At 42.4% G+C, this 253,964-nt stretch overlaps 3 protein-coding genes across 3 annotated transcripts; 2 read left to right on the top strand and 1 right to left on the bottom strand.

Moving 5' to 3' along the window:
• The first annotated feature begins 121,228 nt into the window (after positions 1–121,228).
• Positions 121,229–148,116, top strand: GPR149 (G protein-coupled receptor 149). Its single transcript, XM_075717085.1, has 4 exons — positions 121,229–122,197; positions 123,229–123,421; positions 126,369–126,724; positions 147,544–148,116. Exons 1-4 carry the CDS (start codon positions 121,229–121,231, stop codon positions 148,114–148,116), a joined length of 2,091 nt encoding a protein of 696 aa, XP_075573200.1.
• Positions 148,117–154,362: 6,246 nt separating this feature from the next.
• Positions 154,363–176,031, top strand: DHX36 (DEAH-box helicase 36). Its single transcript, XM_075716061.1, has 25 exons — positions 154,363–154,551; positions 155,147–155,268; positions 156,471–156,672; positions 157,365–157,403; positions 158,659–158,829; positions 159,741–159,820; positions 160,826–160,900; positions 161,041–161,207; positions 161,789–161,870; positions 162,358–162,498; positions 163,791–163,893; positions 165,495–165,582; positions 166,481–166,536; positions 166,639–166,703; positions 167,192–167,335; positions 167,991–168,108; positions 168,757–168,855; positions 169,855–170,028; positions 170,393–170,479; positions 171,143–171,226; positions 171,329–171,428; positions 171,515–171,605; positions 173,273–173,393; positions 173,967–174,119; positions 175,126–176,031. Exons 1-25 carry the CDS (start codon positions 154,363–154,365, stop codon positions 175,309–175,311), a joined length of 2,937 nt encoding a protein of 978 aa, XP_075572176.1. The 3' UTR covers positions 175,312–176,031.
• A 6,812-nt stretch (positions 176,032–182,843) lies between these two features.
• On the bottom strand, positions 182,844–243,775 carry ARHGEF26 (Rho guanine nucleotide exchange factor 26). Its single transcript, XM_075716814.1, has 14 exons — positions 242,723–243,775; positions 241,162–241,201; positions 239,055–239,200; positions 231,608–231,664; positions 227,245–227,405; positions 209,601–209,753; positions 208,977–209,106; positions 206,934–207,008; positions 205,050–205,139; positions 197,696–197,850; positions 190,054–190,263; positions 184,488–184,555; positions 183,904–184,008; positions 182,844–182,986 (listed from the first exon to the last, which is right to left on the bottom strand). Exons 1-14 carry the CDS (start codon positions 243,773–243,775, stop codon positions 182,844–182,846), a joined length of 2,586 nt encoding a protein of 861 aa, XP_075572929.1.
• Positions 243,776–253,964: the final 10,189 nt, after the last annotated feature.

Below are 253,964 nucleotides of genomic sequence, written 5' to 3'. Positions count from 1 at the left end.
TAACCATTGTACCCTTCTCACTTCCAGTCATATTAAGCAGCAAAAAATGTTATTTATATTGACTAAATACTGACCAGTCCCCAGAATCCTCTGAATACCTGGAGCCTAATTTAAGAAATGATGCTTATCTTCTGACTCTGATGGTGTCCTTAGAGCACTGAAAACACAGTTCATTATAGCAGCCAGAAACACTGTACCTTTCATGTGCAAATACGTTCCTTACAGTCAGTAAGGCTTGGAGTCTTATTTTTTTACAGTCAGCTAAGTTTTTCCAAGTGAGCTAATCTTTCTGTTCCTGCAGGAGTGTTCCTCATGTTTAACGGCATCCCACTGACTAATTTTTACTTCTAGTTATTTAGAGAACTTATCTCATCTGCGCTAACGAGCGCTAGGTAAAAGCTTCTTTATGTGCTAATTGCAAGCACAGTAGAAGTGTTAAGAACAATTTAAGCAGATGCAAGCCTAGGTATTATGGTTTTCTTACATTTCTCAGTGCTTCTATGATCCCCGCTTCTCCGCCTACTAAAGCTTAGCTACAACAGACAGCTGAAACTACGTTGCCCGGTGCCGCTTGAGATGGCCCGGGGAGTTACCGCGTTAGCTTTTCCTTTTGGGATGCGTACGTTAAACATGGACTTGTGGCTTCCCGGGTTCTCGGCGTGGTCTCTACAGAGACCGTAGCCCGTCACGAGAATACTTTTTGTGGGGTTGTTTTTAATAACTCGTGCGGCATCTACCGTGCAGGTGAGCTACCCCCGGGCGCGGCAACAGCCGGAGCCAGCGGGCGGGCACGGCGGCGGCGAGCGGGGGGGCACGGCGGCCCCCGCCCGCGGGGAGCTCCCCCGCCCGCGCCCACCGACCCGCGGAGCCCGGCGCGGGGCCCGGCGGCCCGAGGGGCGGCGGGCGCTGGGAGGCGCGGCGGGACGGGCCGTGCCGGGCCGCCCCGGGCGGGGAGGGGCCGCCGGGCCGGGCCGTGCGGGGAGGGCGCCCGCCGCAGCTGCGGAGCGCCGGGCGGTTCGGCCCCCGCCGTGCCGGTGCGGGCCGCCGGGGCGTGCCCCCCTGCTCCGGGCACCGCGACCCGCGGCCGAGCCCGGCCCGACGGCACGCCGCCCCGGGAGCCCGCTGCCCGGCGCCCCGCCGCTGGCGAGGCTGCGAACTCGGGCAGGGTCGGGGGACCCCCCGCCCGCCCCGCTCCCCGTACTCACCGGCTGGCGCTCGGAGGGGTCCGGCCCCGGGGCCGCCACACGCATCCCCGGCCGGCGCCGGGCGCAGGCGGCGCGGGGTCGCCCCGGGCCGGCGGGGCAGCGGCCGCGGGTGCCGGGGAAGGCGGGGCGCAGGGCACGGCTGGCGGGGCGCAGGGCACGGCTGGCGGGGAGCAGGGCACGGCTGGCGGGGCTCAGCGCCCGGCCCGCCCGCGGGCAGCGGCAGGGACGCGGGGCGCCGGCATCGCCGGGACATCAAAGCCCGGGGCGCTCCCTGCTCCCCGCGCCGGCTGCCGGCCGCCGCCGCAGAGCCGAGCTGCTGGCGATCAAAGGAGCCCTTGTCTGCGGGCTGCCGGACGAGCAGTTCTCCGGGTGACCTGAAGGCTTCTTCCTCTTCGCGATCATAAAAATGCGATGGGGCAGGACACAAGCAAACCAGCCCCCCCCGCCCCGGCAGCGAGGAAGCACGCTCTTCACCCCGCGAAGCCTCCCCGAGCGCTTAGGTAGAGGCGAGGGAAGCCGCCGCCGCCGCCGCCGCCTGCAGACGGGCGGTGCAGCGAGCGCGGGGGCCGGCGGAGCTGCCCCATCCCCGGCTCCGGACCGCGGGCTCGGGGGCCGCCGCTGCCCGCCGCGCTGCCGCGGGGGAGGCTGCAGGGCGGCGGGGGAGGCTGCAGGGCGCCGGGGCCGCCCGCACAGCCCGAGCGGAGGGCAGCCCGCGCCCGCCTCCCTGCGCCGGCTGGTCGCTTCTTTCCAGCCAGTTCAAGAGAAGGGAAGAGACGGTGCACGGGGAGGGGTAGCGGCGGCATCCCTGCAGCGCCGGGTGCCCGCTTCCATGCGGACTCGTCGCCTTTGTGACATTCGCGCAGTCACATCGCCTCTGCAAGATCGCACATCCTCCTTCACCGGGTTATTTTCTTCTCAGGAGGGAGACAGCTGTGACTTCTTGCACGGAGAGGCAGCTCCGAGCTCTGTCACAAGATTTCCCAGCCGACCAAATACCAAAAGATATTTGTTTCGTTCTTGCTAAGTTTCATTGTGGTTAAGTTTCATTTTTACCAATAAACTGGCAAACATCAGGAGTGGTACGAGCTGCTGTCACTCCTCTCGCTCAAACCAGACACCGTGCTCACTTCTGCTGCCTTCCTAAAAGCACCTTTATTACCTCTGAGGCAGGAACGGCAGCTGAAATTCCTGAAATCTTTTATTCCCAGCTACACACACCAAAATGTCTGCTGCTTGCGAGGGGCAACCTTCCTCCTGTCTAAGAAAGGTGGACACCGAATACTGGCTTCTTTATGGAACCACACAGCAAACGATCTGCAGAGGGGAGGCAATGGAGAGGGGAGGCTGCGAAGGTACTAACTGAGCATTAGCTGCAAAAATGAAGCACTTTTGCAAAATTAACGTCTGCAGAAGGAACAAGAACAAATAAGGTTTTATTCACTGAAAAGGCAATAGAAGTAGCAAAAATAGGCAAGAAAAACATTTCAAAAAGTCTAGAGAACAGAAATACTGCATTTCCTTGCAGGCAGGAGTGGGGAAAATGCTGATTATATCCTTTCCAGAATCAGTGTTCAAATTAATATAAATATCTCACTTTCAACCTTGCCTGCATTAATCCTTGCACAGTTCCACTCCGGTTACAAGAGCAAGCCATCGGCTCCTGCGGGTCAGTCCCAACATCACCTGGTGCCTTCGAGGCACCCCGACACAAACAACAGAAAATCTCCCCAAGCAACATGGGAATAGAGGAGTCATTAAAAATGCATGTGATTTCATAACTAGATGCCTATTGTACAGCCTTAACTACAACAAAGCTTGAGAAGTAGAGGGTGATGTGTGTGAGCCGACTGCACTAAAATGGCAAAAAAGGACTTGTTTCAAAAATTTGGGGTGAACCAAAAAAGTGTAACTGCCTAATTCACCACAAAGAGAGAGAAAAGGGAGAAACTTGACCGGAAATCTGTAAATAGTCCGAAGAGGACTAATGTGCCTGACAGGCGGCATGAGAGTTTCCACTCTTGTAGAACCTTGTGCTTGGAAAGAGGGATTCGACATTTGTATACACACAGGCTACAAGAGGCGTGATCTGTGAGTCAAACGCCGAGATTCCTGTTTGGGCCTTACTTAGGGAAAACTCCCATCCAGTCAGCAGTGTAATATCCTGCCTAAGAGTAGGCAAAGACTTGTTATCGACGCTGCCGGGGACGATCGGAGAAGCGAGGTCTGTAGTAGGAGGCGATATGCTGTGTTAGGCCTACGCCGTGGCCGAAACAGCCTTTGGTCAGCACGGGACGGCGCTGCTGCTGCCCACAGCTCCCAGCTCTCTGCCGGTGCGCGCTGCCTCCTCTGCCCACGGGAAGGGTGCGACGGGCACGCTGCCGTCCTCCGGCCGGCCACCCCAGCGTGCCTCAGCTGCGCGGAGCATTTCAGTAGGCGGCATGCACACAACATTCCTTCTTCCACTGACCTTCAAGCGCCACATATGAGCAACTTCGACAAATTCCTAGCTGAGATCGATAGTGTATTTGGTCATTTTTACGCCCTATAATTTTAGGGATAATAAGAGACCTATAGCTTCACTCTTTTAATGGAAATGCCCTGCACATTGCTAAGGTGTACACCCAATGCCAAGATGACCCAAAAAGCAGATTACAGCTTGTACCGATTCCTGTCAAACACTAAGTATTTGCTTTCCTCCTACTCAACTTCATCTTTCTAGTACTGTAATTTCACAAAGCTGAGATAAGAAACAAAAAAGCAAACCAACAACAGAAAGTTCACTCCAGGATTGAAGACATAATGAAACCCTCACATTAAGAGATTAGAACAAATAGTTTGTCCTTATAAGCTTCCTGAGTTGTCTTACGCTCAAGTAATCTTACTGCTTTCAGCAAGAAAGACAGCAGGATTAAGAGTTTGCAGGTGCATCCTTTAGGGGTAAGTTTAATGGGATCTGGCACTACTGCTGACAATTCTCTGGACTCCTGATGGACAACCACCAGGTTGAAACAAATACGTGGTAGATTTGTATCACAAAATAAAACTCAGCATACCATTTAGAGAATCAGATAATGAAAAAAAGAGTTAATGAAAGAGCACACTGTCATTAAATCAGTGTCCTTGAAAAATAAAGGTCTCTGCTCAATACTAATTTGAGAGGAGACAGTAGTACTATGTCTTAAAAATCAGTGGCTGGGGAAGTATGCTTCTCCTATGCCCGCAGGTAATTCAGACTAACATAAAAAAATGGATGCACTGTTCAGCCTTCAGAAAAACAAACTGCGTCACAACAGCTCAACTTGAATTCTTCATCAAGTGAAGGAAAGCCAATAACTCATTCAATATTGTTTTCTCCAGTTGGTCCAAACTGACAACAGTAAGACCTTATTCTCAATATGACCTCTGGATGACATTTAGGAAATTAGGACTCATTTACATTACTATGGAACAAGGCTGATGATATTTGTTGTATTTCCTTTTGGGAAAGCTCACTTTTCCAAAGTAACAAAGTCAACGTTCAAGAAACAAACAGCTACCAACATTACTGCTGCCTATGTGATTCTGACTGCCCATCTTAATCCTGCTGATGTCTTCTCCCTGTCAAGTCCTATGTCATAGGCAGAAGAAAACAGAAAATCTCCTGCCTTCCCTCCTTGGCCTCATGCACGTTCAGTGTAGCTGGACTGCGAAAGAATTTAGATGCTAAAGTCTAACATGCTGAGTGTTTACTCGTTTGGGTTTGGTTTTTTTTCCTTCAGTAGGTTTATAATGAATCCAAGTCTGGGTCATTTCTCATTCAGGAAAGTAAACAGCCTAGGTCTCAAAATATTTGCTTCAGTGCCTAAATTATTCAGGTCTAATTGTATTGTATTACAAAGCTTTGTCTTAGTCAACAGGCTTCGTAGTGTAACTGATTTGCAGGTGTTTGCAATCCTGATAAAATGCTTGGCTGAAAAGCTGCTTTTTTTTTTTTTTTTTTGGCTGGTTTTGAGCTTGCCTAAAAGCCACACACAGTGCTTCAGTTAACACAGGTTAACAGGCTTTTTGGCGCCCTGAATTTCTCTGCAATCATAGTTGTAAGCGTTACTGGGAAAACAGTGGGTGGGGTTTATGGAAAAAATGGGTAAAAACTGAAGGGAGGTAAAACTGCATATGACATAGGCAGACAGCATAGAAGTTGGTAATAATGTAAACACATGGAAAAGGTAAGAGACAGAATTTGGATGAATTAACTACAAGGTTTCCTGCACAGTGCAAGTATGACCATGTAAAGCTTAGTCACACTCTTCCGGTTAACTTTAAAACCACAGCGTTGCAAAAAAAATGAGCACAAGCACAGAGAGGCCTTTGCTCCAGCAACAACTGGAGCAGAAACTCCTAGGGGCGTGCAAAATGTAAGGAGTCAACAACTCACCATGTTTCCAAGTAGCTGCCTACACTTGGGCCCCGAAACACGTCTGTGCCATGGGTGGGGCTGCAGCTGCCCCAGCCCTGCCCCGGGCAGGGGCTGCGCTCCCCACGGCCTCGCCTCAGGCGGCCTTTGGCCGGCGCTCACCTGCTTGGCACGCCAGCGCAAGCAGCGGTCCTCGCCCTGCAGCTGGCGGCTCAGCCTCCTGGGTGGGGAGCCGTGTGATTCCGCTGTCCCGCTGAGCGCCCAGCTGAGTATTCGGTGAGAAGCAGCGGCTCAGCGGCCCAGAGGGCAGCCCGCCGCCCGCCTCACGCAGCCCGCGCTGCGCCCGGAACCTTCTGGAAAGGCGCGGGGGCGGGGGGGGGCGCCAGGGGGCGCCCGTCGGGTGGGGATGGCGGGCGGCGCCTGAGATGGCGGTGCCTGAGGCGGCTGAGATGGCGGCGCTTGAGGCAGCTGAGATGGCGGCGCTTGAGGCAGCTGAGATGGTGGAGGCGGCTGAGATGGCGGCGCTTGAGGCAGAGGCGGAGGCTGAGGTGGGCTTTGCGCAGCCAGGGAGGGGGCTGGCCCCCGCAGCGAGCACGGTGATTGTTGCGGTGGTGGTGAATCCCTCCGCTCCGGAGGAGTGCCCCTCTTCCGGGGTGATTTAGCCCTCCGGTGAGGGGGCCTGTGGCTCGTCCCGGGGGGCCCGGACGGGCGTGGGCGCAGCCAGAGGCCTGCGCTGCGTCAGGGAGCCCTTCGTGTGGGCTCCTGTAGGGCTGAGGCTGAGGGTGCCTCATTAGTCTTTGTTAGTAGTTATCGTGGTATTGCTGTCATTAGCAAGGCCATCATAGAACCATGGAACGCTTTGGGTGGGAAGGGCCCTTCAGAGCCCACCCAGCCCAGCCCCTGCAGTGCCAGGGACAGCTTTAACCAGCCCAGGGTGCTCACAGCCCCGTCCAGCCTGGCCTGGGATGTTCCCAGGGATGGGGCCTCCACCGCCTCTCTGGGCAACCTGTGCCAGTGCCTCACCACCCGCACTGTAAAACATTTCTTCCTTATATCCAGTCTGAATCTCCCCTCCTTTAGTTTAAAACCATTACTCCATCAACCATACTTCTCCATTTGTGCCTTTTCCTGACAACATAGTTCACATTTAAATGTATGTCTTTCTCTTCCGTGAAGTTAGTGGCTTACATCATCTCAAAAGCCTGAACTTTGTGTTTTGTTAGCATTGTCATCATCTTGATTCTTGTTAGGCCTTGGGGCTATTAATTTCCTATTCGCTTTTATTGCAGAGCTTGACATTGCCAAAGAGCCTTGCGGTTGGGAAGCAGAGTGATATGCCAGGAAAGGGGCCTGCACGGTGGTAGTCAGATGGTAATGTGGGGTGTGTTTTGCGGTTGGTTTTTTACAGGAAATGCCAGAGAGTCAGTAGTGGTTACTGACCAAAGAGCGAACCGTGGGCAGGGAGATATGTGGGGATCATGAATGTGGAGAATATTTTGAATTAGGAACTTGTAAAGCATGGCCTTGCTCTGTATTTCTCCAGGCTAAATGGTAGCAGCTAGATCCTACTAAATAATGAGATTAAGGCTAAGACTGTATTGGACTGCGGCACTGTTTGAAGCTGAATTGTAATGCCTGGTGTGTCTGTATGAGATAATTAAAGTTACCAAGAAATAAAGGAGCGCAGGTTTTTGGATCTGTTCAAGAGTTTACAGGTGGCTCGGCCACCCAGGAGTTGTTATTGGACCAGCCTTACTCAGCTCTGCGGAGGACTTCAGAATGGAAGGTGTGGAGTGAGCTTATGAAAGGGCCTATCCTGTTGTTGACGGAGAGTACATGAATTCTAGCAGATTTGTGGAAATAATTTTTGTGGAAATAATTACTTCTACTGAAATACAAAACAGAAGGCTCTTTTGGATTCCTCTAAGGTTCAAACTGAGTGTGTTGTATAGTCCCCAGAGGCATCAGTGTTGGTATAAACACTCAGGCAAGGAGTAAAACTAGCTTTGTGTCCATCAGAGTGCTTGTCCTGTCTCTCAGAAAAACCCACAAAAAAAAAAAATTCTGTGTTTCTGACTTCTCCATCATGTCAGCAAGAGTACAGTAGGTGTCATGTGGTAACACAATAACCAGTCAGTGCAAATTTCAATTCTTAGTATTAATAGTTCAGAAATTTAAGATAGAAGCTAGATGTTTTCTGGAGGTCATGGTACTGTTAATCAAGTGTAGATTAAAAGTCATGCTTTGCCGAACTTCTGTGGAAAAAAGAGGGTCTCTCAGAGCACCCAGAGGCTTTGGAATGGAGAAAGAGATGACAGAAGTCAAGCAGCTCTATATTATTACCTGACTTGTCAAATGCCTCACCACCTAGCCCCAGACCTGGAGCAGCCTCCAGATGGCACAGGCAACTTGCTCTAGGAAAAAATATGCCTCACTTTTCCTGGACAGTGAGGCAGGCTTCAGCCGTGGTGCCAGGAAGGTGGCATGACTTGCACGGAAGTTCTAGAAGCATTGCTGTCCATCCAAAGTCCTCTCTGCAAGCCCTGATACCGCTTCACAAAGGTATGTGCCTGCCAAAGTGTCCCTGTTGTGATAACTGTGGTCACAGAATAAGTACTGGCTTGGCACTGGCTGAAACTGTTCTGTTTCAGAACCAAGGTATAAAGCTGTAGCTAAATGCGCCAATGGGTGAAGGAAACTTGCCCATGGTGCTTGAGAAAGATGGACTCATTTTTTCCATAGTAACAGAACAGATTCTGAGTGTGGTCTGAAGTTATGGGCAATAATTAGCCTTGCACTTGGTGTTAGAAATCTTGAGTGATACTGTGTGAAGTCTTACGTGAGCTCTTCTAATGTGAGTGCTTGAATATAGCATGCCTGAGAAGCTGACGACTCCTGTGCCGTGCAGTGTAAGTGCTCTTTCAGAACTGAGTGTGCTGACTTGCACTCAGAAGAGCTCTCATATGAGTTGTGTCTTCAAGGTCCACTTTTCTTCTAGTGTGCTAGTTACCTGGAAGTGTTTGGAGACCAAATATTTCAGTAGGCTCCACAGCTGTTGCTGAGTTCATAGAGCCACAATACCTTTGAAAAAACATGGACCTTGTTGCCTTCTGTAGCGGCTCGTAACGAATGTCGTCAATACTTAACCAAAGATATAGTGACTGTCTCCTCCTAGGTATCTTAGTGTGGAAATTAAAAGTACAGCAAAGAAGCAAGAGAAAAAAATAATAATTATTTCAGTGGATTAGATTTTCTTTGTATTTCTATGCCTGCCTTCTATACCTTTACCTCACATGCACAAATACAAGCATCCTGTCCAACACCACTTTGAATTATCGTTCAGATTATCAAATAAATTATTTATTAACTAAATACAAATAGTAGGGCTTAGCAGTGCTGCATGGGACTTATGTATAAGATAGCATTCTGCCGAAATACTGCACATCTGCATTGTGTTTTGACCACATTAGGTAGTTGCTAGATGAGGATGCCTTTATCAGGAGAGACTCTTTGAAGAACAGACCCTAACGTATGTATTTTCTCAGTAGGCTGGAAAAATGTCAAGACGGGTATAGCCACTGATCAGGTTATACCGTGCCAAAGGGTGTGATTCTTTTCATTGTCATATTCTGTAAAAACGACAAGCCATTGACGTACTGCAAGCCTAATAAACATGCTAAACACTAAAGGTCATGTTTGCTGTGAGTGTTGAGTACAGTTACAATCAAGATGATTATTAAGGCTGGAAGGTATTCAAAATGAGAGGAAAGAAACATCTAAATTTAGGATGACAGATTAAAAATATTCATAAGTAATATCTAGGTCCCTGGAAAACAATCAGCCACAACTTCACAAAACAGTAAGTAATACCACCTTGCCTGGCGTAGTGGCAAATGAATAGTCACATTTTTCTGTTCTTTCTTGCTGCTTGTACCCTAGATTGCAGGGCTTTTTCACTACTCAAATGACATAAGCAAATAGTCTGCAAGAAAAATAAGTTCTGTTTCCATGTCACAGATTAGCTGGCTCCATGTCCCTGGACAATGAGATAATTTGAACAAAGTCCATGACTTAAATGTCTCTCTTTGGTCTTTTCTTAATCCCGAATGGCAAAGTACAAGACTTGCATAATGTGAGTACTGTATAGAAAACGCGGAGAAAAAAAGCCCTGACTCTGGACTGTCAGAACACAGTGAGAGTTGTCTTGTTCCAAACCATCCTTCTTAGGTCTCATCAAATAGTAGATCTGGGAGAGAAAAAGAATAGTTTTTCCTAATGGTTTGTATCAGTTTACCGTAACATATGCAAGGGCAAAGCCTCTCTATGCGTGAATCTGAAAATAGGAAAATAAGTCTCTTGATTGTCTCAGTGGGGGTTTGTCCTGCCTTCACTTGAGCTTCTCGTAACTTTAACAATGAGATCAAGACCTAGGACGTCTTTCTGCCCTGAGAAATCGGGCCATTTAATTAGGTGCTTGTGTGTGGTATTTCGTTGCATAAAGCAGAGTTGCAGATGTCTGAGCATACGTAAAATTAAGCACATGTAGTAAAAGCAGATACCTGCTCTACATTCAGCTTAAAAAGCATCATCATGCCTCTGCTGGGTGGAGTTCTGCGGTGATGCCTACTCACTTGCAGCGCCTGGCTGTGGCCCCTGCTGAGCAGCAGGCAGAGCTGGCCCCGTACCTTTGTTACCTAGGGGGGTGGCATGACATCAACATCTTAACATCTTTTCTTACTTTACTTGCACTTGGCTAAGAGATAACTTACACAGTGCAAGCAGTATTCTTTTTTCCCCTTTAGCTGAAGGTCTTCCCCTTTATCTCAGAGTGTTCTTTCCCTTACTGCTTAGTCTTTTTCAATTGCCACTTACTTTTCTCATGTTTTTAGTTTGCCTACTCTCTCACCCTGTTTTCACTGTATTTCCCTGTTGGCTTTGTCCTTTTTTACTCTTCTCTGTTTCACTGAGGCTATTAGTTTAATATGGATCAAATAATTTCAGGGTTAAAACAGACCCTTGAACTCACAGTGTGTAATGGATTTGTAATTAGGCCATGTATCCCTGTGAGAATGGGCAGTCTGGGAATTTGCCAGGGTTTATAGGGGGATTTAGTAGCCTACTGGGAGTTTCCAGACCTATTAAATTCCTTAAGAAGTTTTAAAGACACCACCTATTTAGGCAGGGAATGATTTTGAACTAGGGCGTCTCTACACATAAAACTGAGAGATGGGAAGTAGAAAAATGCTTATTTTGCAGAGAACAAGGAAAAGTTTCAAAGATTTTATAGTTTAAAGTGCAGAAATAGATTTTCAAAATTGTCTTGGTAACACATGGCTGGCTTAAACCATATGATGTGTGTTTTCTCTGAGAATTTATATTTGCATGTTTGAGAAGACATGACTATTAAAACACACATTAACCAAGCACTATATTATGTACTGTAGGTCTATGTGACTACTGCTACTTTCTGATCGTTGAATACATAATTGTATTTAAAAAAACCATGAAGTGCTTGCTTTCCTCCATCCTACCTGTTTGCCATTTATAAGGTTCTACGGCATTACATCTTTCCTTATCTTTTGGGAAGATCAGATAGTGTCTGTTAAATGTCCGGTTATTTCGTTATGAAGTCCTAGTTTATTCTTACTTGTAACTGAGAACTTCTGTTGTTGTTTACTTTCCAGAGAGGAAGGGCAAAATACATATAACCTAAAAATACTTTCTTCCCCCTATGCCACATCTCAGTGCTTTGGATTAAGCTTTTATCTTGGACAGGGTGGAGGGTAAGGGAAAGGAAAGGCAGAAAACAAATGGTCAGTTTTCTCACAGAAGCACAAAATTGCTATTTTTTCTTCCAGGTTAAAGATACCCAAACCACAATTAGCCGCCCTCTCTTTGTTCAATGACCGCCCTGTAAGAAGACCACACAGCAATAAAAATGAGTCAGCTTACCTGTACAGCAAAGTGAGTGCAGAACTTTCTTTAAATTTGACCTGTTCAGGTCTATTTTTGGATTAGCAGTGGGTTTGACTTGTGAAATGTGGCTCTTGGCTCAGATTCAGAATTTCTTTTAACTGTAATGTACATCAGCATCTCTCAGACTGGTTAGGGTCCATACCCATATCTCCCGACTGCAGCAATCCGAATGCATTTGTTGATGTTACATCAGTTTGTTCCTGTGGAATGTTCAGGTCTTGCAGCTACAGTGAGTTTAAGTAAGTCTTGTTTAAATATGAGAACATAAATTCAGCTGTTTCTGTAACTACTATCTCTGTTAGCTCCGCCGTTACTTGACTGATGACATCCTCAGTACTAAAACCACGTGTTTCTAAAAATGCTGACTGTTGTGAGTAGTGGGATAAACAGAAAGATACTAGAGTCTGGCTTGTGCCTAATAGCTTGGGTTTTATCTATATAAAGAGGTACAGTGAACTTTTATTCTCTTATTTACACAACCTCAGAGTAGCTCTGTCACCTGTGGGTAAAGTAATTCCATTGCGGTCTTTGGCATTACATTGGATTTATACCGCTGATCATCCAACTTAACAGCATAGAGTTTGGCCTTCTTTAAATGATAGCAGCAGCAGGAGTTGATAGTTCATTGTGTCACGCTGTGAGTTCTTAAAATATAATCAAAACTATCAATCTGAAGAGTTTCTGGAAAACAAATTTGCAGTTTAAACATCAAGCACAAACTGTCCCTTCCTCTTTCTTCACTGAATTAGCTTTTGAAAGGCCAAGAGCTGCTGCAGAGATAACAAGGACTGAAGAATTTGCAGCAGGTGGTACCAACTGTGCAAGTACAACTCCCAGCCAAAATAATCTGACACCCAGCTGTGGAGAAGCCTGGGGGATCAGAGAGTGACTCAGGCGGAAGTGAGAAGAGCGAATCTAGCTGAAGCACCAAGCCCGTTCCAGAAGTGTGTTATTATTCTCTCTCCTTCAGTGAGATAACCCCGGGGAATGCCATGTTAAAATTAAAAAAGACTTCTGGTTTGTTGGCCAGTTAAATATATTCCCTTCCTAGCCCCAAAAGAAACAGCGAACAGCAAATATGAAGTGCTGTATCTGATGATGAACGATGCCCTGTACAGCACGAGTGAAACAAGTGAGTTGATAATGGAAGCGTGTCTCCCAGTGCTGCGCCGTGACAGGGCCCTGGTAACTCCAGTGAGACTTGTAACGGTGTTGAAGGAGTTCAGGGGAAGTCTTGAGTCCAGTTCTGCCACAGCCCCTGCTTCGCAGTGCGAGGTTGGTAAGGGGATCACTCCAAGCTGGGAGGCACACGCACACGAAGTTGTGAAAATGCTTTTGCATTATTTTAGGGGCTGCCACAGATTTATGGTGCAGACATGGAGAAATAGCTTCACTGGTTTAGGTCTCTGTTTCTTCTCTGATGGTGGTGATGGTGGTAGACACTGTATCTGCCTTTGCCAAGCAGAGATCCTGTGGGTAGAGAAAACTAAACATTAATAAGAGCGAATTCTGACAGTTATTTTTATAGGGGATAATAGTACTTACCTGCTTTGGGTGCATGGCAACTTTTGCTTCCTTCTTCTCACCATGTATGAAGATCTAGAAAATACACTTGTTTAAATTTCTTTGTGTGAAAATGGTGACATCCGTTCTTCATTTCTGAGGACTGAAAATTGTAGTATTTATTTTGTGAAAACTGTTATGAAATACAATGACGTATTGATGTAATTTCCGCATGTTTTCATAGGCCTTTGAGTTCTTTTGTGTTTTACAATATTGTTATAATTACGATTTGACCTTCACTCCATCAAGACTGCCTCTGAAAAATATTCAGGAATGCTCAGAACTAATATAATGCTTTTCCTTATTTTCATACCTAAAAGAAGTATTTCTGTCAAAGCTGTTCTTGATTTATGTGAGTGAATGCTGCAAGTAACAGTCCTCACTGAGTACGTAGCTAGCTTGTTTCGCTTTGTTTCTCCTTATTCTGTGTATATGGTTTTACAGCATTCTGAATCCATCTACAGTTTGAAAAATAGTTTTCTCTAGCTAGTCTTCCCTCCTTTTATTTGGTGGAGGGATGGTGTATCTCTCCAGCAGTCTGTTCTTTCTGTGGATGATCCCAACCAAGCACAAGCATTGAAAGGCGCTCCTAGTAGAAATGCACATTTGCCCTTTGGCAAGGTCCTATGCAACCTCTCCCAGGCAGCAAAGGAAGGATAGCTCACTTGTGAATCTGTTCCCAATGGAACTTAAAGCATTGCTAGTGGTTATAAAACCAGGGGGAAGACCACAGCGGTTAAGAGCCGTGTTAGTCTTTCAACATAGGCGGTACACTTGTTTGGTGCTTCTTTGGGTTTTTTTGGTACCCAGTAGTGTAAAATGCATCTTTCACTTGAACAACATAGTTCAGTATTCTTGTTTTAGGCAACAGTACCTCTGAGTTGCAACTCTCCTGTTTCTGTCTCAACTTGTCAGGCTATGTATTGCACTTAAGGTGTGTTTAGCTTAGTGAGAACAAAAATGAATTTACAGCATCTCTATGTTCATCTGATCTTACCATCCTGAGAACCCAGTGCAGTGTGTTTGCCTGGTGTGTATTTACACTGAGTTAGCCTTGCCCTATGCGTTTTTAAATTTCAAATATAGCATAAATAAACTTCTTTTTACATTGTGAGATTTCAGCTGTTTCCGTTTACAGTTTGTAATTTCTTCATAGAGAGGTTTCTTTTACCTTATGTTTTATTCAAGCTTTTCTTGACAGTTTTAGGTAAATATTGTATTTGCTTATGCATCATTTACAGCTGTTACTTTATGTTCTGGAAGTGCGATATGCCATTTGACATTATTCATGGTTTTTCACTGACTGGATGCTCTAATGTTTATAAGTTACATTTGTTTCCACCTGAGACAAAAAATGCTTGTCCTCAGCATACATTATTGCCCTGATTATTAACTTTTGATTACAGATAGGAATTTGCTTTTACTATGTTAATCATACTCTGCTCTGATAAAGGTGGCTGAGCAAAAATAAAATTCACATTTAATGTGAATGTTTGTAAATGTTTATTCCTACTTTTTCTCAGGTTTTATCTGCCATATGCTCTGAAACACTACTGAAATGCCCTGCTATATCTTGGATAGCTTAACATTAGATATCTTGGATGATCATCTTAGTTGATATGGGTTGGTAGTGATAACGAAAAGGTATTTTACCTTTTATCTTATGCGTGGGTTTTGGGTTTTTTAGACTTTGATGTGGGTATTGCTTTCTTAAGAAGCTGACTGTTAGATGATTCTGCTGGGATGATAAATGAAAATGTACTGTGTCTTTTATAAGATCAAGTAGGTAGAATGAGATTAAAATTTGAAGTGTGTGTAGGACAAGGCTTAAATGTCTGCTAAGGTGGTCTATTTTGGGTTTGGTTTGTTTTTTTTTTTTTTTTCTGATGAGCTTGTACTCACTGGAGAAACTTGCTAGCATTCAGAGAAACATTAAAACATTCTTAATAGTGACATTGGCTACAGCTTCCCTATTGCCAGCGTATTTAAAGCTGGGAAGACTCATGATTTCTGACAGGTGTAGCAAAATCATTGCTGATATAGTCATCTTAATATTTCAATTATGTGGAGATTAAAGGATAAGATTTCTCACATGTTTTTGCTAATAATGATTAAAACAAAATAGTTTTTCATTATCTTTCATGTGATGTAATGGCAATTAGAGGGAATAATCCAAATTTGTTTGGGATTTAAAAATTAACCATTTCTTCTTGCAGCATCTTAGGAGATTAGAAATTTGAGTCAGTGGCTCTCCAGTTAAGATTTTCATAGCTTTTTTAAGATGAATTCTGAGTTTCCAGCTTTAGTTATTTTAAAGGTATTGACAAGTGATACTTTGGTTTTAATTTTCTTCTCATCCTGTGGTGGTGGAGCACAGTAAGGTTTTCCAGCATAGTTGTAGAATCATAGAACAGTTTGGGTTGGAAGGGACCTGAAAGATCAGCCATGGGCAGGGATACCTTCCACTAGATCAGGAATAGTAATAATGATAATAATAATAATACTAACAACAACAATGATTAGTCTTCTGTATCAGGCTCTAATAATGTAAGAATGCACCCAAAGTTCATTTGTTTGAGCTGAGTTACACAGAAAGTTTAGAAAGCAATGAAAAGAGGGTAATACAGATATGCAGATGTGTAATATTTCTCTAATGTTGGTAAGGCTCAGGAACAGGTGTAGTTCGGTGGTGTTATTCCTCTTCTTCAAGCTGTGTTTGTCCCACACACAACTGCAGCTGAGACTCAGAAGATTTAGAGGTTCTGAAGTATTAAAGGTTTACCTTGCTGGACCATTTGCTAAATTTAAAGAATTCGGTTACTGGTATAAGAAGAACAGCTTGATTAAATAAAGAAACATCTGAGGAGATGACACCACTGGCTTTCCATGAATAGGTTTTGCTAAAAGACAATTAATGAATATGTTTATTGCATTCATTGCAGCTGAAAAAAATCACATAGAAAATGTCATTCATAATATATGCATTAGTTACAAATGCAATTGTACTATTCATTTTGTTAAGCTGTGACCTGATTTGTTTGTATGTATCTGCTTTAATGGAAAACTGCATTAATACCCTGCTGTGAAATCATGACTTCCCTGGGGCTAATCAGATCACAGAATCACAGAATGGTTTGGGTTGGAAGGGACCTTAAAGATCATCTAGTTCCAACCCCACTGCCATGGGCAGGGCCACCTTCCACTAGAGCGGGCTGCTCAAAGCCCCGGCCAACCTGGCCTTGAACGCTTCCAGGGACGGGGCATCCACAGCTTCTCTGGGCAACCTGTGCCAGTGCCTCACCACCCGCACAGTGAAGAATTGCTTCCTTATGTCTAATCTCAGTCTACCCTCTTTCCGTGTAGAGCCATTGCCCCTTGTCCGATCACTACATGCCCTTGTCAAAAGTCCCTCCCCAGCTTCCTTGTAGGCCCCTTCAGGCACTGGAAGGCTGCGATAATGTCTCCCCGCAGCCTTCTCTTCTCCAGGCTGAACAACCCCAAATCTCTCAGCCTGTCTTCAATAGGAGAGGTGCTCCAGCCCTCGGATCATCTTCGTGGCCTCCTCTGGACCCGCTCCAACAGGGCCATGTCCTTCTTATGTTGGGGACCGCAGAGCTGGAGGCAGTGCTCCAGGTGGGGTCTCACCAGAGCGGAGCAGAGGGGCAGAATCCCCTCCCTTGACCTGCTGGCCACACTGCTTTTGATGCATCCCAGGATACGGTTGGCTTTCTGGGCTGCAAGCACCCGTTGCTGGGTCATGTTGAGCTTTATCATCAACCAACACCCCCAAGTCCTTCTCCTCAGGGCTTCTCTCAATCCATTCTCTGCCCAGCCTGTATTTGTGCTTGGGAGTGCCCCAAATCATGTGCAGGACCTTGCACTTGGCCTTGTTGAACTTCATGAGGTTTGCACGGGCCCAACTCTCAATCCCGTCCAGGTCCCCCTGGATGGCATCCCTTCCCTCCAGCATGTCGACCGCACCACACAGCGTGGTGTCGTCGGTAAACTTGCTGAGGGTGCGCTCAGTCCCACTGTCCATCTTGCCAGCAAAGATGTTAAACGGCGCCAGTCCCAATACTGACCCCTGAGGAACGCCACTCGTCACTGGTCTCCACTTGGACATCGAGCTGTTTGTTGATTGCAGCTCTTTTGAGTGCTACCATCCAGCCAATTCCTTATCCACCGAGTGATCCATCTGTCAAATCCATTTCTCCAATTTAGAGACAAGGATGTCATGCGGGACAGTGTCCAATGCTTTGCACAAGTCCAGGTAGACGATCTCTCAGGAATAACTTAAGATTACTGTGTTAAAAGGAGCTCCTGACACATTTTCCTTTTAAATACTAATAGCCTTCCTGAATGACAGCCAAAATAAGATGCAAGATGGAGGCAAATGGAAGCTTGCACATTTTTGGAAATACAGTCATTGTTACTGTTTGTTTTGAAATATTAGTATTTCACTCTTTCCAGAAGAAGCCTTTCTCCATTCTAGCTCTTGTGAAATTCTGCAAGGGCCCTGTATAATAAATACAGGACACAGAAAGACAAGCTAAGTTGCCAGACATCTAAATAAGAGGTAGGTGGCCAGAGGTATCCTTGAAGTCACTGGAAGCTGAGTGCCCAGGAATACTGGAAACAAAATTTCTAAGTTTGAAAATATAGGTCACAGCACGTTTCAATGTATTTCCTTCATATTCAGCATGAAGCATGTCTGAAAACCTGGGTTTGATTCTATCTCTGCATGTGAGCATTTCTGCAATACTGCTGCATTTTTCCAAGTTATTCTAACTTGGGCTGTTTGTTTCTTTACAGTAAAAAGAAGCAGTGCAAGAATGTTTGAAATCTTATAGAAGCTTCTAGCATAGCATATACTGGTACCGTTTGTTTCTGGGTGCTATTTAAGATGATGCAATTTAGCATGCTACAATTATCCTCTGCCAAAAAATTCAACATTTCTGGATTTTGTATTTTCTAAAGAATAATTTTCTGTGGTTACCTGACAGGGTATGTTCAATGAACATTTCTGTTTTCCAGAGCTGGAGCCATTTATAGTACAAGTCCCACCTGCTTTCCATTAGAACTTGAATTCATAAATTATTTACATGCTTTTGGAAGAAATCTAGTCTATCTTATAAATTCTTTCCTCCCTCTTAATGCACCAGAAAATGGGTTTAATTAGGGCGCTATGAACATACTGGTCTTTATCAGTCAGCTGCCATTCTTACTAGGCATTTTTACTTACCTCCATTTCCCATGTGACCTGCTGAAATGATATATTATAACTGAATGTGAGTTGACCATATATGAGGGAATAGTGAAATGTCATTGCATGAATATAAATGGAAGATATTTGAAACTGTCCAAGAGCAATGCTTGTGATTAAATGGATACTCTGAAACACGGAGCACTGCCGCAATAATATGACTGTCTGTTAAAGGACATCCTGGTGTGGTAAAACTCTAAGTCACTTAGTATTAGAAGAATGAAGACTGGGAAGCAGCCCCAAGCCCATTAACGGTGTATCTTCAAAGCGTGTCTGGGATAAAGCCCATTAAAGGCCTATCTTCAAAGCATGTCTGGCATAGTTGGATTCAAAATGTGAGAACTTGATCTCAGAATAAAATTCTAATGAATTTTTAAGCAGGAAGAGTGGTTTGGGACAGAGGTGTGTCATGCAGCTCCCCAACTGAAAGAAGTCCAAGACTTAAAAGCTGAGTCTTAAGTCAACTAATAGAAACTGAGCAATTAGCTCTTATTTATATGAAGTCCATTGATGAATAATGACATGAAGTTTTAGTGATTTTTCTGCATGCTCTGGACATGACTGTTAAAATACTTACTGTCTTGAGTCTCTCCTTGCAGTATGATGGTGAAGTAGGTTTGTTCTGTTACCTGCAAAAAAGCAGAGAGTTTGAGAACCCTCACAGAGCAAGACCAGCACACAAACCTAAGTTTTCCTTCTCTCCATGCTCTGCACTGTTGTCCCACTCAACATTAAAGAGATGCTGGTGTCTGCAGCTCTCCCAGAGCTGGGCAGAAGGCAGGGTCCTTCCACTTCTGAAAACCAGAGTGGCTGGCTGTCCCGTAGTCATGCTTGGTCATTCATCAGAGCTCCTACATGCACAGGATGATTCCCACCTGTCTCTGGATTCTGGCCTTTGGATCTGCTTAATCACTTCTTACTTGATGTTCAGTTATGCACATTTTCCTATGTGCATTTCATTGTGTTCAGGAAACAAGCTGTACTGTTGTTTAAAAAACAAAAAAGCGAGGTTTACATGGGGAGAAAGAGGGACAAAGCATGCCTCCAGTCTGACAGGTTACAGCCTTCCTCAGTAAGGTGGAGGGTGTCCTGGGAACTGCTCTTCTGTTTCACATATTGTAAAATAAATATGTGCTTCCACCAGATGAAGCGAATGCTTTTCAAAACCCTTTATTGTTCTTACTGTTGCTCATCATGGAGGTGGAACGTTAAGAAACTGAAGAAAGCAGAACAATGGCTGATTTGGAATGATGATGTCCTGATGTAGCCACACTAATAACTTTTCAAGGTAATTCACTGCTTAATGTCTCCTACAAAGAAGAAATGTGATGGGGGGATAGGCCAGTTCATTATAGCAAGGGAAGTTTTCTCAGCTGTGCTGTCCTAGTGATGACTATAGAAGTAATCCCGCTGCGCAGCACAGCAGCAGGAGGTTTGGGAGAGTTGAGAATGTCAGCTGTGCCTCCTGAGATGAAACAGGTACATCTGAACGTAGTTAAAATTCAGTCTTTATAAAAGAGAGAAAGATGGTGTGCTCACAAGGGGGAGAGTTGGGTTGTTTGATGAGCTAGATCAGGGTATGCTGGAAGATGACATCTGTCCAGTTAAATGTGATTTGCTTTGATCTGAGTTTTTGGGGGAGTTTACAGAGACTACATGGGGGGAATAAGTCTAGGAAACTTTCCTTTTAGGTTCTGTCAGTCGAGTAAAACCCTTAAAACAGGAAAATCTAGCAAGGCTGTGTTTCAGTGTGTGTTTTTTAGCACTTTCAGTTCTAGCTCGACCACGTTAGAGCGGGTGGGTGGGAAAGTAAACTGAACTTTAGGGAAACAATACGTCAGGTAGTTATTACACTCAGGGTAGGAATGAGTAAGAGTTTCCTAATGAAAAGATGTTTGGCAAGTAGTTTCACTGAACAGGCTGACTGTTTTGTCTCAAGTATTTTGTGTCAGTGTATCCATGTATTGGCATCTGTCTCTCACTGATCCATACTCTGTAAGTGAATTGTACTCTCCAGACTGCAAATAAAAAGCCAGTCATATTTTCTCATAGCTATAGACTCACTTGCCAAGCTACTTGTATTATCAGGTGTTAATCTCTTGGAGTTTCAAGCACAGTTCTGGTCTCCTCTCCAGGAGACGAGTGAGTAATTTTTGGAAGATTTGGGATGTAAAATAGGCCCAGTGGAACATGAGGTAAGTTGTATCTATAGGAGAGGTGCATATAGAGTTGAGAAGCAGTTTAAGTTTTTCTGTATATAAACTTTGAGAGAAAACAAGGTACAATCTTGTGTTGCTCATGATCAAGGTTGAGGAATATAAAGAAACAATGAACTTCATAATCTATCCACACCTCTGCCATTCGTAATGAGCCCACTCTCCTAAGTTAAAGGTGCTGTGTAGTAGTTTGAATATATCTTATTATAATAGAATCTTCTCTTCGCTGTTCTTAGGTTTAGCAACTGTAATTTAGATTTCATATTTCCATCTGAAGTTAATTGTTACTCCCCATAGTTCAGGAGAAGCTGCCAATAGATGCCTAATCAAGAGAACTCAAGCTAAATTGTGCTTCGTGTCAGTTAATTTTAAATTTTGTGCCAGTGTTCAGAAGAGATCCATCCCATCCCATAAACAAGAACAGCATTATTTCTTTGGGGAAATTATTGTGTTTATGAAATAAGATTTTTGGAGTGAAAATTCCTTCTGGCCAGAAGCCACAGTACTTTGCTTTTGCTCTTACTATTTTAAAATTGTGCACTTTTGGCAACCATTTAAATATATCTTCCCAACATAATAGTTTTCCTTACACATTTTTCCCCAGAATGACACTTAGGGATTGGGAATAAAAAGTGTTATTTTAGGACACAGTGGGGGAAAGAAAGAAATACTGAATTATACAGAAGTTAAGCAAAATGCTAGTGCATTACAGTGCACACAGCAAACAAATCCAAAGTGTGATAACCAGTATTGGCACTCATCAAAGAATTCCAAACCCCCTTTATAAATGAGCAGAACTGTGTTTGCTCTGATAACAGCCTTCAAGCCACACAGAAAATAAAAAGCTGTCAGGTATCCACGGCACTTAGGCAGACATCTGAAGAAAACAAAACGCTTCGGTCTTCCTGTGGTATGTTCAGAGTCACCTTTGCTACAGCATATGTGTTGGCTCCAGTATGTGTAGGAACACAAACGAGCAATCATGAATTCATGTCGGGGGGTGGGATGTGTTTAAAAATGTAGGAGTTCCAAATTGTCTCCAAGGATTAAATTTAAACCATGTTGACAGGAGAGTAAATAATAACAAGTAAGCCCCAAATAATGAGATCTTCTGGCCATTATTGAACTGATTTTTACCAGCTCCTTAAAGTGGATTTGAAGCTTTTTCATGTCAATCTTAGTGAAAGATAAGAGCATTGATCCTTTTCATTGTTACAATGGCCTAATATGGCAAGCGTGTGAAAATCTTAATGAACCATTGAGCATCAGGGTTCAGAAACCTGAGGAAGTCATAGAGTAAAAACCACAGTTGTGCAGATACTGACTACTAGTGCGGAATGGAAAGATTTCAGAAAAATCAGTGTCAGGCTTCAAAAACAATTTGAAGTCTTAAACCAAACGAGATATACTTGATGCTGTTACAGAAAGTCAAAATTTCTTCTGATGCCCTTCCATCATTTTTCAGATTACCTCTCAGTGGAGTGTGGCAGACAGTTTACCCTTGAGATGACAAGTATAGGTCCTTATGGCTCCAGACAGGCCAAATACAGAATTCTTCTCCTTCAGAGAACTCCATCAGGAGCTTGCTTTGTTTTGATATGTAGCTGTATTATGTTTTTCTGCAGTATTCTGTTTCCATCTGACAAATTACACTATGTAAAGCTGATGACATTGGGTCTAGGACTGCAGTAAGTTGTTTTGCAGATACTTGAATTTTGTCAAACCAGGGTGAGGTGCCAAGCAATTTGAAACTGTTCTTAATGCAAGGAATAACTCTTAAAAAACCCAAAGATAGTGCTGAGGCAGCATGGAAGTTCTGGAATGATTCTTGTAGCTGTGTAATCTCCTAACGTCACAAGGCTGAGAGAGGAGCCAGTGCTAAAGTTTCTGTGGAGCATCTCTACTGGGCCGGCTTTTGTCTAAGCGTTCATTCAACCACACAGCAGCATTTCTAATTTGTTCAGGCTTTCTGAGGTTTTATCTAGCTGCTTTTCCAACTCCCTGCCCTGCCCCAGTGCACGTTCTGGTGTAAGGAATATGACCTCATTGCCCCTTCAGTGCCTCATGGTTCTTCTGGGCATTGCAGAGTAACTCTTCCACTCCCAGCTGCTACAGTCTTGTGGTGTTCATTATTTTGTTTGTTTGGCATTTATACTGAAGATACCACAATACCTTGTTTATAATTGTCCTGCATATTGCACACAGTTCAAGTAAATGGTAAACCCCCTTTTCTCAGTATCTGATGGTCAAACTTGATATTACGACTACAATTTTGCCACATGAAAGCCAGACAAAAAGACATAGCAACTTCATTTTTGAGGTGGATATTCCTGTGGCATTTTGTGGTTCCTGGGAGAAAGACGCAGACCGCAGTTTTTGGCTGCCATTATGTTCTCCCTACCACAGAGGACAGGATTTAGTTGCAATTATTAATCCTCTGCTTCTGCCACTCTTGTATCAGAGGCATTTGGATCAGCCTATTTCTGTCATTAGAAGTAGGTGCCCCAGTTAGCAATCTTAACTGCCCTGCTCAGTTGTTGAGATAGTTCATGTCCTAATGATAATTCTGCAAGTAGTGCATTGGTTTCAGACAAACTGCATGACTAAAGACGCTGGGCAGTACGTAGAGTGAATGAAAGCTCTATTATTTTGGTCATTTTAGAGAACTGTAGTTCGCAGCGCAGGAAGGAAGGGAGAAATTGTTGGTAGAAATTGCCAGCTCGTTTGCAGAGATTCAGCTGTTGACTGCTTTGAAGGACTGATGATTTTAAGTTAGTAGCTACTGACAATGTAGACAGCTGTAAAACCTTTATCCATAGTTGTAAAGTTCACAAAAGATTTTGTATCTGATTGTCTGTGACTGATAGGACTTTTGGATGCAGATCAGAGATTGTACCAGAGATGAGTCCTTCCTGTCACGATCACGGCTTTCTCACCACACACCTGGACTGCAGTAAGGCAGGCTGTGTTATCACTCTTCCTTGCTCAGGTAATGGGGAGTTGGGAGTTTATTGGCAGAGTGAATGGAAGACTTACTCCCTACTGGTTTCTGAATGGAAATTAATGCATTTGTCCCATGAAGCCTTCTCTTAGAGGCTGTCTTTCTCTGTTCCAGCTCTCCCATCAGTGGAAGCTGTTAAGGCCAAACACTTTGAAATCTGAAACAAGCATCTGCAGACTTTAATGTTCACCTCTTAGTTTTGTTCAGAATAGTTTGAATTTGTCAGTGCTTGAGATGCAATAGAAGGGTGATCTTGAGCAAAACTGAAATGAGGGTGTCTGAGACAGAGCTCAATGAGAGGAAATACGACTTGATTGCTTTTGTGTCTTTGTGATAGGGAGGATGTTGCTTTTCTGTTCCTTTACTAGTCTTCATCATACTTAGCATGTTTTAAGTGGTGACAAGGTCATCTGAAAGCTTGCAGAAGTAGCTTTGGGTTTTTTAGCCAATTATAGATGCAAAATACCCATATAGGTTGTTTGTATACTAGGTGACTGCTAAATGGAGCTGAAGAAGTATTTGTATTTAAAAATGAAAATTTGTTTTTTCTTTTTTTTTGCCCTACTAGAGCTGGGAGACTGTGTGCATGTACTCGCACTATAATTACTCAGGCTTTCATTGCTGGAGGTTCAGCACTTCAGCCCGTGTCATGTTATTAATACAATGGACAACTTAATAGCGTGGACCAGAATTCCAGCTGCCTGGGTGTGTGACTCTTACTAACCAGGGGTTTATCTTGGTGCAATTGTAAAGTCAGAGCCAGACAATTGCAGACATCATTTCCACAGTTTGGCATGGGGGTTATTTCTCTAGCCAGTACTAAATTACCGTGCATCAGGCTTGTGTCGTTTAGTGACCAGACTATGTTTAGAGTCTTGGTATGCATGAGTCCTATGTGTCAATCTTATATGCCATAATCTGTTCAGATAGTCCTATTACACCTATGTGTGAGACGACATGTTTGTAGTTAGGCACTCTGTGCGATGATGGCCTTGGGATGTGAATTCACAGTTACATTCAACAAGCCATTTCAGCAGGTCAACTGGAGGGTCTGTTACAAAAGCTAAAGCCCAGTTAGCATGTATCCAGTTACTTGAAGTGATTTTTAAAAGGAAAAAAAGAACAACCCAACAACTGCTTACTGGTAGTAAGCAGTTCTGTCTGGTTGCCAGTTCAGTGTAGTGTGCAGAAAGAGCTGGCTTTGAGCTGGTTTCATTTGTGTGCTTTTGTCTGGTGGCACTGGATACTGTTGTCATCTTCAGAAATAAAGTTCTTCCTTTCTTACCTTTTGTTGAGGATTGGTTGTTATCTCACCTCAACAATTGTGCCAAAAGAACTATTATTCACATACCTTTGTCATTTCTTTTTCTAGTAAGTCTTCTTGATTTTCATGCTTGAATCTTCGTAAATGGCCCACCTGCCCCATTTACTGTACTGTATTAATGTATTGGCCATTTTGTTAATGCTTACACAAGGAAGACATTTGCATGTTGCACAAAAAACCCTGTGAATAAACTTCTACCTGAAGTTACACATCATTAATAGTATTTGTGATTTCTCTGTATGCATAATAGGTAGCAATACTTTTGTGGCAGGGTTGCATGAGGTAATGAATTAGATTTGTCATGCACTTTGGAGCAGCGTGCATGCAAAATTAATAATATACCATTCAGGCAGCTGGTAATATTTTTTTGAAGACATTATGTTCCTTTTTTTCCCCATATATGTGGATTTTCCCTCCACATTGTGTATTTACTTGAAGCCTCACAGAGGCAATATTAAATGCTGGACCACTTGTATGTTTTGGTCACATATCGTCTGATCTTTGAGTCAGGAATCATGGTACTTCTAATAATGTTATTTTAAGGTCTTTAATTTCTTTTTCTATTTCTCAGCGATCATTAGAACTCTAAAAATTCAAATATAATATGGTTGTAATTGTTCATGAAACTCACCTTTACAAGATGTACTCAGAGCTCTCATGTAGTTGTCACCATCAGTGTTAAGTATAATCAGCTTTAGTACGGAACACCCTTCAATCTTCAGAGCAGCCAGTTAGTGACAAAATGGATTAAGATCAATTCTTCAGTCTTCCATCTATTCTTCTGTACGTGCCTGGGCTGTTCAGTTTACTGGGACTGTTAGCAGATTGGCTCACTGGAAGACAGAGAATTATATATGCCTGATGCAAGTGGTAGAGGATACACTGTGAAAAAGTTTGCAACTGAGAACCTTCCCCACTAGTTGCCTCTGATCGTGGACAGGGTGGTGACGTTTGGCAAGATAGATGTTCCCACAGCTCCTTACGGCACTGAAGGTGAATGTTAGTGTCTTAAATTGCATCCTGTCAATCACTGCTCTTTGCAAGGAATGTTCTGGTTTGTATGTCCTCAGCTTAAAAACCAGCATATTTTTTTTGTATGCCACTTCCATTTTCTAGTTGGTTCAGGGATTTAGATTATGGTGAAGAATAAAACCATTTTAGAAGACAAATCTCAGCATGAACAGCTGTTAAAACAGAGTAGAGAGATGTACACAGAGGAAAAGCTCTGTGATACAACTTGGGCAGCAGATGCCACACGTCTGGATTGTTAGGAGCAAGCTTGTTCGGGAGTTACTGGGTAGTGGACTGTGCCTTCTGAATATGATGACAGTGTAAAGTCAAGATGGCCATCAGCCTGCATGTTCTGTGGAAAGGATGTGTAAACTCAGCTTCTGTGAGGAAAACCAAGAAAACTTTCAAGAGTTGAAAGGAATCAGAATGTGAGTCATTCAGTTTTCCAAAATACAGCTGAAACTGTACCATATGCCATGTATCCTGACTCAAGTTCTAATTATTCATTTTAAGTCAAATTCAGGATTAGTGCAAGGTGGACATGTATTCATTGGAGTTGACAGACTTGCATTCATTCCCACACAATTGACTTTAATCCAGCCACTCAAATGATTGTAGATGTTTTATGGAATTGGTAACAGTAAGTCATAAATCTAGATTAAGAGCTCTGGGGTTGCTTGTACAAATTTCTTTTATGGCAGTGATGAGATGGCTCTGCCAATGCTTTTGTAAGAGAATTCTTTTAGGGCTAACCTAAACTAGTTACATTCCTTGTTCGAGTTATTTTCTAATTTCACATGCTGTAGAAAAAGAGTGATTGAGTTGGAGTAGCTCTTAACAAATCTCAGTGGTATCCATTTAACTGTCTGTGGCTTCGTGCTGTGAAGAAAATCTCAGCCTCTCCATTTTAATACAGCTGGCTAGTACTCATGCACCTGTGTAGGCCACCATGCTACAACTGATAACCGCTGCTCCAAGGTTGCGCTAAGATGCGTTGGAAGAATTGTTCGTTGCATCAGGTCTTCTACCTCAGCCGCACATCTTATGTGTTTTAAGGAAAGATGTGTTTGGTGTCACTGCCATGGAAAGCTGAAGGACACAAAGACCTGCAGCATAACTGCTATTCCAACAGTTTTACGGGAAAGAATAGCTTAAGATATAGATTCACTTCTGTGCTTAATCTCTATTGCCATAACTGAAGAAATTGTTTTGGTATATAAGACCTTGAGAAGGCAATGCTGAAATGTTTTCTTTAGATCTTCTGGCATCATAAGTAAACTGTTAATTATAGCTGGCTACTCTTCTAGGTACAGGGCACAACACTGCTCTTTGGAAACTCTTCTGTTAGTTTTTCAGCTGGTAAGATAGCTTTAATCTAAACAGAACAAGTCAGATGAAGTCTTACTTCTTAAAATACATATGTAGGTTATGTTATCTATGATGATAAAATAAATAAATAAAATACACCACTTCCAATGGAACCAAGGGGCAAATCTCACTAGTCAGATACAAGGAAGCAAGTCAGAACCGACATGAAAAATATGAAAGAAAAAGCAAAACTGAATGAAGTGTCTGAATTCCCCCACAATACATTCTGCAATATATTTGCTAATGCAGAATTGCCTTAATATTGAGCTACATGGGTTGTTTTTTGTTACTCAGTTATCCAGACTTGCTATACAATGTGTGAAGAGTGCTAAAATGCAATGTTGAAGCCAAGTTCTCGGTCAGTTTTTGCTAGTTACCTAGTTGTGGTTGGTATCTGACAACATAAATATGAATCACAAAATATGATTCTTTCGCACATGTGTCTGAATAAATGCAGGTGTTTGGCAGCAGGAGTCTCACAAACCCCAAACATACAGTCACAACAGAACATCTTTTGTTGAGCAATAAACGAAACCTTATTCCTTCCATTTGCACCAGATAGAACAGCTGCAGCTGGTGTTGAAGTGTTGCTAACCAGGGCGATTGTTCAGAAAAAGGAAGCAAATGCTTTGCCCTTTTTCTAGGTGCTTCAAAATGTGTGTAGCCGTGATCGGGCAGCTCTGCTTTGTAAGCGCGTGCTTAGTGCAGAGCTCAGAACAGTAAGAGGGCTTGATGCTCCATAAATGAGAGGGGAAGTGTTGAGTTTATACAGCGCACATACTTTAGTTTGTTTGCCCTAACCAGTAGCCAAAAAGTGCTTCAGACACCCAGAGTATTACAATTCTGAAAGGTTTCTTGTAGTATTTCCCACTGCCAGCATTTTAATCAAGTTTGCATTAAAATGTAGGTTCATGATGATGTTTTTGTGCTTTTAATATTTCAAACTTAAGTCTTTATCAGGTCTTCTGTTGCTTCTCTGTTAAAACATTGAAGAAGGCATAGCATATCCTATTTGCTCATGGGTCAATATCAAACTGCTTCAGCAGCGCAGTAGCTAGGTTATTGTATAGAGCAGCGGTGTCCAACCTTGGTTCTGGGGTGGGCAAAGTTCCTTAAGAAGGCCCAGCAGGGTGCAAGTCGCACCCTGCCCCTCTCACATGGCTGGATTTGCTTTTATCACCTGACCATGAACCCATGGGGATGTACCTGATGTCCGTCTGCGGACCACACCACACTGCATGTCCTGTCATGACCTGTGAGGGGCTTGGGAAACGTGGAATGAGGCCAGTGGCTGAATGTCATGTTCTAAGCTGCAGTGGCCAGCAAACCACTGATGAGGCAGTACCACCTTACAGCTGTCCTAATGACTCTGTGGTGGATGTTTTTAGCAAAGTTTTGTCTTCGGTGAATGTGTTCACGACTGTAACAGATCCAAGTATACGTTTCCCTGCCCTGAACTATCACCAAAGACAGGTTTTATACCCTTCTAACAAAGCATCGACAACTTTTTATTGTGTCCAGCTGACAAAATTATATTTCAGTGAAACAATATTACGTCACAATTTATGTATTTCACTGAGTATATTAAATAACCCCAAGAAGCCTGCTACTGAGTCAATATTACTATTTCATCCTGCTCTAATTTATATATTTGTTTTTAACATTAGCATTTGATTTGAATCCCATTGACGTTATTGTTTGTCAGGAACTAATTCTGATGATCTTTGGATTCATGTGTTCTTTGTGGTTTGGTCTCAGTGAAGACCATCATCGCAGGACTAAAGGTTTGATCCCTGCAGCATACTTACACAATGATACTCATCTGTATTACAAGCAGGAAGCATTTCAGCAAATATATAGTGCAGGCTGCATTCTGTAATGCTGCTGTCTAAATTCATAAAACAGATATGTTCTTAAAACTTACTATATATGAAAATTGAAAACTGGTGGATGAGGTATAAAATAGAATTAGCAACAGTTATTTAGATGAAACATTTCTACAGAAGTGCTTGTTTTGATAAATGCTTCATAAATAAAATGAAGAGTGGACTGATGGGTTCTGTGAGTGAACCTCCTTGGGGTTGATAATTCTGAAGGTATTTGGTATCCTGGCTCCCATCAGTCAGTGATAAAACTCCTTTTGAATCAGAAGAGGCAGCAGAATGAACCATGACCCAAATGCTTCAAAAATCCTGCTGGTTGCAGGATTTTGTCTGTCTTTGTCCTCCCACTCCTTCAGTTTAGAAAGTTTTATCACTCCTTTTTAAAAGAGCAATTGTTTGTTTGATAGAACCAATATTCCCACAAAATACGGCCCTGAGGCACAACTGTGGGAAGGTGCAGTGACTGACCCCTGAGGGAAAACACTTTCCTAGATTCTCATTAGAAATCTTGTTACATCGGAAAGTTTATTTTGTTCATTTAATGAACCAAACTACTAATAGGTCTTTTGCATTGAATTCAGCCCAGGAGTGATGTTTTCTCACTGAATATGGATCGCTGTTCATATTCATTTTACTCTGAAAAGTAGAACCCTGTTTGGATTTTTAACTTTTGCTTGGTGACTTGGTGATTAATTTATATCTCAACATAAGAGGTTCTTCCATTGTCTTTTTCCTTTTTTCTGATGAAAAGACAGTTATATTAATAAAACTGATGTGAACACCATAGTGCTATTTTTTTAAAAAAATAGGTAAACCATTTTTTCAGCTACTAAGGGACAGTCATTCAATTTGTGCAATTTAGTTGATGGTGGGTTTTTTGCTTTTCAAAGTAAAAATAGATTTTAATATATTGGGGTGGATTTCTGTAAAGTCAGAAGCCCAAGGCTGCATAGAAATATGCTGGGTTTTCATGTGCTCACCACATTTCCATGCACAAATCAAATTAATTGTATGCATGTTTTTGCTTCGGGCCTTGTGCTTCTGTTTTAAAAAGAGGGAGTCTTTGATTTTGTTTTATCTTAAAACAGCCTTTCTAAGGAATGCCTGCAGATCAGTTTGAGACTCTGCAGCTCATGTTTGCTGTGGGGTAGCAGTACAGACAGTGGGAAAGTCAGGAATTAGACTCTATTTACGGTCTGGGACTGTAACAAAGCCCAAAGATGCAGTAGAGACTTGGTTCCACAACTCCACGGTGCCTTTATAGCCAGGCAGAACTCAAGCTGCCAACAAATTGTGCCTGAGAATGTAACCAAACATTTTTAACATACAAAGTGGTCCCAGGGATTTTCACTCTGGTGCTTGGAGGGCCGTCAGTCTCCGAACTAGCATAGGTGTGTGTGGTTTCTTGGCTTTTCTTAAAATACAGGCATACTCTGTCCTAACTTGTATCTCAAAGTATGGCCAGAAAGGCTAATGTAATAGACAGGGTGTTCAAGGTTGAGGTAGTTAATTTTGCAAATGCAGAAATGGGAGCGTAGGAATTGATACACTGTTTTGGCCTGAGCTCAACATAGAATGTAGCCATGAATGGAAGGACAGATCCTGGTATTTTTTTAGTTGGTATTGCAGATTGAATGGTAATATGTCAGGCATGTAGGAGGAATCTGAAAGAGCTATGTGAGAAAAAAAGAACACAAACTGCAGACACATCTCAGTGAAACTCACCTGGGAAAAAAGGAAAGCCAGAGAGACGTAGATCTGTTTGGGCTGGGGGCCACGTTATCCCTGGGGGTGTCCTACACTGTAATTATACAATTGAAACTAGGCCGTTTCTCTTTGCTCTCAACTTTGTTTATTATTGTTATTATAGTTACCATCACCCCATGCACTTTGCCAAGCTGAACTGCAGCATTCTTGGTAACAGAATTCAGCATGTTTAGACTTCTTTCTACTCAGCCGTGAGGTGAATCACAGCTCATACTCAAGGTATCCACACTTTGGCCTTTTCCTCCTGCCCTTGACCAGCATGGAATGACTCTGGTGGGATTTGGCTGCTGAGTAGCAGGAGTCCTGGGAAGAACGTGGTTAGCGTAAACCTACATGTCCTGTTTTTCCTGATAGCATATGCCATTGAGAAGGAATGACGTGGCCAAACTGACCATAGAGTATATTAGTATTTAACCACCGTTGTTGTTCACAGTGGAGCAGTGTTTTTTAGTGTTGGCAGACAAAGGTGGCTCATGTGTGGGCCGTGGAATTCAGAATTTAATGCCGACAGTCCACTGTTGTGCCTTGCCAGTAGGTGAGTGTGGTCCGAGTACTGCATCATGGAAAGCAGAGCGTGTCATCAGTGTGTGTTGTGTTCCTAGTTATATCCTGAAAGTTGAACTTGGCAGGCAATTTTATGAAACAACTGGAGGAAGGCAGAGGCCTATAAAATGATGCTGACATGTGGATTGTGTTTCAGCAGGCACCCTTGGAGAGAGACATTCAGTTCCCAAGCTTTTGAGACATTGTGGAGAAGGAAAACACACAGAACTGACTTCTAAGCTTCATGCACCAATTATGGCAGTACTTGAATATAAATGCCAGATCTAAAATCAAGGACAGGAACAATCCTGAATCAGTGTATTTGATCTGACAGGAAGGAATTTCACGCAGATGGCTAAAATAAAACTGACTCTTCCAAAGCTCCAAGAAACTGTTCCTTCAAAGTGTCACTGCAGCTGGAAAGCTCTGAGTCCCAGAGCCTTCCAGTCTGGGGAGCTGTGAAATAGTCTTAATCTTGCTATTTGGTCAGGAGATTACAAAGAGAACGGTTGCTGTTATTAATAAAGTTCTGCAGAGCATAGTGATCTTTCCTTCCAGCTCTGTAGGGCTGTGCTTTGTGGGGCGATGTTACGACTAAGCAACCTGGAAGACTGGCATACCTGCAGTTACGCTGCAACACCTGGTGCATCAGGGCACGTGCGGGCTGTGTGTCAGGATAATACTGTTGTTCAGGAAACTACTTCTGTGTGACAAAACTGCGGAGAGAAAAGATTCAATTTGTGCTGATTATTGAGCAACTCTTGGTATGGAATTTGGATCTGATTTTTCAAGGTGCATTCATCAATTAGGAGTAGTTGTGTGTGATTGACGCCACTGGAAATGGGGCTTAGTACCTGGCTAAAGGATTTCCATCCCTGCATTGTCTTTGTATCTCAGATGTAGTACCTACCTCACTGGCATTACTTAGAACAGTACATGACACCTTCTGCACTGGGACTCCGGGTCGCTGGTAGGTGGGGAAGCTCATCATGTTAGTTTCCTAAGCCTTGTGATTCCTTCATTTTTATGTTTATTCCTTGCCTGACTCTGGTTTCCTTGATTACTGGAGATTATTGCAGTGCAAACCTAGTATCCACATTAGCTGGAGGATGGAAAACGCTTGCCAGTTTCCTTTGACAGTTCATCTTTTAGTTGCCATCTGGTTGTGGTATCAGGGGAAAACATGTTTTCCATCAGGAATAACAATTTTTTTCCTGTAACAAACCACAGTATCTTCATTATGTGCCAATGATTAATTGAGTGAGAGGTAAGACCTGTAGGATTCTTGGTTCTTTTTTTTTTCGTATTAGATATTTTTATTAGGAATGGCCAGTTGCCAGTTTAGCTAGCTGTACAAGAGTAAGAAATAGTGTGCGTGCCATGTGCATATATGTTACATTTGGTTTTAGTATTAATCCTGACTCTGGTATTCGTAGAAAGTTCACTGATGTGCCTGCTAAAATCTGCAATACATTGAAAAGTCACTTACACCTAGTACACACTGTTGGCTGGCATGATGCCTTTACTTATCTCACAGAAAAAGTACATGGTCAGAAATGGAAGAATTTAATCAGAATTCAGGAATGGCCCTTTGAGAGAGAGAATTGTGTTTAAATAGTGTAGTAATTGATTTGGGACCTCAAGGTAATGACCATAACTTTTTTCTTGGATTGGAAAATTTAAATTCCTCTCTCAGTTACACAGATGATGCCAGATTATGCACCTCTCTCTCTTCCCACTCCCTTTGTTATCTTCAGTGGCTCCAGTGGGTTTTTCTAATTATCGTCAACCAGAGATCTTACTTTATCTGGCTGAGGGGAATGTACTCCCTCCCTCCCTCCTGTGCTCTCTGGCTCCAGAGAATTTGTTTGTCTGTTAATTCTCATTATGAGCTCTCCTGTGTATTCCTGCAGCCTTCCTTCTTTTCTCCTCCTTTATTGCTACACTTCCTCTTGCCTTTGCTGTCTCTTTCTGTCCATTTACATATTCTGAAAAAGTTCTCCAACCCTGCTGTTGTTAATGTTTATACAAGCTGGTTCACGTGAAAGAAATTAAGATGTTGTTTAGCCAAACTGTCTCACTGCACATTTTAATTTTTTAGATTTATGATAGAGCAGCTGTGGCTGAATCCCATTTGAAAAACTTTTGGGATTTTTTCCTGTAAGTGGGAAATGATACAAACCCTTGGAAGTGGGAGAAAGATTTTAACTAAAGCAATAACAGTAAAACCTGTTTATGTTCAGGCTATTTGTAGTACAAGACTGATGTATTCTTTCATCAGGAAATGTCTGCCTAGAAGAATTGACATTCTGATCAGAAATAAATCTGTAGTTTTGTGTTTTAATACATGTAGATGGGCCGTATTTTGCAGTAAAACAAGCTTAGCAATGTCACACTGCTTCTTCCCTCTCTGCCAAATTTCATCTGAGAAGAACAGTGAAGTGGTGCGGATACAGGGAAAAGTGATACAGAATCAATTCCCAATTTGTTATTTTTAATGGGAACCTAGCACTTCCATGTGTTTTCAGCAGCAGTCATGGCCTAGCTTGATATCCAGGAATGCTTTTTTTAATGTAAAAATACATACTAACTTGAGCTTCAAATCAACAATACAGGAAATGGAAATGGGTGCTCTTGAAAGGAGAGATTTCTGGCTTCACAAACACTGTAGGTCTGTATTGAAACAAGCAAGGAATATCCTGAGGAACCAGAGAATATAGCATCAGCTTGAAATGAACAGAAACAATAAATTCTAAGTAGGATTGATGATAAATAAAGTAAAAGTATTCCACCTCTTCACATCTTTTAACAACTTCAGCAGCCATCCAGCTCTTCTATTTGCAAGCATGCAATACGTTTCTTATAATAAGGATATATCTTTATTACATCTTTTTGACAGTTTTTAGCATCGTCCCAGAATTTGGGGCAGGTCAGTCTTCAGCCTCAGGGGGGAAGATTGTGTGGTCTTATCTGAGACGTCACTGCATAACCCAGTAGTAGTGATTTTAGCTTTTATGTTACCATGAAAGAGGAAAGTCTTTCTAAAAGGTCATAAAGGTCTATTATTTTTTTTTTGTAACTTTGGAAAAAGAGAAATCTCTTCTACTTTTCTTTTCAATTTTTTGTTTAAACGGAAAAGAATCAGTGGCATGAATGATGCTTGACACGAGGTAAGTGTCAACAAATCTTTCTACTGTTTGATTCTTCTTCCCAGCTGGTTGAGCAATTTCTGCTGATTCCCCAAGAAGACCAGTGGAGGGAGTATTGCTGGACAGACAGCTTATACAAATGTAACTGTTTTAGTCCTGCGTTCACTGTTCACATTCCTGTGTTAGGATTGAGGGCTGTGCTCTAATCTAGAGCACAAAGCTCACACAGTGGGGTTTTCTGCTTTCTTTTGTGCTGTTATTTTCTAACCTGCCATTTCTGCTTCTGAGAAGAGTCAAATGAACAAAGGCAATAAAACCCCACTTCTTGGCACACTCAGGACTTAATTTACCATCACTGGTGGTGGAGAATAAGAAAACAATACAAATGTATGATGAAAAGCAGAAATATTTCCCTCAGGATCAGCCATCTACCTACTCTACTTGCGAGTGCCAGTTTGTTTCTTAAGCCATTTGCCTGTTTGGTTAAAGACACTGGAAACATCCCCAAATCCTTTGGTTGCTGGCAATCCCAGGAAAATCTTGGTAAGTTAACTTCAGAGGTCAGGGCACTCGGACAGTTTCCAGCAAATAATTTTGAGCCCAGATGCTATAAGAATTTGTGTCTCCCTAAAAAGCCCCCGAACTGCTCTTGTTCACCAGAAATTATACCTGATTATTTTAGAATTAACTGAAAGAGGGAGGTCACGTGCAGTTTAGCTAGCATACCAAGCAGACCTGAGTGCTTGTGAATCCTGCATACGTGTGCATGGATTGCTCACAAGCCTGGTACAAAAGCCTGGTGTCGCAGTCACCACCTGATCCAAAATAGTCAGCACTGAATTCTGCCCTCAGTTAGTTGAGGGAAATTGCCTGTAGAAAGGGTTCAGGAGTGGACAGTACAAGAGGATTTGATGTGACGGACAGTTTGGGTTTGTGTAGCCCTCCCTTGCCTCCTGAAGTATCCTGTTGACACCCAAGGTAATTTAGGTACCATAAGAGACCTGTTCTCAAGAAGAAGAGACATTACAGGCTCCACAACTCTGAAGTCTCAAAAGAATGTGGGGATATGGCTGTTCTAAGTCATGACCATCTGTGGCATGAAGAAATGGACATAGAAAGATAACCTTTTATGCAAAGAAATGAAAAAATATGTGAGAGGATGCTGGAAGAGTTTTCCTTACTTCTCAGTGTTCATAGTACTACATAAGATGGTAATAGAAATGTCCAGCTGATAAATCAATGGAATAACAGCAACTGGAAACAAAATGTGGCTCCTGTTTATGTGAGAACATTGTGGAAATTGTCAGGTAAGCTCCCACGTTACGACTGTTCAAATTCAGAAAACTGAAAAGTTTTCTTCAAAGCCGAGTGTAACAATTGTCGTGTGAATCATGATGCCACGTGTTGTGGTACTACTAGAGCCGTAGTTTGCATTGGTTTTATACTTTGGGGGAGAACTGTCAGGTTTTTTATACTGCATCATTCTGTTCCGAGTATGAGTTTTAGCTGTGTACTGACTTTTGTTGTTGTTGTTGTTGTTTCTGATGGAAGTGTGTGTGTGTTCTGAGTGTGCATGTGAAGGAAGGCAGGACTTGGTCAGAAATCCTCTGAAGAGGTTTAGAAGTTCGGCATTGCAGCCTCTGTCCTTGTGAGATGGAGGGAGTGCTGGAGGAATTCAAGAGCTTGGGGAACAAGAAAATACAACTAGTGTGTGACTGGAGAAGGGAGGCTGACAGTGTTCTAAGTGAGATTGGGTAGAAACAGGAAAATAAATTCACAGGTTATCTGGAGAGGTTTGTGGGAGAAAGGAGCACCAAACATTGTAACACTGTGAAGCTTAATTTATTAAGTGGATGAAGGAAGGGCTGAGCTGTGTTGGGAAAAGCTTTGCACTCACTGTTTCACTCTCCTTCTAACATCCATACGTGTGTGCACACAGAGGTACCTGGGACCTGCCCCAGCTGCTGCTCCAGTGAGTGCCTATGTAGACACACAGGCAGGAGAGGTGCCAGTTTATCATCCTGACATCGTGGCCGGTGCGTCGTCTTTGTACTGGCAAAAATGTTCCGTTATTTACCTAAACACTCTATCCCTGGGGAAGATATGCAAATAAAAATTCCCACTTTTTTCTTTTAATCTCTGTCCTCTTTTTTGTAGCTTAGTGAGGAGCTGGGAAGGTAGGTTAGTTTGAGCGGGAATTCAAAGAGTGCTGATCAGTAATGGAAACAAAACCAAGCCAAACTGACGCAACAAGTGGGGCAAAAGTGGTTGGTGATGGGAACTTTGTTTTAGGGTGTTTCTGCTTCGAAATTTGGGGTTGTGGAGGCTACAAGCAGGAACGCTGATAGAGATATCTTTTTTATTATTAAGGGTCATAAATAGAGATGGACAGTAATATCTTTCAGTTCTCATTTATTTGTAATTTTATCTTAAATTATGATGCCGAATAATAAATCCCTATGTTATGTAGTAAAGGACTCTGAAGTGCAAAGAAGATCGTTTGAGCAAAGTCCTGCAGTGTGGGGAGTCAAACACTTCTAAACTTTTCAGTCACAGTCTAATGCCTTAAGCCCAGGCCATTCTTCACCTTTCTCTTTAAGAGGAGGAAGAGATGGACTTAGTAACATCATACCTTCCTGGGCAGAAGTGTTGTTGGACCGTGTTAATGTCAGTCGTAGCATGAGAAATGCTTGCAGAGCAGCTTGCCAGGAGACAAACTGAGTGTGATTAGTGTTGTCTTTGGACAAGTCAGCTGGGATGACCTTATTGGAGTGAGATGTCTGACACATGCCAGGCTTGCGCAAAGACTGAAAGATGGGCTAGAGCAGGAGGAGACAACACATCAAACCAGATGAGTATTGATGAGTTGGGGAAGCCAGAAGAGGCTTGCCTACCTAGTTGTCCTAATGCACCAGTCAGGCCCCTTGTCTGCTATAGAGGAAGGAAGGTCTAAGTTACATTCGGCAAACTCTGTGAGATGTTATTGTTATAATTGGTACTGTCATTGATAAAAATAAAAATCATACTGTTTGTGGTGTATGAAGGGGGGATGTCAGGCCTATTCGGGTTCTTTTTCTCTGCTTCTTCCCACTCCTCAAGAAATCGGCATGATTATAGAAAGGTGCTGGAAGTTATGTTGGGCTCCATTGTATTTTGGCAATGCTTCTAGAACATGTGACCTTTTTCCTACATTTCTTTTTCCATAATCATTACACTGGGTCTGTGCATTCCTGACAGTTTTTGGGCAGTGTTTGGTGTCACAATTTAAAAACGATGAGGTTACCAAAATGGAATTCCTTCTTATGCCCAGGTTCTGTGGCCAGACTCAAAATCCCTTTACGCCACAAATACAATGCTGTTGGCAGACCAAGTTACAACGCAGTTGCCTCCCAATTCATTCGAAATACAGTTGCAATTTGTAGTGAAGGAAAATGGGCAGGCACATCTGTAGTGAAAGAGTAACACAGTCAAGGCGCTACATCACAGTGGGACATGAAATGTCATTTTGAGAAGTTTTTGGAAGGGAATAGGGGTTCATTAGATGTCTGAAAATATTACATGATCCTTTAAACATCTTTTGACCTTAAGAAAATGCTTGAGTTCCTCAGTGAGACTGGTAAAGCATTACTTTGTTATCTTTGTGTACCAGATACAAAATCCATGTGACCTTGTACTCTTAGGTGAAGACAGGCAATTTATCACTGAGGAAGATCACAATTTGAGTTTTTCTTCTAGGTTGTACTTCTCCCCTTGTTACTCTGGGGACGAAAACCACAGGGATTGAAAGTGGTGCCACTGATTTTTATCATTGACATAAATGAATACTCTGTCCAAACTGCTTTTCAAGATGGTATTGATTTCTTTAACAAAACCTTGCTGCTTTGCTGGAGAGACTGTTATCTGCACTTCCGTGACTTCAGTCATTAGAAAGTGGTGTTTCAAGAGCAAAGCCACCTCTAACAGTATCTGCTTGTGTATATTGACAATTACATATTGAAATGAAAGGCCTGTGAATAGGCTTACATACATTCTGGCACCCTGGATAGGATTCACAATTTACTGTCTCAGTGGTCCGTAGTTAAGAATAAACTCAGAACTGGCTGACTAAAATTTAAATGAAAGCTTACTGCAACATGGCTAAATGAGTCCAGCTGAGTTTAGCATAAACTAAAAAGTTTAACATAAACTAAGACAATGACAGCCCAGCTTGCCCTGGAGCACCTTGTGTTGTTGCCGCAGGCAGAGTGCCCCCGTGCCTCATTGCTGCCGGTTTGCGGCGTTGCACTGCCCTCGGCGAGATCGAGAGGGCACAGCCTGGCAAGAAATGTCAAAATGTCATCAACTCTGACATAAGGCAAATGCAAATAAAAAGGTGGAAGAGTGTTGTCATTTTTATTAGCAGGAGGCAGCAAAACCCACGTTGCTTTCTGTCTATAGCTCAGAGAAACACAAGGAGAAAACTAGTTTTCAGTCACTGCTGTGAATCAGTGGAAGCTCTTCCCTCGCTGTGAACGGATCTGGGTAGGATAGCCTCATCGTTGAGAGCCGCACGTGCAACGCAAACTCAGAAATCTTGTCTTAGTGTCTAACAAGGCAGACCTGTTGTCAGGGCATCAGGAGACACCACAGCAGAGTGGCAGATTCCTCGTTATGCTCATCTCCTGTGCAGCACATGGTTACCTGTGAGGAGTCTTCTAGGTCAAGTTTATAGCTGGGTAGAAAGAGGCATGAACAGGTAGTGACTTAGATGTCTTGGGCTGGATCCTCAGTCAGGCTCCTCCTCTAATGCTTTCAATAATCAGGAGGACAAAAACTTATTTTTCCTTTCCTCTTTCCTTGCACCCTACAATGAAAGTAGGGAAAGAAAAGGAAAAAGATTGTGTACAAATTAAGCGTAAAGGAAGCGTGAAAATGGAACAAATACATTTTCCATGGCTTCTCCAGTGTGATTTTGCAGAAAATGCAGAAATGTTTTCCCAGTGAATTAGCATTTGATGTACTTCATCTTTCTACATAATAAAATGTTAAAAAAGAATAGAAGCCATAAATAATAAAAGAGGGAGACATTTCTGCTGGGGATGAACAGAGTAGTCCCCAATTTAACTAATGTAACTGTACATTCATTCTGGACCTTTGTCAACACACATTAAAAATACTTCATCGGTTTAACCCATTTACTTTTCTAAGAGGATCCTGGGAGATCATTGCTGCTAAACGAATTAAGAGACACAGCCAGTCTAGAAAAGGAACCTTTGAATGTTTAATTTTTCTGTTGCATAATGCACTATGTGACACACGTGTTGTGGCAGAAGGCATCTGGAGAAGCAGTAGCACACTGGCAGTTGAAAGGGAGTGTTTTGCATGCTTGTGTCATTTTCGTTGTGGGCATCCAGGTTGGGACTGAGTCCTGAAATGCTGCTACCTGTACAGGGACTGCTCAGTGCACAATGTATTTAGAACGTCTGTGTATGCCTTATTCTTCTGTTGTTTGCTGTGTGTTTATTGGGGGGGGAGGGCTGGTGTCTCATCTGAACTCCACCAAAGGGCAGCATGGATGAGGCATTGCATTTTCTTCCTAATCCTCTGGTAGTTACGCATTACAGACTTCAGCTTATGAAGGAGCTGGAGTTCAGCTCTTTTGTGTTGCAGAGGGAAAGCTCTTAGGAACTCCTGAAAATAAAGTGAGGCAAAGACCATAATTTTGTTACCACCAGACTCTATTTTAAAACACTTAAATAAATGTTTCATATACCGGTAAAGCAAAATTATTTTTATGCCCAAGGACTTAAAGGGAAAATATGCACTTGCATGAACTGGACATTTAAGAATTTTCTTCATACGTATTTGAAATTTGACAAACAGCAATGTTTCACTGTGGGTTTTAAGGATAATTTTACTAAAAAATCTTGCACCTAGAAAGGAATGAAAAAAATTTCTCAGGCGATTTTTGCAGCTTATAGTTCCTGGCCATTTTCAAAGGGCAGAAGTGGTTAGCTGCATCATACTACACTTAAAAACCATCATAGAAGTGAGCACAATTATCTTAGAATATTGTTTTCCTTGGTTTCTTCATTTGGATGTTTTTCTGTACAGAGCTGCACACCGTGCTGGAAAAAGGTGCGAGGTGTTCAGCTTAAGAGAGAATGGGAGATTTCCTGGGTAATAAACAGTTTGCCCTTTCTGTCAGCTGCTACGTAAGACCTACTTCAAAAAGTTTGACTTTCTGAGAGCACTGTGGGCTGTTTTATTTTGACCAACAGTTCGCTGCACTTCTGCTTTAGTTCAGGCACAAAGAAATGCTCTCCTGAGTCTGTATGGGGTGTGAAGGAGAAAAATTAAACTGCGGACTGACTGACGATGTACCCAGCTGTTTTGGGTAATTGTTGATGCCATTGGCAGGCAGTTCAGGAGGCATCACGTTATGCTTGCTTCTACTTTATTTGAACTATAAATAGAGAACTTGAGCCCTTATGAGCAAAATACTCCCCTTCAGTGCCATTAAATAACAGGTTTGCAGCTTCCCTCTGCTGCACATGTCTATCATAAGCGACACGTTTGTTCTCACGGGTGTCTGTACCTATTGCAGACCTTTTTCCAAAAGCTGAAGGAGATTGCTCAGCAGGTATTATTACGTTGTTGTTGTTCTTAAAGTTAATCTACTACTTGCTTCCTTCCTTCCCCCCCCCCCCCCCCCCCTTTTCTAAAATTCTAACTTTGGGCTGTCACTAACCCTCTTCTACTGGAAAATGTGAAACATCAGATCCTGAATTTTCTTGAGGAAAGCATTCCCAAATAAACTTGCCATAGAAGTCAGAATGTATGACATTCCCACCTCTATTGTCCTGCAAAACATTTTTGAGTCTCATAGTTAGTGCCCAGACACAATGACCTGTGAAGACACTTTCGGTCATTCTTGATCTTTTACTCCATTTGACTGCTTAAGTAGAATGGGGAGAGAAAACAGTTTTCTGTTTGATTCTTCAGCATAATACTGCTACCTTCGGCACTGCATTTGAGGTTAGGATCAGTAGATGTGAGAGGAACATTCTCTGTGCAGGCCCTCAGTTCCATCATAATGTTTTCTTACATCTTCTGTCTGCAGGTATAAAACTATGCTTCAATTCTTCCAAAAAGAAATGGCATCATAAATATTTATTTTGCATTAAGATTATTTTTATAAGGTTTACGTTTTAGGTCTCAAAAAGGCACAGGTGACATGAGTTCCCTGTATAGAACATCAAGGTGAGTTACAAGTGTGGAAGGGAACTTCTCCCTTGTAGAGAGACTAATATAAAATGTCCTTAATTACCCTCTGCGTTTGCATTGTTTGGCCAATCAGTTCCCATCCAAACTTCACTTGTGTTGGGAGTTCAGGGCCTAAAGCGGGGCCCTGCTTAGTGTTAAATTTTCTCCACAAATCCAGTAAGAATTGAATATTGAAGGATTCATACTACACCGTTACTAAAAATGAGAATAATTTAATAATGGTTTTCACTTTCACTCATTATTGTTTTTCTTTTAACTGGATGTGCTTGGCTCCTGTAGAAATGAAAGACTAATGGAAATAGGTAATTGCAATATGGAGAGCTCTGTAAAAGCTTTCTCAGAAAATTCTGTTAATGCATTTAAATCATAGAGATCTGAGTAGCGTCCGACTTTCTAAATCTGGTGGAATAAAAGCTCAGACTTTGCAGAGTGCAGGCAGTAGGACTTGAAGGCATATTCCACTGACATATTTTCAGACACAAAAACTCAGTGTTTAGCTCACACTTGATAAAAGTTTTGTGAAGCTTCATAAATCTTTTCTGTTCTTGAGCTCAACCTTAAGTGGCCTCCAGTGAAGGGTTTGATATATCAGTATTACTGTGGAACCAAACTGAGATTCTTCACAGAAGTGATGTGTTTTTTAGATTGAGTAATTGACTGAACATAGCTGTAAGCTTTTAGCTGAATTTGGATCTAAAGCTCAGTGAATGAAATGAGATGCATCTTTGCGTTCCTCCACCAAAAAGAGCCTCTGGAGCGTGTTGCAGTCTAATGACAGAACACTCTTCTTGCTCCTGTAATACAACCACCCACTTAGAAACTTTGGTTTAAAAATAACAGGAGTTTTGTGTTTGCTGAATGAGAATCATTCATGTTAAAAAGCACTAAATCTCTATCAAAACCTAATAGTTGTTGCATGACAACAAGAAATGGGATTTTTTACTTTGATACCAGTTTAGATTTTCCTCAAATGCCATCTCCAGGTTTTATATCTATGCTTGCATAAGCAGAACGTAAAGTTAAATCTGGGCAGGTTTTCTTTTTGGATTGTTTGCTATATATATGATGGAATTCTTTCAGATTAAATCGTTCCCTGGCAGTCTGCTGTGGGAGGTTCCCCCTCCACACCAGAGAAGCGATCTTTCTCTGAAAGGCACAGACACGATCTACTACAGAAGTGCGTTTATTAAACCGATGGTTTTTGTATATTAGAATGATGCACAGCATACAGCGCAGGACTAGATTCTGGAATATGATCTCATGGCAATCGGATGACAATAAATGATATATAAATTATTATCACAAACATACAGAACTCCAGACAGGACATTTTCTCCTCTGCCATTGCCAAGAAAATTAACCTTGATTTGAGTAATGCTTCCAACTTCCATTTTATTGAATTGTGACTGATGAAGCTGATGCATTTGATGTACCCCTGAACAAAGAAGAAATAAAAGTAAAAAACTTTTAAGATTTTTTTTTTTTATCCTGCAGTAAAAGGCTGTATTTCCACTAGTTTATATCACTGCAGTGGGATATTTTAAGAGAATAAATTGGTTTGATGAGCTTTGGTTATCTCATGTATTTTTTTATTATGAAGAATGGATTTCGATGAAGTGATTTTTGATTTTTTTTATACACCAAGTGTTGTAGCAGTGGTCATGTAATGCACCACTGTCCCATATAATTTTCAGTAATCGAAATTCTTAATTTAGATTTGTTTTCATTGGGCTAAAATTAAGTATGATTCCCTTACTACCTTTATTTTACACTTAGCAGGGTCCACTAACGTGAACAGAATTGCTTCTAGTTTTAGGTCAAGGAGAGAGGTGTGCACATCCACTGTATATTGGGTAGTTTGGGAGTTGAAGCAAAGATTTTTATTTTATTTTATTTTATTATTTTATTTTTTCTATTTTTTTCCACAAAGGCTTGATTCTTGATTAACTCACTGAAATTTCAGAATGTAATGTCAGATGTAAACAAGCGAAGCCAGAAATCGTAGGAGGCGTGAAAATGGAACAGCAGAAAAAGGGATGGTGATTGTGGAAGCCCCAAAAGAAGCAGTTGATAAGAAAGGTTGTGATTGATTTGAGGCACTGCTGTTGTATCGTGACTGACAGCCTGAACCTGAAGAAAGTACATGGGAATGATTTATTCACAAAAATAGGTAGAAGATTAAGGAGAAACCTGTGCCTTCTCCCATGAATTTGACCTCGGGTGGCACCATGTTCCCTGCGTGCTTCCTCGGCGGTGGGGTGACTGCCTGAGGTGTAGTAGCCTCAGCTGGCGTGTGCCCTGCTAATGCCTGCCAGAGGTGCCAGGCATGGAGTGCTCCCTGAGGGCAACCTTCTGCCCAAACACTAACAGCCCTTTGCTTAGAAATAATAAAGATCTCTTCAGTGTAAACAAAGGAAAATGCTTAGGATGCCTTGAATAGTTAAGTGTGGGGAGGTTCAAATGCTTCCCACAAGGAACCAGCTGAGCTAGTAGCTCTTCCCAGGAGGAAGTTTGGTCTTCTCCCAGGATATGTAAGCTGCCCCAGACTAAATCCGTGGATCCCTGGGGCAGAGGCTCTTGACGAGGAGTACCGAGGGAGTGGTTTTCTTGTTTTTCCCTGTCTCTTGCATCTGCATTTGATCCAGGGGTACCTGTACTGTGACTTCATGAAATGTGGGTGTAACTGGGCTCGTTTAGGTATTGGTGACAGCAAGATTGGATTGTGTGGCCTCTCTCCGAATGTGTACCCACTTTCCTGAAGTGAGATTGTGATAGAACCACTAAACCAATCCTCTATAGACGGTACATTTTAAAATCAGGTGAACTGTGTTCCTTGTGCGTGCCCACCAGCAATAGTCTTACGGTCGAAAGTAACGCTTGAGAATGCTCCTTAATCAGAGTATTACTGGCCCTGCCAAGCACAGCAGATTCAGCAAACAGCACAGTGGGCTCAGGGGTCTTGGCTGCAACACAACTGCCAAGTTAGCCCAGAATTGTGATGAGCCACCATCTGCATTCTTCTGCAGCACAGGTGTTGCTTAAATCTTTTGTTTGAGGTCTTAACTTAGTGTCGGATTCCTGTGAGGCCTTGCACTTGCATTATCATGTTTTTAAGCACTGCTTTATGTGGAGGACAGTCTGCACTTCTGCTTTCTAGACAAACGGCGACTTACATGCAAACACTGGATTCTGACATTCCTTTCTCCTGATGGGTTTTCTTTGCTGACTTCCTATTCTTGTAGGATACGTTGTTGGCATTCTTGAAGTACAGATAGTTTGACAGAGAGAAGCAAATTATCTATCACTGAAGTACAGTAATCACTCTTACTGTTTTCACAATTATTTATTAACTGTTTTACAGATGTACCCTGAAGGGAGGACTTCTTTCAGAGGGACATCAAAGAATCCAGGTGTGTCAGAAAGGAATGGTTAATGAGGAGAGCAGAAAAGGAAAAGATGTGAGTAAAACTACGGTGCTATAACTCAGCTCGTATGAATGTAATTTCCCCAGTACACATACTTGCTTAGTGAGGTGTTGCATTCTTACTGAAAATAATAATCAAAGATTGTGGAAAGTTTTAATTTCATGCCGTTTCTTTTAAAAGAATTTGAGACAGTGTGATTTCCATGAATTTTGGGGGAAGTTATGATACAGTTATGGTACTGACTGTTGAATTTGATAGATTGTCACACAAGGATCAAATCAAGCCGAAAGAAATTTAAGTTGTAGCTGCCATGTGGACTGTGACAACTATATCTGCAGAGAGGGATAATCCAAAAGGTTTGGCTTCAAACCTTTTCATTTTCGTGCTCACTTGAATCGATTCAGACAATCTCAGGTCATCTGCTCTGCTTGCCTTCCACAGTGAGCTGTCGCAGAAATTTTGGAGTGAATTTTATAGATGGAGCAACATTCCCACTGACAGAATATTCCTAGTGTTGTTCCAGAGTATTGCAAAAGGGATGTGGAAGAATCCCTGGAGAAAAGATCTCTTGTCCCCTAGGCATTTCTTTATGAAAACTTTGATCTTGTTCACTTCCAAGATTTTAATGAAGATGTATATTTTTGCAGCATTTGTATCGTAGATAAAGGAAGCATTTGCATGCAGAATGCCATGACGCTCTTGTTGGTAGCCATAAGCAGACATTGCTGGTTCAGTTTTGCAAAGATATTATCTGTCTGCATAGCATTCTGCAAAATCTTAGAGAAAAAGAGAAAAATAAAAAATTAATGCTTGATTTGGGTTTTAACATAATACAAAATCTTTCTACCTTTCTCCAGAAAAATCTTTTGGTAAATAGATGCAAATATTGAAAAGCTGCTGTATAGCACAACAAAGATTTACAACTCTCTCTGTGACTAAGTGTTTAATATTTATAAAAAATTCCTTGCATATATTCTCACAAAAAGTATTAAACAGGGAAGAAATCTTGCTGTTAAATATGGAAAATGTAATCTGCTGAGATGTTGTACTGGAGTTGGAACATTGTATGAAAAAATCAGTTTAGCTGAAAGTTTACAAAGGGCTGAAATGCTGAAAGTCAATAATAACCATTTCCTTCAGAAGATACTAGAAATCACAGAACAGGCTGTAGCTCCTGTTTTAAATGAAGTATGTATCACCAAATTTGTGTACAGCTCTACGCAAAATATCCAGCAGTCTATAACTCTACAACTATATAACTCTACAACTGTATAACTCTACAACTACCTGAAAGGAGGTTGTAGTGAGGTGGGTGTTGGGCTCTTCTCCCAAGGAACAGCGATAGGATGAGAGGAAATGGGCTCAAGCTGCACCAGGGGAGGTTTAGGTTGGATATTAGGAAAAATTTCTTCACGGAAAGGGTAGTCAAGCATTGGAACAGGCTGCCCAGAGAGGTGGTGGAGTCCCCATCCCTGGAAGTGTTCAAAAAACGGGCAGAGGTGGCACTTTGGGACATGGTTCAGTCTGGTCTACCCTTGATTGGTTTAGAGTGGACTTGGTAGTGTAGGTGAATGGTTGGACTGGATGATCTTAAAGGGCTTTTCCAACCTAAACGATTCCATGATTCTGTGAAAATAAACGTGCCTAGTGGAAACTTGGCAAAATAACTATACTATAGGTAAAGTAAGTTTTTCCTAAATAGAAACTAGATGATTCCAGAAATCAAAATTCTGGGACATTATTTGGAAGCAGTACAGAAGTGAAAGGCATCAGTACTCTCTCTGTGATCCGGTAACCCAGTTAGGATTGACATATACAAATGATCTATTTGTGCTGGAGACTCAGATCCTTTTCTGGAACTGCTTCTGGAATGTTGTATTACTGCATCCGTAATATTCTGTGTAATGAGCCGGTATACAGCAAGACTACCTATAGGAGAAAACTTACAGGATGTATACTGACATCCTAGTGAAATAATGATAGCAGAGATGCAGATTCTATCATCAAGCACATAACTGAAATGGACAGTTCAATGATCCTGAGTCTTGAGATGTCTTGTAACAATCTTGGGAGATTTTGCTTTCTTCCAAAATCATTCCATTCTTTTGAAAGGGTCAGCTGAAGAGGACAGGAGTGGTATGAAAGAACAGAACTTTTGCAGGAACCATGTTGATATCTCTAATAGCAAAAGAGATTGTCACGGAATGTTCAAAGGCACATTTCTGCCTGATTTTCATGTTATTAGTGAAACTAAAACAATTATTCTAGTTATATTTCTAATAGTCATTGTAAGGAATGGTCCAGGTTCCTGTTACCAGGCTATTTTTATACCTCTCCAAATGGAACTCTAAGTGGGTGCAAATTACCTCTGTAACTTAACAGATGTGAGTATATGCATCCCATTATTAGAAACATTAAAAGAATGGTTGATGGAGAAGCACTTGCACTAGCAGAGCTCACTGCAAATTTATTATTCCCAAACTTTTACTTCCCCCCCCCCCCCCCCTTCTAGAAAACAGTGAAGAGAATTTGATGCTAATGAAAGGCTGATTTCACAGCACTGGAGTGTAGGATTCTGTTTACACAGTGAACAGCCTTGGTGAGTATTTCTCTCTCCATTCAGTCAACATGCCTCTGTTTGAATTGAGAGTCTGTGTGGAATCTCTGTTCGCAGCCCTTAAGTCCTTATTTAGCTTTTACTCAAAACTTCCTCAAACAGGCTAAGACCAAAATCAGCTGAAATTCTTTTGTTTAATATTTGAGAGAAAATTTCAGTTGCCTCTACTTCCACACGCAAGATTTTTGAGCATCTACTGCAGCTGCCAGCAAGGGTCATGCCCGTAACATTGGCAGTTAGCACTGTCAACATTGGCTGGCTTGAAATTGCCAGCTCTTTTTTATCTGGGCTCTGAAACAGCTGTTAAGGGGCAGTGATTTCTGGCAAGTTGTGATGAGCTGGAATTAAAAGTAAAGTCAAGTCATCCTGTTTTCAAATCCGCGTACATTCTCCTACACTCCAACTCCCACATATGTACGCATTCTTGAAGAGATCTCTGTTTGAAGTAGAAATAGTTTGCAGCAGCATGGAATATTTAATCAAAGTGGGTACTCACTTGGGCCACACTTAAATGGGTCAGATTGCAGCTTGAGGTGCCTTCCCCTAACTCCGACCCTTGTGCAGAGACATTTGCAGCATGGATAGCTGCTGCTAGAGCTGTCTGCACTAGTTCCTTGGCTCTCATTCCTGCAAAGCTGCCAGGTGCAGAAAGAAGTACATGGTGTAACTCTGACCTTGTCTGTGTAACAGTGAGCCAGAGGGTTTCCTTTTAAGTCACTGTCTGCACAGGAGGGGAATCAGAAGGGCATGTCGGAGTGTAAGTTTGCATATATTTGTAGGTGGGGTAGGCCTTGGCGTACGTAGCTGGAATCCCACCAAAACAAAGCTATGAGATACGATCTCTCTGCAGTGCAGTCTAGGGTGCAGCTAAGGTTATCAAGGCTCATGTCTGTCCCCATTTGAAGCTGATCAGAATATGCAAGAACAGAAAATAACACACAATTGTCATCAGCATTTTTCCTGTCTTTGTAAATTGATGACTCGGAGTGCAGCAACGTTGACTAGCACTGCTCTTATTCCCTATCGGAAAATAACCTTATGTAGCAAAAATGTTCATGGGTGGGTGAAGATAAAAGAGGTTTCTAACAATTCTTGTCTTCCCTATCACCTGTATAGAAGTGCACATCCAGCTGCCCAAATGGGACTACTCCCCCTTAGTTACTAAAGAATAGCTACAGTGCTTTAGGAGTATTGCATCCAGTTCTTGCTTGCAAGCTTACAGTTTCTGTTTGCACTCTGCTGCGCTGACCTCATCATCGGTTTCCTGATCTATTGATGAGGATTATAAAGCTTTCTCTTCCTTGCAGACAGGAATGAATTTGTGTCTGGAAGTTTTGATACCCAGTGATGGGAAAGATACAGAACCACAGACCTTCATTAATGTTGCTGCAAATGGAAGTTGCATATTTAAACTTGTAACACACTAATTGGTATGCCTGTAGAGTTACAGGGAAGTGGCAATCAGAGTAAATTCTCTTCTATGAAGGATGACTAGAACCTGAGGACCTTTTCTCAGATGAGCTGGTGTTACATACAGTCTTGAAAGACAGAGTTCTAGAAATCCGGAGCTTCTTTGTAGCGTGCTACCAGGGCTGTTGTTTTCAAATAGATTTTCCAAGCTATCAAATGTGAGATTAAAAGTCATGTAATTGAGAATAGTCCTGTGATTCCAACTAATTTAAACATACGTGGATACAGTGTAGACGTTGGTATGGCTAGTAGAGGTACTTGCAGCGAACTGGGCAGACTGTCTGGGGACTCGGGATTTTGCAATTCACACTGAATTTGAAGATGCTGTACTTACAGGGCTTACGGTACTGTTTCAGAGTCTGGGGAACAGTCTCTGTGTAGGCTGCAGTCACCACAGTTTTTCTAGTTTGGATACTGGAAGATGAGAAGACCTATTCAAGTGAGTCGGTCACGCGAACTTCTACTGAAAACATTAATGTTTAATTTTAGATTTCTTTGAACTCCAGAAGTGAACTCAGGGATGTTACTTCTGCATTTTAAGTCTCCAGTGAACCAGGTCCTGAGGTTTTGATTCGGTCCTTATTCATGTCTGATTCAGTCAGACTCCCACAGATTTCTGTGAGAAAAAAACGAGTGATAATCTGTCATAAAAATTACTCAGGATACAATGTGTGCATGCACCACAGTTAAAGATGTGTTCTGTTTAAATCAAACTACGCAAGTCCATGTAACTCTTGAGACACTGTGAAACAGTATGAAGGTATTTCAGGGAAGACTGACCACTCAGCTTGCATTACTTTTATTCCTTACACACTAGGGATTGAGACTCAGGTGAAAGACAGGTAGAATCTGGCTTTGGAGAGGTCAAAAAGAGAATTAATTCTCGCTTTCTGGCTGGTACAGCAAATGTCTGTGGAAGAGAGGGATTATAATTATGTCACCCAGTCATTAGGACCTCCAGCAGGTACACGTAAGGGCTGTGGGAATTAATGCAAGGAAGCACATGAAACCATCCAGCTAGAGCATCGAAGAGCCCCCGGCAGCAACAGTGGACGTGGTACAGTCCACTAGCAGAGATGCGTAGATCAGCAGCCACCTCTGCTCCCTGTCTCAGCAATGGTAGGGTTTCATCCTGGAGGTACTGCAGATCGTAACGTGTCTGTTCTAACTCATGACATTTGGCGATGGGATGTTACTTCTGTCCCTTCACTTCCCTGTTGCAGTCACCTCTTACCTCCTCTCTTGCCATCCGTCTGTTAACTCTCTGTTTTTCTTCTCCATTTCCCGTATAGTGTCTCCAGCAGTGTCACTCCCTTGTGTTCATCTTTCTCCCACATGCTTGGTCCTTCTTACTCCATTCTCTGTTCCATTTACATTTTGCCTTTACATGCCATTGTAGATCTCTCTATAAATACAGAGTTAAATACACTTTCAGTAGTGTGTAACCCTGTTTGCTCTTTCTCTCTGCTTGTTTTATCTCCTTTCACCTTTGGAAGGTTGTGGACAATTTGAATGATGTGTTTGTGCAGTCCAGGAGTAACTGGGACTGTTGGAGAGAATGAGAGGTTTGTCCTTACCCCTCTGACATGCCAAGGGTTTTTTCCTTCTTTTTTGAAGCAGTTGGCAGCAGTGATCTTTGTGTGGATGAAGTGCTGGAAAATGTATAATGGGTATCACTGTTTGAACTAGCGCTGTAGTTAAAAGTCATTCTTACCAGACTAGTTTTATGTTTAAATTTCATGACAACGTAGTTCAGTTTAGCAGCTTTGAAAATTGCTTACACTTTTGCTTTCTGCTGTATTCAGCAGAGGTGAGTGTATGTATACCTGAGGAGCCCCCAAGGGCACGCTGAGGAAAGAGCAGGGATATATTTATTGCACATTGTGAGGTGAAGAAGGAAGTGGGAAGCAGCCACTCTTCTGGACACGTCCACCTCATGTCTGAATCGATTTCCACAGGGTAATTCACCTGAGATTTCTTTTTTGCCAGACTGCTCCTCTAGGGAAGATTGACTACAATGCTGTGATCATGCTGATCACAAGCTGTCTGTGACCTTTATACTACAGTCCGTCCTATTCTGACAAGAATGGGAAAGGGTTTTGGATACATATTTCTCTCCTTAAGTGGCACTTTCCTGCTTTTTATCTTTTCCCCTTTCTGGTGGCAATATAGTATTAAGTTGCAATGGATCGTGACCTTAAACAGAAGGAGTAAAATAATCTGGCTCCCGCCTGAAATTATGGGCATGCAGCATTCTCTCCCACACATTCTGTCTGTGCTATTTATTTCTTCTTTCAGGATTTATGCTTATTAGCACTGAGTCCTCCTGTTACTGTTTTCAGCTCCAGCTGCTCCCATCTGTAAATAGTGATACTATTCTGTGCAATGCTGCTTCTCCTGCAACAGCAAATTTTATTGTAATTAAATTCCCAGGTGAGAAATACACAAGAGAGAAGGACTTGGAGCAGACAAGCAGGGAGATCTTAAGAGTTCCAAAAAACTCCCAAAAGCTCTTAGAGATTGCCTTTTTTACAGCACACGCTGACTGAAGACTGACAAGTACTTGAGAAGAACAACTCCACAGACACCTAGAAGTGCCTATGAACCACTGATGGTCTAACAAAGAATTTAGATAACTTTACTGAGGGTTTATTGATTTCTGCAGATGAGGAAGAATTACTAAGTTAGAGTCTGGCTGAATTTTATTTATTTCTGATAGAACACACAGTTTAAAAAAAAGTTACAGGAGATGTTTTTTCATATGTATTAACCTTGATCCAATTAAAGCATTTCATATATTTGGCATTTAAGTTAGGCTTAATTTAATAACACGGCTTAGGATATCATTTAAGATCAAAGATGCAGAGTCTTGGAATCTTTTATTGTCATTTTAAATATCTTCAAGTCCTTGTCAGGGCTTTAGCATTCTTTTATGGCTAGGTTAAAGCACATGCAGAAATTTCCAAAGTTTTATTAGAAACAATGGCTTGTTTCCATAACGAAGTGTAAAAAAAGTAACACAATGGCCTAAAAGATGAGAGACCATAAGATTCCTTGTTAAAAATAATAAACACACTGAATCATTAAGAAAGCCTATGTAAGCTCATAAAGTTGAGATTAGACAAGAAAAATGCTGACTAAATCACAGTGGCAAGTACTTCATCTCTCCAGAGGCCAGGAGGTATTTTGAAAAGAAGTGTGTTTTTTCCGTGCTTGTTAAGACCATTGTCTCTGTGTTGCTGCTTATGCAGAGTCCTTTCTGACAGCGTTCAGTTCCTTCCATGCAATAAGAGCCTGCTATATGTTATGGAATGTAAGGCCTCATAGAGGTGATCAGTCTTTACCTGCATGACTGATAAAGTGTAAGAATATCCAGATTTCTTCCCCTATGAAAAAGTATTTAATTCATATTTACGCATGCCAAAAAATTCCCTCGGTGTTGGTGGTCACATGGAAATCTCCTCAAGTACAGAGACACCAGCCTGTTCAGCAGACTTATGTGTGATGTAGAGCATTAACTGCAGCTGATGTTCAGTAATGAACATGAAGACCCAAGCAGGATTATCAGTAATTACCTGTGTAATCACAGAAGAGGCAGGAAAGCTCTGCTCTACTCAAGGCGGTGTTGAGAGGCGAGATACTTGGTCTGCCTTTAGCTTTCATGTTGCAGTTGTGTCTTTTAGCTTCTGCAATTTGCAACTGATGTTTTAGTTAGGAAGAATGTTAATGTGACAGCGTGTCCTCTTTTAGTGAGGAAAAGGTGACATGAGGCAAACAGCTGTTAAAAATATTTTGATAGAGATCATGTCAGTAGATTTAACCTGTCAGACAAGACTTAATCTCTGAATGAAAGCTTGAGGGCATCCAAGCCAAAACCCATCTGCTTTTAGGCACCATTTCCTCGCTGTTACGATTTTATGCTTAACGCTTATTATCTGCTGCCGTCAACAACTTGCCAACCTAAAAAAATGTAAGCTTCTAAGAGCAAGAATTGTGACCCCAGATCCAACCTGGATCCAAACATTTTATGTATCCCATGTGTTAACCCACCACACAGAGAGGTTTCTTTATAGTACCATGACAGGAGGTGGGAGCAGGGATGTCCAGAGTGGTGTGTTTATTCCTCCTTGGGACTCAGAAGAGCACAAAGGCACCTAGAGGAAGCTCTGTGAGATGCCTGAGAGCCAGGAAATATGCAAATCTGGGTTTAAAAGCTATCATTCTCTGTTGTTCTTCCCATTCTCACAAGGGGTTCAGCTCAGGCGTAAGGTTTATGCCTGTAGCATGTGAAGCTTCTCTAAGAAGATGAGAAAAAAACAAACTAGTGAGTAGCGGATATCGTGCCAAAAGCTAGAAGAGACTCCATCAGACAACGATCAGCGAGTTGCTGAAAAAAGGTCCAGAAAATTCCCTTTCCCATCTGCTTATCCAGAAGACTGAAAACACACCAAGAGAAACAAACGAAAAATACACAGAAAATGCTGATTTAAAACAAATTTCTTGTACTGTCCAGGCTTATTTCAGTTCTGGTTTATACTTGATTTTGCCACAAAACACCCTCTGTTCTGGGTTCCCAGGAGGAGGGAGTCCATCTAGAAATTCTGGCAGTTGTATTTTGCTTTAGGAACTGAAAAACATAAGATGTCTCACAGACATCTCTGGGACACCTTGATTTGATACGTACATCCCCGGGCATCTCTGATCTCCGGCTGAGCCACAAATGCAGTGAGAAGCTGCTTTCCCTTGTCAGAGCCTTTGGGGATGGGGAGGGAAGAGAGATCCTTATTGACATTGTTCTCTTGAAACAAAGGGGAGTGCATTTAAAACAAATACTTTCTTCTACTGCTGAACTCCCCCAGCTGCCTTCAGACCTTGCACAACACAGCCATCTCTGGTTTGGCAGAGATGATTTTTTAAGAATTGAGTTCACAAATTGGTTTTGTTTTGCTCTTGCTATGGGGTGAGCAGTATGAATGCCACAGTGAAACAAAAGAAAACATGCCTTTGGCTAAATTCTCCTCTCCCAGCCTTGCAAACCCACTCAAGCCAACTCAGTAGCAGCAGCAGAGCCAAGAAAAAATGTTTTAACTCCACAGATCCCTGAGGTGTATATATGTACTGTTGGCAGGATTAAGGAGACAGAAAGTGGTCCACTGATTGGAGCATAGAGGGGCCAAGCACCAGACTGAGTCTTGCTACCCTTCTAGAGGTTATGTCTTGCAATGCAAACAAGACCTGAGGTAGTAGGCTCCCCAGGGGTTTACCACCATGTCACACAACCATAGGCAGAGCCAGTCTGCTGGTCTGTTTTGTAAATAAGGTAAAAGAAAACATCATGAGATCCATTACTCAAGACAACCTGCAATCTAAGTAAATATGTCACAATAAGTGTATCATAATATCACCTCTAAGATGTAGGGGGTAAGAAGTAACTCAACCTTACCTCTTGATTTCCTTGGGTGAGCTGGAACCTGAATAAATGAACTGCTTGTCTGTGGATGCAGAAAACATGTTGAGTGTCACATTTCTACTGATAAAGTAACTGAAAGGGAGGGTATAGGCATTGCATCTTCCAGTTACTCATCGTTGTTATAACGAGATGGAAAAAGTGGCCAGGGTTAGACTCCTCAGCCTCCAAAAAAAAAGCATTATGTGTGGTCCCTAATCTTCCCATTCCACGCTGAGTGGTTTTCCCTGCTACCTAACTTTGTATAATGAGGCTCCGACGAATTAGATCAGTTGTTCATCCTGTACCAACCTTGTATAAGCTTCATTTTTGTTGCTTTGAACATTCAAGTACAGGGGTTGGGGGTAAAGTTCAGTGATTGCCTGAACATCATCAACTTATTGGTGAAGGTAATTGCGTGCACACAGAGTGGAGTAAACCCCATACAGTGGTGGCAAACTGACTCTGACCTCAGGGGAAACCCGCATCAGAACAGCTGGAGCCAGGCCTTAGGCTACAGGTTGAGAAATAAGTATAGAGGCTCCTTCTTTCACCACTCCTCTTGCTTCTGTGACCTCCAAATACATAATTATCTTACCGGGCAAAGAAACTACGCCCTGTTAAAGCATCTGTAATAAAGCAGCAGCTGACAGTCTTGCTGAATTTAACTTGCATATTTGTTTTGCTTCTTGTCCTGTGTGCTGTGATGGAAACCACCAATGCGTTTCATTATTGCCTGTAGAAAAACAATGATTCACCCTTAGCTGCTTTGACTTCTTGCTGCAAGAAAGATGCAGAAGGATCTGAGTTTTGTGTACAAGAGAGAAGGGAGAAATCTGACCCACAAGTGTGAGCTACAGAAAATGAGAATAATTAGGAAGATGTAGTTTTATATGTTTAGCAATAAATAACTGGCCAATTTCTTTATGTTTTGTCATTATATTCTGTCCCGTGTGGTATCTGGGCACAGCACACATAAGAAAAATCTGTAACGCCTAAAGAGAGGCAGGCACGGTACATTGCTCACTGCTAAGCTAAACTAAACAGGAAGGACATGAGAGATTAAAAAAAAAATAAAAAACACAGCTCTTACCTTCCTAAAGCCTCTTTTCAAAGTCAGTGAACATAAACTTTATCCTTGGACCTGTGAGTTAACCCCAGCTCAGGTGGACTGTGTGAACCAGACAGTGTGACTTGCAATTTGTGCAAAGATCATCCAATTTTTTCTATCAAGTGTTTGCATTTGGCTATTAAGTGTATTAATATGGGAAAGTAGCTCCCTCTAGTGATAAGAAACATTCATCATTTCCATCTGCAAATGCAGTTGAATAACCAAAAGTTTGGGAGTTGTGATGTTGATTCCACAAATATACATACAGCTCATTCAAAGATACATTGACTTACGTAGGTTGCTTTCATGAGCCTTGCTTACGTGACTTGCTGAACTGGAACCCAAGAGTTCACACTCTTCATTGTTAATTAGTACAGCACTACTGTACTTATGGAATTTAAAAAATAACTTCAGATGGGATTTTAATTTTATTACCATTAGGACAAAAATCTTTATTGCTTTTTGTACCTTCTATTTTCTCATGTTTTCAGTCACTTCCCTAGTTTTACTCCCTCATACTGCAGAAGTAACCAGTAAAATTTTGCTTGTTTGCTCATTAAAATTGCCTATAATTACCATTCCTCCTTTTCCACAGAGCGCAGAGCCTAATGTGTACTCTTAGGAGAACCATAAAACCTTTGAGGACTTCATGCGGAAAGGTACTGGGCATTCTCCTTGGTTCCAACAAAGCAGCTAGGTGCTGCTTGATTTTGTCATGTGCGTGACTTAAAGCACATAAAGAATCTGGATGTGATTAATAATAATAATCACGGACAGAGTGGGGATCTTTTTTCTAGGATCATTTTCCCCTTATGCAGAAAATCCTAGTTATTCTTAAAATGACCCTTAATGTTGACATTTAGGGGCATTTATTTAAACCTCTCTGAGGCTTCAAAAATAATTTGCATACTAAGTTTCACCCTTGAACATTTTAAGCTCAAGTCAATACCACTTGTAAGGAATATGTAAGTTTTTGCATGAAACTTTTTTGGTTTATTGCGGCTTTTTTTCCTATTTGCTTGTGCTTTTCTGCTCTAAGTCATAGTATGAACTTGGTTTTTTATAGAAATTATATTCACTCTACATCAAATTTTAAATTTTTCCTCTTTCACATGCATAGATTTAAATGATGGTATGATTTTGTGAGAAATACCTGTATACTCTTTCTCTATGATGGAGATGATACTTTTTGTCTTGTTTTTATCACTAGCATAACAAGAATTACGGCTACTGTCATATATTCTGCTGTCAGGCCCTCTCTGTCCTGTCATGAATACTGGTGGCGTTATATCTGAAAAAAACGGCTGTCTGAAACCCACAGGAACTGATCAGTACTTAGCCTAGTTTCTTCCAATTCAAAGCAGTTTTTTCATACTGTGTATATTTATTAGCAGTCCTTTAAAGCATCATTAGTCTTTGCTGTGATTGCTGCTCTACTTTTGTGGTGTGCCAGTTGATTATTCACTGTTAAACAGCAGGAAAATCTGCAGGAAAAACATGATCAAACACCTGTTCTGGAAAATACACAGAAGAAATACTTAAATTGAGTGGACACTGAGAAAGAAGGCATTTTACCTCATACTGTGTCAAAATGTCATTTTTATTTCATTATATAAAGCCAAACATAAGACAAGAAGTATGTGGTAAAATCACTCAAACCACCTGACATTAGTCATACTGATAACTCATACTAATTCCAGAGGAAGCACTTAAGTAATTCCATTGAATTTAATAGGATGAAAATTAACAGTGATTGTAGTTTAGTCTGAAAATTAGTATACCTGATTCATTACAGTAATATGATTTGTTAAGCAATAAGAGGAAAAATCTAGTTGCTGTGTCAATCTAATGAATGTATTAGTTAATTAGTTACCAAACTAAGCTGGAGAGAGGGCATGCCTGTGGCTCTGCTGACATCACTTGCACCATTTCTCCAGCCAACTTTACTAATCCGTCACGTGTGCTACTTTTTACACTGCTGCTGAGAGAGGGGGTTTCTATATTTCCCCATCAACTTACACAGTGCAATGCGAAAGTCGCTTTTATCCACATCCCTTTGTTTGTTTGTGTGGCAATAGCAATGTGTTTAGGCCAAGCAGTTGAACTGAGCAGCTTTTTTAGCTCGATTGCTACTCGTCATTTTTCAAAGTCGTTTCTACCCTCCAGCCCTTTGAAGTAAAGCTGCTTTATTGACTATACATCTAGGCTTTGTGACGTTCACATGACTTCACAGACAGTTGTTCCACTTGGCTCTATCACATAAAAGGATTTTTTAACTGGAGAGATTAAACTGCATTCAGGATGTCAGATGACCATGGTCAACTGGAAGTCTGCACTTGGAAAATGAGCATGTCTCAATTAGGAACTTTTTGTTAACATGACTTATTAGCAGTGTTTGTTTTCCAAGGTAGTTACCAGCTTCAGACCTCAGTCGTGACTGGAGGATTTCATTTAAGAAGAAGCTGTCTCTAGTGAAGAAATGCACCTAACTCTCACGCTTCCCTTACTCAGCCAGATCTGTTCAGCCCAATTTTACCCTTTAATCATGAAAATGAATGTGAACTCCATTGTATGCACAAGGTGGTATAACACCTTAGTTGGGGTTTCTGTCACCCCTGTGAAGGGGTGACTAAGAGCAGAACTTGGCTCTTTTAGTACAGGGCATGTGAGCAAGATCTGTTTTGTTTTGTGAGTCACATCTATTTATTTTTCTATGTACACGCAGTTATCTGACATACTTCTGGTGCCAGACTTTCTGCTGAAAGTGGCTAGGTCAGAACTCGGAGACATTTAGAGTGGAAAAGTTATATCAGCAGTATAAATTTACAGTAATTAAGAGAGATGAAAGAAACAGAGAAGCAAGTTGGAAAATGAGCCTGTATTCTGTGCCAGTAGTCCTGGCAATGCGTAAAGAAAAGGACAAATGTTGCAATAACCTGACGCTCACCAGCTACCAAACTAAGAAAGAAATCGAAACAAATTTAAAAATGGCCTGATGTTCATCTCACACCTCAGCCACTATTTTGAACGTACACTGTTCACCTGTATCCCTTCTCCCTGTGCTGGAAAAGAGATAGTTCTGTCGTGCCAAAATTCATAGACAAGTAGTAATAGCTTAGTAGCAAATCCAGAGTAGTTCAAGGTTATACTTCATGAAGGAAAATCCTTCAGTATTCCCCGTGACAACTTGCCAAATGCTTCCCTCCATCCTTAATTTTTACCTCTTTTTTTAATTTCCTAAGTAAATTCAGTTAATTTAAGGAGTAAGGATTTCCCTATTTTGAAAAATCTCATTGCATGTTCCAAATTCTGTTACAATTAGTTTAAGACTATCTCAAACTGGTTCCTGAGAGGAAACCTTTCTTTGGCTTCAGGCATCTTGGCTCCACTTCCCTGGAATCTTTTAACAGCGTCATGTCTCTTGACAGGATACAGGTTTCTAATTGATTGCTTCGTGCATGAGTGTTGCAAGATAGCAAGTCTAAAAGCCGTTTTCTGGCATTAGTACATGTACTGAGGAGTTTTTTATGAAGATTGGGTTCCTTGATTCCAGTGGCTGAACTTTGGCTACAAAAGTTGTTTTGATGTTCTCACTCTGCTTTTAGGGACATTATCCTATGTTTGAGAAAATAAAAATAGAACAAAACCGCTCAGTATTGTCAAGAAAAACTAAGATCAATATATCATGACTGAAAAAAGCAGAAGTGAAATACGCTTATATCTCAGTAACCATCACATGGTCTCCAGCTTTTTGGCAGAGAGGTGACTATATGCAGTGAAGATTAGTGTTTCTTTGATTGCTCTGTTTTAACCTTTGCTTAGAAATATATCGGGCTTTCTTTTCAGAATATGAAATCAACCTTGCTGGCTGAAGTCACAGAAATTTTACACAAGTGAAAATGAGAGCTATGAACTATGTATCCTTGAACCAGTTATAAAAAGCAACAAAAAAGGAGCATATGAGTAGAATGAAAGTTAAAATTCTTAAATGGCGTCATAAGAGACATTGTAAAGCTTTGATTTTCTTCCTTTTATCATACCAGAACCTCCTCTCACACACAGTAAATTCTTCTCCACTTCCGTCTGAACAACCACGCTTGAAATGCCAACAAAATACAGATGTCCAGACAGATTTGAGAATGAGCAATGAAAATTGATTCATGTTGTCCTATTGTAGAACAGTCAGATTATTCTGAGCACTAGTTCTGAGCTTTAGTCCATTCTGAGTTAAGTTATAGGAGAAGACCACAAATGCTCTTTTCATCTGCTCTGTCCTTGTCATTAATAGGGGAAAGGTTTCGTGCTTGTTAAGGTCTCTTCTGAATTCAGCAGAAAGGTGTGAGTCGTCAGAGGTGACAGAAAGTGTTTAATGCTTATCATTCAGTGAACTGAGCCTGAAATGTTTACTTTTGATCACAGTTTCCTTTCATAAAGGATTCGTTACAAAAACTGTGGCTTTGGTCACCCACTACTCATATTGTCTGTGTCTGTGTTTTCCTTGGTAGCAGTGCCCACACGTGCATGTGACAGCTCTACCGTTTGTTGTCTTCATTCTGAGTGGCCCTAGAACATGCCACGAACTGTCCTTGCCATCCCAAGCCTTGTTTTCCCTCTGGAGCCAATGCCGTCTGTTACAAGACAGTAAGAATGGTGTGCCCTCAGTTTGAGACTGCTGCTTGAGCTGCTGTGGCTGTTCTGCACCTTGTTTTTGCGTTCCTGAACACTGGGGGACACTGCTTGCTTGCCTCTTTCTAGCTGCACTATTGAACACACAAGGCATATTGTTTCTCTTAAACTCAAGGACCTGAATTCATGTTTTATTCCTCCAAATGGTTTGCAACTTCTAAAATTGGATTCAAAGGAGACAGAATTCTGCACAGTATGATTTTAGTTTATTCTTATTAATAAAATTAATGGGTCAAAGATAGGATTAAATAATGTTGCAGTGATGCTGATGAGAAGCTAGGACACAGTTTCCTGTAGGAAACACTACTGGAATAACTGAATTTAGCAGCCATATACCTAGACCAGATACAGAGATGTGACAGTAAGCTGCATTTGTCACCTGTTAACCAACTGTACTGTACAACTTGTACCTAGTGCATAAAGCACAGGAGCTTTCTGCATAATGCAGCAGGAGACATTGTACTTTCAGTCATTGTTTTCAAACCAGACCATGCAGCTGGGATAGCAGTCCTGTTTCTTTCAGAGGACCTTAAGGTTCTGCCTTGAAGTGCAGAGCAACTCTGAAATGCAAAGGAGAGGAAAAGATAAGGTCTTGTGATAGTCTTGAATATGTTTTGGTATGTTAATAGGATTTCAATGACTAACGAAATGCATTGGAACCAGTTGTGTCCAAAACCTCAGATCTTTTATGTGTAGGTTTGGCTCTTCTTTTCCCCTCTTGTCACTTAAACCATTCATGCCACCACCAACCTTTCACTATAGTCAAATTGTGTATCCACAATACATAAATAGGCAAACCCAAAGTTGCAGGGAAGGAGATTACATATGTGTATATAAAATAGTGTAAGTCTCCCTGGATGATGAATCTACCTAACTTGCAGCAGGTTATGGCTTGATTCTATAAGAAAAAGAAAGGACATTTCTACTTACCCTTACGTAGTCTGCGTAAAAGCAACATCACCCTGCAAGAAGTGGGTAGTGAATATACAGTCGCTCCCTTGTAAGTTATAACTAGAAGACCAGAGATACTGAAAAACTGAGTTAAACTGAGAAGTACACCTAGGACTGCAGCTAGTAGTGTCATGTTGCCAAGGCTGTAGACCCACGTGTCCATATGGTTACTGAAGGTCCAGATTTGAGGGTTTGGGAAGGTTCCTTTGTTTCAGGTTCTACACAATTTTTTATTAGATCACTCCTGCCAGAATATCATTTTTATTCAAACAGAAACTGAAAAATAGGGGGTTGCATGTAAATAAGCAGCTGGATTCCTATGTTTTATTCAAGATAAAAGCTATTTTTAGATCAACAGTGAGTCATTGCCCATGGCATTTGAGGGAAGCAAGGAAGTGGATGATAGCATGCCTTGTATTGATACACGCGGGGAGACTGTCGTGGTTTCGCCCCAGCCAGCAACTAAGCACCACGCAGCCGCTCGCTCACTCCCCCTGCCCCGATGGGATGGGGGAGAGAATCGGAGGAGTAAGAGTGAGAAACACTCCTGGGTTGAGATGAGAACAGTTTAATAATTGAAATAAAGTAAAATGGTCATGATAATAATAACAATATAATAATGATAATAATAATAATGATATCCAAAGCAAGTGCTGCCCAATGCAGTTGCTCACCACCCGCCGACCGATGCCCAGCCAGTTCCTGAGCAGCGATCGCTGCTCCCCGGCCAACCCCCCCAGTTTCTATACTGCCCATGATGTCGTATGGTATGGAATGGCCCTTGGGCCAGTTGGGATCAACTCTCCTGGCTGTGCCCCCTCCCAGCTCCTTGTGCCCCTGGCAGAGCAGGGGAAGCTGCAAAGTCCTTGCCTGGCATAAGCAGTGCTGAGCAACACCTAAACCATCAGCGTGTGATCAGCATTCTTCTCATCCTAAATCCAAACCACAGCACTGTGCCTGCTACTAGGGAGAAAATTAACTCTATCCCAGCTGAAACCAGGACAGAGACCTTATCACACAGCCTTCCAGTGCCTGAAGGGGCCTACAGGGAAGCTGGGGAGGGACTTTTGACAAGGGCATGTAGTGATCGGACAAGGGGCAATGGCTCTACACAGAAAGAGGGTAGACTGAGATTAGACATAAGGAAGCAATTCTTCACTGTGCGGGTGGTGAGGCACTGGCACAGGTTGCCCAGAGAAGCTGTGGATGCCCCGTCCCTGGAAGTGTTCAAGGCCAGGTTGGCCGGGGCTTTGAGCAGCCCGCTCTAGTGGAAGGTGGCCCTGAGCGTGGCAGTGGGGTTGGAACTAGATGATCTTTAAGGTCCCTTCCAACCCAAACCATTCTATGATTCTATAATGTAAATTATATTTCTTAGATTTCTTCTCTGGTGTAAATGGTGGATTGTGGGAGAGTTGTCAAAAATTAATGCATGGAAACTTTTACCTCTGTGGTATGTATAGATACACATTGGCTTCTGTTTTCAAATGTCATGGTGGATAAAAACTCAAATGGGACAAAGGCATAAATAGGAAACCATGAGGGATGCTACTGATTATTCAGCATAGAAAATCAGACATCTCACTTTCTTCTCAGTTGCTACCCTTCTTGCAGTTTGTATGACAGTCCCCACCCACTGAATAAAGCAAGCAGTAGATTTGTGGATTCTATAACCACTTTTTTGGGAAGCTTCTCAAATTGTTATGTTTCATTCCAGAATGAAGAAACTGAGACATAAAATTGACTAATAAATTCTGTAGAGGAGCAGCTGTTAACACTCAGCTGACACAGGAAATTATACCTTTTGTCTCCCTGTCACAAAACTAATACCAACTCTGCAACTGTGTTTTGCCCACCCTGCAGAAAAAGAGCACTGTCATGCTAACACAGACAGGCATCACTTGTGTTTTCTAGTAGGAGCTCGTACTCCTGCAGCCGTAAGTGTAAATCCAGTTTAAGTCTTTGCAGCTATGTTTTCACAAGTGAGGATAAGAATTGCCTGCTTTCAAAAGATGGCTTTTGGGAATAAACAGCTGAATTTTTCCTTAATGCTTTTAAAGATTATGTTCAGAACACGCTGATGAACTTCATGTAATTTTACTAAACTCTGTCGGCTGAAAACTGATTATTAATAGATGGAGGCTGCTGAGATTAGTTTCAGTTGCAGAAGATCTGAAGAGCATGCTTCTCAGAAAAAAAAGTGCTATGACTCTTTGAAGACTAACCTCTCAGAACAGTTGTAAGCACCAGCCACTGAACACTGCAGTAAAACCCCCTCTGGGAGGTATGTTTCTGACTGGAGGCATGGTATTCTAAGTGCTCCCTACACTGAAAGCAGTGAAGATGTCCTACAGCTTGTAGAACAAAGTGCATCGCAGGACCGCGTGCAGATGCAATGCAGGGCATGCAGGGGTCTCAGCATTTCAGCCTCTCCTGTCAGATGATCTAGAACATACCTCGCATTTAGCAGTTGTTACAGGTTGCCAGGCTGGTCTGCTCTGCAATTCCATCTCCTCTCACATATCAGGTAATTTGCAAAAACTTTCTGGGACAGACTCCCTTTGACAGCAGGGTGACACTGTAAGTAGCCTTCGTACAGTAGAACCACAAAGCACTTGTAGTAATTTTTTTCCTAGCAATGCAAAGTCAAAACAGTGCTGTTCTTTTGGTTTTTTTCCCCCAAAGAAAATGTACCAAAACCTGCAAATTAAGGGATTTAATTAAAATAAATGTTTATAAGTGTAAATAATGGTTAGTGTTAACCAGTGATGAGCGCTACGCAAAGCCAGGTACTGCAAAACCCTGGAGACATCTTTCTAGTTGTACTTTTCTGAATGGAATTACTGTGTTAGTAAATGGGAGTATTTGTGCTCAGGAGCACACCAACACAAATAAAGGAGTTTAGGAGGCCCTACACCTGCTTTTCTTTTAGATACAAAAAGTATGTGTTGAGCTCCTTTTAGGAGATATGTTTTACTAAGCATTATGATATTTGTATTCCAAGTGGGTGGAAGCTCTGGAATTCAGGAATCTCTTAGTGAGCTATTACTTACAAAACAGATATGAAAAAATGAGACAGTGTGGGAAAATCAGTTGGGACAAAATTAAGTAGAAGTAAAAATGTCCCCCCATATTATGCTTACACCAAGATAAGCCCCACTTAGTGTGTTTGTGGTGATTTAGGGAGAGGCTATGCAAGTTGCTCCCATACAGCTTGTGAACAGACGAGGAAAGGAAATTATATCAGTGTTTCCTATCCACCGTATAAGGATAGTCAGTTTATTCTTGGGTTTGGAGAATGCAGTTTTATAAAGGCAGGGTTTTTTTTTTCCTAGGAGGACAGTAAATAAGTGAAGCATCTTTCTTTCAGTTTTTCTCAGTATGTTGGGGAAAATTTAATTCTCTTGATTGACTTTTTTCTGGGTAGTGAGATGGAAGGGTACAGGCTGTAAAGATGGGAAGCATGACTGTGCAGCAGTTTCCTCACAATGTGCAGATCTTAAGACAGCTGCTATCAAGGGAATAGTGTGGATTTCTCATTGATGTCAACCCTTTACACATGTACATCATGCTGACGCATATGCCTTTCATTAAATAGACAAAATGGGTCATTACTCTTCTAGCAGGCGAAGAGTTCTTTTTAAGCCCTGAGGTTGAAGACGAATGTTCATCATTCATTTTCACTATGGATGTTCCTTCTGTTGTTTTAACTATAACTTGTTTTGCAACTTCCAGTTGCTTTGGGAAAACATCTGCCATTTCCTCTGACTTTGAAAATACACTAGCTTTTATTCTTTCAGATTATGATATAATTAGTACTGGAATTTGTCTTAGTTCTTTTCTTTCTTTTTGCTACTTGAATGTCTTGTTTCTCTTAAATGTCTTTATAACATTTATACGGACCAATATTTGTTGTCTACTTGTGACTGGGTTACTGGTCTTGTATTAAATAGCTGATGTGCACCACAGTAAGTTGCTGCTCTCATCCTACAGTTAAGCCAAATCTTTCACCAATATTGCAGTAAAACTTGCCCTTTTTCATATTGACAGACTTGGTTTAGGGTAGTGCAAGCTTATTATCGATTAAATAAATGCCTTTTTTTGACATGTAAAGCTTGTGAAATGACAATAGGTAAATCCATTTTGGCTACTCTGAAAATTCTATTCCTTCCCATTGCAGGCAGGAAAAGAAGGAGGGCATGGGATAATCTTACCCCAAAACTCCTAGCTGGGAAAAACTTGCAGTAATTGGATGATACAAAAGGATCACATCCCACCACATTTTTTCTGACCTTCATATGCTTTCCTGTTTTCTTTGCAGAACAATGACAAATAATACTCTCAGGGAAGTTTCTGGTTTTGGAGTTAATTTGCTGTCTTTGAAATAACAAAAATTCAATTGAATCTACCATTTTTGATACATCTGCATAGAGCCAAAAGTTCAAAGTCTTTTGCATGCTTTCTTGATGACACATTTTCATTGCATGTAAAATGGGAGAATTTCCTTGTGTGTTTGGACAGAATCTCTGTACATGTAGATTGTATGAAAATGTATCTCTGAAACTGCCTCATCTTTCCTGGCACCCCATTCATTCTAACTGCCTGTTAAATCTTACTCTTATTTTAGCCTGTCTTTCTCTGTCTGCACAGCATTCATTCCATACAAATGAAAATAATAACCTTCCCTATTATTATTATTATTATTCTCTTCTAGAAGGATAATTACTGACTCAGATCTTTTCAAGAATGGTTTTAAAAGAAAAGCCACTTTGACCTGCTTAAAACTGTGCAATAATTCTGTTCAAGCGATGTAAGACCATTAAGAACGATATAAATACACAGTTACCATGGGATTGACTGCATGTCACCTGTACCTCACCTCTCCTCATGAGACAATTCTCCTCTAATTTCCTGCCTATTCTTTCCAGAATGCAGGACAGCAGATTTATTTTGTGTATATGAAAACAACGAACGAACTGGAACAGTATCTCCTCCGATGGCTTTTTCCCAGCAGATACTTTGCAGCACAGTACACTCCTATCAAAAACATTGAAGAATTGCATTATTGACAGACTGCATTACGTGATGGCACAGAATGAGCCCTAATTATCTCTTGCTTCTCCTGTAGTAAGAGGTACGCCATCTTACCCTAATATCTTTGACCTGCTAATATGCTTTTCATGTGTATTTAGGCACCACATCACTTGTACCAATACTACATGTGAATGGCCTATATTTTTGAAGGCTTTATGGCAGTGTTTAAGTCCCTCACCTCTCATGCCGCACCACAGCCCATCTTCATTATTTCTTCACCAGCTTCACTGAAAGGAGTATCCAGCAGCTCTCAAGTATATAAAGCTGTTAGGTCTTCTTATTGCCAAGTAACACTTGGCTGAGTGTTAGACCTGAGAGGTACTGAGGAGTGTCTGCAAAGGGCTAAGCGTTTGGGGGGCGGCGGAGGGCAGCATGGCTGGAGAGTACTCTCCGAAGGAGTTCTTAGTACTTTCCTATTGCTGGCAAATCACACTTCAGATACACTGTTGTATGTTGTTTTGCAGGGATGGTATGCAAATAGCTAATTCCCAGGCGTATTGCTACAGTTACTAATAGCTAGCGATGAAGTCTTTTCTGTCAATGAACATTGAAGCCCAAACTGCAGCCCAGCACTTTCCCTGACTGACTGTATTAGTGCAGCACACAGCACAGCTTTCTTTTGACCTGTTTGACCTTGAATTGCTACCTAAATACAAGTATTAAATAATAAAAGTGGAGTACCTGTTAAAAGACAATGTATTATTTTCATACCAGGAATGTGCTGATGACTCAGAATAATTTCAGTGAAATTTGAGTGAGGAAATAATGTGTGGATGGGCACTAAGCTTTGCCTTGCTCAGGCTTGAATAGCGCACAGCTTCTCAGCACTAAGATCAAAAGGAAATAACAGATAAAAGAATGCCAGTTGATTTGGGCCTTCATCACCCCATCAGATGCTGTCAGCATCTACTTCAGGACTGCTTCACTCTCTTACGAATACATTTCCACCAAGCCAGGAAACATGAAATTGCTACTCTCCCCTTAACTGGTTTAGTGGTGAACTTGGCAGTGTTAGGTTAATGGTTGGACTGGATGATCTTAAAGGTCTTTCTTTTCCAACCTGAACGATTCTATGATTCTATGATTTACTGTGAATTTTTACATCAGAAGATAAACTCTGATTTTTAGAGATGTAATTGTGTTGAATAATCTGTGGGCAGCATAAACTCCAGTGGCAGGACTTGAGCTACTGTCATCCATTAATTTGGTACCTCACTAGATTGTTCTGCCAAGGAAGGAACTGGACATTTTACATAGATGGCTGAATGCTGAATTTATACTCCATTGCACTGCAGATAGGCCAGAATGTAGTTGTATTTTGCCATGGTGTAGTTCTGAAATAACTGCCACAGGTTCCCTGTAGTTATTGTGGGTACGTGCTTACGGTAGAATCTAACCCTGTATTTCTGCTTGATTCTGAGGAGGCTTCTCAGAGGCTAAAGGCTGTAGAAGTTACTAAGCCATTGCTGAAAATTTAATTTAATCCTGAGTTCTTTTGAGGTCTTCAGTCTGACTGAAGACCCCCGAATTAGTCCCAAATTGCAGAGCTGCAAGACTGTGCATGAACTGTGTCTCTGTGTTCTTTTATTAAAGAATTGTTTTTGTGAGGAAAAAAGGTAGTAGATGAAACAAAGCAGGTACCTGTGGGTATTGTGCAATGTTATAGCCTTCTTGTGTCCTGCAGCTTTCTTAGCTCGTAGATTTGAAAATAATACTGGTACAACCTAAAACCAATTTTAGCCACCATTCTGTGCTTCCACCTCTTCCTCTTTCATACAGATAACTTCCTTGCTGAAACACAGCTTGCTGTGCAACAAAGAGCACAACAGCTTTTTGGCAGGCATGTAAGCAAACTTCCAACTGCCTGCAGCCAGCCACACATACACACTGGGACAGATCCTTTGCTGATTTTAATCACTGCAGTTCTGCTGAATCCTGTGGATTTTTGCAGATTGGTCAGACAGTTTCTTACTTTAGTTTAAATAAACCTAGCACACTTTTTTTTAAGTAAAAATCTGACACTCGGTATGCCTTTCCTATACTGATGTAAGGGCTAAGTAGCATTATTCTAGTGTCTGTTCTGTTCTTAGTTCAACACTTCTATAACATGAATTTCCTTAGACATTTTTAATGCTAAATGAAACATAGTAGTTCTTTTTGATTGCAAATTTTTATGCTTCTGTGTTAGAGCTCCTCCTGAAGTTCTGTTAAAAAGCTACTCAGCAGTTTTTAAGTTGGCTGAAAAAATTACATGGAAGATGTTCATAAAAAATGGAGAACAGTTGTTCAGAAAGCCTGTTTCTGAAGTCCACTGTAACTGAGAGAAAAGATTCGTGTTAGCTTTAAGGAGACTTATGTTGTAAGGTTTCAACTGGTTTTTCTTGTAAGAGAAAGTTGATTATAATTTTCATGTATAGGAGCAGGGTGAGTTTAAGGAAAAGCTCTTACGAAAAGAGAAGGCTTGCTTTGTCTTAGAATTCCTGTTAGTAACATTTCCTGCTGTACATCTCCTTCTTCAGTGCTTCCATGTGTCAGATGAACTTACAGTGTAGGGGAGTCTGCATTTGAGAGAAGGCAGGAAATTCAGAATGAACAGAGAGAGTATTATCTTCAGCGGAGTTACCACAAGAGCCCTGGTGGATGTGGACAAAATATTTGGCTTTACCTGTAAAAGTTTCCAGTACTGGCCATCTTTGAATAAATTCACCCCCAAATTAGTGATGAGGTGTGATTTACTGGAATGATCTTTGCATCTGTAGCCTTAGTCTGACCCAGCTCTAGGGGACTTCTGGCCTGCTCTAGGGATGCGTGGGGGCCACCTTCTGTTGTCATTCCCAGCTGAGCTGTTTTCACTGAAAATGTCACCATAATTGACTGGCATTTTCTTGCTGGACACACTTAGTCCTATTGCTGATACCAGTGAACAAATCTCTTCAATTCAAAGCACTACCCTGTCTTCCCTTATTTTACTCTACACTGTGAGAAGATTTGGGGATTAATTTCTCTTGACATTAATTTTTTTGACCCCACCATCATCACTTCCACATGACTCATTTTTCCAGACATCTTTCTGCCTAGGAGGGCCAGTGAGACTACATGTGTAACTGGACTTTCAAAATGCTGAGCACATAGTAATTCCCAGATATTGCCCATGCTTTTTCTCCTGTCAGTTACTGCTGGAGAAATAGAAATACTGAATTAAATCAGGAATGTTTCAGGATTGCATTTACTTTCTCATCTTTTATTTAATCATGGTTTATGTCCCCAAATAATGCAGCTATTTTGCTTTTTGCTTCAGCTGTTTTAATCTTTAAACTAAAAGTTCATGGCATCATTTTTCACAGTTAGGTTCCATCCAGGCTAGGCTGTATGAGAAAGGTCAGAAGCAAGCTTGTTTTAGTAGACGGGTAAATAACTTCAGAATGCTGTCTGGTTGGAAATTGATTTTGTAAGACTTCTTTTCATGCTGGCAGTGAATCTAGGTCAGTGCTTTTCAAATAATATTCCATTTGACTCAAAAATAATTTCCAAATTGCATACCTTTTTCATTAAACAATGAGTTTCTAAAAAAGCTTTCTCTGGGGAAAAAGAGACCCAAGCCTATCTTTCTAACCAGATTATTTTTACAGTTTGCTTGTAAAATGAACATAAACCATTTCAAGCTATCAATATTTCCCTTGCTTCCCCCCAAAAAGACCACACAAAATTTTCTGCCCCTTGTACATCAGAATTGAAAGTCTAATGTTAGTTCTTCCAGTCTTCCATTAATCATTTATTTCTGATCATCTGGTGAACTCACACGAGAGGCATCTTGAGCCCAAAGATGTTCTTAATATCTCTGCTAGAATACTTCTTGTATGACTTCAGATGCTGTGAACTTCCACGGTGTTAATCCGCCTCCTCCAGCATCACACATTAATGTAGTGTCCCTGGGGGGAGGAAGAGATGTTACGGTGACAGTGATCTACCAAGAAGGGTTGTTTGCCTTTCTTGATGACTATATTAGCTGTAACAAATACTCTTCTGTGTGCACGCTGTTCATACAGTGGGGAGTTTCTAATGTGCTTTTGCTTATTACTGTAAACATGCCTATAATTTGGAAATCAGAGTCCTGGGCGGGGACCCGCACACCAGTGGTGTTGGTGCGAGGTAAGGGTGGGAAGGAGCCCTGGCCGCCGCCCTGAGTGGGTGTCCCCGGGGTGAAACACAGCCTGGGGGGAGCGGAGTGGGGGACAAAACCCCCCCAAAATAAAAAATAGAAGTGAGTCCAGGCAGCACCCAGGTGTTAAATCATGGGGAATTCGCGCTCAGGGGCAGGCGCTGCTCCCCCTTCCGCACCGGCGCCATCACAGCAACCCTGCAGCCCGGCCTGCGAGCCCTGCGGACTCGTGTGGGGCTCAGCGGCCCTGCTTGGAGGCCGAGTGACTGCTGGTGGCACGGTCGCGGAGGGGAGAGCCAGGCCCTGCCACAGCCCAGGAAGGGCCCCCCAGTAAGAAGGGAAGAGTGGCTGGAAAGCTGCTTGTTGGAAAAGGACCTGGGGGTGTTGGTTGACAGCGGCTGAATATGAGCCAGCAGTGTGCCCAGGTGGCCAAGAAGGCCAACAGCATCCTGGCTTGTGTCAGGAATAGTGTGGCCAGCAGGAGCAGGGAGGTGATTGCCCCCTGTACTGGGAACTGGGGAGGCCGCACCTGGAATGCTGTGTCCAGTTTTGGGCCCCTCAGCACAAGAAGGACATTGGGGTGCTGGAGCGTGTCCAGGGAAGGGCAGCGGAGCTGGGGCAGGGTCTGGAGCACAGGGCTGGTGGGGAGCGGCTGAGGGAGCTGGGGGTGTTCAGCCTGGAGAAGAGGAGGCTGAGGGGAGACCTGATCGCTCTGCAGCTCCTGGCAGGAGGGGGCAGGGAGGGGGGTCGGGCTCTTCTCCCAAGTAACCAGCGATAGGACGAGAGGAAATGGCCTCAAGTTGTGGCAGGGGAAGTTTAGATTGGATATTGGGAGAAATTTCTTCATGGAAAGAGTGGTCAAGTGTTGGAACAGGCTGCCCAGGGAGGTGGGGGAGTCCCCATCCCTGGAGGGGCTCAAAAAACGGGCAGAGGTGGCACTCTGGGACATGGTTTAGTGGGCATGGGGGTGTTGGGGTGATGTTGGACTGATGATCTTAGAGGGCCTTTACAACCTTAATGATTCCCGGTTTTACTGTCATTAAAACTAATCCAGCCAGCAAGGCAGGAAACATGAAATGAATTATTGCTCTCCCCTGAATTGGTTCAGTGGTGGACTTGGTAGTGTAGGTGAATGGCTGGACTGGATGATCTTAAAGGTCTTTTCCAACCTAAATGATTCTATGATTCTATGATTCTGTAATACCTCTTAGGTTCATAGTTATAAGAGCATCCATTACAGCTGACTATTTATTTATTTTTGTTTTGCAAGGCTCAGTGCTATGTATGCAAATACATGCAACTCCAGAGCACATTTAATGTGAATGTTTAATGAATAAATGTAATTAACCAGAATTACCCAGTAAATAGGATTATATTTTTAATAAGCTTATAAAATTATAACTGATACTGTCCTACTGGACCTGATATTCATACAAGCATATCTGTTTTACCTACTGCCTACTGGACTTTCAGGCAGATGTGCATTCTCTGTAAGCTGTTCTGTTCCATAAGGCAGAAGAGTTAACAAGATTTTCTGTGATGTGTTTTTTATTGTAATAAAAGTCATGTTTTTATAAAAGAAATCATTATGTTTAATAGTGAAACGTGAATAAAAACAAGGTGAAAAACAACCACCTGGTCCTTGTGCCACTGAAATCAGTAGGAAAGGAAACACTGAATATTGTGGTAGTTAAGTAGTAGGCTTTCAAAATAATCTGATTTGTGATCAGACAGAAGAAAAGTCACTTTTCTGGAATGGAATCAGGATTTTTCCATCACAGGCTTTTTTTAGGACATTAGAAAGCTAACCCAGGACTTGGTATTCTGCCAGGTAAGAGAAATGGAACTGCCTTGAAGCCCCTCAGATGAATAAAAGATGCAAGCTGAGGCCAGCTGATGGCTTCAGCATGCAAAGCAGAACCCTGCTTTTTCACCGTCTGCTCACGTGCAGAGTATGATACGTTTTCTTAACGCCTTTTTTGTAGGGTTCTGGTGGAATTAAGGGAACAGTGCCATCTAGTCCTTGCAGTCCAGGAGTATTGTAATGAATCAGGAAGGTGCAGCTTCTACAGGTTACATGGCAACGCCTCACAGGAGCTCAGCTGTGGGTCAGTACTCTGCTTTGACAGGCACCCTGGCATATCTTTCACAAACATACCCAGCCTTGTCTCAAAATCTGCGAAGCTTTGTTGATTCCTGTGTTTTCTCACAGTGAATGGCAGACTGTTGTAGAGCTTCCAAGAACCAGAGGCTGTCCAGTTGCTGTAATACTTACAAACCTCCTTCTAACTTCTGACATAAATTTATACATGGTTTAATTCACTCCATCCATGTGCTTCCACCTTTTTTTCTTATATTGAAGTATTCAGCACCATGTTCCTCTCGTGCATTTAGGCAATCAGACCTCCTTTCAGCCTTTGTCTTGGTAGGCGTAGTAAGCCAAGCTTCTCCAGTCGCTGCTCGCAGAGCAGGCTTTCCATGCACCTGACCGCCCTGTGAGCCCTTCTGCGTGTGCTCCCGTGGGGGTTAGCTGGTCCTGAACGTGGCTGACCAGAGCACTGCAGAGAGACAGGTGCCTTATTGCAGCAAAACCTCTTTTCCCATCCATCCTCTAAGTTACTTTGATTTAACCTGACTCTGGTAATAATTTGCCATTTCTTGACAGTACATCACATTGTTAACATGGCGAGTAACCCTGTCACCTCTCACCTGTCTTTGCCTCTTCTGAAGGATTCACATCCCTCTCTGGTTTTGCTGAATTACCGCTGTAGTTCATGCTGTTTCTATTATCCCTGCAGTATTCATTTCAGAACTTACCACAAATCCAATTTTTATTTGTTCAGTTCTTAGCATTCTTGTCATTGCTGATGCTCTATGGATATTGAGTACCTGGCTAGGTATGTTTTTGCATTCTCTGATAGAGGAGTTCAGTCAACTTTTTTTGCACGTTCTCAGAGCTAAATCGTAGATTTGTTATTTGGTCAGAATTCTCATTAGTCTGAAAGTGACATTTGTTCAGGATTGAGTCTTTAGAGCAAGTTGTTGCTAAATTTCTCATATGGGGTGTCCCTGTCAGTGTCTGAAGTACATGCTGAACTGCAGTACCCCAGGCAGTGACTGGGATGGCTCCCCATGAAAAGTCGCCACATAAAAGTTTTTGAAATACTGGAGCCCAAATGTGTTTTGTTTTGGAAGCTCAATCAATGACAGCTGGGACAAACCCTTTTTTCTTGGGAGTTTTTGTATCAAGATGATCTCTGCTCATCTGACAGAATATGTTTTATTTATAAAGCGTTAATTAGGCTCTCTTCCAAATGAGATTCAAATATGCTGACAAATAGGGCATGTTAATGTGAATATACAGTGTCACAGTGCAAGAATTATGAAATTAGTAGCTGTCTATTTTTGTCAGTAATAACCTTATTCTTACACATCTCTCAGCCTAATTAAAAGGATACCTTGCTGCTCATTCTAGACAATAAACTATTGTTTGTTTATTTTTAATATCAAATTAATAATAAATTTGAATAAAGTTAAAACAATATTTTAAATAGTTTCTCTGCAATTCCCAAGATACTGAAAGGGTGATATTTTCCTCAACAATGCAGGTCATTTGTGAGATCCTAGAATACCCTTGCAAATTACAGAAACCCCCATATAAATCACAGTTAAAGTACCATTACTTTTTAAGAACTAGTAGCATTATAATGCCTCAACTTAAAAAAAAAAAAAAAAGCAGAACACTAAAGCAAATAGAACTGAATTGCTTCTAATAAATGCTATAAAAGTAGGCTTTCCTCATTTCCATTTACAAAGGAAAGCTTGTTCCCAGCTGTCAAGTAATCAGTTGATGATTCCACGTGTGCACAGAGTACCGAAGTACTTCTTACTGGTAAGTCACCTCATTGGCAAGGGATGATACTTACGTATCATTCTGCTTGCTTCTGGTTTTTAAATCAATTGTTAATGGCTATGAGTTTACTTATGTTGTACTGGGAGCACTTCGGGGAATTGTGTTGACACTAGGTTAAAGGATTTGTGGTTTCCTTGTACTAAGCTGAGGAGCGGGATGGGGCAGAATTACCAGCTTTTGACGAACAGCTGCGTTCAGCTATGGGCCTAGTTACCGGCTCAGGTTTGGTTACTTGCATGCACAAAATTCTGTTCACAGATAAGTGCTTGCATAATTGCAGTGCTTAAACGTGTACTTTTGCTGCCCTCCCTCCACCAAATGGGAGTCTTAAATAGTTCTTGCTGCTTTTTTGCTCCCAAGAGACTAATATCTAAAAGTTTGGCTGATGTGGATATTTTAGAGAGATCGTGACTGATGTTTTTAATTGTGTGCACATCACGCTTTAACATAGATGAATTACAGTTGATGTGATCTTACTCAAGGGCAGCATCTAACACAGTTGATCTCACACAACTTATCAGTGTGAACTGGATTATTGCTGTAGCTGAAGCTTGTCCATACTTAAGTTTGAAAAACTCCCAACAGCACTAATACTATTACCTACAGAACACGATGAGGCTGCAGATTTTCTATAGGTGGTGTGCTCTGGTTTTGGCTGGTGTCAGTTGATGGCGTTGTAGGGGGAGCTGGCTTTAGTTCCTCATCCTCTTGAATCTTCAGTGACTTTACAGCATGCTCTAAAGAATAACTCGGAAGCAGCTGTGCAAATTCTGCTCAGCATCTGCTCTGTGGAGGAAACTGGCTGCGTTCCTTGCCTACTCTTGCCTATTGCGATACTTCATGCGGCACTTTGCCAGCTGGATTGGCTATCTGAAGAGACCTTTTATGTAGAAACAACAGCCAAAATTTGCATCACTTTATATTTATGTGTATATATGTGTATTCCCCTTTCCTCTGTCTCATTTATAGACCTTTCAAGCCCATGTGCACTGCATGCATACCCGAGAATAAGCAGTTAGGTTGTATTAGCTGTTTGGAAAAATTTCAGTCAAATTTTTTATAATTGCAATTTGCCAGTTCACTGAAATTCAAACATTTCATGGAACTGTATAAATTCTGGTGAAAGATCACTTGGATGCAACACAATTTCACTGAAATCCTGTGTTCCAGGCACACTTCCATTGAAACTTGTTATTTCCTAGTATGTACCCCATCCCTTAGCATCCTGTCTGGCCTGCTGATAAAGAAGTGGAATTTAGGAGATCTGGCAGCAGCATTTCCTCAGCTCTTGAGTCTTGCTGACACTGGGCAGACCAGCAAGTTTCCCTGACTAGCGAACAGGCATTGTTTTGTGAAGAGTTTCAAAATACTTTTGTCCTATCTGAATTAAGCACACACACACACTCACTCTTTGGAAATTTTAAAACCCTCCATGAAATCCTCTTCCAGTTATAACGCAGCTGTAATCAAAACCATTGCACAGACAAGACCTTTCTGGAGGAGATTTCTTTTGCTAAGGGTTTGGTGGTAGACTTCATGGCCATTAACACAGCCTTCACTGTTAGGGGTCTTCGACCTTAAAATAGGAACATCTTCCATTTTGGTATCAATTAAAATAGCTCTGTTATTGTTTGGTTTACCTTCCTCCTCATATTGCTTGACCAAACTATTCACCTGCTAATGCCTCTATCGCCTTTCTGTACCTGCTAACTGGTGTCCTGGAGCCCCGAAGGCTTGTCTCCCATATTTTTCTCTTTTTCCCCTCCCCTCCCTTCCCCTCCCCTCGGTTACGGTGTAGACAGAAGCAAATTCTGCATGCAGGATGATTTGTGTAGTTAATGTCTTAATAAGACATTTTCTTAGGGCCCTTTAATTCCAGATAACTTCTTTTCTCCCGCATCCTTAAACCTGCCTCTCTGTCCATTTTCCTGCTTCTATAAGAGTGATACAAAACTCACCTTTTGCAGAGAGTAGCCTGGAAAACTACTATATAACCTTGTTTTCCTGCTTCTATAACATTGATGTAAAACTCATTTTTCTGTAGGGAGTAGCATGGAAAACTACTGTGTAACCTTCAGAACATGATATTATTTCCAAGTGGCTCACTTTCCCCCCTCATTCTCCAATTCTTCTTTTCTGTGCCTGTCCTTTGTTACATTTTCCTAACACTTCCCTTAATCCACACCTGCCCTAAAAACTTCTGTGGGAATTTCAGTGGAATGGAGACATAGTAAATAATTTTTCTCAATGACTGCTAGTTCTCTCTTTTGTATAACACAATCTGTATAGTGAAGATTTGTTAGATTTTACCCTCTGTGCAAGTACCCAGACTTTTTTTTCCCCAGAAACCCATACGTTATTCTTCCAGATCTCATCCATAAGGCCTGGATTCAGAGCACTTAATTCTAGGTACCTAAAGTACCTAAGTGCCTAAATTAAGACCTGGGATCTCTTCGTACTTTGGAACAGAACAGAAAACAAGTTATTTGGATAAATGTATTCCGACCTCTGAAGTTACATAGGATTAATTTCAGTCCTTTATTTGAGGATTTTCATGGTTTAAAATTTTGTTGAAAAAAAATAAAGTGAAAATCATTTGCCATTTTCAGATGATTATTGTGCTGCTGATGATATTTTGCAGTTACTGATCATTTTAATCTGCAGTGGGGCTGTATTAGATCATTTAGAACTGTGGTGTTACTCATTCAGACTATTGCATTAGTGCTTTTTTCTCCAAGCTGGGCACTGCCAGCTCTCTCAGTCCCTCCCGCCACGTGAGATGCTCAGGTCTTTTAATTGTCTTTGTGGCCCTGGGCTGCACCCACTCCGGTAAGTCCGTATCTCTCTTGCACTGGGAGCCCAGCACCGGACCCAGCACTCCAGACATGTCTCACCAGTGCTGGAGTAGAGGGGAAGGGTCACCTCCCCTGACCTGCTGGCAACACTTTCTGTAATGCCGCCCAGGCTGCTGTTGGCCGCATTTGCCAAGACGCGTGCATCGCTGGCTCATGGTCAGCCTGTCGTCCACCAGGACCCCAAGGTGCTCTGCAGAGCTGCTCTCCAGCTGGCCAGCCCCTGGGGTATACCCGTGCCTGGCCTTATTCCTTCCCAGATGCAGGACTTTGCATTTCCCTTGTTGAACTTCATGAGGTTGCTCTCTGCCCAGCACTTCAGCCTGTCAGGGTCTGCCTGAATGGCGGCACAGCCAGCAGGTCTGTCAAGCGCTCCTCCCAGTTTTGTATCACCTGTGAACTTGCTGAGAGTGCAGTCTGTCCCAGGGTCTAGGTCGTTAGTGAAGAGGCAGAACAGTATTTGCGGCAGTGCTGACCCCTGGAGCACACCACCAGTGACGTGCCTCCAGCTGGACCGCGTGCCGCTGATCCCAGCCTTCTTGGTCCAGCCGTTCGGCCGGTTTTCAGTCCACCTTGCCGGTCACATATCTAACCTGTACTTTGTCAGGTTGCTTATGAGGATGTTACGGGAGACAGTGTCAAGAGCCTTGCGGAAGCGGAGGTAGGCAGCATCCACGGCTCTCCCCTCATCCTCCAAGCCAGTCGCCTCATTGCCGAAGGCTGCCAGGTTGTTCAGGCATGATAGTTCCCTCTGAAAATCCATGGTGCTTGCTCCCACTCACCTTCTTGTCCTTCATGTGGTTCAGAATGCTTTTTAGGAAGATTTTATCTGTCACTGTCCTGGTTTCGGCTGGGATAGAGTTAATTTTCTCCCTAGTAGCAGGCACAGTGCTGTGGTTTGGATTTAGGATGAGAAGAATGCTGATCACACACTGATGGTTTAGGTGTTGCTCAGCACTGCTTATGCCAGGCAAGGGCTTTGCAGCTTCCCCTGCTCTGCCAGGGGCACAAGGAGCTGGGAGGGGGCACAGCCAGAACAGTTGATGCAAACTGCCCCAAGGGCCATTCCATACCATACGGCGTCATGGGCAGTATGGAAACTGGGGGGGTTGGCCGGGGAGCAGCGATCGCTGCTCAGGAACTGGCTGGGCATCGGTCGGCGGGTGGTGAGCAACTGCATTGGGCAGCACTTGCTTTGGATATCATTATTACTATTATTATTATATTGTTGTTATTATTATTATTTTACTTTATTTCAACTATTAAACTGTTCTTATCTCAGGCCAGGAGTGTTTCTCACTCTCACTCCTCCGATTCTCTCCCCCATCCCATCGGGGCAGGGGCAGTGAGCGATGGCTGCGTGGCGCTGAGCTGGGGCTGGGGCTGAGCCCCGACAGTCACCTTGCAAGGGATTGAGGTGAGGGACTGGACTCAATATTGCCTTCTCTGAAGATAAGGAAAATTTTGTTTGCTGCAAAGCAACAAAAATTCCTAATAGATGCATTCCCTGTTTATAGATTTCAGAGTGCCTGGTTTGTGGGTTTTTTTTTTTTCTTCCATAAAAATAATTAGATATGAATGATCTAGAATATTTTAAAGCACAATTTGCAAGGAAGACTAATTGCTGAATGTTGAATTTTAACATTTTATTTCTGCATTTTTCAAGTGGTTCATAAAGTGCAACCAAAATGAGTGAATATGTAGTATGATCTATTGCTTTGAATAGCAGAGCTGTAAGAAAGCTGTTGCTAATACAGCTATTCTGTCTTCACTCCATGAAATCCTAATGAAGCTTGAATGATGTGACTGAGTTTTATTAGTTACTTACAGAAGCAAGATTTCATTCAAATCAATAGGCTTAGACTATTCTCCAGTATGACAGGAACAAAAGCAATGATGGCTCATATTCACTTTTATGTTGAAATTAATGAATGTCCGGGATGCTATTCCCAGAATCTTTGTTTTTTTCAAAACTGTAACAAATTTTTAGAAATTCAATGCGTGCAACTGCTTTTAGAATGGGATAGTGAAGTGGTTCGAAACAACCAGTTGGTCTCTCAAAGCTGGTTTAGATTACTGGAAATCTTATTTTAATGTGTCTCATTTTCTGTTTTTATAAAGATAGTCTTTATTTATTCAGAATTATTTTCTTACAGAGATTTATTTGCAGAAAATGCAGGCCATAAAAAATAAGTAGTTTATAAATCCATCAGTCTTGCCAAAAATTTGGTTTGGAACATTTTAAAAAGAGAAAGTTCTCAAAATTCAACTCTGCAAGGGCTGTCCTGGGTAGTGTCCACAATTCTCTTTTCCTAAGAGCTTTCCTTTATATAAAAAAAAGTCTAAGAAGGGAACTTCTGACTCTTCTCTCAGCTCACCTTTCATCCATGTCTTTTCATTGGCTTTTTCAAGAAAAGAACAAAAGAAATCTACGATACGGGTTTCTTGCTTAGCCCATATAATTCAATTCTCTTTCTCTAGCCGTGTTTTTTGGCTGCAAGAGGGTTCTGTCCACTGCCCTGTGTCACTGCTTAGTTCAGGATGGCCACCGGCCACTGCTGGAGTAGTGCTCTCCTGATAGAAGAGGAACGCTTGGAAAACACCATTTTTCTTGCAGGAGCACTGCAACAGCTCATATTTTTGAGTAAGTCTCTAGCAGTATTTTGAATTTGTTCCCTTTTTTAAGTTTCTAGATTTTCTCATTATTTGCCTTCACAACATAAAACAGGCAAGCAAATAAAAAGGAACGCCAAATTCATTATTTCATTAAAAATCTGGTTTTTGCAAGGCCTTCCCCACTACTCCTTAATACCTACTGAAATTGGCCTGGTGTGTTTTTAGATGGTGTAAATACCTCACTATTACTCTTTTGCTGTTTTTTGTTGTTTTAGGGATAAGATACAAAAGCTTTTGATTTTATGGAACTATCTGTTGCTGTTCTGCAGCTTACAGCTTTTATAGGTTCACACTACAGTTTCAGATGAAGCTTAGTATGTAGTACAGCTGAGCAGCCTATCTTATTTCTTTTTTAAATGCACATTTGGAAAAAGGAAAAGAGAATGAAACTACTCACTGATGCACAGAGCATATGGTCAATTTTTGTTTGGCAACTGGACAAACAACACAGCTGCTGCTGAAATAAAATTTTTCAGATGCACTTCTATAGGAGTTTGCCATTAGACATTACTAAAAACATTTCAAATTTCTCTGTGGAGTTTCTGTATACATTCAACTTAGTGTAATTTTCTGTTGGTGAACATAATGAGGGATTTTATTTTGATTTTTAAATCTGTGTTAGCTTTGAGCAAGATAGAGGCAGATGCTGGTTCCTGTAAAGCAGCTACAGTAATTATTTCTTGATTTTATAGTATACTGGACTGGACTAAAAATGAATAAATGAAGTAGGATCCACCTCGTAGTAGCATATTGTGGAATCCCAATAAATGAAACATTTTTTTTTATTCTCTTTCCCCTGTTGGTCATCTGGTCAGTGCACTTGGTTTGTCATAGTTGTTTTTCTAAAATTGAGAAATTGTTTGGGTTTTGGTTTTGTTTAGTTATCCTATCTGAGATTATGGATTGTCCATCAGGTAAGTAAGTGTATCAGGGAACTGTTTATCAGGTACTCTGCCAAGAGTACATGCAGTTTTTAAATACTCCCGTCAGTTTTGGTTTTCAGTGATGAAGTCATAGTTATGTTGCTGAATGTTGACACAAAAAGGTCAAATGCTGTGGCTCCAGCCGAGCAGTGTGTGTAGGTAATACACGAAGGATAGCTGTGGAAGATAAATAGAGTTATAGGGATAAAGTAAGACCTGGTATAAATGCACAGTGCAGACGGTCTTTCAGGACAAGATACCACCAAACTGCGGCTGCTAGAGACCACTGTCTCGGGTATTCTCTTGATGCTAAATCATTTTACTGTATTGTCTGCATCTGTTATATGTTCAAGAGCTGGGACATTTCCTTTGTAGCCATGAATGGTAGAAATGCCACTTTTTTTTCTTTTAGTAGAGAATTAGACTGGAGGACAGCTACCATAAATTTCCCACTGCCTGTCATCTGGGCTCCATCAGAGAGTTGCTACCACTGTGTCTTGCTCCTGTGAATGAACACCCAAAGGGGACGTGTGTGCAGACTCCACGGGCTGAACGGGCTGGTCGGGGTGCTTTTGGGGATGTGGTGGTTTCAAGATGTTTACAGGATCCCTGCATTCCTAGCACGGATACGGAAAGGGAAGTTAAGGTGTCCATTTCACTGAAGACTCCCTGTGTCTCGCCACAGGTAGAGATAAAAGACGGGAATGTTCACAAGGGATTCAATAAATCCCTTGGTGGTTGAGAACAGTATTCCACAGATGACTGTAAAGCTTCAGAGACTAGTGGAAAATTATACTAGGTGTGCAAGGAGGAGCAAAATGCCTGAGGTCTCTGAAGAGGTTGTTGTAGATTAATAAATGGGACATCTTTTTTTTTTTGCAACCCAGGTCTCATCTTGGTTGCAGTATAATTAGCCTCTTTTTTAGCATAAGAAAATGAGACATAAAGTAATTCTGTGCCTGATACAGCAGCTCTTGCCACTATGTTTTGAACTTGATGTATATTTTATATTCAAGTACAGGCAACGCACTCCAAGAAAAATAATTGGATCCGTAAAAATGGGAGTACGTAAAAAGTACAGAGTAAATGCATTTACTTTTGGCCGAAATTCCGGGCAGCACAGTACTTGATCCAAGGGAATGAGAAGGCTATTATCATACATTATCTTTATGTGCTTAAAGGCAAGTTTTTCTAAGTGCTTTTCCCCTGGGTGAATGCTACTTTCAGCATAAACATGGATTTGTTCCTTTTTTGTTCCTTTACAGTGGTTGTACGGCATCACCTCATGTTCTTAAATGTAAGATAGGCTACAAACCACTCATGGACGGTGACTTTTGTCAGGCAGAGCAAGTTCAAGATGAAAGGTTGTTCGGAGTAAACAAAGAGTTTACGAGGAATGGAAGAAGGGATTATTTACAAGAAAGTACTAGGTCTTGAAGTTCGGGAAGTTTAGGGATAAAAGATAATTGCAAAAGCCAAACTGAGTTAGATTTGGCAAAGGAAATGAAAAGAACTACTGTGGGAGTCCATAGTGATGTAAATGAGAAGAGTGTAATGGAAGAAGTGAGGCCATGACCCCAGCAGATACTGAAGATAACTGACTAAATGCTTTCAGTGATGTTGAATACAGGGACAGAACAATGGTAGAGCAGGAACGAAATGTAGTAATACAGTGTTGGAGAGCACACTTTGATTGAATAGTAGGCTATAATCTGCTATAAATCTAATTCTAGGCGATTTGTCCAGAATTTGTGCCATCGACTTCAAGAATATAAGAATATATATATATATAAAAAAAAAGAATAACTGTAAGAATAACATACCAAGCCACAGATGATTTGCTCTGTCACTACCAGAATCAATCATATGATCAATAGAAATTCAATAAAAATTTAAAAGTATTTACGAATAGTGAGCGCTAACCACCTACCACTTCATGCTGCCTGTGATGGTTAGCCGTACCTTGTTTTCCTGTTAGGTAAAGGAAGTAAGCTTTCAGCAACTTATGTGAAAACGACAGTGTTTTTAAGCTTAAGGATGGCAGATACCTCTTTGAAGCCAGACAGAAGAGACATTTCAGACTCCTCCTCATGTCCATCCCGTGTCATTGGCGCACACCGCTAATGCCGTAGCACTAATGCTGTTTCATTCCTTCCAGGACACCCTGGGTCCTTGCTGAGGCCCATCTCTGTTTAGTCAAAGCTTTACAAAATAAAACTTCTCCGATTTGCAGTTAGCATTCCACATTGATTGAATCTTTGCTAAAATCAGTGTAGCAACTATTACAATATTGTGTATCAAATTATATTGCCTCCTATATTGCTTGTAATGCACAGCAATGATGTGTCACAGCTGCTCCAGCAGAATCAGCTCTAGGTCTATCTTTTAATAGTTTTTCCTTTAATGCCACATTTTTGTGTAATTCAGAAGTTACAGAAATCAGCATTACAAATTATCTCAAATTGGTTTTAAAAAACACTCTTCGGTAGCATGTTCTTACTACTGTTTTATTAGCCTGTGCATATTTAAGTGAGATTAAATGTATGATTACTTTGTGATTTTATGTCAGAATATTTATGTCAATTTGACTTTCCTGGCACAAAAAATGCAGGGTGATGGTAATAGAAATGAATCAATTATCATTTTTGTTTCCTAGCGAAGATCTGCATAGGAATCACTATTTCTGTAGAAAGAGTATTTTATGAGGAGCATGAACACAATAAATAGTTTCCTAAGCAGATGTATGCATTACTTTGATAAAGCAGTGTATTTGATACATTCATAATGGACAGATTCCCTGCTGGTGAAGTGCATTGTAATGGCAATAAATAATAAATTGCCAGTGGGAATTTAGTTTATACACCACAGTGATCTTCATACAGAACCTTATCCATGGGTCTTCAGTGTGTTCTTGGGTTGGAATACGTAATGGCATCCTGGAGCAGACAAGTCTGACAGCTGTCGAGAACGTGTTCCCCTCTCCTCCCTCATACCTGTGAGCTCCTCCACTTGCATGCTAGCACACTGCTTGTGTTATTTACGATTTTTGAAACAAGGAATGCGGTTCTGCAATAGCACTGTTCGTAAATACCGTGTGGTGAAATCAGTAATGTGTATCTTTGCTCTGGTTTTGTGGAAGAAGTACTCTCCATAGTAAATGGGAAGCGTTGCGAGTTTAGAAGGGGAAACACGGATTGAGACTGGGTTTTGCCGGAGATGAGTCTCTGTGTACTCTGACAGGCATTCAGACCACATTATCATCCTCGGTGTATGACTAACAAAGGAGCTCTGGGACTTCGCAGAGCTAATTATGCTGAGAACTCGCTGTCCTCATATGTATTCCTGCCAGAATTTAAAGGTATAGCTATGAATGCTTAGCATATAGGCTGCTGTCATTAACGGCTGTGGTATAACGAGCAGCGTGACATGAAGAAGCTTGGCTCAACGCTTAGCCCCAGGACGGCTGCACCCCTCCTGCGCCCCTGGAGGGTCGCTCCCCGCTCCCTCGCTGCTGTAGTTTGCGTCAGGCGGTGTCTCACAGCTGGGCTGGGGAGACAGTCCTCGTGTGCTGAGAGACTGGGGGGAGCCCAACTGTGCTTTTATCTAGGGACTTCATTTTCATTTGGGAATATAAAGATGCCTTGGTGCGATTTCTTGGCCTGATTGTCCTGCAACAATCATTACCCCTGCCTGAAGGGAGCTCAGGGGCCCTGAGCCATGCTGCACACATGCAGTTTTACACAGATGTGCAGTACTTGGTGACACTGTTGCTGAAAGTTACACAGAAGATGATGTGCTGGGGTGAGTCGGTATTCTCGTGTTACGTGAGTGTGAATGTATGCACACACACATGATCTGTGACCGTGAGCTGACTTGCCACTGTAATCGCTGATTGCGCGTCCTAAGTGTCTGGAGCTGCATAGTGCGTTACTGGGGCAGGGGGAGGTACAGACAGAATCATAGAATCGTTTAGGTTGGAAAAGACCTTTAAGATCATCCAGTCCAACCATTAACCCACACTACCAAGTCTACTCTAAGCCAATCAAGGGCAGACTAGACTAAACCATGTCCCCAAGTGCCACCTCTGCCCGTTTTTTAAATACTTCCAGGGATGGGGACTCCCCCACCTCTCTGGGCAGCCTGTTCCAATTCTTGACCACCCTTTCCGTAAAGAAATTTTTCCTAATTTCCAACCTAAACCTCCCCTGGCGCAGCTTAAGCCCATTTCCTCTTGTCCTATCGCTAACTACGTGGGAGAAGAGCCCAACACCCACCTCAGTACAACCTCCTTTCAGGGAGTTGTAGAGAGCGATCAGGTCTCCCCTCAGCCTCCTCTTCTCCAGGCTGAACACCCCCAGCTCCCTCAGCCGCTCCCCACCAGCCCTGTGCTCCAGACCCTGCCCCAGCTCCGCTGCCCTTCCCTGGACACGCTCCAGCACCCCAATGTCCTTCTTGTGCTGAGGGGCCCAAAACTGGACACAGCATTCCAGGTGCGGCCTCACCAGCACCGAGTACAGGGGAACAATCACCTCCCTGCGGAGGGAAGATTTTTTGTTTACTGTTTAGTGTCATACCTGTAGGCTGACACAGCTTTAAACATCAGCTGTAAATGTATGGTTTTTTCATAACATTTGCTACTCAGATTAAAATGGCAAATTGCTGAAACAGCCACCTGGCCATATTCACTTGCAAACTCTCTAAGAGCCAACTCATATGCTTTTCCACTCATGAATTATTGTTAATTGTTTTTGCATTGGCATAGTCATGAGCTCCATGCATCCCCAAGGATCGTGTTGGCCATTGGAGTAAAGCTCTTGCTTTAATATTCACTTAAATATCAGTTGCTTTGGAAAGCTTGCTTTCTGTTCAGTCAGATGTCCAAGATAATTGTAATTCATGGATGTTCTCTTCTCTACACACATGCAGCCCAAATTCAACACATCTGCCTCTGGCATTTATATTTTAACAGAGGGGATTTCCACTGATGTCAACACCATGCCACACTACATGTTAACGTTACAGGCTACAAATTACATGTTAATTTTCTTAAGATAAATGACATGCAAAGTGTCTTGTCTTCATCATTCATTAGATACCTCACAAGACATTTATATTGACAGATATATTCATGTGGCACAAAGGAAGTTGATGTTCATTACTGTTTTGTGATTATTGGCACTTCAAAGGGGGATGAATACAAAACAAGCGATTGTTTTTACATTAAAGGGTAGAAAATTTTAACTGGAATTTGTTTACCTCCAGGACATAATGTAGTATGTTTTGTACTGCAGCTATCCCGTAAGAAAGATCTTGATTTACTCTTTGATGCTTTTTCCTGCAAATTAAATTTCCAGCCGCAAATTTGGCTTAAATCCTTCAATGCTTTGCAAAACACTATAACCAAATGCTCTGTTTTAGTGAGCTGAAAGTGAAGTATCAGATGGACTAGGAGAATTCGGGAAAATCCATCTACCAAGGCATGATCTCTGTTTTAAAACAAAAATTAAAAAAAAACCTCAGTAGATTCCAAAGGCTGAAGGACAATCAGAGTTAATACTGAAATTAAAGGTATGGAGCTATTTTTGACACAAAGCATCTTCTCATTTTCTTCTGTGGATTTTCTGTCAGTTGATTGTATCTATGCAGGGAGCAAGCGAGAGAACCATACGCAAAGTCTATCCCACGTCAGACCGTGTCTCGGATTCCCAGTTCACTTCTGAACCTTTCCTGCAGGGTGAATGGGAGAAATCTTGTACTGCTCTCCCTCAGCTGACACACATATGAACCTGACACAAACCTTACAATTTCAGTTATGTTAATTTACATAGGTTTTTTTTTTTCTTTTGTTTTGGGTTTTGTCTTGTTTACCAGCATTCCTGATTCCGAGGTGCTTGGATCCCGCTGTGAAGTTGGTGGGTAAGGGAATAACCATGACTGCATGAGAAAACTGATGGGGGCGGGGGTGTTGGCCCTAATGCTGTATTTTAAACAGACAACAAACCTTTGGGTACTTCAGTATTAGGCTTTTAAATGCTGGAGTTCTCTCTTCAGATTCCTCCTTGCACGTGGAATAACCTGGCGTTTGGTTGTAAGTTTTTGACACTTCTGTGGTGGTTTGTGAAGAGCTCAAGAACAAACCAAGAACGGCATGTCTTCATCAGATTGTGGTGTGGCAGCTGTTACCCCGGATCATCTGTGGCTTAATGAGGAACGGGTTTGCTGGAAGAGGATACCTAAGGTCCTTGATCCCTTCACTCGCGCTGACTTGCATGCGCCGGTACCTGTGTGCTGTCATCATTTAAGCTGGGCTGCATCCACCTGTGCGCGGTAGGTTCCTGTGCTGGGCTGCGATGTGAGTGGCGCATCAGGCTGACCTAGAGATGATGTTACCAGTACTTAGTGCGCAAATGTATTTTCTACCTGCCAGATGGTAAGCAACTATCTTTCTGAGGCAAGAGCTTTAGTGCCCCTACAATTATTTATTGTTACCCATGCATCCTACGGAGCAGAAGTGTGCTAACAAAAGACGACGTAGCTGACAGTGCCCCACAGCATATGTTCGTGTGTGTATAACTACACAGTCTGTGTGTGTATGTTTGTTGAGGTATTTTTAGGACATATGGAGCCACTTCATGTTTGTGTACAAATATTTTAAAGCAGTTTATGCAAGATCAAGTATGATTTAGGTACTAGTCAGGTCTGCACATTTTAGAAATCATTGGTATTTAGCGTCAAAATTTTTTTAAATGGGAGATAACCAGACATTTAGGATTCACACTACATCTGTAAGTGAACTTGACAATGCTCAATGCTAAAATACGTTCTGTGATTAAACAGTTTGCAGTTACCATTGTCATGGTGACCTTTGCTGTCATCTTACTTAAATCTAGCAGTAGATAAAGGGTATAACAATTCTAAGAATCCGAGGAGAACAAAAAAAGCTCATAAATATTTCACTGAAGAGTGCTGAAATGAAAACAAGTAGTTACTCCCATGAATTCTCTTATCAGTGGGCAAAATGGAAGTGCCAGTGCAACTGGATTCTTAAAGGAACATGTTCATCTTTTCATTGCTTGTGCCATAAAAATTACTGCACTAATCCATTTTAATAATGTAGAAACAGCAGTCATTTTACATTATATGTACAGTTAGAGAGGTGCATTAAAAGCCCGGTCCCAGTGGAAGCAAAACTTAAGTAATCATCAGCAGAGCTTCACGACATTGAGTCTGCATGGTCAAGTGGTTAACAGTAAAGTAGAATTCTTATAATATTTTTAAAGACTACAGTAACTGACTTTGCACTCGTTTGAGAAAGTTGGAAGGAGTTTTTTCTGTTACCAGGTAGCTGGAATCCCCGTGGCCTCATCACCAAACACAGGCCTGCGGTCCTGCCTTCAAGCTACAGGCACACGAGTGCAGCAGTTTTATTGGTGTTCTTTTGTGAGAATTTCGTACTGTTGACAGCAATAGCAGAAAGATTAGGGAAAGCTACAGAAGGGAGGGCTTTGAGGAGGCACTGCTCAGTGTAAGAGAAGCTCAGGGGGACTCTGCCAGTATGTATCAATTCTTGATGGGAGGGAGCAAAGAAGCGCCCTGGCCCTTCTCAGCGGTGTCCAGTGAGGGGACAAGAGGCGATGGGCACAAGTTCATTCCAGACCTGACCGGCCAAGGCCTTCCTCTCGGTCACGCTGCCTATATGTGAGTGAAAAGTAATTGCTTGAGAAGAAGGGGGGTTTGGGACGGATCCTGAGATTGGCAGACATTTTCTTGTAGAAAAGGATTAGATAATAATTTCTGTTTGAACAGATTTTTTTTTAAAAAAAGACATGTTTTCATTGAACAAGGAAACATGCCAAATTTGACCAGCTACCAGTTTTCCCAGGTGCCTATTGCTGAATGCTAGAGATACTCAGTGAGCAATACCAAATTGTTGCCTTAAGATTTTTGTTTTATTTTGATTAAAATAGAGGACTGAAGGGAAGCTGGGCATTATCAAAGAAATATGACCTTGAATACTATCTCCTCAAAATACCTATGATAGCAGATGGTACACTATTAGGGGCTCTAAGACAAGTGATATCTTTTCTGCTTGTGGCAGGTCTTTCAGAGGCATTGGTATATGATACATTAAAATAATAACAGAAACTGATTCAGAAGGCAGCTCAATTTAAGAACACTGTGCTGACTGAATGTTAGTTATGTGGTTGAGTGCAGTCATAGGAGTGAATAATACAAAATCTGTAATAAAAGTACTGGTAAAACTGCCAGGAAACAAAATCATCATTCCTTTTCCTAGGAAAAAATCTCTCTTCTGTCTCCAAAGGCTTATTTTATGTCATTTATGAGAAAGAAAGGCCCATTTTGCCATCTAATGCAGCTTGCGCCAAATAAGTTTTAATTTTCTCTAGACTGTAAATTTTTTTTTCAGATCCTAACAACTTCAGAAATTCTAGTAGAAAAGGCTTTTGACAGGATACTGAAAATGGTGTTATCTGAGTTAGGCTGTGAATGAAGGACCATATAATAGCCATGGTGATAATTTTTTTCCAGAATTTTCTGAGCAGCGATGAAGCTTGTGCTTTAACAAGGGCTAACAAAACAGAGCGCAGACAAAGGAGGGGACAAGCACGCTAAAATCAAAGCACACTGTGATTTTTGCATGATTTGAATCCACCTGCCAAAATTATCTTTACAAAATTATGTGCATTCAATAAGTGACTTGTAAGTAAAAGCTTTGGTTATTTATTCTAGTACTAAGGATCCAGAGTTGTTAAGATTTTTCCCCAAAGCACATTTTCCAAGGATTTCCCAGGATATATTGTGTCTCGCCCTAATGGGAATCTTAGACACACAGGGTGCATACTGTCTGCTACTAGCAGCCCTCAGGCCGCCTGTGAGAGCGTGTCTGGAGGGTTGCAGCATGCGTGGAGATGAATGTGACCTTGGGCACCCTCCGGGGCACCTCCTCGCCTGGCGTGCTGGTGGTGCTTGCGCGGGCCGGCAGCGGCCAAGCAGTCGTGACGGGGAGGGGCGATGGCACGTGCTGTTGGGACAGCTGCTGTAGAGACCCCATGGAGCGCCATGCAGGCAAAAACCGCTGTCTGTAGTCTGGTGGATCCCCCTTGTATTTGAGGTGGAAAATAATTTTTTCCAAAACATTTTGGTTTTATACATCTGATTTCCCTAGCTTTTAAAGAGTCCCTCTGGGTGCCACTCTGCTGGCGTTCGGCTGTTCTGTTACAGCTGGGCTTGCTGTGTATCCAAGAAACACAACTCTGAGTTTGCATCTGATGCTGATGTTAAACCCAGTGTCGTGGTTAAACCCCAGCCGCTCGCTCACTCCCCCCTGGTGGGATGGGGGAGAGAATGGGAAGGGTAAAAGTGAGAAAACCCGTGGGTTGAGGTAAAGACAGTTGAATGGGGAAAGCAAAAGCCGTGCACACAGGCAAAGCAAAGCAAGGAATTCACTCCCTGCTTCCCATGGGCAGGCGGGTGCTCAGCCATCCCCAGGAAAGCCGGGCTCCAGCACGCGTAACGGCGACTTGGGAAGACAAGCGCCATGGCTCCGGATGTCCCCCCTTCCTCCTCCTTCCCCCAGCTCCATACGCTGAGCATGGCGCCCGATGGTATGGAATATCCCTGGGGGCAGCTGGGCTCAGCTGTCCCGGCCGTGTCCCCTCCCAAACCCTTGTGCTGGGTGGGGTGAGAGGCAGAAAGGCCTTGGCTGCGTGTGAGCGCTGCTCAGCAGGAACCAAAGCATCTCTGTGTTATCAGCGCTGTTTCCAGCACAAATCCAAAACATAGCCCCATACTAGCTGCTGTGAAGAAAATTAACTCTACCCCAGCCAAACCCAGCACACTCAGCTGAATGCAGCAGAACTCATTGGGTTTATACATGACTTAAGCTCCCTAAAAACATTGCATTAAGCTAATGATGCAGTTATAACTAAATCCTGAAGGAGCTCTATACTAGTTCTGGTTAAACTGATTTATTGATCATTTCATTATTTTGGAGTATGTTATATCATTCAGCTAAGTAGTTCTTACCAAGGACTTACAAGCCATTGAAAAGCTTTCTTTAAAGTCTCTAATCAAAGCTAAGCTTTTGGGATGAAATGAGGTTTTTGGGGAAAGGGAGCAGTACTTTGCTAGTTCATCTACTTAATTTTTTCTGAATGTATTTTGGGTACATTCTGAGGTATTTTTTTACATTTCCATCTTTGGTCTTGATGTAATAGTTTCACATCAGAGGAGACTTTTTTTAGCAGGAAGGTGAATGTGAGAAATCAGTGGGGTTTTCTGGATGCTGCTGCCGTGTGCTGCTCATATTCTTGGAATGAAGCAGGGCTGAGCATATGCCAGGTATGTCAAGTGCTGTACAAATTATCCCTTGAAAGTTATGTCTGCCTTGACTGGTTTAAAATATTTAGCTTGAACATCAATCATAGATTCTAGAAGGGGGCCTTTTCTTTTATATTTGCAGAATCCATAAGGTATGCCATGCTTTGTATGGCTCTCAGCAAAGGTGAGAGCTTGTATTGCCGTAACAGCACATGCACCTCGTTCAGGCGTCTTTGGGAGCCGTAGAGCCCTCCCTGCAATGGGATGAGCGTAGATCACAAGACTCACTCCCTACATGGATGCTACCTCTTCAGCTATATTCCCAGGTCATTTTTTTTTTCTGCTAACTAAAAAAGTTCCCATTAGTTATCTTTTTAATCATATAGATCATCTTTTCATATTTTAAAAGTAACAATTTCCTTCACTTTTTAAATGAATCATCTTAAAACATTTCAGCTCTATATCTTTGTATAAGCTCTGGCCAGAAGGAAGGGGCATGCTGCTGTTCCTGGTGAAGTGACGGGAAACTGTCTGACATCCACAGAGCCAGGGCTAAGAGATGGCAGTGAGAGAAGAGTCTTAAAAAGATAACTTGGGCTCCAAAGTCTCCTTTCCAGTCTCCTTGTTTGAACTCCCGCCTCACCTGAAAGCCTTTGGATCAGGGGCTGTGGGGGGATTTATCAGCAGTGTTAGTCCCTCGAACTGGTCTGGAGCTGGTGAGCAGAGATCTCCTTCTGCCTAATAGGTCTACGCAGATCCAGGTTTGTGCATAGATAGAGGAAAACGTAACATTCATTCTCTGTGTGCCAAATACCACATGAACTAGACCTGATCCTTAACATTAGGATGAGATAACTTAACATAGGATGAGAGGAAATGGCCTCAAGTTGTGGCAGGGGAGGTTTAGATTGGATATTAGGAAAAATTTCTTCATGGAAGGAGTGGCCAAGCATTGGAACAGGCTGCCCAGAGAGGGGGTGGAGTCCCCATCCCTGGAGGGGTTCAAAAAACGGGCAGAGGTGGCACTTGGGGACATGGTTTAGTGGGCATGGGGGTGTTGCGTTGATGTTGGACTGATGATCTTAGAGGGCCTTTCCAAACTTAGTGATTCCCGGTTTTACTTTCATTAAAACTAATCCAGCCAGCAAGGCAGGAAACATGAAATGAATTATTGCTCTCCCCTGAATTGGTTTAGTGGTGGACTTGGTAGTGTAGGTGAATGGTTGGACTGGATGATCTTAAAGGTCTTTTCCAACCTAAGCGATTCTATGATTAAAGCAAGAATTATATATTCATGTGCTATTATTTTGCATCAGTGAAGTTGGTAATAAAAGAAATGCAGACAAGTAAAAGCAGTGTCTTTGGTATGTTTTGTAAGGAGGGCACTTTTTTGACGTGACAGTGGGGCTGCTCTTTTGGGCCCAGCCTGCTGAAGCCCTGGTGGAGCTGCAAAGATAGCTCAAGGATATTCTGCCTGCTTTGACATTTGGCTCCCGATCTTCTATCGCCTTTCCTTTCCTCCCAGCATGACACACACACACAGAATTACTTTGTAAGAATGCAGTGAGAGGACGCTAAAATTAAGACTCTAGATCCAGCGAGTATGTCTGACAGTAACCTAATTTTCCGGGACAAATGCATCTGGCAGCATGTGTGCATGCAGTGCTGGGCAAAAAAGTTTCCGAGTGATTAAAAATAATACTACCACCCCCTAGAAAAGTCAAGTCCTGTTTCCACAGTAGAGAATCAAAGCTTCATTGATTCATGGAGCTTCACTCACTTGGTATGAGAATTAAAATAACATTGCACAGCATGTAGTTGGTGACTGGTCAAGACTGAGAACCTTTGATGATCAAGAACAATATACACATTTTGAATATACATTTTGAAAATCATAGTGGGAACTGCCCACCACATAGGGGTAAAATGAGCAAAAAGTGCTAAGCAAATCTTGCAAATAAGTAGATAGAAGAGAAAAATTGCTTTTCTGCTGACAGACAAGTGGAGCTCTTCAGGCATGACCTTAACCTTGCTCCATGCCTTTGTTTCTCTCACCCTTCATCTGGCCTGGCTTGTGCTCTCTGGGGAAGTGGTGCGTCTCTCCTGCTGTGTTTGTTCAGTGCTCACTGCAGTGGATCCCAGACCTCATTCCAGGCTTCTGGACATACTGTTATTAGAAGTAGTCATCATCTTGGGCTTTGAATTAATAGTTTTCGAGTTTATCGCTCAAGTTAATAATTGTAAGCTAAAGCAAGTTTCATATTTGCATTCATTTTTGCATACATAGCAGTGAAGTTAAATTTAGTCCTGCTTTAAAAAAAAAAGTCAGAAAATACTATATAAGCATGCCAATCAGGCTGTTTTTTGAAGCTCGGTAAGCATAAAGGAGCAGCATTTTAATCAAAATGAAGAACTGCATCCTAATCACTTCTCAGCACATGTATATTTCATAAGTACATTCTCTGCAAAGCAAATGCCGTATAAGGGATTGCTGTTACGCAGTTTCTGATCTCCTTAGCTTTTTCAACACGAAGTAGACTGTTGCTGTATAAACTAATGATAATGTGATCCATTGTTTTTAATTTATGTGGAAAATAGTCTAGTAAAATAGAAATTTTGCATTTTTGGTATTATTTTCCCTTGTGGTTTTTCAACAGATAAATCAATTCTTTTCTGTTGAGTTTAGTGGTGGGCCATTGAAACAAGTCCTTGTTTGTACCTTTAGTTACTAAAACCATGCTGATTTCTGAGGATGAGATAGCACTGTGTGATAGATAAAAGGGGAAATGGGAGAAAACAAAGCTTTGTATCTCATGTTATGCAGAATAATTAGGGAAGACAAGTCTTGCTTTGACACAGGCTCTCCGTTGAACTACGTAGTAGCTGTGTGTGAGTAGAGGGCAGAATTGATCTAAAGCTAACATTTGATGTGCTGTAACTTTAAAAACTTTTTGACATGCTGACAACTTTAAAAGGGCGGAAAGGGACAATTGTCAGAGACGTTCTCAAAAACTCTGGGAAGGCCCAGCCAGTAAATGCATTCAAACCATGGAGTACGGTCTGGAGTGCAGACAGGCCGTGACGGCTTCCGATCTTTTAGAAATGGCTATCAGTCTTGACATCTGTTCTTTCAAATTTTCCTTGCATCCTAAAAAGAAATGGGAATAGGCTGTAATGCGTGTTCTTAAGGTGTGCCTTTGAGAAAATCCACGATGCCCCTCGTGCACAGGCTTGTTTGAAATGTATGCACCTCAGGGGATTTTACTTCCAAGGAACATCTCACAGGCAAAGAGCGGCAACCAGTTTTCTTAGCAGTGCTAAGAAATGGATGCTCTTGCTACCAGTCTCTTAACATTTCTGTCGTTTGTCCGCTCTTTCCAACTGAAACTTAGCCATCGGTATTTGTTTCTGCCTGAAGCCTTCTTTAAAAGTTTGCTATGAGTAGGTGCTAATTTAGTATTTAAAAGAAGAGAAATAAAACATTTTTCAGCTGTGTATTTTGTTGCTGGACCAACACACACCAGATACAGGGCTACTAAAACATTTCAAGAAACCGAGGAGATCTCAAGGAGAGACAGTGTATATTTGCTTGAGGTCTGATGCTCATTACTTAACAGCCAGTTAGTTTTATGAAAGAATAATAAACTTCCTAAAAATGAGGCTAGGCCCTCTCAGATTAGTGACGTCAGGTCAGCTTCACTGGGCAGTTTAGATGCGAAATAATTTGCGGGCTACAGCCCAGTGATTCGGACATTCACCTGGGAAAGTGGGCACCCGTATTCCGCTGCTCCCTAAAATACCTTTCAGTATTTGAGGATGAGGACGCTCATAAAATCAGCTTTGGGAGAATCTGTGGTCTGCCGTTATAATCTGTGCTGTGGCTTTACTGGCAGGACCCCTGGAAGATACCGACTATTGCTTGAGTAGTGAAAGAGTTATGACTGGACTTAAAGATGGAAAAGAGAAGTAAAGAGTTATTAATGATATTAGTAGAGAGTCAATATTCATTTACCTCAATCCCCTTTGGTATAACAGTTACTATCTGGTTAAAGAACAAACCCCATGCTTCCCTGTGTAGCCAAATTTTATCCTTTAAATGAAGTATATGTGAAAACTTTGTCAAACAAATTTAGACTAGCTGAAAAATTTGAGCCGATTCTGATTTAGTTGTCATTTTCCCAAGGAAGTTATTTCTAAAATTCCATTTCTTTTTCACTGCATGTCTGATATTTCTTCGCATACAAAAGGCAGCACTGTATACTGTTCTTGGTGTCCTGAAAGTTGCAGTTACAAATTCAATTACCTTGGAACATTATTTCATTCTAAATTAGCTGTCAGAGACAAGAAGATGCCCATTTCCCAACCACTCAGTGAGACTATCTGAGTGGACTATGAAACACAGTAAAAACAATAGTAATCTTGCTTTTATTGACTCTTTCCTACATTATTTTAGTGGCTGTTAATAAGTGGCTGTTAAATTGACCAGCCTTCTATATACTATGGAGTCTGAAATAGTATGGGACGAATGAGGGCAACCTGAAATGGGGCAAATCAGATAGCTTCTACAATTGAATTGACACAAGGCCAAATCCCACGATTTATTAGACCAGAGAAAACCTTGGGTTTCTACCAAGCCACTAGAAGAAGCTTTGTCTACCATTTTTTATTGCTGAACAGGTAAGATGAGATGGAAATCAGCAGTACTAAAGTGCGTGGCTGGCAATCGCACATCAGCCAAATCCTCGCGCTGGCGTTGACTAGCCCTCAGAATACCTGACTCTGCATTGTGGCTCCAACAAATTAAATTACCGTAATATGATTCTGCCACTTGCTCTGAAAAAAAACCCAAAACAGAAAATCCCCAAAACTTTCAGGAAGTAAGTCCTTGAAATTAAAAGCTCTGAAACTAAAACACTTCAGAGTTACCAAAAGGCTAGCTATGGATTGGAATGTGCAATACTGTGCTCTGGGAGATTCATTAAACTTTGTTAGCATGTTGCAGAGTCTTACCTTAGGGAGAAGATCTAGTGCTTTCTCAATCTCTTAAGTCTCACTAGGTTGTATTAAAATAAATAAAAAAGGTAAAAAGAATCTGACCCAAACAGTAAAGTGAAATCAGAAGTTATAGTACTTAACTGTTTTTCCTTACTGTAATGCAGTTGTGCGTTTCTTTGCTCTCATCTTGTGTTGCTCTCTTGCTGAGGTTCTTGTTGTCTTTGTTAGGAGAACGGATTCGTCCAAAACTTTCTTTACAAACTTTTACTTTACAGACTTTCTTTACTTGTAGATAAGGTGCTGTTTCATTCTTAGAACAGACCAAGACATCACCCCATTGCTGTGTGAAGAAAGAAATTTCAGACATAGGGCATGACGTACCAGTGAAGGGTATACAGAGCTACGTGCCGGGTGCCTGAAATATGCCATATTCGTGTTAGAAAGTAGATATTCGCTGCGGGTTCTTTCATCTTTCTCTACTTGTTCAAAGCCTTCAGCCTTAGTTCTTGCTTCAGCAGTGAAAGGGTGATTGCAATTGTGTTTCTCTCATCTGCCCTCAAATGGTTTTCCTTGAAAGTATTCTTCCAGTTGTCACCCACGCTATTGACAGATTTTCTTCCTCTTGAGACACTTCATGGATGAAAAAATATTTCCAGTGTGATAAAAAATGGAAAGCTCTAAATTCCAGCTGACACTTTTGTTGTTACTTCACATTCCTTTGATTTTTTAGTGATGTCCTGTTGACTGCGATTAAAGAGGATTTCCCCCTCATTAATTTACCTTTCTCACAAAGAAATTACTGACTGATGTCGATGAAAAGACTCTAATATTTCAAAGCTTGCTACTGGTACACCTGCCTCCTCGTGTGAAGCACAGTGCAGCTGCCTGAGTCTGGGAACTGTGTGTGGCTCCAGCCTTTGCCCCGGGGAAGGATGAATTTAGAAAAGGCACTTAGGTCTTGGGGTTCACTGCATTACACAGGAGGAGTCTCCAGTTGTTGCTGGGCTTTCAAAGACAACTCCTGTCATTTTGTTTCGAGTTCTGCATTAAAGCATTGTAATAAGACTACAAAAATTGTCTTGAGCTTAATGATGTATTCACGTCCTTCTGCCAATTTGGCATGATAACAACACTCTAAATCAGAGAAATGTCTGAGTAAGCTTCAAATCCGCAGTCATAAGGCTCTGCAATAAGCTTGAATTTTTCTGGTTTTTATCTTCTTAATTCAATCATGCTTTTATGAAAGTTGAGTATCTTAAATATGTTTTCTTGTTTATCCACATTAGAACATCATGTTTACCAACATAAATCCTGTACCTTTTCTTACAGTTTCTTTAAACAAGTATGAGATTAGGAAAAATGGTTCCCTTTTTGCAGAATGGTTAATTTTTTGTATGGTTGTCACATGGTTTTAATTTAATCAGTAGGAGAGAACTGTATTCCTCGTCCCTGATGCACATATGCGAAAGATAGTCTCAACCCTGCAATCTGTACTGAAATTAGTAACCTTGTTTGTTTAAAAAAAAAAGAATTAATTCATCAGTAGGGATGGCAACACGGTCCCTGAATCCAGGGTTGCAGAATAAGGCTATAAATCATTTTACTCAGTTTCTCTTTCTAGAATTGTATATGGTGCATAATGTTGTAATGTTTTGTTCTAAGTTGATCTAATTGAAGAGGAATGTTACCAGTTGCTGACCAAAGGTAACTGCAGGGTCTCTTTGTGCAGATGCGTGTGTTTAAATTATGCTAAGGTTGTTCAGTACCACGAAATACAGTGAATTGGAATGTGGAAAACGGGGAAAGGGAAGAAAAGGAAAACAGAATACAGGGAGGCAGAGAAAGAATAAAAAAGAAAAGGTAAAAAGGTAACAAGAAACAAAAAAAAACAAAAGAAAAGAAGAGAACGAGATGTGTGGGAAAACGAAATGGAGGCGTGAGACCAAAAGTTGTTCGGAAGCGAGTAATGGAAAATCTATGAGAAAGCCACTGTAAAAAGATGAAAGTAAGAAAGTGGAAGGAAGAGAAGTCTGTTAGTATGTAAGGCTGAGAACAGGATTTTTTCTTCTTCCTCTTTCCTTTCCTGCTATCATCCCTATCTTCTAAAGGTTGCTCTTACTCTGTTGTGATACCTTCTGTTTCTTTTCTCTATCCTCCTTACACACTGTTTTCTAAGAACGCTGGAAGCCGTGTTTGATCAAGGCAGATAGCTGACAGCAGCTTTTTCACTGCACAGTTGAGCTGGGAAAACAGCTGATTTTTAAACCTTTTTTATTCCAGTGCAAAGACTGTTTATATTCATAACAGAAATAGAAAAAGCTAGCATTGTCTGTCAGTCAGTTCATGAAGAAACAGAATCCTCAAGTCTTTTCACTGGGAAAAAATGTTAATGCATATTTTACTCTGTGTTGCCAACTTTGACTTAAAACAGAAAAGGTTTTAACTGAAAATACGTGTAAGAGGAATTGATACTGCCCGGTGTGTTTCCTTGGGAAATGTAGTGCTTGCATTAAGCTCTTACTAATCTCAGTGACTACCTATATGGTGCTATAAATGACACTTTAGCAGCGAGATCTGGTCTAATGCCTTCCAGACCAGCAGAATCATGTGAAAGTAGGGAATGAGCTATCTGACTTAGGGAGAGACCTGAGGAAATTGTAAGACTGCTCTAGTTTTGAGGCTTGAAAGAAAAAAAAAGAACCACTAAAAAGGGCATCTTTGTCTTCTGCTCATCAGACGTTTCCTGGGCTGCATTAGGAGTGTCACAGCAGGTCGGGGGAGGGGATCCTTGCCCTCTGCTCAGCGCTGCTGAGGCCACACCTGGAGGACTGTGGCCAGTGCTGGGCTCCCCAGTACGAGAGACGTGGATGTACTGGAGAGAGCCCAGCGAAGGGCCGCTGAAGACAGCTAGGACCGTTCCGCCTGGAGCAGAGCAGGCTCAGGGAGATCTTACCAACGTGTATAAACACCTGCAGGGAAGGTGCAAGGTGAACGGAGCCAGGCTCTTCCAGCGGTGCCCAGGGCCAGGACCAGAGGCAATGGGCACACGCTGACACACGGAAGTGTCGTGGGTTAGCCCCAGCCCCAGCGCAGCGCCACGCAGCCATCGCTCACTGCCCTGCCCCGATGGGATGGGGGAGAGAATCGGAGGAGTGAGAGTGAGAAACACTCCTGGGCTGAGATAAGGACAGTTTAATAATTGAAATAAAGTAAAATAGTAATGATAATAGTAACAATAAAATAATAATAATAATAATAATAATAATAATAATAATAATAATAATAATAATAACAACAACAACAACAACAACAATATCCAAAGCAAGCGATGCCCAATGCAGTTGCTCCCCACCCGCCGACCGATGCCCAGCCAGTTCCCAGCAGCGATCGCTGCTCCCCGGCCAACCCCCCCAGTTTCCATACTGCCCATGACGCCGTATGGTATGGAATGGCCCTCGGGGCAGTTGGGATCAACTCTCCTGGCTGTGCCCCCTCCCAGCTCCTTGTGCCCCTGGCAGAGCATGGGAAGCTGGAAAGTCCTTGACTGGCATAAGCAGTACTCAGCAACAACTAAACCATCAGTGTGTTATCAACATTCTTCTACTAAATCCAAACCACAGCACTGTGCCTGCTACTAGGGAGAAAATTAACTCTATCCCAGCCGAAACCAGGACAGGGAGGCTCCCTCTGAACATCAGGAAACACTGTCACCGTGAGGGTGACTGAGCACTGGCACAGGCTGCCCAGGGAGGTGGTGGAGTCTCCCTCCTTGGAGATATTCAGAAGCCATCAGGACGTGGTCCTGGGCGTCCGGTGACCCTGCTTGAGCAGGGGGCTTGGACCAGACGGACCCCAGGGGTCCCTTCCAGCCTCAGCCGGTCTGTGATTGCTGGGGATGAATACGTGATCCACTGCGGCTTTAAGTAAAGGTGTTAAATGTTTTACTGATCATTCACATTAAAACTTAATTAACAAACGGATGATGAGCCTGACCTTGAGTCACTTCTTATGTTAATTACAGTGTGTTTTGTTTCTGTTTCAATCCAGAAAACCCTGTTGCGTACTTACCGAGGAGACGCACAATGAGCAGACAGTGAAAGTCATTGGTTTTCCTCATTAGATCTGAAATGAGTTTTTGCACAGAGACAACTCAATTGGAGGAATTTTTTCAAATTCCTTCAGAATTATTTTAGCAAACTGAAATTAACAGTAAAATGCATATGAGAAAAGCAAACTGCTGTCAATATTTAAGAGGAGCCTTTAAGCAATTTCTTGCATACCACTAACCCTCAGACTGGGATATTTATAATACATCAACCTAACCTCAACATTTAAGGCATAATTGACTGAAAATGAATCTATGGGAAAATGCATGGCACGAGGGACTTTTTAGATCCTTTTAAATTCTATGTATTTGCAGGAGAGTTTTCCCAGGTTGCCTTACAGTCAATACTATGACTTTATCTTGAATGTTTCCTTACTTAAAAGAAATTAGCTAGGGTAACCTAAATTTAATGCATTCGGAATAAATGATTACATAGCAGTTATTATGGTTTTGAGCAAATAGACTTTTTTCCCCTACTATTACTGTTTCTAAATATTTGTACTGATCGAATTCATAGGCTTTTGGTAAATGCTTTCACCAAATATGGTTTATGTAAAATAACTTGAAAAAAATCTTGGTATTCATTAAGCATTGGAGTGTTACGATAATGCTTTGCTGAATCTATGATGGTATGATACTGTGCTATGATACAACCAGGTAGAAAAAATACACTCTTTGATTTCTTTCATCTCAAAAATTTGAGTTATCTTATAAAGCAGGCTAACTGCTACAAAGCCACAGGCTACACAACCATAAAAACTTCACTGCTTAGAGCTTATTAAACAATACTAGATTATCAGTAGTATCACATAAGTGCCTGTTGGTGTAGAAAATAATAATCTTTCTGCCTACAGACTTGAAAAAAATCTGTGACCAAAACTACACTTTGTGCTGGGTTGGGCTGGGGTAGAGTTAATTTTCTTCACAGCAGCTAGTATGGGGCTATGTTTTGGATTTGTGCTGGAAACAGCGCTGATAACACAGAGATGCTTTGGTTCCTGCTGAGCAGCGCTCACACGCAGCCAAGGCCTTTCTGCCTCTCACCCCACCCAGCACAAGGGTTTGGGAGGGGACACGGCCGGGACAGCTGAGCCCAGCTGCCCCCAGGGATATTCCATACCATCGGGCGCCATGCTCAGCGTATGGAGCTGGGGGAAGGAGGAGGAAGGGGGGACATCCGGAGCCATGGCGCTTGTCTTCCCAAGTCGCCGTTACGCGTGCTGGAGCCCGGCTTTCCTGGGGATGGCTGAGCACCCGCCTGCCCATGGGAAGCAGGGAGTGAATTCCTTGCTTTGCTTTGCCTGTGTGCACGGCTTTTGCTTTCCCCATTCAACTGTCTTTACCTCAACCCACGGGTTTTCTCACTTTTACCCTTCCCATTCTCTCCCCCATCCCACCAGGGGGGAGTGAGCGAGCGGCCATGTGGGGCTCAGTTGCCGGCTGGGGTTAAAGCACAACACACTTCCTTCTAAGCAAAATGCAGTAGTCAAATAGTTAAAAATTACAGATCTATGGATAGGTGTTTAATCAGTTACTGTTTCCATGGTGGTTGAAACAGTTTTTAAAATGACTAGTGAGTATGCTGTACTACATGGAGGCTTTCTGATTGTCTTGGCTGGATTTTTTGTCTTGATACCTTCAGGGAAAAGAGTAGCAAACATCCAGTGATGAGAAATAAAGAACCATTCCGTTCCCAGCGTGACTGTTGGTTGATGCCTCTCTGGTATTGGCAGAGCACAAGCACTCGGGTCCGTCTTTGTCAACCAGATAATGCTCACATGAGACCACATTGGGCATTGAGCTTACATGGAGGAATAGGTGTTCTCTCTCCTGCCCTTGGAGATATATACAAGAACCTTACTGCATTTTGTGTCAGGTGTGAAAGGAAGCAGCAGAATCTTTAGGTACATACATATGGTCGAGAAACATACTGAAGTCAAGACACCTGCCATAAATTGGGATGTTGATCTGAGAATTGAGGACATGAGTGAACAAGGGATGAAAAACACTTCAAAAAGAAATGGACAATTCTCCAGAGATCAGATTTGACATCCAAAAACTTGATGATCGTTTAACACAACAGAAGAAACGAGAGTATAACAGCTTAGGTCCCTGAATGTATAAAACCCCCTATTTCTGTAATATCAGGAAATGTAAGGGTTTATGGCATGATTGAGTGAGAATCAGTCTTGTGAGTGTAGATGGTTCAAGGGTCTTTTAGGTTGAAAGTGATACTGATGAGTCCTGATGGTACAGGTGGTCACAGTGTTGTTTTCTGGTGCATGTTCATTTATTACCTATATAAAATTCAGTAGGAAGTGAAAGACCTATTAAAATACCTGGTAGATAGCTTGATACTGCTATTACAAAAAGCACTGTCAGTACGGATGGTGGCTTCAGGAGAAAAAACAAAGATATAAATAAATGCTAATGATAACTACCTCTCCACCTGCTCTTAGGTGCTGACCCTCCAACAGTCCCCGCTCCTTATCTCATCAGAAATGAGATCTTCCATCACTGTGTAGGGTCAGGAAAGTAAAAGTTAAAAGTCAAGGTTTCTTCTGCCATTGGCAGAATAGCAAACTATGATGGTTTCCATAGCACACAAGTTGTCTGAGTTGTGAACTACAGAAAACCCTGTGCTGTTTCTGCCAGCTACGACCACTCTTGGATGCGCTCTGAACGCTAAAAGAGCCTGTGGTCAGAAGAGCCTGTCTGGTGTCCGTGGGGTCACTGTGCCTGTTTAACAAGAGGTGAACCTTGGCTTCAAGTACTGTGGACAGGTGGAGCTTAGTAGCAGCTGGACTGTAAATGATAGTTGCTGGCCTGCTGCATTCCCGTAGTCTTGAATCATCAGTCTTATGCTAATGATTCTGTTCTGATTTTTAGCGATCACGTACCCTCAGCAATGCGGGGATGCTTACTAGGCGAAATGTCAGCTTCTGTAGTGCCTCAGGAGGAGGATATGGTTTTCTGTGAGATGCCGGGAATGGACCTGAATCCCTGAACGCTTCTGAGATGAAAAGTAGTATTCACCAGAAGAAGTTCTATTGCGCACCTTGAAGTGCCTCGCTTTCCTGTTAATTTTCTGGTTTCTTTCATATTAATAGGGTTGTAGTGCTTTTTCTCCTCAGAACATAGCTAGACATTCTCACAGAAACTGAATTTGATGGAGTTACCAGAACCTAAGAACCTGATCCATGCTTTCTGTGGTATGTTTTTTACTAGATAGTGATAAATCAGTTATTTTAGGGACTTTACTGAGCAAAACCCCCATGCCTTTCACTGAGACATACGCCATTCGTGTTCATGTGTAAATCTGAAACACACACAGGAATGTAGAGCATAGCAGAGAGAAGTACTTTTAGCTTGTGATTGCGATCATGAATGGGTATAATTGTTCCATTAGAACTGTCCACTGATAGTTTTAAAACCACTGACAATGCAAGATTGAGTATGGAGGGAATCGAGATGATTTATTCCTATGTTGTTATTAAATAAGTCAACCAGAAATCCGCTCACTTTACACCTGATTAATATGCTGTGCACTGTGAGTAAGTGTGCTTGTTTAACCACACCTGTTTGCACTAGCTGAGGATGACTCGTTTATATTGAGATTTGACTTTCCCAAGCTAACCACAAATGTCCGTTCACTAGAAAAATACCTGGGTTATGTGCATTTTTAGTGTGCGTTTCCTGGCTCTTAGGAGTGTCACATGGTAGAAAAAGTATTGACCATAGCTTGAAGCTCCAGAGGTGATTTACGTACTCCTCCTGTGCCCGGGTGCCATGGCAAAGCAATGGGGATTTGGAGCATCTAAATGAGAGGCCTGCATTTAAATTCCTGTGATGGCCAGCTGCATGAGTAGGTGCACAGGCATTTTGAGAATTTGGTGACTTTTGGTGTGTAAATGCGGACTGCAGATTTTTCAGCCCTTTGCACCTGATGCCTCCCCAGCGAGCCTGGGTAACAGAACAGAGCGTCCGGTTTGTGCAGCAGCTTAACGAGAGATAGATCAGACTTCTGCCACAGCTCAGAACGGCACAGCTGGGACTTCGGGGCTTGGCTTATGTCTGTCCTCTCCAGCACCGCTGCGCGTAGGTCGGGGGAATGGAGCTGGCATCCCCTTGCATTGCCAGGTGGGCTGCACTGAAGTACGCTGTTCTGACCGCACGCCGGTGCAGGGCGAGCGTCGTGCTCCCACTTGGGGTTGGTATACCAATAGCAGCGTTAATGAAAGCTCCGCCTTGCCCTGCGAATACGTAGTTAAGTTTTTCGTCAGTCCCAGGGGGTGAGATAAATACATGAATTAAAAAGATTCCGTGTTTGAAATTAATCTTTCTTCTCAAGAGTTTTTTCTTTTCTCTTTCTCTGAAGCCTTAATCTCTGAGAGGAGCGATACATGGTTTCCATCTAGCCTGATAACGTAGGATTTTTATGGCAAGGCTTTCCATAGTATCTTAGTATCTTGCTGACACACTATGTCCAGTTTATGCTGGCGCTAAGCCTGGATTCTGCAGTCTCTTTATCACAATTTGAGTCTCAGAAATTGCAGATCAGAGAGGCTGGAGCTGTCACTGCATTTGAAAGGCTGTTTTCTAAGTGTGATTTTATCTTGTTTGGGAGATTTTCGTTCACAATCTCGTTAAAATATTCATGAGTTCTTTCTCTTTACTAGAATCATGAAGAAAATGCTTGATGCCCAGTGGCGTAGCTCTGCACTTCCCTACTTGCTGGATCTTTTATTATTCCACATGTTCCTAATCTGATAATTACTTACTTCTGTAAATTAGCAGTTTTAAATACCATTACTGGGAAAGATCAAAGTGCAATATCAAAGAAGAAAGCTTCATTGTAAGTGAGCTGAACATTCTAGGAAATACTTATACCTTTGTTGTCTTGTTTTTCTTGGAATTACGGTATCTGTAATTTGCTAGTAAACATGGGAGTTTTAAAAGCCTGCTGGGCGTTCCTGGCTCATACCTCACCAAAGTTGATAAACAAAACCTCCCTGCTTCAGCATGTGCAGAATTGAGCCAAAAAAGGAATTATGACAAAGAAGGTGGAATTTCCAAACCTAAGATTTAATTTCTTTTTATTTATTGGCTTGCTAACTTGTATAAACAAAAGTATTTTGCTTTGAGCAAGGCAGAGGAATAAAAGCAACTCCTCACTAATGCAATCTTCTGGAGGACACCGTAGAAGTATGCTGGTTTGTATTCCAGACATTGTGCTTTAGCTACACAAGTACGTTGCAACGTTCAAGTGAGGAGGTGATTTCTTACCTGAGACCAACGCTGAAAATCCTCGCAATGAACCTTCCAAGATTTCTGTGCAGATATTCTGCAGCATGGAATAGAGCTGGAAGTTTTTAGGATTTCTTATATGTGAGATGTACCATGTCCTTAGGGCTTATTGTAACTGGGGCTGAGCTTAGAGCAGTACTGAAATATTCATAAGAAAACTTCTTCAATTATTTCCAGTTTACTCTTACAAAAACAGTTTGCAGAATCAGCCTGCAACCTGGGACACACGTTTGGAAATACCTGCTCCTCCTTTTACAATGCAAAAGAGTTTAATAAGTATATAGATTTAGGGTGTAGTTTTATTGCCGATATGATGTCTTGTCATTGTCCTTGCCAAATTGAATTCTACGTAGACTGTTAAAATTTGTTTCCATTACTGAAAATTTAAAATATTAAAATAGATTTCAAGGCTGAATTAAAACATCCATGTATCCTATAGTTTTGTGAACTGGTGGTAAAATTACCCTGTCAGTTTACTCAGACTATTTTAAAGCCTCTGAAGCTCCTTTCATATTCTTTGTCTTGCACCCATTATTCAGTAGTTATATGCAGTTAGTTATTAAGTTTGTTAATTCTCTTATTGAAGTAGGCTGAGTAGATGAGCTTCATTCACAAGTTTATATTGTTTGAGCTAGTGCAGTCTGATGAAGACAGCAGGATTACTGTGCTAAAGGAAACCAATTGCTTGTGTCCTTACAAATGAAAGGGCTCTCAAGAAATACAGATATATTTGTGCCTCAGTGATAGCAACGTGAATTTTTGCAGATTTGAAAACTACTCTGAACTGTTAGGCAGTTCTCTGTGCCTCATTCATTGCACGTAATGTGAGGAACAAGACTAACGAGATCAGACTGGTAATGGCTACTGTCAGTGTCTTTTGCAAAAGAAGAAGGATCTGTTGTGATTTTGCATCCCTCTTCGCTGTAATGAATTTTTACTAGGATTCTTGAATGGCATTTAGCATATTTTGTCATGGCCCACACTTTCTGCAGGTATTGTAGGATCAAAAATGGTCCCCTTGTTGCATACACTTTTAGGATGCTTTATATATGATATAAATTGACTTGGTGAATACGCTGGTGGCCTTAATCTCCTGTTTCACTGGGATTAGCAGCTTCCAGGGAAGCAAGGGTACTGGCTGCTTGTCTTGTGTTCTGTACTTTCATTTCCAACAGGCCGTAGCCGTGCTTGCCAGCCAGCGATGAGTAGAGCCCCATGCTGACACCAGTGTGCCAGTCTTGCCACAGGAACGGCTCCTCGGAGCTGGGCTGGAAGGGCTGGAAGTGTCAGAGCAGGTAGCTGTCTTGTGCCTCATTGCTGCAGGGCTCCTGTGTGTGACTTAAATATCTTCTTAAAACATTACCCAGTCCACTGAAGTACTTGCTGTAGCTATTAATTGCCCTGCTGCGTTCCGCAGAGTCTCTCGAGCCCCATGGGAGCCGGCAGGCTTCTAAAATCCCTGTAAAACCAAGAAATACCAAAACAAGTGTATGCTCACTTGGACGGGCACTTTTAGGAACCCGGCCGTTGCGAGGAGTTTGGTTTATTTTGTTCTGCTTTAGGGAGCTGGGGACCCTGTCTTTGCTCCTTTTGACTAAGCTAGTGGAAATACTTGAAATTACTTACATGAGCGGCAAGAACAGGTTTTGCCTTACGGTTTTGTGTTCACACTGTGGCTCTAAGAATCCCATCACATTCATTAACATTCATCTATACCCTGTGGTTTTTGGGCCTTCACCTTACCATACAAACAGGTCCTGAGAGCTTTTCCCCATGTTTTATTAGCAAAGGGAGGAAAACAAGTAGTAAAAGAGAAAACTAATAGTAAAAGAGAAAACTAATACCTAACAAAAGCTTACTTTTACTCACTGTTAGAGGAAATTATGTATTATAACCTGGTAAAATGTGGCATATCTGGCAAACAGTATCTTGCAACAAGCAACAAGCATAGGTATTTGTCACCTGCCCTGTTAAGTTGATGTGTATATATATAGTGTTCTGTGTTAGAACATACAAGCCTGAGCCAATAGTTAATGCCAGTCTTTCTTAAAACTCTCTGAACAAATACCTGCGGTGGGCTAGACCTTTCTTTCCTTGCTGACTGAGGTAGGGAATAGTCACTTTGTGTGTGATGGGCAGGGTCTAGCGAAATTGGACCCTTGCCCTAGTAGCTAGGCTAATTCAAATTAGTAAAAAGAAGAAATTCATTACATCATGACTCCATGTGCTGTGACTTTGTTGTGGTTCAAAAATTTGCCTCAAATAATTATCAGGAGTGGAGGAGGAAGGAGGTGGCGAAGAGGACAGGAAAGGAGGAGGCGGAACAGGGAGTGTTCCAGCCTAGTCCAGTGGTTGGTAGAGCACTTTTCTGAGAGGTGGATAGCCCAGGTTCTGCTTTCTTCATGCATTTTATTATTATGTAGCAAAATAGTATATAAAGCAACTTGCGGGATAGATATTAACAGGTATCCAGTGAATAGTTTGGTAATAACATAGACATAAATAAGTTTAATCTTTGTTACTAAGGAAGCACATTTTGTATATATGTGAAAAATAGCTCAACTTCCTGCTGTTATTATAATGTGCATCTTCCATGTTACTTATGTAACCATAAAAGTTAATGAGTAAATGTGTAAACTGTAAATAGGACTTTGCCAGTGTGTGATAAATTTTGAAAATTAGTCCATATTTATTTAGATACACAAAGGAGGACTTCAGATTTTACATTTGCTTGAAAACATTTGTGACTGCGTTTGGTGTTAATTCACTTAAGTTAAATTTGGAAAGTTAAAGGCTTACCCCTTTTTAATTCTACAGTTCAACATTTGAATAGCTTTGTACATCAAATTTTAAATTATCTCATTAATTTCGGTGAGATATTGTGGCCTGTCTTGAGGGCTGTTTCACTGGCTCGGATTGCTTTGTCCATGTTACGGGCAAGTGACGTGCCATTGAGACACCATTCAGTTAGTACAATTAAAGTAAAAGTAAAACTCCCAGAATGCTGGGAACTGTTCTGAACCTCCACTATGAACTTGCCAACAACTGATACAGCCTATCCAGTTGGAAAGGACACGAGAGTATTTAAGTCTTCTATTAATCATGGCATTTTACCTAGCTAAGTAAAGGGAATGAAACTTCTTATCCTTGATCTCTCTTCCTTACATCTCTCCTTAAAGAAAAACATATATTAACAAGTTTATGCAAGCTGGAAGGACTTAAACTGTACTGTTAAATTAAGAGTTAAAGGTGACGATGTAGGAGAAAATCTGGGGCGATGTGATTTTGTGGAGTATTTAATTCCCAGGGAAACATTGGCCCTTTTAAAATGTCTATCGTACAGCTGAGAGAGTAAGGCTGACAAATGAAAAGGTTAGTAATCTAATGACTCAGTGTTTTCCTAACATCAAGAGAAATTAATTACCAGCTGAGAAGTTCAAAAGACTAACCTTGAACTCCTTTGCTAATTATTTCAATAGAAAATTGACAAACCTTCATTTCCTTGCATCCACAGATACTTTAACGGAGGCTGCATTCATCCGTTGTGGCTACTGTCACCTCTAGGTAGCTCTCCAAAGTGCGAGGGCTCACTGACGATCACACTTGACTTTCCTCAGTTGGGATATTTTGATTTTTAGACATCCCTGTAAACTTATTTATACATAAGCAGATCCATTGTTGAAAATTTTGTAGGAAAGGCTGGCGTGAAGAGTAGACGCCATTGTTAAAGCTGATAGAATAGTTTTCAAACAGATTATGAAAAGCAGTGTAGAAGAATGTGATATGAGGGAAAGTTCCTTGTCTTTCTGCAAACTCCAGCTGCAGGAAAATGTCTGATAGACCTTTGTCCAAAGCTCACTGAAATCAGTGGGAATCTAACGGGCTTTGGCCACAGTCTCCCTTTGGTCTGAATTAGTACACAAGTCCAAATTAATTTCTGACAACCTTATAAATTTGACTGGAGCTATCATAGGTAACTATTTAAGTCTCTTAAAATAGAGAGACTTAAATATTGTCGGTTAAAACATTTTGCACGCTATTCCTTGCAAGAACGAAAAGAAGGGGAAATATTTGTGATATATTGAGCTAGTTTTTTTTTAAATCACGCTACATAAATAACATCACAAAATGTAAAACCAAAAACTGTAAAGAGGAAGAAATACAAGTTATATCCATAGCAATGGAAATAGCTTTAGGTGGAACTTGTGATGAGTTCTCAATGAAGAGAAATCATCTCTGAGTACAAGGACACGCACAACTTGCACTGGCTCCAGTGGGGCAAGGAACAAGCTCTGAGCCTGTCTCCGCTTGTCACTTACAACTTCTGTCAGCCTGATTAAATGTTTCCATGAGCTCAGGTCTGCTGCTGACTCACTCTACTGCAACTGCTACGTGTCACTGGGAGCTGCACAGATCATCTGGGAATCCGCACTGACAATTCTCTTGTTGTGAAAGTTGCATCTGGTTTGCGTAATATATTTAGTTCCTTTGCTAGTGATCAGTTTATTCAAATTATTCAGTATTACTGCTTTTGAAATGACAGATGAGTTTCTTTGTCAAAAAAGTATGGAAGTACTCTGTGAGCGCTTCTGCCAAAAGCACAACCTCAGCCAGAACATTGTTTTAAAAGGTTGAGCATACAGCTTAGGTCACTTAAAGTTCAGCTTAGTGGGGTACACCACACCAGGGCTGAAACTTGTGTTTTACACGTGTAGGTGCTTGAAAATCGGAAAACCAGCAAACAGCCTAGTGCATTTTTTCATACCGTGAGCATCCCTTCCTCAGACAACACACGGGAGTTAGACTTTACTGTGGAGAGCGGTGACCCTGCCCATGGCAGGGTGTTTGATCAAGGCACAGCATCCCAGGAGAGCTGCGGCGGGCGGGCAGCCCTGGAGCTCCCCCATCGCACCCCTGCTCAGGCAGGGTCAGCGACAGCAGGCTGCGCCGGGCCGTGTCCGGGCGGGAGGTATGTATCTCCAAGGATGGAGATCCGCAGCCTTTCTGGGCAACCTATGCCACTGATTGACCACCCTCGCAGTAAAAAAGCTTTGACTTCTTGAAGCAAGAATGGGAAGACACAGATGTAGTGACTAACCCTGTTAGTTTCCATCCAGAATTGGAAAAAATAATCAATTCAAATTGTTTTAACTGTTCCATTTTGTGCCGTCTCAGGTCATCACTTCTCTCTCACCAAGTGTCAAGAGAGTTTGCACCAAGCAGCTCTTCATGTTGGGAGGATGGAGGACATAGCATGATAGATTGATTAAAGAGAATAAAATAATTCCTGTGAGGGTTGTTGTTGAAATACAACTCAAGTCCTTTTAGGTTTTCTTAATGCAAGTGGAAATATATTATAAGACTGTGCATACACTTCACAGGGATGAGGCAATCAGTGGGTTAGCAGCACCTTACCTCTGAGAAGCCTTGACTCCCAGGGTTTGCTCAGTTTATAAGAACATCCTTAATCCCCATTCCATAATGCACAATGTAAGGAGGCATGCTGCCTGTGCAAGGGTTCTACTACCTGGTTTACATCTCTTCTTCTTGTGCTGCATCTGCTTGCTTTTCTTACGCTACCTTCCCTCCCTAAGAAGAATTCTTGGTCAAGCATTGGAACAGAGAGGTGGGGGAGTCCCCATCCCTGGAAGTGTTCAAAAAACGGGCAGATGTGGCACTTCGGGACATGGTTTAGTCTAGTCTACCCTTGATTGGTTTAGTGTGGACTTGGTAGTGTAGATTAATGGTTGGACTGGATGATCTTAAAGGTCTTTTCCAACCTAAACGATTCAATGATTCTATGATTCTAAGTGATGATGACAGGAAACATTGCTTCAGTACCTCTGGCTCCATAGCACCGGTCTAGCTTATTTTATGGAATTTACAGTGCGTTTGCTGGAGATCCATGGTGAGACACCTTGCCAGCCCTTTTGACAGCAGGCATGAAGTCAGCTCTGTAACGCGATGCCTTTGCAGCACCCATCAGTAGTAAGTTTTGATACTGTTCAGCAACTCCCGCGGTGGGGTTGAAGGTTACCCATCAAAGCCATGCGATTGAGAGTCTTTGAAGTCAGTTGTAGTTCCTGGGTTTGGCTTTATAGGCCTGCCAAATGCTGACTGTTTAAAAGACATGAGCCTATATAAATCCTTTGTCAGTATTGTGTTAAATTTGTCATGATCTTCCTTGAAATTATTTCGATGTTCATAAAGATTTGATTTTTTTTCCCTTTCTTCTAAAATGCAATATTCATATCAGGGGTAAAAAAAAAATAACATTTTTCTTAACTCTGTTCCAAGACTGAACACAGAAAATATCAGACATCTCACAAGAGAGATGGGTTTTGTGGTAACTCGCATTATTTTTCAGCTCCCGTATATAGATATAACTTGGTCTGACTATAAATAACTAATGCAGTTACTGGCTGAATCCAGACAAACTCTATGAAAATTTTGAGGTTCAGTAATCATCATGCATAGGGTGAAACAGTTCTGAATGATCTTCCTCTTTAAATTCTGTCTTTACTCAGAGGGCATCTCTGAAGTTGATGGGAAGATGCTATCTCAGAATTGGGCATCTCATCCTTTTCTATGCATTTCTTTTTCTCTGATTTCTCCTCAATGCCCAAATACATTCTTCACAGATTTTACAACACAAGAGCTGTCAGATCTTTTAGGTCACGATACAGAAGTTTTCTGCCCCTGGGTTGGAAACTTGTCCTCTGGTCAGACGCGGCATAAGAACCTGGTGAGCAGTTGACAAAAACTAAGAGTGTGTGTTGTAAACTGAGTAAGGATTAATGTATTTACAGGAGACCAGTGTGTTTGTTTCACTTCTTATCGGTGTAACACAGGCTGTTACACTACTAATCCAGCCCTTACTTGCGTGAAAAATAACCTTATTGAGAACCACCAGGTCCCTGTTACTAACTACTCACAAATGATACTGAAGGGGCTGGAGAGGGAAATGGGTTTTGGGAGGAATGCATGTTTTTTTCTTAAATAATGCATTTTCTTAAGCTCAACTAGTAATCAGTGCCCATCTCAGTTTACTTAGTTTGTGCAAATATATGAGATGACACCGAACATCAGATTATACCGCAAGGTTTAAAAGGGAAGGTCTTCTATGTGACCTGAATTTTGGGCCGATAGTTACAGATAAAGGCACTCAGGCAATTCCCAGCACCTCCAAAGCAAACTGTTGATGCTGTTCCTGCTCTGGGGGCAGGATCAGCCCAGTGTTGGAATATTAAAATTGGTGGTAGCATTGCTTTGGGGGATATTCCTGAGGAGTGAAAGTAGCACAAGGTAGCTTTGGGGTTTAACCGTTTGTGTTTTAGCAAAGGTTTGGGGGAAGAATGGTAGCATCCATTACCCAGAATATTAATGCTGTGCAGAAACACCAGAGCTAGCGATGGGCAGCCAGCAGAGCAGGATGTAACTGTCCTGGCGGAGCGCAGAATAGCGGAGCTGCCTTGCTCCGTGTGCCTGAGGGAGCTGGCAGAGGGAAAGCCCAAATCTCTCTTCACATTACATTGCCTCACGATCTGGTGACCTTTGGCCTTGCACAGCGGTTTTTGTCAATACTTCACAGACAAAAATCCACTTACTGAAAAGTGAAGTTTGTTTAGAATAATCTGAAACTGAAAAGCATCATAATCTGAAGTGAACATTTTCTTTCTCAAATGCATACCACCTAGTGAAAGAGAGTTGGAAAGTACAACCAATTTATTTTGTGGTCTGCACTATTCCTTCCTTGCTGTGCTTCAGATTTCATGAAAACACCGTCCTTTTGATGAGTTCATACTTCAATTAAACCTTTCCATTAAAAAAATAACAATTCTTTCATAAGAGGAAAGCTTTCATTTTGCATTCCAGTATCCTCTTTTACCACCTTTTCCACCCTTTCCAACACAAACTCAGTCATCCTTTACATCAGCAAAGCTAATAGACCTTTTTACTGTCACTCAAAATTAATTAGCAGACCTTTCCTTATTCAGTACTCTAAAAACACTTCAAAAACACATGCACATTTGGTTACCCTTTGAGGAAGAAGTTAGCAGATACGGCTGTGTTATGAAGTGTGATTTTTAGGGACTCCAGAACACAGCTATCACAGAAAGCAGTGGCTAGAGCCGGCACATGCATTCTCAGCCCATATGACTTTTCATATCTTTTCAAATTAATTAAAGCTACGGAAAAGAAACATTTATTGTTGGGTTTTTTTTTTCAACAGTCTTATAGTATATCTGAAATGCACTGAATCTGCTTCATCTCCTGTGTTTCTTTTACAGTATCAGTTGTGGGCTTTTTCAGCTTTACCCCAGACTCCCTTTTCTTTTTTCCTATTTTTCCAAACTTTTCCAAAGCTTCAAGTCAGAACAGAAGTCTTCCTGAAGAAGTCCCAGAAAAATCTCTACACTCTAAGCAGCCTTCTCTAATGGGCGAGCTTAAGAAATTTCCCTGTAGGCGTTTCTCATTCAGGCTGGCGAAAGGCTGCCATCTTCCTGCAGCGCTGCTCCTCTCCTTGGGGCTCCTCCTCTGGGAAGGAGCAGCACGTTTCTGCATTCCGCTTATTTGGAGGCGTACTAGTCTGCTGCACAAAAATCATCTCTTCCCTTAAAGTAAAGCCCCTTAAAGCCTCTGTAACGTATGTGCAGAGTAGAGAGGATTCCCTTTTTGTTAAAAAAAAAAAAAAAAAAAAGATGTTTTCTTTGTTTTTACATGCAGTAAGCTGTGTGATGCTTTGTCCACATTCTTTGGGTATCATTTATGACAGCATTTACATTTGTGGTTTCAGGGTAAAGCAACACTTAAAATACGGGTTTCCTTGCAAAAGTATTTGGTGAATAATAGTATCTTTTCAGGAAACAGGTCAGTGCTAGAAAGGTAATAGTTTTGTCGGTATAGGTGAAAGCAGTGATAACCAGCAAGTACAAGTTCTTAGTCCTCTAGAGGCAGTATTTGCTTCCAGAGCTTTCAATCTTCGCTCATTAAAACTCGATTTCATCCTAACTCCTGGGGCTGAATTTCCTGGTCTGCTCCTTCAGCCTTCCTTGAAGGTGAGTGGGAGAGAAGATGATGAGGAAGTAACGATGGAAAGATAAATGAAGGGCTAAGACAACCCACTGCAGAGCTCTTGAGACTGTACAGCAGGCAGTGAGACGTGCAAACAGTATTACAAATGGCTCTTGCGGTCATTAATTTTATTACTATTGGAGAAAGTTCTACATATACAGCTGATTTTCCTGCTGCTTCCAGATGAGGTCATAGCTGGGTCACTCAAAGGCATATGCCGCCTTCCTTTTTTCCCCCCCCTCCCTTCAGAAAGGGATAATTATTTCTTCCCAGCTGTTTGGATTCTCCAGTTAACTCTCTCCATGCAGTTTTCCACAGGAGTGTGGTATTACTGCTGCCCAGCTCCTGCTAGATTGCGCAACATTTGTGTTTTCTCCAGTATGCTACATAGAGTTCGCAGTGTCTGCAACAGGAGTGATTGCCGAGCACAATGTTACATTTACTGGGTTTGTTCCGTGATTAGCTATGATCGCACTAATACGGCTGCATTACGGGTGTTCTACTGCTAGTAGAGCTGTGCAGCAAAATTAAAAGCATTCATATCATGCTGTTCCATGAATTATATTCATAGCCTGCTGTGCTCTCTATTAGAAAGCAAACGGTAACTGTGAGGAGGTGTACTGAAGAATTGCTTCCCTGCTAGCTGTCTGTCTCCTCTTATCAATTCAGTGAGCCAGCAGCTGCTCAATAAAGTGACATTTTGAAGTGTCTTGTCTCAAGAGAGCAATTATGCCACGCCTAGCAGAATGTCTTACTCTCCATGCGATCTAGAATTGAGCTGCTCTCCACTTCGGTAGCTGCGTATTTTGCTACCATCTCTCTGTCTTGCCATGCATAAAGCAATAACACCTTCCTGACTAGAACTGTCCCTTTCTCCTCCTTGTATACACTGCATACTTAATATCTCTCCCCTTTCAGCACTGCCATCCTGGAATTGCTATTTTATAATTGCTTGTTTCTCTTCTAGTTGGTCCCACTTTGGAGATTTCCTGAGTAACAGCACATAATCATCGCTGGTAGTGTGCATACGGCGCAACCCGGATGGATTCATTCTCATCTCTCAGCCATCTTGTTTATTGCCAACCTCACTGAAGTGCAGGCACTATTTTCATTTTTCATTGGTATGCTGTTTATAGACTTCTGAAAGTCTTGGGGAAAGACGCACATTGTGATTATACCTCTTCCAGTGGACGCTTCGGGGCTTACTCACTTCTAGCTCCATTTGTCTCTTACAAATTCTGTAATTCTCCAGAAACGTTCAGTTCATTGCAGTCTCAGTCGACTGTCTACATTTACAGCATGGAAGCAAAAAGTAAAGTTAGGGAGCTCTGACAACGGGCACTGCTCAATAGTGGTGCGTCTGCTCCGCGCTGCTGCACGGAGGGACAGGCTGTGACGTGCTGCTGCGAGTAACGATAACCCCTTGGTTTCAAAAGGAGCATCTGCACAGCAAGGTTCTGTTTCGCTTGAATCGGAGCTGGTGCAGTCCTGCCCTAATGGGCACATAAGTTAAATCATATTTTTAGGTTTGATGGAATTACTCCTGATTTACATTGCTCTAATTGCTCCTAATCAGTAAGCACCCTTTTCCTACAGCACAGCAATACAGCTGCAGCGGAAACGGATTAAGTATAAGAGTATCTGCCTTTTATTAGAAGCCACCATTGATTTAATTCATCTGGGGCAAATAACTAGATGAAATAATTAGCTGCAGTTTAACCGTCTTGTACCTGAGAGTGGTTTCTGAATCCGATAGACCAAAAATGATCATTTAGTTTGACATCTTCTTAAAAGCCTGTTAAAAAAACTCCAGAAAAAAAGAAAACATTTTCTTTCACATGCTCTGGAGGAATAAATTACAAAGATGTTTATGGAATCTTAAATATATATATATACATTTATGCCTGGCACAGAGGTTGTATCACCGTCTGAAATGAAATATTTGTACAGCTGCTGTAAGAACCTTGTCTCTCTTGAGTGACAAAAGGAAGCAAAACCATAAGTCAAAGCTCAGCTTAGTGCAAGGTATGAAAATAAAATGTGACTCATACACAAAATAGGATACATTTTTAATACCCTGTTTGTTGATTGTATTTTATGAATACTGAATATTTGATTCTCTTTACAAGCATTTCTGAATTGTTACATGCAGTGTGTCTCTTAGAAAGCCTTTCGTACACTCTTGAGTAGGGCTGACCCTTCCTTTAAGGGGACATTGTTGTGCAGTGCTGTTTGAAATGAGGCCAGAGAGGAGATTTCCATGCCTAATGTATTTTCTCTTGGTGATCATTCCTTCACCTGAAAGAGAATTCACACCAGGATAAAGAATATATTCCTATATTGGAAGGGACAGTATTTGTATTAGGAACCTCCCATAATTCAGGAGGCTCAGCGCAGAGAAGAAAGGGAATAGGTAGTAAGGATCTTAATCTACAAATTCATGCCTGCCTTGACACGGTCCAAACCAAGGACACAGCAGCAAAGGTGTCTTTTTCTTTCTCTTGGTTTCTGCAAGATCATTACCCTTGGCTTTTTGGCAGTGATGTATTATTCCATTCTAGCACTGTTTCTTTAGCAAATTTGGGATTTGTGATGACGCTGTCTACCTCTGCTCGCTTACCTGTCCTTGCCACCCTCAGCTCTAGTTGAGTCTGTTCATGAATTTCAGGGAAATTTGGGAGTGAAATTACAACTGCAAAGATAGTGTTGCTGTAAGTTTTGAAAGATTGCAATATAAAGTCATCCTTTAGAAGGGATCACAGAATCTGTTTCAGATTCCTTTGCCCCAGTCACAACAGACGTTCCAGAACTTAGACCTTACTGGGCGTGCAAGTCAACTACACAGCTGTGTGGAAAATCATGCTTCTATATAAAAAGTTGCTTGTTTCTTACTGCAACCGAATTCTGTCTTTAGTTTTAAGATGAAACTGATCTTTCTGTACATGTTCTGTGAGAATTTATCAGTCATGTTAAAGAAAGAGAAATAAAAGGGGAAGTTGCTTGACTTCCTCGCGCCTAAGACCTTTGGTTTGTAACTATGAAATGACCAGAGGAAAGAACGTTTCACCGTCTTGTAAGTTCTCGTAAAAGCTGCCACAGAGAACGGCGAGGTGCAGTTCATATAATAAAATATATTCTGTGGGAAGAGAAACTGAAGTGAGTAATACGTCATCTGCCTTGAATGGATATGGCAATACATAAAAGTGACTCTCTTCTTAAAAACACTGATGAGCATTTAATTCCAAATACAAAGGGAAGGTACAGAATGGACTGCTCTTACCAAAGCGTCCAAAAACGTACAGCGAGGCATAGAGGCTGTATATGCACAGCCAATAAAGCAAGGTCAATGAAGCATGTGAAGGGGATTGTACTGAGGGAACTTCCAGAAAATTTGTGGTTGATACCTGCCATCAGGGCTATTGGACATCCAGTGTAGGTGTAATGACTCAGGGTACAGGAGAAAAATTTTCCAAAGTAGGGGAAATAAATTTCCCAAGCATCATTAAAATTGTTTCTGAACACCCAGCAGTAATGTGGCAAGAGCAAATGAAGATGACACAGGCAATGGAAACAGGGAATTTAAGAATGAAAGTAACAGATCACATATCAGGAAGCACTAGGACATGCCAGAGTGAATGAAGCTGCTTTCCTGCAGTTTAGCATCCAGGTTAATTGAAATTTCAGCTGAAGCTTTCTTTATGGTTGGAGTATTTATAAAGCCTCTGCTTTGTGTTCACTATTTTCTAGTGAAGAGGGAGCTCTGCTGCAGCCTGTCTCTTGTCTAGGGAGCCTGCTGTGATCTGTCTCCTGATCAGCTGCTCATTTTCATAAAACTTGTGGGAACTTAATAACTTTGACACCGCCAGACTGAGATGAAAACGATCATTTTGTCAAAAGGAATTGAGGGATGGGGAGTGGAAGAGAGAGACATGCGCGTGCATATATCCACACTCAGGCAGCATGGTCAGGCTAAAATACAACGGTCCAAACAAGGGTGAATGATGCTTCTTTCTCTTCTTTTCTCTTGACTGTACTTCTGATCAGGCTCACACTGTTAATCTTAAGATTTAGAACACTGTCCTTAATTTAAAGTTGACTTGCGGGGCAGAGGTGACTGCGATTTGTAAATAGAAGGAAATGAGCCCTGGCCTTTAGCTGGCACAGCACAGATTAACAATCAATAGTCCAGCAGGACAGATAAATCACAAAAGCCAAGTCAAATCCTGTACAGTTAAAGGCCAGATGGATGGTCCAGATGCAGGACTGTGCCTCGTGTGGAAGGCAGGATGGGTGCTCCTCTCTTCTGCAAATTTCTGACATGAGGGTTGACAGTTGGTCCTGATAAATAATGCAGAGTCCTCAAAACAGAGGCAGCTGCGATGCGAACGGGAGAATGGAGAGGCAAAGGCTCCCGGTCAGGGTGCGTAGGAGGAGTGTGGCCTTATGACAGGTCCTGCAATGAGGACGGTTCTATGGCTGTACGGGGCACATGGGGTTGACTGGAAGACCTAGCCTCTTTGGGGGCATAAGCCTTCCCAGTGCCATGGCCGGGCAGCTTGGAAATCGGAAACGAAGGAGGGGTTATTCAGATCAGTTGTCATTGCCCTCAGCTCCAGTCCGTGTATTGTGGGCTCTTGTCACACGATAGAGCCGTGGCCATGCGTTCTCTTCCACTGCCTGTCCCGTTTGGGGTCCAGCACCCCTGAGAGTCACTGCCTCCCACCCCGCCCTGCCCTGGCAGGAGGGAAAACACCCGAGCGACCCAGCTGCTGGCTTGACACGGCTAATGCATTTCAGAGTGGCTAGAAGTGAGCAGGGATCAGGTTGTTAATAACACAGATTTCTGACTGAGTGGATTTGTAATGTTAGCCAGACTAGCCAGTAATTGCAGCAGCCTTACAATATTAGCCTTAATCAGAAAATATTTGTCCTGCATCCCCATCGCGTATTTGAACTCTAAAGTGGTGCCAAAAAGAAAAGAGAGGCAGAGTCCTCCGAGAAGATTGCATTGCACCTATCTGTCCACTTAACATCTGAGCGTTGGAAATTTTGTCAGCTTATAAGTTTCACCAGTGTTGCACTTTCTCAAGAGCAAACATTCGTAACGTGCCAAAACGCACTTGGCTGTCATTCTGTCCATGTATTCAGCTAGAGCAGGCAGTCAGCATTTGACGCGGCTCGGATTTGAATCATGCGGGGAATGAAAGTTTTATGAAGCCCAGCCTGCGCTGAGATGCCGTATAGGCAGGCAGCACCTGGCTGACATGCGTGGCAGGTACCTGTCATTAATGAAAGGTTGTCACTAAGTAACTGTACGGTTAGCATCCATGTGCCGCGTGTGCACAGACACACGCACGCTCGCAGTGGGAGTGGGAACACAGAAAGGCAGAGCAGACACACCCCTTCTGTTTCATCTTCGTAAAAGACTCCTGCGGCTTTTCCCCTGGCTAAGGCTGGAGTGCAGAAGTGCAAAAGAAGAAAAGCAGCACTCTGGCTCGTGATGCACAGCCCTGGAGCAGCCATGGGCTTTACCGGAATGACATTTACGGCTGACATCAGATCTGAGTATTTGCATTGGATTTCAGTGTCAGCATCGGAGGTGTGGCTTAGCAGGGACACTGTTTCAGTCTTCTGATCCAGAGAAGAGGCAGCTCCATCTGAGAAGACACTCGCTCCCCTCGGCTCTGCTATCCTGCTTGCATCTGACTCCTCCCTCCTGCAGCTCAGAACAGTGGAGGGTGAATCCAACAGCCTCTCATTTCTACTATGTTTCTCCCTGAGCTACTAGAGCTTGAACCTACCTGATATTCTGCCTTCGTTTCAGCTGAACTCGTGAGTAAGGCACATTGCCTGATATCTGTCAAAAGTGAATGGCATGTTATTACCTGAAGAGCCTAAACTAACCATCTTCCAGTACTGAAAGGATTATGAAGAATTGCATTTTTTTCAGCACCTTTCGTTGTTGCCTGGTTTTTTGAGAGCATGAGTTGTTGTAGTTATAAAGGGTGCTTTCACCTGAGTATTTCTTCATCAGATGCCATGAAAGAGAGTCTAGGAAAACAAAGAAACTTGTGATGTGGAGGTGACAGTTCTGGTTTCAGCTAGTGAAAACTTGCAGAGTCAGTGAGAAGGCAAAGAAAAAAATTTGCCAAGGACAATGTCGGTAACGCCTAGTAATTTGTCACTCAATGGGACAAGCCTCTTCGCTGAAAATCATAGCATTATGGATAAGCCTAGTGAGCAGAGAACTTTGAATGTCTTTCTATTCTGCTTGACTTTTATCATTGCATTCACAGCACTTCTGGGCAGCATTTATTCACTAGTTTCCCTGCTGAAAATGCAAAACAAAACCACAGTTTCAATGATCGTGACCTCTTTGTCAATAGATGATTTGATCAGCATTGTGCCTGTGATTATTTTCATGCTCACCCAGTGGTCAAGCGATATCCTGCCCCAGCCTCTGTGCACCACCTCAGCACTTATATATTTATTCCAGGGCATTTCTAACAACGTGAAAGGGTCTCTTATAGTTTCTTACAACTTCTACACCATCAACAAAACTGAGACAATGAGCTGCAGCACTTCCAAGCGACAAGTGAGCATGGTATGGGCCATTCTTACCATTTGGATTGTCAGCTTGCTGATCTGCGTTTTGCCTCTCTGTGGTTGGGGCAAGTACATCCCCACCTCCTGGGGTTGCTTCACTGACTGTGCCAGTTCCTACATCTTGTTTTTATTTATTGTCTACTCGCTGTGCTTTTGCCTCCTCACAGTGCTGTCTGTTCCTCTAACTTACCAGCTGTTGTGCTCAGATGAGCGACAGCTATTACACATTGATTACCAGGAAATCTCTCGAGGCTACATGACCCCTGGGACACCTGCAGGCTGCAGTACTGCTACCCCATCTCTGTCACCGGTGGACCCTGTGGATAAAACCCTGAAGCATTTCCAAAACGCCTGTCCAAGCTCGGAGGCAGATTTTAGGAAAGATGTGGCGGAGAGCAGTGCACTCGAGCCCCGTTGCATGAGCAGCGTACAGAGCAGGAGCTTCACGGTGGGCTTCGCCCAGAAACGATTCTCACTGATTCTTGCATTGACAAAAGTCATTCTCTGGCTTCCAATGATGGTAAATCATCAGATTGTTTTACTTTCTAACGTTTACTTACATTTAAATGGCATGTGCGTTGGTGTGCCACGAATTGAAACAGATGAACAGCAGCCATTGCAGTTGTTCCTTATAGTATAGTTTGTGCCGGCAAAAGTCCTTTTAAGCAGGTCTGTGTCACTACATGAATTTAGCTGGCTTTCAGCAGGTTTGGCAGAGTGTGATTCATCAGTATGTTACTCTATCATCACATCATTTGTATCACCTGAATACGGGGATGAATAAGGTCCACCTTTGTGTATTGCCAGCTGTCTGGCAAGCATTTGTTCAGCATTATGGGGTCTGTGAATTGTACTCAGCTGGCTCTTCTGCCCCTCCGCACAGCTGTGAGTCATGTCCTTTGCCAGACTGGTTAAAAAATAGGAGTTTGTTAGAAAAATGAGGTTTGCTTGCATCTCTGTAGTCTCTGTAGCATTGGGGGGCAGGGGGGTGAGGGAGGGCTGTCCGTGTGCCTGCACTAGTATATTTGGGAACAGGTACATTCATGTACGATTAGAAAGGAGTTGTTGAGAACATGGAACGTGGGCCTGGGGCAGTGTTATCCCTGTCCCTGGGATGTGCACAGACTCAGCACCTGAGCTGCTCTCGGTGGAAGGAGAGCGCTACAGAGCACCGGCAGCACAGCCCTGTGTGGTGCTACGTTCTCTCTCCTCTTCCCCATCAGGAGCTGGGGTTCCCCAGCACCATGCGGGAGAGACCGAGCTAGCAGTCTCTTCTAAGTTGCTTGGATTGCGAGTTGCTTGTTTTAATAGCGCTCAGGCGTCTATATTTAGCTTAAGCAAGGGTTTTTCTGAGAAACGCAGAACGAGGAGAGCCTCTGTCAGTGTGTTTCCTCCACTCTCTGTTAGAAACGAAATTGTTAGGCTCAGCAAACATTAATGACAACCTGTGTCTTTTACTTGTGTCATATTCATAGTGAGATGTTCTGTTTATTCCTGGAAGTATCTCATGTGCCTGAAGCGATTTAAATTTCAAAATGCTCTGCCTTTCAGATACAAATGGTTGTCCAGCACATCACTGGTTTTCAAAGCCTGTCGTTTGAGACACTTAGCTTCCTGCTGACTTTGCTGGCTGCCACAGTCACCCCGGTATTTGTCCTGTCAGAACACTGGACCCACCTGCCCTGTGGCTGCATCATTAATTGCAGGAGGAATTCGTATGCAGTGTCTTCAGAAGAACTCAAAAGTAAGTATGGAAGGGTGATGCGCAGCTGGAATGTGTCTTGTGGTAAAAAGGATAGGAAGTTAGTGTCAGTAACAGTACTTTGTACTCCTTGAAATCATTTACCTGAATTATATAGACAGTATTCAGAACAACAGATGAGACTCACGACATCCATGCAAGACAGCTGGATGGAAATAGTGGATACTGAGGCACGGAAGCTCCGCTGGTTTTCCCAGGCCACTGTCGGTTCTTTTAGTAGAGTCCAACATACTCTGAATCCTAGTTTCGCTCTCCTCTCGTACCCTGGGAAAAATGCGTCTGCCAAAATCGGACTTTTACTAATCAAATACATGGACCATGCTAAACAGGTTTAATGTTGTGGGGGAAAAAAACCGTGCTAATTGTGAGCAAATTCTAAGAAGGAGAGGAGCTATTGTTTGTAGACCTGCGCTGTAGCTACTAACCAGAAATGACCGCGACACCAACAAGCGAATAGTGAAGGACGTGATTTATGGGAGCGGCCTGTATCTCAGTGCGTTCATGCCGCTTGTTGAAAGCTGAGGAACTCCCACACAGGTTTTGCCTAAAAATATTTCCCTGTATGTTTATAAAGTTTACCTTGGTGTAGCAGAGGATGCCAGACCTTCACTGGTAACCTTCTTGGAATCTTCTAACGCCCTTTTTCTCTGCCTCCATGTAAGACCAGCTGGAGGAATCCCTGCACACGCTGACTGCCACAGCCTGTCTCCTGCAGTTACATGACTTTTGTTCTTTTCATAAAGAACTTGCTCGTGGTAATAGTCAGAGAAACAGAAGACAAAGAAATACAGCTATCACTCCATGAACTTAGCTCTAGAGAAAAACACATTTAGGCTTCTGCAAACATGAATAACATTGTCATATTTGTGGCTAAAAGACTGCATAATGCTTTCGTGTACATTTCCTAGCCACAGTTATTTATGAAATACCTTGATATCCATGTTCACATATCTGCACAGAGGGATTGCATTTTGAATTACAAATGAAAATATGTTTCCAGTGTTCTTCTGAGAGAAGTATTTATTAAAATGTTTTATTAGAGCTTGTTACACCTACTAATCTAAGTTCAGTATCTTTATTACAGATTAATTTACATTCTTACACACAAATGTATGTGTATATGTTCATACATGTTTGCTTTCTGGGACAACCAAAAATGTACAAACTTAAAAAAATTCAGCTGTTCAACAGTAGGTAACTACGGAAAGTTTGAAGGACAGAAATCTGCCACAGGATATTAAATACATCTGTATCTGTTAGATCTCTGTTACCATATAACAAATATATTCTGGTAGAAATATCAGTAAGGAAGCCTACAAGGAGGGAAGGTAGAGCAATAGCTGATTTTTTTTATTTATGATCATAATTATTATCAAGACTAACTTTAACAGAAAAATAATTGCAATTTCCTCCTTATAATGCTGCAGTTATATTTGTTTATAAAAATTACAGATTTATGTATTAATCTTTCAGAAGCGAGAGTTGCAGTGCTAGAGTTTGATACAGTTGTCCCTTGAGGCCTGGTCCAAGGAGGATTGAAAGTGCTGGCAAGTTTTATTTAGAAAGTTAGAAATAGAAATAGAAATAGAATAGAAATAGAATAGAATAGAATAGAATAGAATAGTTCAGTTGGAAGGCACCTACAAGGATCATCTAGTCCGACTGCCAAAGTTAAGAGCTAAATACTTGTGAGGACCTGGGGTTTGTTTCCCATTCTGTGGGGTGAAAGTCCTCTGACATCAGTGAATTCAGTGACATTCACTGCGTGTTTAGGGAGGAAGAAAGCTCCTGGAGCCTAGAGAAAAGCTATTCTCATTCCCGGCTTTCCCTTGCCTTGAACACGTTCTCCAAGTGCAGTGGCTCGTGCTGCGGCTGAGGCCGCTCTAACCGCTTTCCCGGGGAGGACGACTGCAGTTCATCAAGGAGGCAGTTTATTTCAGATGTAGGTAATAATGGTATTTGGAGAGATAAATGTACTACAGATGGAAAAGTAGCAATTATAAGATTATTTTAAATAAATCTGTGACTTTCAGATATTTGTGCTAAAGACTATTCTCAAGTTTTAATGCAATGTCTGCTAAGGTCAGAATTTCACCTGCAATTATATATCATCTAGTAAGCACACAAACTGTTGAGTAGGAATAGAGGTTGTATAAATGTATCCTCATACCTTTTATTTTATAATTTAGCATGAAAGGTTTGGTGGGAAGATGATTTCATTAGTTAAATAAAAGGCACTTCTTTAGTTACTACATAATGATGTAAGGTGAAAAGGGGGAGGATGAAGAATCTCGGGTGATTTGCATTAGAAAGGAGGAAGAAGGAAAGGGTATAAATAATGATTGAGAATTTGTATTTAATTGTTCAATTGCTGTGTAAGAATACTTGAAGCACTGAATTTAGAATGGAGAATATACAAAAATTCCATTGTGTAAATGCTTCAAGTATTTATATTTTATTGTAGAATTCTGGTTTTCTTGCTTGACTCTTGACATTGAAGGTTAGTTATACATTCTCAGAAATGTTTTATCATTTTGTGTGATTTTTCACCTTTAGGAATATATCTGAAACAGGCTGTGAAGAAAAGACTACCACAAAAATTAAATATTTTCTTCATGCGTGTATCCCATAAAACATCATAGGCCGTGTGTTTTTGAAAATGGCAAATAATCTACCAGTTTCTGGGAATCCATTAACTTTGGAATATGTAATTTCTGAATTCATTAAGAAGGCAGCATAATAACATACTATCTGAGAAGTCTTCCTTCCCAACAATTCAGTCTTTTATGGGTAGAAGATTGTCTGTTCCTAGCAGCAGTTAAATAATTCATTCCGTGTTTTGGAATGTCATTTTCATTGTGTATGTAATCTCATTTTACTTCTCGGGTTTGACCCTTTTTAGTATGACATTCCTTCCCTTTCCATCTAGCCAAACGCAGAGGTTTCGAATTCAACCTGTCATTCCAGCAAGGTTATGGAATCTACAGAATCCCCCATGAAACCCACCGGCACCGCGACGGCGGCGACAGATCCGCGTCCTATCGCAGCCTGGTGAGCCCCGGCTGCCACAGCCCCAGCGGCGCGGGCGGCGGGGGCACGGCGGGGTTCAGCTCCCGCGGTCCCCCCGCCCGGCTGGGAGCCCCCGCAGGAGAGGAGGCTGGGCAGGCTGATGAGCCGACTTTTCCCGAAGGAGCAGAAAGGCGGCTGTCGCATGAGGAAAGCCATAAACCCGAACTCACAGACTGGGAATGGTGCAGGAGTAAGTCGGAAAGGACCCCTCGGCAGGTAAAAGACGAATTTGCCCTTGTTTTTTTCTGATCGTAAGAACTACCTTACGAAAATATAAGCAAATTTTCACTTACGTTGAAATTACTATTAGTCCTATTGGTAGCGTAGTTACCTTTAGTAAAAATCATACTTAGCATTGTATATTTTAGTAACCAGGCTCCTATTTGCAGGTTCTGATCCTGCAATCATTTCTCACTTGTCTTCTTAATCATGGGGGTTTAATAATAATAATAATAATATAATAAATACAATTATTATTGTTATTATTATTATCCATAATGTCTCACTTGTCTTCTTAATCATGGGGTTTTAATTATTATTATTATTTTGTGTGCACCTGCATAATCTCTATATGGTTAGAATTCGGTATGAATTACGTTAATTCATCTTAATGATTAGGAATTTCTTCTCCAAAAGACTCCATAAGATTACATTTCCAAGGGTATTTCCAAGCATCTGGTGACTTTTCTTGTCACACTTACATTCTGGGTAGGGGAAAAGGGAGAACTGCAAAACCAAACATGAATGGTAAGTCCGCAGGTAAACGCAGATTTCTATCTGGGCACAAAGATTCCTATTAGATTCAAACAAAAAGGTGCCAAATATTATATAGCTCATCCCTTTCCTTTAGATTGTGGACACGTATTGGGAAGAAGAAATTCTGAGAAATGTATTAGTTTTCAGGAGCTCTGAGAGAAGAGTGAAGGTGGAGTCTTCATACATTAGCACTTGACATTGAAAGAGCTTGTGTAGTTCTGCGCACAGAGGTTCCGATTCTGCGCTCTCACATTTGGTGTGCACTGTATCGAATCCCACAGAGCTTTTCACAGCTTGGGAGAAGAGGGATATCAAACCCATAGCTTTTAAGGACACACTGTCTAAAATTAATAGAGAGGGCTCCAGTCTTGCTGTGTGACTCCTTCACCTAAAGGTGTGTCCTGTTGAATTGCCACGGAAGTTGGGGTTTGCTTTCAGTGATCAGATTGCAGGATTACGGTCTGGTTAGGAGCAGACTCTTCACGTGCCTGTTCCTTGCCATGCTGGTAGTGGCACATCAAGAACAGCAGGATCACTGATTTCCTCAGCTTGGAGGCGTTTTGGTTCTGCCATGCCCAACCTTGTTAGTGCCCGTAGCGGGAGGGGCTGACTAGGGTTGGGTTCAACGCTAAAGAAGAGCTGTGAGAGAGAATTGCCCCAAACTGCCATTTGTAGAATGACAGCCTGAAATCGGATCCAGCAGAAGGACAGCTGTTACCTCATGTAAGAACATGGGCTTAAAGGAGAACTGCCAAGTTTTACTTTATTTTCTATAATCAGTGTTTATTTAAGGGGCAAAATGTCACAACAACTGCTGCAGGTTGAATGCTCCTAATGAAAGAAGAGAAAGATTGTTAGCCATTCCTTGCCAGTTGTCTGTTAAGCAGGTAATGAGTATGAGGATCTTCTGTTTCCTGAAAATTCCTGATTATGAACCAAAGGCCAAACACTGGCTTGAGACACCGGGCGAGCCTGCAGTGCGATAGCTGTAGTGGAAATTGAAATGAGCAACAGCGGTTTATCCCTGTGGAGTTTACATGCCGCTTTTGTCACATACTGGACTCTAAAAAGCATCTCAGAGTGGCCTAAGGAGTGAAAAGAGGTGATAATGTATCGTAAAGTTATCTGCTTCTTCTGTGTGTGCCTTCCCCGTGCTGTGGCATTGATGCTCCAGTAAACAACCTCGGTCTGCATAAACAGTGTATATAATGGTCTTCTGGCAGCATACCTGTTTTCAAGATAAATCAGGGCAGTTCTGTGTACATGTAAGTACAGTTTTCATGTTTTAGATGTGACACAGTCACAAGTTCATATCGCTGCTGTAAATTGACTCTGAGACAGCTTAAAATGTCAGTTCTGCCTGCTCACCTTTGGGAGGTTCCCTTGGTGGAATCCAGAAGGAGCCAGTATCTGCTTTTCGATTTATCATGCATGAGCAACCAGGAAACACGTGCAAAGGGACTAAACCAAAGAGCGTTGAAGTATTTTACAAAATATTTTACTACTGTTTGAGTAATAAATAGTAATACTATTTGAGGTTGGGTTTTCATTTTATTTGATTAAATTTCAGGAGCTTTTGTAGTATGTGGCAAAATTACTGCTTTTCTTCTGCTATATTTGCACAGTGAGACGTTCATATTGGCCATAGGAAAAGCATATCTTCAGTTTTTCTCTAGAGTTGTGACATTGAGAGAAAACAAGAGTGTGTATCTCTCTTCCGAGGCATGAACAAAAACTTAATTGAAACCTGAAATGCTCAGGAAGATGATTTTATATTTGGGGAAAGCTTTTTCCTGTGTCGCGTGGAAGCAGTTATTCTCCCGCTGTCCTTCAGTGGTCACGCAAGCTAAAGTATCAGTTGCCTGTCAAAGGGGTTTAAGTGTCTCCATTGAAATAAGCAGAAGTCTCTGTAAATCTGAGAAACACGTTTCCAGGTGATGTAGTTGCACGTTTATGCCCTATTCAAGGACAACGGAAGATGGTCAATAATTTTCCTGGAAGGCTTAGTTTTTCCCAAGCTATCCTGCCAGTGTTTGGAAGGGGAAACTTGCATTAAGGAATTTGAATTTTAAGGTCTGAATGGAAGGACTTGACCTTGCGTGGGTTATGAGAACCCTGTCTTCTGGAGCGTGTGCTGACTGGGCTAGGTGAGACTGTCATGCTTTTGTAGCATTTCCCACAGAACCGCGGCTTCTGTTAATCTTTCCAACATGTCACTTCAGCGAACTCCCCAGTCGGTACAGCCTCTCCATGTTTATTTGAATTCTGATACCTGCTGATGCCTAGAACCCCAGTCCTTCCTCCCACCGCAGCCCCGAGGTGCTGCAGGAGGCAGGAATTTGGGGCACAATGAAGTCAGAAGCCAAAGGCAGCCTGCCTGGCTGAGTGTTAACTAAGCTGTGAGGGTTTGAGTGTGCGCTGTGGAATTCAGTAGACAGCTGGCATTACAGTCGGTGGGAAGCCTCTGCGAAATCCCCAGGGCAGGAGCTGCAGAAGGCTTTAGGTTGGAAAGGACCTCTGGAAGTCACCTAATTAACCCCCTGCTCCAAGCAGGGCTGACCTCAAAGCTAGATCAGCTTGCTCTGGACCTTTGGCACATACATAGATAAGATGTGTAAGATGTATTTTATATCTAAATAAGGGAATCCCCTTTCCCTCTGATAAACACAGTTTTATAAATAGAGTCAAAGTAGGGATTTGTTTGATATTTCAGATTTGATTGAACATCCCTTTCATGAAAAAGCAAACGTTCACTCTGTTGCAGTGTGCAGTGATGAACTACTGTGTTTGAGGACAAAAGTGAGTGATGACTCAACCTGGTTTTAATTTACTAGTTCTTGCTAACCCCTTGTGTGCCATGTGTAGTTTGGTTAATAAAGTCAGTATATGACTAGGTTCATCATTAACTGTGGCTCTCCTTGCAGTAGTTTCCAGATGGTGTTTAAAAAAAATTCTGAAAGATTCCTTTTCCCATCTCCTGTGGCTGCCATTTCAAATTGCTAGACCTATGACTTCCATTACAGCAGGTACGAGCATCTCTCTGTGAGGCAGCTGGCAATGACTTCATGGGGATGGCTTTATTTGCCTTGGGGCTTTATATGTCACTTTTGGACGTGCTTCTTCACTACTTGCATTACAAGGAATCCCAGTTCATCCTTTTCTGAGGATTTTCCAAATGACAAGCCAGTGTGCGGTTGCCATGCATTAAGGCTCCTATGGTCTAAAAGTTCAAGGCTTCTGAGTTACTGATCTCAGCGTTTCTGACATTCAGCATGAGCTTCCAGAGCTTCACAGCGCTGACATTTGCTTTGCTGATGAAAAAGGGCAGGCTATGAAACTCCAGCAAGCACTGTAGAAATAACATTAATGCATTTCTCAGGTGTATGTTGGATGAAAGATCAGTTTGGGCCAAACATTAAATAAGTTGAAAGCCACCCCTTTTATTTACCCTGTCTGGAAGTCCCTAAGTATCTAAGAAAAGTCACTTTCTCCTCATCACTCTCCATTTCTCACCTTTGTTAAAAAAGGAGTCTTTCCCTAGCATTTTATTGGCCAGGTACTTCTGCTTAATTTGCCAATTAAGCTATCCAGCTGGGGAGGAGATACCCAACCTTACAAAGAAATGGATGATTATCCTGATAGGATAAAAGTTCCTCATCTTCAGTACTTCCAGACTATAAATGCTTGATGACAGAAATAAATGTAGATTTTCTTATTAGAGTACTTCCAGCTTTCTTTTCAGTAAGCAGAACTTGTAATAACTTAAAATAGGAGGAAGAATAGCCATTACACGTGGATTTTCAGCTTAGCTGTTAAGTGATGTGGTAAATGTGTCCTTACATGCCGAATTTCCCCATACGTTTTACTCACGCAACCGAATGAGAATGTTTTACTCACACAACCAAACAATTTGCTGTTCTGCGGCAAAATGGAGAGCAGTGCAGTAATCAAATCTAGAAAATACCATGCCGATTGAAGTTACAGTTGGGAGAACTACAGTCAACTTCAGCCAGGTATTTAAGAAATCATTGTGAGAGTTGCTGCTGCTGAATGAGTAATATGATGTACATTGCTGTAGCTGACGGGAGTCCCACTGGGAATAAAAACTGTTTTGCCAAGTGCAATAAAGCAGAACATTTTGGTCAGGGCCAAGAAGGTGCAATAGTCTCATCGTGATCTCCAAACAGCAGCCAGCCAGGCACACAGGTTTTTTCACAGAGGACAAGTATTTCTCACCAGCAGGACAAGTAAACCCTTTACAGTATAATCCTACTGCTTCCATCAGAGCATCGGCATTGATTTTGCTCTGCAGATGAAGCACCAAGTAACTGCCTCAATTGTCGCCTGGTGCTGGCCACGGCATTTTCCTGTACTGCACAGGTCAGCAGAAACGAGCTGGGTGTCCCCAGCTTTCTAAGGGCCTGTTGTCATGCCTTTTTGTTAATCCTTCTCACAGCCACTTTGCAGATTGAACGGGAAAGGAGAGAGGAAAGGGAGATGAGACGTAGCGTGCAAATAAACACAGGCTTGAACAAGCATTGTTTCATGAAAGAGTAATTGCCCGAAGTTTCTCTGAGAAAGCAGGAAAAGCAGCAACATGCTGGAGAACGGTACAGCCCGAGCGTGCTGTGGTCCAGCCACAAAGCCAGCACGTCCTGCTCAGGGCACCTGTGGCAGCAGTTTTATCCTTTACAAGGTCACCTACTACCTCAGCCCTTCAAATGGCAGAAGGTACCTGGGACACAGCCTGGCTTGAGGAAGCTGTGGGCACGGGTGGCAGTGCCAGGAACTGGAGCGGGCGGTGCAGGGTGGTCTGGTCACCATTTCAGCAGAGGGACGGGTGCGAGGGGAAAGGAAAGGCAAGGAGGGCTTCTCCCACAAGAGAGCACACCCATGCTCGTGTTTGGTTTGAGGGACGCGTCTGAAACACGCAGACGTGTCGCTCTGTGTTGTTTAAAAAAGCCGTGAAATGATTAAAAGGTAAACTGTTACCTTGAAATAAATTCTGCCTTCTCTGTAGACCCTGTTATTTAGTGTTGCTTAGGTAAGGAAATGTAGCTAGGATGTATACTTCTGCCACAGATCACCTTAAGGCCATGTCAAATTCCAGAGTTCATAGCAGCGAGTGAGATTTTTACTGGCACTGATTTATAAAATTGACATCATTTAAAGAAATTTGTGTGTGTGCTGCGCACATGTTGATTTATATTAAGCTGATTAATTGGTTATGCTGTTTTCGTAGGTATCTGTAATGATCTGGAGGTAGAAATACATTAATCTGATAACATTAAAATCATGATGCTACTCAGGAGATGCAGTGCAGGTGCGTTCCATGCAGTGTGCTTGGTCGGCACATTGCTTCTGAGAGGGCAGCCGGGACTGCGCCAGCTCTACGCTGCCTTGCAGGTTGTGTTACTGGAGAACAGATGACGAGATCTGGCACCTGTTGGTTTTGTGCTTCTGTTTACTCAGAACTGGGGTAAAAACAGAGAAAAGCAGGACGGGAAAGAGAAAGTTCAGTCGCAGGCGTGAATGTAGTTTAGAGTGAAAGGGCTTTATGTCTGCTCTGACACAAACCACTCTCCGAAGCCACTGAAAAGTGCTGGTCAAATGCAATACAATTCAAGAAAGATCCATCTTCTTTTTTTAGCCTTCTTTTTTGAGGAGTGTCTAATTTACTATATACCTTTTTTTTTTTTTTTTTAGCGTTCACTAATTTATTCCAGTTCCTCACCCAGTCTTGTGCTATTAGCCAGGTCTAGCGACTGAACAGCGGCTGCTCTTCAGGCTTTTAACAGACCACAAAAAAAAGTTACTGCAAGAGCACGGTATGAAGTGTTCTCGTTTTCATTTCCAGAAACATGTATATGTGCAAACTGTGTTGTCCCTTCTACTTACCAACAAAACCTCTGATTATTTTGCAATACCTCTGTTATAAGCTCTGCCTATACTGGCAGTACTTTAAAGTTCTCTGCAGTTTTTTGCAGGCTGCCATCACAAGGAATTGACCTAATCTCATGGAAATTAGTTGGTCCCTTGCCTGATCATAGACATTGCTGCTCTCACCGAGAGTTGATCCTAATTCTGGTCTTAACAAAAAATTGGGTTACCCTGGGAGTTGATGTAGTGGGTTGAGTTCCACAGGCAGCTCCTCTACCCCTGCGGCTTTGTGCTGTTGGCAATCTACCGGTTTCTTCTGAAACCCAGAAGTGTGTAATACAAACACCGTGAGGTGCTAAAACTGGTTCTGCTCATGGAACTGCAGTGTCTCTAATACGTTCCCTCTGCCAGGGAGGAAGACGGTGTGTGAAGTAGCAGGCACTCTGCAGTGCCCAGTTCTCTTCTCTGCTCATTAATCTGCTGGCTCCCATGCCGGGAGGGCCCAGGGAAAGGAACCCAGGCTGAGCTGGAGATGGGAGTCTGCTTGCTCGGGCAGTACTGAATCCTCTTGAGAACACAGAGTGAAAGTGGAATTTAGCTCTGTCCTGCACATCATCTGGATAAACTCTACTGAGCTTCCCGCAAATCAAGGTGGGGCAAAGCACGCATACAGCCCAGTGGTACTATGAGCTGCTGCTGGCTGCCGTCTCCGGGCACAGCACAGTTACAGTAATCCAACAAAACTGAAGTTTGATACAGCTCTGAATGACAGGAGATCCTTTGCCTGCCAGTTGCCTGGTTAGAGACAGTTTTGTCTTCACTTTCTGGAAGGAGCCCAACACCAATGCCACAAAAAGCCAGTAGAGGTGCAATGTTTGCTTGTTACTTTTTTTGTCGTATCCGCTGGCAGTTCATCGGGTGGAGTAGGAGGAAATGTCTCATCAGATGAGGCTGGGCCTGAGGCAGACTTTGGGAGTTTCCCTGCCAGGACTTCAGCGCTGGAGCTGAAGGGCAGCCGGAGCTGGGCTGGGGGCAGGCAGAGCCTTCCTGTGCTATAGGAGAGAGGACAGGGACAGGGACAAGAAGAGGTACTAGGAAGGAAAGTTGCTTTCTTAGCTGCTCTCTTAGGCTACTGCAGTAAATCCATCCTTGGAACTCCTTTTATAAATGCTTTTATCTGTACTGTATCACGGTCCTAAAGAAATGCAACGATTTCCTTGGCTTGTGTTTGGCCTTTCTTCTAGTTTTCTTTTATTTTCATAGCCAGCGCCTGATCCGTTGCTCCACTGTAGAAGTATGGCAAGTGGCAGTACATTCGTTTCAGCACAACAAAACCTGATGGCAGCTGAAGGGGGACATCACAACGTGGCTCCCTGTGACTGGGAAGCAAGTGGAAGGAGCAACATGGCATAATAGGTGTAATGCACATTAATGAGGACATATATTTCTTTAATACTGGTTTACATATTATAAGACTTTGGATTGTTGCACCTTCCTGCATGTCAGTGTCTGAAGAGGTGAAAAAAGTGACCTATTCCACCCCTCCCTCAAGCTACTTCCTACCATGTCATGTCCACTTTTTTTCTTTCTTTCTTTAGCACTTTCCAGTAAATTTACTCAGCCCTTTCACCTAAAAGCTGTGGTTTTGCCTCTGTTTCAACCTGGGGAAAATGAGCGCAAAAATAAAGCTTCCATAAATCTTGTCTTGCTGCAAAGCTAGCACATGGCAGTGGCTGTGCTGATGAAATGAAGGCAGAGGTGGGAATACTGGGTGCAGTGCTGTGTACTAAATCACAGTGTTTACAGGCAAAAATATCCTCTTGGGCTGCATCCTGAGGGTAGGGACATAGCTGTGTTTTTCCCATTAACACTAATGGAAGTCAAGAGGCTGAACCACACGCCGTGCCCTGGAAATGTGCCCCTTATGTTTCTGTCCCACAAAGCCATCTTGTACATTTCCTCCCAGTTCTGCTTCTATAGCAGGAGCTCTTCAGGTGTTAAATGGGTAGAGTCATTATGCCGACGGTCATATGTGCTATTCTCTCAGATACAAAGAATGTTAAATTTCCTATTTTGCTACCCCCAAACTTACATTATATATTGGGCAGGTTGTCCCAGTGTGCATACCACTTCTTAGTAGTAAAAAAAGACCTCTGAGGCAAAGGACTTGCTGAAGTCTTACTGAATTTTGTGTGATGATTTCCATCTCGCTTGAAGGCGGCTTACACTGCTCGGTAAGTGTAAGGATCCAGCGAAAGGCTTTGCACCTCCAATGCAAAATTAACAGAGTAAGGAGCTAGGACTGCTGGTCTCCTCTCAGTGTTAGGTCGGGTACAGTTGGAAATACTGCCTGGTGTTCTGGTATGACCAAACCACTCAGCTGCACTGTGATTAAGAATTAACCGTGAAAACTTGTGTGCTTGGCTAAAACCTGGTCAAGCACCTGGACAAAAGATAATTAGTTGGGCCAGCGTTGAGGACTCTGCGGTTTGAAATTTAAACCCTGCCAATAGCACATGCAACTGGATCTGTGTGAGTACGACTTTGTCTGTGATGATTTTAAAGTTACCTGATTCGCATGGTGAGATAAAGGCATCAGGATTTTGTGGTTAAACACACAGTCCTGCAGTTACTGTAGAGGTGGTCCTCAGTGGCAGCCTCTTCACGTGCTGTACGAGGGGTGAGAGTTGCAGGCTGACCTGCTGACTGCGTGTCAGCGAGCAGAGGTGTGATATTGGAATAGCGTTAAGTACAGCTCTCCCCAGTAAACTAACCGGTTACCTCAGGTAGTAAACTGGGGTTGGCACTGGAAGTTGAAAGGTCAGAAGCAGATGTGGGTAGGTTATCTTTAGCAACTCAAATTTAATCAAAATGGGGGAAAAATCCAATCACGTTTTGCTAAAGTTTGTAAATAGCAGGGTTAGTCAACAGTGGGTCTGATCCAAAGCACCCCAAGTCCAAACATCTCAGCTTCTAGTCAGGTAAATATTCCATTATATTTAGTGGGGCTTTGTCACAGTCTGCATAAAGCTTTTCTTTGAAGAACTGCTGGTATTTTGTCTGTCTGATGCCAGCAACCACTCCAGTACTTCAGGGGAAGGTAACTCTTGGCGGGACTGAATATTCTCCGTGCTGTCTGCTGAGAGGAGGGATAGCACGTACCAGCCGGCCCGCGCTGCTCGCTTGCCTGAAGTGATTCAGGGAAACAAGGGATAAGAAGTCTCTCCCTACGTTACTTTTTTCCACCCTCTGAGCAACAAGTGATACTTGCTGAAGGCTGCCCATTTTAATTTGTGAAAGCAGTATTTTTTTATTCTGTTATTTTCAGACCTTAAATAAGCAGTGAGAAAGGTACCAATTACTTTGATTCAGCTTTTTGAAGAGTAGGGTGCCAGACAATTCATGTGATGCCTTTGATTTTCTGCTGAAGCTCTGTGCTACTTGGAAGATGGCACTACGTTGGAGTGATAGTAATGGTGCCGTAGCCGGTTGTATCCTCATCGTCTGTTCTGTGAGCAAAGAGTTACTCCATCAAAGTGATTTCTCTGGAGTAAAAGTGGCATGAAAGGAGAATGAGGCAGCGGGTTTTATTTAATAACTATATAGGCTAGCTGTAATTGAGAGGGAGAGAAAAAATGGTACTTGTCATTTCTAACTCTTGCTCAGCTGCATTTTTGAAAGACACCTTTAACATCTCATAAAATACCAGTGTATCTCCCTTTCCTAAAGAGATTGGGTGTAAATATGCCATGTATGTTTTTGCCTATAGTTAAGTGCCTCAGGCAACAGAAATCTCCCAGGCTTGCAATATGTTTTAGGCTTTGTGATTATTTTTTTTCTTTGGCTTGATACCATCCATGGTATCCATGGGTTGCCTCAAGCAAACTCAAGAGACTCTGTATAGAACCTACTTACGTGCCCCGCCAAGAGAAAGAGGGGGAGGCTGTGTAGATTTAACTTAGGAAGAGTCAGCGCTGTATCTCTGTATGTCTGCAGTTTGAAGGTTTTTCAGCGGTGATAAATACACAGGATCTTTCTCACTCCAGCAAAGTTGTAAACATTCCAGTAAACACCAGGCACAGCACAGAAACTGAGTTCCGAATGGACTTGAAGACTGTTTGCTTTCCACTGGCCGATCCAACTATACCCGTGCTGATCTGCTGTGATGTTCTCGTCTGGTCTCTTCCTGCACGTGGTGGTCCCTCAGTTGGAAAATCTACCTAGCATTTCACCATCATCTTCTGACTTTGCTCCAAGTGGAACAAAGTGGTGCGGTCCTTGCGATGCTTGCTGACTCTCTGCTTGCAGTTAAACTTCACTTGGCACTCTGTTGAATTGCACAAACGAGAAATATTGAGAGTAGAAGCATTTATGTGGGAGGGCAAGGCCGAATATAGGCGAGCTCCTGTAGTGCTTCCCTCACGCTGGCACCCCAGCACGAAGCAGCTAGCTTCCTACAGCTGCTGTCTATGCTGTCTGGTTCAGATAAATAAGCAACAGCTTTCAGATCTGTTGCTTAAACAGGTTTTTTATGAATGCTAGATACAAGTGTACACACATACATGGAACTAGAGAAAAGAAATGAAAAACTGGGCTGTGGAGAAGTCATGAGGATAAATAAGCTTGGTGGAGCTGACCAGTGGCACTGTGTGTCAGAGACTCGTACAGGAATCGGTCCTGAAAGAGCTACCGCTGATTGAGATCAGTGTTCTGTCTCTGGGAGAACAGACAACGCCACAGACAAAATCAGTATCACACTGACCAAGGGATCCTGTATGTTGACCCTAATGCCACTTAATGGAATAGGAGTTACAAAAGCAGTGCAATTTAGACGCCTTCCAATAAAGCCATTGCATTGTAGGCTGATACGTTCTCCATTTTTTACAGGTTTGTGCTGTTCTTCAACATATTTTTCGTGCACACCCCAAATATTTATCTTCATGAAAATAATTAAAGCTAACACAGAAGTTTTCATTCTGCGCACTCTTTTTTACCTGAAAGTGCAAATAAATTATTAGAAATTGTCATAAATATCTCACACTGTGTTGTGAGAGCAAATGCACAGAATTACATAAGGACCGAGTCTGTACTTGTTCTAAAAATCTTATTAAAAATAACAAACATACGAAGCAAAAAAGGCACTCCAGTTTTCCTGGTGATTTTTTGAAAGATCAGTCTAGGATGTGAGACAGGTGTCTGGAGGGCAAGAAGTTTGGTGAAAGCCAGACATTTCAGCAAATCCCACCAGGCAAGCCTGTTCCCATATTGAAAAGAGTTGGTTCTTGTAAAATAAGCTATTCTGTCTGTGAGGGGGACTATTTAAATGTAATTGATTTGAAACAGCAGATCTTAATATGAAAATATAGGTTGTTCTTAATAATTTTAGCATAAATAGGTGCAGAGTATCTGGACTTCTGTAGGACAGCAGCGATTACAGACCCAGAGAAGCGGAAGCCCATGGCAGATGACGCCCGTGACGCCCAGCAGTAAGGAGAGCCGTGGACTCATCTGGATGGCCCTAAAGCCAGGCACCTTCTGAGCTGCTGTCCATGCTGCACCCACACTGCAGCGCGTCACTGAAGGTGCCATATGCATTGTTTGTGGAATATTAAAGGGCTTCCTGTTGAGCTCGTTCACTTCAGCCCCAGGCAGCTGACTGCAGAAGTTCTGGTATGTAGGTGCAAGTATTCTTACCTTGGATGCCTCTGTTGCACTTTCTGTTACTAATTTGCTCCAAATAAAGCTCCGTCCACATCAGGCAGGCCAATGACAAGTACTGGTTTTCAGGTCATCTGAGGTGAGCTTGCCTATTCTTGTCATACCCTATTAGCTCTAAATTTACTGCAGTCAGCTTCTCAAAGGGCAAATCATTGCAGTAATTAATTTTACTGCAGCTAATTTTTATTTTTGGGGAAGCGGGAGACTAAGCCTCTATTTTAAAATAAACAGAAAACACATTGTCTCTGGAAAGAAACCTCGGGATCCTTATTGGAAACATTCTAAAAGTGGAACTTTTCAGCTAAAGCTGTATTCCACCAAAGTAATTAGGAATGCAAACTCATTAGAGCTTTATTTAGAGTGCTGATATTTCCGTTTGGGAAGGCGGCATGGCCCAGTGGGAGTGGCATTGGACTGGGACGCAGCAAAACCTGCCGTCTGTTCTTGGCTCTACCGCTGCCATTCATAGGCTTGGGAGAGTCGCTCTCCGTTCTGGGACCTCACATCAGAGCTCTGCTACCTTTTCCAGAGACAAGATAAACGCTCTAATACGATCTCTGCTTCACTGTAGCACTAACGTTACACCTAGCTTACTGTTCCAGGGCCTGCGATTCATGACGTTTGAAGATTAGGGATCATGAGGGAGAGTCTACAGACTGCCTTGTGCTTGAGTCCGTTGCGCAGACACAGGCGTGCGGAACCAGCTGAGATGCCTTAGGGTGTCCCGCTTGGCCTCCAGCTGCTGCTTCAGGAGGCTGTAGGTCTCCCATTAGTCCTGTGTTATATTTGAAAGTTTTTTGAGGCTATCGTGAATCCTCTATGGCATCTCTGACAGCGCTAGGCAACCGTGTCTGGGCAACTAGTTCAAACTTTACGCAGCCTTCTTGCATGGTCAGGGAGCCTAGCTCCTAACTTAGTGGCGCTGAAGTATCCTTCAAACAAATTTTCTTCTTCCCCTTGATCACGTAGGAATTCCAGGCTCTTAGGCTTTCCCTTTCTTCAGCCAGTTAACCTTTTTTTTTCTCCACTGGCCTTTACCATATTGCAACAGCAATTTATTGTCTTGAAAATCAAGCTGAGCTGTGAGCTACGTGAGCCACCATTCGGGTCATGTGGCTCCGAACAGTTCACCTTTGATTTCAGTTGCTAACAAGCATTACCCAGCTAAGGATCCACTTCTGGGACGGAGTCAGCTTTGTTCTCAGGAGATGAAGTATTAATTGATAACCGTGTTTGGAGAATGGAGCTGGTCATGCTTTCCTTTCCCTGATGTGCAGTCATCCGCTCCCTGAAACAAAAAATTACCAGGAAATCCTGGGAAGTGTGTGCTTATCCAGTCTGGACGATGGTTTCTGCAGGTGCTAAGCACTGGAGAACTGGGACCCCTGAATTTAAGATCCCTGTAACAGGATTAATCCAGTTAGACTTAATATAAAATGCAAAAAGTATGTAGAAATGTTTGGCACTTGAAATATTAATATGTGAGCCTTAAAGAATTTTCTAGGCTTCTTCTAGCAGAATAAATTCTTGATCACATGTACACTAGAGTTTTAAATTATTTGAACATTACATGTGAATACATCAGGAACAGTATTCAAAGTTGATTGCAGTCGTAGATTCCTGACTTTTCTATAAGCGCCCAGCTCTGCAAATTGCTGATCAGCTCCTGCAGACACTACAGGGAAGCAGAGGGAATGCTGTACACCCTTGGGAGGCTCTGCTTTGGCAAGTGATGAAATTAAAATTTTCTTCGAGTGTACTTGCAGCTTAATACCCCTTTATTAATGTTTCACATAAGTATACATAAGTGTGTAACTATTTCATGGTAAACCAGATAGAAAAGGGTGTTTTTCTTTGGTTTCTGCCAGTTTGCAAGGAGATTAGTAACAGATTAATAACAATAACAGATTCTGTAAAAGCTACCTTCCCCCTTCCTTCCCTTCCCCCTCAAAAAAGCCATGGGGATTAAAAGCTGATTTTCTATTCAGGGAAGGCTGCAGAGTTTCTAGGTTCCATAACTGGCCTTAGCAGGAACATTTAAATACTGGAAGTCAGAGGGCTCCTGGAGGGCCCTTTCTCACTGCTTTGAGCATTTCCAAATTGAAACCTTCTACCCAGGCCCGTTGCCCAGCCGCTGTGGGGCTCGGTTACATCCTCCGCAGAGGCTGAAGCCTCCCCCGTGTGACAGCATCGTCCCCGGTGAATCCGGCTCAAACGCTGCTCTGCCAGAACAGGACAGGGGAGCATGGTCTTAAACTGCAACGATTATGAGGAAGGTTTGCCTCATAGCAGCGACGACTGCTTTCTGTCTTCTGCGAAATCTGGAAGGCGGATAATTTAATTTAATAATGGAAGGATTTGCTTTATCAATTATGCAGAGCTTTCTCTGTTCAGAATGCATCAGCGCTCCTTAAGGAACAAGTACATTGGTGATTTATTTCATTGTAATTTCTTGTCTTTGCTTGTTAAAAATGCATGTGTTGGTCCGTGTAGTTCTCCAGTGAAATCCCTGTCCCAGATTCTAACAGACAGAATAGCCTCCAGCCATCTTGGGCAGGAGCTGCACGGGGGTATGCCCTGTGGTGGGACGTCGTGGGGATAAACACTCTCCACAAAAAGTCAAACTGAGCAAGGGAAGGGCCAGGTCCGTTTGCAGGAGCTCGTGGCAAACATCACGGCGTCAGAGATCCTGCAGCGTCCCCGAGTGATGAAATGTGTGTGGATATATATTAAGCAGCTTTGAAAATTACCAACTTGCTGTTTCTGTGATGCAAACCTGCAGAAACAGTCCTCCAGAGAGAGCACTCAGATTTAGCACTAGACTGCAACTTTTATGAGACCCGGCAGATATTTTGTGGTATTCAGTTAAAGGTGGCTTCAGCACAAAGCTAGCGATTTTGGCTGACAGAATGTTTTGAATGGGGAATGCCATGATTTTCTTAATTGAAACGTTTGAGCATTTCCAAATGGAAAGCTTTCAATCCTACCAGAAATTAAGAAATAAATTGTAAAAAGGTAAATATTTTATATACATATATGCACGTGTACAATGGATAAATAAATACTTGTATGTATCTATGCATGTGTGCATGCAGAGAAAAAGTATTTATAAGTGGATATAAGAACGAGAGCAGACTTGATTTTAAATCTGCTGTGTTGAAGCAGATGAGTGTCTGATCTTTCCTTCACCTCTCCCTAGTTGAGAGTGAGTGAGGTCTCAGACAAGTCTTCACTTCACAGGATCAGAATCGTTGATAGCAAGGCTTCCGTGTCCTGTGCAGTTGCCATGGATGCCAAACTGGTATGGGGTGCATGAGAGTTAGAAAGAATGCACTTCAGCTGTGTGGTGTCTTTGTGATAGTACCACAAATCCTGCTATAACTAACTCTGGTAAAACAAACGTGCTACTGGAGTTGCAGAAAAATTTCTACATTTTATTTAGGAAAAATGGTAATTATATATGTGTATCAAATATGCTGCAAAACTGCTGAGACACAAAAGCTGCAAAACGGCACTTAGGCTGAAAAGAAAGGGTTTGTTTTTTTTTTTTTTTTCACAAAGCTCTTTACCTTTATGCTAGTGCCTGATTTCTGCATGCATTGTCAAGATAGCATCAAAACGTTGTCTTTCTGAAGATGATCCAAGAAACAAGTGGCTGTAAGTTTTCTGTACCTTCTTAAAAACATCTGCGTAGAAGTGCTTTAAAAAGAGAATGCATAACGTAAATTGTGTGGGAGGAGTTAACGTGTATTTCTTTTAGAAACTAGGTTTTCTTTTAAATACAGGAATACAAAGCGTATGGGCAAAAAGGTGTGGAAAGAGGTCGGTGGAGCAGTACCCTTTCAGAAAGCATCTTGGGCCCAGGCTGTGGAGAGTGAGATGGCAGATGTTCTAAAACAGCCCAGTGGGTCTCCTTCTATTTTCACCAAAGTAAAAATGAATCATAACCCTTGTGCCACTGTGGATGCTCTTGTTCACACTAAAATAATGCAGAGATGAGATACAGGAACCTGGATGGATGAACTGAAGGCCACTGTTAAGTGCTAAAATGGCTTCCTCTTCCTACTGCTTTAGAATTAAATTGCATTGTAAGGTTTAAAATCAGAAAGCTGAACTGTAGGTAACAATGGGAGTGGAAGATAAAATACTTCACAGGATGTACCAGTATAGTCTGGTTTGCTAGTAGATTCCTATTTATTGCTGTGTGTCTTAAGAAGCAAAAATGGATATTTAATAATGATATCAAGGACAAGATAAGGGTCACATTCTGTTCTCATTAATAGTAATTTATACTGAAAGTAATTCCAGTAATAATCAATTTTACGTGGCTATACATAAAACCAGAAATGCATTCTTCCGTCTTTTGGGCTAACTGTTTTTATTCATAGCATTTTTCTGTTGGGCTGCTTGAGTCTAGAGCAAAGCTTGCAGAGCGAGCACAAAGGTGGGTGACAGCTCTGAACCCAGAGGGAGCCTGGCTCTGTGCAGTGCCCGGTGCATCGCTAAGGAGCTGAGGGGCCGGGTCCAGTTCTCGGTCGCTAGTCCCTTCCTGGCTCTGGTGCAGAGTCCTTTCAGGTCCCTTTGAGAGGGACGGTCACCGTCTGGGCCACAGCGGCTCCCCTCCGGCCTGGAGCACAAAACTCTTCCTGGGGCTGTGGCACTTTGGGGCCAGCCAAGGTTGTGCTACTTCCCCTCAGCACTTAGCGGTGAATTTTCAGTTCAGTGGCTCAGATCTCTCCTCAGGCTTTACTCCTGCCTTCCCCTGTCATGTCATTCCAGGGTTTGATTTAATTTTTAATAAACTCTGCTTACTAAGTTCTGTAGCATCATGCAAATGCCGCTTACTTCTTTTCAGTAATCCTTTTTTTTAAACTTTGAACATCCTGCATTGGTGATGAATGGAGTTGTTTCACACACGTGTACTTCGTTGAAGCTTGCAGTTAATAGTTGAGTTTCCTTGCCACTCGGCTGCTGCACAGAGGGAGTTCAGGCTGTGATTTGAAAGCTGCTCCCTGCCAGGGCAGTGGTTACTGGGCAGGCGCCTGTCACAGTCACAAGTGCATGGCATCACAGTGCACGGTTTGCAAAGAGACAAATGGATTCTCTACTTGTAGAAGCAGGTGAAGGTGTCTGTAATTGAACAATATTTCTACTGGAATTGTTCTAGCGGCAAACGACGTGGTTTACTGGCTTCCTGGTTAGTGACTGGGAAGTGGCATAGAAGACTTGGTATATCCTTTTCACTTCTAAAAGTAAACACTGATTTCTCAACAGAAAACAGAGTTCGGAAAGAGCCACTAAATCTGTGGTCGTTGGAGAATTTCTCATTCTCCAGAACGGAGTATTCGTTCCAGCCAGTGAGGATTACTTGTTCCCCCTCCAGGTGCCTCAGACATATCCGCCGTCTTCTTGATGTTCAGTCTGACAAATCTGCAGTGTTTTATTAAGTAGAACATAACCTTGAGCTGAAGTAATCAGTTCTTATTTAACTTTTTTTTTTCATACTCTTTAGATGTCTCCATATAATCTTAAGTGCTGTTTTAGGCTGTTCTTCAGACTCTGAGCTTGATTAACATCCAGAAACGCAGACACTCTTAACTGACCCTGCAGAGGACTTTCAGTGGTGGTTGCAGAAACCAGACAGGGGGCTGGAAACAGTGCTGGAGGGCTTGTATCCAACAGAAACACCATCCTAAATGTGTGTTACCAAAATTGTTAGGTGTCCAGGCTCCCTATCTGTTGCGATACCCAAGACGCTAACCTTGTGCCTCTGTCTGTGCTGCTTCGAACAGTGGGCTTTGCCCACTTGATCCTACCCAGAGCTGGATTTAGTGCTAGTTAAGGTGCCTTAGTAAGCACCTGGGACGGAAGACAAGTGGACAAGAGCGTCCTCAAGCTGAGAAAACAGTTATTCTCACATCTCTCCTCTCCTGGAGGAGTGATTCTAATTACTAATTACTACAGAAAATGTAAGTGCCAACACCTAGCTGTGCTTTAAAGAAAAGCTCCCTCGTCGTTGCTTTGAAGCGAAGGCTGCTGGTGCTTACCTGCAGGAGAGCTAGACTTGAGCGAGCCCCTGTACCCGCCATGGCTCTGTGCTCAAAGAGCAGCTGGGAGCTGGCAGCGAGCTGCTCTCACCTGGCATTCACCGACCTAGGGCCTTTGCCGGCTCAATGACACAGCACCGTAGCTGCCTCTGTAACTGCACATCGGAAGAACGCTTGAGGACCGCTTTTCTCTGACAAATCTATTAAGGAGACTAATACACCTTCGATTTCCTTCCAGCAGGGCAAGCCAGCTCCTAGGGTTTTGTCAGGCAAATTCCTTTGTTGAAGGACCACACTAAGTCACGGTCTGGCAAGATTTCTCTATACAATAAAACCTAATTTCCTTTTCATGCTCTTTAATGAAGGTGAGGTAATGTGGCACTTGATTTAGCTGTGTGGTTGTAAAGTTTTGCCTAATTCAATAAAAGCCTCATCACAACAGCTTCCTTTAATAATCAGCAAATAATTGCCCTTCCCAGCTCCCTATGAACAATTTCATGTTCCTAATCAGTATCCTAAACCTTTCTGGTTTTACTCATTTTCTCAGTTTTGCTAGAAAGGAAACATTAAACAGAACTGGTCCAAGTGGAATGGGTCCTTTCAGTGCTGAAATAATGCTAGCACTTCTCCGTACTGCCAATTATTAGACCTGGTCTTCCTGTCACTCTTCCTTTTCTTCCTCTCTCTCTCTCTTCTCACAGTTTGCACAAGACAAATCAGTACCCAGGAGGACAATATTGGAGCTTCTGCTTCCGAGGGTGAGCTCAGGGCATCCCCCTGTAACTCGCCTGGGAAAGACTGGTCCTTACCAAAGCCCAGGGTTTCTGCAGTTTGTCTCTTGGATGCGGGTAGATTAATCACAGCACTGACAAATGAAGAGGCATATCCTGCTCTCCTAGACAGCTGTCTCCCTCTCATCTTAGCCCTCCCTTGCATGGACAGGAAGAAATGTGAGTGCTGTCCAAACTCCTTAAATGCCTCAGACTTACACGTCCTGGTAAATCAGCTGTCATTATTTCACTTCATGCATTGATTGCTGTAATACTGTTCCTTATTCCCAAATCATCCAGAAAGTTCCATGCTACTAAGGAGGGTCTCTGTGCATGTGTCTGTGTGTGTAGAGGAAGGATGGGGGAGGATGAGGTTTGGGCTGGTGATTTGCCCTGCCAGGCAGCAGCAGCAGGAGGTGGGGAGGCACGTTAGCTGGAGAGGGAACTGCAGCACAGCAGGAGTAAGGTTGCCATTCACATAACAATGTGACAGGGAGGTATTTGAGGTCGATTTAAAAGATCATCAACTGGTCCTGAAAGGAGCATAGCAACAGCAACACAGAATACTGTGCAGGGTGATTCACCTTGCTACCTGGCAGCTTTTCAGTACCCTCAGTGCACACTTCTCCCTGGTGTCTGTGTGGGTGCGGAGCTGGGTTCTGCGGCTTCTCCTGTTTCCAGCAGTCTTCTCTGTCGTGCATTTCCCTCTCAACCAGTGCAGCCCTTCCTCGTGATCTGCCCTGTCCCAAAGTCAGCACTTCGCTGCCCGCCAAGGAGTCTGCTTTTGGCAAAGCTGTGGTTCATTTTAACAGTATTTTTTACTGAGTAAGAGCAAGTTTTCAAATGGTAATCCCTGCCCTTCTCAGTAAGCAGTCGAAGCCCAACTGTAGCAAAGCAGATGAGGATGGAGCAACAGATGAGCCCTCAGTGAGATTCTCCAGAACCTGAGTCTGGTGTTTCTTTGCTGTGTGTGTCTACTTCTGCCATCACTGTTGTTCTGTCCAGCATGCGTCACTGAATGGACAACCTCCACAGTTAAAATGAGAGTCTGTATAGCGTGAGAGAGAGAGTCGGGATTTGTCCTGCAGCACTATGGAAGGGAACGTATAACAACCTCCCACTCAGTCGGCTACCACAGTCCACACAGGAGCAAGCCATGTCCTCTGTTCTCCACGCAGGCGCTCGCAGTGATTTTTTTGTGTAATGCCTTTATTTATTTACAGACTCTGAAACAGTATTTTCATTGCAATTGCTAAAAACCCTTGGTTTGAGCATGACCTTTACTACTGCAGAGCTGTAACTGAATTTTCTTTCTCTGCCTTCAAGTGTGTGAAAATTTTTCTACTGATAAATTCAGCTTTGTTCTAGAAAAGATGTCCTGTATTGGTTTCTGGAACCACTGTGAAACGTATTTGGCAGCAAGGTTCTGGGTGGGCCCTCTGGCCGTCGGGGTGAATCCTTATTATAGATTTCCAACTGATACTGTTGAATGAACATTATTTCCACTATAAAAATAAAATGCACAAAAAGGTTCCTTGAATAATATCTGACAAGTTGTTTTGGAAAGTTCAGTTTGGTAGCTAAGCCATCTAACTTCAGGCACCTAATTTAGTTAAGACTAATTAAGACAGGGTGCCCAAGCGCTAGCTGAGTCACAGTCACTTGGGACTTCACTTTTTATACTAAAGTATATAATGACAAAACACTTCTTTCTACTCTTTAAAGTCATGAATACCAGGTTTCTAAAATACTGCAAGGAAAAGTCTGCAACAGTAAAAGAAGTTAACAAACTAAGCATAATTGGCTTATTTATAATGGATTCTAACTTCAAAAATTAGATAACGGTCATTCTTTCTCTTTTCAGCGATCGGGTGGGGCCTTAGCTATCCCTCTGTGTGCATTTCAAGGAACTGTATCTCTTCAGTCACCCACGGGAAAAACGCTCTCTTTATCTACATACGAGGTAAGCACTGAAGGGCAGAAAATAACACCCACGTCAAAGAAAATTGAAGTATATCGATCTAAAAGTGTTGGTCACGAGCCAAACCCAGAGGAGTCTCCTAATACGTTTGCTGACACAAGCGTTAAAATTCATTTAGAGGTCCTTGAAATTTGTGACAATGAGGAGGCCCTGGATACTGTGTCAATCATCAGCAATATCAGCCAGTCCTCCACACAGGTAAGGTCTCCATCCTTACGTTATTCACGGAAGGAAAACAGGTTTGTCTCATGTGATTTAGGGGAGACTGCCTCCTACTCCCTCTTCATACCATCAAACAATCCTGACAGCGATATTAACATATCAATTCCAGACACTGTCGAAGCTCATCGGCAGAACAGTAAAAAGCAGCATATGGAAAGAACTGGTTATCAGGAAGAAATACAAGTGTTGAATAAAGCATACAGAAAACGGGAAGAGGATGGCAACGGCAATTAAAAGGCATTTAATCTAGACATTTAAACTGATTTGACAGGCATTGCTCCTCTTGACTCAAGTTACCCTAGCAAATACAATGTCAACCGTTTTTTCCTAATGTATAAATTAATTTTATTTGGGTACACTGTTAAATAAATCTAAACTTGTGGATGGGATAACAAATGCTTAAGTGCTTTACAGCTTTGCATAGTGAATTTCAAGTTATTTATATATCTATTTATTTGAGGAACACATGTGTCTAAAAGGAATCCTAAATAAAGTCTTAAAAACCAGCTTTGGTTGTTTGTTGGCACTGGGTGGTCTGTCTGTGGGAACCTGTGGGAAATGAGGGAGCAGCTCCACAGGTGGGAAGTTGTAGCAGTTTCGGCTGACTTGCGATTCTGCTCTTCCTGATGTGCCAGACTTGAAACATCTTTCTGAAAAAATGTAGCCCAAACCTAAGACTAGCTCATTTTGTGACTAAGTAGAGGATTAAAAGATATGTAAATGGTTTAATTTTCTACTGCTCTATACATGATTCATATGTAATACCTATGTATGTGGCCATTGTATAGACCTTTGAATATGGGTGGCTGAAATGTAAACATGCACATTTTGTAAAGATGACATTGTGATACTTATGAGTGCTCTCATGGTTGACATTTCTTTGATCAAATGTGACAAATGTTGGTTAATTTGATGCCAGTTACTCTGAAGAGTCCCCCTTTTTTGCATCCATGATCTCTTACCAAGTTAAGAAGTTTCCCAACCTTACAGAATATTTGCAACTCGATCCAGATAAAGGCAGCATTTGAAAGGTTTGAAGAGCTGGGACGTCAGAATTAATTTGAATAACTGTTCATGTCTGAGTTGTCCTTAAGCAAGGAATAGTTTTACAATGTCATCTTCCTCCTCAAGGCCCACGTGAAGCTAATACTTTTCTCAACACAGCCACGAGAGCAGCTGTAGCTTGCAGATAGTTGCAGGAGTCCCACTGGCTCACAGCAAGAACACTACTCTTTTTTCTGCTGTATATATTCCGTCAGTAAACCTGTCATCACTTCTCTTTGGATGGACCCTCATGCTTTGGATCTGAGTCAGGAGCTGAGGGTTACAACTGATTTGTGACTCCTTAGGAGAGGGGAAAGGTGCTATTCAAGGTGGGCAAACTTAAGAGACTGAGCTTAGACATTGACCTCAAGAGAGTGGTCTGGTTACCTAAATTGGGTCCCAACCTCTTACCACCCTGAGGAGGAGCCCATCCATCTACTGACTTACACGGAACCTAGAACTAAGTCTAAAGGCAACCTAAAACCAGTGAATACTCTAATTTGTGTCAAATTCAGACAAGCCAAGGCAGAAGGAGTGAATGGAGTCCTCAAGTCTTACATTAAATACGCTGCATATGCTTGAAATGCTAGTGCATTTTGACTGAGAGCTCTTCTTCTGAGGGTTTGTCATTCATTTCATTTCAACAGAGGTAAATATACTCTCAGGACTTTCAGCAGTTTGATTCAAAATTAAACTGCTTCTTTAAGGAATAGATTTCATTTCCAGTGGTATGCGTGACGACATAATCATTTAGGTGTCTGCAGTCACCCTGGTTTCCACTCAGTGGGAACATGCGAGGGAAAATAAGCACAACCCGATTCAGGATTCCTGTATGGGTTATGAATAGACAGTGCAAAGGGGCCAAATACTGTGTCTTTTTGCACTCAGCATTCGATATGGAGGCATGAAAACAAGCAGACGACTTGCCTTCTCACTTCACCAACATAAATCAGGCCTGCCATGGCAATCAGTGGGGCTGCACTGGTGTGACAGTGATGTAGCACTGAAGAAGATCAGGGTTGAAGACTGCAGGTTGCTGTGATAGAGACGGATCACTCTGCAAGTTGTGCTTTCCGTGTGCTGCCTTTCCAAGGTGAAAACAAGGGCTCTCGTAAGACTGCCTCAAGGCTCTTAGTTCCACTAAGATGCTGTGTGATGTTTCAGATTTAACAAGAAACTACAGTAGAAGGAACAATCAGTGGTAAGTGTATTGAATAAATCTATATCCGTACACGTAGAGCAGAGAGGCACATTCTGCTGTCTCTGAGTATGTTGCTTTTCTTTGCGTTCTGTAGAAGGAATGCAGAAAGTATCTTCATAGCAACAGACGCACTCGATCCAGACAAAGGTATCAAAGCTGGGGTGGAGGATGCAGTCCATCGCAACTTTAGTTTGGTCAGGTGTTCTGTTTTCCCTGGAAGTGATTTGGACTATGTTGACAAGATGACATGCTGATGTGTTGATCTCTGATGGATGTATTTACAAAAGGTTAAAATTTGGAAGCATTGAAATTCTGCATAGCGGTGATCCAGAGCTTGACCTCATTGTAGATTGTTGTCTTGCTGCTGTAATAAACCACAGATTTTATTTAATGAATCTGTCAATTTGATATTGTAGAAATGTCTGATTATTTTATTTTTTGCTCTAAATGACTCACATCATTAAACAATTTAAAGTGTCTGAAAACCCAGGTTGTAATTATTGAGTAGATACCAGCTCCTTGCACGAGGCACCAGAAAACTTGCCGTTTGAGAGTAACTTGCTCCTGGTTTGTTTATTCACATAAGTGGTAAGGTGTCTTTGTTTATCATTCGGCCCTAATTTCTAAAAGAATTCTGTTGTAGGAGTTTTTAAGGAAAAATATTTTCTTCCTCCTCTGTTGTTTTTCTCCTGTCTGACCTTTTAATGTATTTCAGGGACAGCTTGACATTTGAGGGCAAAGTGTCAATGACCATTTGAAGGTGGCTGGAAAGAGACCGCATCTCTGTTCAGACACCACAGCAACTGACTGAAAACATCCCCTGGAAAATGTGACTTGAATCAGCACCCGGGCTTCCCCTGCTCTTAGGATGCGGGTTCTTGAATAACGCAAAGGATAGAAAACAAGAAACTGGGACATAATTTTTGAGATAACCTTTGGTAAGCAGTATATCCAGTGGGTCAGAGTTTCCTTTCAGTGGCACTCCTGTCCACTGAGAATAACCTTACATGAACAGGGTTACAAGAAAAATAAATCTGTAATATGCAGGGCCAGGCCCAGGAATCCCAAATGCCTCAAATGATTGTGCTTCTTGAAATAGAAGATATAGCCAGGTGCTGAAATGTAAACTTTCTATACTAATCTTGATAGAAAATATATCTTACAGCATCATACTATTTCAAAATACAGTAATTTCGTAAAAAATAATAAATGTTACTTACACATTATCTTTATAGATTTGGGCTTGATGCATAGATTCTGGAACATGATTTTGCTTCCCGGTAGGTATCACTATAATGATTTCCAAGATGAGTGTTGGAGTGTTACGTTCCTCTCTTAATGAATTTTGCAGATTTAGATGTCTCAGAGCAGCATAAATTCTGCTTTTCTAGACTCCAGCAACAGCTCCTGTAAGAATTACAGTACCCATATCTGTATACCCCTGTATGTTGTACACTCTGTGTTTTATAAAACAAACTAATTTTAAAGACCTTCAGTCCTTGCACAGCCTTCACTCTTAGAGACAGTCGTGTAGCAAGAGAGCTGTAACATGGGATCGTCTTTTACTGTGTCTCCCCCTTCTCTGAGTTTACCTGGCGGGCTTCGTGTTTCCTCATTAGGAATTTGACTTCAAGGAATCTCACTTCAAAGTACTGAAAGGAGAACACTATCTTCCATCCCCTGAGAGCATGCTGCTGCGTAGAGCCCATTGTGTGCAGACGCATTAGTTACATGGTGATAGCGAAGTGGATGAAAACTGGATGTGAGCAGTGGTTGAAAGGAGTTGAAAAGGCCCGGTAATATGCAAACCACTGAGATCATGTCAAGAAATACATCTTTCATACGTATTAGAAAATGATCTTTACATGCATAGATGATCATTTACTATCTTTCTGACATCTAAATCTACAAATCTACTAAGAATATTCGGATTTGTAATGTTTTCTTTAGAATGTGTGGTTTTTTCCGCAGTGTTAGAAAGACATGGCTGAAATGCTGTCACTACATGCATGAATATGGAAATTTCCTCTTGCACTAAACCCCTATTTATTTCAAGTGTGTGCACTGCTTAGGTGTCCAAATACACTGTGATGGAGAGATACCACATCAAAAAGTATAAATCTGTTGAAGTCACCCGAGTGATTCAAGGTAACCCTAGAACATTTTTCTTCGGTAATTTTAAGGAGATACAACAGACAAAACCAGCTTTCTGACAGGTTGCTTAGGCGTGCAGAACCTAACAGGAGATGCGACGGTGTGTCTAAGTCAGGCGGCATCCGAGAGTGCGGCCACACGCGTCGCTGGCGGGACACGTACCCCGCGCGCTGGCTGGTGGTGCCTGTTACGGATGGGCACCAGGGGCCCCCCGTTCCTGGCTTCACTGGTTTCGGATTAGCATCAGTCGCGTCTCCTGTCCTGGTGTAGCTAAATAACAGAACTAGAGATAATGATTGCCCAAATTTATATTCACTTACAGGCTAAAGAAGGCCTGGAAGGCAAGCTCGTTTGTGTGTGGGCAATGTCCTGCCACCGACATGAAGGTTCATACCTGCGCCGCGGGAGGTGTTTTCCCATCTAATATCCTACCCCCTCCATCCTTTTGAGGGACTTGTGCCGTTCTCCCTTGTTCGGCCTCTATGGGTATGCCAGTGACACATTTCAACAGGGGATCTTTTAATATTTCTCAGATTTCTGAGAATTTACTTTGTGCCGATTTTCTTTGGCTCTTTTTTACTCCCTAGTTGGTTGTCACCGTGAGACTTTTGAAGAATTCTGTGAGATTGGTGTTAGTTTATGTAGGATGACGAATGCAGGGAGTCATGGAGCGTGCTTCCCTGGGCTGCATTAAGCCACAGATGCAGGGTGAGAAGAGGAGAAGTAAGGAAGAAGTATATTTCCTCCTAGATTTCTCACTTCTCTCCCACGCTCCTTCCTGTAACTTGCCTTTTGGACGATCTTCCTCAGTATTCTCCAGTCCTTGTACTCTGTTCTTGGTCCCCTCCTTTTCCCTCTTCTCTCTGGGTAACTTCACCCAAAGTTCAGCTCCTCGCTGTGCTCATGACTCAGAGATCTTGCTCTCTATTTCTTTCTTGTCTCTTTATTCAAATTAAAATCCAAGCTTCTCTGAGATCTCCTTGTACCTGAAAACTGGGTAAAGTTAAAAAAACCCACAGGATGTTCCTTGCACAAACCCTCCTGCGCAAGACCGTGGCATGATGCTGTGCCGTTCTGTGGACGTGGAGACTGGCGCTGGGTGGGTTGGCGGGTCTGTACGGGACACCGTGGCGCGCCGCGGGTCGTGTCCCCAGCGCGGTGCGGTTTTGTCCGTGGGGGAACGGGCCCCGTCAGCCATCTGCCACCTGCGGCCGTGACCGCTAAGAAGAGCTCCAGTGGCTGCCTCGCCGCTCGCCCCAATACCCCGAAGGGTCTTTGGGTGAGGGGCTACGGATGCACGCTATGAGCAGGCGTTGTGGCTGCGGTTTGCGTGTTTGAAGGCCGTGGAAATGAGCGTTTCCTTAAGCACACAAAAGGATGGGCCTAGCAGCACGCCAAGTGGCTCCTCGGATGCATAAAGCATTTCGTGAGGGGAAAGGAAAAAAGAAAATGCAGATCTTTAACTCGAGCACCTGGTGCTTATTTCTTTACACAGCTAACTGCTGGGAGTTGTTGGACTGACTGTAGGTAAACTGCGGGCAGAGGAAAAGGGAGACTGTGGTTTCCTTTGGAAGAAGCAGTCCTTTACCCGAAAGAAGTTTGAAAATCAGTAACTGTACTTCAGAGCTGAATGCTAGTACCTTTCAAACGAATGTAAATCATACCAACAAAGAAGAGGAGGCAAAGAATATGTAAAGAAATGAGATTGAAGAAGCATTTATAGCTGCACAGTGGCATTCCAGGAAACAAAAAGAATATTCATTAACTGTTGAAAGAGTAATAATGGTGCGAATAGTTTATGTCTTTTGCAAGGTTTAATTTAACACTCCAGAGAACTTGGACAAAGCGTACCACATACAGCGGCAGCCAGCCAGCATGCCCAGGACGGGTAGTTATTTAAGTATATATTATACTTTAAAAAGAACCCAGAGGAGCGCCCGTGTGGCAGCGCTCGCGGGCGGGCGGGGCGGGGCGGGGCTCGAACCCGCGGCCGAGCGGGGCGGGGCGGGGCGGGGCGGGGCGGGCGGAAGTGAGGCGGCGGATGAGGCGGGCGGGCGGCGGGTGCCGGCTGCCGGGCGGCCATGAGCTACGAGCACCGCCGGGACTGGGGCCGCGGCCGCGGCGGCGATGGCGGCGCCTCCTCCTCCTCCTCCTCCGCGGGGGGCCGCGGCGGGCGGGGGCGCCACCCCAGCCACCTCAAGGGGCGGGAGATCGGGCTGTGGTACGCGCGGAAGCAGGGCCAGAAGAGCAAGGAGACGGACCGGCAGCAGGTGAGGGGCGGGCGGGGGGAGGTTTGCGGCCTGATCGGTCCCTTTCGTTTCGAGGGAGAGGGCGGCGGGGCGGGGCGAGGGGGTGGAGGAGCCGCTCGCTCGGCAGCGCTGCGGGCGGGCAGCGGCTCCCCCGCCGCCTGGGGCCCGGGGCCCGGGCCTGGCCTGGCCGCCTGCCGCGCTCTGCCCCCGGGCCTGCCCCGGCCCGGCCTGGCCGCCTGCCGCGCTCTGCCCCCGGGCCTGCCCCGGCCCGGCCTGGCCGCCTGCCGCGCTCTGCCCCCGGGCCTGCCCCGGCCCGGCCTGGCCGCCTGCCGCGCTCTGCCCCCGGGCCTGCCCCGGCCTGGCCGCGCCGCCAGCAGCGCCCTTGCCCGGAGGCCGCAGCGCTGGGCCCGTGTCGCGCCCGGCGCCGCGGAGAAGATGCGCTTCTCCCTGCGTGTTGAAATTCTCATAAGCAGAAACCTGTAAAGAAGTTTCTGGTCACGCCGAAGAGCCTCCCGAGTCTGAGAGTGACATTGAAGCGTTCATAGCGTGGTATCTGTAGATACGCTCAGTGCATGTTGATGAAAATCCTACCTTTTATTTTTTCCCCCCCTCTCAGAGAGCTGTTGTGCGTATGGATGAACGCAGGGAAGAGCAAATTGTGCAGCTGTTGAACACTGTCCAAAGTAAAAATGAAAAGGAGCAAGAAGCCATGTCCTGGTGGTCTGGGGATGAAGAAGGGTAAAGACAAACAATTACTAATCAGGGGAGGTTTAGATTGCCTACTAGGAAACATTTCTTCACAGAAAGAGTGGCCAAGCATTGGAACAGGCTGCCCAGAGAGGTGGGGGAGTCCCCATCCCTGGAGGGGTTCAAAAAACGGGCAGAGGTGGCACCTGGGGACATGGTTTAGTGGGCATGGGGGTGTTGGGTTGGTGGTTGGACTGATGATCTTAGAGGGCCTTTCCAACCTTAGTGATTCCTAGTTTTTACTTTCATTATAAATAATCCATCCACCAAGCCAGGAAACATGAAATTGCTACTCTACCCTTAACTGGTTTAGTGATGGACTTGGTAGTGTTGGGTTAATGGTTGGAGTGGATGATCTTAAAGGTCTTTTCCAACCTCAATGATTCTATGATTCAAATGCTTTTATTTACTTTGAATTGAACCAACTTCCCACAAACTGGTAGGAAGATATATCAGAAAACATTTATGTTTGGTGAGTGAATTAGGTTAACAAATATACTCCATTTTCTCTACGTGTATTGTCATATTGAAATGGTTGCTGTAACCGTTGCTGAAAAACTCTTTTCCAGATTATTGTTGAGTTTGGGGTATTAAGTTTTTACTTAAAATCATAAAATCCTGTAAATAGATCTCCAGGTCTCCTAGGAGACACGTGGAATTTTTCAGCTCCCCAGCCTCTGGAATTACTCTTCCAGGGCAGCATTTGACTTCATTTTTCAGTTATTGTACAGTCTTGGAATGTTTTCTTTGCCTCTGTGCGATAGGGTCTGTTCTTAACACTTAAAGGATTTTAAAAAATAGTGGTGAAATGGGCAGCCAGGTGTGTTGCTCTGAGTCCACTGCAGTGAGGTGTTTGGGTCTGTTTGCCTGGATGGTCCCGTTACAGGGCAATGGTTCTGACAGCAGGGTAAGCAGTACTTCTCTGGAGATGCTTTGTTAGCTTCGTTTCGATACCAGAGAACATGTTACACTTCTAGATACTGATATAAAATTTTTGACGGCTGGTAGTTTCCAGACTTCAGTTGTTTTAATGGCATACGCCATATTCTCATTGGCTGATGGTCAAGTAACTCATGGATGTAATATCTCAAAAACAATTTAAGGTTTGCCTTGAATGGTTCTGTGTACCCTTCACAGTGGCCAAGCACATCTTGGATAATTTTTGAACGTTCTGTTCTCTGCGCTTATTTCAGACCTACTCCAGAACAGCCTGCAAAAGTGAAACCAGATGTTGAAAAAGCTCCTGTAAGACAGAGACCAGTCTTGGAAAAAACATTTCTTGATCGGGATGTAGAATATCTCTTTGAAAAAAATGAGCAGGATACTGATTTAGATGAGCAACTTAAAGAAGACTTAAGAAAGAAGAAATCTGATCCTAGATATATTGAAATGCAGGTACTTTTCCATGTGTTAAGTAGAAGGCTTTTGATTGGAATTTTTTTTTTTTTTAAAATTAAACTAACCCAAAAACATGGCTTCTTGCAATTTACTTACTAGGCAGTTGTCATGATGTTACTTTGGCTAAAAATTACCTTCGGAATTTGCAAAATGCGTACCTATCAATAGGACAGTGATTAAAAACCAGGCTTTTGGTGGCAATTTCTTATTGCATGAAGTGTAAAATTTTAAGCTTACACATTGTTTAGTTGGGTGGGGTTTTCTGTTTTTTAACAGATTGTATCCCTGCATTTACGTCTAAAACTGAAAGCACAAAAATGGGTTCTGAAGGAATCGCCTCTTAAAAATGTAGTTTATGTTGTTCTAGTAGCCATATATAAAGTTGTCAAAACAGTCTTACCAGGAACAGGCGGTTCTCCCTTCGATACAAGGCCCTGGTCTTGTAACTGTATGTACGTACCTCTTCGTGTACTGAACTGTTGGTTTTAAATAATTTTTTGCTAAATTTAATGAAACTGAAGACATGCATGGAATTAAAACTTACTTCTAGTGAGCCTGTGTTTATATAAGTATTAGCCAAACAGTTTGTGATGTTATTTCACAGTTTAGCCTAGATCACAGATGAAATCTGTTATATCAGTGTTGAAAAGGTGTTTAAAGATATGTATGGTTATTTTCTTTTTCCCCAGAGATTCCGAGAGAAACTCCCTTCATATGGGATGAGACAGGTAAATGTGTATTAAATTTGAAAGAATATGCATTTCTGTTGCTCTGTTGTAAAATAGGAGAAAACAGTTGTGTAACTGGGAGTAACAGGAAGCTGTCGTTGCCTTTTGTGAAGGTGCTGAAGCCTCCCAAGTTCTGACACTGGCTTTGACTTCTTCCCAGGAGGTAGCTCAGGTTCACTGCTTCATGCTATGTATGAAGTTACCCTGGGGCTATGTACAGTTTTATCAGGAGGGGCAGCTTTAGCCATGGAAATGGTATTGAATGCTGGATACCTTTAAGTACATTTATTTTTTTAAAGTATAGATCTTTTCTTCTTTCTCTGCCAGTTAAACTTCTAGAACGTTCCTAGTTAATTGGATTTTGTAGAGAGGAATTGACCACTACGTAAATTGCCATGCTTTTTTTTTCTTGTATATATAAAACTGTGGCCATTTGTTGAGCGTTTGCCCAATTTAAAAAAGAAAAAAGTTTAATTGGCATTATATTAAATTCTAATCACAGACTTAATGGCTGCACTGCTGGCTCTTACTGCCATTAGTTTCCCAGTCAAGGTATAACGTCAGTGATAGTATGGGTTATTATTAATTAATTCTTCATTTGATGTTGCGTGTATGAAATAGAAATTGAGTATTCTGTTATATTTTCTTTTGCAGGTTCAATGAATGATTAGTGAGCTTCCTTTCTGAACTTAATGTTTTTGTCATAATGTGGTCCTTCCTGTTAGTGATTGTGTCTTCAAATAATTACATTCCTCATTACAATCCTTTGGATTGGGAGGTAGAGGCTGGGAGTACAAGAAATTGTTTCTGTCAGTATAAGAAATGTTAAAATATTGCCCTGGAAATCTTCGGTTAGTACAGTCTAGGAGTCCAACAGGGAAAACACTTGTTTTCAGTCGCCAAAGATATACAGAAGGCAAGTAGGAGGGAGAAAAGTTTGAAAATGTATTTCAGGCTTTCATTTTAGTTATTTTATGTTGTTTTCATACAGGATCTTAAGTTTTTAAAACTAGTATTCAGATTTGGTACGCTTTAAACATTACACATGTGAAGTTCAAATGTGCAGAAATTACTTCTGTGTGGTTTAAACTAAATTTTTTTTTTTAGTATCATGAGAAACAGATGAGCATCTGTTTCTTTAGTTGCTATGACTGTCTTCTAAGTTCTCTGCACAGTAGCAGAGAATTGTCAAAATCCTCCTAAAATCTGTTTTGAGCAATAATGCAATAAATGTTTTCTCTTTGTTTGGAAACAGGAACTTGTAAACCTTATAAACAATAATCGAGTAACTGTGATAAGTGGTGAAACTGGTTGTGGAAAGACAACCCAAGTTACACAGTTCATCTTGGATGATTACATAGAGCGAGGGAAAGGGTCTACTTGCAGGATTGTTTGTACTCAGCCTAGGAGGATCAGTGCTATCTCGGTAAGTGCCGTTTTGACAAGCTGAGTAACTTATTTCTTGTGATTATTTTTTTTCCCAGTAAATCTGAAGAAAAATTACTGCTTTACTCAGAGTCATTGAATGAAAATGCATTTCTTGCTGGGCCTAGGATCCATGGGCAAGCTTATGAATCTGCTAGACTATTTGAAGTTAAGATCTGAAAAAATTCCCAGTGACCAGATAGGTACTGTGCACCAAAGGAGCTGCTCTGCCGTCACATGTACTCATACTAAATTTCAAGCTCAAGATAAGCATTCAGCCTGTAGTGGACAGTGAAGATGGCTTTTTGTGTGCTCGTTTTCAGTCGCCTTAGATTCTATTGCAAATAACAGTTTCGTTAATATACACTAATTAGGTATTTCGTAAGTTTTGGTCATTAATAGAGTACCGGCACTGCAAGCCTCATTCTTCCCTGAATTCCGTCACGGTTTGTATCTGTGATTTTTAATGGATTTGGGCAGTGCAAGTGTGAATTAAGGTAAACACTAATGTTGTGTCAGGCCCTTTAGAGGTATATTAATGAGGAAGAAAGAATTTGGCTTTTAAGTGCACAGTAATTGCTATTCTTGATTAAGCGTCAAATGATTATAGAACCTCACTTCCTATGAAGAAAAGCTTGCCCTGCTGAAAGGGCGCGTGTATTGCTAATGCCTAAGTGGTTTTGTTCCTTTAAAATATGTCCTGGGTCACAACCCAGTTACTGGGTTGCTGGCAGGAAGCTCTGTTCTCAGTGGAGGAGAAAAAGTGATTTTCAGGGTGTTTTTGTTGTTTACATAATGTCTCGGTTCTGGGTATTTCCTGCTGATGAGTAGCTAAATCATAGATCAGCCTTGTGGGATTTTAAAAAAAAAATTTCTTTAATGCACTATTTTGATTTTATTTGTTTTTCTAAGGTGGCTGAGAGAGTTGCTGCTGAAAGGGCAGAAGCATGTGGTAATGGCAAGAGTACAGGATACCAAATTCGTCTACAGAGGTGAGAGAGGCTCCCGTGGCAGTTTTTGTGCATTCATGTAAAGTAGTATCTGTTGTTATTCAAGCAAGAAAATTTGAAAAGTAGTTCTTATCAGAATGAAAGCAGTCATCTATCTTATTTTCTCCAAAAGGAATTCCCATGAGTAGCTGGTGTAGGGAATAAGGTTCTTGAAATTTAGCAAAAAGTTTGAGTGTGATTATTGTATTTTATGCAGTGTGAACAGTGGCTAGCGCCAAGTTGTACTTGGTCTAGTAAGTCCTTTTTTCAGCACTTCTAAAAGGTTCTGCTATAGAGAGAGATAAAACTGATGTCCCTAATCCATGAATTTCAAGGAAAAATGGAAATGCTAAAGGAGAGAATGCTATAAGCCATATTTCTGTGGCAAAACTGTATTTGCTGTGCTTATCTATTGAGTAGTCCCACTGGGATCAGGTAATAAAGCTAGGTGCATTTGACAAAGAGTTTGTAGCCCTAGTGCCATAGAGCAAAAGCTGTTACATTCGGAGTCACCTGTAATTTAAAAGAAAAATCCAAAATATTACCAGCAAATAGTGGAATCTCAATTATCATTGAAGAGAAACTGCTGGTGAGAGATGACAGTTTAGTCCTTTCAGCATTTTAATTTGAGTTTCTAGAATCTCATTTCTATTTCTCTTTACTATTTAATCAAGAATGTTATGCTGCTGTATATTTAGCTGTCATCTGTGCTGAGCTTAGATAGCTGCAGGAACTTTGGGTCAGCAGATCAATGTGCAAATGGTGAAAAATGATGTCTGGGAAGTCAGGGCTTCTGTCAGGTTACAAGGCAGTCATTCCCCGTCCACAAAAATGCTGCAACTGTGGCCTAATTCCTTGTTCCTCCAATTGAACTGTAAGTGAGCAAGTTACGGAATGAGGCAGACTTCATAATGTCTGTAACGACTACCTGCATTTTGATTTTAAGCTTTTAAAGTACTTTGTAAAATACAGAAGAGAACTGAGGCATTCTTAATGTATCTCTTTCAGTCGGTTACCAAGGAAACAAGGTTCAATTTTATACTGTACCACAGGAATTGTCCTACAGTGGCTCCAGTCAGATAAGTAAGTTTTCCTATTTAATAAGAAACTGAATACAATTATGAAATGACTTGACTACTGAGCTGTTTCTAACAGTCTCGGCTCTGTATTCTTTTTTAATTTAGCTAAAAACAAATGTTTAACTTCCTGCTTTTCTATTTTAGGCACTTGTCCAGCATTAGTCATGTAGTCCTTGATGAAATTCATGAAAGAAATCTTCAGTCAGATGTTTTAATGAGCATTATTAAAGATCTTTTGAATATTCGTTTGGATCTGAAAGTAATACTAATGAGTGCTACTTTAAATGCAGAGAAGTTTTCAGAGTATTTTGGTAGGTGAAATCCTTCCTATGACTGTTCCTTTTAAGTAATTTAGGCTTCTACAGTGTAATGCAGTTCTCACATTTTAGGATTGATTTTTATCAAAAGAGGTAATTGCCTCAATTTTACAAATAGTTGCCAGCTGCTGGAGATGCTTATTCCCTTAGTTTTATCTCATCATGAGCTTATGTTGCTTCTGCATTTGCTTTTCAGACATGTTGTGGAAACAGTATCTCCAGAGTGGTTTTGTATTAAATATTTACTAATATTTACCATACTTTAGAAGTCTTGGTGTGAGTGGGCGACCAGATTGAAGCCTTTAGTTGTTCAGTCTTCCAGCTTTATCCTGTAGCTAGAACCAGATGAACATGCTGGAGAACAATATACTGATTGCTAACTATGGGTTTTTTCCAGCAGCTTTATTTGGAATTGAATTTGGTGTCTTCCTTGAGAATTTAAAAATAAACAAACAGAAAAACCCTATAGACTTGGCAACTATATTGCAAAAATAGCGAAGAATGTTTATTGCCTCTATTATTTCAGTACAGTATTTCATTTGCTGTTTAAAACTGAGTTATGCCTTCCTCGACAGATAATTGTCCAATGATTCACATACCTGGGTTCACTTTCCCTGTGGTGGAGTATCTTCTCGAAGATGTAATTGAGAAATTGAGGTAAGTGCATTTTCTGAACACCATTATAGACAGTATTTTGGGGTTTTTTGCTTAGTATGTCTTTCCAAAGATTATCTTGATGTAAATAACCTGTGGAAGAATTAGCCGTGTTTCTTAGCAGAAAACCTTTCAAGGGAAGTTTAGTAGCTTTCATGGTAATTAAAAATGGCACATAGCTACCTAGAAATGTGGGCTTGAGGAGGAAAAAAAAACCTAGTCTTTTTTTCAGTGTGGTGAATTTTCAGGCTACTACATCAAGGTAGTCTTTCTGTTTGTTCAGCCTTTTTTTTTCTACATGTTCTCATGCTTACTAGAGATGGTACCTGTTTTTATAAGTAAGATTTCTTTCAGAAAAGAAATGTTAAGAATTTTATTTACATGGTATAGGTAAAGCGCAGCATATTGTCCATAGTTTGGAAAACTATGCAGCTGGCTTTAAATTACTTCAGTTTCAAAATCTAATTATGGTTGTTATTTAAATTTAAAGGTATACTCCAGAAAACACAGACCGTCGGCCACGGTGGAAGAAGGGCTTCATGCAAGGACATGTAAGCAGACCAGAAAAGGAAGAAAAAGAGGAAATCTACAGGGAACGATGGCCAGACTACTTAAGGCAGCTGCGGGGCAGGTTGTTCTCAAGTTACTCTTTTGCATTAAGTTTTTAGATGCTTCTTAACTGAGAAACTTAAGTTAGTGTGGTATTCTGTTACTGTGCTTTTATTAATGATGTGATAGTGGCTACTGTGGAAAACAATAGTAATGGAATTGCCAGTACAGTTGGCTGGCAACCATTGAAGTGCTTTAGAGTTATCACAGAGAATTCGCTTCCTTTGCAAACTGTAAGAGAACTTACAGCTGTCGAGTCGCTTGCTATTGATGTTGGTGTCGTCCATTACAGTCTTCAGCATAATGTTAGGCTTCTCGAGCTTTGGTCATTAGTTCTCTTCTGATTAATTCTTCCCTTCTTCAGTCTTTTTCTTTGAGAGAGATCTCTCAGTATTTTAGTCTCATAATCAACGTAATACAAAATGTGCTGGTTTAAAAACCAAACAACACCCAACTTCCCCCCACCCCAAAAAACCCCAAACAAACCCAATAAAACAAAAAAACCCACCACAGCCTTTTTCTCAGAATATTTTAATATCCCTCTAGAGTGGTTTAAAACCAAGCTAAATAATTTTAGCTCTCGAGCACCTAGTAGAGGTTGTCCACTTGAAGCATTCTTCTGGTTGCCAGCATTTGAATACCTTGGTAAACTGGATAAGTTGATTAATTGGATAGCCTGGGTGATTTATTTCAGGAACAGCATCTCTCTGGTTGTTTTTTCTCCTGTCTTACTTGTCCTCTGTGTTTTGGGACTGTCTATGTATCCAGCTTGGTAACAATAATGAATGTAGGTGGCTCAGTTTTATCTCCTTTTTCCAAGGGAAAAGCCCTCAATGCTGTGTCTCTGTCTGGCCTATCCTGTGCTCTGCTCATCCCATTTGTACTCCTCCTTCCCTTTCCCACCGGGTCTTTTGAACCAATTGGCAATTTTTTTCCATAGTGTTAGCTTTCATGAAATCCAAGGGCTGAACAGATGAGATGCCTCCTGTAGTCACTGTGAGTGAGAGAGAAATTGAAGGGTAAACTCAGAGTGTTTAGGTCCTAGGTAAGCGATGAGGAGGAGAGAGATCATGTAAGTGCTTCAAATGCAGTTCAGTCATAACATGGTAATTCTTAAACTTACCGCTCTAAACTGGCGATAATCACACTGAACTGCATCTCGAGTACATTGGGGGTACAGTAATTGAACAGACAAAGAAATCGAACAGTAGTGGGTTACACAGATGTGTGATTGCAGAGCCTTATAACAGAAAGATGAGTGCCTGGCTCTGTATGTTAATGAGTTACCGATATATATGCTTTCAATGCCTGTAGGTATTCAGCAAGTACTATAGATGCCTTGGAAATGATGGATGATGACAAGGTTGACCTTGACCTTATAGCAGCACTTATCAGACACATCGTTTTGGAAGAAGAGGTACGCTTCTGTCTCCTATAATCACATTTTAATGATGTGACTGAATTGTTGTCAGTGGCTGTTGGGAATGTCAGAGCTGATAGTTTGGCTTATCATACAGATACGAAGAAGAATAATCATTTTTTGGTTTGCTCTTCTGAGAAATAATCTAACAGTTTTAGATATCTCGTTACTGTTTAAGCCCTGAATTTAGAATGTGGTTAGTTACAGTGTTTATTGAAATGATGGGATAGAATCCATGTTTAAATGGGAGCACACATCTAAGCATTTTCTTGAATAGGGGTTGTGGGTATTAACGAGAGCTATGTACCTAAGAAACTCAGAAAACTTGCAAATACATTTGATATGCTCATTTACGGTCCCTTCTGAGCAAGGGATAAAAAAAGAGCCTGAATCCTTTCACTGACACTAGGGATTGTCTCATAAATAAAACGGGATAGATATCTGGAGGTTTGGGTGCTGTTTTGGTTCAGATTGCTGCATTTTTTTCTTTTGGGTAAGCTTTTAAATAAGCCTTCAAATTTAAAATTATACAACTTAGTTACTTGATGGAAAGACAGACAATTACAAATTAAATTTTAACTTTTAGTTCTTTCTGTGACTCTGTGTGTGTTTGTCAAAGGTAGTACTCTTCATAGTCTGTAGTAAAAGTCATGTTTTGTGAAAGAGCTGTAGAAAACTGTCTGAAAACCTCTTTAGTGTACAACTAAATCTCCATTCTTAATTCCTCAGCAATGGGAGGGAGAGGGCAAGAGCCATGTTCACTGCCTCATGTCTGCACTGTGCAGTTGGCTTTCATGGTTTTTCCACCTGAGTAATCTAAATATGACTTAGGTGCTGTGAAGACTTGAATTTTTATAGAGCCTAGCAAAAGTCTAGTCACGTTTACCAAACACACGGCTAGGAGACTCCCCCAACTTCCAGCTTGTCAAGCTGAGTAGTCAATACAGCTGCATTAGTAGTTATCCCAAAATGTGCCTTACCTTGTTATTGAGTAATAACTTCATCAGAATATTAATATCAGAAGGATCCTGTGCCTGAAGCAGTGACAAACGTGAAGAATAACTTCTGTTACTATAGGTATAATGTATGTAGATTGTCATAACCTGAAGTTATATATTTGTTTCTGTGTTCAAAACCATCTGTGGATGAGCTTACACCTTGGCTGATTCCTTAAAGAGAATTTTGATTATTTAAAATATTAAATAATTTAGTATTTCAGTTGATGGATCATTAAGCTGCGGTTAATGAGGATGAGTTGCTGTTTCATATTTTGTTCTTCCTGTGTTGAAAATTATGCATTAGTTTCTCTCTGTTTTGTTTGCAGCTCAGATTCTTCTAGTGTTGACATGGCGGTGTTTAAAACACTGCAGGGGAAAAATGTTTAGAAATCAATTTTTATTTATTACGTTCAGATAAATATATGTAGCTAACTCTTTTACAGAAAACAATCTTATAAACTTTGTTCCAAATTTGAGTCAATGAGGTTTGCAAATATCACCCATCCAACATACATGTATCGGCGTGCACGTAGCTGGTTCTTTGCATAGCATATAATTTATTCTAACCTCTTTTCCCTTCACTCCCTCTTTTATATATAGGATGGTGCAATTCTAGTGTTTCTTCCAGGCTGGGACAACATTAGCACTTTGCATGATCTCTTGATGTCGCAAGTCATGTTTAAGTCAGGTAAAAACAGAATTTTAAATGGGAATTCTAGCAGTAGCGTTAGTGGCAAACTCTTAATTTTTGCATGTGATTGCTGGTATTGCACTAGATGTGGGTTTTTTTTCCTCTCCTCTCAAAACGATTGCGGTGTGTTAGGCGTTTTTTGCATTTCTGTGGTATTTTCTGTGGTATCTTTCATCTCCTAATGATAGTAACTCGTTTTCCTCAGTGTAGGAGTGAACAATCTGAAAAAGAATCTGACCTGCATCTTTTTCCTTTTGTCCTTTCTTGTAGCTATGATAACTTCCATCCAAAACTAAATTCTCTTTTTTTCATTCTGTGTTCATTTCCTCTTTTCTTGATTCTTCAGCAGCTTCTGTCTACTGCTTTGCTGATAGTTCTTTTAAATCCTATTTATTCCCAGAAGCCTTTTTTAATAGAACACTAAAATACCCTCTGCCTGTCTGATACACTTCAGTTTGTCCTGTTTGCATAACTCATATTTTCATCTAACTTGTCTAACTATGCTCTGGGCTACTCAGATAGTTGTCTGACAGTTCATGCTGTGTACACTCCATAGATAAAGAATTTCAATTTATTGAAAGATTGAGGAGAGTGTCAGTTTATTAAACTTGAGCAATTATTAAATAATTTGAGAATTTAAAAATGACATATATATTACTGTACATTACTTCATATAATTTCTTAAACTTGTCAAGTCCTCATAGCATAATTAAAAAAAATCCTTTATACCTTTCTACTTTAGAATTTGCCATTATGATACATAAACCTGTGAATGCAGAATAAGGAACAGTAGACTGACTTGCAGCATATTCTCTCTATTCTGAATAGCTGATTTTCCTGTAAAATTAAAGTTTCTGTGCTTACACCATATCTTTTACTGATTTTTAATTTTCAGATAGGTTTATTATCATACCTTTACATTCATTGATGCCTACTGTTAACCAGACTCAGGTATGCTTTTCTTTTATTGTAATATTTTGCAACTACAAAAAAAATTAATTAAGCATATGTTTGGTTTTGGCAAACATATAAATGGGCCATGGATAATTACAGGTTTTTAAGAAGACCCCGCCAGGAGTAAGGAAAATCGTGATTGCTACCAACATTGCAGAGACTAGGTAAATAGCTAGCTGTACAGACCAAAAAAAGCTATGCATTTAACAAAATTTTAAAAAGGCAGTAATCTAAAGTACAAATCTGTTTAATTTTTCTAAAATCTATGTTTTTGTATTTGTACGACTCATTTATAACACTATCTTTAGAAATGTTTATAGACTAAACAGGAGTTTTCCTTTAATTGTTTTAAACAATGAAAATGTGGATGTTACTATAAAGACTCGCCTTTTGTTGTATATGATAAATCTGAACCGCCTGTCCTCTCTGCATACTTCATAACCCCATGCGGTGACTTTTGCCAGACCTAGGAGAATAAATCAAGCTGTTTCTTGAACCGCTTAGTAATGTAAATCTTAATGAAATTCCAAACACAATTTTTTTATTGTTGGCTCACAGTTCGGGAGGGGGTAAAGAGAGGCTAAACCCCTTTCAAATCCTAGGTCAAGCTTGCAATGAAGAGTTGCGGTTTTTTCCTCTCTTTTTTAAACAGCATTACAATAGATGACGTCGTGTTCGTTATAGATGGTGGAAAAATAAAGGAAACTCACTTTGACACACAGAACAACATCAGCACAATGGCAGCGGAGTGGGTTAGTAAAGCTAATGCCAAGCAGAGGAAAGGTCGAGCAGGAAGGTAAGAATAATGGGGATAGCTAAAGTTTGTGATGTTAAGTTTCCATCAGTCTTGGCGCACGTGCATGCTGAAGATACTACTTTGTTACTCACATGTTCGGAAGCAGATGCTAACACAGCTGTCTCTTGTTCTTATGGAAAGAATGGTTTCTCTCTTCCTAGGAAACTGGCTTGTGCGGCATTTAACTCATGAGTTTCCCTGCTTAAAGAAGAATAAATCCCTCATTTTTTAAAAATTTTGTTGGTAGTGTTTGCCTTCACACCGGACTTATGAGGCTATGATAAATTAAAGTGAAAGTTGCCTACAAACTACTATCACTTAGCTACATACCAATTTTTTTTTTTTTTTTTTTAATTTTTCTCCTTCTCAAAATACCTTGTGGAATATTTTCTCTCTGTTCAGACTTACAGTGCTCTGGTCTCTTCACTGCTTCTTTTGAAAAGTTGATAGGAGGGTTCTGTGTTCTGTTGTGCCTTTTTTCCTGTTGATGGGTCTGTGTTTCAGAAAGCTGAAATGGCTTTTGCAGTTGAATGCGCTTTAGTTCTAATTCCTTGAGGTGTTTTGGAAGGCTGTTTACAAACACACACAATCATAATGTCACAGTGTTGTAGGGGAAAAAAAAACCCCAAACAATTGTTTATTTAAATAATTCCAGAGTTCAGCCAGGCCACTGTTACCATCTATACAATGGATTACGTGCCAGCCTTCTAGATGATTATCAGTTACCAGAGATCTTGAGGACACCTTTGGAAGAACTCTGTTTACAAATCAAGGTAAACATACGAATCTTCAAACATATTCATTATTTACTTTTTCATTGGAATAAGAGGTTGAGAGATGAACTTAATGCAACTGAGCCTATGGTTTTCTTCAAGTCAAAACTCGGTTACACCAGAAGCACAATATATTTAGCTAATAATTGCAGTAACTTTTGCAAAATGCGTATTTGTATCTAGATGCATCAAAGCCAGGAAAAATAGGATTGTCTAGTGTAAATACAAGCTGAAGTCTATTAACAGAAGTTTGGGCTGTGCTTCCCCGCCTCTCCCCCCAAATATCATTCAATCAGAGGAGCTTCAGTGAGAATGCCAGTGAGTCAAGGGATAGGATGTCTTAAAAGAATTTTACTAAAAAGTAGTTTTAGAACTGATGGGAGTTTCCTTTTTGGCAGTTTGCATTGAATTCCTTATGCAAGTGTGAGGAACACCATGTGTATGCATGCTGAATGAAGAATAGATCCTTATGTTTCAAATTTCATCATTAATACATTTTAATTTTTGTCCTTAGTTCTTAATTAGTGAATTTCTAACTCAAGCTGTGAATTACACTTTTGTAAATTAGTGTGCTCACTGCTTACTAATTTTAGGTAGCCACCTTTCTCCAGTTGCTGTAGGGTTTCTTTTTTTTTTTTTTTCTTTCAGATTCTAAAGCTTGGTGGAATCGCTTATTTTCTGAGCAAACTAATGGATCCACCGTCTCGTGATGCTGTAATGTTGGCCATAAATCATCTAATGGAGCTGGTAAAGTGTTGCTTAATTGTATATGCAAGGAAAATTCTGTTTAGAACTGTGTTACTGTGGTGTTTGTTATCAGACAGTCCTGATTCTACCGGTGTGGACATTTGCAACCCCTTGCCGTATTGTGTAGACCCTTTCTATATCTTCACTGAACAGAGGAAATAATTTCCCATGATACATGACGTTTATGGGCTGCATAGCGTAGTTCCTGAGGAACTTTCTAAATGACTCAAAACATATACATGCACCGTGCATTTAAGTTCCCTACAGATATTTATTTAACTCACTGCTTCTGTACCACCCTGCTCATGGCTGCATCGACCAAGCCTTCCTACCCCAGTCAGATTAGTGAAGAGTTTTGAGATATTTGCCCACAGAAAAAAGTAAGGTATATAGGAGAAAGATCTTGTACGTCATTGCCCCTTTGGATGCTGGGGAAGGAGAGATTAATGACATGTTTGTGCTACTGACTTGTGCCCTGGTATTATTTGTACAAATCAGTCGCAGCAATAAATTGAAATGTCTGATTTAGATGAAGGGCAGTATTTAGACTGATGGCATGAGTCTGTAAATGTTTAGATAAAATTCAGCCCTACAGTTGGTGTTCTGTGACAATGCTGTATAGTAGCAAAGGGTAAATAAAAACAGAAGTGGTATTGAGGGTAAGATACGAGTCTAAAAATAAGCTTGATCAGAATAAATAGGAAGACACACCCAAGCATTAATAATTCTTCATACTTTCATCCAGAAGGACACTGAGCCCTAGTAAACCACTTGAAACAATTGAAGATGGTTGCTGTTTTCTTGGATCTAATTGAACACTTCAATTTCTCCCTAACTTGCTTGATCACTTTCCTCCCATTCCTTCTGACAGCCAGCTGCATTCTCCAGCTGTTAGGCTTTCCTTTGTTCTCTAGGGATACTAGTGGCTATTTCAAGGAAATCCTCCCCATTTCACATGCTGTGTTTGTTCTTTTTTCTTTGTTTTTTTTCTTCTGACAGAATGCTTTGGACAGACAAGAAGAACTGACTCCACTAGGTGTCCATTTAGCACGATTACCAGTTGAACCGCATATTGGAAAAATGATCCTCTTTGGAGCTTTATTCTGCTGCTTGGATCCAGTACTAACAATTGCAGCTAGCCTCAGCTTCAAAGACCCCTTTGTCATTCCTCTGGTAAAGTTTCTAAGAGGAGAATTACACATAAGATTTTAGGAATCTCAGAAGGATATTGGGACTTCTTGAGATGCTGTAGTTTAAAAGCGCTTTAATCTTATTTTCACGTTAATTACATTTTTATTAGTAAAAGATTGCCTTCATGTACTATGAAGTATTATCTTTGCCTACAGAATGTTGGAAGTAGCTTTAATTTTCATGTATGTAGCATAGGAAGTATTGCTGTATATATGTACCTTAATTAGGAAAAGAGAACTGGCATGTCAGTCAGGTTAATGGTTGGACTGGATGATCTTAAAGGTCTTTTCCAACCTAAATGGTTCTGTGATTCTATGAATATTTTATACGTTCTAATTATTCTTAGGGCAAAGAGAAAGTAGCAGATGCAAGAAGAAAGGAACTGTCAAAGAACACTAAAAGTGATCATCTGACTGTGGTGAATGCTTTCACGGTAGGCACATTTTAATGGTTTGTTTGGGGTTTGGTTTTTTTTTTTCTTCTAGAATTTTGAGTAATATGGATTATTCTAAGGAAAACACTGGTCGGTTTATGCTCTGAAGTATTCCTTTCTTGGCTTCTACAGAAACATAAAACCAAATTAATTTTCACCCTTCTAGTGTTGAGGAATCTTATCTCAATCTCAGTAGCCTAATTTCTCGTGGATAGGTCTATGAAAGAGACAAAGAAAACATAAGGTTATAGTTACCTTGCTGAAGTCAGTAATTCTTGTCCTTCCGGCCTCTCCAAGAGGCTGAAGCTGACTTCAGAAATCTTGGAGATTTAGTGGTATATGTGTTGGGGCGAGAAGAGGAGGAAATAAGTGGCCTGGAATGCAGTTTCTGCCCAGGACTGTTAATAGTGACAAATGAAATTCTGACAAACTTAGCTAGATTTCACTCCTCACCATGGAAAAATGAAGTTTTTGATTCGAAATGTTGTAAAGTTGTGGTTTTTCTAGTCTGTGCTGCATAAACAAAGAAATCAAAGGATTTACTTTCTCTCTTGTAGAAAAAAATGTAAATATATTGTTTGTTGACCTCCAGTTTTTGCTGTTCTTAATTTTTTAGTATGTGTTCACTTACAAACGCCTTTGAACTACGGTTTTAATTTTTAGGGCTGGGAAGAGACTCGGCGTCGTGGTTTCAAAACTGAGAAGGACTATTGCTGGGAATATTTCCTTTCTTCAAATACACTGCAGGTAACATCCTCGCAGTTTAAAAAAGAGGATTGTGTCTGTGGGGAAAAGGGGAGGAGCCTTTTGGCACAGCATCATTCTGGGACAATTTTTGTTGTTTCCTAGATGCTGCATAACATGAAAGGACAGTTTGCTGAGCATCTACTTGCAGCTGGATTTGTGAATAGCAGAGACCCCAAGGATCCCAAATCTAATACTAACTCGGGTAAACAGTGGAAGGAAATGGAAAATTTCTGATAGCTGAAATCTCAGTTCGCAGAACTGTGTTATTTACTTTGCTGTCTTCTACAGATAATGAGAAGTTGCTCAAAGCAGTCATCTGTGCTGGTTTATATCCAAAAGTTGCAAAGATCCGGCCAAGCTTCAGCAAAAAGAGAAAAATGTAAGGGTTCGGTTTAATGTTGGCTTGTATTTGAGGTGTTTTCTACATTAAGGTAGTTTGGCAAGGTGGAGCAATGGGCTTGAGTGCATGAATGAATCTCTGTATAGCTCAGTCGTGGGCGTGGGTTACTTCGTCTGAGAAGGGTAGATGAGTGCATGGGATTGTTGATCTTCACTTTGTTTAACATTTGGATACTTGCTAGTCTGTGAAATAATTTGTGTGACCTTATCATGCCATGGGTAATGTTACAATATATCAATAACACCGCTGCTGAAGGAGTCCTACCATCATCTTCCATCTACAGCAGCAGTTGAAACACTATCCTTTCTTATTATTTGGCAACATAGAGCCCAGAAATTCTGGTCTGTTGATTTACCACTACTTACCTTATCAGACTATTTATTCTTATTAACTGTTACAGTAACAGTGTACTCATCAGAATATAGATGTCCTTCTTTATGGACCTCATTTAAAACACCTCATTTAAAACAGAATGAAAGGTTGAACATTTGGATCGATTTTTCTGGGTGTGTAATGTCGAAACAGCAAGCTAGGAGCCATCATTATGCCTATAATTAAAAAAAAAAAAAAAAAACAAGGCAAGCAAAAAAACCCCCAAGTGATTGCTTCTATGAAAGGAGCAAGAATAGGAAGTCAAAATTCTACCTTAGATTGCATAATTTAGACCTGTCTATAGCTGACACTGCGAGGCAGTTGATACTCCCTTTTAAACTGAGTCCAGTGTGCTGGAGTCACCTAAATGCAGCAAGTTTGCAAACCTGCAAGTTACTGTGCAGCTGGATCTTTGCCGCGTGGTGGAGCTAGGTGTAAGCCAGCTGCCCAGGCAGGTTCATTTCATGATCCCCTAAACCAGCTTTGTTACACTCACCGCTTTGCTGGAGAAGCTCTCCCACCCACTGTTTCAAAACACTGAACTCGAAAAGTATTTTGCAAAATACTTCCGCACGTATATACAAAATACACAGGGAGTAGAGAGCTCAGTGATCTGCACCCAAAGAATTACACCTCTGAAATGTGGGAAGGAGGAGAACAGTTGTGCTTCATACATGTGGTGCTTGGTTTCTGCTTTTTTTTATTGTCTGACGGCGTTATTGTGTTAAAGGGAAACGTGATTTCGGGTAGTAAGTATAACCAGAGCAGTTGACTGTTAATCCCTTGAGACAAATTTGTTCAAAGGCACACGGTACAAATAGAGGTACACCACTCCAGGCTGGTTGGCAGCGGGTATAGCTGGTCCCTTGTTTCACGCTGCTTAACGCTGAGCAGAGAATTCAGATACCTAAGTTCCTTAGGTGGTTTTTCCAATAAATTGCTTGAAACTTGGTTTGTGTAACCAAATGCAGTAACTCATGGAGTCCTTCATTTGCAAAAAGAATGCCACTTGTTTTTTCTACTTGAGAGAATGACAGGGTTTATTAAGGGGGTAGATTTGGTAAAGAATTCAAACCTCTCAAATGCAGAGGGATGTCTAAAAATTCATACTGTAGATTCAGTTGTAATCTTTTGGGAAAGGAGTTAAAGTTTCTTGGAATGTCTTTGTACTTTCAGAGTGTAAAACACTAGTGGATAATTGGAGGGTTTTGTAACTTGGGACACAGTTGTGCTCTTATTTCAGTCCTAAAATAAAAACTTCTTTTTCTTTTAAGGGTGAAAGTTTGCACCAAGACAGATGGGACGGTTAATATTCATCCTAAATCGGTTAATGTGGAAGAAACAGAGTTCCATTATAACTGGCTTGTGTACCATTTGAAGATGAGAACTAGCAGTGTATGTGAAGGGTTTATATTGTGGAATTTATTTTTGTAGCCCTTTAATAAGGTTGGATCAAGGTTCAAAGGGGACGTGAGCAGTGCCTTTGTTTGAAGCCTTCCTGTCTTGGGTCACTCCTTTTACATGCCATCAGATGATGATCTTTGTGGTACTGGTAGTATTGTTCCACAAATAACTAATGACTGTTTGGGTGGGGTTTTTTAATGGTTGGGGTTTTTTTTCAGAGGGGTTGAGTCTTTTAAGGTTCTGGCAATAACAGGTGTAAATTCCACCCCCACCCCCTCCAATCCAGTGTAACACTTCTGAATATGCTGAATTTTTTTTTTCCTCTGATTGTTATGGAGTAGTTGGTTTGATTTCACCACTTTGTGTGAAGGACTGTATTTGGGACCATTTTTGCTCCTGTTCAGTCTGATTTCATGTAACTTTCTTGACTAAGTTGCTTCATATATGTCTTGCAAATTTATGAATGAATGAGTAATGATATTCTGGAGTTCTGAGTTTCACTGAGGGTTACCGATGTCGCTTCAATGTCTTGAAGGGTGATTAGACAACTTTGTCTTCTTGCAGATTTACTTGTATGATTGTACAGAGGTCTCTCCATACTGTCTCCTGTTCTTCGGAGGAGATATATCCATTCAGAAGGATAAAGATCAGGATACCATCGCTGTGGATGAATGGATTGTTTTCCAGTCTCCGGCAAGAATAGCACACTTAGTTAAGGTGACTGTTTAATAATAATGTATATGGAAGACTTAGTGTAACACTGATTCTTCTTAGAGATTTCTATGTTTGATGTTACTGTGTACCTACTGATTTATCGCTATAGGGAGATAATAATGTTTCAAGTGTATTCCCAGTAAGCAGTTCAAGTACACAAAGTGAACAAAGGAGATCTACTGAAGGTGTGTAGATGAACGCAGTAGTAAAAAGAACATTCTGCGCAGTCTGTATCACATGGTAAACTGGGCAGAAGTAAACAGTACTGTACTCCCTTAATGTTTGGCCTGAGGAGCAGGCACCCAGGTTTTTGTTGTTGCTGCTGTTTGTTTCCAGTGTCGTAGCGTGACTCCCGCGAATGAGGCCGAGGGCCTGTCGAGGCATCAGGAATAGGGCGGTGATGTTCTCGTTCAGCCGGTGCAGCCTCTGCTGAAAAATTCATGGGGATATTGAAAAACTGTAGAAGCTTCAGAGAAGAGCCACAGCGTGGATTTAAAGGATTTATAAACATGTCTTACAGCAAGAGATCTGAAGAGCTTAATCTCTGTAGTTTTCTGTAGCAAAAGCTGATTGATCAGTCCATGACATGTCCATGTGAATATGGAAACACGAGGATGGGGCTCTTCAGCTAGCAGTAATAAGTTCCAGTGGAAGGAGGAGGAGCTGAATAGAGCTCTGTTTAATATTAGATCCTAGAAATCATGTCTGACTTTTTTTAAACCCAAATATTTTTAATCCTGAAATAGTCAGCTAATGGATGTATAGGCTGTTAAAGGTCATCGCATCCAGAGATGGTCATCTGTCATAAAAGGTAGGACTAGTTTTTGAGAAGCAGCTTTTGATCCTGAAAATAGCAATGTTGAAATGAATTGATAGAGGAACAGCAGGTGGAAAGATTAGGAGAACAGAGGGCCTGAGGGATTTGAACTTACTGTAGTAATGTTGTTGTGTGTCGCTCTAATTGCCTCTTTTCTCCCTCTCCCCTTTCATTCCAACAACCTCCTTCCAGAATTTAAGACAAGAACTCGATGATCTTCTGCAAGAAAAAATAGAAAACCCACATCCCGTGGACTGGAATGATACTACATCGAGGGATACAGCAGTACTGACAGCTATTATAGACTTAATCACAACACAGGAGAATGAAAGTGCCAGAAACTATGCTCCACGATTCCAGAGTGAACGCTATAGTTGACACACTTTCATCTGTATCGATAAAGCCAACATATTCACCTTTTTGTTTTGGTTTTTTTAATAGCATTTATTTAGCTAGACGAAAAACTTTTTTAGGGTAATCTGGTAATTCCCTCATACTGAAGAGCAGTTATTTCAAAATAGTTGGCAATATCTGTATATGCATGGTATTCTGTGTTCAGTGTAGCTTTTTAAATAAGAGAAAATGCAATGCTAGCAATGTTAGTTGATGTATGGTTCTTGTCCTGCTGTAGGGTTTTTTGTTTGGTTGGGGTTTTTTAACCCATTAGGTAACAGATAGATATTCAAAAAAACCTGCTAAAATACTGCTTAATAATATTTAAACTGTTCTTGTTACTGGTAGAAACATCTCAAAAGACTTTTTTTTTTTTATATATTGGGGGTAGTGAGTAATTATACTTACTGTGTTATTCCAGCTGTGCAGCAGTCTTCTCACCAACCCTTCCACAGAAGGTAATTACAGCTTAATTAAACTAAACTTGAAAACACTTGTTAAATTTGTACTGTGGGAGGAAACAGTCTTCAGAAATACTCTCTTCTGCCTTTCATCCCATTCAATTAATCTTTCTTCACTTTCTGTGCCCATCTGTTGTCACTACTGACTAAAATTCCAGGTTGCAGGAAGCGTGGTTAGATAAAAATCATGGTGGAATACACTTTAAGGTTTCATTGCATTCTAATTTTTTTCTTTTTTTTTTAAAAGCAGTCCATGTATGGGTTATACTATATTAAAAGTTTTTTCTTTAAAGTGTTACTTCATCCGTTCTTAGTTCCTGATATTCAAATGCTGTTCTGTTTTGGCCGCTTTTTAACTCTGTAAGAGCGTTTGAAGAGCAAGGCTTGCTTAGGATTTGGAGCAGCGTGACTCGTGTGAGAAATACTGACCTGATCAAACTTCTGTAAGGACCTGCTGTTTCCTTTAAACCCCCGGAGGGCTGGATTTTGGGCTTGGGGAGCTAAAACTGAGGATGGGGGTTTCATTAGGAAAGCACTGGCGGTTTACTTGGGCAGCCCTCTGCTAGGGTTGTTTCTAGGTTTATCCTTGAGGAGCGAAGCTCTTGCATCTCATTTTCTTGTGCTTTGCAAAAATAATCTGGAAAAAACCCAAAAGATCTGGGCGGCTCCGGGGAGGGGGACGCTCCCCGGAGCCGCCTGCGGTTTTGGGGGGAAGAGCGGGGGCCGTGAGGGCTACGGGGACCCACCGGAGGCCACCAGAACCCGCGGACGGAGGTAAGGCGAGGAGATGGCCGGTCCATCCGCCTCAGGATGGCGGGGCAGCCGTGAGGTGCCCTGAGGAGCTCGCTGGTGAGCGGGCGTCTGAGGCGGCGGGAGCGCCACGGCACGGCTGAAGGCGAGCCGTGGAATGGAAGGGTGAGGGGGGAGGAAAAAAGGAAAATTAGCGATATCGTCTGTGGAAATGGGAATGAAATAACTTGATTTTAGCGCTGTAGCTCGGGTTCCTGCTCTGGGAAGCACAGGTGCAACCGGTATGAGAGGAAGCAAGATGGCGCCCGAGGCTGAGGGAGGAGCGGCCTTTCGGTGGCAGCCGGCTGCTCGGCGTTAAGGCAGAGGGGTGTGCGGTGCCGGGGGCGGTTACCACAGCAAAGTAGGGTGGGCTGCCCCACTTTACAAATGTGTAGGTTTTGGGGGAAGAACTGGCAGCACTGTTACTGGCAGGGTTGGGTTAAAAGGCGGGGGGGCGGGCAGGTGGTGCCAGTTTCACTCTCCTTGCTTTTTGCAGAACTTAAATGGTGGCTAAGTTTCTACCTGAGAACGCAAAGGGCAAAAAGAAATGGTAGCCATAGCAGAACCTGGGTAAGAATAGCAGGGTTGGCTGAACATGTCAAAGACAGACGGCAGTTCTCTCAAATCCTCCCCGCCGCCGCTCCGAATTGTGGAGGATCAGGACCAGGCCGCGGTATTAGGACGCCCACCAGAAGACAGGCATGCTGAGGTGGTCGTGGGTTGGTATGCTCAGATGTTTACTTATAAAGTAACGTGACTAATGTGTAAATAACAGTATTAGCTATACTTCCCCAGCTGTGCTTAAAGCGTGTTGCTTAACATGCTTTTTTTAAGCAGTAAAGTATCAGAAAACCTTGGTGGTGTTCAGAGTTTGAAAATTAGCCTTTTCCCAGTGTCAGGAGTCCTGGTTTGGGCTGGGATAGAGTTAATGTTCCTCATAGTCATGTGTAGGGTGCTGTTTTTTGGATTTGTGCTGGAAACAGTGTTGATAGCACAGGGATAATCCGGGTATTGCTGAGCAGCACTTGCACAGCGCCGAGCCTTCCCTGTTCCTCAGGCTGCCCCACCAGCGAGCGGGCAGGGGGGCACAGGAGGCTGTGAGGGCGCTGACCCCCACTGACCGCAGGGTATCCCACACCAACCGTACGGCTCGGCAATGAAAGCTGGGTCAGAGGAGGAAGGGCAGACATTCAGAGTTGTGGCATTTGTCTTCCCAAGTCACCGTTAGGCGTGCTGGAGCCCTGCTTTCCTGGAGATGGCCGAACACCTGCTGCTGATGGGAAGCAGTGAGTGGATTCCTTGTTTTGCTTTGCTTGTGTGTGTGCTTTTGCTTTCCCTGTGCAGCTGTCTTGAAACCTGTTGAAATCTCAACCCACGAGTTTTCTCACTTCTAGCCGCCTGATTCTCTTCCTCATCCCGCTGTGGGGGAGTGAGTGAGCAGCCATGGGGGGTTTAGCCGCATACTAGGGTTAAACCACGACATCAGGTTATTAAACAATCTATGAGGTAATGCAGATGTAAGGTTTTTAACTTTCTTTTTTCATATGGCTAGCCAGAAGAGACTCTGAATGGGGACAATCTTTTTAGCAAGGCCTGTTGTGACAGGACAAGGAGTAATGGTTTTAAACTAAAAGGGGGGAGATTTAGACTGGATATAAGGAAGAAATTTTTTACACTGAGGGTGGTGAGGCACTGGCACAGGTTGCCCAGAGAGGCGGTGGAGGCCCCATCCCTGGGAACATCCCAGGCCAGGTTGGACGGGGCTGTGAGCACCCTGGGCTGGTTAAAGCTGTCCCTGGCACTGCAGGGGCTGGGCTGGGGGAGCTCTAAAGGGCCCTTCCCACCCAAAGCATTTTGTGGTTCTGTGCATGGTTCTCTTCCCAGCTCATAGTGCACTTAATGAAGGCTGTTTCTGCCTGTGTGTTAGAGTTTCTAGCATCTTCTGGAACTCCAGGTTATGGAATGAAACATAATTCAGTGATGGTAGTTAATCCTTCCAGACCTTTGTGTTATCTACAGCTTGCCTAAATGACATAGTTGTTATAATACAGCTGGTGAAAATCATTTGCAGACTACAGTACAGCTAAGAGCACCACTGAAGAACTCTGTGTACTTCCTGGGAAACACGATATCCACAGATTTCCTCAGTCTGGGCATCAAAATTTACTCCAGGTTTGTTTCTAACACCTGTGTTCTGTCCATTTGTTTTGACTAAGTGTGTTACCTTAGAAACAGGATGATATACAGGGAAAGAAGGTTGTGTGAATATATTCTATAGAGTTTAAGGTATGTGCATGTAGATGTGATGAAGATGCTTTCATGACGTTTTGTAGGTTGACGAAAGTGGTGCTACTTTTACCTTTCTATTTTCAGCAAATTAGCTTTGCACAACAGAGAACAAATGTGTTCTTTGACATGAAAAAAGCAAGAACAATGCTGCATTATAGCATTGCTTTTTTAAAAGTTCAGCAGATAAAAATGGTCCATTTATTATATTGCAGGGGTGATACAAAAAAAAGCGGAAAAGGCAGGGCTAGTAACTATTCTTTGGCTGTGTCACAGGCGTATGTGGAAGTGCTGGGGCAGGTTGGTGTCAGGTGGGCGCTGGTTTCCTGACGGGCAGCTTGATGGCCTGTGGGAGCCCACAGCCCCACTGCAGGCACCCGGGCTCAGCAGGACGAGCGGGCTCCTTCCCCAGCAGCGCTGATGGTCAGTTCGGCCTTGGCTTCAGTGAGGGGTAAGTGTAAACCTGACATTTCAGTCACATCCATGCAGGTACTCAATAGCTAGGCCAGTCATGCACAGGGGATGGCGCATGGTTTCTGCCCGCCTTACAGAATGTGTGGTCAATTGCAGCATGTAAAATGAGAAACTTTGATTCAGGGAACTGAGAGCCTTTTATTTTTTTGGCCAACTCGCTTAAACCCTGATTAGAGAAGTCATCTGAGGAAGGGGTACAAATTCCAGGGCCTGCAAAAATGAAATGAAAGCTAATTTTTACAGTACAAACTCCCAGCTGTATTCTGTCAGTCACTGTTGGGCTGTTTAATTAAAAAAAAAAAAAAAGGCGCGGTACTAGTGTCATCATCCTCCTCAGGCAGGAGAGAGCACGTGTGTACATGGGCTCTCGCTCTTCTCTCTCTCTCTCTCTGGTTAGTGAAAGCAATGAATGCGTTTTAGATCATTCCCTCTGAAGTGCTCATCTTGGAGCAAGTCAGAGTTAATGACTTTTTTTTTTTTTTTTTGCTAAAGAAAATATTGTCTTGCTAGAAAAGAAAAAAAGAACCCTTAGCTTTTGAAAAACTTGTTTGTACAAACTTTTTTTGCTAAATTGCTTGTCATGCTCTCTTAAATTTGTAAGACTGTTGGCGCTATGAGGGAATTTAGAGTGAGAAAGTTGTGCCTGCTTGGCGCCTATTCCAGGCACCTGCTGATGCCGCACTAAACAGAATGCGGCGCAGTGTCTTATTTCTGTGCGGGGGGGCATTACATAGTGCTGAGTGGAGCGGTGTAGCTTAGAAACCACTGATGGCATCAGCTGCTTCCCTACAAAACATAGTGCTCTTCAGGAAGTGCTGCTTCCAGCGTTTATTGTAACTAGTTAATAGTAACTAACGTGGTCCTCTTCAGCACAAGACCTGGATCCAGCATTTTCACTTCCTGAGTGCTCTACAGTTTCAGCCTTCTCTCCTGACTAATTTTGAATTATTTTCTGCACAGTCCCTTCTAGAAGTCAGCTCTACAAAATGTATCAGATCGTGGGGCCTGTTGCAGTCTCCTGCTCCAGTCTCTAACTGGGAGACAAGCTGTTCCCCTCAGCCTGCATTTTATGTCACTGAACTGGATCTATGACAGATGAAGGCAGTAGCATGTCAGTGCTACTTATCTTCACACAAAATCTGAAGTGGCACAGGTTACAGAACAGATTTAATTTCTTTGACAAGAATGACATTAACAACTGGCAGTTTAACAGTATTTCTTAATGAAAAACTGAAGCTTTTTTTTAGTAAAGATTTAAAAGCATTTTATTGATTGTTGTCCTATAAAATCATGGAATTCTTTAATTCCTGAAGAACTGTGTCCAACAATAGGAAAAATGAAAAAAAAAAAAAGTCTTTAAAAAAAAAATTACAGCATTTTTGGAAAAACTAGCTATGAAAAATATATACAATGTATTAAAAAAACTCTGAATAACATTAATCTCTGGCTTTATACATTCAGTTATGTGTTAAACATCTGCCTGTGTACAATAAAATTTGTTAAAGTATTAGCAGTATTTTTACTATGTTAAATAAGTCTTTGTTCGATTTACAGTTTCTCATTACTGTTTTATCAGTCCACTTAAATTAATTTACACGGCTGTATAACCACTGTCAGACTGTCAAGGTAAGTATTTTTGTACAAAATTATTGCCTTCCTAGTATGTTTTAAATTGTTAGAGATGATACATATTTATAAACATCCAATTAATTCACAAATTGAATCAACATGTTACAGTATATAAAACAATATACAGCCATCTTAAAAAAGACAGGGAACGCAACAAGAAGAAAGCCTTTGTACTACACATTTTTCCCTCATTTTTATTGAACATGTATTTTACCCTGCTGAGTTATCAGCTGGTCCTTAAAAAGGTGAAGCTTTTTATACACAAACTGTCACACCTATATACAGAAAACATGCACTGAACTTTATTTCACTTTTGAGTGCATTTTGTTCACACAACATTAAGTGGTTGGGTTTTTTTTCTGTGAAATCCAAAGCTAAACTGCAGATGCAAAAATTTAGCAGGTGTTGTGTGTAGTGCAATTGTGAGAAGTCTTCTCTAAAGCAGAGAAGAGCATGTGTGAAGCAGCACCAACGCGAGCTCCTCTGAAAGCAAGGTCCGAGTATTATTTTATCGCGCTCTCCCCTCCCTCCTTGTCTCTGCCTGAAGCATCCACTGCCATCAAGGCACAATGCAGCAGGGGAAGGCAAAGAGAACAAAATACCAAGTCAGTCAAGGTCCTGAGCTGTCTACTTCCAAGTCTTTCCTCAGTGGTGGTCTTACCATTTAGATACACTGGAGATGAGCAGACCTGGCCCCTTAACAAAATGCAACAGATCTTCCTTCTCCCTCTTTTTTTTTGCCTGTGGATTCAACATGATGCTAACAAATGCTAAAGATGTAGGTAAACTGAAGTTCAGTTGAACTTTTTGCCTCCACAGAAGGAAATAATCTCCTCTAGTACAGAAGAGCAGAAAGACTAAAAGACCCAGAACAAACACCCCAAACCTAGCACAAAGTATTTCATGTTTTCTGCAGTCCCCATCAACACCCTTGCTCTGAAGCAGTGACTTAATATGAAGACCCGGTTAAACACATGGGGAAAACGGAAACATTTCCAGCAGTGATACTCGTTTAAAATACCTGTGCTAAAAATGGATCTCAGAACAAGATAATCAGCATTATATATTTTGCAGAGTTTGGTACTTCTTTCTCGCTTATCAGAAATCCTTTCACCGCTGCAGCACTAGATGGAGAAAAAGTCTGCGCTGCCTGAATGAGTAACACACTGTAAGAGAGCCCACCACCGCTGGAGGCACTACTGGAGATTCTGCCCTGGAGCTTGTGTCAGCTTTGCCAACACTGCTTGCCGTGATCTACTTACTTCTTACGAAGCCTGGGACGTCCCTGGATTTGTGCTGGAGAGGTAGTCCTTTATGAATTACAGGGTTGGCTATGGCGGTTCAGGTTACACACAGATTTTGACGCAGCTGGGAAGTATCCCATTAACTTACTCTCCGGTACTGAGCACGTAACACTGCAGTTTCTTAGGAGTGGGGAAACCCCCAATATTGCTGTTCACCTCCAGCTCAATGGATCGGGCGAGTTTCTGGTGTTCAGTCTCTACGCAGACTGCTACAGTGTTCTGCTTCTGAAAGAAAGTCAGAACTGCTCAAAAACAGATGGAGAAAGAATACGTAAAGAGGCAGGGAGGGAGGAACTAAAGCTGAAACTGAAATTTGAGTCAGAGATGCATGGCTGATCTCCAGTCCCTAAGAAACAGCTTCTAGTTGAAATCTGCTACTGGTTGAGCCCAGGTTTCAGTTCAGAGCTCTCAAGACAAAAAGGGATGAGGATCCAAAACATCAGTGCTCCGTTACTAGGTTTTTCGCATGGGTGACCCACATCTTCCATGCAAGAGCTGTAGGGCGTGCACCCGTGCCCCCACTGACAGCAGTTAGTGCAAATCCTGCAGCATCGTACGCAGAGGCAAAACCAGTCTACACGTTGGTTTCGAGTCCAAGTAAGCGTCCCATCCGCTCCATGTTCTTGTCGATTGTGGCACGACACGTGATTTCTTTAGCACACTCCATGGGAAACCAACCTCTTTCGCCATCCCGCAATCGTTCTCCTTCATACCAACCTGCAAGGGTGAACAGACAAGGAGTAACAAACCTTTCCAAGTAATGTTAAAGATACTTTGTCAGAACTGTGTGTGTTGCACTTGACACCGTCATCGCATACGTTATACATTTACCTTTGTAGCAAATAAAGTACCAGATTAAGATAGGTTCAGCGGGTTTGGGGTTTTTTTTGCATGAACAGACTAGGAACAAAATAGTATGTAAAAATAAATATTATATGAAACAAGTGTAATACATTTTTAATACTGTAATTAAAATATATTGTTTGAAATAATATAAAGAATATAACTGTAATCTAAAGAAAGCAATGCAGCACAGTTGATAGGATCTTTGATTTCATACATTATATTGGATAACATTAAGTTAGGACTCGGTACTTCAGGTGCTGACAGCTTCAAGCATCACTGAGTCAGCGCACCACGAGTGACTAGCAGAATCACTTGCACGTCCAGGCAAGGATCAGTTTTGATCTCAGGGTGCTTGATGCTATGGAAAACTTAGGCAACACCACTGTGCTAACACCTATACGTAACAGGCAGTGAAGCACAGTATGCGACACAACTAGTAATGTGTATGTTTCTCTTCCTCGGACAAACCAAGTCTGAGCTCCGTGTTTTTAGGTAGAATTCAATTTCTTATTTGTGGACATTTCACATGTCAAAAACCAACCAGCACACACTTTCCGCAGCTATTTACCTATGTAAGTTACGACAGGTGATGAGTTACTCTGAACATCCATTGCCTAAACAGAGGCTGTCCTTTAGAAACCTGAACCGAAACGCTCAAGTTTTTCCTGGAAGCTAAACCTTTATTCACTGTACAGACAATGCTGTTAGGACTAACAAATTTTTCTAGCTGGATTCACCTGCAGTGACAGATGGTTAAAATTCTCACTAACAGCAAAATTCTCACTCACCATCATTCATTTTTTGATAAACCAAAACAACATCGGCAACTTGAAGAGACAGTTCATCTGACTGTTTTGCTGTGTAAGTTCTGATGATCTCTACCTGAGTCAAAGCTGTGGAAGAAATAGGCCAGGCTGAATTAAACAATTCACATAACAGAGCATCTTTCATTAAAATATGCATACAATTTATTTTTAAAATTTCCATCTTTGAGTATACTTCCCCCCCAAAAAAACCAAGGGAGGCAGCAAATTATGCAAATGGCTTCCTACCCCAGCAATTCCACACAAACAAACGTGGGATAAACACACACGGAAGGGGCTTTGCACTCTTGCTAACAGATTGAAACTACTGACTGAACCAGCGTTAAGGACCGCGAACGGAAATTACTGTGCGAAGCAGCACCCCTCAAAGCAGCCCCTGGGCACAGGAAGGGATGGCAACGCCACATACACAGAGCAACGCAGCCCGGGAAAAGAAAGGGGCAACATTTCTAAGGGTATTTATAGTCTGCACTTGCTCCCGGCCCCGCTAAGGGGCGGTGCATTTCCATTCTCGTGTCAAAGCTCTCGGAAATCCTGATGTAACTCACTTGTCCTGTCCGTTTTCTGCCCGTCTCTGTCCTGTCCAAGCGCTGTAATCCAGCGAGCTCTGTCACTCCTGCAAATGGCAAAGACAAAACTCCGTTTCCCAACTCATGCTCTAATCGTCAAGACCACTCCCCTTCCCAAGATTCTCTAATCTTTTCCTCTTTTGGGTAAAGAAAACAGAACAAAACCTCCTTTCTCCTCTCAAAATATGGCCAGAAGGTGTGATGCTACTTCTAGTAATGTATTATTCAAATATATTTAACTATTTTAGGCATGTTGGATTAGGAGAAAAAAAGCTTATATACATGGGACCTACTGGCATGATGCCTTATATACCTTTATTTTAATTATTTTTAAGTAATGCAGATACACTTCTCCACTAGTGTCTGTGACTAATACTTATTAGTAATCTTATTTTTTTAAAAAAAATCCATCTAATGTACAAAGCATCTGATAAATGCAATACAGCAATTTTAATATACAATACCAGCAGGTTTCCTGTGAGTAAGAACTATCTGCAATGTGCACTTTGAATGAAAAGCAAGAATGAAAAAAGAATGCTCTCAGAAGGACATGTTTATGTTTCCAGATGTGTGTGTTGGGGGAATCTGAGAGCCGGCACAAATAAGCAGGGACCCAATGGAGGCCTAAGCAAGTCATTTGAGTCTCACCTTGTATAAGCTAGGAAAAACATTATCAAATCTCAGATTACCTGTGTCAGTATTTCTGAGGAGAGCAGAAAGAATTATCTGGATTCTAAGTGTTATACAATAAGTTGCAGAAGCGCAAATTACTGACAACTGATTTTGGAAGGGAGTGGAACAAGCTAAAGTGATGTCGGACAGTAAAGGGAAAAAGAACTAATCCTAAATCATCCCTATTAATGGCTCAGCTGTAACGATGTGATCATTTTAACTTTGAATTTTGGCAAATCAAAATTTGAACTTGACTCCCAAAACAAACATTTCAGTGAAATTAGATTCTATCTCATGTTTGTTGAAGGGCTTTGCTATCAGTACAGATTAGAATAACACAAGGGAGTTGCAGGGTTGAATTTTCCTATTCCCCCTCCCCTAAAAAAAATTGTTGTTGCTATCTTTGGATAGCTTCAGTATTTAACTTAAAATAATGAAAAACACCTGCCTCCTGCTGAGACCTGATTTTGTCAAAAATCGGAAACATCTGAAAACAATAAAATTCTGTTTGGAAGTAGCACTGTGGCGTCTTCGGAAGTGTCAGAGAAGGGACATTTACACGAGTTATGAGAGACTGCTCTAGAGTCCAAGATGCACCATCGCTCAGCAACCGAGGAGACGGCTCGGCAAGGGGTTGTAGTTAGTCTCTCAAGTCCAGCCTGAAGAGCAGAGGGAGGGCAGGAATTACTTGAACATCCCACTAGGCATCATTCCACGATAAAGCTCGTCAGTCTCTTCCAAGAACACCGACACCTTCTCTTGGCCTTTCTTCCAGCTAGCTCCAGAAACCTCTGTTCTGTTCACAGACTGTCAACACTTCCTTTGGCTGAAGGGATTCAGAATGGAGTCCTTCTGAGCATGCTTCTTTCAGCATGAAAAAAATATCCCACCGATTATTTTGAATATAAATATTTGACTTTTTTTGGTGTTTAATAAGAAACTGGTTCTTTTAAATCCACCCCCCCCATTCTTCCTCAAAGATGAAACTACTGCACATATCCTACTAACATTTGATACCTGTTGATCTCATACAGATGGCCAAAACTACAACACATGCTACTTTAGACCTTTCAGTCATTAAAAGTAGGCGATACTGAACTTGTGTTTCAACCAAAATAAGAACATCTGTATACAATTTTGCATGAGATCAGCTGTGGGCTTTTTTTTTTTCTTTTTTAGAAACAGGTGTTATTTAGACTCATTATTTTCCTTTCCCTGTAACCATTCTTAACAGGAAATCATTTCCTTTCAGACAACTCTGTGCAAAATGGGATAATGCCAGACTGTCTCCCAGTTTAAGTACACATCTCTTCATAATCTGTGCGTGCCGTATATTTTGTGCCTTATTCAAAGGGCAATATAAAGTTCCTGACCTAACGCTGGTACTTTCATACTTGGGAACCACGCACCACATGAAGTGACAAAACTTGATCAAACTGTGCTAGAAATCTTTGCATCAGTGAAAACATTTAAGTTTTACATGTGCAAAACTCTGTTGGCCTTCCTATTGTAGATTCCCTTCCCACCCTTCTCAAAGTTAAGAGAAAGTTAAGTTTTTCTGTACCTTCTGTATACGTGATAATACTCTATAGGTAATTTTCAAATAAGGTAATTCTTTTCAGAATCTTTTCCTCTGAACGACAATCTGCTAGGCTGCTATTTATATTACAAACAGTATATAGCAACTCAATAGTAAATCTGCAGAACAAAATGTCTTTTCATAAAAAGCCCAGACAACTAAAAATACACTGCCGTTTTTTTCCCCAATAAAAATGCATTTCCAAACAAGTCTGAATCATCTGCTTACTTTATAATGAGATCTTTAATAGAAATCATTAATGATCTGTGGTTTCTTTCAGGGTTATTCTAAACTTTGAAAGCAAACCTAAAACTGTAAATTTTTCCAGGCTGGGACACGTCTGGAGCACTCTGTTTCATGTCTTCTATCCCGCCCCCAGCTTCCACTGAAACAGATAAAATCTTTCACTTTTGTGAAGGGTTGTGTGGAAGTTAATGGCACCACAGTGAAGTGATGGCCTCTCCGATATTTGCACCCGAAAGAACAAGACACTTCTTGTTGCTCGTTTCTAAAGCAGAACACTCTTCAAAACTGGTCAGGAGAACAAGGACCACCTCTATCCCAGCACAGCTCCACAGCTTCCCCAAGGCAGTGCCAAACTCCTCCTCCCATTTAATCCAGTCCTGTTCCCACTTCTGCACCATCCAACCGTTACAATAAATAATTCGCCGATCACTGCTCCAGGACAAGAGCATTCTGCATTCATACCCTAACGTCTGCCTGCTACCACCAGCATGCCTTAGGATGCACCTGTGCCTATCTCCTCCTGCTAATACTGTGCCCTACGTACAGACAACATGGTGGAAATGCCACAGTGCTAAAAGAACTGACAATTAGGATAAAAGACTTTAAAACAGTAAGGAACAAACCAGTGCAGAAAAGTATCAGAGACAGAGCGATCTTAAATGAATCTCTGCAGTCAGATTACTCAAGGTCATCTTATCAAGATAAGTATCGAGAAAGCGTCCTTAACTACAACAGTAAAAGCAATATTTTCCTCGCAGTAACCTGCATTCCACTTGGATTCACACGCTCAATTACTCAGCGTGCACAGCAGCACCGTGTGCCACGGGGTGCGATGGGAACGTTCTTACAGAGAGCCTGAAACGCTGGCCCCTCACCACCCTGACTGCTTGGAACAGACCCTGCATTAGAAATTTAAGAACCTGCAGTTCTTCAGCACCAAGTTCTGTTCTCTGAGGTCTGTACTATTTGTAGGACATTTAAGCAAGCCGCAGAATGCGTGCATATACAGCACTTTCAACTACAGTATACTATCTGCTGTTCTGGTTTACTTCAGGCACTCACCCTCTGGCCATAACGATTGTTAGATAAAGCACTGTGTTAACAGGTAAGCTAGGCAGAAAACCTGTGTCTTGACTCCCAGTTCTCAGAAGGTGTGTTAGAGAAGTAGTTAAACACATTGTACTCATGCTACAACAAAACCCAGTGATGACTCTTAAGATACTTAAATGACATTTGTAGTTCAAATTAAACAGTAAAGAAACTTCCATATTGCGATATGTAATCATTAGATTGTGTAGTTTACTTAACAGTTGCATTATGTGGCAAAACTTTGATTCCCCCCCCCCCCCCCCATGGTATCACTTAAGTTGAAGAGAACTTAAATTTAATGGAAATTCCTTCCACAACCCCCACAAGCCCCAAGAAATCCAAACTGCTTAAATCTCTCTCCTGCAGCCCTCGCTTGTTTGCCTCACCAACAACAACTAGAAGGGATTCAGTAATCCAGCACTGTTATTGCATGGACTGTGGAAAAGATACAGATTGAGTCTTGTCTGAACTTCACAGTGTAACATTATACAGAAACTTTCCTTTTCATATATATAAATCTGCACTGATAAAGTTTGAAGAGCTCTGTCTCTATCAGGCTAACTCTTCAGCCTACAGAGTGCAAAATCAAATTAAGAACGACATCTGCCCAGTATTTCACTGGATGCCACAAACGTACATCTTCCTCTCTGCAGACCTCTTCTAGGTGAGATTTCAGCCTGCATTACACTTCGACACTCTGCCGACTTCAGTGACCTTACGCCCACTTTCTGTGTATATTCTGTACTTTCCCGCTGACCAAAAACTCCCTCCACCCAGAAAGCGACAGAACTCTGTGCTGTTTATGAACGGTCATGTGCCAATTCTCAGCTCTTCTGCAAAAATGTGTTCAACACAAGATCTTCAGTTCCCGCTTATTTTAGACGCATTTTTATGCAAAGCTATCACAGATAATCCTTTAACACCCTGAAGCACTGCATGACTAGAATTTCCTGTACCTTCCATCCACATGGACCCCCTTTGCATTACCTCAGTGTAGTTTTTGTTCCTTTGTTCCTTGCTGAACTACCTGGGGAAAACACACTACCAACAACGTTGTACTTCTCCACGCAGCTGCAGGTCTAGAAGAGACACCCAACGCTCACAGAATGTCAGGATGGTGCCTTTGTGAACTCCATTTCAGACCATCCCAGTTTCGCATTCATGCAAAGCTTCACTTGTCCCTTCTCCCTCCTGCCCTACCCTCCAGCGGGTTCTTAAGTTCCTTCTCTCGGTAGCGGTACTCGGGTAACGCTCTGCAGAGCACAGCCACTGCTCACTGGCTAGGGAGCTGGCAACCTCCAGGGCAGAGGCACAGTTAATTCTTGGCCTGAAGACTCGAAACAGTAGCGCATAATAATGGATACTTCAGTTCACAGAATTTCAACATACACATTTATTTTCCATTATTCCTACACCGAAACCTCAAGGAAAGAGAATGACACTAGCATGACGTGGACTTACAACCACCGAGTCCTCTCATGACAAGATTACATTAGAGAAACTGAACTAGGCTTGCAGAGGCTTTATTTTATTGCAGTAAATATTTATTCCGGTATCTAGGGGGATATCATGTAAGCTGCACATTCTCCTGCTCTGCCACTCGTTAAAAATCAGAGGGCCTGTCAAGGTTCCCTTGCCTCGCTTGGGAAGTATCCACTTACAATACAAACAGCGTGAATCACAGCTCTCGCAGGCGTCACCGCGAGTGCTCTGCTGTTACCGCGCAGGGCACCAACACGGCCCACGGCGAGCAGGGGACCATTCCCGCAGTCGCTCCTTTGGTCACTGCTATCAGACACCGCAAAGACTGCCTGCTTGGGAACGCGCTTCGCTTCATTTTGATTTAAACTTGCCAGGCAGAAGCTGGGCGTTTCACGCTACCTTGGACCGGGGCTGGGGGGGGGCAGCCTATTGAGATGATCAGGTGAAAAATTACAGAAATGGTAACTATTTACTCACTGAGTGTCTGCTCCCAGGAGCATCTCCACCTTCTCCCCTGCGTGGTTACTGAGGACCACTAGCCTGAAGAGGTGAGCTGCAGAACTCTGCCGCGAGTAGAGCATAGCTGAAGCGTTCTTTACAGGAGAAGAAGTCAGGTCCTCGCTGTCGCACTGTTGTACCACCAGCTGGTCCCTTAAAGAATAATCTGTGACGTTGTAACTCTCTTCACTGCAAAACAAAGAAGGGAAGAAAAAACCCCATGGGTTTGATGTTTAGTTCTCCGTTAAGCATGTCTGGAAGCAAACTCAGTCGTAGAATCCACTTTTAACTACACAGCATGGCACAATTCTGCTGACACCTCAGATCTTCATCTTTTCTGTTTGTTTGTTTTTGAAACTACCAATTTTCCAAGACAGAAAGTAGATCAGTTTTTTAAACCCTGTGGAATTTCATTTAGTGGCACAGTTAAATGACTTTGACGTTCTTGACATAGTATAAGCTCAACTTAACTCCGCTAAATTTGAAAACAGGCACAGCAATTATACAGAATTGCACTTCTTTTTCTTCTGTAGTTTCAAATGAACAACAGAGCTTAATTTTAGAATGGTATAGGAAAAAAATGTAAAATTTCCTTTTTCCTGTAAAACTATGGTTATGTATACTGCTTCCAGAAAAACACTATTGATCTTCATTCTAAATGCAGGATAATCATCTGTACTCCTTGTCCATCTGCATGTAGAAGGTCTAGTCCAAAAACTATTTTACAATATTCTGAAACATAACCTTAGTCAATTGTGAATTTTAAAAACAGGCAAAGGCTTGTCACACACTATTGGTCTTGCAAAATGCACTGTGAAATTTACCTTTTAGAAAGTACTTCGTAAATAAATATAACTCTAAGTGATATGAATAAAGATTGCTCCATGTGGTTAGTAACTTCCCAAAAGCGACTAGAAAGAATTCTAAGAAATTGAGCAAGTTGGAAGCTTTGCTTTCCTTATGATTGAAATGTAGGTGGAGAGGTGGACAGAAGTTACCTTTGCTGACACAATACCATGTTTGACACAGAAAACAGAAACAGTCTGAACTACTTCTTATGTCAAAGTCACTGAATGTTGAATTATGCCAAAATGATGTTAAGGCAGTTTTCCAGACAGGTGAAAACACACAAACATTAAGACACCACAAATCAGAATGTAAGAGCGTTACTGATCTTAACAACAGAAGGACTTTAATGAAAATATGCACTCTTCCCTGAAGAGCAGACTTTTATTTCTAAATGTGAGAATCACTTCAGCTAACCAAGATGTTCCTGGCAGGCAAAGACAGGGCGCAGACAGGAAGCAGCGTGTCTGGAGAAGGCACCCGCGTACACACCACGCTGCTGGATGGTAGCAGGGAACGGTTCCCTCGACCCCTCTGTTCCCCAATCCATTACGATGTGTTTACAGCTTCAGCTTCACGACACCCGCTCCTCAGCGGCGCTCTTCAGCACTCTTAGGTGAGTTCCACCAGTTATCCTATCTACTGCGTTTGCTACTTTCTCATATCAAGGCAATACTGGAAACGTATTTTTTCCAAGTGGAAAATAACTGTCCATTTCCCAATTTTTAAAGTCATGAAACATAGTTAAAGAAACTGTTAGAAGAATCTACATCACTTAAGAAATAGCAATTGATCACAAGAAAAGAGAAGCCAGCTGAAAAGGCCTTTTTCTTTCCCCTGAAGCTTGTGAGCCTATTTCCCAGAATGGTCTTACATGTGTTTGCAAGTTTACCAGGATGTATCATAAACCCAGGACACTGGTAAACTAATTACCTCGTAATTTCATGTAAGCTTGTAAACTTTTTTCAGATTTATTGCCCTACACTAGTGCAACAAGAAAAGAGAGAAAAAACCTGCTTAGGCATAACACAGGCATAACGCCAGTTCTCCCTCCTAGCCCATACATTGCTGTGTTTGTCAAATTTTGCAGTGAATCAAATATATCAAATTTTAAGGTGCAACTACACATACACCACCTTAAAGTAAAATGTATTTAGACCTCAGTCTCGAGTGATGAAAAGCTATGCTAGAGCCTCATATTACCACGGTTCATTAAAATCATTTAAATTGAAAAAATACTTGAGAAGATTAATTTTGCTGCCAGAGTTATACAGAAACCTAAGCACTGAACTGATACAACTCAAATCCCAAACACCTGGAACTGAAGCAGTGGGAAACGCTGATGGTGACATCGCCCTTTCTGGCAGGTGCAAATGAAGCGTAGTCTTCCTTTATGGTTGCTCAACTATTCTAAGAAAAGGGACAGATGATGACTTGGTGCCTGTTGGGACATACTCTACCCATTTTGTGAACTGTCAGAAAAATACCTGCGAATTCCTCAGTAGTTAATGTAATGGTCTTTGTAATCCTTATTTTTAATCCTTCAGAAAAAGAATAGCTAAAACACAACTGAGCAACATTATTACTCAAAACATGAGTTATTGCTGATTTCTGTGACTCGTGCAGCATTAGAAGAATTTCTCTATTCTTCAAGTGATGACAGGTTTACAGATCCTATTGTATTTGTGGATTTCTGTGGATTAATAGTTTCTGCCAGTGCATCTAGTGTAAAAACTAAGTTTTATTTCAACTATGTGGGGTACGTTCTTACTTTTGTTCTGGGAATTAAATAATTGAAATGCTTTTTTTTCAGTACAGCTTTGTACATTCTCAAACAATCGACAGAGTTCCATTACTATCATGTTCTAATCCTTCTCGCAAGTATTTTTTCTTCTCACCCTTTGCTGAGGAGTTTGGGGGCTTTACAAAGGAAGCAGAGGCAATGACAGACAAGCTTAGTTAGATTTATCGTATGGAAGGACTGAAATCACTGTAGCTCGTAAGATGAACGCTTTCCTTCCCCATTTCTCTTTCTCCAAGTCTCAAAATGGTACCAACAATTCCCCACAAGCTGCTGGCGTTTTCCACTCTGAGGGCTGGAACCACAACTCCCCACTCAGGTACCGCTGACAAAGGCACAACACATACCAAAACTTCCACAAGCGCTACTGCAAGAACTTAAAATGGCTTTAAAAACTCTCCACACAGTTTTGATTAACCTAGCTTTTGACAGGACTGTTGCTTCCATGTTCCTTAGAGTAAAAAAAAACTTTAAAATAAATCACATAGGAAATAAGATGGACACAGCAAACTCTTTTAGAGCTCTAAAAATGAAGCCAGGTTAATTATGCTATTACACATGACTTCTTGGGTCCCAAAGTAGAAATAATACAGACTACAAATAGGTTTTGGCCTATTTAAAGGAATTTAACATGAGCGCACTGAGAAGCTGGGAGAATCTTCAATATTTCAGCATGTGGAAAGCTAAGTTTTCATTTCTGCACATACAACCCAGGGATGCTAAAAGGAACCTTAATTCAAATGTGCTCTGCGTGTCCTTATCTTTTGGGAAAGGGGCACACACAGCTCTTCCCTGAAGCATAACAAATTTAAACTTACTGCGATTGTCCTACTGTAGAAAAGCCCAAGTGTTTTAAGAGAGGCTATGCGAGGGGAGGGAGTGGAGACTGTGGATTTAGGTTTCACATTCCCCATTTAGTTGTATATAACAAAACTTTATTAATTCTGCAGTTCTCCTGAACTCTGCAGAACGCAGAGCAAGCTCAGAGGCAGCTTGGAGCATTAGTGGCTAACATATGTAACCAGATCTTCGTGGTCCCAGGAGGGCATGTGGAATCAAAGGAGGCATCTGACTTTGGTAGAGTTCAAAGCCAGCTGCATCCTACTTCTAGCAGAATATTGTTACAGTGTACGCTTCCAAGCCTGCAAAAGGCACTGGAGAAATCACCTCTTCTGCAGCCTGGTCCCCTCCTCGGGCAGCTGTAAAGTGTCTGCTACAGAAACTCCACCAGGCCTGGCAACAGACAAGTACCCGTCTAAGCGCCGCAGGGATGCTCTCCGCTGTGCCGGAGGGGTGCGGATGGCACTCACACCCAGACTTGCGGTTCAGAACAGGGAGAAAACGGAGAACTCACTATGAAGGAAATACGTACGAACATAAAAAAAGTAGTATGTGTATTTAAACTAAGTATTCTATATTTTAATAAAGCACTAATTTCACTATACTTTGTGGAACCTGGAGTAGTTTATTCACTAGCCCAAGAGAAAGCAAATCTCCCAAGCACGACACAAGTAACAACAATTGCACCGTAGAGCACGTGAATCACGAGGCAGCTTGAAAGAACAACCCTAAGAGATTAATTACGTTGCATGTTACTCCTTACGTCAGAGTACTACCTTCAAAATTCAACGTCAGCATAAGCTATTGGTTTACTGGTCCCTGGAGTGGATGTCCTGGCCAAAATGGTGGCAACGCACAGTACGGCAAGGAGGTAAATGAAAAAAAGAACAAAGCCAGAGAAGAAGCAAAAAGAGAATGGAGTTAGAGAATGAAACAAGAGTGAAACGCTACCACAAAGGTGAATGAACAATACATGAACTATTTAGGTTACTGGAAAGTCAGTCTAACACTTGGATCTTTGCAGAGCATTGACAATGTTCAACTTGCCAGATTTCTAAGTTAACTTCCCAGAGCTACCTAAGCAGAGAAAGCAAGCTGCTCTTCTAGAGGGCAGCCTGGACAAGCTGAATTAAGCTTCTACTTAGAACCGCTCTCCGAAGGGGCCTGCCTTCTCCACTGGCTGCACAGCTGCCCTGAAGAGTACTGAAGGCACCTGAAGCTGAGCAGGCCAAACATCACCCGGCTCTTCGCTTCACGCCGTAATCCAGCCGACATCTGTGTTCACATGAACAAGAATTAAATGGTATCTTCCTCTGCACCAACCATATAAAATTAGGCCTTTCCACCACGATTTGGACATCCTGACATACGCGGGGCTGACTATTCTTTTCAAGGTAATGCATTAAAAGAGTCTCTAGGGTTTTTTAAATGACATTTGGGGAAAAAGAAAAAAAAAAAAAGAAATCAGATTGTGTCTACACAGCAGAAGGGGCTGCAAGAAAGGACCACTGAACAGGAGAAAAGTTCCCAATAAACTAAAAGCTGAACAGTGAGGAAATGCAGATTTTTTTATTCTTCTCCAAAATCTTGTCTTGGAGAACGACATACATCAGAAATTCATGTGTCCCTTTTTGGCCTAATCCCAACAGCCAGTCTTGAGTATTATTCAGTAGCCGTTTGCCTTACTTCTTCGAAGGGCAAGTGTGATGTAGCAACTGACTACCCTGCTGCTTTACAGCACACAAATCGGAGCCTAAATGATTACCAAGGTATATGTAACACAGGCAACACTGGACCGTCCAGTAGCTGACAGGGAAAGCATAAGCCTCTGAAATATTTCATGATGGCATGAGGTATAGCCACACAGCATCCGTTAAAAAGGAAGATGTTTTGGTAGCTAAATTCCATTTCACCTGCTTAACAGACGAGACAAGACAGTTAAACCTTGCCGCTTCCATCAGGAGGTGAAGTTGTAGCTGAGGGAGATTATGATCAATAAACTGTCGCTAAAATTAAAACGTAAGAACTCTGGACCATGCCTGAGTATACACCAACGCAAGACCTCCCTTTATCTTTTCTATAGCTAAAATATAACAGTTCTCATTATAAAAAGGTTTCTGGAATGCTTGCTCACTCAGTATTTAAAATGCAGCTCTTCCAACAACGATTCTGACATTTGGGAAGTGTCCCTGAAACGAGGAGGTGCGCAGGGACCTACGCCGACTCCGGCTGCACTAGAACTGCCCGGCAGCTATCAGCGTGGCTTCCCGGGACCGAGCCATGCCCGGCTGCGCGCGCGAGGTTCTACATATATGGCAAACTGCGCAGCCCGGAGAGCTGACCATTAACTTGGGGTAAAGATTAAACAGTGCTAAGTAATTCGTATTTTTAGCACAGTAGTGAAGAGTGAATTTTTTTGTGCAGTGTTAAGAAATGCAACTGCTCAAGTGAAAATACAAACATTTAAACTCAGCTAGCGACAAATGTTTCTGTCCACTGCTGCGGTGTCCATGGTAACAGTACTGGGGGTGGGAGAACAGATCACCAAAAGCTCAGATATTATTAATAAGCTCGTTCACTTGTGCAAAGTACGTGCTTCATGCTAGGGTATCTGGGCGGCTCACAGAAGATCAGTCCTTTTCAATTACATCCATTTGTTTAGGGGGTCTTGGGAGAGCGCCTATGGGAATCTGATCATCAGCATGAACTGCTCTTTAGCTTTGGCATCCGGGCCCATCTAGGATATTTCAATTCCAACAGCTGGAAGCTGTTATAAATCAAAAGCCCCAAAGTTTGGATAAGATATGTTGTTACAAAAATCTGCTTTATAATCTGGACAACGAGCCATCACATAGGAAACCAATAAACAGTGTAACAACACAGTAATAGATTTTTCACTGTTTTCCCAACTCAAACATTTACTTAGCTACCAACGCAACAGTATGTTAACAGTAGTCCCATGAGAAAAGCAGCACTGTTTAAAAAAAGGGCGACGCAGCTCTGTGACGCGCTGCCAGCGAGCCAGTGATTTACAAGGGACTTTCACAGAAACATTTCAGCATAAGCTTTGATAAACACTGCATCTCAGAAATATGTTCACATCAGTAAGATAGCTGGGCAGAAGCCTATTCACTTTTCTTCCCATCTTTATGAAAAAACCCTTTCATTTAAATATTTTTCCCCTCCATTTTCATTTAGCTTTCTCTTTGCTTAAATATTGGGATTTTCTTCCCAAATTTTGTATCATACCTCAATGCCTCAAAATTTCTTATTTAAATTATGAATTTGAAGTTTCACAAAAGGGTTTCTTTTAAAAATAGCTGGTATTTGGCTTAACCAGCCAACCCAGATGCAAACTAATTGTTCTTCAAACCAGTTTTTAGTCTCGGGAATAAGGTTTATCTATCAAATATTATCTAATCGCAACAGCAGAGGATGTAAATTCCATTCCATTTGATTCACTTATTCTAAACCCTCAAATCTAGTGATAAAAATTTAAATGGAGACTGCTAGAAGTGGTCATCCATCCGTCATTCTCAAAACCAGTCCAACTGTGGAAAGCGTGAAGGGGAATGAAACTTAACATGCCTTTATCCTTCCAAAGCTTCTCCCTTTGCCAAGGCGTCAAGGATGAACTTTTGAATTTGTCTGACAATTTGGAATTTCAATTGCATTTGCCAAAAATATATCCTGTTTAACAAGGGCTTACTTGTCATTTCAAAAACGCAGTCTGGTTGAGCAATATTAGAAACTCAGATACCTACATAGTTCATTTACTCTCTCAGAAATGGCATATTAAAACATATAAGTGGCTTCACAAATGTTTACTGGACTTAAAACATGTTTAGTCTGTATTTCCTCCTGGTTTATGCTGCAACTGTACCAGGTGCACTTACTGCTCTTTGAATCCCCTTCATTCTTTCAAACAAGCAAGTGGCTAAAGAAATATGTAAAAATGCTGTGGAGGCAATCAAGTTTGCCGTCCCAAAGCCAGAAAGCTTCGGCTTTCATTTCCCCTAGGGTGAGGCACACACAGCAGTCAAGGTAATTTTAAAAGACAACGGTAACCCGGCTATCTTTCCGTGATTTGAGGAGTTGAACGCAACGGCAACTTTATATTGGTGAAGCTCTTACCTCTTCTTCTTGGTGATAATGAGGACGTCGTTGAAGAGGAAGAAGTACACCTGCTGCTTAGAAGTTCTTTTAGAAAAAAGTCCAGTGTCTTCTACATAGGCTGTTAATTCACCCCTTTTCACTAACCATCGTGAAGAAGAAACCAATGGAAATGGCTGCAAAGCAAAAAAAAAAAAAATTTAATTGTTCCAAAGTAAAGATTTTTAAAAAACAGGTAACAGTATTATCTATTCAGGGAAAAAAAAATGCTTGAATAAACTCAGAGCTCAGAGATTGTGAGTACAAGCACAAAAGAGAGGTAATCAAGGTTTAAGGTATCTTCATCATTCAGATCAGACACAAGCACATGTGTGCAAGAAATGCTTGCAAGTCACTCATGCACATGACCCAATTACTCATACGTGGGATGGAACAGACTATGTGAGATCTCCTAAGGAGATTAAAAATAAAAAGTCTGTCTTCCAGGAATATGTGAGTTTTTGTAGAATAAGCAATCATTCTTTAAGCACATATGAACATTGGATTTTCCTCTAGGTACCTCACAGCTTTCTACCTAAACAGCTGGGAAGCAGAGCTTCAGCTCCTCACCTCAAACATGAGAGCTGCTGCACTTCGCGTTTCATCACATCCCTAAGGCCAGATAAAACGATGCTGTGCCTTCTTTCTGACCGTGTGTTCCATACCATACAGAGAATTAAAAAGTGCAAAATCCTTTAACGGAGAAATACACTCTACAGTCCACTTTGAAATATTCTGTGCATATATGAAAACAGACATAAACAGATGGAGACAGCACACAGGATTAGATTGGTCCTGCTGCAGTACTGAACATGACTGTTGAGATGTTCAGAGTACGCGGCCCTTTCTTCCATGAAAGAGCGAAGGACGCAGGGAATGCCAGAAGGCTCGCCAATCAAATGTGGTAAAACCCATTTTCTACTCTAAGTAAACTGAAGTTCCAACACAGCTCTGTGAAAGAATGTGTAAAGCCGTATGTGATATGTAGGGTTTGAGTTAGTTGTCCATTTTAATGCAAAAAATATAGTTTGCTCATGACATCATAAATTCACCAGTGGTTTGAAAGACACATCTGCAAGTTTTTAGAAGACATCTCTTTAGGTGTCCGCTCATGAAAGGCCATATTAATAAACAACTGTCCTTCCTCAGGATGAACTTCAGCTTTTTCCTTCCCCTCCATCTTCCATTTTGTCAGGAAAGGCGACTGCTACGTTTGACCACAATTGCTTTGTAACTTGCTACTGCAGCCGAAGGGGGCGGGCAGGTCCGACTGCTCCGGGCTCGCTGCTGGAACGAGCGTGGGCTTGAGCCTCTTCGAGCACCCTCTCAGACCTGGCGCGGCGACTCACTGAGCGTATGTCACTGGTTCCAGGAAAAGTCAGTCAGGCTTGCGCAAACCTTCATCCCTCAATTTATGAGGTGCAGGTAGAATCATTTTTCCAAGGTAAGTACCACACCAAACCATTTACGTTTGCTCCCTCGATAGCAGGAAAGGAAGTTTTTCCAACTACTTGCCATTCTCATTAGGAGTTCCTGAAATGTCATACAGTTATCTGTCCACTGTCCTAGCTTTATCTAAGATGGGTAACTAGGGATGCTATCGCTCCTCTTACTCTCTATCTAGTTGACGTAGTTGAACTCCACATGTTCTGTGGAGCAGGATCTCCATGTCTCTCTGGGGTGAGGACCAACACCTGCAACAGCTGAAGCAAGTCAAAGAGGATCATAGCTGCCTGATGTGAAGACGAGGCTTTATTAATCCAAATTATTCCCAACCGCGGGAGAAACAGACACCACAGAAGGACCTTTTGTTTCTCTGGCCATGAACATGAAGGGAGATGTGAGACTGCACGTCCTGGTCATACAGAGCACAGATCATCTCTGAAGCTGTACCATGACCTACGATGCCGGAAAGACAAAGGTCCACTGCAGCGCGGGCAGCTGTCCCACTGGGCAGGATTCCCCAGGCGCTGATCTCACTGATGCCGCTCGCACTGAGCCGAGCAGGGCTGCTGTGTGGCAACGTTTCTGCGATGGCACACAGCGGGCAGGTTCTTTCTGCCAGACCGCGCTGTCACCAGGCGCTATTCTAAGCAAAGACGCCGACCTCCTCTGCAGGTTTCAGCCCTCATCGCTGGAATGACCTGGCTGGGTCCTGCCTCGAATGCTGGAGATGCTGGTGCTTCTGTCCGCGTGCGCCTCTGGGTAGTGCCCGCGTGCTGGACGGAGCATCTGAAGATGTCTGGTGCCTTCCCCCCGCCGGCACCAGAAGGGATTAGGCTCAGTGGGTGACCTCCGCAAGCGAAGCCCAAGCCACGCCACCCATACCTTACAGGTTCTCCAGCAGCTGGTACATGATCTCACCAGAAAAGAAGAGGCATCCACTTTGCTAATCCACTTACTAATGTTTGTACCTAAGACCTGCCGCAGTAAATGGGCGCTTACCGCTGAATTTTATGGAGTGTATGTATTTTTCTTCATCCCAAGCGAAATAATCAAATTTTTGTTTCTACTTTAAGTGTAACTGGCTTTCTGCTTATCAAACTTCCCTACTCGCTTTGCTGTTGTTCAAATTAATTATTGGCCTTGCATGATTAGACTAATGAAGACAACCGCTTTTTTTCCCTTTCACATGCTTGTAAAAACATATTTCTTCATTCAGCTTGTCAGCTGTCATCTTCATTCTGCATGGGTTGTCTTTTTGTATCTTTTAATCACGTTAGCTGCTCTTGACTGAACTAATTCCAACTTGTCAATGCTTGCCCCATAATACTGTGCCAAAACCAAAATACAGTGCTTTGACTGTGATCTTACTGTTGGAAGAACAAAACATTAACTCCCTAATTTTACACGCAGCTGCCCCCGTGTTTTTGCATTCTGAGGTATGATTTTACAGTGACTCTGGAGCGGCACACGACAAAACAATTATTCTGGAGATGCTTTTTCTGCCACCACGCAGCACCACAGAACTCTCTTCCCCAAGCTTTCCCTTAGCAGGAAGTGCACTGATGGCAGGTCAATGTTGCTCAAAATTGCAAAAGTAGCAGCCCTCTGGAACTGCTGCAAATTGCTACAAATTAAAGTTTGACCTTGCCTCAGACCGATTTCCAGCACACTCGGAACAAGCAATGATGAGCACCCGCCCTCACCTGGTACCTGAACACCAACATCCACCCAACAAAGCCTTTGCTACGCCGCAGACCTACGTTAGGGACCTTTCAAACCCGTATTCTTTCAAAGTGACTGCTGATAAATACCAACATATTTCATCTATCTGCTACAATTCCAAGGGTTTTTGCATTCATGCTACCAAGATATTAGTGTATTGAACCCTGACGAAATTCCCTTCGGACATTTCCTCCCAAGCTCATATATTCTGTTTTGATTTATATGACTTTTTTGCAGGTTTCTAGTTTTGTACTACCCAGTAGCTTATTAAATGTGTTTTCACTGTATTCTCCAATTTGGAAATGCAGAACTTTGTTTCAAATCCGTATTTCATAAATAGATTTTTATCCAACTCTCTGTTAGTGAATCAGAGTAAATCAATCTGGTTACAAATCACTGTAACTTCAAGTTCATTAACTGATATTGTCACTGGTCTCGGATCAGTGGCTAACTTAGACTCCTATCGATCCAACTTTATTACTTTCTCCTAGGACTGTATCGTATCATTTTTCTTACAGATGGTCATTTTATTAAAGACACATCATTAAACCTCACAGGTTACGAAAGCCCATTTAGCTCAGTATTCAGACATGACACTCCTAGAGGAATTCCCAAGCTCCATCACTGAAATCAAAGAAAGTTTTATATTGACATTTGGCTTTAAAAATTTGGCTTGCTTTCAATCAAAACTCTGCTGGTTCAGTACCTTCAAGTAACATGAAAATCAGTTTTTTAAACCAATGGTTTGTATGTCTCCTGACACGCAGTAACCGTTCCACGTGACAACACAGGAACGCGAAACATCGGACCATACCCTAACAGTGACATCGTCGCACTTGTGACTACAAAATTCAAAGGCGTTGGACTAGGTGGTCCTTCAACATGGAAGTCACAAACACGTTTGTTTCATGAACACAAAAGCATGTTTGCAGAAAAAAACCCTACAACCCTTCTGGTGCTAAAGATGAAAAATTTACGAATAAAAACTTCTGAATCTTAATTAAAAATGAAACTCTGCAGATGAGCCACGTACAAAAGTGACGTAATGTTTGAGCAGCTTCTCTTGCACTCCCATGAAATGCTCTACAGCTACATCTAACAAAATCATAAAGTTAAACGAGAATCCCCAAACACTCTATGAGCTTGAGCAAGAACAGAAATAGTTTACCTAATTTATAATGATTATAAAAGAGAATTATAGCACCATGATTTTTTTTACAGACAAGAAGTACTTCAAAAATTTCTTGTGAGGATGCACTAAAAATTCCTCTAATCTGTGCTCCAAGCGAGTTCACTGCATTTTCCTACTTGACTATATTCCAGAGGCAGCTTTTTACTTTCATATTAATTTTTCCTTAATTGCCAAAAGGGTACATCATCTATACTATCTCCTTTCTATACAAAACAAGCTGTCAGAACTTAAAATGTATTGAAACTTGGCCAAAGCAGTCTTTTATACGCCAGCTGGCAAGCTCTCACACCACAGATAAGGTCTAAACCGCTAAGCAGTTATATTTAAGATGCACAAAGGAAAAAACCCACTTGCATAAAAATTACAGAAAAACAAAATTCATAAGAGTTGCTATTACTCCCATGAAACTAGTGAGAGCTGCTAGTTACAGCACGTACAGGGAAGAATTATACAGGACCTCTCGCATCTGCGAAGTCGGGATCAAGAGCGTGCATCCTCCTCCCACGGGGAAAGTAAGAGACTATAAAGCACTTAAACCCTGTTAGGTACTTCTGTAAATTCAAAAACTGAGTAAAGCCGCAGAGCGGGTCGCCCAAGGACTTCAGACTATGCAAAAGGCTATTTCAGACCATCCAAGGGCTTGAGACTATCATCCACCACTGTTAGCAGATGTAGTCATGTCACTTGTTAAGAGATGTTTGTTTATTGTTGTGGTTATAAGTAAATATTATTCTCAGTTTTTAGTCAACATTTGAAAATAAAAACACTTTGGGGAAGTTGAGAAACATCTTTTCAGAGACAGCATTTCCTCAAAGACTGACCATGATCCTTTAAAGAACTGTGTCTTTAGAAACATGAGCCTCTACTTACTACAAGTATGATAATTTAAAAAAAAAAAAAGTTCTCACAAAAGAATACTCATTATTTAATGGTATGAGACGTTATTTATAGAAATGGTATTTTAACAAACATTGAAGAGGAAAAAAAAGTAAATACACTTGAAGTATCTTGGAAGTACAATAAAAACCCTACTACGACAGTCTCTGCTGTTTTTTCCTACCGAAAGACTGATTGTAGAGGATTTTTTTTTAGTAACAGCCTAAACTGTATTTTCAGTACTAGAAAGAAAAAAACACACTTGGAATATCTCCATATCCTAAGAATCTTTAAAATTATTTGAGGGTTGGCAGCACCTGTACTAACAAAACAAAAGCTTGGGATTAATAAGATGAACCGTATTAAGACAGGTGCAGTTTAGCTTCGGTGATTTCACCCGCAGCGAAGCCTGCTGCCGCACAGCGAGCTGTTCAGGCAGGGTCACACGACGCCGGCCGCACACCGATGCCGCCAAACGTGCTGCGGCCGGCGCGGCCGGGGAACTGCTGCCCGGGCGCGAGCCACGAGCCGGGGCGCGCGGCTGCTGGCAGAGCCAGCCGGGCCGATGCCCTTCGCACCGCTGCGCCTCCAACGCTGCCGCGGGCAGCGCGCCCCAGCGCCATCCCGCTCCCCATCGCCTCCCGCAACGAGGCCTCCCCCTCAAGGCTATGAAAATCTTGTAGAAATAGGCCGTAATGCCAAGAAACACGGCCTAAGGTGACCGGGCACACGCCTGGTTTTTTGATTCCGTGCTGCTGTAAATCAGGACAGTCAAACAGTATTCGGATCCTCCCCCAGCCTAAAAGAATTCACTCAGGCATACTTTTCCCATCACGCACATGAGAACATCCCATCATCAAGCAGCAGCAGTCGGCCTCTCTCCTGATGGCCAAATCTTCACAGCAACTGACTTTGTCTTTACAGCAAAGAACACTTGATTCAATATATACTATTGAATAGTATATATTTTGCTATATATTTTATAATATAAAATATTATATTTTATATATATATAAAAATATTTTGCTATAACATAACCATTCCACTTAAAATGAAAATACTTGACAAAAGTTTTCATTTTTATCCTGCCGTAATAGATCATTTCTTTGCAAGAATTAGTGTGTGATATGAAGATGCTATTAAAGTGCCACTGTTTACAAACAATTACAAATACTGATTCACTCTCTAAAGAAACACACAGCTTTGCTCAGAAATCTGAGCAGAACTGCAGAACTATCTACAGCTCACAGAAGAGCGCCAATTCACTTCTGAGCAAATTTATCTGAACTCGTTTACCCACTGCCAGACAACGTGCTGAAGTGAGAAACAGGACTGCTCCGCTAAGCAGTACCTCCCCAAAAAACATTTCTTTAATCCATCCAACAAGTTCCCACTCTACAAGAGACTTCAATGGATTCGTCGATCAATGTACCAGGTACGACGACATGGCCTCCACCTGCAGCGGAGAACTGCAGCAATTCTCATACAAATTAGAAGTGATGCTGTGCATTCTTCCGCTTCTGTTTTATGTGAGGAGGAAAGGGGGGGAGGAAAAAAAAGCAATTCAAAATCTGGCAAGCCTTGAGGAGATGAGTGAGGAGAAGGCCGGACACAGAGGCAGAGCGATGTGCGATTCTGCGTGAACCGTGGCAAGACCATCACGCACGTTGTTACGAATTACGTAAACCAGCCTAAAACTCTACCATGACTGGTCTTACGAGGAACTGGCACTGCAACAGGGACAAGGTTTCATCCCCAAAGGCAAACCCAGAGTCTGGACATACCTTGTTCTTCAGTAATTAATGCTAATTTATTCTTTAAAAAAAAAAAAAAAATCCTGATACTCTATTTCCCTGAAAAGCCTCAACCTGAAGCTTAATCTGCTTGGTTAGATGCAACAGTCCTGGGTCACCCTGCCTTTCCAGGGCTGCAGCCGCCCCAGCATACGAACCTGTCTTCCTTGACTGAAAAGTCACGTCAGTATTACAGCCTACACCGATTGACTTTGTTTATGCTGGCCATGAACCTATCAAAACTTAACACGTACTCAAAGCTATTCATATGCTAAACGATTTATGGTCAGAAATACCATCACCATACCTTGATTTTAAATTCCAGTTGGGAGTTAATTGTGTACATCATTTCTGTCCTTTCCATTTTCCGAGCACCTTCGTTGCATAAACGCACCAGCTAGAAACAAGACATGTATGTAACAGGTTTAATGTGCTCAAGACTTGTAATAAACTCTTGTTACTTTATAAAATACACTTCTGAGGAAGCTTAAAATTTACAAAGGAACTGACATTTTCACGCTGGGTCGCAGATGTCATGTTTTCAAGACCACACTGCGTGGCCTGGTCTGACTTGATAGCCGATTCTGCTTTGAGGCTGGACTGATGACCTCCCAAGATGCCCCTCAACCTGAATTATCCTATCACACTGTGACAATTATTTATTCTTTTCAGGGGAGTCCAGATGGTACAAAGGTTCAGCCAGAAGTTCTGACCGAGAAGGGTTACAGCCTTCTGATCCAAGTTAATGATCAGCTCCAAAGCAAACAGCCTTCAGACTGACCCATCCGTGCGACGTGCCGCCATGTCTACCACGCACACCCAACTCACTCACAGGAGAAAGTCCCAACGCAAACGTCACAGAACTGGCTTGTTAAACTGAGGCAATTGGTATCCTAGAAAAAATTTCATGGCGGCTGACCTTTAGAATGGAATTCTAAAGCACGCTGCAGTTCTCTTGAAGCCTGTGCGTGGGGGCGGGGAGCACATAAGAACGGGGCGGGAGGGGAGGGCAAAGACAGAAAGGCATGAAAATGCGTTCCCCTTAACCCCGCAACACCACGCACGGATCTCCCACCCGTCAACGGGCCTTTTCGCCTTTCATAAGCCAACGCTGTACACGCCATATACTGTTCCTACAGAAAAACCCACTGTGTTGGCAGCAGTACAGCGTTGCTCAATTTAGGATATTTTCCTAAGTAATAAATAGACAGTAATTTAGGCATAAAAACGATCCCTAGTGGCCTTTCTTAAGTAAAACAATTTAGAGTTTTTATCCTTCAGTATTCTTTCTGTTTGCATTATTTATGCATGGAAAACATAATTTTTTCCCTTAAAGTAGACAAGAATGTTCAAGGCCCAAGGTAATATCTAGCCCCAACGTGCAGAGAAAGGCTTGTGTTATGGGTTTGGTTTTTTTTTTTGTTTTTGTTTTTTTTTTTTTTTTTAAAATAAAGAATGCCCAGTACTTCACATTTTACAACCGTCTATGATGCACTACAGTTTCTGAAATTCTGAGGTCCTGGAGGCAAAAACCAGCCAGTCCTTAGATCCTCAGATTTTCTTTTCATACCATAATGTTCTGTTTTAAAGAGTTGTCTACTTCCGGAATATAAATGTATTAAACAGATGGATTGGAATTTCCCACCAATTTAAAACAAATTGCTAATATGATTGGTCAGATCCAAATGGAAGGAACCGCAATTTATTATACAATTAAGTGCTGTTCAAATTTACAGTCTATGCTGGAAACGGTCTTGTGCTCTTCTTCCATCGTTGACTCTTGGGAAAAAAGCCTGACTACAGGAGAACAACTTTGACCAACTGATGGAAGGTGACCTCGTTAACTTACAGTAAAAGCAGAAAGAAACTTAAGTTTGCTTAGAAGATTCAGACTTTCTTTTCGCTACTGTCAGGGGAGTGTTTCTGCTTTTTTTGTACGTATGGGCCACGATAAGGCTTTTTGCTTTGGACTGGCAGCAAAAAGAATAAATTTGTCCAACTACACAATGAAACAGGTGAACAAAATGAGTAATGAACATGAGAATTAATTCTCAAGCAACTAACAAAAACCAAAAGCAGCCACTTCTCACAGTGGATTTTTGAAGTGACAAAAGCATGCAGTGCAATTTAGGAAGGAAAACAGTCAAAGCAGAAAAAATTCTACATCCATATTAAACTTCTAAGAACACACCTTGCTCACTTCTTTCAGAGCTTGCTTGCAGTTCTCATATTTTGGTGAATCCTTAGGAGTTTTCTGACAAATAGTCTGAAATAAAATGTCAGTTACGTCAGAGGACTAAGAAGCACAGATTGTAACAAATACAGAATTTTACATACGTATTAACTGAAATCAAAGAAGTGCAGTCACAGCTGTGAACTGGGGTAAATGAGAGAACACTAGAGATCACTTCTTGAGTGCTTCGTGACACTACGGAACACCTCCCTTGAAAGCTTTTTGGAGCAAAGCAATGTTTTGCACCTCTTGGCCAGCCTCCATCCACAGCGACACGGTGGAAGAGGCAGACCGTACCCTTCCAGGGAAGGCTAAGCTTCTGCCGCCTGGCCCCTAACTTTTTGCAAACCGCAATGAAATCCCATTGCAGCCATACGTAATCAGGTTCTTCCTGTTTCAAGTACCATGTTAGCCTTTTCCTGGAACTTGAAATACCCATTTACGTACAACTGTATTTGCAATAGGAAAACTGTACCAGATTGCTGTCCTCTTTGCAGAAGGTAAGTATTTCCAAAGGATTAACAGAAAAAGCTCGTAAGGCTACACTGTTATGTGTACCATGGAACAATATACATAAGAGTATTATTTTATTAAAACAAGAAAGCACATGGTAGAGAAGACAGCTGCAGCATCCAAACACGGGAAGCGCTGGGAAGTAATGAGAAGTAAAACCAATCCGAGTTGTACATCAGAGTTTTATCTATTGACAGAGTTGATTCTCATGAGCTAAGGACAAAGTCCTACCAGAAAGAGGCATTTTGAATCAATGACAGATCAGTTAAATCACTTTTTTGATTGAGAAACAAAAACATCCCAAGATATTTTGCATTAAATTAGTCTTTGGTTTAATTATGTTCCCTCCTCTCTGAATGTAGTTGGAGCCGTATTTCTGGTACTGAAACCTTAAAAATTGAATTCACTCCGAATTCTTAATATAGGGTTTACACAACCATCTCCAAGAAAAACAAATAAACAAAATTGAAACAGTGGAAAATAAAATGCTTGGTTTGCTTGTTTAGATTCTTTTAGCTGAAGAGGGCAGGAGGTGAAGACAAGAAAAAAAAACTAAGAAGGGGAAGGCACACCTAGTGACACAGCAAGGTAAAACTGGATTATTATTCTATTTTTTTAACCTAGAAATGTACTGCAGAGAAGAGAGTATTCAATGTCCATGAATGAACTAAGTAACTATCCAGATGACCAATCAAATTAAATCGGTGCACAATTTGCAAATATATCGGAGAACAAAATTATGAGTCCTGTTTCTGGATCCTACCAATGCTAGAGTCTGAGCCTGGATTTTAATCTTCACTATTGCTGGTGGCCCACTTCAAATTTAGTTCTAGCATCTTAACTGAAATTCCATGAATCTTGGTGTGAACTCTGCTTCACAAATACTCAGTGGCACTTCATCACACTTCCTAAGCTGCCCAGTAACCTGCACAGGAAGGGAACATCTCGCCGTGTAACACACTGGTAGAAACCGAGCGTCTCGATACTGCTCCACTCACAAAGTGCTCCCGCGCCCTTGAGAACGGAGTTCATTCTTCAGGGTTCCACAGTGACCCTCTTCACTGAGGGTCTTAACGGCTCCGTTCCTGAAAGCAAGCATTTACTGCAAAATGACCCGCATCTTATCTACAGGATAGGAGGTCTTGTTTTTTTAAACTATAGGGTTTGATTTTAATCCTAACACTACATGCAATTTCTGTGCTAGGTTCCTCCTTGGTTTCAGAATCATTTTGACCCTTTACAATTTTTCTATTAGAATATCTGAATATTTAATTTTTGAACAGGGGGTCAGGAGCAGGGGGTACCGGTCACAGTAAGCGAACAAATGCTACAGTACTTCATTATCAATAGACCAGTATCTACAGCCCTGTACCTGGTACAAGTAAGGAGATAGGAAGAGACTGGAATGAACTAGGAATTGAATACGAAAAAATGCTAACATTAAAAGGACATGCACCAAGGAAAAATAGAAAATAACTCTGTTCTCACATCCATCAGTAAGGGAAGACGAGTAACTCTCTGCATGGGCAGAATGAGGAAAGAGATCATCGGTAAATTCCGGCAGTCTTCATGGGACTCAATCCGTGATAACATCTCTTTAAATGCTGGATTTGTGGCTCTGGTGGGAAGAAAGGGGAGAGAATTAAAAGGTGTGCTTTACCAAAGAATTGTGAAAGTTGCTAGGTTTTAAATAAATCATGATTTTATTAATAGGAAAGCGTGGTTTGAAGGAGTCCTATCAACTAAGCTTTATTTGCTTAGATATGCAAGACCAGTATTGATATTTAGAAACCTCAAGTTCTCCCACACACAAACGTGAGCGCAGACACACTCATAGGTACACACAGCGGACAAAGAACATCTTTGACATTGACTGAACTGTTCTTATCAGTGGAAAGGGAATGTGACACGGCCACAAATAGGACTGGACTGTGCAGCCGGGCATGTCTGCACTCTCAATTACTTCAAAGGAACTTGTATGTTAAGGAAAGCTAAGCATGTAAGCACATGCTTTCTTGGAAGCCACAGATTTTGCACCAAATACTGCAGCCTGCTACTCACTCCTAATGCAAAGGGGGGATTTTGCAATCGTATGTTACAATTAGCTCTTACAGTAATTTCTGCAGTGTTCGCTGCTGATAGACTTCATTGGTGCAGTACTTTACATACGGATCAAATGTTGAAGACGTATGCTTTTCAACTATATCACTGATATCATCAATAAAGATGTTGTTCTGATGTCTTGCTTCAAGTTCTTTAAAGAACCTGTGAAAAAAAAAAAATTTACTCATTTTTACAAAAAACCTAACAGGCTTTCTCTTGCAACATTTTACGCTTCACCTGACGCAATCCATGACTTTTATAACCTAGGGACAACTTGAATGATTTGTGAAAGGGCGAGACCATCTCTCCTTTGACAGCACAGTAAGGGAAATCTTTACACGATGCAAGTCAAAGGGCGGCGGTGTCACCTGGCAGAGCTCCGCGTAAGCAATGCTGGCAAAGTTACTTCCCATTCTCTAGCTGCCAAAACCAAAACAGCATTACTGATCTGGTTAGACTCGAATTTCCAGAAACAGGGTTGAAAGAGAAATGAAACCACTTCAAGCACGACGTTAATACATTTCCTCTTGTAATAGAAGAATTACAACACCAGAAATGTTCAATGAAATAAAGTTACGTGTGAACTGCTAAACTAAGAACAAAAAAATATATAGCAGGCTGAGCTGGACAAGGTGCTCACGTACCATATACTTCAATCTACCATTAAAACCAAACACAGACTGGAAACAATGAAAATGGGAAACCAAAATCCTGAGCTGAGTTTTTTCCCCTAAGCATGGTTGTTCTAAGAACTTCCCTACTGTTCATCCCCTGTTCCACATCCCAGTCCCTTCAGCCTCTGAAAATTTTCCACTCCTCCTTGCACTTCTAACTTTACCAGAAAAGAAAAGCCTGTATTTCCACAATGCTCATCAGAAATACGTTACTGTTTGGGGCGTAAGAGCTCACACAGATCAGTATTGGATCTACTGCACGTCATCACAATTACCTACACTGACACTCTGACATCACTGCAATCCTTAAAAATCTAGAAGCCGAAAACCCCTCTGATGCTACTCTTGCCCGCAGCCTTTATAAAAGATGATTCACTAGAACAATCCTGAGCTCCCTAGAGTAAACCAGCTAATAAAAACACTCTCCCACAGCACAGAAAAATTAAGAAAATATTTGGAACACATGATCTCACATCAAGCAGAAATATTTTGAAGCGTTTTATCTTATTTTTGCCCTTTATTACATTTTCTCATTACCAACACTGGCTCTTCAAAAATCTGTCACCTTGCAGCATTTCATTTTTTTTAGGTATGCCACCAACATCCTCCATAGTTTGTTTTACAAACAAACCTCAAAGACGTAAGAGGAGGAGAACAGGATGAACAGACGCTTATCGTATAGGTATTAACAACATGGGTTAACTAAAATTAAGACATTTTTTCAGGTGCGCTTAGAAGCAGCTGCCTGAATTGAGTGGCTGCCAGATTCTCACTCAGTCAATCACACAGTCAGAAGAATCAAGCGTGGGGTTTTTTGGTTTGGAATTTTGGGGTTTTTAAAGTTCTGACACATTAACCGCAGATTGAACTGACTGATGTTTATCACTACTGTCATTTAACGAAAAACAGGACACTGCCTACAAATAGATATAATGCTGCCTACTACAGCGCACAGTTGTCTTCTCACTCTTCCCCTTTAAGCGGTGCAGCAGTAGTTTTTAATAGCCTCACCATTTTTGGAAGGCAGAGTCCTCCAGCCATCTTACTTCAATGCACAAAATATTTCAACTTGTCACTGACTTGTCTTAAGCTACGTATTTGGGTTTTTAGTATCAAGGCCAGTACTAACTGGTAAAGCATACCAGGCTGCACTGAGGTCTCATACAACACATGGACAAATACTAAAGTTAGCAGTTGCCTGAATTTTCACTGGGGTCCAAGAAGGAGGGAAAAAAAAAAAAAAAAAAAAAAAGAAATAAATAGTCTCCAAGTCACACAGTCTACAATTTCTCATGAACCACAACCGTCTGATTTCAACCACTGACCACCATGAACTGCAGACGACTGGAATTTGTTTCTACTCTACTCAGACATGTTTATAGTTGGGAGAACTTCCCTGCGCTGCCAATTCACTTTGCTCAGGAAATTAGGAAATACAACATTTCTTCCTGCTGTATGTTATAGCACGCTGACAAGGTGTTTGACCATGCTGGGCTAGAACTTCCACTTTTAGAATTTATCTGGTGCTTCATCAATGACGTCAGTCACAGTCATTGTAAGGAACAATAAAACCTTGGATAGTAGAAGATTTTTATAAAAGAAAAAAAAGAGAGCACAGCAGAGAAAAGCAGCATACCCAAGTCCCATCCCCCACACCATACTGTAAGAATTACCACCTCTGGAAATCACACATCAGAGTTTGAATCAAAGGTTGTCTTTATTTTTTTGCATCCAATCTGCTAATTACTACATACAATTAGTGAACCAGACACATCATAAAAACCTTTTACTTAAAATTTTAGGACAGATTCTGTCACGACTGCAGGGGGGTTGGGCTCGATGATCTCTCAAGGTCCCTTCCAACCCAAAGCATTCTATGATTCTATGATCGAGCGATCGCATTCCATTTAACCAGCTACAAATTAGTTGTGCGGTGTGACTGGCTTTTTTTGCTTAACACCAGAAGGATTTATTTAAAGCATTTGTTTCTGTGAAATCCAGAACTCTTCTGGTTAAAGTGAGAGCCAATTAAGTGAAAGTCAAACAGCATCATGAGACAGCATTTGATTTCCCTCACCTTGCCCTTACCCTGTTTAAAAGAAACGTCCAAGTTGTAGCACTATAAAACTCCCCTCTCGTAAAGGCTACGTGCCAAATTTAGAAACGCAGGTTTCATTCATTTCCTGTTTGTTTCTTTTCACAGCACAAGATGTAGAAACACGAGAGGTCTCACCCGCCCTGGCGTTTGCCCCATCTCTATGGCAAGGGTTCCCTCAAAGCTGGTGGCGCCTATTGAGGGTCTTCCCATGTCTTAGGCAGCTCATTAACAAGCTGGTATCACCAACAGGAACCATGTCCTAATACTTGCTCAGGCAATTTTCTTAAGCTATTTTTTCCTACTCGTTGGCACTGCTTTAATCAGTGACTGATATCCAGAACTTTCTCAAAACCCCTAGTTAATTCAGCTGTATAAACACAACTGTGCAGTGGTACATGCACAACGCTACAGACTGTTCCACACAATTCACCTTCATAAGCCCTAAACTATGTCTCGTTTACAACTGCAAAGCTCCCATCAACATCGACAGAAGTTCTACTTTACCAGATGCCATGAAAAAATACACAAAATAAATGCCCCAAGATCAATCATTTTAGCCAACATTTCTTCTCAACATTTACTTTCCCCTTGCCCCGAGATAAAGATATTAACTGAGCAGGACTGACATTCTTATGAATACTGTATCTTGCTATCTGAACATTCCAAAATTAGATTGCACTGGATTAAAAAAATTCTAATTAGGCAGGTAAAAGATTTTAACTAGGCAGGCCAAATTAAGAGTCAGAAAAACCACTGTCTTATGGAATCAGTTGTTATCCGGGAGCAAAAATCATGTAGAATCAAGTGACAGCACATAAAAGGAATACAGAAAGGTCGGAGGTACTGCAAAAAATCTAAATAGATTATTTGCATCAAGGGTCGCTATGGAAGAAAACCGATACCAAAGCCTTCCTGGCGAGTGAGACTGGGAAAAGAGTAGACTTGGTGGAAGATCTGTCTGAAGAAGTCAATGTGGAACACCAGAGTTCACCAGAGCCAGGTGATCAGCACCCAAGAGAGCCAAGAGGAAAAGTTACTACGAGATCATTTTATTGTTTGCAAAATGCCAGAATACCCATAATAGCATTACCAGGTTGGAGAGAGGGACAGATGGTATATCATCATTACGGTTTTGTATACCAGTTACGTAGCAGTCACAGCATTAAGGTTCTCAAACATTTATCTGATGTTTTTCCTACTGCTTAGGGTACTAATTTTTTATCTCCCTGCGGGTTCATGCAATTCTCCATGGCTAACCGTTCTGGACAGTGCTAGCGTTCCTGTCAGACGCCACACTCACTGAAAACACCAGTCCACCACTATCAAACCCCGCTGTATGTGAAGGTGAACCGTGCTCTGGCTTGTAGATCGCTGATTTCAAAGTTCATGATTATTCTTCTTGCTTAACGTTTTCAAAGTTCTCATGACCTACCCGTCTGGCCTACAGAAGATTATAATGCAGATTTAGCTTCATAGTGATGTTGCTGCAAAAAGCTCACAGCAAAAAGCCACTGGAGTGGAAGCAAGTACAATTTAGCTTCCTCCTCCTGGAGATAAGGGAACTGGAAAAACAATTACCAATTTCAGATAACTTCAGATAAAAGTAATAAAAATTTTTGATTAGCCTCTCCAAATCTGAATCTTCTCATCAGGAACAGAAGCTTAACATCCGCATCACAGTTTTTTTTTTTGGGGGGTGGGGGGGGAGATTTAAAATAGTAAAAACGGAGAAAATTACAGCCTTATTTCCATGGAATTTTTATGCTGAACCAGAATCAGAGCTTTTAGCAAAAGAATGGCTGAAAAGAGGGTGACTGAAGTGAGGTACCACATCCACAGGTGTTTGAAATTAATCAGTTTGTTAGGGGAGTTACCGCAATCTAAATAAAAGTGAACAATACATACAAACACCTGTAGTTATAACACCAAACACTGCAAAGCTAACAGCCGATAAAAATACATTTTATCAGGCAATATCCACTGAGCAACTACAAAGGCAAACAAGGAAAAAAAAAAAAAAACCAAAAAAAAACCAAGGACCCTGACAGCCTATTCGTTCCTTTTGCAACAAACTGGAACAATGTTCAGCAAGCCTACCCACAAGTAATGGTGAGCCAGTTGCCTTTTCAACTTGATAGTGTTCTGGCAGGAATCCAGAACAATAAAATGCCACAGCAGCCCTGCCAATGCATTGTTACAGCGAGATTCTTGAGATAGCGTGTAAGTGCTCAGAGCATCTAGCTCAACGGCATGCATTTCAGCAAATCTCGATTCAACCAATTAATACCCACTGACAAATGAACCCACAAAGAACGCTCGGTGGCACTAGAAACGTAAATCTTTTTGAGAAATTATGAAGACGTCACAAAGGAGTCTTCGTTTTAAAAACCTTTCCCATGCTGAACAAAGTAATGCTTTTCATACCACCGAGAAGAAGCAGGGTGCTTCTGCCGGTCTCCCCGAGCCTGAAGAGTTACCTACATAGCCATCTGTCACAGAACACATAATCTCTTGCATGTCCCAAACACTGAATTTATAAATCACCCTGTGAAGCTTTCTAGCAACAGCGCTGAGGCCGTTCCCATATAACACACTTGCTAGGGCGGCCAAGCTAACAAACACAGCAAGCAAAGACCTTGGAGAAGGGAGGAGAACGGCCGGACGCATAGCTTGCCTCATGCCCTACAAACCTGGGCTGTCACCTGCAATCCCCAGCTTCACAATAACCAAGGGTCAGTACTAGCAAATACTGATGTTGTTACTATATGCAAGAGGACTAATCAATCTTGATATTTGGGAAGATATTTTTGTTAATATAAAAATACGAACCATACAAAAACATAACCTGATCGCTCTCTACAACTACCTGAAAGGAGGTTGTAGTGAGGTGGGTGTTGGTCTCTTCTCCCAAGGAGTTAGCGATAGGACGAGAGGAAATGGGCTCAAGCTGCGCCAGGGGAGGTTTAGATTGGATATTAGGAAAAATTTCTTTACGGAAAGGGTGGTCAAGAATTGGAACAGGCTGCCCAGAGAGGTGGGGGAGTCCCCATCCCTGGAGGGGTTCAAAACACGGGCAGAGGTGGCACTTGGGGACACGGTTTAGTCTAGTCTACCCTTGACTGGCTTAGACTAGACTTGGTAGTGTAGGGTTAATGGTTGGACTGGGTGATCTTAAAGGTCTTTTCCAACCTAAACGATTCTATGATTCTATTCTAGTCTATAAATTAAGCGTTGCTTAGTCTTGAGGGCAGCGTGTCAGCCAGGGAACTCTGCACCACAGTCTAGAAATAACAGTGATTTAGAGAGTGCCCAGGAGACTCTCCAGAGGAAGTCTGGAATTTGTCATTTCATTTCAGATGACAAATTGCCCCATCACGCTCCTGCCCCCCTCCCTCCCAGAGCCCAGCGGGCACTGCCGCGGCCACACGCCTCCCGGCAGCCCTGCGCCGGGGAGACCACCAAGGCTCCCAGGTCAATCCTCCCCACGAGGGCACCTGTGCCAAGCTGGCAACCGCCTAACTTCCATGACGAAAGGAAAGCCAGTTCGAAGTGCAAGTGTAGTAATCGCCGCGCTCCGCTGCTTTACAGCCCCGCGCGGGTGCTGTTGAGAAGGCAGAGCAGCGATGCCCGTCACGTGGAAGGCCGAGGGGCAGGAGGACACGGCGCCGCGAGAGATGACACAGCACAGCTTCGAGTGCTGCTGCACTTCTCTTCGTGCCGTCGCAGGCACCTCAGCCTCTTTCCCTCACATCTGTAGAAGTTATCCGGGGCAGCAAATCACCACACGTGCTTAAAGGCAGGCAGAAAGCTGCAGGTTTTGATGCTGCTGCACGTAAAGCTGTTCTTCCTATAGAATGCACAAATAAACGTCTGTATGTATGATCCTCATATTGACACAGCCACAGTAGAAGTTGCAGTATGACGTGAAAGACAGCAAACGCCACGCTTTGGCAGGCAAGATTTCCTAGGTATAAACACCAGCAGACCGACCTCGCTGCTGTCCAGAGCAAACTGGAGCAATGCAACCTAACTCACCACCTGCAACGAGAGCTTTCACCTCACAAATCTGAGGTTTAAGAATCTCATGTAAACAAAGCGCGCTGACCCAATGATACATGAGAGGAGCCAAGGGAACACACATATATCCTCCCACTACGACAGCCTGGCTAAACACAGATATTTCTGGACTTACTAACAACTTGGTGCCTTTTCAAAGCTACACACTCTTTTTATGCAAGAAGGGCAATGGCAGTTCTCTGAAACCAGACCGACCCCTTGAATGCTTATCGCTCAGTCTCGACTGCGAAAGGCTGCTGCTTCGTTCCTTATCAGTCTCTGTACAAAGAAAGCAGAGATGCAAGTTTGAGTAACTGTTGAACATCCACCCACTTTACTACCAAGAAACACACGGATAAATACAATTTTCCTCTTCTGTGCTTCCTGCAGCAACAGTAAATCTGAAAATTGGTGGAAGATTTGTAAGCTGCTACTTGAACAAACCCTGCAAGACCCAACAACAAAGCACAACTGCTTGAGAGGGTCTGTGTGGGCACTAAGTTTCAGATGATCGTGACAGTGACGTTCTGCAGGAAAGGATGCATAAACACCTCCTGGATAAATAGTTTTTGGGTTACAGCTGGAAGGCTTTAAAATTTTTAAGTACTTTTGTTCTACTGTCCTTAAACACAAATATTCACATAAACAATTCTCTATGCAGAGGTTAGGCCACAGAAGAAGAGCCAGAGGCTCCAAGAAGTTAGCTATGAACGCTGCGGTGGGATTTTTTTTTTTTTTTTAAAATACAGAAAATATGTTTACGCAATATACAGATGGGTTTCAGAACAAATAAATATTATGGCAGATGGCAGCTTCATGCCACAGCTCTGGCAATGCCAGCTTCCACAGCTCTTGTCCAAATCAATTCATTCCTTTTCCTACCAGGCTCTTTCAGGTACGTCACCTCAGCTGCCTGTGGGCTGACACGAGATCTGGGAACTACGCTGACGGGGATGCGAGGGAGGCAAGAGAAAGAAAACTCTGACCACGTTTGTTTTGTGGGCTATTTTTCAGCTACATCTCGCCTGGCTGGCAGCTGGCTGAACTGAGGGAGTAACAGGAAAGGGGCAAAACCTCCAGGCACCACCAGCACCAAACCCAGACCTTCTACATCAGTGTGCAAAAAATAAACACACTCTCCTATGCTGGCCCTACAACAGCCCTCTACAGCAGAGAGGGCTTTTATGACTCTTTTGGTTAAACTGAATGGTTAAGGCCATTCATCTAGAATATGGTTTCAATCCTTGTTTCAAAACAGTATTTCATCTCAAAATTAGTTATTTTTATTTTACGTCAAAACTATCTGTTGCTGGCTAACAGAAGCCGTCTCAAGTCACTGGTGAGAGAAGATCTGGGGTTTGGGTGGTTTTTTTCCTTTTAAGAAAAGCAGCTATGCTGTTAATGTAAAAAATATGTCATATGTTCTACTATATGTCATTAGAAGACAATTAGGTAGAGAAGTATCTGTTCTCAGGCTGAGGACCTCAGCTAGAGAAAGAAGAAAAAAAAGTATCTCCAAAAGTACTTAACGATAAAAGTAAAGGAAAAACTGAACACAAAGTCCTAGACCAAGGACTGGCAGAAGAGCTTTGAAAAGTAATCTAATTACAAGAGGAAAAGTTCCAAGGGGACCTGACAGTGAGTCTCTCCTCGCAAGAATCTGGGACACCGAGTTCCATACCATCTGTGCTGCATTTCCACCGGAAGATAAATTGATGGTACAGAGCTTCAGAGTCATAAGTTTTTCAGAAAGGGACACGAAGACAATTAATGTCAAAATAATTTTGGCAGTAATACAACACACAAAGAATACTGAGAGGACAGTGTGCAGATGAGGTTTTGAATGCAAGTGTAGGTAGGCAAGAAAAAATTACTAGAATTCTCTATAGAGAGAGAGGTAAAACAAAGTAAGATTCTAATGGTCACCAATCAAGAATACTGGTTTCGTAAATTTAAAATAGAAACTGAATTACCTTTCATCTGACAAACACTATTAATATCATCAAGCTTCAGCAACCCCAATTAACAATCAATAAAAATCACACCTACAATCATGCAGGTGAGATGACTGATATCTCACAGCCTTGGGTGCTTTGCCATTTCTTTTACTGAGCCTTTTCCTGAGAAATACACTCGTTACTGCTCACTATTGCCTGACGTTTGCTGTCAGTCCAGTTCAAGTGAGATAAGGACGTAGAATCGTGTTTTGCAGGGGAAAAAAAAAAAAGAACCGGAGACAGTATTACATGGGAGAGATTGCAAAGGCCTTACAAGGAAACCAGAGAGTAACACAGAAACAGCCAAGTGGTTTAAGGTGCAGCCTGTATCCTGTGTCTTTTCAGGTGAACTCAACCCTACCACAGAGGAGGGTTGAGCAGGACCATTCTTCAATTCTTTCCTCCCCTGGCATGCAAATGCTTGAGAACATTGCAATCATATCATTTCAGGGAAGTTAGGGGAAAAAAAATGCACTGAAAAACACCCTGATTTACTCTAGAAAACTCTCGAGTAAAACTCATCAAAAGAATGGGTTCCCTCTATTCTTCAGTTCGTACTGCAGTTTGTAATGAGAGGACCTTCATCTGTTACTCCTGATCTTGGCAAATGGCAGTCATTTAGGTTTTGATTATGTGGTAAAAAGAGCCGATATACAGGGTACATCTACACTGCCAAATAAAAAAACCCTAAAACCCAAACAAGATACTTAATGTACTACTACATCATGTAATCTTTCAGAAACTATGCCCTGAAGGGTCTACTCTGAGCAAAGCATGAGATGGCAGCTCCAGGGATCTGGAAAACTTTGGCAGATCAGTTGCTTTTTTTTTTTTTTAAAAAAAAAAAAAAAAACAAAAAACCAACCAAAAAACCACAACCCAAACAAAATCCAGCTACATAGTGTCTATTTTCATTAGCAAAATAAGTAAACACAATCATTAACATGATCCAAAGGTCTCCTTAAAAGATCACACCAGCTAATACTATTTTAAAGGCATTAAACTGTGTGTATGCAAAGGCTGACAAGCATTTCAGGATCTGCTGGGTAAAAAGCGATGGAAGCAGGATGCTAGAGAGAAACAAAACCAGGGTTCCATGGTCAGCATTTAAATGACACTGCAAATGACCCTGGGGATACAGAAGATTTTCTGAAGATACACAAGTCTTATGCAACTAATATTTAAATTTCATATATCCAGCCTTGGGAAAAAAGAACCATAAAGACAGTTTAAGTTTTATGTTTATGTTGGTGTTTCTTGAAGATACTGTCACTCCAAGGGATTGGCCAAAGTAAGGCAAGTTTATTCCGGCTTCCAGTCCCACCTGGTTTCAGCACCCGCCTTCAGGCTCAGGCTGAAGTCACTGGTAACAGACTCACAACTGCAAATGCCCTCCACCGACACCAGCCCTTCCCGTGCCATACGCAGCGTTACTGAAGGTTCTCAGACGGCCTCTCCAAAAGCGATCTTTTACACCACCTCCGAGCAGGCGCGAAGGCAAAGATAAGGACGCCTGAGCAGGGACTGTGAAATCTAACACGAGCTGTATTTCATTTCACAGATGCTTGCCCAAGGCGGAGACAAGCTACTCTACCCTTGATTGGCTTAGAGTAGACTTGGTAGTGTGGGTTAATGGTTGGACTGGATGGTCTTAAAGGGCTTTTCCAACCTAAACGATTCTATGATTCTAAGTTGTGAACAGGTTCTGTTCTCTTTACGAGTAGCTGGCGTGCCTTCAGAGGGGCATTGGAACAGAGAATGCAACGCACAGCCCGAACAGGACGTTACACAGGACGGAAGGCAATGTACTGCAAACCACTTTGCTTCTCTTCACTATGCTAAACTAATGTTATATTAAAACACTGACTGCTCTCAGAAAATCTCTTCAGAGTTAAACTCATCCCCACTGGCAATGCCCCCCTGCCAGCTTGCTATCAACAATAATTATCTTGGGCTGAGAAACTTTTCCATAGGTACCGGCCTGTCCTGGTTTGGGCTGGGCTAGAGTTAATTTTCTCCCTAGCAGCAGGCACAGTGCTGTGGTTTGGATTTAGGATGAGAAGAATGCTGATCACACGCTGATGGTTCAGTTGTTGCTCAGCACTGCTTATGCCAGTCAAGGACTTTGCAGCTTCCCCTGCTCTGCCAGGGGCACAAGGAGCTGGGAGGGGGCACAGCCAGGAGAGTTGATCCCAACTGCCCCAAGGGCCATTCCATACCATACGGCATCATGGGCAGTATGGAAACTGGGGGGGTTGGCCGGGGAGCAGCGATCGCTGCTGGGAACTGGCTGGGCATCGGTCGGCGGGTGGTGAGCAATTGCATTGGGCATCGCTTGCTGCGTATTATTATTACTATTATATTGTTATTATTATTATTTTATTTTATTTCAACTATTAAACTGTTCCTGTCTCAGCCCAGGAGTGTTTCTCACTCTCACTCCTCCGATTTTCTCCCCCATCCCACCGGGGCAGGGCAGTGAGCGATGGCTGCGTGGTGCTGAGCTGCTGCCTGGGGCTGAGCCCCGACACGGCCAAAAAACCGCTCCCCTGCTTTGGTCACCGCTGTGGCTGCGGGTGACACATCAGAGCCACGGGGGAGGAAGGCGCTGGGACCGAAGGCCGTGTTACCAAGGAGGGCAGCGCAGCAGCAGCGGGAAGGACAGGCTCGTGCACGGGCGAGCAGGCAGCGTCACCATCCTCCCGTCACCCCGGCAGAGTCGCTGCCCGGTACCTTCCTGCGGCGTCCTCCTACACCTAGCAACAGCCGGCCGCACCTTAGCCTGTTTACACGGCATGAAAATACACCACGAAGGCGATGGGTGGGGACCTGTTAGTTTGGGGTATTCTTTTCAATATGTTTAAGTGAATAATCTGAAGCTAAAGGCTTATTGTATTTTCTGGAAAACTAGGTATTTTCTTCAAGGACACTTTTTGCATAGGTAATTGCCAGGTATAATTCTTAATTTAGTAAATACGATGCATTTATATGTACAAAAATTTCTGAACTTGCTTAAAAAAAAAAAACATTATTTCTCTTAAGTTCTGTTCACCCAAGAAAATGAGCCAAGGGAAGTATGATTCTGTTCAGCTTTGTTGTTCCTGAGTACTGAAGTCATATATCTAATCTTGTCTCCAATAAGGAAGCCGGGTCAGGAACACAAGTACGAACCTCGTATTATTTTAAAGTTACTGTTTACCGACGCAAAGGAACAGCACAGGTCAACCCTGAGAGTTATTTCAGCTGCCAGAAGAACCCTCTAAACAAATAATTCCTATATATTAAAGCCAAAGAGTTCAGCAATGAGCACTGATGCCAGAACAAACCATGAAGGAAGCAATCTGAAGAAACACAGGGACAAATGCACTGTCCCAAGTCATTAATACGATCCAAATCCATAAATGTGTTCTGTAGCACCTAAAATTTAAAGAAAAAAAATGGTATTTTGGACTCACTGCTCTACAATACATCCTCCAGAATCCCTGGAATCTCCTGACAATCAGAAAAGGCCCCATCGGCCCTAAAAGCAGATTATGCAGCAAGGCTGGGAGAAAGGCAAAACCCACAAATGGTAAATTGAGCAGCAACACCTCGAAAACCCAAGCATCGTGCATGGCCTGAGCGCTCACCAGCACCTGCTGGGGGGCAGGGCCATGCACCAGCTTCTGCAAGAGCCACAGGTGCCTCACACACTGCGTCCACATCATTTGGGAGGATTCTTCTCCCTCTTGCTCCCATTACTCTGTCCACCATATCCAACATAATCACTCAGCCTTACCGATAAGGAAGCCACTTATCTGCTTCAAAACATCCAACATGAACAACTTTCTTTGGAAGAGCCCAGAAATTCTCCGCCGGATCATACCCCAGTGTCACTTATCCAACAGGGTAACCGCGCTCAGCTGCATGCCCTCAAGGCACTACTCATCTATCTTCAAAACTGCTAATGGCAAGAACTGCGATAAAATACAGAACACAGACTAAAGACCACCAGTCTAGACCAAATAGGAAAAAAGGATGTTAATGACTTGCATCACTGTCTTACCTGAAAGTCAAGTTGGTGATCTGTAACTTATGAATAATACTCTTTCAGTAGAGTTCACCTGAATCACCCAGGGTCTACTCACAGTATTTAAATTTTTATTTTTACTTTTTTTATTATATGCGGGTTTGGGGTTTTTTTTGTAATCTTCCAAAGAAACTGGGCAACAGAAGTCTGCATTCTCTAAAAATAATGATTCAATGCCTAGTTAACTGATTCAATACACACACTTCTTAAATGAACCCTAGGACTGTATTTTCCTAAGGAAAAAGTATGTTGTAAAGTAAAGAAATCTTACCTGGTTCCTAACATATATTCACACATATAGAATTAAATTAAGACGCTCAGACAAGATGTTAATCTACCTCACAAACCCACACAGGCTTCTCTACCGAAATCAAGACACACAGTTTAAAAACAGTCAGAACCTGTCAAAATATTTTTTTGTTCGTGTCTTTTTCCGCTAATGCTAATCTTCTGATATTCCATAAGCTTTTTGCCTTTTGCTGGACTAACGGCAGAGAGAGAAACAAAATGCTAACGCTCTCCTTTCTCCTGTAAGTCTGGCAATTCGACCCGTCAGGCCCACTGTTCTTCAAGACGTGTCACTAATTTCCCAGAAACTCCTCCTTCCCAAGACACTGACCTCTTTGCACCACGTGCTGAGACTGGAGAGAGTTCTTCTTACCAGTGAGACTGACTGCGCAGGATTCTCGGACTACACAAGTTTTTATTTCCGAGTAAGCTGGCCTACGGCGTCCCCCTCGGCTTACATCTCTGCGTAACAGCTCTCGCCGCCTCGGGTTGCGGTTTGCGCCATTTTGCGTTCTATCCGTTACAAACTCCCACACTACGCATACAGGCAAATACACAATAAAAGACTTCAGCTTTCTGAAGCCGCCTTACAGGATATTTTCATAAACAAATACACTGTATGCTGCAGAAATTATTCAGATCAACTCTTCTTTGTTAGAGACATTCCAGTGAGCTCCCAAAAGCAGAGACGGTCTTTGCTGTCTGCATTCTGCTTCGAACACAGGCAGCTTTGTTCCATCAGAAACGGCCTTGTCATGCATTAGAAGCCTATCTTGGTGTTTCTGGAGAGTTTCCATTAAATATGTTCTAAGTCAAAGTTCCTAGACACAATCTTTAGGCAATTTTGACTAAAGATAGTATTTTTATCGGTTCATGTTCTTTAGGTCACCAAACTTTTGTCTGAGCAACCAAAACCGCTGATAACTACACTCACGCAGTCATACTCAGATTTTATATTTTTAAGTAAAGGAAAGGCTGCTTAAGATACAGCATAATGGGACAGATACTCAATTTTATTACAATCTTCTAACAAAAGGATGGATTTTGCTACCTTGAAGGACCTTGAAAATGGGAAGCGATAGTTTGGAGATACCAAGAAAGAAGTTCTGTTTTAAAATCACTTTCATTATTTATACAAATGAGGTTGTAGAAAGCCAGCACAAAGTTTTGTTATGGTTTAACAGTATTGCATAACTCAGGAAACAAAGTATGTTTTCAATTTTATTACAATCTTCTAACAAAAGGATGGATTTTGCTACCTTGAAGGACCTTGAAAATGGGAAGCGATAGTTTGGAGATACCAAGAAAGAAGTTCTGTTTTAAAATCACTTTCATTATTTATACAAATGAGGTTGTAGAAAGCCAGCACAAAGTTTTGTTACGGTTTAACAGTATTGCATAACTCAGGAAACAAAGTATGTTTTCATTTAAGTTTAAAAAGGAGTTACGAATTCTGTTTTTACTCCCAGATATAAAAAACCCAAGTTCTTAAACCATTAGACTTCCCAGACAAGAAAGAATAAGATTATAATTTTAGGCTAGTGTGGTATTTTTCCGTTCCTTCTTTTTTTTTTTTCCCCCTCCCGCTTCCTTTGAAGACTATTAAAAGGGTTGTAAGAATTCCCCTAAAAATCTTGCTCTCCCCACCCCCATCGCTGCTTTAAATATTTTAAGTGAAAAGTTTAAAAGTGGGTTTAATGATTTGGAAGGCTTATTCAACACAGGGAAAAACAGAGGGAAGAAACCAACCACACACCTATTCTCACAGCCGTACTAGTACAGTCAGCCGTGTCTTACAGAAACAATCCAAAGGAGAGACAAGGTCTGCAGGCTAGTTAAACCTTTCATTTCTATTAAGCTACCTAAAAAAGATGGCAACTACCCCCTCATACATGATGGTTCTGCGACATCAACATTCGTCTAGCAAAAAAAGGGCTCATGATACTTTACTTTTACAATTCACATTTCATGTAAGGAGAAGCCTTTAAAAAGGACTGTTCCTTGAAAATAAGGACTTTGAGAACCTGCACTCCCTGACAACACTGCTGTCGTACAACTCATTCCTGTGGTGGCTGTGCATTCAGAAAATCCCCAGCTTCTGGCAAAAGACCTCAACTACAAGAAAAAGAGAGAAACAAAAGGGAGCAAGGGGGTGGAGAAATGAAGGTATACTGAATTAAGTCCAATGTACATCTACTATACAGCTCCTAAATGAGGTTTGCACTTGACACAATACATTAGACTCTCTCACGCATGTTCCATGAAACAAAATCTTATTACCGCATAAACTCCAGAGGACATAAAATCAAACTGCTGCACAACAGATGTAAAATTCCACAGACTTTGTGGGGCTTCAGAGAAACAGGAGCCAAGAAAGGACATTACCATGACTGGGAATGTGAAGCTTGAGGAGTTCCACAAAGGTAAATACAGGTTTGATGCTAAAGAATTCAGAACATCACAATTTCTACAAGAAAGAAGCAAAGGGGACAAAGGAAAAGGAACAAAAACCAACCAAACAAAAAGAAGGCAGGAAGGACTGACTCCAGAAATATTCCTAGTCTGACAGATTCCTTACCCAACCATCAGCCCCATTTCTGAAATGAGGCCAATATTTTCCTGTTCCACAGGTAGAGAGAAATACAGTTACAGTACAGTGCTACGGTTAGGATCAATCGGTATCTTAACTAGGCCATGTGCATCCTTTAACCATTGTGCTTGATTTCAAACTGGAAATACAGTATGAGAAAAGCAGCATAGACATTTTTATTTTTTTACTTACATAGACCACAGAAATTCACCTGCTGATCCTGCTATTAACCAGGCTAGGATAACGAACAAATTGTAACAAAGCAAACCCTCATTAAAGAACTTTTTGAAATAGAGTTTAAAGTATTCATAACCCCGAAGTACACTGTGAGTGCACATACATACGCATGTCCCACACTAAATAATGCTGGCAGTAATTATCAGCAATCATAAAACAGACTTTTCAGCATTTGTATCTTGTAAGATCTGCCAACATTTCCTTTTCATCCGGCACTATTTCTAGCGTGTCCATTTTTCTTGTTCTTGACTTTGTACTGAAAAAAAAAACTTAGGGGGGAAAAAAGCACAGCAGATCTTTTTGAAAGAAATACAAGTCTGGTGTGAGGTGCTATGGCGCGCACAACACTGTTCGTAAACTGTAAAATGCCGATGCTGTTTGCATAAAAGATACCACAGGCACACAGTATGCTGTACATTGAGTACTCAGGAGAAAGTAAACAGTGATTCAGCTGATTAAGGAAAACACTGGCAAGAGACAGCCCTTAAGGCCAAGCATGAAACTCTTACTCCACTTGTAACAGTTTAGTAAGGGCAGACTAAGCTTAATCTGACAGACTGTAAAGACTCGGTATGACTGCTTAATGTATCAACATTTAGCTCAGGAACTGTTTGGATTTGAACGATGCTTATTTCGACTAAAACACACCACATTATTCTTTCCTTCCCTACCAATTTTCAGAGAAACTAACACCGTGCCTCTCTCATGAAACAGGAGCTCCAACACAGTGGCAAGGTGAGGCTGTCAAACTCAAATCTTCACTGTTCTTTGCATTTTCCATCTTCACGCCAGCATGACACTTTTGGAAGAAATGGTTACCATTCCAAAATGGTTACTTGAGATTCCAATAAGAAACTTGCTTTTATGTTCAAACAGGTATTAAAACAGTAACTGGACATCTCCAGTTCAGCCTACCTGTAAGCAATCCTCACTACGTCAGTACAGCCAGAGAAGTAAACAACCGTTCAACTCTAAAAATAGTGTATTCTGGCAAGAAAAGCTAGGATTTTTTCCAAATTAGAGCAAGATGCCTCAGAGAACAGGAGTGCAGGTAAGGCATAGCCCAAGTCTGCAAATACTACCATATGTCATAGGTAGTACTAACCACAACTCTACTATCAAGGAGCTGCCTGTGAGGTAGGTATACAAGGAAAATATAATCCAAATAAACGGGGCCTACTCATATTACAAAACCAGCATCTATGGTTAGCAAAATAAAACCTGCTTGTATTATATGAAATGATTCTCTAGCACTGCAGAGCACATATATTTTGGTGCTCTGAAAGAACAGAGAGTCAAATTCCATTCTAATTTATTTACAGCTTATAAAAAGCTAAGACTCTGCATATTAACACATGCAACATTTGACTCCTCGTTCTTAAACTGTCAGGCCTAAATTTTTGTTGAATTTGCTACCTTGCAGCTGTTCCTTCATTTTGTGGTAACAGTAAAGACACTATTTTGTATACTACATTTCATTACTTGCTTGAAAGGTATTTTGACTACTAGTAATCACCCTCAGCTATAACTAAGAAACTGTACTGTAAGTAATTTAAATTTATAATTACTAAATTTTACATTTAAATTTATAATTTTAAAAATGTGTAATTTATTAAAAATGTAGAAATTTATTGCTACACTTACTTTTTGCTTGCTTCGTAAACGTCCGTGATATTGGAGAAAAGGTGATGGCTCTCCGTTTTGGTCATTGTGAGACTCAGTTCCCTGGAATTTTTAAACATCCGGATGAGAATCTCCAAGCTCAGCAAATAAGAATGCTCAGAAGATATCACTTCAAATATTGCCTGCAAAGTACAGGGGGGAAAGAAAAGATTTACTATTGACTAGGCTCTTTTTTTTTTTTTTAAAAAAAAAAGGAAAATGTGGAGGAGGGGTGCAAAGATAAGTTATTGGATGTACGCTAGAAATTACAGCATAAATATTAATTTCCATGATAGTTCCATCATTTACTTAGAAATAAGTGATTGAATACTAGGAAAAAATGCAACTGCAAACAGAGTTTGAAGACAAAAACTTAACACCAACTGTGATCACTCCCCATTCATACTCCTGAGAGGTGGCTTTGGTTTGTTTCTTAATTAAAAAAAAAAAAAACAAAACCAAACCACATCTGTTTCTGTGGTCTGGTTGGAAGCTTCCTATCAGCCTGTTGACCAGCCAGTATTGGCTTTTGCTTTTTTTTAACCAGAAGCTCTCAAGTTATTTACTTGAAGGCGTTGTTGGGTAACAGAGCTCTGCCTCCCCAAGCATCTGCAGAAAAGCGAAACCCTTTGCAGAATTCGGGTTTTGGTCACGTACCAGCAGTGACACCTTGGTTACTTTAGAAGCACGAAGTCGGGAGCCGGCCCGGGCGCCGAGCTGCCTGCAGCAGGGAGGGAAGCCTGGCGGCAGAGCGGGCAGGAGGGGCGATGGGGAGCAGCGACGGGGGAGCAGCCAGGCAGAGCTCCGGCATATTCCCTCCCCTCCCACACTGCGCCGCGTTATCACCCCCCTTCACCAGCAGCCGCTGCAGCTTCCATCAGCTGGCTCACACAGAGCAAACTTGCAATGGACTCTTGGACTTTGAAACCCACATACTTGTTCCACTGGGAATTCTCACCTCTCGCGTAGAAACCTATTCAGCTTTGAGACATCTTTTACCCTCTAGGCTTTATTTGCTGTTAATCCACTAGAGTTCTTACATGTATATACATGGAAAAAAAATTAAATGCTTTTCGTGAACCCTTTTGTCACCAGCTCCACCAAGTCTCATTTATCCCCAGCGCTCCCTTCCAGGCATTACTAACACAGAGTAATGCCATCAGCAGAGCTAATACAACTTTGTTCTCAACAGAACTAGTGCTAGTACTTGCACGTATAATTTCACTAGTTATTTGCAACTAACTTCTCTAAGCGTTCTCAAACCAAAGGAAAAAGATACACTTTAAATGCAGCAGTGCAGATGTGAGTATTCAGAAAGGCTAATGCCCACGGCTCTGCACACAGGGAGAGACAGAGAGAGTCCGCAGGAGTTCCCTCGGATGATCTGGTGCACGTGCTCCAGAGAAGCCCTGCTCTTCTGTGACCAGGCACAAAGGCAAGGGGGACCACAGGCAGGCTGAAGACAGCCTTCCTGAATACTCCCAGCTGCCAACCGAGACAAACCATACTGGGGAAAAAAACCGCAAAACATTCTGCTGGAGACGTTTGTTCATAAGATTTCTTAAACAGCTGAAGTCTCATGAGTGCTGCTGGTGTTACTAAGGTAAGCTTTTGATAAAACACAGTTTCTCTTGGGTATCCTGAGTCTCAGTGTTCCCAGACTGCTTTCAAAATTATTCTTTCCCTTCTAAAAAGTCTTCTTTAAAGAACTGAGATTTTAATAATGAAATAACAAGTTTTGGATTTCTTAGGGAGAAAAAAAACCCCAAACCCCAAAGTCTGAAGCTTTCAAGGCTTACGCAGTGCAAAGAAGATTTATCAACTCCACAGAAAACCTCCAGGGCCATTATACATTAAACAAGGAAAGGAAGCCTAATGTATGTATCAGTAGCCTCTCCATCTTATTACCCACCTACAAAGCTGCAGGGATCTGGTGAGAGTGCAGCAGCAGCTAGGTAACAGCTACAACATGCCACATGTTATTCTCAAGAGTGAATACTGCTGTGCAAGAAGATATGCAAAGGTGATGCTTAAAATAATGTTAAATTGCCTGCCAACTCATCTTCAGTCTCACTGTACTTCTCCCAGCTGTGCTCACAAAGAAAGAATTTACCTAAGGGTTGCTGTAGAGTTCCATGGCTAATTGGTTTCTACCCAGACATTTTTCAACACAAGAAAATATACAAGCTCTCTTATTATTATTGTTTCTCATTATTATTGTTTTGAAGGGGGGTTGTTTATGCTTTTACAGAGGACTCTCAGGGACTTCTTCCACTTTGGTGACAGAAAGTCATTAGCACAGTCAGAAACAAATGGGACAAAGAAAGATACTTTGCTTCTAATGTGTAAGGAAGGGAGACAATATCATCTTACCATGACCCAAATGCATTTCAGAGCATAAAAAAGGATTAAGAAACAACTTCGACATACAGTAACTACACCACATTCAGAGCCTGGGCTGGCATTTACCAGGTGCTCGCTAACTGTTTCTGAATGACATCTGAAACCACACTGCGTTAATTTGCATTATATCAAGGTAAGCAGATGTTTGAATCCCGATGGACAGTAAACACTTAAGCGGCCAGATGCATACTGCAGTCTGTACACACATACACAGTTAGCGTTTCCAGCTCGCAAGAAAAGAAGATCTGTCAAAAATTATTTTAGTTCAAATCAGTCTGTCTATATGACATTTTCTTTAGACAAAAGATGCAGAGATCCATCTCACTAATGTGTTCTGAAAGATGGGATGTGTACGAATGTATGACATTTGACATTTAATCAAGATATAAAGCAAATTTTTCTCCAGTGACAATATATTGTGATGGCAAAAATAATCTAATAGGCTCTAAAAAGCAATTTAAAAAATAAATAATAATTGATAAAAGGCAATTTAAAAGACATACAGCAAAAGCACAACTTGGTAGTACAACTACATCTTAAGAATGTTTATTTAGGCTCCCTCTGAAAGAATGGGCCTCTAATATTCAAATAAAAAACACCTCAGGCTTGAAAACGTTTTTGGTAACATTAGATGCCTTTTAAATGCAAAGTCTTTAAAGAACTTGTTGTCTTTGAAGGGATGTACATATGACTCCAGGAAACATAAGACTAAAGGCTCCTAAAGGATACGACTGAAATAAATGCCTTGTGTCTCAAAGCTTCCCAGCAGGAGGAGACAGAAAAGCAGAACACGTGGCCTGAACTGCTGCACAGCCTCTTCCCCCAAAAAAGCAAAAGAAGATAGCCAAAGAAATGTAGCATTATTAAAAAAACAATCAAACAAAAACCCCCACAAAAAACCAAAACTATTGTCTAAACCTCATGTATGCAATACAAGATGTTTCTGTACTTCATGTATGAACACAGCAGCTGTAGGTCACGCAGCTCAAGTAGTATTTGTGGCTTGCTATACACAACTGGGAACTGCACAGAAAACCCCAGTCAGGTCTCACTTGGCTACATTCACTGAGGTATGTCCTGAAGCAAAAATTAAGATATTGGAACAAATTTCCACGGCAGGTAATACTACAGTGTTTCTATTCAAAAAAACCTTGGGTTTTTTTCCTGTTGAAGGACATACCTCAAGAACTGCAGGTATATAGTTGGCTAGGCCAGGCTATTCTTTTCAACCTCTCATTCATTTTGATATAGTCCCTGTAAGTAAGGAAGGAGGGTAAGGCAGATAAAGCGGACACAAGGAGGGAAGAGGAAGAGGAAAGTGGATAAAGAGGACAAAAGGAGCAAAGGGGAAAGAGAGAGAGAGAAAAGATAACTACATCAGTAATTGCTGCTGCTGTCTGCACCGTTGACGGCATGGATGCACCTACTCCATTTCAGTGTGAAAGGAAAAAGGTTAGCGACACCAGATACGCAGCGCTCGCACGTTCAGAAGCGTTCACAGGATTAGTTACAACTAAGGGGCATTGTAATGAGTTGTTCTTTGTTCCTCACTGCCTTTAAAAATGTATGCGCTACCTCCTGCCCTCTGTGAACACGAGGTTAATTTTACACCTTCCCCGGTACAGCACACAGCAGTGACTGCCCGCTGCTACGGGGCAGCCATCAACCAGGCTGCATCTGCTGGAGCGAGCGTACCTAGGAACCGCTCCTCCAGCAAGACCCGCAGGATGTTGGCAGGAGACCCGTGGCAGGGACACACGCACATCAGCACTAGACACGTTTTGTTTATTTGTTCTCCCTGGGGAGAGAAGACACTTCGCTCTAGGACAGGAAGCAGCGTGATGAACTTGTCTCCTTATCAACAAATAGAGAGCATTAAGTCAGGCATGCAGTGCATCCCTAAACAATCAACAAAAAAAGAATGTGTTACTTTAAAGAGTACCTCCTGTCTTTTTCTTTCTTCCTGGCTGATCACTTCCGATAACCCATTCTTCTTTACCTAAGGAAAAAAAAAAACATTTAAATTTTTAACATCTTTTGTAGAAAAATACAATTAAAACCACCAAACCACAGAATTATCAAAACATTGGACTAAGAATTCAGCTAAAGAATCTGTCCACTTCAGAAAGACAGCAATGAACCAGCAGAAATAAATAATAATAAAAAAAAAAGTCAGTAACATCTGTCATTTGACTTACCAAAAGAACTAAATAATTTCATTAAAAACTATCCCAGGACACACACAGAGACCTACTGCAGCAAAAGCATGCACAGCTGAATCACGGTCACCCTGCACAACCTCCCTGGATTTTACACACACACAGAAGCATGAAAATGCTTTCTCCTTTGAAGTCAGATTTCTTGACTACTGTATGCACATCACAAGGTTTGTTTTCCGAGTCAGCCAGAAAAATTTTAGCGTCTTCATTTGTTAAACACACCTGAAGGCCGAGACAAAATACCAAGACAGGTAGTTTGTTGGCCAAAGAGTTATTCTGGAGGAGCTCCAGCTTTACCCTAAACAGACATGATGAAGTCCTGAGTAAATACCCCTGTATTTCTATCCTCAACCCTACGATGATGCCTCTCCCCCCTCTGCACCCTACAGCCAAATCGGCCAAGCCAAATTTGCCCCAGCTTTCCATATACAACCACCATGAACTCCAGCCACAGCCACGTTTTCCGCGGCCTGAAGCCACATGCTCAGCTATCGAATTCCACACCAGAGACCCCTCAAGTTTATTCCCTCCCGGTGCAAACTGCATGCATTGTGTCATTTAACAGGAAAACATAAAAAAAAAACCAAACTGCAACCAACCAACCAAAAAAAAAACTGAAGTGAAGCACCACGAGGGAATGACCTCGTGCATCTCCTGCAGGAGTGTTAAACACAGGACCTCAAATGAGGAGGGTCACCTGCGTATGGCATGCTGCACCAGGGAAGGGGAAGAGGCCACGGCACGGCACTACACGTGTGAAAGACACTGTTCTCGTGGAGCAGCAGTATGTCACGGGACACGAGACCTAGCAGATGCACTTCCATTCTCCCATTTCTCTTTCAGTCTTCTCCAAAAGCTCCTAACATACTATCATCAACAGCTTTCTCTTCTTATTCCACTTGTTCCCTGGAATTTTAAAGGATATATTATTCCTCATTTTATTCCTGCATACCAGGCACCACAAACCTGGATAGCAGGCTCAAGAGTAAAGATGGCACAACATGAAGCGATGCACTTTGGTTTGCACGCACACCAAAGTATATACACATGTACGTACTTGTAAAAATAACATAAATATTCCCGTTTGAGCAATTGTTCTATTGAACACAAGTTACAGATTCCCATGTCACCACAAGCATCCACTTCTGAATACCAGGCAAGAACTAATTAGATGTCTTTCTATTATTGGGACCTGACGAGAAGCATCCCAGAGTCCCGAGGGAACTGGCTGATGTAGTTGCCAAGCCACTCTCCATGATATTTGAAGTCATGGCAGTCAGATGAAGTCCCTGGTGACAGGAAAAAGGGAAACATTGCGCCCATTTTTAAAAATGGAAGAAAAGAGGACCCTGGGAACTACTGACCTGTCAGCCTCACCTCTGTGCCTGGGAAGCTCATGGAACAGATCCTCCTAGAAGCTGTGCTAAGGCACAAGGAGGACGGGGAGGTGACTCGAGACAGCCAGCACGGCTTCACCAAGGGCGAGTCCTGCCTGACCAACCCAGTGGCTTTCTGTGAAGGAGTGACTGCATCCGGGGACAAGGGAAAAGCACTGGATGTCATCTCTCTGGACTTCTGTAAGGCCTCTGACGCAGTCCCCCCCAACATGCTCTCTCTAAATTGGAGAGAGATGGATTTGATGGCTGGACTGTTTGGAGATGAGGAATTGGTTGGATGGTTGCACCCAGAGGGTAGCAGTCAACAGCTCAATGTCCAGATGGAGATCGGTGATGAGTGGAGTCCCGCAGGGGTCCGTACTGGGACCAGTGCTGTTTAACATCTTCATCAATGACACAGCGGCATCGAGTGCACCTGCAGCAAGTTTGCAGGTGACACCAAGCTGAGGGGTGCGGCTGACACGCCCGAGGGATGGGATGACATCCAGAGGGACCTGGACAAGCTTGAGAAGTGGGCGCACGTGAACCTCATGAGGTTCAACAAGGCCAAGTGCAAGGTCCTGCACCTGGGATGGGGCAACCCCCGGTATCAGCACAGGTTGGGGGATGCAGGGATGGAGAGCAGCCCTGCGGAGAAGGGCTTGGGGTGCTGGGGGTGAAAAGCTGGACACGAGCCGGCAATGTGCGCTGGCAGCCCAGAAAGCCAACCGTATCCTGGGCTGCATCCCCACAGCGTGGCCAGCGGGGCGAGGGAGGGGGCTCTGCCCCCCTGCCCCGCTCTGGGCAGACCCCCCTGCAGCCCTGCGCCCAGCTCTGGGCCCTCAGCACAGGACACGGAGCTGCTGGAGCGGGGCCAGGGGAAGCCACAGAAATGCCCCGAGGGCCGGAGCCCCTCTGCTGCGGGGCCAGGCTGGGGGGGCTGGGGGTGCTCAGCCTGGAGAGGAGGGGGCTGCGGGCAGACCTCACTGCAGCCTTCAATACTTAAAGGGGGCTTATACTTTTTAGCAGGGCCTGTTGCGATAGGACAAGGGGTAATGGCTTTAACAAAAAGAGGGGAGATTTAGACTAGACATAAGGGGGAGATTTAGACTAGACATAAGGAAGACATTTTTTACAGGGAGGGTGGTGAGGCACTGGCACAGGTTGCCCAGAGAGGTGGTGGAGGCCCCGTCCCTGGAAACGTTCAAGGCCAGGCTGGACGGGGCTGTGAGCACCCTGGGCTGGTTGAAGATGTCCCTGCTCGCTGCAGGGGGTTGGACCAGATGACCTTTAACGGTCCCTTCCGACCCAAACCATTCTATGATACTATTAAAGTACTTTTCAATCAACAACCTGGAAGCTTTAAAGCACTCACTAGGAAGTACAACGTCACTTTTTTGTCTGGATGCAGTGGAGGACTTTTCTAAAAATATGCCAACACAGGAAATACCTATGAGCATATCCAAGAGATTTCAATCCTTCCTGTTAATACAGCAACTGCAAATTTGCAGTGAGGTCAGTGCAACTGCTGTACTCATGCTCAAAAAAACTGTAGCTGTGTTTCATGATCATTATTTTGTGATATATGGGTGTGTACATACAAAGTACACATATAAATTCATCACATAAGCAAATAGCTCAACTTTACATTCTTAATCAACAGCAACACTTCCAAAGAGAAAGGGGCCCAAACGTGGAGACTATTTTTGGCATACTCTGTGGAAGAAAATTCAACTCCTATTTTTTGAGATGTCCAAAATGTTTTAGCTGAAAGAGCCTAAAAATCACATTTGTGATACTATGCAAACAACTTAACATAAGCTAAGAACATAACCAGAAAGAATGGAAGAGGCCCAAAACTACAGCTATTGATGTTATATTGTCACACTGGACTGCTTTTTTCCAGCAACTCGGTTATGACTGATTGAACCACGGAGACAAGGAGGAAAGCATGAAAGAACAACAGGTTAACTCTGTGGTTATGTACAAGAAGTTCCTCCAAAATAAGGAAGTGCTGCAGAGGATTATTTCTTTGAGAAATGTAACTGCACCATAGACCAAATTGAACATAAGTGTTTTGATACTGGGAGAGAAATGAGAGCTAATGCAGAGATCAGCCCTGGAGATCCTTGACGGTCAAAGCAGGTAGTCTTTGTTTGATACCCCAGAGAAGAGGCAGCCATGGAAAGGTGACAGTGTGGGTGGCTCAGCAAAGCAACTTGCGGCAGCTGTTTAAATGAAGGAGAAGAATCACAACTGCGCTTGTCCCAAACCAGAGAAAGAGATGATCACAGGAATGAAACACAAGATGACCAAAGCTTGGAAAGAGTTTCAGGTTAGAGAGACAGCAGCTCAGAGAACATGCAAAGTCTTGATGCAGCGCTACATAAATACATTGAACCTACTGGGGCATGAAATGGAGGACTTGATGCTAAAACACCCATTTAATATTAAATACTTCAATAATTACAAGCATCACCTATGCTACGGGACATCTGTTTCCAGTGCTACATCTCAAGAACAATTATAAGAATCACAGCAGCACTAACAGTAGTAATGAAAAGTGAACATGCATCATATTCTCCAAGATGGACAGTAAGGACCTGGAAAAACAGGCATTTAAGTTCGAAGTACACCAGTCAGATGCAGTGGTCAAACTCTGCAACAGGTTGCCCAGGGAGGTGGCGAGGTCTCCACCCGTGGAGATATTAAAAGCCTGACTGGACACAGTCCTGGACAACTTGCTCTGACTGACCCTCCTCGAGCAGGGGGGTGGGACAAGATGATTTCAAGAGGCCCCTTCCAACCTAACCGATGTAGGGGTTCTTTGCATGCACAATACTACACATTGCCATTATCCATACCAACAGAATGCTGCATTTGTTGGAAAGTAAATACATTTAATACTGTGCACAAGTTAGTATCAGTGCCTACGATCTGCTGGAAATTCTTCAAAAATGTCAAAAGACACTTTTGGAACATATTTTGGCAATACTGGTTATTCTCTCTAAGTTAATCTTTTAAATTAACAGATGAAGGTTGGAAGGAACAGATAGTAGATAAACTAGCTCTTTACCTAGTCATCTGCATAGCTACTGCTAGCTGTCTAATCTGTAACAGGAATCTACAGAGGAAGAGGGTTCAGGAGAGGAATTTGAAAGGAACTGGATTTATTTCAGTCTTTAAATGTTCTCTGAAAAGCTCAATCTTAGTTTCACATGTGTGCATACACTGCAGGAAGACACAAATGCCCTTTTTTTTATTATTATCATCATAAAGGATTTGACAGCTCCATACATGAAGGTTTCACTACCCGCCTCAAACAGAAAGTCTGGTTCAGAACTGCATCAGCTGTCAAGCCTGCACAGCCAAAGCAACATCCTGCAGAAAGGGTGGATTCATTCTGCTGTCTCCCCTCCGTTTCCTAGCATAGTCACTGCTAACAAATACCATAAACATATTATCCCCCTCCTTTCCTAATGTATGTTGAAACCTAATGCTTTGACATTTTCCAGCTGACTTCCTGTTACAATTCCACACTTACTTCTTAATATACATTGACAGCATGTAATTTTTCCAGAGTTATAAACACAGACACTATGAGATTCAGATTCCCACAGTTTTTTTCCACAGTGCACTACCTTTTCCCATATACTCCCCACTTCCAACCTTGTAAATCAAGCAGAGACACTGAACAAATTTGCTGCGCTAGAAATTGTAAAGACCAAGCTGGTTTATGTAACTGTAAGCATGGCACAGGCATGGTTCTCTTACCAAGATGATCTTTATACTATTTTGGCCTCACAACAAATTAGTGTTTTTGAAATTATTATGATTACTGAATAACATTCTTTCCAAAATACCTCAGCTGTTGAACATTTAACTGCTAGTTTGCCTAGAAGGCAGAAAAATAACTCAATTTGACTTCATTATAAACAAACTTTTTTGCAACATTAAGCAAATTAACAACATTAAAGTACTTAATTTGTTGAAAGGAAATTCAAAGCAAATCCTTTCAAAACCACATTGTCTCACCTTCTTTGTAATTACTGAATCAGAGGGATTCATATTTCAATACCTTAAACTGCAAAAGGTCATCAACATCTGTAAGACAGCTCTTCCAAACAGACAATCTAAATAGCCTTAGAAGATCTTGCTGAGGCTTAGTAACTGATTTATATAGGATACACACAGCCAATGGCCCCAGCTGTCAAATAGTCGAGGTGATCGTGTCATGTAATAATAATCCTTTCCTAGGCCACATCTAGAGATGAGGTTCTACAACATTCTACGAGTTACATAAACAAAACCCAAAAAACCCTCAAACCCTTCATTTTAGGGATATTCGTCCAGAAGCCACAGAAATGATCAAAGGATAAAATTAACCACAGAAACACAGAATTTTTACAGTTTCTTTAGCCTCAATCATGCATACTAGGAAAGCCTGTAGAAACATCAATAAGTATCATTAATTTGCCAGCTTATGAGCAGGGAAGCTAGCAAGATTACAGTACTGATTAAAACAGCTGAATTCTACTTTGTTTAACGATGCTACCAAGAAAAAGCCACTGCACACGCTTCACAGACTGTGCTAAGGAGAGCAGAATACCACCATCTGAATACTTGGCTTTTTAAAAATGGTTTCCATTTAAATATATGCAGTCAAATCAACTTGGAGTTGGCTTGCAGCAATTTAGAACAATTCAGCAGAAACTTGTTTGTAACTAACTGAAGCTTTTCTTTATTATTATTTACACTTTTAGTGGAGTCACATAAACACTTTTTTGTTTGGTTGGTTTTAAACGAATCAGTAAAGTTGTATCTTTGCCAAATACAGGACCCTAAAATGAACTTTCTCAGTTGCACTGCTTTTTATGCAAAACAAAGACCAGTAATTGATCAGGACTTCCATGTTGTTCTTACAAAATTAAAAATAAAGTTTAACAAAAAAAAAAAAAAAAAAAAAAAGAACAGGACTAAATCCTATTTAAGGTTTGGTCCACACCACTCCAGTTTATTGAGAGGAACCACAAAGCACGGATTTCAGAGTTTATATGTTGTTAGGATGCTTTCAGGCTTTCTGACAGTGCCTTGCTCAGAACAGCCAGATACAGTAACACACATTAGCATAAGCCCTAACTCTTCTACGGACCCGCATCAGTCTGCCTGCCAACACCCTGTGCAGCAAGGCCTAGGCAGCCATCTCTAGCATCTGCGGGAAGTACAAAGTCAACGTCTTAAATTCAGTGGGCAAACAAAAGGAGCATGCTTGATTTTTTTTTTTTGTCCAGCACGGTTAAAAAAATGTATCTTAAAGCATAAAATTATGAAGTATTAATTCCTTTGCATTTCAAAGTTGTATTTAATTTCATCTTAAACGACCGTGAAAATTTTTTCAAATACTTGAATTTCAAATCACATACTCTAACCAGGCTGCTGTGTGGCCACATGAGCCTACAAACCCTTGCGCTATAAAAAGGGAGGTCTCAGGTAACCAGCGAAACCGATTCTGGCAGGAGCATCAGCCTATACCTACTAAAACTGACTGAGAAAACATGATGCATGCTTTAAGTTGTTAAACAAAAGCTAAATTGAGACCTCCAGATTTGGATTAGTAACATCTGAATCGTTGCAAACTTGTCGATAAAAAAAAAAAAATGTTCAGACACACCTTGTATTTTGGAAGGGAAAAGATGACAAGCTTCAGCCAAAAACTCCAGTAGCAAGTAGAACCACTTGCTTCAATACATTCTTAGATATTCTGTCTTCGGCTATACAATGATCAAATACTCACAACAGACAGCTGACTCCATGTTGATCTCAGGGGCTTATAGTGAAAAACAATCTTTTCATCTGATTTCTGCTCTCGGGGCTCAGACTCTTCATCAGAATCTATATCCAGAGCTTTTTCTTTATAGTTCTGATATAATACAGCATTTTCTATAAAACAACAGCAGAATGTCAATAATTGCTAGAAAGTTAGCTTAGTTGCTTTCATAAAAATTGTAAGTAACATTTAAACAATGAAAGAAACCAGAATGTCAATGTGCCGTTCCCAAACTCCGTGAGACAAAGATAGTATCTTATTTAGGATGGACAATGGTGCAGTACAGTAACAATGGATCACTGTACCACTACCAAAAAGATCCACACTGACTGAATTAAAGAACAGATGTGTCCTTTGTCAAGAAAAAAACAGAAAACAATTTTTTTCTTCCTTGGTTTGCTGTACAATGTTTCACAATTAGCCAGCAATTTAAAAACGGAACAAGCGTGTCAGCAGAGCGGAGTCACTATCTGGAGGTCTAGCTATTTCAATCTACAAGACCATTAGAAGTCCACTGCCCATGCCAATTTGTATTCTGTCAGCTTTAAATACCGTCTTTGCACTTCACTAAGAGAAGGAAATGACCCAAATTTCAGAAATTTGAGGTCAGAACTATTCCAAATAGAAACTTCAAAGTTTGTCTGAATAAGCATGAGGCCTACGAGCCTTAAGACAAAATACACTCCTCATACTTCAGTACTGCCAGTATTAGTTCAGTAATATCAATGGCAAAGAAATACAGGTGCGGAGCACGTCCTTTCCATTTCCCAAGCTCCTTGACCACACACCCTTTTCAAAAGCAGACAGAAGAGGACAGAGAAATTCAAGACCAGAATAGCCCACAGACAGACCAAGCTGTTAGGAAGGCAAGCTCTAAAAGGTCCTTTAGAGATGGGCCAGGCTTTGGACAATATCCAGCCTTCCCCTGCAAGAGAAAGGGGAAGTGAAGGGTCTGGCTGCTCTGTGCACAGCTGCAACTGCTGAGGTTTTACGCTGGGCTGGGTGGATCTGTTCCACCTGCGCGGACCATACAGCACCAGCTGAGTATTATACAAGGTCTGGCCTTTTGTATTTGGTCTTTGGAATGCGTCTATATAGTTTATACGCTTTTAAGACAGGAAATTGTGTACAGCAACTGAATTCTGAGATGCATTACAGAGAAAGTTACTAGTTGGGATCAGTCCAAGATAGAAGGGAGCCATTGGAAGAGAATCTAGAAAAAGTCATCATGAGATAGTGTGAGACAAGATGAAAGTAAGAGTAAGATAGGGGGTGATGCAAATAGAAACAAGAGGAAAAGCAAGGTAACACAGCAGCTGAAGTGACCTTAAGGAGGCATTAAGCAGAGAAAAGCCAAGAGAGTAGCAGTTGTTATAATGAAACTTCCATGGACTCATAGCCAGGAAAGAATTTTTTTCTTGTTGAAATACTGGGAAAAGCAGCAAACTTGGCAAAACCCAGAATTAATGAGTAACATAAAAAAGCAAATACATGGACAGTGTTTTTTCTGACACTTAAACTTGAAGCCTAGGTAGCAAGAAAAGAAAAGGATTACAAAGTCAAAGAATTCACCCCAGCACCCTTGCCTTCTGAGGAGAAGAGAGACACAGCTGCATGAACCATAAACTCAGAGAATAACAATTCAGGTGTCTGCTGCAAGTGATGACCCCAAACCCATAAGCTGATCCACAAAAGCTATGCCTGGCACCTGGGAAGAGTCACAGGGAAAAAGCAGTCCGGACTGGAGGAACAAGCCTCATCCAGGTAATTCCACAGAACTGCCAGGGCTGGGATGGACACATCAATCAGTTCATCTTTTAGGAGGGACAGGAGTTCAAGTTGAAAAGAAGCCCTTCAAACAAAACCCCATTTTCAGCCTGCCATTCTATAGTCTTGAAAATATTCCCTGAAGTATGTCTAGTGCCAAAACTATGGTTCTATATTTCAGTCAATTTACTGAAAAACAAGGTATTTAGTCTTTGACTACATAGGAAAGAAGTGTGCAAAATGATCCTGAAGTTCATTTCTCTTGTGATTGAGCATATTATCAAGCCTGTACCAAAAAAGGGCTTACCTTCCCCATCAAACGTCCCTTGTCCTTTCAGCATTTTCTTCTGTGAATTTTAACGGGAAAGAGATACATACACATTAGAAGAAGAATGCAAAATAACCAACCGTCACAAGAAGAACTTCTGTTTTATTTGATACTTAGGCACCAAATTAACAGGCCCTAATTTATAAACTTCTGATGGACAAGTATTCATGAAAACAATCGTTTCATGACAAAGTGAAAAGCTACTCTAGAATTTTCCTTCTCTCATGCACTGTTTATACGTATTTGTCCCACATGCTTCATTTTTCCTATGTTTCAAAAGCACAGTACAGTAGCTCTACAAGAGCTCAGTGAGCTTCCACTCGCTCCAGTGTCCCTGGGCTTTCCTGCGAGGATACAAGGCACAGCCTGAGCGGCTGCCCCTCTCCGCACACTCTGCAAAGAACCACCGCCTTAAGTGTTTTGTAAACTAACGTTCTGAGACCAGAACAAACGTTTGAAATAAAACAGCTGTTTCGGTGCAACAAGTCCTATGGTCTAAGAAGTCTGTTTAAAAAAAATGCTACAATGTCATGTCCTCCTATTTTAAACATGACTTACTGTTAAAGTCCACTACCAAAACCAAACCAAACCAAACCAAACCACCTCCCGACTCGGTAGCAGCTCACAATTTGCTTGATTACTATTTCACCCCTGGTAGCATTTTCACAAAAGCTTCCATAACCGTAATTTTTAATTTGGCTGAAAATTGTCATAGAGCTCATAATTATCTTAATAGCTACAGCTTTAGCCCTTAGCCTGGGGTACTTTACTACACAAGTCCAAACACTCCGCAGAAATCTACCAATATATTTTTTAAAAACTAACAAGTTGTATTTAAAAAGAAGGAAATACAAGATCACAACATGGTATGTTCAAGTAAAAGAATATTTTCGGGATGTCTTTATAATTTAATTTCAATACATGAACATTCAATATAAACCTACTATTCCTAAGGGATTACAACCAAGAATTAAAAACAGGCATTCTGCTTTTACTTGCGGGCATTAATTAAGCTTAATTAAAATTAAGCGACAAAAAGATACCTGAAGTAGTCTCTATTGATTCAAAAATCATACTCTGATTTTTAAAAATACTTTAATGTCTCAGAGAGAGCAGTAAGGAAGGAAGTTTGTTTTTCAGTCTGTCTACTCTAGCAGGCAGACTTTGTTAAGTCAGTGTCTCTTTTTTTCCTGTTTACTCCTTTCCGGGAAACAGGTTTTAAAACGTCAATTTGATTGTGAAAGAAAACCTCGATGTGCTGGGGAATCCAGCAGGAAAGGCAAGCAGGAGGCTGCCATCAACACATTTTTGAGCTGCCCAGACTCCAAGAGAATCCCGTCCCCGAAGCCTCTGCCGCTTTCCTTTGAAAACGACGCTTGTAAGCGGTCTGTGAGACTCATCAGTAACCATGAAAAGTTTTGTGGCAGCAAAAAGCAAACTGAAAAACCTCAGCGTTTATGGAAAACACGGAGCTTGCAAAGCACGCTCCTGTGTAGCCTGCACCATTCGAACCAGCGTGTCGCCCACCAGCGCGACTTACCTTTATCCTCCCCAGGCTGGAAAATTTCTCTTTGTCTTCAACAACCGCTTTAAGTACGGGCTGGGACATTCTGTTCTTCTTCTTAAAATTAGAAGAGCTGTCCAAGTCCACGCCGCTCACCACGGCCCTGCGGTAGGACGTCGACCTCAGGCCGCGCCTCAGGGCGCCCGGGCTGTCCAGGTCGCCCTCGGCCTCTTCCTCGCCGTCGGCTACCAAAGGCACGCTGAGGCTCTCCACCATGCTGCGCACCTTCAGCACCCTCGTGCTCGTCTCCGCGTTCTGGCCGCGGGCTTTGCTCGTCACCTTGATTTCGGAAGCCAGACCCTTGGGAATGATCTGCTGCGTGCCCACCTTGAGGGCGGCGGGGCTGTCGGTGCTCAGGACCACGGGCTGCTGCTCCGCGGGCTGCTCCCGAGGGGACGCCGGCCTCCGCGGGGGTACGCCTTGCTCCGGGGGCATCGCCTGGGCAACCACGGGCGGCATTTTTTCCGCTATTTTGGAAAGCCGGTTGCATTGCAAGGGCAGCGCTGCCGCGCTGCTGTTACCGGGGGAGGATGCGCTTGCAGCAGGTGAGGGCTGAGGGCCGGCGGTAAAAGCCCCCGGCTCCTGCCGCGGTGCAGGCGCGGGCGGGCTGCAGGCCCCGAGGGGCTGGCCCGGCCGGCTTGCCGGTGCGGGAGCGGCGCCGTTGGCAGCGAAGCCCGCGGCAGCGCTGGAAACCGGGGCGCTCAGCCGGGGGGCCCGCTCCGGAGAGGCCGCTCCGCAGGCCGGAGGCCGCAGCTTCCCGTTGGACACCGAGCCCATGCTGGAAGGGAAGGGCGAGGGGCCCCGGCGCGGCGCTCCGCGGCCCGCACAGGTGCCGAGGCCGCCGGCCGGCTGGGCGCCGCTGAGGCCGCACCTGTCCTCCACGGGGAAGTCGGTGACGAGCACCCCGCTGGGGCTCTGGTAGGACTGGGGCCGCGGCTTGCTCCAGGCGCGGGGCTGCGGCCGGGGGCCCGACCGCCTCTTCCAGCGCGGCGCCGCCGCCCCCCCGCCGGAGCCATCGGCCCCGTCCATCGCCCGCCCCCCGCGGCCGCCGCCACCTCAGGGCTGCGGCGCCTCCCGCCCGGCGCCGCTCCCCGCTCCCCGGCGAAGGGGAAGCGGACGGCACCGCTCCCCAGGCCGCGGCAGCCGCCGCCCCGGCTCGCAGCCACCGGCGAGGAGCTCCGCGCTGGGCCGCCGGCCCCGGGGAGGGGAGGGGAGGGGAGAGCCCGAGCCCGCTCCGCCCGCAGCGCCCGGGGCCTCACCTCACCGCGGCGGGGGCGGCCACCTCCCCTCCCCGCCCCGCCCCGCCCCGCCCGCGGCTCGGCGGAGGGCGTCGCGGAGCCCTTCCGCAGCCGGCCACCAGCCCCCGCGCCGGGCGGCCCCGCCACGGCCCGGCCCGGCCCCGCCACGGCCCCGCCACGGCCCGGCCCCGCCGCCGGGCCCCTCCCCTGCCCCCCGCCCGCACAGCGCGGGCCGGCGCCGGGCCGCCCAGGTAGCGCTGGCCCGACGATAGCGCTGGCCCGACGATAGCGCTGGCCCGACGATAGCGCTGGCCCGAGGGCAGCGGTGGCCCGGCCCGGCCCGGCCCGGCCCCGCCGGAGCCTGAGGCGGGCGGAGCGGCGCGGCCGCGGGGCAGCGCAGCCATGGAGGAGCCCGGGGCTCGGCCGCGGGGCCGGCAGCCGCGCCTCGCCGGGAGCGGAGCGGAGTCACCTCAGCGGCAGCGCGGGGCTGCGGCCGGCGGGAACGGCAACTGGGAACGGCAACTGGGAATGGCAACTGGGAATGGCAGCCGGGAATGGCAGCCGGGAACGGCAACTGGGAACGGCAGCCGGGAACGGCAGCCGGGAACGGCAACTGGGAACGGCAACTGGGAACGGCAGCCGGGAACGGCAACTGGGAACGGCAACTGGGAATGGCAACTGGGAATGGCAGCTGGGAATGGCAGCTGGGAACGGCAACTGGGAATGGCAACTGGGAATGGCAGCCGGGAATGGCAGCCGGGAACGGCAACTGGGAATGGCAGCCAGGAACGGCAACTGGGAATGGCAGCCGGGAACGGCCCCCGGGAACGGCAACTGGGAATGGCAGCCGGGAACGGCAACTGGGAATGGCAGCCGGGAACGGCCCCCGGGAACGGCAACTGGGAATGGCAGCCGGGAACGGCAACTGGGAATGGCAGCCGGGAACGGCCCCCGGGAATGGCAACTGGGAATGGCAGCCGGGAACGGCCCCCGGGCCGGCGTTCACAGGACCATGGAACCGTCTGGGCTGGAAAGGAGCTGTAAGATCATCCAGTCCAGGCAGTAACCCAGCCAAGTGCACCACTAAACCAGCTAAGGGAGAGCAAGAACTTCGTGTTTCCTGCCTTGCTGGCTGCATTAGTTTTCATGAAAGTAAAAAACTAGGAATCACTAAGGTCGGGAAGGCCCTCTAAGATCATCAGTCCAACATCACCCCAACACCCCCATGCCCACTAAACCGTGTCCCCAAGTGCCACCTCTGCCCGATTTTTGTACCCTCCAGGGATGGGGACTCCCCCACCTCTCTGGGCAGCCTGTTCCAGTGCTTGACCACTCTTTCCATAAAGAAATTTCTCCCAATATCCAACCTAAACCTCCCCTGGCGCAGCTTGAGCCCATTTCCTCTCGTCCTATCGCTGTTCCTTGGGAGCAGAGCCTGACCCCCCTCCCTGCCCCCTCCTGCCAGGAGCTGCAGAGCGATGAGGTCTCCCCTCAGCCTCCTCTTCTCCAGGCTGAACACCCCCAGCTCCCTCAGCCGCTCCCCACCAGCCCTGTGCTCCAGACCCTGCCCCAGCTCCGCTGCCCTTCCCTGGACACGCTCCAGCACCCCAATGTCCTTCTTGTGCTGAGGGGAACAAAACTGGACACAGCATTCCAGGTGCGGCCTCCCCAATGGAGAATGGAGGAGCAGACCAGGCTCCAGGCTCTCCGGGCCTCCTTCCAACCCATGCAATTCCCAACAGCGACAGCCCCGGGCTTTGTGCCGGAGGAATGCGCAAGTACCCTCCGCACAAGGTACATCAAGCATCAAAATGTTTGATTTTAGGCTGACACGCGCCCCTGACGGCAGCCGTGCGCGGCAGTGCCATCCCGCGTGCCGCCTCGGCCGCGCCAGCCCGCGCAGAGGCTGGCCCAGGCCCCGCTGCCCGCACGCCTGCTCCTCCGCCACAAACGCCTCGGGCTCGGCCAGCTCGCGCTGGCTTACGTCTGCTAACGAAGCGCTGGGAGAAAGCTGGGAAGAGGAGCAGCTTTTTGTTAAGAAAATAGGACGTAAACTGTGAATCTGTTGGGGATTCTGACAAGTTACGTCACCCTGAAAAACCTGCGCCTGTAAAAATGTTGAAAGGCAGCTGCGACTTTGGGACATCATATAGCTTAAACACAGCTAAAAGGAGGACAGAGTAGGGTTTAAAAAGCAAACCAAAACGCGTGCTTCGCACCTCCGCGCCTGCGCAGGGTGCTGCCCTGCCTCGGCCCCAGCGCGGTGCAAGCTCTGCACCACCGGTCCCTGCGGGCCGGGAGGGGAGCGCCTCAGCAGCGGAGTCCCCGAAATAAGTAACACGGACACCTGCTCTAACTACTACATTTAATAATAATTGCAACATGCCCTTACTTTACTATCTCCTTCGCCGCAATGGAAATTTGTCTCCACCTGCGCTGGAAAAAACCAACGATCCCTGTATTTTAAAAGCCATCTTGTCACAGTATGTGGAGCGTTAGCGTGAGTAATTATTTAGCTCCACTAATAAATGTCACAATGGGTATGAATGTGAAATATAATTTAGAGTGCTTTCCTAGTATGGAATCGCAAAACTGAATTATTTGTCAGGCTTCCCTCAAATGCACAGAAGAGCAAATCTAGGCGTGATTTCTGTTCCTGTGTAATGCATCCCATCCGGATCGGCAGAACAAAAATGCCGCGATGTCGTGGTTTAGCCCCAGGCAGCAGCTCAGCACCACGCAGCCGTCGCTCACTCCCCCTACCCCGATGGGATGGGGGAGAGAATTGGAGGAGTGAGAGTGAGAAACACTCCTGGGCTGAGATAAGAACAGTTTAATAATTGAAATAAAGTAAAATAGTAATGATGATAATAACAGTATAATAATGATAATAACAATAATGATATCCAAAGCAAGTGATGCCCAATGCAATTGCTCACCACCCGCCGACCCATGCCCAGCCAGTTCCCAGCAGCGATCGCTGCTCCCCGGCCAACCCCCCCAGTTTCCATACTGCCCATGACGCCGTATGGTATGGAATGGCCCTTGGGGCAGTTGGGATCAACTCTCCTGGCTGTGCCCCCTCCCAGCTCCTTGTGCCCCTGGCAGAGCAGGGGAAGCTGAAAAAGTCCTTGCCTGGCATAAGCAGTACTCAGCAACAACTAAAAACATCAGCGTGTTATCAACATTCTTCTCCTACTAAATCCAAAACACAGCACTGTGCCTGCTGCTAGGAAGAAAATTAACTCTATCCCAGCCGAAACCAGGACACGCGAATACTTGAAGATGCTCGAGCCCTGGCCCTGCCGTCACAGCCTGGGATGCCCTGCGACCCAGAGGTCTGGAGATGGGAAAATAAGCCACTGAAGGACCTGCGGCGCATACCTGTTCCTGTTAGTCCTGGCCTTCGCTCTCAGGCTTTCTGCCACCCAAATTAGCGGCGAAGCATTCAGGTCATTTACATCTAACTGAGCTTCAGGAAGCGGCTAAGTAGCTGAGGGCAGCCAAGGCTTTGTGAGGCTGAAGGCGTTTCCTCCCACCTGGCGGAGAGGGCACTTTGCTTTCATTGCCTGCAAGATGCAAACGATTTCTCCACAGATTTCAACTGAAAAAGAGTAAAACAAAAAGCTTTGATGTGGAGAGCCGGCCTGCAACGCGCACCGGCGGTACCGTTCGCAGATGCCTCGCTTGCGGAGCCCTGCCAGCTTGCAGGGCTTTCTCTGGGGCCGGAGACCAACTGGGGGGTTGTAGGAGAGAGTTTTGGGGGGTACGGAGCTGGCCCTGCGCTACACAACTGTGACACGGGCGGTTCCTCAACCAGCAATGAGAGCTCTGTCCTCAGGGCAGAAAAAGCACATGGATTTAGAAAACCTTTCAAGCCGCGATGGTTGGCAGCAGCCGGGGGGGGGGGGGGGGTTCATTTCCCTGGGAGTATGCGTAACCAAAAAAACCCCACCAGGTTTGTATTTGGCAGATGCCGAATCTTGAAGTGATACTTGGGAAGTCTGAAAGCTGAGGTGGTGATGGCGTCCGTTCCAAGAAAGGGATTTAATTAGAAAAGAGGAGAGACCTGCACCAGGAGAAGGGCTGTCACCAGCCTTGATGGCGCACTGTACGGCTACGGCTGTCCAACCGCTCCCCCAAACACACGCGTGAGCACGGAGCCGGAGGAGACGGGGCCGGCGGTGGCCTCGCAGGGGCTGTCATTCACTCTGGTGCATCAACACGCCCAGCTGCGCAGGCACCAACACATGCGCTAACTCTGCAGAGTGCAAATTTTCCAACTCAAGTTCAGCAAAATAACTTGCTTATTTAAAGACGGGCACCCGCTTAAGCTCCTGGCTAAGCTTGAAGGGAGAAGGGCCAGAAAAGAGAGTGTTAGATTTTTAATTGTTCTCTCCAGACTTGGAAGAGTTCATATATGACTGAATCAGAAAAAATTAGAGTTGATTAAAAGTGCTCTATCATCTAAAGATATTAAGAAATATTATTTACACTAAGCCTGTTTAGCAGGCAGTAAACAATGAGAAAAAAATACAGAAGAAAACATAAGGAACAGCCAACCACGTGTACGTGCACATAAACCTCAGATGTATTAATTCTTATGTATTAAAAATCTTAATACTACTAAGCAAAGCACAATGAAATTAAAATTGACAAATTTGTCTGTCTCACAAATGAGACACAACTGCAAATTGCCACACCAACTTCAGACAGCCAAAGCACACAAGGAAGAGCCACAGGCATAATCTAAAATGCTGGTTCGGTTGTCACTTGGGATTTCACAGCCTTATGCATTAATTATAAAGCAAATTCACACACGGGATTATTTCTAAAATTATCTCTCAACTTTCCACACGAAACTGCCAAGGAATTGGATATAGTTGCAGCATATTACTTAACTCGTAAATCCCAATTATTAATAACTGAGGTAATCAGCTTTTACAAGATTATTCTCTTGCACATACTTATTAACTATGATGCAATTACAAGAATAATTTTTGTTTCTGAGCAGCCACCTCAGTGTTCGATTTCATACGCAGTAAAAAAGAAATAAACCCCTTACAATAAAATTGCCATCATAAGAAAAGTAAAATCAACTGCATAATTTAAGAGAAGAAAGAAATTTAAACGCAGTTATTAACACCTCACACAAAGCAAGGTCTCAGCATGAAATCACTGAGGTACTTTTCTAGACGTGTAAAACCCTGAGATGAACTCGGCGCGGGCAGGGAGAGCGGGCCCTTCGCCGGGGCCCGTGGCAGGCAGAGCACAGTCGCTCCTCGAGCGTAAAACCCGCACCACGGCGCGCCCCGCGAGGCAGAGGGAAGACATCTGCCAGCACAGCTTTCGGCCGTGTCTTTGCGGCGGTCGGGTTAATCCCGTTAATGCCCTTGAACATTTACGAGTGAAAATTTTCAGTCAGTCCACCATTTCCTGGCTAGCAGGAAAGACCTAAAAGCTAGCACCATGAATTCACAGCGAAGCAGAAAGCACTTCTATACCTGCTTGCCACTCAACGTTCCTGATACCCAGAGAACTGTTTTTCATAACCAGTATGAGAGAGGTAGAGATCAGAAGACATGCACAGATATTTTCAGCGGTGAATGTGGTTATTCCCTGAAAATCTACCAAGACAAATGGAGGATTATTTGTCTTTTCCCCACGTCCAAATCAAGAGCATACTTTTCCTCTCTGTGAAATCAAAGAGAGCGAGCATGAGTAAGACTCTGGCTTTATTTATGAATTGAGTACCTGTGCTTTGCAGTCCCAAATGCAGTGCTCCTTGTATGCATCCCGTGGGATAGTTTTTAATGGACGGCAGTGTAATCACTATCATACTCCACATATTTTAGCTATATTAAATACACTATTTTCTTCTCTCCAGCTCAGTAGAGCGGAATTATATCTTGTCACATACAAACGAGAGATTCTCTCAAGATAACAAGCCAACAAGTAATAGTAAGATTAAACATGGCTCTGGAAACATTACAGGTTTTAATATGGTATATATTAGAAGGCATTTTTTGTGAGATCTTAATGTAAAAATCAAAATGTTCATGCAGTAACTTACAGGACGTGTAAAAACTCAGAGTTGGGACTGTGCTTTCTGGCAAACAACAGAAGAGGAAGAAAAATACTTGGACACTTTGTATTTTCAATCTCAAAAACATCTAAAATCTATCATCAGGCTCAGGGCTGCCTCTCTGGCGTGTACCGGGTTATAGCTCTTCAACCTTGCAAACACCTAGAGATGTTCAGGAAACACCTGTAATTCAGTGTTTTTAAATAAACTGACTTATTCTGTTTGCTATATCAGTGCTGCTTAATCCATACTTTTATCGGCCCTCTCTATCTCCCAGCCAGTTTTAGGGTGCGAGGAGAAGTGAAGCAAGAACCTGTGTCAGTGGAAACTGCCCGCAGCAGAAACGATTCCCATGCACGTGCTGTGACTTGCGTTACTTTGGAAACTGTCCTCTCCCAAAACCAGGTCCCGAACTAGTCATGCCCTAAAAGTTCAGAACTGCGCAGATGAGCTTCGCTGCTCTTTGGGGTCCGCAACTCCTTGGCTGCAGCTGGCATTTTCAGCAACATCCGTCCCCTTCCGTGCCTACAGGCAGAGGTGAAGGGGATGAAACGGCTCTAAGGGAAGTGCCTAGCTGCTCTTTAATCTGCAAGGAAATCGCCTGTACGTCCCATCTGTATTAACTGGCAGCTATGAAATATTAATATAAATAACATTCTTTTTAAACTCTTCTCTTTCCGTGACTTTGGGCCGTCTGTTTACAGTCAGCTGAAAAAGAGCCAACTGTTCTCAGCAGATTAGTGCACGTCTCTATCTGATAATTAGCATGCATGAAGGAATAAGACTCTTACTGTCTCACAAAAACCCTGCCACGACAACAGGAGTGACAGAGGTCACTACAAACCAAGGAAAAGACTAGCTGTAAGTGTGACGGGGCCAGGCCACTGGTGAAATGCTTCTGTTACTGTTTGCTCTGCTCTGGCAGGGACGTCAACTGCAAGGAGTGGAGCTTCTCGCCAGTGAGAGTCGCAGAATTTTACTGAAGAGGACACTTGTTACTCCAGCGACACAGGCGAGCTCAACGCACTTGCAGCCACGCCACCGAAACGGCAGAGCCTTCCTAGCTTCTCCCTGCCTCCTCCCTTTCTATACAACCGCAGACTGTGAGAGATTTTACTCTGAGTAACACTCAGCTAAATTTTGACTATAAATCAATCAAAGACAGCAGAAGATAGGTTCTTTAATTATTTCTCTTTTCATTGTTTTTGCTGTTGTTACAATAATCAGCAATGGTAGAAAGCTTTGCAGCATTAACTAAGAGCTTTTAGGGGAAAACGAAATCACATCGTACTGTGGTAATAAAGAACCTGCTAATGCTCCTGGAGTATCCAAATCGAAACAAGATGCTATTTTTTTACTGCTAAACTGGGATGTAGCTTGGAACAGCACAGCACAAAAGGAGTAAGAAAGAATGAGTACACCGAGAAACATGACTAATGATTGAGGTACTGCTACCTCTGATTCTTGTAATGGAAGTTACAAATTTCTCATCTACATGATCATAAAAATAACCCTATGTTTACTAACACTTCAGCTGCTATCACTTGTTACCCAGATCCTTTAACAGCAGTCTCTCCTGATAATGGCTCTTCAGTTACCGCTGCAGAAGTGGGTCCAGGGATCATCTCCTGGTGTGAGAGAGGGAAGCTACCCGGCAACTCCGTCATTTCTAGAGGTGTTTGGGAATTTTCCAACAGGAAGTATTTGAGATCTCAATATCTTAACCAAATTGTGTGTGTGTGTATGTGGGACTTCCAGTTCTGATGGGAAAACCATTTCCTGCCTTGCTTGAATTCTATGTCCTTCTTTGCTGTTATTTTTATTTTCCAGCAAAGTGTATATCTACAATACTTTCATTAGTAAAACTCCCATGGACTTCAATGTAGATAATCAGGTCCAGCAGGATTAGGCCTGTCTATTGTTGAAGTAGGTAATTCTGTAAAAAGTTATCAAACTTTCCAAAAGTAACATCGATTTCTCATTTTTGTTCGGCGAATGTGTAATGAATCTGAATTTTAAAGGAGAATTGTGAAACTGAAAACCGGGTCCCTTCATCTCCAGTTTATTTATATACATTGTTTTTCCAGTTCTAGGAGTCCATTTACATGTTTGAAATTCTGAAAGTGAATTTCCTCTCAAGAATTCTAAGAACGTCATTTCTATAGGAAAACAGTTAAGGAAAAGTCTCTGAAAAATGTAGATATAAACTCTTTTAACTGATTACTATACTTCATAAGATGTTGCTATTTAAAGAGTTTAGCAGGAAGATAAAGTACTTCAAACATTTCCTAACAAAAGAATTGAAACATTGCTTGCCATAGCTGAAGACATTTTGTGGTTGCTATGAGAGACTAAAGAAAGCTTGGGAGCCTGCAAAAACATGTCTTTGCAGCTCAAGGATGCTATTTTCTATGTCTGCTCTTTCTTTATTCTTTGTCTGCATGTAGCACAGAAAATGCCTGAACAAGTGACAGGAGGAAGAGAGGATCATTACTGTGGGTATGCCTCCAAAGAGCTGCTTCTTATTATTTAGGTTTGGGTTTTTTTCTTTTTTTTTTTTTTTTTTTTTTTTTTTTTAAAGGAATGAACATTCAGCTCATACAGAAATTTAAAAAAAAATCTGGAGAACCACTATGTTTTTGATCTGATTCCTTAGTGCTAGACAATAATTTATGGGTTTGATTCACCACTGTCATTCTTTGCAACCGGAGCAGGGGAGTCACCTATTCTGTAGCCCCTTTCAGGCTGTGACTAGCCAGCCTCCCTGGGTCGCTGGACCTGGCCAGCCCGCCCTGCAGTTTCAAGTCAGACGTGGTTCCGCTCGCCCGCTGCTGACTGCGGAACCTCTGTACCAGGTAACTCCACGGGACCTCTCGAACTCAGTGCTACAGCCCCTGCAGATGGGGTAGCTGTTGTAAATGGAGGCTGAGATTTGCAAGCCTGAATCTCAGTTTAGATACCTGAGCCCTATTTAATGGCTTACCAAAACGGGGCTGATTTTCAGAAACGCTGAACCTGGTTTAGTTTCAAACAACTGGACAACCGATTAACCCATAGTTATGCACCAGATTTCCCCTTTGCGGCATTAAAATGCTGGAATTTTATGAATGCCATAGCAACAGAATCAGAAAATGAGGAAATCTGGAGCGTGAGGCATGGAAGCTTGTATCTGTTTTTCTCTAATGAGCTGAAACTCTGAAGTGTGCCTTTCCTCCTTAAATTCAAGTTTCCCATTTGTACTCTCTACATTCAGATTCCACGCTTCACTTAGCTTCTTGGCTGAAGTTCCTTCAGTGGAAACTATGCATCAACACATGCATAACGGGTGAGATCCCGGTTCTGCGAAAGACTGTGGGAGTTTTATTATTGACTTCAACAAGACCATGATTTTGGCTGCAATAGGACTAATTGGACCTGAATAACCATGAGTTTCACAGAATTCCCCAATCTACTTAGTGAGAGGCCACTCTCACATTTCATCAGTCCTTCTACATGGCAGCGTACTATGCACAATACATTGGCCAAATAATGCGCAAGAAATCTTTCTGTAAGAATTTTTTTTTGGTCAATAGCAGTATATGTAAGATTGTTCCTTTCCTAAACATTTTGAAAAATTGGCACTTCTTTCATTATCTTTCCTCTTCCAGCTATTAGAAGTGTTCCTTCCTATTCAATTCTAAACCCACTAATGAGCTCAAATACATTTTAATTAGTGGGATTTAGTCTGTTGTTGTGTGTGCCAAAATTCAGCTGTATGGTTTCTCTAAGCTCAAGTTTTCTAAAGTTGTCTCCTTTCCAGTCAGATTCATGCTCTTATTTTCTAGCAGTCACTTAAGTGTTTTTCTCATTTGGAAATACTTTCTATCATATTATCTAAGTCCTTTTTTCATCTTTC

The sequence above is a fragment of the Pelecanus crispus genome, chromosome 9, assembly GCF_030463565.1.
Source record: "Pelecanus crispus isolate bPelCri1 chromosome 9, bPelCri1.pri, whole genome shotgun sequence".
Taxonomy (NCBI): Eukaryota; Metazoa; Chordata; class Aves; order Pelecaniformes; family Pelecanidae; genus Pelecanus; species Pelecanus crispus.
This window is presented reverse-complemented; position numbering and strand designations above follow the sequence as displayed.

Excerpts from the sequence above, each read along its gene's own strand:
- DHX36 (XM_075716061.1), top strand. The coding sequence starts at position 154,363 with ATGAGCTACGAGCACCGCCGGGACTGGGGCCGCGGCCGCGGCGGCGAT. Across the intron at positions 166,537-166,638 it reads CTACTGTTAACCAGACTCAG|GTTTTTAAGAAGACCCCGCC; the intron begins GTATGCTTTTCT and ends GGATAATTACAG. Across the intron at positions 171,429-171,514 it reads CAAATCTAATACTAACTCGG|ATAATGAGAAGTTGCTCAAA; the intron begins GTAAACAGTGGA and ends TGTCTTCTACAG.
- ARHGEF26 (XM_075716814.1), bottom strand. The coding sequence starts at position 243,775 with ATGGACGGGGCCGATGGCTCCGGCGGGGGGGCGGCGGCGCCGCGCTGG. Across the intron at positions 239,201-241,161 it reads AGGGACGTTTGATGGGGAAG|AAAATGCTGTATTATATCAG; the intron begins GTAAGCCCTTTT and ends GTTGTTTTATAG. Across the intron at positions 184,556-190,053 it reads CTCCTGGGAGCAGACACTCA|GAGTGACAGAGCTCGCTGGA; the intron begins GTGAGTAAATAG and ends TGCCATTTGCAG.
- GPR149 (XM_075717085.1), top strand. The coding sequence starts at position 121,229 with ATGTCGGTAACGCCTAGTAATTTGTCACTCAATGGGACAAGCCTCTTC. Across the intron at positions 122,198-123,228 it reads TTCTCTGGCTTCCAATGATG|ATACAAATGGTTGTCCAGCA; the intron begins GTAAATCATCAG and ends TCTGCCTTTCAG. Across the intron at positions 126,725-147,543 it reads CGGAAAGGACCCCTCGGCAG|CGATCGGGTGGGGCCTTAGC; the intron begins GTAAAAGACGAA and ends TTCTCTTTTCAG.